The 270,376-nt window shown below is 36.3% G+C and overlaps 1 protein-coding gene across 2 annotated transcripts; it reads right to left on the bottom strand.

Annotated features, from left to right (window-relative positions):
- Positions 1-34,032: 34,032 nt before the first annotated feature.
- Positions 34,033-262,684, bottom strand: MPP7 (MAGUK p55 scaffold protein 7). Of its 2 annotated transcripts, XM_079106920.1 has the most exons (18): positions 262,460-262,684; positions 197,167-197,327; positions 163,425-163,543; positions 118,304-118,381; positions 115,504-115,584; positions 100,334-100,465; positions 94,102-94,183; positions 93,475-93,560; positions 90,164-90,238; positions 89,771-89,967; positions 89,204-89,268; positions 65,078-65,095; positions 64,309-64,479; positions 50,283-50,363; positions 41,750-41,843; positions 40,599-40,707; positions 38,703-38,846; positions 34,033-37,164 (listed from the first exon to the last, which is right to left on the bottom strand). In XM_079106920.1, the coding sequence occupies exons 2-18, from the start codon at positions 197,201-197,203 to the stop codon at positions 36,985-36,987; spliced, it is 1,749 nt and encodes a 582-aa protein (XP_078963046.1). In that variant the 5' UTR covers positions 197,204-197,327; positions 262,460-262,684; the 3' UTR covers positions 34,033-36,984. The 2 variants fall into 2 exon arrangements, with proteins under 2 accessions (XP_078963046.1, XP_078963047.1); XM_079106921.1 differs by lacking the exon at positions 65,078-65,095.
- Between the last annotated feature and the right edge of the window lie 7,692 nt (positions 262,685-270,376).

Below are 270,376 nucleotides of genomic sequence, written 5' to 3'. Positions count from 1 at the left end.
TTGAGGGACTTTTAGCAGCCACTTAAAATGAAACAGAAAGCAAATAGAAAATAGTCCTAGAAACATGGTTTCTGTGATTCTCCGAAGAGTTCCAGACAAGTGTATTCTATGTACCTTACGTCTTCAGAAACCTCAAAAACAGCATAGGGCCTCCTTTAGGATATTTGAGGCTTACAGTTCTCTTTCCAAGAACAAAATAAGGGTAGAACATTTTAATATCACTGGAAAAGCAGAAACTGCTCCTCAGTAGTCTAATTCAAAGAACTGGAGTGAAAAGAAACCCTTTCCCCCATCTTTTATTTTAGCTCTTTAATCTCTTTTACCTTTGTCCATTAAGACGATCTTGACCCCTCCGAGAGACACTCTACTATCAAGAATTCCAGCTCTGAAAAACTGTGGGGGCTGAGGGAGTGGCAAAAAGAAAATATTGTTAGTAATATAAATAAATAAAACAGAATGAGCAATATACTACTTTAGGGGGCAGAGTGTTTAGGAACTAAGATCTGGATAAATTAAGGTCAAAGAGTGTTTAGAAAGTAAATCTGATCCTTTCTCAAAGTCAAATAGGCTTGGGAATGGTGTTAGGGTAGTGTTAGGGTAGTGAATTGACTGCCTCAATTCAAGAATGGAATCTTTCTGCAGATGCTTAGGGAAATGAGATAGAGATACTTGACCTTTGCTTTATTTTGTTTATGTCCTTCTCTTTTTGAAAGTATAAAAGTTATTAGGAGTAGACTAGTTTTGCATTAAGGGACCACATGCAGCAGGGAAGTGTAGACTTGTAACCTGTCTGAAAGGGGTCAATGCCCTTAGATATATAGGGGAGCCCTTTAAAAAGATGGATGAGACACTTTGAGACAACAACAGCATCATACCTGTGGAGCTAATGCAGGCCAGAAGATGGTGAAGAGCAGAGTTCACCCTTTAGAAGTGTTCTGGAGCATTCCTGAAAGAAGCCAAGTTTCTTTAGGTACATACTTTCAATTGCATTGTTTAATCATCTATATAATATGATGGAGCATTACTGGACCCAACATAGAAACCAGCCAGAAATCTATAGTTCAGGGTATTTGACATTGGTTTGCAAAGCTGGAAAAAGCCAGTACCACCAAGATCTGAGCATTCATGTCATCTTTTGCCAGACTCACACCAATATTACAATGTACCATTGCTGAAGGCAAAATCTGAATGTATTTTACCTGAGATTTTTCAAGTAAAAAGTACATAATATTCAAAATTGAAGAGGTCCTAGCTGACTGTCCAATTTTTCCTTGTCATGTTGAAATTCTCATTGGACAACTTTCACTCTTAGCTTGAATGACTGTCAGAGAGGTCTTTTCTGACCACCCAACATAAGGATCTTCCATGTTGCTCATGAAGGACTCACCACGACTTGTCTGTTGTGTCACCTGTCTTCTACCACCACAAAGAAAGCTCTAGAAAATACTGTCTCACCCAAGCCTGGAACATGAAAGGAACAAAATTGACAAATCGCCTAATGAACAATGGTTTGTTCCTTGATGCTCTTTGTTGATCTAGGCACAAGAAAGGCAAGGCCCACATTTTCTTGGACATGATTGGTAGAACCAACTAGAAGATTCTAAGTGCAGGAGTATCCTGGCAAAGAACCTTCAACACCAAGAGTACACCGAGCAGTTCTTTGAAGCAATGGCCTTTCCCAGCACTGAATACAGAATACAACTAGAGAGCATAGGCACATGACCCTGTTCTGTCCAGTGGAAATTCAGAGACAATCTGCCAGGGGTTTCTGGGAAAGATGTCAGAGATTTGGACCCATCTCTGTGATTTTATTGCCAGTAAAATATCCTTCCTGTGAAAGCATCTATCCTGGCTTGAACAAACCACCTCCTCTGGTACAGAGTAGAATTTCAAGCACAGATTCTGTGCAGTAGTTTGTAGGGTTATTAGAACAAGGTACCACAGTGAGGGAAGGATCCCCACCATACTTTTCTTCTTGGTTAATAGATGGTTGTCTTCAAGTTCTCATGAAATTTTTTCCTGTATCCCTATCTCTCTGTGCCTAGTGGATTACCACTCAACCTAATGAACTCACTTTAACCTCACTGTTTCTGAAAGGACCCCACATCCAATAAGATTGTACTCTGAGGTCCTGCAAGTTAGGACTTGAACATAATAGTTTTGAGGGGGACATAATTCAACACATACCCTTCTGTGAACAGGTGAGTCAGCAGGTTTCAAGAATCCTGGGTGAGAGTGGGGCCATCTGATGAGGCCACCAACAGAAGTACTTATAGGGCACGATGAGGGTAAAAGTGATGGGCAAGGTTGGCCTGAGTGTTCAACACCTCAGTCAGGAAAGGACTGGGATGAATGAGGCCTGCAGAGGCCGCCGGGAAGTGCAGTCATTTCAATTGTAAAATTAAGTTTCATTCTAAGGCAGGATTGCTTCTCAGTGGAGTTTTACAGGGGATCTCAACAGGAATGCTAATGAGAGAAAATTGTATGAAATCTTACAAAGTCCCAAAGATCAAGTCCACCAGATTCTACCTTCCCTTAGTGAGGACAAAGAATCAAAAACATCCAGTCTCAACTGTCTGCATATGTCCTGGGATATTACTCAGTGATGTGCTGCAGATTAAGCCCCATGGTCTGGAAGTGAAATGGCTCCTCCTTGGAGTCTAACCTCTTGACATTTATTTACTCAGTAAATGCTTTTGGATACCAGTATATGCCAGCAGTCTGTTGATAGAACTAGGTTATCCAACTTGAGTCCTGGTTCCTTAAAAAAATCCACCAAATTCTATTTAGGGTTTCTGCAACAGAAAGAAGTTCAGTGGCATGTAGCACAGCAACTAAAGGACAGAGAGGAGAGAAGCATGAATAGGTGGGCAGGATTGTTTGAGGTAGGCCCCTTAAACCATAATAAAGGTTAAATTTCTGTTCTAAGAACAAATGAAACCTATCACAAGATTTTAAATAGGAAGTGGCATGATCTGATTTGTGCTATTAAGAAGCCAGTCTATTTATACTTGGGAAATAAACTTACAGACATACAAGAGTAGAAGCAAAGATATTATTAATAAGCCCCTTTACATCAGGTTCCCCAGGACATAGACTCCAAGATAAAAGAAAAACATGAGAAGTTTATTGAGTGCATTCAGGGGAGTGAAGTCAACAAGGTTTTACAAAGAAGTTGAATTGCAGTGCAGTCATAAATACCCCATGGAGGATCCTGAAACTGGGATGATCCTACAGTTTCCCATATTGAGGCAAAGGGGCTAGGTCTTTACATTCCCCACCATCAACTAGTTCAGATTCCCCTCAACTTTCACCAGCACCATTGCTTATCTAGGTGGCTTCCCTGATTGGTTGATCTTGGTCCTACCTTATGGAGAGTCTAATTTCCCAGTAACATACACTTCTCAAGTGGGGGCTACTTTAGTTTTACCTTTACCATCAAAATTGGGCAAGAAAGTTTCATGCAATTCATAGGTGGATCCTGGGTTCCAAGTATATTCTTCTTTTATTCCTGACATAACAGCAACTCTGTCTCCCCCTAATGATAAGCATCAATTTCTCCTTTGGGATCACAATTCATTTACTTGTCTGTTAGTCTGTTGCACAAAGATCTCAAAGTCACAAAGTACCAGCCATAACTTGATGGCACATTCCTCCTCTAGGAACCAGTACTTCCAAATATGCCAAACCCACATTTGTGTGACTGGGAGCACAAATTTCCCCACATGATAGGTAAATATGTTCGTTTCTACTTCCATCTCTTGGTTCCAGTACCCATGTAATTTATTATTAGGAGCCACAGTCCCATATAATGACTGTTGATTTGGGGTACACACCACAGCCTGGAGGAAGACACCAAACCCTCACAAGCTGGCATTTCAGAGCACCTTCAAAAGGCTTCATTGCTCCACTAGGACAGTAGCCAACAGGATGAACTAACAACTTTGGAGATTATCAGTGCCCTTTCACTGAAAGTGTTGAAACTGCAAGACCAGCTGTATGAAGAAATGTAAAACAACTTAGCAGGAATGGAGATCATGTATAAGCCCAATAACATGAGTGTCCTCTTGTCAATACTGATCTACTTAATGTCACTGTTAAGTGTCTAGTCAGCCAATAGCAAAGAATCCCTGTTCCTGAGGAAACCAACCAGACTATCATGATAGGTCTCTTCCAACTTGAGGATGGCAAAAAGATTCCTCTTTACTAATACTGATATGTATTCCAAATATGTGGGCCCTCTCTGCCCACAGGATGTGCCAGCATTAACATCAATATGGCATTGCACTCAGGAATGATTACCTCAAGCAAGATCTCATTTCAAGCAACAGAGATATAGCAATAGGCTCCTGATTATGAGATTCACCAATATTACCATGAATCACGTTGCCCAGAGGCAGCCATTCTGATAGGATAGTGGAATGACCTATTGAGGGTTCAATTAAGGTGCCAATAGGGTGTAAGACCTCTCAGAGTTGGTTCTCCATCCTCCAAGATGTGGTACATGCTTGGAATTAACAGTTGATGTATGACATCTATGTTGTGCTATTTTCCTTAATAGCTAAAATTAATGTATGTACAAAACAAAGAGTGACAAAATGGATCAAGGATCAGGATATTAGACCAGAGACCCTGCACCTTCTAGAAGAAAAAGTAGGCCCAACTCTCCATCATGTTGGCTCAGGAACCAACTTCCTCAACAAGATCCTAAAGTGCAATAAGTAAATCAAGAATCAATAAATGGGATGTTATCAAACTAAAAAGCTTCTTCACAGCAAAGGAAACAATCAAAAATATAAACAGAGAGCCTACAGAATGGGAGAAAATCTTTACCACCTGTACCTCAGATTGAGCACTACTCTCCAGGATATACAAAGAACTCAAAAAATGTAACACCATAAAAACACAAATAACCCAATTAACAAATGAGCAAAGGAACTGAACAGACACTTCACAGAAGAAGAAATATGATTGGTGAACAAATATATGAAAACATGTTCAACATCTCTAGCAATTACAGTAATGATAATTAAAACTACTCTGAGATTCTATCTCATTCCAGTCAGAAAGTCAGAATGGCAATTATCAAGAATACAAGTAGCAATAACTGTTGGCAAGGATGTGGGGGAAAAGGTATAGTCATACATTGCTGCAATGTATGCAGGTGGGGCTACAAATTGGTGCAACCATTATGAAAGCAGTTGAAGATACTTTAGAAAACTTGGAATGGAACCACCATCTGACCCAGTTATCCCACTCCTTGGTTTATATCCAGAGGACTTAAAATTAGTATACTATAGTGACACAACCACATCAATGTTTATAGCAGCTCAATTCACAATGGTCAAGCTAGAGAACCAACCTAGGTGCTCTTTAACAGATGAATGGATAAGAAAAATGTAGTATAAATACACACAATGAAATATTATATAAAATATTTTGTATAAAGAAAAATGGAATTATGACATTTCCCTGTAAATGAATGGAATTGGATACTATCTTGCTAAGTGAAATAAGCCAGTCCTCAAAAATCAAAGACTGAATGTTCTTTCTGATAGGCAGATGCTAACTCACAACAAGGGCGGGTAGGAAGGGGAAGAATAGAAGTTCATTGGATTAGGCAAAGGGTAATGAAGGGAAGGGAGGGGGGATGGAAATAGGAAAGACAGTAGAATGAATCGAACATTACTTTCCTATGTTCATATATGAATACATGACCAGTGTAACTCCACATTATGTACACCCACAAGAAGGGGATCCTAATTGGCATGGGTTGTACCCCATGTATGAATAATATGTCAAAATGCACTCTACTGTCATATATACCTAAAAACAAAAAAGAAAAAAAGAATAAATAAATAACAACAACAAAAATAGATATAAACAAAGAGGGAATCTTTTCATCATAACTATTTGATGACACACTTGTGAAATTTGGGCTTTCCATTCTCACAATCTTGGGGTTTACCAGATCACAGATCTTAAGTTACCATGAAGAGATGAACTTACCTGGGAATACAGTAAGTGTTCCTTTTAACTTAAAGGTGTGAATACCACATGGCTATTTTGAGTTCCTTATGCAAGTGAACCAGCACAAGGCAGCCTCAGGGAGGTGGGGGCGTTGTGCCCGGCATTCGCTGGTCATGATTATATGAGGGCTACAGCGCTATCACCAGAAAGGAAGATATTTAGAACCCAGGGCATAGGCAATTCACTTAGTCTGCTCTTCCAAGCTTTTCAACAATTGTGAATTAGAGATTACAGCAACCATAACCTGATGAGGGAAGGATAACTAAGAGCTCAAACTCTCAGAAATAGAGGTTTGGGTCATCCTACTAGCCAAGAATACCAGACCAGCCAAAGTGCCAGTGAAGGACTAGGGGCATTTAAATGTGTGATCTCTACTTCCTCCTACTTTGTCTTCACTATTTCTTACCCATGGCTGCATTCTAACCCTTTGGGTGAGAAAGGACAGGGAAGCAAGAAGAGGAAAGAAGACCAGGAATATTTTCATTGTCCGGCCCTGTCATAGTGAACTTTGCATTCTCTGTATGAAACTTAGTCTGGCTCTTTCTCCTGTGGGCATTTATCTTGGCTCCTCAGAAACCTTGCCTCCTTGATGCCATGTCCTTTGTGTTTCACTCCACCCCAAAATGAGCCTGTCCATTTTGACCTTATACTTGGGAACCTGGGAGTCCATTCTGTCTGTTTACTGAGGTCCTATAACTGGCCCCCCCCCCCCGCCATTCCCCTCACCAGTATATTTTTCTGCCACAACCTAAATCCGGACCATGAGAAACCCTCTCAGATTTTTTTTCTAGCAACTTATTTCTTAGGGATGTGTTCAAATTGTGGATAGTTACACAGTCATCAATAATGTAATTTTTGCCTTAGAAAATGAATGGATGGGGAAGAATTATTAATTCTTCTAATCAATACACCTCTGTCTTTTGACCTTAACCTATAGTAAAAATATAGAACAGTGTAAAAATCAATAGACATAGAACATGTAAGTAAATTTAAATTATTTACATATATATTTATTTTTAAATAAGTATTTAAATTTACTAATCATTGTATGTCCTACTATATGTATTTATTTATTTATTTATAAAAATTAGACCATATATCAAATATCAAAATATAACAGATTATTTCAACACAACTTCATGTAGAAAAGCTGTTTGTATTGTTTTGTTTTGTTTCTAATCCTTGTCTAGCACTCCAGTTATTTGGTTTTAGACTGGAAAACTTAAGCAAGAAAATAATCAAAATGACTGGAACCTGAAGTTTTGGGGGAAACAGTAAGTATATCATGTGTTTCATATAAAAGAAACCTAAGGTGGTATATTCTTTTCACAGTCTGATCAACACCTCTAGAAATAATGAAGGTGGTTTATGTAATCATTGGTATTTTAAATCTACATACTACACCACTACACTCCCAGTGAAATATAGGCATTGTGCATGTCCTTTAACTCAGCTAAAATTACAGTGTAGCGAGAGAACCCGAAGGAAGCTGAAATGGGCAAAACATGTCAATAAAATGTGGGTAATAGAAAGCAAAAGGGTTGAAGTGGCTTAGCGGTGAGGGGAAAGCTGAAACTGAATAGCTTAAAGGGGTCAAAGCCAACAAAAATAAAACAATCGTAAATCACAGACCTTGGAAAGACTCAGAACTTGGAGGCATCTCTGAAGACTGCGGAGTGAGTGGACTGAAAACAGGAAGACATCTCGTTCAAGGGTAGCTGGACCCCAAACCCTTTCTCCCAACAGAAAGGGCTACAACTCGGGCTCCAGGCACAGCTGAAAACACTGTACTAAAGTCATGGGCACACTGAGTCCTGAGTCCTCTCATCCTTGTCCTTGCTTTGGCAACACAACTTATATCTTCAGGCAAAAGAGCTGAGACTGACCAGCCCAAAAGCAAAGATCTACAGGTGCTCACATTTAAGAACCCTTCCAATCAAATACTGTCAGCCCTCCAGATTTGTGCCACATCAATGGATACAACCATGGATCAAAACTATTTGGCAAAAATTGTTTCTTTACTGAATATGTACAGATGTTTTATTTCCTTGTCATTATCCCCTAAACAATACAGTATAACAACTATTCACATAGAGTTTATGTTGTACTAGGTATTATAAGTAATCTCAAGTTGATTTATAAATATACAAGAGGATTACATATTTTTCTATGCAAATATTGTGCCTTTTTACATAAGGGACTTGAGTATCCTTAGATTTTGGTATCTGAGGGAGTCCTAAAACTAATCTCCCATGGGACAACAGTACACAGAGGCTGAAGTAGGGGATGTGTGTGGGTAGGGTGGGGAAGAAATTATAGTAATAGAATTATACCCTCTTCTTTCAGAGTAAGAAGCCAATAATAATTTCTAAACAAATAAGCAAATAACTGTTAAAATATATTGTTTAAAAATATGGGAATGTTTAAGCGATATGAAGACAATGAATGGTAAGAGTTGTTGCTCATAATTATGACTTTTAGAGAAGAAAAACCAGGAGCAAATAAACTTCTCAAGAAGAATATGGGCCAAACACTTTGTGGAAGATTTGTTCTCCATTATCCAGGCCTGATCAGTCATCACAAAGGCTCAAATAAATCCCATCTTGATGAACACAGACCAAAAAGAAGAGGATAAAGCTTCTGTGACAGTAAACTATCACTGAAATAATACTATATAACACACTGCCCCAAAATTCAAGGTGTCTGGGTATTTATACTCACTTTTGAGAATCTATAGTAATTTGTGGTTTCAATTGCAATTTGGTTGATCTATGCTGGACCTAAGTTTCTCTGCTTCAGGCTGTGAGCCTTCTGAGCTTAGTTATGGCTATGAATCTGCTTCATGTATCTTATCCCAAAGCCCAGATTGAGGGGCCATTGCTACTTATGGGGATGTTCTCATCATGTGGTCCACTTGACAGACCAAGACTCTAACTGCATCATGTTCAATTATGTTCTAATGACTAAAATAGGTCATAAAACACCCAAAATAGATCATATAGTACCAAAAACAAAGTGTGGGTGCTATAGTTTGGATCTTAAATGTCAGCTACAAGTTCATACATTAAAGTTTCGGTCCCCAACTTGACACTATTGGGAGATGGTATTATCTTTAAGAGGCAGGACCTAAGTTATAGATCACTGGGGACATGCCCTTGAAGGAGATTTTGGAACTCTGGTCTCTTCCTCTTCCTTTCTCTCTTTTGCTCCTAGCCATGAGGTGAATGGGCTCTCACCACCACACACTACTACCAAGATGTATGTATTCCTCACTATAGGCCCAAAAGCAACAGGGCCAACCAAGCACGGACTGAAATCTCCAAAATTGAGGCAAAACAAACCTTTTCTATTTTTAATTTGATTAGTGGGTATTTTGTTACAGTAACAGAAAGCTGACTAATAGAGTGAGAAATTATAATTTTCCCACCATGAAGCCATGGTGTATAGATGCATAATACCACTAAGACAAAGTAAAGAGGGCTTGTGGTAGATCACTTGCCTAGCATGTTAAACCAGGCACTGGGTTTAATTCTCAGCACCACATAAAAAAATAAATAAATAAAAATATCGTGTCCATCTACAAAAAAAAAAAAAAAAATTTTAAAGATAGAGTGAAGAAATAATTGGAGCTTATAATTCAATCTGCCAAAGCACCCTTCTTTATTATATCATTCACCATTCATCAGATGTATTCTAATCTTCACCAACATTCCCAATACATTATCAAATTCTACCTTCTAGCTAGACTATCTAGGATGAATAGCAGAATTAATAGTTTGCATTTACTTCTTTTTAGTAGTTATCTTAAATATGTTAAATCTTTTTATAAGTTGTGTTTGAAGCCCTGCTATTTTATAAGCTCTTTCTTTTACCTAAATAAAAATAAGTAAGAATACAGAATATTGTTTAAAAAAAAACTTTAAAACTGATTTTTGTCAAGGTGCACTTGTTCTGGATTTTTTAAAAGTACAAACCCAGATCAAAATACACTGGAATGTAGGGAAAGTTATTTGATATAGAAAATGTGTAGTCTAGCCAAAAAGTGATTACTCCAGAAATCCTCATGGAGAATAAAGGATTTAATGTGAGACTTGATATTTTGGAAAAACAAACTGAGGATTAATAATATCCGGGTGATGTCTCCCAATAACACCAAAGGAAACACTGAAGACGTCTTAAAAGAATGGCTTCCAGATGCCTAGTAAATCATGTGTCCATACCAAATGAGAACGTGGCTAACAGAGGATATTTCTTATTTTGAGAAAAAAAAAATCATTCTTTGGGTTGCTGGTAGTATTTTTCACATCAACTTTGTAACATTATTAAAGAGATAAAAGCCAAGAGCATTAGCCTTTTCAAATAATGAAATGATGGATAAACTAGATGGAATGAAAACTAGTTTCACTATTCAACATTATTTATGTTAGAAAAGAAATGAATTCGATTTTACAGTGAGTTTCGTTGATTTCACTGGCTGAGATATACCTCAATGTCTTGTATAGTGAGAGAAGCATAATTGTAAGAAGGGAGACAGGACACGAAAACCAGAATGATGATTTGCACATAGGGACATCCTTAGATACACAAATTTTTTAAAGACTCTGGAATCTGAAAATTGATTTCCTATGAACCATTTACACCCACAAGTCCTTTGGAAAGAATTCACATGTACTCTGGTTTGAAGACCACTGATTTAGTTCATTGTTAGCATTCCCAAACTCCTATGTCTTTTGAAGTCTTAAATTATTTCCTCCAACACACTCCTTTGTGGAGTTATAGAGTTATGGCACCTATCAAAATGTGCAGAACCCACGAGCTCTCAGAGTTGGCCTGATGAAGAACACTTAGTGAGGTCACTGGCTTTTAGTTTTTCCATACTGAAATCTTCCCTTTGACTTTCTTGTTGATTAATTTTTTCATTCCCATATTACCTGGCAAGAGTTTGCACTTGAACAATTCTCTGGGTCTTGTCACTGGCTTGAAAAACAACAGCAAGAGTAGCAGAAGCAAAACTAATTCTTAAGGAACACAAACAGATTGTAATCAGATATTATAAAACTGAAATTAGAATGTGTACATTCCAATGGGTTGTTCCTTTTAATCAACTAAATTTCCTATAGAGGACATTAAAAACAAATGGACCATTTGGCAATTTGCATGGATATTAAGAGGTTGAAGTAGGGGTGGGGGAAGAAAAGGAAGTCTGAATGAACCAAATTAATCTTCCATTTCCTTCCTAACTGGTTAATTAGCTCAAAGTAAGAGCAGAAGCATAAATTAATAAACCATATGCAATATAACATCAGTTGTCATTTGAGGAAACTACGTTTTTCTGTCATGTTAATTGCTTAAGTGTTACCATAATATCTCAAGAATGAGTAATGATTATTTTTCCCTCCTTTGCAAAAGTATCTATTTCATTAGTTTCAGTAAACTCAATCTGTAATAACTAAGATTAGGTTCTGGTTTGGGAAACAGAGATTCCCAAAAACAGTGGTTTTCAGAAGAGAAAAATTACTTGTTCACAATAGTCTGGAGTGAACAGTTAAGGTCTGCAGTCATGGCTCTCTTCTGCAAAGTCCTGTGAGACCCAGGTTCTTCCTCCACTGTTCAAGGACCATGTCCCCAAGATCTGTCCACATCCAACCACCAAGACCACATCACAGCTGATAGGAAGGAGGAAATCATGCTTTCTGCATTTTGAAGCTATCTTAATAGGTCCATAGAAATTTAAATCTGTTATATTTTCTTGGAGTTTGATTCTTTCATCATTATAAAATGATCCTTTGTTTCCCTAGTAATGATTTTTACCTGGAAGTATATTTGATTTGAATTTAACAGAGACTTACCAGTTTTCTTTTTGGTGTTTTTCTCATATACTTCTTTCATCATCTTTTACTTTCAGCCTTTCTTAAAACTTACATATGTTTATTATAACAATATAGCTGATTTTTAAAAAATCTAGTCTGACAATCTTTGTGTTTAATGAAGGCAGTTATTTATTTTCATTATGGGTCTTCTTATTTTGTACTAGTTGTCCCATGTATTTTATGATTCTTGTCCTGCTGTTTGAGTTAATTATTTTCTTCTAATTCTACTGTGCCCACTAATATTTGGGTGTTATGCATTCTGATACCATTTTTTAATATTTGCCAAAACATACACATACACACACATATATATGTATATTTAATTTATCAAAGTCTCAAGTTAGTCAATATTTTTACCCAGCTGCTGAATGTTTCCAGAGTTGTATCCTCCTCTGTATTAAGATGCCACTGTTATTTATATTTATCCATATATTTACCAATTTCTGTGCTTTCCACTTATTTCAGAAATAAAATTATTGAGATATAGTTTAACATAATAAACTACACATATTTAAATGGTACAAGTAAGTTTTGACACCAGTGAAGCAATTGCTACACTCAAGACAATGTGTGTATCATTACCTCCAAAATATTTCCCTTGCTCTTTTAAATCCTTCACTTCTGCCCTTTAATTTTATTGTTGATGGTGGTGGTATTTCAGGCAGAAGCCTAAATGACAAATCCTTATCTTGGCTATTAGTGCAAGTCTCTCCCTATTTCTGTTTGTATCTCAGACTTGGAATATGAGATCACTTTCCTTCCATCTCTAGCACACTCTTAGATTTTCCTTTGGCGAAAATCTGCTAAAGACAAACTCCCCTCTGTTTTGATGGCCTGAAAATGTCATCATTTTGGCTTCATGCAAAAAGGGCTTTTTCCCCCCTAAGCATAGAGCTTTAGGTTGAGAATAGTTTTCCTTCTGCACATTGAATATGTCATTTCACAGTCTCCTGGCTTCCTTTACTGCTGTCAAGAAATAAGCTGTCAGTTTTTGCTCCTTTGAAGGTAATATATCTCCTTTTAAGATCTTCTTTTTGTCTTTTTTGCAGTCCAGTTGTACTGTGATTTTTCTAGTTGTGGGTTTTCTTTGCGTTTGTCCTGTCTCCAGATTTAATCTGGAGAAAGATACTTTTCATCAATTCTGGAAAATTCTCATTTTATTCTCAAATAAAATTTTATTCTCTGTTCCCTGTTTTCTTTCTTTTCCTTTAGATCCAGTTAAACACACTTCCACTCTACCTTTCTTAAACTTCCAATATTTGCATCTCATTTATAGGCAACATTTTTCGTAATTTCTTCATGCCTATTTATGAGATCACTAATTCTTTCTTCAGCTGTGTCTAATCTACTGCTAAGTCTATCCATTGAGAGGTTTTGCTCATCTTAGTTATTGTGTTTTTCATTTCTAGGTGCTCTGTCTGGTTCAAATTTGAGTGATCAAGTAATCGTTCTGTATAGATGATCATGATGATGATAATGTACCAGGGATTGAACCTAGGGCACTTAACCACTTAGCCACATTCCTAGCTTCCCTCCCACCTTTCTATTTTATTTTATTTTATTTTATTTTATTTTATTTTATTTTATTTTATTTTATTTTATTTTATTTTTTGAGACAGCGTCTCACTAAGTTGCTGAGGGCCTTGCTAAATTGCTGAGGCTGGCTTTGAACTTGTAATCCTCCTGCCCTAGCCTCCCAAGTTGCTGAGATTATAGGCATGTGCCACCATGCCCAGTTAGTTTACTATTCTTTACGGAGTAAAGTGTTATTTGAACTTAAGAATGTTAATGTTAAATGTTTCCCTCATTTATTTAAATGTGCTAAACATAATTATTTTATAATCTGTGTCTTACAACAATATTGGAAGTAACTCAGTTTATTTCTGATATATTCATTTTTGCTGTTTCTCTTTTATGGCTCATTTTTTCCATTATATTTCGAATGCTTTTTGACTGTGAGCTCTTATTTCCCTGGGGAATTTATTTTTCAAGGAAATTCTTTGATAATTGAGGAAAATAAGCCTCTTTCAGAAAGGACTAGCATTTGCATTTGTCAGATAGCTGGGGGCACTGCATACCTCAGACTACTTAATGCAACTGGTACCATTTTATATATTTGGTTTCCAATTTTCCTTTTAACAGTACATGATGAGATGTTCATCATTCCAAGTAATTTAATTCATCCACTGCATAGAATCCTATAATATGGATATATTGTAATTTATCTAACCCTTCTCCTATTGATTGACTTAAATTGTTTCTAAATTTTTGCTACTAGAAACAGGTATCACTGAAATGTACATTTTTATTTACATAATTCACCTTTTATATGCACATGCACATGTGTATATGTATGTATACATTGGTATAGATACAGTTAAGGATATATTCCCCAAAGTGGAACTGCTGTGTCAAAGAGAATAGGCATTTAAAAAATATTAATACACACTACACATGACTTTTCAAAAAGATTCTATTGTTTACAGTCCACTAATATATAATCTTGAACTCAAAAGCACTGATGCCATTAATATTTAAATCTTGCTGTTCTGATGAGAATATTATTGTTTTAAAATACAAGTATCTTATGACTAATATGGCTGAATATATTGCTTATATGTACTGGCTATCATTTTCTTAGTTCATTTTATATTTTATCATGGATCATTCTCTTAGGAATGTGTAGGTGTTATTTGAATGTTAAGAAAATGCCTTTCCTTTAATTGTTAAGAATTTCCTTTAATTGTTTCATACAAGAATAATTTCTAAAATATACATATGAGCTTGTATAAGTTAAAAGTTTTTTCATAATAAAATGAATGCTTTATCTGATATGTTAGTATTCTTTTGAGGCAAAAGAACTTAACATTGAGCTATAATTATACATTTCATTGTTGTGAAATTAAATCCAGTTGCTTCCTCAATATTTTTTAAAAAGGTGTTGGAGATTCATGTGCTAATAATCATAGTTAGGAAGATATTCTCACTTAGAATTTTAATGATTTACTAGAAGAATACTTATTTTCAAAGAGGCTTTTTACTTAAAAAAAAATTCAAGTGCTTACCAGGTAACCAATTTTATCCAGATTATTTTGTCTTCTTCATTTATTTAGAGGTTCTATTTATAAGAAAAAAAAATGTAGCTTTTATCATTGTTGGAATTTAAAATTTTACTAATTCACATTTCACTATTTTGAAAAATGTTTATTTTTCAAATGACTATTAAAATCAGTTTCTGATAAAAATCATTCTTGATTCAGTTAATTATTTTGTGCCATAAACTTTTATAAAGTTATTGAGCAAGACTTGTGACAATTATAAAACATTGGTTGTAATCATTAATGATTTTTACAGATCTTTATAGTATGAATTGGTTGACTTCACACATTGAAATAAACTTAGAAATAAGGAAAAGATTTTTATTCTCCCCTTGGAATACTATCTTTAGTTGTAGAACCATACAAAATGATAAAACATCAAAGATTTTTAAAAACTGATTTGATTTTCATAGCATTTAAATGTATTGCATTTAAACCAGAAATATACAGGAGTATATAAATTCAAGTTGGATAAGCACTTAGAAGAGGAATATGGCATTGTCTTAAAAATCAAATCTTTATTTTAAGAAGCAAAATTGATTAACCCTCATAAGGTTAAGGATTAGCAGGATTTAGAAATTATATGTCTCAAAAATTTCCCAATATATTAACAAACATACAAATTCATCTGATTCAGGACTGATTCAAAAGTTGAAGAGATAACAATAAAGTCTTAGCAAATTTTGCGCATCGCCAAAATCTTACTATTTTGAACAGTCTTTGCATTTAAAAATCAAATATTCTTTTTTATTTTATTTCGGGAACATACCCACTTAAAGTTAAAAAATTTGAATTCTCTTTTTTAAAACTCAGATTCATTTGATCACTCAAAATTACTAGGACAGGATGGTTGAGGGGAGGTGATCCTTAGAATTATAATTCTCTATCATCAGTACAGAGATGACCTGAAAGAATAAGTGACTGGACATAACTGACTTTCTCATGAAAAGCCACCAACTGGTAAGCACTGTAAATCTCGGGCTTCCTCAGTAAAACTGTATTTAATTTTTGTATTATAAGAGATGCTAGCCCTTCCTGTTAAATTACTATAATCATATCATTTGAAATCTGATACATCAGGGTCAAAATTACCTACCTAAATTATGGAGCAAGTCCTGGAACTCTCTGAATTTGGGGACAGGCTATCTTCCAGGGTCAAAAGATACGGAGATTAGAAGGGAAGCACACACAACTAATGGAAGATTTTAGGAACACTGTATGTGAATTGAATCAAATCAAAAGTAGGAAGTTGAGGCCCTAGAATTACTGTAGAACACTAAGATTAGAGAGAAGCTGGTAGAAATATCTCAGTGGCTTAAACTTTTACTCCAGGACACTAATGTACCAAAATGACATTAGCATAGAAGGCCTTACTTGGAGTCTAAGCCTAGGTGAACACTTCAGCTTCACTGAAAAGTTCTAAAATTCTGCCCTATACAACAACATATTATTGTTTGTATATTATGTATATTTGGTTTTCTTTTTAAACATCTCTTCATCGTCTATGCTGAATATTGATTAGCAGCCATTGCTAAGACTATTGACGAACTGAATATTAAACATGATTTGTGTATTAGTTGGCAGCAAGTAAGCAAAGTATCTAGTCAACTCTTTAATTTTCTTTGCTAAAGTGTTTAACTCTGTGCTTAGATCCTTAACTGCACTGAAATCAGTACACGTACAGTGAATAAATCATGAAATTCAATAAGCGAAACTCTATTTTGGAAAAACACCACCTCAGGGAGGAAGCATAGTCATTCCTTTTTTGTGTTGTGAATAATCAGGTTGAATTTTTAGCTTTCTGTTGCCTATTAAAAACTAATTAGGTGTGATCAAGAACCAAAATACTAGCAAAATGCTTATATCCGCAAAAGTTGAAGGAATAAATGGTTCAGTCAATACCTCTTTCCACATTTAGAACTAAAAAGTACCATTGTTGGTCTTCAACAACTTATTTATTGTCATATTTTTATTCTCCAAACACCTCTCTGCAACATACATGCTGAACTTTCTGCCCGAGATTAGAATCCCAAACATGCACTACATACATATATCTGATTATTTCTGAGCACAATAAAACTTGAAAATAAAAGTGAAAAATATGAATATAAAAGGTTTGCTTCTCTATCTTGTAATTTTGTTTATAAGTACACACATACATATTAGTATTTAATTCACAAAGCAGAATGCAAAATTCTATACATACTATGATTACAACTATATAAAATACACATACAAAAAAGAAAAAGGATGGCCAGGAAGTGGCTAAAATTGTAGTAGTGGCTGTGTTTGATTTTCCAAATGATATACTATGTGGTTATACTACACTTACTGTGTACTACAATTACAGTATTTCTATGCTCTAATTTAGATTCCTACTTCTCCAGAAAATGATGATCAATATAGAATTTATTGGGACTTCATAGGGAAGGAGAAATTGTCAACACTCATTCCATATTGAAAATTTGAAAGCGTCTTTGACGTCTCTTCTCCAATACCCCTTCCATGCTGTGGTGCCAAGAAAACCATTCTATTTTTTCCCATCCCCCCCAGCACCACATCACCACAGCCCTAGTCTCACTGCTCTGGAATCCCATACCTCCCCTTCAAGTTTTCCTCTCTTGAAATTATTCAGAAAGATTTATTCATACCTTAGCCTCTGCCTCTAAACTTTTTTATCAAGCCCATCCCACCAAGGCACTCAGAAAACGAAAGTTCTGTAATTAATTGCTAGGAACCACCCTTCTTTAATATTGATGTGAAATCAGGAAACTACAAAGCTCTAAAAACTAAAGAGAAATAATAATGATTTGCATGTATGAACATTCTTTTTTGTATGTGTGAATATAAATTTTAAAAAATACTCAAGAAGACACTGTAGTGATGTTATCAAAATTTAAATTGCATATACCCTTTGACCCTGAAATCTCACTGTCAGAAATTCATCCTAAAGAAGTAGGCAAGAAATTTCACTGAAGCAAAATGACTGTGGATGTTTACTGCAATAATGTGCGCAATGACAAAAAAATGGGAAATACGCCTAAATAGCCACAATTTGATTATTCATTGTATTCACATGAAGGACTGTTACACAGTTATTAAAAGAGGTGAGACTGATAAGCGGATGATGACACATAATGGGGGATGGGGGGGCCAAGAATGAAGGAAGAACTGTATAGAGGGAAAAGAGAGTAGGGAGGGGTGGGGGGAAGGAAAAAATAATGGAATGAATCAAACATTATTACCCTATGTAAATGTATGATTATGCAAATGGTATGCTGTTACTCCATGTACAAACAGAAACAACATGTATCCTATTTGTTTACAATAAAAATAAATTTAAAGAAAAGAGGTGAGAGAGAACACAGAGACAAAAGACACATAGGAAGCTCATACACACACACACACACACACACATATTTAAATCAAGATGTTGAACAACCTTTAAATATTTTTCAGAGAGTGAAGTGCAAACTATCTATTAAATAAGACACCAAACAGAAATAAAAGTCCATGGAGGACTCTAAGTGGCCCAAAGACACAACTCTGAAGTCTCCTGGTGCGTGTCAGCATGCAGACTGAAGCAGGAACCAGCACCTGCCTGAGAGGTCTCCTTACTTTTCTATCCCCCCGGGGATGTGCCTTTCAATCTTCTTTGCGGGGACAATAGTATTGGTGGCCTAAGTAACCAATGTGCCCACCATAGGAAGTAGCCACAAAAGCATGGTGATCCCACATCTCCTGTCTGCCCTCTGATTGCCCTTCTGTGACCACATGGAGAAGCTCTATGACCAGGAGGGGACAGATTTAGGGCCTGCCACAGAGGGAGGTCTGGTGAACCCTGCCACGCTGTGTACTCATCATTACTAGGGCGGGCCGTGTACATTCCTGTTTTGTGCAGCGAGGCCAGATGGGCCTGATTTCTCTGGTGAGTTCCTGTCAAACATGTGACCTGTGTTCTTTGGTTTCTTTCATTATATCCCTTTGAGATGCTGAAACGTCAACCCTATACTTTAACAAATAGCACCTGGACTTTCTCATCTTGTTTCTTTCTGAAGCAATCGAAAAACACTTTAGTATAAAAGATTTATGACAACTTTTCTATTTTTTCCATTTTATATGTCTGCTAAATTCCATTTTTTCAACATTATAGAGAAAGTCACTGGTGGAATCACAATGTCTCAAAATGTTAACTTCTCTGTAAAACTAAGGCCACTCAAATCTTGTTAAACTGATATTGTATTCATGGTGCCTCTTAATGCCCACGTTCATTCCAAAGGACTTATAAAATGAAATCATCAAAAAGTTCCCAGCTGCACAAGTCTTTTGAAACTTTTCTGTCGTAACAGAGTCTGCGTTACACATTACAAAAACACGCAAGGGGGCTTAAAGATAGTTTAACAAAAAGACTAGAAAGGGAGAATATCCAGGTGGCTTTTTAAGTGTGGAACATAATAAAACAGTGTTTGGAAAGTATTGTGCCAAGATGTAATAACTAGAAAACAAGAAAGTCCATTTATGAGCTGAAGTGTAACTTCAAGTCATAAATAGAAAAAATGTTGAGAATGCTGGGGAAAATAATAACATGAGTGCTTATAAAACATGAAACAAATAGACAAAACCCCTTCAGATACAGAATGGCAATGAGGCTGTATGTTTTGGACCCATCTTTCCCAAAACTCTGTACTAAGGCTTTAGGATGTCTACTCTATCAGTCAGGGTCCTCTCAGGTAAAGGAAACAGAGGGGCCTGGTTCAGGAAACTGATCACCTGGGGGAAAGAAGAACTGAAATGTTCAACAGCAAACGGGAAGATGACTCAGAGATTCACAGTCCCAGGAAGTCTGCCTCCTGGGTCAGAGTAGGGAGGCAAAGAACCAAGGTCATTAGCGGGGAGTCTGAGACTCAACAATTACATCGGATATCGCCTAGGCTAGAGAAGAAGTGGAAGAAATAGCCTGGTTACTTCTCCCTCCTGTTTCATGTCCCACTAGTGTCTGTCCAGTCCACTCTCAGCTTAAGAAATATTCAGCAGAGTTCATCCCTCATGCAAGACAAAGCAGAGCAGGGAAAGAGTGAGCAATGGATGAAAGGACAAACAGGACCAGGACTGGAACTGCAGATGCTGACCCTATTTTCTGAGGAGGATACCCCACTGGGAGGGACCAGGATCATATCAGGAGGATCCTTGACTTTGACACACTTTCTCTCTCTCTCTCCTGAGCAATGCCTTTGCTCAAAAAAAGTAGAGTCACCCTGATTGTTCCTTGCCTTCTTGACAGTGTTGCTCTGCTGCAGTATTTAAAATAATATTTCATTTTGTCCATACACATTTTTTTAAAAGACCCATTTGGCTCTTAGTCTGGGTGTCCTGCTATAATTCATCTATTGGCTTTTGGGCAGAGCAAGTTTTACAACATCAGAGGCAGGTTAAATAGAAGTACAGCTGGGCCGTTGTCCACAGCACCAACCTACAAGAGGCACTATGTGATCAGTAGGCATTAAAACATCTGTGGAAACATCACTAGCTGGAGGGGAGAGAAAATCTTGTATTTCTCAAAGCTCCTCTAAGGGTGATATTTTTTTTTTACCTTGTTGAACTTTTTAATTTGCTTTTAGACACTGCCTCCCCAAGTTGAAAGGCTGCTCTTTGTCTCTGGAAACAAAAAAAGACCAAAAACTGAACAGTAAAGGATATAGGTTAGCTCATATAATTAAAAATCAAGGGTCAGGGTAAATTCTGGCCAGTCTTGACCCACAGCCCACTGAGGTCTCCAGAGTCCCTAACCTCTTCATGATTGGCTTCATGGTTACAGAATGGCTACCAGGAGCATGTCCAGGAAGAGAGAAAGAATGTCCCTTTTCTCAACATTAGACTTTAAGAATCACCAGAATTTATAGAAAAAACTTGTGACTTCTTTGCAAATACAATTTCCTTAAAAATTTATCTATCCCTGCCCCCTATTCATCTGGCCTCTAATGTATGAGCTAAGGTATCTGAAATGAATGAGGAGACTGGGGTGAGGTTTAACCCAAGCTTTTTGTTATTATTGGTAACACATCTTTTTGCTTTCTCTGGCACCATGTTTAACTTTAAAGGCTAAATATGTTCAACTTTGAAAGGCTTCAGATTATTGGACTACCAGAGTCTATGAATGGCAGGTCCAATAGAAAGTTAACTATTTGCAAAGTCAGACATGAGCAACTTCTTATTCAACATGATAGAACTGTTATGTTGCTCAACATAAATTTAAAAGGAAACATTAAAAACTACATATACATTATTAATATTTTAACTCATTTACTAATATTTTGGTGTGAAGTTACAGTTTTTCCTCCAAATGTGGGTCTTTTCACATGAATCTTAGCCCAAACACATCAAGGTATCCAAGATTTCCAGTTTCTTTTTGTTGTTCTTGTTGACGATGATGATGTTGTGAAGCAAGAATTTAAAGACTTCTGTGAAGTATATGAAAGCAGAATCCTTTAAGATTTTATGATTGCCCCAAATTTTTATAGTTCGAGAGCAAATTTTAAAGCAATTGACCTTTACCAAATCTTTCCAAAGCATTTATTTTTCATAGAAAAAAATCCTCTATTTTCATAATCATAGTCCACTGCAATTTCTATAATTCTGCAATATTTACTTAAAATATATAATAACAACAAATGTAACTGGCATAAATAAGTTTGGGAACAAAGACAAATGTGCTAGCAATAAAATTCAGCTGGTGGAAACAGGTTCACCTGGTAGGGGAAGGTTAGCACACATAGCCAAGAACTTGCTGAGGACCATGGGTATGGGTCAGGATTTTTTATAGAAAAATGGAACATATCAAATGTCCAAGTGAGTCATTTTAGCAGAGGTTGGTTAAGATAGCAACTATTGCATTATATTCTCTCTGCTTTTAGAGAAACAACTTGCACACTAAGTTTATATCACTCACATAAGAACTAACTCAATGTTACAAGATGTACTCAAAATCTCCTAAATCTTGATTTTTTCCCCCTACCAAATGACTTATTGCTATAGACTTGGAAGAAATGTAATCAGAATCCCAAAGTACAATAAAAAATATTTTAACCATCTATTTTACTGCATGTAAAGGTCACCAACTTTCCTGCTTAAGACAGATGGACTCAGCCTTGTTTCCTTCCACTACATTCTTAATTCAGACAGTTGTCCATTTTAGAAGTTGTTCTTTGTAACTTTGGAACATCTCCTTTTCTTTTTTTGTTTTATATATATATATATATATATATATATATATATATAACTAAAACAAATTGTATATGTTATGCTGCTTTTGACTGCAAGTAATATGAGAGGTACTCAAATTGACTTGATCAAAAAATGTATTGACTCTTGTAAAAATTCCAGAGGAAGAACAGGTCTCAGGCAAAGATCCAGTGTTTGGTTGTGTAGATAATGCACAGTGCTAAATACAGTTTATCTATCCAGAAGTACCTTCTGTGTTAACAGTGAGAGCTCTGAGTTCAGCAATGTCAACCAAGAATCTGTTTATTTTTACTTCTTTTCTGCCTTTCCTATGTCAGGTACATCCCCTCATACTCACCAGATAAAGGCCAGCATCACCCAAAGCTTCCTTTTCCTTGTTTAGTGGAAGAGTGAGTTCCCAATCATTCAATAGACTAACCTCACATTGGATCAACCAGGGTTGTGCCCAAACACAATGGCAGAGAGACTGAACATAGTGATTGGTCAATGTAGGATCCACCTCTGCCATTTTGCTACTATTTTCTTCCTATATCATATGTTTTTTATTGTTTCTCTATTTCTCCAGTAATACATATTTTCCAGCCATTTAAATTTCCTTGTTTCTTTTAGTAAATTTTTCACTTATTTTCTTCTTGGTTGCCCCAGAGATTACAATGAACATTTCACTTAAAATAATCTAGCTCAGAGTAATAACATTTAAATTTCAATAATGTTTACAAAGTTATCTCTAATATACATTTTTTACTTTCTTCTTCCTTTCTGCTACTGTCATGCAAATTATATTTTATACTTTATAAGTCCATAAACACAGTTTTATTATGTAGTATGTAGTTTTCTTCCTTTGAATTTTGAAATAACTATATAATCACACACAATTGTAAGAAATAATACAGAGAGATCCCATGAACCATTTACTTACTTTTCCCAATAATAATCCCTTCAAAACTGTGGTATAATATCATAATCAGAATATTACCATAGCTGTAATAAAGATACAGAACTCTTCTATTATCCAGGAATCCTTGTCACTGCAATTTTATAGACAGACCCACATCCCTCCAATTTTTGCCCTCTCTTTAACTTCTGGCAACCACTTAATTTGCTTTCCAACTGTATGCTTTTGTCACTTGAATAATTTTATGTAAGTAAAATCGTGTTTTATGTAAACATTTTTTAATTGACTAATTTCATTTAATGGAATTCTCTGGAGATTCATCCAGATTGACCTAAGTTTTGATCTAGTACAAATTAAACTGCTATAAACAGTTAGATACAGATTTCTGTGTGAATACAAGTCTTTGTTGCTCTGAAATAAATGTGCAGGAGTGTTATTTCTCAGTAATATGGTACTTGCATGTTTGTTTTGAAAACTTCACATTTTCCATGGGGGTGGTACCATATTACATTCCCATCAGTAATGTATGATAATCCCTTTTCTCTGTTTCTTTACCAGTGTTTGGTCTTTGCATTAGTTGTTTTGTTTTTTTTTTTTTTTTTTTTTTTGGCTACTAAAACTAAACAACCAAGCCCTTGGAAACTTAGACAACAGACTTATTTCTCATAGTTCCAGAAGCTGGGAAGTCCAAGATCAAAGTGCCAGTATACTGAGTTCCTGGTAAGGACCCTCTTTCTGGTTTATGGATAGCCACCTTCTCACTGGGCCATCACATGGTGAAGATAGTACCATCTCATTCTCTTCCTGTTCTTATAAAGCTGCTAATCCCATCAGGAGACCCCTACTCATCTAACCCAACCTCCAAAACCTCATCTCCAAAGACCACCACATTGGGATTAGGGCTTCAACATCTGAACTTTGGGGAACAACTAAAAGAAAAGGCAAATATATACTCAGAAACTGGCTTTGGAAGCAGAGAATGTTGTGGCAGGCATTTCCCCCTCTTGGGTAACAATATCCTGATTGTCTCTAGAGCTGTGATTCTCAGTATGGTCTCAGGACTGGTAACCTCAGCTTCTGGGAACTGGTTAGAAAAATTAGTTCTCAGGTCTTATCGAATCAGGCACTCTGAGATGGGGCCCAGAATCCATGTTTTAGCAGGTTCTCCAGGAAATTATGATATCACTAAAGTGGGGACCACTCCTTTCCCTAATCTCAGGCAACCCAGACCAGGCAAGTAGAACAGGACCTACACTTGTCAATTAGAGTAAATGTCAGGATTGTATCTGAGGCTCCCAGAAGACTCCTGTTCTTCCAGCTGTTAGAATCAGTTCCTGGTACCACTGGCTTATAACCCCTAATGGAGAATTGAGAGTAAAGCCAGCAGGTGGAAGAAAGCCCAGTGAGCTAGGCCAAGTCCTGAGCCTTGAGGAAGAGAGAACCAGGTCTTGAGAGTGTTGCTGGAGTCCTGACATCCAGCAATACTGCAAACCAGCTTTGCCCTGGGCTATTTAGATACTAAAGAATATTACCTTTTTAAACTGAGGCCAGATTTGGCCCAGATGTCTTAGCACTTAAGAGTAAAGGAATTCTAAGGAATATCACATCCAAATGCTAATCTATGCCAGTCAGCAAAGATAAGGTTTTTAAAAATATTTTTTATTTCAAATTTTTTAAGTCACTAAACTCTGAGAACTCTCTCTTAGCAGAGAACCTTGCCTCCTAACTTATGAAGAAAATTAAGGTCACTTGGGCTTTCTTATCAACATCCCCTTCCCTTCCACCACTATGACATGAGGAGGTAATTCTGCTGTGTAAGGCTTACACCTCCCCTGGGCCTTTGACCCTTAGCCTTTGCATTTCTCCCAGGACTTTGTACATCTGGGCACTCTGTTTCATTCCTTCATCCTCAGCCTTTCTCTCTATATAGTCTCCTTGTCTTCAATATGAAAATATGCTCTAAATATGATTACATCTTCCATCCTAAAAAAAATTCCTCTCTTAACACTAAGCCTCCCTTTAGTATGGTCCAGACTCTACCATCATTCTTGCTCAACCTTTCCAAAGAAACAGTGTATATTTATTATTTTCATTGCCTCATCTCCCAATGCACTTCTGATTTCTCCTTTCACCACTTATCTTGAAATGTCTTCCTTAGAGTTACTGGTGTTCGCTCATGTTGAATCCAGTGGACATTATTCAGGCCTTACTGTCTCAAGTTTTCATGTATTTAGCATCATGATCATTTCTTTCTTTGCTCCTATGGCTTCTACATCACTGTTTTCCTATTTTCTTCACACTTCTAGCTCTTCCATTACTGCCTCCTGTACCATCTTTTCCTCTGGCACCTGGTAAAAGTTAGTGGTATCTGAGATTCTGTCTTTAGCACATTGTTCCTCTCCTTCTACATCCTCTCCATGGATAACCTCAACAATCCCTGTGTCCCAACTACCACTTTTCTCTGGTCTTCAGAATCTGGGTATTTGTGCCAGAGCTTCCTTTGAATTTTCAGACTTGTGCATCCAACTGCCCATTGAACATCACATTGATGTTCTACCGGCATACACATTCAGTGTGCCCAACACTCACTTAATAAAACCCCTCCCAGCCCACTAAGTCTTCTTTGTGTATTTCTTATTAGATTGGCAACATCACTATCCATTCAATCACTCATGATAGAAACTTGGCTTTTCCATCTTATTTCTAATCAATCACATATCCTACAGATTTTGCCTACCAAAGAATTTAAAAATCTGGCTTTTCCCCTCCATCTCTGTCACCTCTACCCTAGGTAGAGGTGACAGATCATTGTTCTTTTCCCTACAGACTAGATCTTTCTTTTCCTCTTCAGATCAAACTTCCAGAAGGTCTGTTATGGAAGCATGGCAAGGCATATCTCCATTGCTTCCAGCATACTCAGATTTTTTAATTGCTTTATCATTGCTGATAATACCGTTTTTCAAATCATCAACCAAGGAACATCTGCATCCAGCCCACCTAAGCTGCCTGTGACAACTCCAACTCTTGAACCTTACACCAGTATTACCAAATGACAATTTCCAGCTGGTTCCTAGCAATCTGAACTTTTCCACACATACCTCAATGATGCATGCATTTGAACATCTGGTTCAATGATAAAAAGACCTTCCTTGATCTTAGCTCTTGCCTCTCCTGTCTCATTTACTTCTTACTATTCCCTGACTTTAGCTCCATGCTTTGGCAATCCTCCAGGCCTGTATTTTACTATACTTTGAGTCTCACTTCTATGATTTTGGTTATGCCTCTGGCTCCTGCCCTTCATCCCCAGCCTCCTTTTACATAACTTCTCTTTATTCACTGTGATTCAGCTCACATCTCCTGTCTTGCAACAATACCTAATTTTCTAACCTCCCATTTCTCTTCTCTCCCATGTCTTGCCCTCTCTGTTCAGAGTGTTAGATTCCCTTTTAATCATCCCCATGCATATTTCTATTATTGCCCTTCCTATCTGATCTTATAATTCCTAATCTGTCTATTTCTCCTTCCACAATATGAGACCTTGAAGTGAGAGACTCTACTAGTTTACTTATCAGTTCCCATTCCAAACACAGACTGAACATATGGCAGGAAATGAGTAAACATTTCTTCTGTAAAGGAAGTGAACACATCTGTTCTACCTATCCTTGTTAGTAGATTCCTGCTATAGAAATGAGAAACTGAGAGTACCAACAGGCAAAGGCACAGAGCTAGAGCAAGGTGGGGGTGACATGAGATCAATGGTGACAGTATTAAAGTTGAACAGAAAGGGAAGATACTTAAAGGAACCTTCAAGGTCATTGTGCTAGTTGAGGAACAAATGATGAACTTTGAACATAGACAGCAGAAGAGAAGGTAGAGAGGGGAGGATGGAGCTAAGAGATTTTTTTATTGTAAACAAATGGGGTACAACTTGTTTCTCTGTTTATTCATGAAGTAGAGGCATACCATTTGTGTAATCATACACGTACATAGGGTAATGGTGTTTGATTCATTCTGTTATTTTTTTCCTACCCACCACCCCTCCCACCCCTCCCACCCCTCTTTTCCCTCTATATAGTCCCTCCTTCCTCCATTCTCGCCTCCGTCCCACCGCCCATGATGTATCATCATCTGCTTATCAGCGAGATCATTCGTCCTTTGGTTTCTTTATCATTCATCTTAATCTCTTTAAGGCCAACTGATTTGTAATCTTAAATTGCATCTTTAAAATCCTTTCATAGTAGCACCTAGATAAGTGTTTGTTTGAATAACTGGGAGAAGGTGTGTGTACACCAGCGAACAGGTATCCTGGAGGTCATCTTGGAATTCTGCCACGATGGTGAACGATAAGGAGTAGTAAGGAGAGACTGAGCATTCAGTCAGGACACATTGAAGGGACACTGGAGCCATTCATTAACTAAGCTTGAGAATATAGAAGGCAGAAGAATTTTGGTGGGAATATGAGTTCATATTTAGGTACATGAGGTACTGAGCTAAAGAGAAAAACAATCTCAAGTAACTTTCTTTTTTTTCTTTTTTGTACATAAGAACACTTCCTATCAGCCTACTTCATAAGAGCTGAACCCCAATAGTACTTTTTTTTCAGGAATATGAAATTATTGGTGGAAAAAATAAGCTTCTACAAGGAACCGATCTTTAGGGAATATAGGGTAAAAGGAAATATACTTTATAAAAATGTTTTGCTCTGTTCAGCTATCTGAAAGTTTTAAAGAATATCCTCAAACACATAATAGGTTATAAAATGTGCCTGAAAATTGGGGGCCGGGTTTTATTCTCTAATTCTTAAGAGAACCTGGCCCCACATTTTCATTACAGTGGTATTTCTACCTCATGGCAGGAAATGGCAGTCTGCGGGATAATGGGCTTGCATATTTCCATCAACTGAAGACCTCACTGTGAAAAGTTACAAGGTAATTTTCCTTCTTCCTCAAAGTCTAAAGTATCAACTACATAGGCTACCAAATGTTCTTGCTTTCTGTAGTTAAACAGATTTCCATGACTCCTTCCACCTTCCCATGAATTATTCAGATGCCAGGCATTGCAGGCAAGAGAGAGGAAACCAATATAATTAAACATTTTCTACAGTCAACTTTCAGAGACAGGGGGTAAGGGCAGATAATTACAATGGGATTTGACCAGCGCTGATGAATACATGTATGAGATGCTGGGAGCTGTAAGGATGGAGGGGAGCCTGAAAGATAGGCAGACAATAAATCACACAAGACAAAGACATTCTTTATAACAGAATTGATTGTCTTATTTTATTCTGTAGATGTTTGTGAGATCCAGGTCTCTACATTGTTTTCTTTTTTCTTTCAGAATTTGTATCTTTCTGTTTGTTTGTTTTTGGGTACTGGGGATTGAACCCCAGGACCCTTGACCACTAAGCCACATCCCCAGCCCTTTTCATATTTTGTTTTGAGACAGGGTCTCACTAAGTTTCTTAGGGCCTTACCAAGTTGCTGAGGCTCACTCACCTTGAACTTGAGATTTTCCAGTCTTAGCCTCCTGAATTGCTGGGATGACAGGCATGTACCACCATGCCTAGTCCTGTATCTAATTTTAGAAACATTTACTGAGGTAAAATTTATTATTTTTTTAAATAATTTATTTTAATTACTTGAAAACAAATGGGGTACAACTTGTTTTGATTGTACATGAAGTAGTCACACCATTTGTATAATCATACATGTACATAGGGTAATGATGTTTGTCTCATTCTGTTATTTTTCCTTTCCCCACTCCTCCAACCCCTCTTTTTCCTCTATACAACCTATTCTTCCTCCATTCTTGCCTCCCTCCCACCCCCCATTATGTATCATCATCCGCTTATCAGAGAGATCATTCGGCCTTTGGTTTTCTGAGATTGGCTTTTTGAGATTGGAGCATGATATTCTCCAACTTCATTCATTAGCATGCAAATGCCATAATTTCATTCTTCTTTATGGCTGAGTAATATTCCATTGTGTATATATACCACTATTTCTTTATCCATTCATCAACTGAAGGGCATCTAGGTTGGTTCCACAATCTAGCTATTGTGAATTGAGCAGCTATGAACATTGATGTGGCTGCATCACTGTAGTATGCTGATTTTAAGTCCTTTGGGTATAGGTCAAGGAGTGAGATAGGTGGGTCAAATGGTGGTTCCATTCCAAGCTTTCTGAGGAATCTCCACACTGCTTTCCAGAGTGGCTGCACTAATTTGCAGCCCCACCAGCAATGTATGTGTGTACCTTTTTCCCCACATCCTCGCCAACACCTATTGTTGCTTGTATTCTTGATAATCACCATTCTGATTGAGGTGAGATGAAATCTTAGGGTAGTTTTGATTTAAATACAGTATTTAGTGTATAATTTGATCCATTTTGACAAGTTATCTTAGAAGTCATTAACATAATTTAAATAAGAAACATGTCCAGTTACCCAGAGTTTCTTCCTATCCCCTACCACATGTTCTGGTAATCTGCTGTGTCCTTACAGATTGCTTTGAATTTTCTATGAATTCAGCATGATTTTGAGGCACATCTGTAGTGTTGTATGTTTCATAGTTTATTCCTTTTTAGTGTGGAGTTCTAGTCCATTGTATGGATGTATTCGTTTGTTTTCCTTCCACCTGTTGACAGACATTTAGGTTGCTTCCAGCTTGGAGCCATTACAAATAATGCCAATATCACTGTGTACAAGTTTTATGTGACCATAGCCTTCCATGCGTTTGTGGTAAATATCTAGGAATGGATTGGTTGCATTACATGGTAGAAGGATGTTTAAGAAACTGTGAAATTGTTTTCCAAAGTGGCTGTACTATTTTCCTCCCCTCCGGCAAAGTAAGCGAATACCAGTTGTTTTACATCCTTGTCAAAACTTGACATGGTCAGTCTTTTTAAATTTTAGTTAACCTAATGGGTGTATAGTGGTATTTCATTGTGGTTTCCATTTCTATTTCTCTGTTGACTAATGAGGTACAACATCTTTTTATATGCTCATGAGACCTTTATTTTCCTTTTTAAAGTGTTCAAATCTCTTGCCCATGTTTTATTATTTAAGACACTGAAGGAATCCAAGCAAGAGAGTGTCACAAATCTATGTTTTAGAAAATCAAGCAAGCTGGAAATATTGAGGATGAATTACTCCAGGGTGTAAGTGAAGAAGAGGTGTCAGTTGAGAGATATTAGAATAGGTCCAAATGGAATTGGTCCCTGGCAGTGCCTTAGGAGACATTTCTGAGATAGAACTCATAGGTGCTGGTGGTCATGTTTACATGTGAGAGTTAATCAAGAGGGAAGGAATTCAATTCCATTGGAAATGAGGGTCTCAAATTAAAAAAAAATATATAAATAATACCAAATACCTTTTGCTATAATTTGAATGTTTATTTCCTCCAAAACTCATGTTTAAATTCATGTAATGATATTGGGAAGTGGAACCTTAAAAAGTGGAAATCTTCCTTCATGCCATTATCTGAGGAGTGCATTCTCTCTCTCATTGTAGAAATTTTTATTGCCAGGTTTTGAAAATTTCAGGAAGTATCTGGATCTTTTTATAGCATCATGGTAGACCACTGAATGGGGATTTTATTTAAATATGAAGATACGTCTTCAATTTAGGTAAATTTATTCTATTACTATTTCATGTCTTCAGCTTACTTTTTTCTTATGGGAAATCGTACTAGGTGGAAGTCGAATCTCTTGGATCTGTTATCCATGTCTCCACATTTTTAAAATTTTCATTCCTTACCCTTTCTAAATTATGTTTTGGGAACCTCTGTCAGCTTGATCTTTTTACCTTAAATATTCAGGTCCATAGTAATGTCCATTATTTTATTCAATCCTATTAGACATTTTTTTGAAAATAGTTTTAAAGGCATTTTGTTTTTCAGTCTATTCATAGCAGTCCTATTTGAGTAAACTATTTATGCTATTACATATTAATCATATAACATTAAAATAGGGTGGGCAGTGAAGCTCTGCTATAATTTGAATCTTGATGTCCCCCCCAAAGGCTGAGGCATTAAAGGTTCAGTCCCCAGCTTGGTGCCAATGAATGGTGATGGAAACCTTTATGAGACAGAGCCTAGTGGGAGGTTTTCCCTGGGGATGTGCGTTAGAAGGGGATTGTTATATGCTGGTCTCCTGATCCTTCTCTGCTTTCTGGCTGTGCTGAGCTCAACAGCTTCCTTTGCCATGTGCTCCTGCCATCATGTGCTGCCTCACCACAGGCTCAAAAGCAACAAGGCCGATTGACCATGAACCAAAACCTCCAAAATTGTGAGCCAAAATACACCCTTCTTATTTAGATTGATTATCTTAAGCATTTTGTAATAGTAATGCAAAGCCTTAAAGCTTAAACAGTATGAAATAGGAGGGGTGGGGCTTGAATGGCCCTGAATCTGAAGCAGTGATATTCTATTCTACCCTTTTATACCCAGTAGTCTCTTCCTGTAACAAGAATTTCATAATATCCCTGTTTCTATCCTGAAATGAAATCCACAGACAGTATAATTGCTCTAATTAAAAGAAATTCTATCACAATGGAAGGGGGGAAAAAAAAGGACAGATATTGAAAAAAATATATCTTTTGGCTTGTAATACTCAAGCATCACTTCCCTGGCAGGCAAGTAATCAAATGCATGCGGACACTGTGCATGTCACAGTTAAATCTGTGTACAGATGCGCACTATTAAAGACCCAAACACTTCCAGTGGCATGGTCATTGTGACATTATGTTCCAAAATTGTGAAAAGCTCTAGGTAAAGTCCTGAAAAAAAAAATGAAGCATAATCTTCCTTTGATTTACATGGTAGTGCATTCCTGGAAAATTCAGTGTATATAATAAAGGAGCCAAAATACTACTCATGTTATTCTTTTCCGAGTTCTTTGAGCCAATGTTTATTTTTATTTTTTATAAGTTTTAAAAGTGACAAATTTTCCTGAGCTCAGTTTTAGTCCTATTCCACAGACTGTTAGTTTCATTATATTCTAATCTGCAATTTCATTTTTATTTCCTCAATAACCAAAATATCTTAAAATTGAAAAAGAAAATCTTTCTAGGTCTTTGTGGTGGTTGTTCATTCATTTCTAGTTCTATTGGACCATGGTCAGAAAGTGTAATTTGAAGTAAATATTTTGGAAATTAATGAATCTTTCCTAGAGGCCTACTTTAGGACTATATTTTGTAAATGCTCAATGAAGCTCTATATCGTGTAATCACAGTTTTCAGGACAAAAGAGTCTTTCCACACTCAGGAGATCAACCTGAGGAATTAAGAAAAACCCTTTATAACCATTTCTCTTCAAGGTCTATGAGAAACATTTAACAGATTACCAAATAATGTGGCTTTGTTGTTTCTTGAGTTTTTGCTTAACTTCTTCATTGCTCTTCTTTTTATGGCTTACACTGTTTACTAAAGAAATTACAGTAAAACCCAAGAAAAAGAAATTTTGAATGTAGTCTCTTGCTTTGGTCCATCCTACAGGTTTCAGGATGTTTTAAAATTCAATAGTTATATCCAGGCAGGGCATGTGACAGGTTTGGTAGGTACAGCAGATATTGAGAATGGCCCATGTTATTTGAATATTCATGTTATTGAGAATGGTCATGGATACTGCTTTTGAGTGCTTTTAGCAGCAATAAAAAAAAAATCAACAATGATCTAAACCATCATAACACAAATATTGTCTTCAACAATTGCAGTAAAGAATTCTTGGGATTAGTTCAGCAGCTCAGTGGTTTTATGGATTTGGGGCTTTTTTCTATGTAGTCATCCTCAGAAGATGGACCTTACCATCCTCTAGTGTAGGATTAGAATTATGGCTGTCCTATTAACAAGCATCACAACATAACCAAGGCATCTCAAGCAGGAAGAATTGGGGCAGGAACATATAGGACTTTCACTTCATGCAGTTGTTTAGATCAGAATAATGTGTCTTTCTTACCACAGCTCCTCCAACAGATGGGGCATTATCTGGAGTTGGTAGCATGACCAGCTCAGATCAATCACCCTAGGAGATTGTCATGATTGACTTATAAATCTTGACCATTCTCAACAATATTCAGTGTTGCCCAAGGTTGCAACACTGGTAACAGGCAAAAACCAGAATTTCAACTCAAGAATTCTGGCTTCATATCCCTAGTTCATTCGTATGACTATGAACACAAGTTTATATATGAATTATACATGAAAAAAAAAATATATATATCCTTGCCTCTCAATAAAACTGGGGACTGAACCCAGGGTCTCATGCATGCTAGGCAAGGGCTCTACCACCAAATTTCATTCTTAACTCTTTAAAAAATTTATTTAGAGACAGGGTCTTGCAAAATTGTCCAGGTTGGGCCCCAAGTTGCAATGCTCCTGCCTCAACCTCCTCAGTAGTTGAGATTGCAGGTGTGTGCTTCAGTGCCTGGCAAATCCCAAACTCTCACTTGGTACATTATAAAATCCTTCTGTGGAAGCAGGGTTTGAACTACTGCAGCAAGAAAATACTTGTCTGTATAAGCAGAAGATAGTGTCCCCCAGGTATAGCTGAACGAGTTTAGTTTTGCATAACTGGGTCAGGAAGATTTAACAATCCTGATAGGGTGGGGAAAAAGGAAGTGGGGAAGGGGAGGAGTGGTCCCATCATGGATGGTCCTGGATGATCCAACCCACTGTATTCTTCCACATCTTTATGGTGTGCTACTTATGGGTAAGAGCAATACTAGTACATTCTTTGTCTCCAACAACTTTGAGAAAAGCATTGTTTGCAAAAAATAGATAACTTAATTTCAGACATGGTGAGATGAAATAAATCACTTCCTATCACAGCAGCAAAGAATGTGTCCTACCATGGAAAACAGTATAAATACAATATTCAAGTGCAAAAAGAATTTTCAAGTATACATACTGTTTATAGATACTTTATTAAGACCAAGGGCTTTCCATTGTCCTTCCATATCCAAAAGAATATAAATAATAAAAATCTGTATCTTCAGGAATATTTTAACAACACAGTTTCATAAACCTGAGTTTACAATTTGTCAGATTTAGATACATTCAATCATTAATCAATACATGAAATGTCAGCCTTAAAGATACTAAAAATTTCCACATTGACCAGTAAAACCATAGTTTTTAAAACCTTCTACTTCAATTGTACCTTTTTTATTTTTAACTAGTCAATCATGAGAGGAGAGAATTTCCTTCTTGGTCTGAATTTTAAATATACACAATTGAAAATTAATCATTCCTCTTCTCTCAAACATGGCCGACATTCCCTGTTGGGAGCCCGGTGTTGTTCTCCTCTGAAGCAATGGTGGTTGAGGGTGAAGGACAGAATCCAGGACCTTTTGCTATAGTTATCGGCAAATCCTTGGAGCTGGCCTACCTTATTAAACTTTGACCCAATCTCTTTCTAAGCACCCAGAAACACTGCTTGTAAGCTATGTATACTACTGATTTTTCAAATTGCCCTTTTCATTATTTTAAAAACATTTTTTTCAGGTCTGGTCTAAAAAGGGAGAAAGGTCTGTAGAGTTGTAGTTTCATAATGTAGCCACCACCACCATCCCCTGAAAGGACTGTTTCCACTACCCTCCACTATCTCTATCCCTAAAGTAATAAATTGAGGCATTTATCTGAAAATGGAGAAAAAAAATGTAGATATTTCAGAGTAAAGAAATTGGGCTGACTAAACTATTCAGAAGATTGCCTATACTGTTATACATTTCCCACCATTCTTTGTATAGGAAGTCTTGTTTCACTGGAAATTTTAGTCAGTGTTCAAAGCCTGGAATATTCTACTCAAACCAACTACTTAAGATCTGCACTTCTCTTAGAGCAGTCATATAACTTTAAGAATGGATTCAGTGCAAGATCTGTTAACTGTCCCTCACTTTTTAAAAATGAAATGGCTTGCTATTTAATAAATTTAGAACTCACTTGTTTTATGTTGTTAAATAGCATTTAATCTGAATATATGACTATTTTGGGTGTAAATATGTATCAAGGCCATTGAAGTAGTTTTTGTTCCTGTTTCTAGTATGTAATTAGACATGTCTGAAACAAATCCAGTGATGAATGCTATCAAATGTGCAGTGTACATATAATGTACTTATCAATCTACCTGTGTAAAGGTCAGATATTTACATGGAATGTTGACCTTGATCTATAAAACTACTATTTTAAATTATGACATCTTTACATATAATCAATTTATTTTATGAATAGCCCCATTTGATAATTAAAAAAATATGCCTTTCAAATATTTCATAAATATATAAAATTTTACTACATTCTATTTTTCTTTAAATGTGACATCTAAACTCTTTACAAAGCAACAAAAATAATTTTTTTAATGAAAGTTGCAGATGCAATGATTTTTGATTGGCAAGATCTTACTGCATGCAAGAATAGCAGGACATGTTCTCTTATAGAACTTACAGACATTTGTAGTATTTTGAACCATATAATTCACTTTATGAAGATCAATAGTACCAAAGAAAGATGAGATATACCATCTAAACATTTTATAATATAAGGGTCTTCTTTTTATTTCTTCTTCTTCTTTTATTATTGTTATTATTTTTATTTATTTATTTATTTTTTTTGTGGTGCTGGAAATCAAACCCAGGGCCTTATGCACACTAGCCAGGTGCTCTACCACTGAGTCACATCCCCAGCCCTTCTTATACTTCTTTAGGTTAAGATGGTATATGGTCAGTGGTAAGAATCATTTTGGTGACAGAAGTTACATTACATAAAAAAGTTTTCTAAAACAGAGCACAATTTACATATATGGTGATCAACTGCACAAATGAGAAAAGTGATCATTTTTTAACTGTATCACTAACATATAAAACATGTTTTACATGGTTTAGAGCAGAAATAACATAATTTATTAGGGAAATCCAAAGCCTGCTCAAAATACCATTTTGGTGACTCCAACAATGTCTTCTGAAGATTTACAAATAAAAATATCCTTTGTAGTTATTTCTTGCTCACTATTACTAATACCATATGGAAAGGCTATTGGTTATTTTTATAATAATTTTTAAAAGTCAGTTGTGCCAGGTGTAGTGGCACACACCTGTAATTCCAGCTACTTGGGAGTGTGAGGCAGGAGGATGATAAATTCTAGGCCAGCCTGAGCAACACAGAGAGACCTCTGTATCAAAAAAAAAAAAAGGTCTGTTTTCCCTTCTTACATGTTATGTCACTGATATATACTCCTAGGACCTACTCTTAAACTATAATATGAGGTCACTCACTCGAGGTAAATATTCAGTTACTCCTTTAAGATTTTAAAATGTACACACTGTGAACATATTTTGTAGACATAAGAAAAAGTTTGCATTTTTAAAGTAGTAAGAAGACTATGTCTTACTGCCAGCCCAGTTAAATCCATGGTGATCTACCTGGAAATACAAAGCTGACCTGTTTGTAGAGCTGCTTGAGACTATTCAGTTAATACCTGCAACTACTAACATACAAATTGAATGGCAGAGGCCACAGATGAGACCAGCTAGAGTACAAAACGTCTATCTATATTGTCTCTAGCTATGTCTCTAAAAAATTTAACCTCACATTGCAGACAGAGATATATTAAAGACAACTGGAAGGTCCAAAGTTTTGCTCAGAATATAGTACTGAGCAAATTTTGATTTTTAGATTTTAGAATCACACATATTTCAAATAAAGCTGTGAAAAGATACAAATGAAACCACCAATTTTTACCAAGATTATACATCTATGATAGTGATATAATTAAAAAATTCTACCACCAAATGGCAACTGATTTAATCATGCATTCTATGTTAAAAAAAAAAAAAACACACAGTGTGGAAATTTCATGTAATTATGAATGCAACCAGCTCACTGGTACCCAATGGGTATCTGTCTCTAATTTGTCAAAAGTTGTTTTGAGCTCATTAAATGCCACAGTGAGATCATCATTTATTATAATTTTGTCAAAAAGATGACCATATTGACTTTCCATTATCTGTGCAGATTTAATCATTTCTTGGAAGTCTTCTTCCTACAAAAAGAAGTATTTTTTTAAAAAATTGGTTAACCAGGCAATTACATCATCTCACATCAATGTAAACATTCTATAGTTCTTACCTAATACTGTTATTAGCTTTAGTATTCTTACCTAATACTATTCTGGGTTTAGCCTTTCACTTCATCCAGAAATCAAAATTACCTTCTTTAACCACTAGTTCTTCAGAAGTCATAACTTCTAATACTCTTTCCTCTGACCTGCTTATAACTAAATGTCTCTGATTCAAAACTTCCACCTTAACTAAATTTCAGGATAAATAGTCACTAACTCATAATTACATGGTTATGTAGTTATTAAAATAGCTATTTGGGGATAAAGATTTGCTTACTCTTATGCATTTGTTTGTGGTATTATTTATGTTTATGCATAGGAAAGAATTTATATCACAAACATTTTCATGGTTGAATACATTATAAAAGAATAGTTACTATCGTCCTCTTTTGGCTCATTAGAAGTGCTTCAAGAGTCCTACGTGGTCACATTTTTTGACACCAGAAAGTATTTGAGCTGGCTATAAAACTTTAGACCATATAAGTATACTCATAAAGGTTAGTAAGACAAATCCCAAGAATATATTATCATTTATCTTCATCAAGAAACCTTTAAATTTATAACAAGAAAATAACTCTTCACATTGCAGCATATTGAAATAATTTTAGAATTCACACTGCAATGTCACCTTAGTTCACAATAGAAAATTTAACATTAGTGTTAATCAAGAACCTTGAGTAACATCATATATTAACATCTATTCAACATAAATAGATACTGTTTATCATTATGAAAAAAGATCAAATATTGGGAATCAGAAACAATCTGTATTTTGTAATCATAATTAACAGTTTACAGATTAATATAGACTAAGGTTAAATAGAAGGGGGAGGAGTTCATAACATTTAACTTCTTTGCTTATTTTCATCCAAACATAGAATACATTATCTTGAGAAGACTGAAAACAAAAACAATAAAAAGCCTTGCCAGAAGTCATTATAACCACTGACATACCAGAGTCACCATTTCCAGTAATACTCCTAGGAAATGCAAATATCACTGTTAAATAATAACACAGTCCACTAGTCTTCTCCTCAAATGGTGCTTTTTCTTTTTACTGTGCTAAATATGATACCAAGAGACAAAGCAAGTTATTACATTTTTCATTTAGACTATTAAGGATTAGCAGTAACTGATTTTGGTACTTTTACCTTTAAATATAAAGCTAATTAGAAAAATAGCCTAATTTTAACATAAATGCTTGGCCCAGAAAAATTCTAATATATACACATAATAACATGCAAAAATAGTTTTGAGTTAATTTAACATGAAGATCCATCCACAGAAGTACAAAAAGAAATTATAGTGCGATAGTTCAAAATATGTGCCTAAATACAATTCCAACTTTCACAGATTCTTGGTTCATGACTTCACCTTTCCTAGCCTTCCTGAGTAGCCACAGATGCATGTATGCTTTTATGCACTGCTCATGTACCATCCCTAAGCATCTGTGTACTCACCGTAAAGGGCTTTGCAGTGCCTTGGTCATCTCTACTTGAAATAATCTTTGCGTTTTTTCTCGTCTCTCTCAGACGCTCTATGGATGGCGGTTTTATAAATATCACATAGGGCTTAAATTCTAGTGTCCTTAAATGCTTCACTGTCTGCAAGGAAGAGAAGAATTTTTTCTCATATTTCTTCATAACCTTATGAATTATTTAATTTCCTTAACTTTTTCTAAACATTCTCTAAGATCAGTAGGTTTTTTGATATATTATTATTTATTATTATTCAATCAGTTGTTGACAATTAAAGGTGACAAATGCCCCCATAAAGAAGCTGGAAAACGTAACTTGCATTTAAAAATGTCTGAAATACAGCATCATAAATGGAGGACACAAATAGCTAAAAATACCATGAAACTGGCTTTTAGAGCAAATACTGAAAAAATGTGATGGGGTAAAGGATAATAGTACTAATAATATCATAATTTCCTGACCATCTCTATTGCCTTTCCCGATCTCAAGCAGGAATCCTTCGCCCCCACCGGCCCCCTCAGAGAGGGTGACAAGGGTGGCCCCTGCTCTCTGTGATGCCCCCAGCATTCCCTCATCAAGGGCCTTATGTTATTTACACTCTGCTTCTGGGGACTCACCTATCACCAAGGGTAACCGACAGAAGGGTGAGGGCTGAGGGATGTTCTTGACCTGTGTCAGGACCTCTCCAGAATATGACCATAAATGATCGGTATCACCAAAAGGTTAGGCAGATGAGCTGCGTGCGCGCAGCAGAGGGGGTGTGGGGAATGGGGACAGAAGGGTGCTGCAGGCACTGGGAGTAGAGGCAGAAACTACACTGCAAGGGTCTAGGCGTGAACAGACCCAGAGGAGGTTGTTTGCCTGAGGGTGCCACCACTGAGGAAGGAGAACCTGGGCCCCTGTGGGACTAGGAAAATGCTGTGGGCAATGGGAAGATACAGGATTTGAAAAGGAAGTGAATGGCTTCTGTAGTCTGGAATGTTCTTAAGAGTTCCTAGGGTGCTGGGTGAAGTAGTGCATGCCTATAATCCCAGTGGCTTGGGAGGCTGAGATAGGAGGATCATAAATTCAAAGATAGCCTCAGCAACTTAGGGAGGCCCTAAGCAACTCATCAAGACCTTGTCTCTAAATAAAATACAAAAAAAGGGCTGGGGACATGGCTCAGTGCCCCTGGGTTCAATCCCTGGTACCAGAAAAAACAACAACAACAAAAACAAAAACAAAACAACAACAAAAAAAAATAACCATGGTCATGGACAAATATCTACCTGAGAGCTATTAAAGGGATCTTGCCTAGCACAATTCCTGGGAAATGCCTCAGCTCTAGTAGAGGTTTTAGGTTTCTAGGACATATACAAGACCCAAATCAAAGAGAGAGGACTGAGAACCAAATATCCACTGTTAAAAATAATAAACACTTAGAATAATACATAACATAAAAATACATCATACATGTGACAATGCATTTTTAAAAACTATGACATACACAGAAATATTTAAAAGTCATTGAACCTGACTGGATAGAAATGAGAGTCACAAAGAAACATTTTTGAGCTCCCTCCACTCCTCTTTCATAATTAAGGACTTCTTTCCCTCCTCAACCAAAAATAAATCAAGTTACATTTAAAGGAGTAGACTTTATATGTATTTACCTTACACTGAAATGCTCACATGAAGTGTAGTAGATTACATGGACTGCAAGCATTCTGAATATTTCTCTTTTTTTAATTGCTACTCTTCTTTAAGATTAATGTCAACATCAAAGATACAATTATAACGAATACGTATTTAAACAAGGTTTAAATACATGGTATTCTAATCAGTTTCTTTATAGCCTGAAGTAATAATCAATATTATAGATATTCAGTGTTTACTTACATGAGGCTGAACATCCAACAAACAAACTTTGTTTTTAGCTAGGACAGACCGAACTGAGTCTATACTTGTGCCATAGTAGTTGTTCTTATATTCACCATATTCAATGAACCTGTGGAAAATTAAAGGCTCATCAGAATCATCTGTGAATTAAAATTATAGATGGCAAGATATAATTCATAGGTAAAAGACATTTTTGTTGAACATTTAATTTTTTACCATGTTTAATAGAATAAATAAGACCAACTACTTCAGAATGTCAATTTTAAAAAATCTATTCTACATTTTCAAATCAGTAACACTTGCTTGTATTACACTTAAGCAGAAAAAAAGTACTTCAGTCCAGTAGAGCTCTAATGTTTTCCATCACCCCTTTCTCAGAACTAATGCGATGCAATAAAACCATGAATAAGCCAAACAATAGAAACTACTGAAATTTCATTGCATACTACAGAGTAACCAAGCTTAGCTTCAGAACTACAGGAGCTGGGTGGTGGCTAATGGAACCAGGGCAGCCGATTATGTGCTATAAAAACACAATCATTGCGCCAAACTCGAAGAAAGCATTTCGATGTTTCAATAAAATCCCACAATTCTGCATTAAAACACACATTGCTTTTGATATCCTAAAATAGTCATGCTTAAGCAAATGGAAAACCCGTGCAGGGTTGGAGGGGATCTTAGAGCTCATTAGAGGAGATGGGACATGCATGATGTTACCCTTATTTCAGTTTCTTAAAGTGTCAATGGAAGAATGAAATGTGTGTGTACGGAAGAGATTGTAGGACTAGGGATATAGAGAATAGCTGTCCATCAATTTTAAAAATAAAATTTCATCCAAATTACATGTTAGGATTAAATCAGTGGGCTGGAAAGAAGTTACAATAAGACCAGCAACCTTCCCTCATACTGTGAAATAATCCCTATGTGTTTAAACTTAACAGAAATGTAACAGCTCTAGTTATTTAAAAAAGGGGAAATATTGGTAAAATTAATAACTGAATTGTCACTTTATAAGGGTTTCAAATATTACTGTGGTAAGTTAAATACATTTCAAATGGAGGGAAACCCTAAGTGGATTTACAGGCTGGGTAGATAGGCATGTGCTTAAAAACAATAGTCACATAAAAAACTTGCACAGAATTTCCACATACTTGTTATTTTGTACATCTGTCTCAAACAAATGTTTGGAAATGAAAATATATTCAACACCATCGCTCTCCTGGCTTCTTCTCGCTCTGGTGGTATCTGTGATTTGATTAAAAAATAGTTTAGAAAAGCTCATACTTGATTAAAAAAAGAGCACAGAAAATATTAAAGAAATGATCAAGTATACTCTAGTTTTCCTACACAGAATTTAAAAACTTATAAACACATTAGCTAATAAAATATAGTATAGTGTCATAAATTCAGATTTTTCTACTGATACTACTCATTATTTTGAAGGTGCTTTAGTATAATTAAGTAAAAATGGTATCCTAAATACTTGAGGAAAAACTGGTTTTGCAAATATTGCTTATCATATCTTTATTGATCCACATTCACTGAAGAAAATCTGCTGCCCCCTAGGTTATAAATTATGAAACTATTTTATTAGCTTCCTAACATAGCACTATGCCATCAATGCTTTGTTTTACACTGGATTAAGTCAAATACTTCTATGCACTATTCATTATCCCTTTGCAAAGTTATAAGCGGCACTCTCTTAGAATATTACTGAACTTTCAATATTTCAGTAGTTCTGTCTATTTTTTAGTGAACTGTAATGGAGCAGAAAATGCAGGATTAATTACAAACCAAACCCAAGATTTTCCATTGTTGATATGGCAGGTACAAATGAACCACAGTCCAGTCTTTCTACTGATATAATGAAAACTCTGAAACCAAAACAATTGTGAGTATGCTGACAAATAAATAAAACAAGTAATACTGTGGAAGGGGGTCAACCTGCATGGGGAAAAGTTTAGCTTTATTTTTTTCTTAGCTTTGCCCCAAGGGTAGGAATCACTCCAAGGGACTCACAGTGGAATGTGTGCCTAAACTCCAATAGATGTCCTGCCAATTCAGTGAAAACACCAAAAAAGAAAAAAAAAAAAGGCATTTTCGGTTAAGAATGTGGAGAGAATCCAGGAGGAGAGATGTAGAGAAGGAAACACTTTAATTTTATTTATGAAGAAACATTAATCTAAGAATAACTCCTGCCCTTATACATGCAGTTCAGATTCAAATCAGCATAGTAAAGTTTTTAAGAAGTGAACCTAGATTAGAATACACAAGTCTCAGTCTAAGCCCTGCATGTTGTGTACTGAACACACCCTTAGCAATGTAGGAGAGGCTTAAAGCATTGAGCTGGGATTTGAATCATGCACACAATCTCAGACTAGTCTTTGAACCAGGAAAGATCCAAATCAACAGAGCAAAGGTAAATGAGATAGAACTTAGTGTCAGGGAGTTATTTACCTGCTAAGATAAATACATCAACATTCTCCAGAATTTTAGATCAGGACCTAGTGTTCATACAACATAACACTCACAATACCTAGAATGCAATCCAAAGTTGTTCAACATAAATAACCAAGGAAAAATGACCATTCTCAAGAGCAAAGATAACAGATGGAAACTGAAAGACTCAGAAGTTAGACTGAACAGACTCTAATGTAACTATCATAATTATGCTTCATAAAGTAAAAGGAAACACCTGAATTGAATGAAAATGCAAATCTTAGCATAGAAACAGAAATTATAAAAGAAGAACCAAGTGGGAATTTTAGAACTGAAAAGATACAATATATGACAGAAACAAATCACAAGATGGTTTCAGTAACAGGATGAAGATAACAGATAAAAGAGCCAGTGAACCTGAAGATGGATCAATAAAAATTGTATAATCTGACAACAACAAAGGGACTGAAAAAAATATAAATGGAACTCCAGGGATTTGTACAAAAAATATTGAAATGTTTACTGTATGTGTAATTAGGGTGCTAGAAGGAGAGAAAAATGATATTGGAGCAGAAAAAAAAATGAAGAAATAATGGTTCCAATTCTAAAATTTGGTGAAAGACATAAACTTAAGAATTCAGAAGCTCAGCAGATCATAAACACGATAAATTCAGAAAAAAAGATCATGCCTACACACATAATCAAACTAGTAAAATTCAAATAAACTATACATAAAAAAATCTTGAAATCAGTTGGAAAACATAATACACACAAGGGAAGAATTATTTAAATCATCACAGATTTCTTTTCATAAATTTAAAAAATAAGAAATAAACAAAATAATGATTTTAAAGTACTGAGAGAACGGATCTATCAACCAAAATATCTTTCAGGAATAAAGGCAAAATAAAGACTTTTGAAGATGAGGAGAAACACAGAATTCACCAGCCCCTTGTTCTAAAAGAAAAAATGGAATTTTTAGAGGCTGAAGTAAAATGGTAAGAAAAAAACTTGGATCTTTAAGAATGAAGAAAGAATAAATAGTTGAATAAAAATAAAAGTCTACTTTCACCCTCTTAAGTTCATTAAAATACATATGATTGTTTCAATGTTAAAGTTTTACTACTGATTGATGGAATTTTCGATATATGCTAATATATTCAATAACTACAACAGATTAAAGTAGGGGTAAAGGAATTTCCATGGTTGCAAGGTTCTTATATTTTATGTAAAATGATGCCAAGTTAACTCCACAGATTGTGAATGATTAGATATGCATATTGTTATCCCTAAAGCAACCAGTAAAAAACTATCACAAAGAGATAAAATCAGAGTACCAATAGATAGATTAAAATGGAATACTAAAACACACAGAGATAATCAAAAGGAAGAAAAAGAAAATGAAATACAGAAGACACAAACAGAATATAATGAGTTGCTTAAATTCAATCATTTTCATAGTTCGATTACGGGCTTTGTACCCCCACTAAAAGGCAAAGATTTACACAATGGGTAAATGATCAATACCCTAGTACATTTCTGCTGATAAGTCTATAAGAAAAACATATTACATATAAAGACACAGAAACACGGTCATTCTTCTTTCTTGCCCAAGAGAAACAAAAACATGTCCATCAAAAATCTTGTATACAGGGCTGGGGATATAGCTCAGTTGGTAGAGTGCTTGCCTTGTAAGCACAAGTCCCTGGGTTCAATTCCCAGCATCGCAAAAAAAAAAAAAAAAAAAAAAAAAAAAAAAAAAAAAAAAATCTTGTATACAAACCTCATAATAATTTGCAGTGACCAAAAATGGGGTGGAGAAAGAAACTTCTAAATATCTATCAATAAGTGAATAGACAGATAGAAAAATATTGGTATTTCCATATCAAGAGTGGTATTCAGCAGTGAAAATTGATCAATTATTGAATTATGAAATAACATGAATGAATCCCAAGCTCATGCTGAATAGAAATACTGGGCAAAGAAAAAAATGGCTATATACTGTATAATTCAATATAAAGTGCTGACAATGGGAAGCCATCCTTATTTAGCAGAATCAGATTAGGATGGGCCATGGGACGCAGATGCCTGCCTGGCTTCAAGGAACTGCCGGGAAGCATGTGGCACTGCATGGGAGTGGTTCCCTGTCTCCTTCTGGAATATTCCTGAGAGAATGGCTCCCCTAACTCCACCCTATCCTGTCCATCACAGAAGCAGCTCCTCCCGGTCTTGGCCCCCTTTACCTATATGTTATAAATAAAGGAGAGTTGGCTGACTCCAAGTTGTTGTAAGAGGCCAGAGCTGGTATGGCCAGACCCATCATGCTCCCTCTCATTTAAAAAGAGTATTGGTTCTTGTATGTTTATTGAGTTGATAAGTTTTTTGGGTAATAGAAAAACCACCAACATCATCCTCTGGCAGTTAACCCTTTTCTCATCCACATGGGATGTGGCAGAGAGGACCCCCACAACTGAGGATTCCAACTAACCCCAAAGGAAGACTACAGATCATCAGGTTTCTGGGGCTAGCAGTAGAGGGATGGACTGCAAAGAGCACACGGACATCTTTGAGGAGATGAAAATGTTTGTTACATCCACTGTGGTGATGGTTTTACATGTTCATAGGTATTTAAGATTGATCATATCATATTTAAAATATGTGCAGTTTATGTTAATTATATTTTAATAAAAATAAAAATTTTAATAAAAAGAAAAATGTAGGAAGTGGAGGAAAAAGGTAAGTTAATTCAAACAGTAATAGATTCATAAAACTCAATTAATTTAAATTATGTCCAAAATTTAACTCCCCTTTTATTTAGTTAGCAAGCACATTTTACTACAAAGTTCTTATTTCTTGAAAACAGTTTTTCATACTTGTTTCCACTGGTGGAGCACCCAGAAACAGTGCTATTCTTTATGGAATGTCACACCCTTTACAGGAACTGGATGAAGTACTGATACATTTTATTCTATCATAAAAACTAAGAATAAGTTTCATAGCAGAAAAATGTTCTGTTGAATGGATGTATAGGTATCTAACAATATGAAAGATTAAAATTCATATGATACCATGCTTTGGAATTAAGGTTTATATTCATTTATTACTTCATCAATTTTGTTACCACTGTTTGCTAGTGTTCCCTTAGCAAATGGTAGGCTTAAGAAAAAGTCTTGCTGAAAATCAAGAGAATTTTCTACACATCAATTTGTTTCTCATTAACTAAGCAAAGAATTTCTTTATTCAACTGTAATGGCAAAACATACTAATTGAAAGTCTACAACAGTTAATCATTACTTCCCTGACACATAGGAGTCTCCCTAGAGGGTTAAAAATATTTTTAGAACTGCATGAAGAAGTAAATTGAGTAAGATATTTATTATGTTGCTGAACACACTTCGAAAGTAACATGTCTACAACTAAAGTGTTTGTGTATCATAATCAACCTGAATTAGCCTGGCCTGATGCTATTTTATTGATGAAGAATTTCAGTGTCTAATTAGAATGAGCAACACTGGGAATCTCATGAACTCAGTAACAATGAGGGATTCTGAATGAAGGACCTAGAAACTCACAGGACAAGAGGATTCAAAGGGAAAAAAGGGCCACAAGCAGGCTACTACCTCTCGACTGCTGAGTACCCATTAGGGTTATAGGTTAAGACAAAAATCAAACGCATATGAAACAAACTCTAGCCTCTCCTCCTTGTCCCCAACAAAATACCAGAATAATTACTGTGGTGAAAAAAGAAAAAAAAATTTTAAACTGGTACCCTAGTTTATAATATTTATAGTCTGGAAAATTTAAGAAAGGCATCCTATGTACAAAGGAGTATTCTAGAACATGGGTATTTGGAAATCCATGAAAACACAAAATCTGTGATATTTGCTTCCACAGGAAACCACAGAAAGTGACTCACTTGTGGGGTTGACTGATAAAGAGTACCCAAAGCCCAGACTATAGATATTCTGGAGTCCACTAAATATTTGGGATCTATGAAAATACCTTTTGTTAACTACTTGTCAGCCATTTTATCCCAAGAACAACAGCATTCATCTGATTTAGAATTCCTTTAAATATTGTCCTATGCTTCATAAGGACATTTTGCATTATGGACTGTGCCTACAACAGTGGTCCCATATGATAATATTGTCCACTGATATAGCCAACTTAGCTTGTGAAAGTTCAAATGAGGAAACTGCCTAACATTGCATTTCTTAGGAGGTATCTCATGGTTAAACACTGTGACTGTGCTTTTTTAAAAAAGCAAAATAATTATAGATTTAAAAGTAGTTATAAAAATAGTACACGGAGGTGTCCCATGCAACTATCCCTCAGCTTACTATGGCAGGACTTACAAAACTGCAGCCCATTATCAAAACCAGGAAATCAACATCAGCAAGCCAACCAAGCAACTAGGTATTTCTCTTGAACGTTTAAAAACTTAAGTACAAGATAAAGAAAAGTTCACATAAAGTTACACATACACTTAAAGATGTACAGCTTGATGAATTTTCACACATCAAACATGCCTGTGTAATCAGCACTCTAATAAGAAGCAGAAAATTGCCAGTGTTCATGAATTAAGGGTCAGTTTTTCCCTCCTCAAAATTTCTAACAGCACATATTGCTGTTGCTTTTGTTGTATTTATAAGCATGGAAAAATAATGCAGATCCTCTTCTGGGCTTGCCTCTTTTTGCTCACATGATGTCTGTGGGATTCATTCGTATGGGTGTGTGCACTTGTGGACTGTTTTTTCTCCATGTGTTCTAGTATTTCATTGTGTAAATATACCTTAATCTACTTATCCATTCTTCTACTACTACTACTTCTTCTTCTTCTTCTTCTTCTTTTTTTTTTTTTTTTTTGGTACCAGGGATTGAACACAGGGGCTCTTAACTGAGCCACACTCCTAGTCCTTTTTTATATTTTATTTTGAGAAGAGTTTTCCTCAGTCGTTCAGGGCCTTATCAAGTTGCTACGACTGGCTTTGAACTTGCAATCCTCCTGCCTCAGCCTCCTGAGCTGCTGGGATTACAGGAGTGTGCCACCTTGCCTGGCTTCCATTCTACTTCTGATGGGTGTTTGGGTAATTTCCAATTTTGAACACTGATAAAATATGTTTCTAAGAATATCTAAATACATGTCTTTTGCTGAATGTATGTGTGTATTTCTGTTGGCCGTGTAACTGCGAATGGAATAGCTGGGTCATATGATGTATTAGAGAAGTTTAAGTAGATATGGTCGCTTAGTTTGCTAAAATGTTAAATTTATACTCTGCTCCGTCATGTGCAAGAGTTCCATCTCTATCATTCTACCTATTCTGGTAGATGTTATATGTTTCAGAAAGAATTACAGCATTAAACATCAAACAATACTAATAAAATCAAAGCAATAAATTTCTCTAATATTCAGTATTTTTTTCTGTTATTCTAAAGTCTGACCAAACTGTTTTATAAAGCTAAACAATAAAATTTCAAAACTACTCTTAAAATATATTTTTCTTAAGTTAATTCACCTTTAATTGATTCTATAGCTATATTTTCCAAACATGTCTGAACTTATGAATGACCAGGGATGCTTGCTATAAACACAGTCTCAGGCATATTTTTTCTCACAACCCCAAGGCGATTCTTATCATCAGGCATGTCTGGAAAACATTGCTACCTGGGGACCTTGTGACATTAACACTTGTTTAAAGTGAATCAGAGTAGAAAATAAATACTCTGAGGATTTCTTCAGAGTCTGAGCCCCAGGATCTTTCTGGATATTTTCAAGTTCTATAATAACTTCAGACATATGTTATCTTAGCGATTGGATAAACTGAAGCCCAAGTGCCTTGTTCTAGGCCCTTTGGTAACACCAAAACCAGCACAGGTTACATTTGATAGATGGCCTTATTGATATTATTTTCACAAGAGTTTTTACTGCTCACCAGGCTTTCAGTAAATAATTTGGAAAGCATGGCTAGAGAAACACAGGAGGCAGAACATGAGCAGTGCTGTCAAAACACCTGATTTCAAATCTAAGTGCAACTACCATCTATTGAACTCTGAAAAAGTCAAGGTACTCTTTGCACTCTTTCCTTCTCTGAGAAATAAAGAAAATATCACTCATCTTACATCTGTTGGGAGGGCTACTTAAATTAGGATGAACAATGGAGATGAATCTACAGTAGGAAACTGAAATGTGTTTTTTCCATTGTAATCTGTTTTTGCGTCTCAGGTTTCTTCTAGAGTTGCTCACCTGTGAGCTTAACAACTGTGTGTATACTTTTCTAGTTACCTGTAAATTGCAATTCAACTTCGGTAAGAGAAGTGAATTAAAGGAAAAAATTAAAAAAAAACTGTCTAATTCCACATTTTCCTTTACTTTCATCTCCTTTGGTAGAAACCAGCAGTCCTATAACTTATGGCTGAAAATAATTACAAACAAAAATTTGGAAAAATGTAGTAACAAGATGTAACTTGAAGTAATAGAAAACTGTAATTTTAAAATAAAGTTGAACTCTTCCAAAACTAGAGAACATTGCTAAAGGCAATAGACAAACGATTTTTTCTGACATTACTAAAACCACTTGAAAAAGCCAACATTTCAATTTAGCCTTTTAGACAGCTTTGTAACATCAACATATTAAGTAGTCAAATGGCATTTATTCTGGAGATCAAAATGTTTCAAGCATCATATTTCATTTGTAAGAATGCCTATGAAAACCACTTTTATAAAAATAGATCTAATTCTGTGTACTGAAAAGAAGCCTCCATATTTGGTCTATATGGCCATGAAAAGCCCATTTAACACTATCTGCCAATTACTACATATAAAAGGTAATTAAGAAAGGTTCATATTATGAGAAGTCTCCTTCAGTTCTGTGGTTTGGTCCTTCTAATTGTAAAACTGGAGGAAAACTCTGGAAAACATTAGCACTTATTTTAGGAAATAGAAAAGTGAGTCTTTTACTTAGAAGAAAATTTGTAAATAATAAGTTGATGTTATCTGTGAATTAAAATTCCTCATAAAATTCGAAAAGAAGGGAAGCTGCAATTAACAAATATCCCACCAATTATGTGTGTCATCTAGGGACAATTCCTTAACCCCTGCTGCCTCTGTACATCCTCTGTACAAAGTAGATAATGTCACTGCACACATCAGGGGGCCGATGGGAGGTCCACAGGGTGCATGCTCTCTAAGTGTTCAGCAATCCTTACTAGTACAGTCACACTAAAACTGAAAAGAACAAAACTCACGGGGCACTGTTACACCGTAGTGCTGTGTATCACTGATCAGCAGCTTCCGCTTCAGTTCATTCAGCCCCACTCCTACAGGACCTGAAGAACAGGACAACAGAAATTCATTAGCAAACAAAACATTATCTAAACATTTCTGTAACTGATCTGAATCTGTAAGCTACACTGAGAATATGAATCCAATCTTGCACTTCAAGTAAAAAGGTATTTCTCGTTAAGCTGTACATAAGAAAAAGTTAGGATTTCTTCTGTTGCTTTTTTACCTTTAAAATCTAAAACCTGACATTTCCTTCAATAAGGTTAAAAATGCCTTACATGAAATATATTAACAACTAATGGTATACATAAGATCCTAAAACAATAGGCGTGCTTAAAAAAATTGTCAATAGTCCCCGCAGTGATAATTTCAATTCTAAGTATTTTTAGATTTGAACAAAAGACAACTTTTGACATTGACTTCATTAGGGATGTAAATTCCATTATGCATTTTAAATTTGCAAAACCATAGCCACATTTACTTTTGTCAAGACTTTCTCCTATACTATATATCTTCGGTTAATCCTTAAGCATTTGAAAACTTGCAAAGATCTTACACATTTAAATCAAGTAACCGGTACATACTGAACATCAACAACAAGCAAATGGCATATGGTAAATGTGATAATAACAGATACTAAACAAATTCTACTTTCAAGGAACGTAACCAGTTGATTAAGATACTAAGGCAAAAAAAAAAAAAAAAAAAATCAAAGAGTAGTTTCAAACAGAAGTCTGAAATCAAATGTTAGAAGGGCACAAGTCCAAACATTCCTTTTCTATTGAAATGCTTTTCACAGCACTGCCATTAGGGTCCATTTAAGGACTGTGTAGTACAGCAGACAGAATGTAGGATACAGGACCCCTCCTGCCCTGAGCTGGGTTTCCCATCTGTTCCACCCACTATTCCCTCTCCTGTGCTTTTGGGAAGTGAAGACACTGAACCTGAGTAGATGTTACTCTGAGTGGTAATATTCCCTTTCTTAGGAGGAATGAATGAGATCTATGCACAGTGCCTAGCACAGAGCCCAGGTACTTGAGGTTCATTCTACTTCCCACCCCTTCTTCCAACATGGGTGGGTCAGGGAGTTCTTTGAAAAGAACACTGTTTAAAGTCAGACAATGATGGTGTTTTGGTATGAATGTGAAGTGTTCCCCCATTAGCTCATGCTTTGGAAGCATGGTCCCTAATACAGCAAGGAGCAAAGGTGGGGCTCTGAGGCAATGGTGAGAGCTGCAACCACATCAGTGGACTGATCCATTGGGTAGATTAATAATATGAATGGATTAGTGGATAACTTTAGGCAGGTGGTGCATGACTGGAGGAAGCAGGTCACTGGGGACTTGCCCTTGGGGGTTCTGTCCTGTGCTTACGTCCTCTCTTCGCTCTGCTTCCTGGCTGCCATAAGCTAACAGCTTTCCTCTGCATGCCTTTCTGCTATGATATGCTGCTTGCTTCCAGACAGAGCAATGGAGCTGGCTGACCATGCACTGAACCTCTGAAACCATGAGCCAAAATAAACTTTTCCTCCTCTAAGTTGATCTGGTCAGGTACTCTGGTCATAGTGATGAAAAGCTGACTAACACAGAGGGACTTAAAGATGAACACAGAAGAGTAGGGTGGGCAGTCTGGGTGGAGGGAAGAGTGTGAACAAAGACAGAGGTAGAGTTGGCAACTGCACCTCCCTTCTCTACTGTGTTTCTCAGTCCCTCACCTTGTACAAAAATACCTCTCCCCCTGGTGGTCATTCAATACCACCTCTACCTTTTCCCATACTGTTGCCAGGTATCAATTCTCCAGCAACTTCCTCTAAGTTTCTAAGATAGCGGCTCTTGACACTCCCTTTTATAACAGACACCACAATATCCCACTGATATCCTGTAGTGATGTGAATTTAGCATTTCTTTAGTAGGTCTCAGCTCTGGAGTACTTTCCAGAGTGTGAGGTACTTTGCTGAATGACTAGCATTTTCTTATCTCATCTACTATCCACATTAAAATAACCGTGGGGGAAAAAACTAGAAGTATTTGAATTTGTAGGGAAAAGTATACCCTGTCCAAAGTGATATCCTGAGATCCTGACCACATTCAGTTTTGGCCTCCATGTGATAACTTCGTAATTTAACCCTTATAAATGAATTTACTCTATTGCACATTCACGGAATATACATTCATATGCCAAGATTTTTATTCTAGATCGTCATTTTCAAAGACAGAAGTATTCTTGCAAAAAGCTTAAAATAGGGACATAATTTCAATCATTTTCACTATAAAACCATCCTGCGGACCTACAAATAGCATTTTTCCCTGCAGGGTCCTTGAATCAATTCTGCCATCCATACTAGAGAAGTTTGGCAGTTTCTTCTTGACATCAAAAGGACACAACTTAGATGGCATTCCAGTTCTGTATCCCCTTATGTGGTTAGGCATAAGTGTGCAACATTTTTAGTTGGTCATCTTCTATACAGAATACAAAGGCCATTTAGGGAGATAAACTGAGGTTCATTCATATGCCTCTTTAGTGGGATGGATTCAGTTTACCCTTCAGTACATACATTTTTACAATAGGTTAAATGCATTTCTATACACGTGGTGAAAAGATTCTAGTTTGTTTTCAAATGCACTTGCTAATTAATGGCAGAGTAAAAAGCAGAGGAGAGAATCCACATAGCACATCTTTAAATTTCAGACAGCAAGCTTTGGAATGCTGACGACGATGACAAGGACAAGGTGAGGCCCTTTCATGTGGCAGGCATGTGTTACATGGTTTCATACACCACGACTAATCTTCAAAACATCCCTAAAAGAAAGCTATCATTATCCTCATTTCACAGATGAGAAAACTAAGACAATGCAAGGTTAGGTAATTTTCAGAAGGTCACACATCTGGAATGTGTCTTAGGTAGTATTAAAAAGCCCATCTGTTTGCTCAAAAGTCTTTTTTTTTTTTTTTTTTTCACTCTACCTAAGATCTTTTCAAAAGACTGCCGATGATTTCGATTTAATTAGTAACTCCTTATTGAATGGAGGCAAATGTGTCAAGTGTGAAATTATATATAAAAAAGTTCATTTTAGCCAAAAAAATATAGCCCACTTAAAGTGTCAATAAAAATGATGCTAGTAAAGTTTCTTTTAAATTTTACATTTAAGGAAATAGGTGCTGTTAACACATGAAAACATTCATTTTTATCTTAAAAAACAAAGTTAAGAAATCATATATATAAATTCTCAATTTTCATTTAGATACAAGGATCACTTAGACATATATGACACCTTTTCCCCAAAGGACCCCCTAAATCAGCTGGCATTATTGTCATTATAAGAGGTCAAGTTTTTTCATTGTTTTATTTCAGATTTTTATCTTTTTATACCACAAATATGTATAAATGCTTATTATTTGTAACAAATGCTATGGGTGGATATTTTTAATAGAATGCTAGCACAATATACTTTCAAAATTAATTCATGGTTGATGTGTTTTTCATTCTGTAACATGGTTCCCAAAGAGATCTACTTCCTGAATCTGAAACACACATATAATTAAAAAGCCAAAAGGCTGAGTATAAAAAGCACTAAGGCAATAAAACTGTACCTAGACAAGTACTTTCAAACTACACTACACTGAAAGAGCTTTAAAGTGTCAGTTCGACATTCTTACGTGGAAAAAAAAAAAGTTTCAGGTCATGCCTGTGGCACTGTACTTTGGAGCCTCAACCATCTACTTACTAATACATTCATGCAGACCCTAAGTGAATGAATAAGTATTTGCTATAACAGCAATATTATATTACTCTTGTGAAAATAATTTTATTGCAATCAATGAAATGTGAGATATATATTTATGTATGTTTACATATATATATATATTTCAAATGACATGCTATCTATAAATGATGAGCCTAAAGTATTTTTCATTTTTAATGTCTGGCTTAGAATTTAGGTATAGTTTTTTTGAAGGCTGATGACTACTGAATTGAACAACTCAAGAGTTTATGTCCAATATTAAGTTGTATATTGGAGGAATATTTGTTGCTCTAACAAAGTACTATTCAGGTTTTCTGCTGATCTTAGCATATCTTGTTGTAAACATAAAAACGGCATATTACATGGAAGGCTACTGAAATGGATATAGCTTTTATTATGTGCTCACCCCGGTGTATCTGTATTACTTCATATGAAAATGCTTCCACAATTCCCTATAGACATTTTTATGATACTGGCCAGACTTGTTGCTCTTACTATCCAGAGAAAAGTAGGAGAATTACTAGAGTCTGTAATAAATATCCAAACTGCCTTGTTACCTGAAAAAACATACTTATTCATTTGATTTACTACAAGATAAATCAAACAAAATCTCTAGGTATCCCTCAGATCAGACATGTGTTATAAAATGTCTACTTGTCATATGGTAGCACTAATATCTGGTTGCTCTAGGCATAAAATAAAAAAAACCATGCTAGTACATTTGACCCACAATCTTAGAATGATCATATTAGTGGGTGGCTGGATTACTGCATGAGAGTGACAAGTCTGTTTATAAAACTAAATTTAAAGTTCCTTTGGAATCAAACTCTATAAAAAGTATAGCTACTTAGCTGTTCTAAGAAGCTCTGATAGAAATTCAGATTTCCTTGCCTCTGTTGCATTCATAATGGGAGAAAAAATTTTTAATAATGAAGCACAAGTTTGTAATGCTAGTGTCAAGAAAAGAAGAAAACAAGGACACAAAAAGGGAGTAGAAAGCTTGCTGAAAGAGTATCATTTTTTCCACAGCAGCTATTTGCCCTAGACTTACAGAGACTGACTTAAGTATCTGCCTCACCTCTATGTCAGAGTTATGGCAAAAGTGAGAAAAAATTAAAAGGTCAAGATACAATCATGCCCATCTTCCTTAGCCAAGGGCTTGGGTACCCCTTACTTCCTTCAGAACCTGCTCTGAATGTGACCTTCCTGTGGGACCATCAGAATCCTGAAGCAAAACCTATCATGTCCTGGTCCCAAATGCCTGATTCCCCTCTTAAACCACTCCCCTTTACCATTTATAATTAATTTATTACAAACATGGTTTTGGTCTATTTTCTTCCATCAGAATGTAAACGACTTGAGGAAAAGAATACTTATGGTATTCACTAATGAGCCTATGTGTTCAGAACAAAGCCCAGCAGTCAGTCTTCTATAAAAATCAGCTGAATGAACAGCACTATGACTTATGCCCAGAAATTACACCCAAGTATAAAAAGACCAATGACATCAAAAGCCAACTGTGATTCTAATGAAGATCATATTTGCTTCTTCTAGACAAAGGATTATAATTTTAAATGCATCACACACTCATAAATTTAATTATGACTTTTGGTTTTATGGTTATCTATATAAAATCCTCCAGAGCAGACTAATTCCTAAAAGCCTTCAATGGAAGTTTAACAAAAACAATGAAAATTCTAAGACACCTATTAACCTACGCCTTTAGTTTTGAGAGAGTACTTTTCGTCTCTGCTTTATGTGGGAGACTGTTACATCATTGTTTTATGGAAAAATGATGACAGTCTTATAAATGTCTATTTATTCAAATGACCTCTGAAAAGCAGTCTTCAGGCAGCACATAAGATCCAGCACAAAAGAGGGCAGAATAGTACTTAATGCTCAAGTTAGAAATGTGAAATATATGGAAAGATTTATTATTAGTTTCCTCTTCTGCCTCATAACCAGACAGAACAAGTCACAAATTGTCTGAATATCCACAAGATGAATTTCAGCTCTAGTTTTGGCTTAGACCACAAAAAGTGTTTTAGTAGCTTTTTAACACCAAGGCTTTCTTCCTGCTCCTCTCCCCAGTGTCCCCACATTATTTGACTTTACTACTTCACTTTGAAAAAAATCAGATTTTACTAAAGATAAAATTTGTCATGTAGGAAAACATACTAAATGCCTGACTGTTTTCACAACACATTTTAGAAAATAAAATGCAGAAAGGAATTTAACAGAAACTATCATGGAGAAGTTTTAGTGGCTAAAATGTGGCTCAGGAATAATATGTTTACGAGACGAAGGAAAAATTAAATGCCTCTAAACAAAGTTCAAAGTTCTCTGAGGCCACGCTTTTGCCATGGTAATGACTTGGTCTATCTTTATTTCTTGAACACTGGGTCCAAGAAAAAAATTATGTATTATTATAATAATAATAAAAGAAAATAATATGTACCTTCCCAATGATATTTATTTAATGGTTTCAAGGCAAATATCATTACTCTCAATGGCTTTGAAAACACTGGGTAGAGACAGACTGGATATATTTCTGTTGTAGAAGTCATGGAAATATATCCTAAGTATGCAATTTTTTTTTTTTACAAGACCATGAAAGTAAACAGTGAACTCAAGAGCAAGCTAGAGCTTCCAAAACACGAATCCCCTGTGTGATTACCTATTTCAGATGATAAACTGCTAAACGATCTAACTTATGAATGTTTTGAACACTGAGGTTCAGAGTCATCTGGAGCCTGCTTACACTTGAACATTTCATGTTTATCTTGCTAGTATTTTTAGATAATATACAAGAACTGCTTTTTATTAAAACCTTACTAGCTGCTAGGAATTGGTCTAAGTCTTTGCAAAGATTATTAGGTTTCGCCCTCAAATCTATAAAGTGTTCTTATTATTGGTGCTTTTCAGATGGAGAAACTGAAGGACAGAGAGAATGTGAATGGCACAGATGTCACATGACCACTGAGGGGCAGAACAGAATTGGGGCTCTGCTGTAAGGCCCCCAGAGGCCTGTTTCTCTCCTACACTACCTGGCTTCACAAATGCAGATTTCCTCAGGCAACAAACTCTAAACTTCTGATACATCAAAGATGTATCTGAGCAGTGACTACACAGAAGAAAGCTAATAACAGGGAACACTCTGGAAGGAGAGTTTCATAAAACTATCCTGAGCAGTCACCAGATTCCACTGCAGAATGTCATTTTGCATGGCAAGTCACAGCGTGGATGGGAGTAGAAGGACACACTCTAATGCTGTCAGTGGCACCTGAGGAGCTGTGCAAGCTTCTACCTGTACAGGCATTTTGGCAGGTTTACAAATCTTCGGTAAGTAGAAACATTACCAAGAAGTTTGCATGAACATAACATGTTTACATCATTCCCTTTATTCTTCACAGACCCAGGACATACTATTCCCTGGGTGTTATATGTAATCTGACATGACAAAAAGAATAAGAGTAATATTCTTCATTCAGTCTGTTCTGTCACAAGGGAACTGTTATCAATTTAAATACTGCATTATATCAGCCACTGCTCCAAAATGGGGCTAAAGAGTTTCAGTTATTTTTCCTTCAGGGCTTTCAGAATAAGAACTAAAAACCAATCAATCAATTGAACATAACAGACAAATCAAACCTAAAATGTCACTGAACAAATTCTGAACAGCACATTAGGATAAAACCCAAAGTTTTTAATCATCATCACAACACAGGCATGGGCAGGCACAAAACTGAAAGGTGATGCCCCAGAAGGAGAAAGTCAAAATAATCAGCAGCCAGTTTGCAAACACCCACAAAGAAGTTAATGACAACTGAACCCATTCAAACAGAGCAATGAGGTTTTTTTTCTTTTTTTCCCCCTGTGTGCACAGTGCTAGTACCTTATGGCACTTGCATTATGACCAGTAGCAACAGGCAAATGCATTGCCTCATCAATGGGGCCAGGAGCATCTGGACACTCATTAGAAACACAAATCCCAGACATGTCTCAGGCTAGCAAGAGACTGCATATTAGTAAGATCCTGAGGTGACTGGAATGCACGCTACAGTATGAGAAGCCCTTGAGTAGGGGTTAGAGGTCAGAGAGAAAGATCGGGCTCTTCCCTTGGTGTATCCTCCAAGGCTCTGTCTGTGGCTATCAAAAAACAACTAAGAGGCAAGCTCTCAACTCTGAAGACAGAGCAAATAGCTCTGGCACAAAAAGAACCTTCCCTGCTATTGGAAGAATTACCCCAAATGGGTTGCAGATTTGACCGGGAAAACCTAGGAAAACCAGCCTAGAATACTTGAGTATTGGTGTATTGTAAAGAGGGACAGAGAAACAGTGATGTGTGCAACAGGGGGCCACGCCTAGGAAGAATGAACGTGGGGAAGAGAGAGGAGAGCCTGGCAAGCCTGCTGGACCAACCTGGGGGCTGCAGTAGAGAATCTGAGAGTAGCAAAGAGGGCTGGATTTAAGGGTACAATGGATGCTTCTGCTAGACTCAGATCCAAATGTTCACAAAATGAGGAGGTATTTGTCAGGAAAAAGAATGGATGGAGCCTAAGTCAAAGAGGAAGAAAAGAAAAAATAAGATATTTAGATATCATGGAGGGAAAGCACAGCCTTGATGTTATAGATTGGAAGACATATTATACAGTGACATAAGAAAGAGGGTTCTAGCTGGACATGGTGGTGCATCCCTATAGTCACAGCAGCTCAGGAAGCTGCAGCAGGAGGATTGCAAGTTCAAAGCCAGCCTCAGTAACTTAGTGAGGCTGTAGATAACTTTGAGAGAGACCCTGTCTCAAAATAAAATATACATAAATAAACAAACAAACAAACAAATAAATAAATAAATAAATAAAAGGCCTAAAAGGCTAGTGGATGTGGATCAGTGGTTAAGTGCCCCCAGGTTCAATCCCTGGTGTTATGGTTTAGATATGGTGTCCCCAAAAGCTCACATGTAAGACAATGCAAGGTTTGGGGGAGAAATAATTGGGCTATAGTCCTAATCTAATCAGTAAATTAATTCCTGATGGGATTAACTGAGTGGTTATTGGAGGCAGGTGGGGTGTGGCTGGAGGAAGTGGTTCACTGGATGCAGGGCTATGGGGTACATATTTTGTATCTGGAGAGAGGAGTCACTCTCTCTACATTCTGATAATCATGTGAGCTGCTTCCCTCCACCTCAGTTTTCTGCCATGATTTCAGCCTTACCTTGAGCCCCAAGGAATGGAGCCATCTTTCTGTGGACTAAGACCTCTGAACAGTGAGCCCCTAAACAAACCTGTCCTCCTCTACAGTTGTTCTAGTCGGGTCTTTCAGTCATGGCAGCAAAAAAGCTGACTAAAACACCAGCTACCAATGGGGGAAAAAAAAAAAAAAAGGCAAGAGGATTCTAGTCTCCAGATGCTTGGGTCTGATCACACCACAGCTGGGAGACCTTGGACATGTTACTTATTACTTTTCTCTGTGTTTCATTTCTTCATCTGTAAAAATGGGTGCATAAAAGTATTTACTGCACTGTCATATTGAGGACTGAAGGGAGTAATACATGCATAGCCTTTAGCTATGGGCATTCCATGTCATGAAGAAGGACAGGCCCCACTTGAGAAACTATTTAAAACTTAAAAATTCAGGGCAAACTGTGAGAAAGGAGCCAGAAACAGGAAAGGGTGGTGAAACGTTACAGCTAGACCTTAGTAGTAAAGAAACCCAATAAGTAGTTAAAAGCAACAAAAAGAGAGAATGGGGATGTTACTGAAGTAATTCAATGGTTATTTACTCAAAGCCCAGAAGAATCTGCAGAGGGAAGATCCCCGAGTGGAGGAGAGACACATGGCAAGGAAGGATGAGCCCTCACTGACTTTGCCCTGGGGTGCAGCAACATTTGGCTCTGGCATAGGAACATCCTGAGGATGAAGCTCCCACCAGGAGATTAAGAGAGCATCTCCACTGAGGATCAAGGCTCAGCTAGCATAAGAACTGCCAGCAGAAGACAGGAAGAGCAGTCATGGCAACAGGGCTGATACCACATGACAGAAAATAAGTAAAGCTTTAGGATCCTGTTGGGAATAAACAGAAGAGGGAGATGATTTGCCTTTTAGAAAGGTATGGCATCTGCCCATAAAGCTGAGTCCACACTCAGCTCAGAACTCAGGTTCCAGGAACCCAGAGAACAGAAAGGCCAGGGAAAATGGGGCAACTGAAGTGCACAGGATGAGTAAATTAACCTATTTGCTTGTTTTAGCCAGAAGAGTCTCAGTTCAATTATTGTGACTCTAGACAACAGCATTCACACAGAGCAGAAGCCAAAATACCTCAGGTTATTGTGTGATGTTGGGCTGACAATGCAAAGTTTGCTATCTATTTTGGGGGACATATTTTTTTTCTTGCCACCTCCAAAGGTGGTTGGAATGACACTGTGATAAACTCTGCCTGGGAGACATGAGTGCTGGGGTTCATTGTTCAAGTCTGAGGAGGCTGGCTGAAGTATGCCCGTGAGAGAGGCCAGGTCGTGCCTGTGAGATTACAGCTTTAGGGAGCTCCGGTGCCACAGTGGTGGGGAGCCCACCCGAGCCCATCTCCCCACTGAATATAACCAACCCTCTGTATGAAGCACAAAACACAATAAACTTACTACTCTAAAATGCAAATGACTACAGTCAGATTATGACGGTAACTTGATGTGACAGTGACAGGTGATTCCCCCCAAGGGGGGAGATTCCTATTTTACTTTTTCCTCTCACCTTAGGCTTTGCCTAAACGTCATGAGGTCCCATCTCAAAGCTGCAGAAGGGAGCAGTGGCCACAGCAGCTCAGTCTCCACAAAGGTTCTGGGCTCACCCCTGAGCTGTGCACCAATGTAATGAATCCAGAGCAGTACAAGGAAGGCTTTGAGAAATGAACTCAGTGTGAACCATTGTGCATGTCTCTGACTAACCCAAGTGCCACATGCAGGGGATACACACAAGGCAGACACTGGAGTTGACCTTTCCTAACCTAACCTTTCCTGGTGACTGAGAGAGTCACCCCAGGTGGGCTGCTGCAAGTGTGAGTAGATGCCAGAGGGAAAGACCAGGAAAATCAGCTGAGAATACTTCAGGAATTCGCCAGTGCAGCCTACAAAGCAGCTAATGTTTCTGGGGCAGGGAAGTGGGGGTAACAACACTCCCAGTCAGTAAAATGCAACATTTAAAACATACAGGATACACAACAAACTCATGCAACATACACAGAACAAGATAAAGGCGACCAATTCTCAAGAAAAAACAACAGACACTAACCCCAAGATGCCTCTGAAGCTAGAGTACAAAACAATAAAGCATCAGTCTAACTGAGCCCAGTGACTAAAGATAAATGCACTTGGAACTGTTGAAAAAATCAAATCCTCGGCAGACCAACAGTAACCATGGAAAGGAATTAATTGGCAATTTCACAACAGAAAGAAATCAATAGGTGAAAGAAAAAAAGTCACTCGGGGGACTAAATACCAAAATGATAATGGAAAGGGTTGGGGATCTTGAAGATAGACCAATAAAAACTACTGAATTTGAAAGAGAAAAAAGTACCAGAAAGATATAACCAGAGCCTCAGGGACTGTGAGGCAATATTGAAGGATCTAATATATTTGCTATTGGCATCTCAGTGCCCAGTGGATGTGAGAAATCAAGGATGAGGGCTCACTTTTTGAGCTTAGTAGCTGTAAGGATGGAGACCCCCTTGTGTTCTATTTCCAGTTAATGAGCCCTGGATGGAATTCCTGCACCTACTACAGTTCAATAACAGCTTTATTTCCCTTTGGTATTTGGATCTTAAATGTCTCCCACAAGGACCATATGTTAAAGGTCTGGTCTCCTAGGTAGCTTTTGGGAGATGGTAGAATCTTTGAGAACTGGGGTTATGAGGGGAGGTCCTTAGGTCACTGGAGGTGTGCACTCCCCAGGGGAATTGTGGGACCCCTTTCTTCTTTGGTTTCCTGATGATGAAGAGATCAGTTTTATTCCACTTCATGCTCTTGCCATGATGTGCTGCCTTACCACAGGCTCAAAGTGATGGGGTCAAATGAGATTCTCTGGTGTTTCCTATATACCTTATACACATAGTCTGAGGATAATTTTTCATAATATTTTCAGTGTGCCTGTGCTTTGGCTGCAACCTACCACATGAGGCCAGGTGTGAAATTTCTTGTGGAATCACACTGGTGCTCAAAACCGTGAGCCAAAATGAGCTTTTCTCTTTATAATTATCTAAGGTGTTTTCTTCTTGTGTTGAAAAGCTGATGGGCACAGCATCCTTCCTCTTGTTTATACCCTAAGGGGACTGTAGGGAGGGGGTACGTTCATCTGTACCCTGGGACAAGAGGCAATGAGGGGGACTGGGGTTGTGGCTTAGTGGTAAAGCGCTTGCCTAGTAAGCATGAGGCACTGGGTTCAATCCTCAGCACCACATATAAATTAATAAAATAAAGATATGTATTCATCTACGAAACTATTTTAAAAAACTAAAAAACGCAATGAGCATGTCCAACATGCATGAGGCAGTTTCCCCGTAACCTGCTTTTCCTTTGGAAGGGTCTAAGGATTGGCTATTTCTTTTCCATAGCCATCAACCATCTTTATCTGTTTCAGACAATGACTTCCTTTTATTCTTACCTGGGTTACTACTCAGACTCACAGTTTAGCCTCATCCATCTACCCTTTCTCACCCTCTTTATTGTTAGCACTTACAGAAAAAAAAAAAAAAAAGAAAGAAAGAAAGAAAGAAAATTTCTACTTTTAGTCAGATCTCCTATGGAAAGCACAAAGCTCACAGTTATAACTGTGATGGTCATTTTTTCCCCCCAGTGCTGGGGATAGAACTCAGGGACACTTTATCACTCAGCTATATCCCCAACTTTTTTATTTTGAGACAAGCATCTTGTTAAGCTGCCCACCTGACCTTAAACTTGTGATCCTCCTGCCTCAGTCTCCTAGTAGCTGGGAATACAGGCCTGCACCACATGCCTAGCTGTGGGGGTCACCTTGATGTTAGGGTAACAAGGAGTCACGCTATCGCGTTATCTCTGCCTGTTTATCACGAGTCTCTCCTGGGCTGAGAAGTGGCAATGGGAACAGAAGAGATGCTGTGGGGATCAGTACCAGGAGGGAGGGGCACAATGGGAACAAAAAGATGGGAGGCAGGCAGGAGGTCACTGAAGAACCACAGGATTTATCTGTGACCATTGGCTCGACGTGAGTCTTGGAATGCTCCTCCTCTTGTTAGTGTGACCCCTACCAGAACTAGAAGCCGGGCACTGTGAGCTCTAAAGTAGCATCATTTTTTACAGAGGTGTGGTGTGGTGAGGAGATGTGGATATGGTTAATTAAGAAAACTTGGAATGTCCTTGGAGTTAATGCCTGATGGTGAGAATGATCACTTCCAGTGCCATAAGATGTGAGCAACTGCATCATTTCCCAAGAGTCACCCACTATTTGTTAGAATTAATGTGTTATAACCTTTCGAAGGTCTTCACCTTACTGAGATGGGGCAATTCCTTGGCTTTCCATTTTTTTCTCTTCCCTGTAACTGTCATTTTGAGTTTATAAAAAGCCAATTAACAAGAGACACCATGCTCCTTTATTCTAAAAACTTTTCCAAAATTATTGGCTTGGATCCTGGAAACTGACATGCCTCTCACCTCATTTTTAAAGAAACACAATGAGGGTGAGGTGGAGCAGCACAAGGCTGGGTGGGATGTCTGTGAAGCTAGACGAGAGAGATGCGAGAATGTTAATGGGAGCAGAAAGACCGAACTTAGTACCTCAAGACATTTTTATTAAATGACTGCCCTGCTTGAAACAGCCTAAAACTCTGCCATAGTAATTCACTTTGCTGAAGATCTAAAAGCTATAAGAACCTTCGACCATGGTGACTGCTCAAAATGAATAGAAAAGAACTTGCATTATGTTCAAAAATATTCATTTCTATTATTTAGTTGCTATGATACATCTAATACTGCAGTGGTGTCTGCTAACCCCTCTCCAACAGAGTTTTCTCCAGTGTGCCTGGACTAATCCTCACAGAAGCCTTAAACGTCTCTGAAAGGCATATAAGAAGGAAAGACTAAAAAGATTTCATTTTAGAGACTAAGCAAAGAAGGTTCAAGATGAGGTGATTTTTAGCTTGTAAATGTCAACTATAGTACACTCCAAAGTGGAATATTTATTCTTTTGCACGTTTTCTCAGAATTACACAAAAGAATACTTACCAACCAAGACAACAAGTCTGTATTTCTCATTAGTTTGTCGCCGATACGGTGTCACTTCTTCATATGTGGGTACGTCTGCTGTATCATATTGATCGCTCTTCTTGCATTCATACATGGATTTATTTGTTTTCTTATCTTTTCTGCTAAGACGGAAACTTCTTCTAAAACCAGCTGCAAATAAAAAATATGCATATCTGTATACACACACACACACACACACACACACACACACAAGTATAGTAATAACCAAAAAAGAAAACCTCAAACAAAACAAAACACCCAAAGTTGAGTTAGAGATGTAGCTCAGGGGTAGAGCGCATGCTCAGCATATTCGAGGCCCTGGGTTTGATCCCTAGTGCCACAAAGACCCAAAACAAGACAAAAAATATTCTTTCAAGTTGAGTTGAATTTTAATCACAATATTGTTAGAAGTGTATTTAGTAAGGGAAAAACCAGATATTAAGCAATTTCATCAAAACAGAAATTTATAAGAGAATTATCTAACATTTATTTATGTAGCAATAATATTATAAATTTTATTTGGTTCTAAATCATGAAGAGCCCTTTTTAGAAATCATTAAGTAGAATAACTGTAAAATGAAGCAAAATAAGTCAGAAATCACAAAGATTATTTATCATGGACTTACTGGTGAAGACATTTGATAAGAGAAAGTTAAAAATGCTATACAAGTTTATAAAACAAATGACAAACTCTTTCATGCATAATGGTAATAAAATTATATTTTCAGTAAAAAACCTAACAACATACCTGTGGCCCAGACAGCATCTATCATTAAACAAAAAACAAAACTGAATTAGGGAAAGCATAGTGTTGAATCTGCCTATGCCCTGAATTGGGAAGACAGAATCAGGCTCAGTCAAGAACAGGTCAGTCCTAAGCAACTTTAATGTGATTCTAGGGGAGTAGAGTAAATGACTGAGCTTCCAGTAGAAATTCTATGCATCTACGATGTGAAGTACACAAAATAAGTTTCAGGGTCTCAACACTGTACTGTTATCAACAGGTCATATGACGTTTTACTAAAATAATTTTTAAACAAATAAATATCATGTGTACTTTAGCCTTCCCCAGCTTACTGATATTATTTCACATGTGGACTTAAATATTTCAGCTAAAGTTCTTTTTCTCAGTTAATGCCAATTTTATTCTGCTTACTTTTTATGCTGTTGCATGAGCTTGATTTTATTTCCTTTCTAGATATGTGATAATCATCACACATACCATTCAATAATGCACTAACACGTGCAAATGAACTCTAACCAACTTGATAGTCTCTCAAAATACAGACTTGAATAGGAGAGAAAACATTTTGCTTATTTGAAACACATGAATTCCATATCAGCTACATAGTATGAAATCTAAGCACATGTATGTGTACAAAAATATATTTTCTTTAAAAAGAATATTGATCAAACTGGAAGAAGACTTTTTTTTAAATACAAAAATTTTTAAACAAAATGCAAAAATGAAATAATTGAACTATATGAATTTTAGGGAATATAAGGGAAGTGAATAATTATTACCACTGGGTTTACAAATCTAATAAGATTCAAAATAAAGAATATTAAAACATGTAGTTGTACAACTTTCCTTATGGATTCAGAGTTTAACAAAAATTTGTCAGAAAATTAAGAACAGACTGATAAAAGTATATCAGATAATGTATTTCCGTGGCCCTCTGATCCTTGGATTACTTCAGGGAAATGATTATGAGGGATTTGAAACAAGGAAGAAGTCTCTCTAAAGCTCCCATACAGAGGTAAAGAGGAGAAGCACACCCCATCATTCATGAAACCCAGAGAGAAGATATGAGGAAGCAAGAGGGAAAGTGCACTACCCCCAAAATCCCACCTGCTGAGAAAATGGAATCCTCTATGTGAAGGGTCAGAGGAAACGCTGTTAAGATTACATGCTGTTTTTCTTGTTTCCTAGGATACTGGGATGGATTTCTGAGAACCCAGAAAAAGGATCCCTTCTATGGGTGGTCTTTGTAATGGCAGAGGAGGAGGTGAGGCACTTACAATGACTCCCATGTATTAGTCCAGAGGCTCTTGGACAAGGGTCTCTTCCTAATTTGCAGCCTCTAGTTATTCCATCCCACAGGCTACCCCTAACTGTCACTTGTGACTGCTAACTCAGACTGGAAGCCAGTATAACAGGTCTTACAATTTAGTACAAAAATTACACGTGAGGTATTCTAGCTAGAAAAGGTCAAATGCTGGTATTTCACGGTGTTCTAATTTCAGGTTCCCATGGTTCCTGCCTCCTGAGAAGCAATCATAGGATAAGCAGGTAAGACTACGAATTCCTTCACAACTATTCTCTGTATAGAGGGAGGGTTTTCCTTAAGTCACTACTAACTTTTGGCACAGAAATGAACATAACTAAAACATAAATGCTACATCCAAAGCAAATAAAAGCCAAAAGAAAATCCTGAACATTTTCTGATCAGTGACTCACAGCTAAATCCCAAATTTCAGGGCAAGTATTTATCAGATTACAATTCACTTAAGTTTTTAACTTTCATCATAAACTGTAGGATGAGAGAGTGGGGAAAAAGAGATGATGATCAGATTTCTAAGTGAGAGAGACCACAATTCACAGGATGGTTTGGTGATGCTAGTAGTGAGCAGTGTAGGGCTTTGGAAAGAACAGATGTTTGATGAACTTTTCCAGAACTGAAGTTGTTAGAAAAGGCAGCGACCAAAACTACTGTTGTTCCTGTTTGTTATTCAACAAAGCAAGCATGACACATTTGATGTTTTCACAAGAGTTAAAATTCACAGAAGCAGACCAAAGGACAACACACTTCAGAAACAAACACCATAGAGCTGGAAGGAACTCTGGAGGTCATCCAGGCCTGCTTCCTGCAAGGCACAGATGTCTCTGGTCACTGTCATTCATATACTCCTATCCCCCAGCTTTTCAGTAGGAACCGTCAATCAAGTGGAATACATAAAGGTTATGAGGATTCAGTGCCTCGACCAATACACTCGTTTTATAAAACAGGACAAGGGTGGTCAGGTGGCTACAGGAATCTGTGAGTGCAGGAAAGTCACTGAGCGTTAGAACGAAGGCTGGAGGTGGGCAGCCTGTACCTATAGTAGTCTCTGACTCCAACGAATCAGCTGCTGTGTATATTGGAGAGCTTCAGAAAAGTTCTCTAGGACTCATTTTCTCTACTTTAAAATGCAGATAATGGCAATTATCTACTTCTCAGGTGGTTACAGATTAAATCATTCAGGTAGAGCATCTGGGTTAGTCCCCAGCCTATGGTAAATACTTTTACATGTTAGCTACAGACTGATGCTTGATTATGTCTCAAACTACTTGAAAATACCTTGAAGGCAGAAACATGTAGTCCCTGTATTCACATAGCATAGACTCTAGAGAGAAGAGGAAGAATACATTCAGAGGCTCATTAATTATTCTTAAATTGGTTAATGGAATAGAGGAGATAAAATATTAAAATGAGGGTGTGACTAAATGGTACAGTGCATGCTTAGCATGCACAAGGCCCTGGGTTTAATTCCCAGCAAATTAATTAATTAAAAATACCAAAAGTACTTTAAACAATAGTAAGGCATTTAAAACTATTCTTTCATTTTTTTTTAAAGATTCTCTTTCTGGAATGCATGTTATTTTTGTTATCATACTTAAATTTAAATAGAATCCTTCCTTTCTGTCTTCCTTGCTCATATCTTTGGTTTACTTCACTGCTCCACTTACACGTTTTATAATTACACACCCACATCATTCATTCACACACACACACTCATGGGCACATACACATACACACATGCAGAGTAAGAAAATAAGAAAGAAAAATTCCCAGCCCAGAATGACCGACCAATAACAAGGTCAGAACAAAGGATTTAATAAAAGGTTTGAAACCTGGTGTCCTCATTTGGGATTATTTTAAAGATTAAAAGGAAAAACAGCAATTCTTCCTAAAATCTGTCCTCCTGGATAGTCAGAGGTGACAGTACTTAGCATGCCCTTCCTGACAGTTCAGTCTCTAATTTTCAACCTTCAGTAAAATAATGAGTGATGTGTCAGTGCACCTTGCCTAAAGGAAAGTCCACGCCTAAAGGAAACTAAGCTGTATATGTCAGAAAGGGACATTAGTAATTTCTTACCTTCACATCATACTTGTTTTCTACTAAAAGGGAGCCCCAAAACTGTGAACTTAAACTGAAAGTGAGCAGAGAAGCCTTTTAGACACGTGAATAAATAATCTAGAATCCACTTAATTTCAGTCCATTCTCAGTGCAAAAATCTTAGCAAGAGCTGAGTTTAAAAGAGAAAAACAGGGAAAAAGAGCACTGACATGGAATTCAGAGAAAGGGAACCGGTTTTACACAAAATATGTTTTCCTTATATTTCACGTTTTTGTAATTTATAATTGGCTCAATACTTTTATGGACAGGTTTTTTTCCAGGGAGCTTACCCCACAGCTGCTACAGGATTTGTGTTTTTGAAAGAATAGCACATTCACTTCGTTACAATACGAAAGTGACTTTGGAATGAGACTGCAGGTTGGCCCCTGACCACAAGGAGATCCTACTTAGCTAGTGTTTTCCAGTAGATATGATTTTTGATGACTAATTAATTTATCATTTAATTGTACAGCTTTGCTTAAAGTTGAAAAAAAAAAAACTATAAAGGAGTCCATTAAAGCATCTTGCTGTCTGAAAGAGACTTCAACAATAACTGTGTTCATAGCTGTACGTGTTACTGATTTCATTAGCATGAATAGCTGGAAGCTGCATAGATCCTGTCCAGATGCAGCTCCACTGCCATTTCTACCAGCATTCCGTAGCTACTCGCTTCACCGTTCTTTCCTAAAAGAATTTCTAATCACTTCTTTAAATCTGACAAGTAAAAAAATACACATCATTGCTATTTTAACTGGTAGCAGGGATGAATATTTTCATATTTATTGCTCCCTCACATTTCTTATTTCTTCTGTAAACTATTGGTTAATACATTTTGATTATGCTTTGATATGATGTTCATAAATACATATGCGGAAATTTTAACAAGGTCATAAGCTCTTTGTCCTAATATTTTCCATTTTCTTTTTAACTTTTAACTAATCCCACAGAAATTTAAAATAGCTGTATGTTCTTTCCTTCTGATTTCTTCCATTGTTTTAATGATTTTCCTACTCTTAGGTCTGAAAAATATTCCCATAAACATCTTAAGTTTTAAAAAATGGCTTGCATGGCTTTACACTTAATTTTTTTTTTAATCCCATCTGGAATTACTCAAATGTAATCGTGAGATCAAGCCTCTAAAGTATGATTTTAACTTTATATTTTTCTAAATAATCAATGGAATCAAGAAATATTGAATAATCTTTTTACTAATTTACGTTGATATACATCTTGTACTGAACAGATTACTTATGATGTCATGACAGAAAAGGTAATTCTTGGTCTAAGTTGAGCTCATTCTCTACCAGTACAACAATGTTAGTGTGGTAGTCACTAATATTTATTGAGAACTTGCTAGATGATAAGCTCTGCTTGAAGAACATTATGTGGATTAATTTATCTAGTTCTATGTGGATTTATTTAGTTCTCATAGCAACCCTATGAAGTAGATATAATAATCCGTATGTATAAGTAGACCTTTTAGTATAATAAAAAAATGCTTGCCAAGGCTTTGCTTTAAGTAGTAAATGATGAAGTAAAGAAAAATGTTTGAAATGCTACTTTACATACACAGATGTCTAACAAAAAAATGATGAGCCTTCTGTGATTTTATAAAATAATTTATGGGGAAATTTTATCAAAGAGACATAGAAGTGTAATTTAGGAATTAAAATATATAACCTTTTTTTCCCCCCTGGGGGAAAAGGCAGCTTCTAAATACAGTTAAGTACTTCTTATATTCCTCTATATTCAGATGGTGTCTAAATTACAAAGAATATGAAAGACTGCGTCCCACCTCATGAAGCTCCCCAATCTACTAGGGACACAATTATCCTCCAATACTTGTAGTTTAAGGTGTTTTCACAACATAGGACCATATATATAAGATTTTTTTTTTGTAAGTATTCTAATGTCTGATTTGACTTTCACATTTTTCTCAAATAAAAAAGTAATTGGGCAGTGTGATTTGGTTATTTTCAAAACTGCTTCATTACACTGAATTTGTGTAACACACCTATAAAAGGAGTATTAATCTTAATTCTTAACACTCATAATTCTTACATATTAATCTTAAGAATCAGTTGTTAATAAGCTTCAAAATTGTAGATAAAATTACACCTATTTTATAATTTTAAATGTTAGCAGTAATAGTTTAAAAAAACTTGAAGAAGCCAAAATATGCAGAAATATTGAAATGCTTAATTAAAACATGAAATACTTTAAAGAACTAGGGTTAAAGCCATTAAAATTATAATAAGAAAACTATACAACACCATAGAAATATATTAAGTATAATAAAAATGGAAAAAACTGGACAGAATACAATAATCATACTTGTTTTCTGTGTTTTACTTTTTTATAAATATGAAAATTGTTATGAATAAAGAAATATAGAAAAAATAAACTGAAAGAAAACAATGGTTGTGTCAGATTGGGAAGGCCATGGCAATTATTTTATTTTCAATTTTGTATGATTTTATAATTGGAAAAGAAAACACAAAAACCAAGAGTTCATATGTGAAAAATCAAACAAATGAAAAGCAGTATTGGCAGATGTATTTGCATGGTTATAACAACATATGATACAAATACTTTTGATTACGTCAGTTTTTATATTCATCATCAATGTTAAAAAAAAAAAATCACCAAAGAAACATGAACAGCACCAACATCTTATTAACCAGCCACACACATGCTAATTTTGTATGAAAAGGAGCAAAGGGCTTTTGAACAAATTAAAAAATTCAACTCTGGTATATTATAGGTTCAACGTTGCTCAGCTCATTGCAGACTAAAAATAAAAACAAACTCAAAAGTACCTGATAGAACCATAGAAACTAATATCAATTTGCAGTCTCCAAGGGAAAAATTACATATTCTTACAGAAAAAGTTTTCCTGATACCACAGACCATTTTTTTTTTTTTAAACAAGGGGCACATCAAAGGACCACCTTAAAAAATAGAGAAGTTGTATAAGAATTTAATTTTCTGATAGCCATCTCATAAAGAAATGAGTTCTTATTTACAATTTAAAAATCACGAGAAAATACAGTATGTACACATAAAACTCCATATAAAAATAATAATTCTATAAATGGGTTTAAAATTTTAGTATGTTTTTTAGGTTGAAACTTCAAATTCTCCAAGCAGGAACAATTTCTTTCTGTCAGGAAAAAAAGTATATATTTTCAAGTAGTATTTCAGATATGTTAGATTATGCATATTTTTTTAATTCAAGAAAGAATCTGTACAACTTTTAAAATAATGTCTCTGAATGGTTTTTGTAAAATAATTTAATATTTAAAATATTAAGGCAGTACATTTTGACATAGCTGTGCTTATGTATCCAACAATCTTTACTAAATGACTTGATGATGTAGTGAATAGGAGTTTTTAGTAGATTTATAAAACCAGCACTGTAACTTATTGAGGATCAATAGTGTTTAAATACAGGAGAATGAGGACAAACAGGAAAAGGATTAGAAAAAAATGCACAAGTAGAGAATGGGTAAATATTAATCTTTAAAAAAAAAACAGCAAATGAAAATTTTTGTTTTCATTTAACTTTATACTGAACACTTTGGGTAAAGAGAACCAATAGTCTGAACATCAATCAGTTGCAAAACTGTTCCTGTTTTAAAGGAATGCATGACGTGCTCTAGCAAAGATATGAGTGGAGAAAAATTCACTTTTCAGGAAACCATTTGCAAGAGAGAACATCAGAAAACAAATGCTTGATTTGCAATGCTTGTGAACTGATTAGAACAAGTTTTCTATAATGAATTAACCAGAAGAAAATATTGTGTAATTCCTACCAATGTTAAAAAACCTAGTGACTCTTCATATGGACTATTTTTTTCTGTAGTAAGACAAAGGAGAGGGAATCTTTAAAGTCAAATATTCAACTACATGAAGTAGTTACACTTTGTAAGCAAAACCATGTGCATAGACCAAAAATACACAACTTCCACACCATGCATCAAAGCTAAGTAAAATTTACAAAATGTTATAGGGGAACATGGATTAATCCTAATAATTCATATGCACATATGCAGTATATAAACACATTTACAACTAATCAATGTATGAATGACAATTGTTATATATAGGCAGCTCTTGACTTGCAGAGATTAAACTTTAAAAAGTATCATTTTCAAAAAATATAACTTTCTGCAATTCACATAGTATATTTCCTTATTTACCTTTATATTTCAAAATTGTATGCAGACTAAATATAACTTACATTGTTCAGTCACTGAGCTTTTTCCTTCCTTCCAATAAACACACTTTGACCTCTAAGAGATGAACTATATTACATATCAATAAGAATCTCACTACAAAGAAGTACTTCCACATTAGTGAAACTTAATGCTTTTAAACTACAACTCCTATGAAAATCGACATTTGAATCTTGGACTACTGTAGTATCACTTCTTTTAAAATGTCAACTTAGATTATGTTGATGTGAAATTTATTTTTCAAAAATGCCATTGGTCATTAGGTCAAGGGCTATTTATATATGCTATTTTGTGCTTGATTTTATAATATTTAGATAAAATGAAAATAATCAGATGTCTAAATCAATGAGCTTGATTTAGATCCACTTCAGTCAATGGCTCTAACAAATAGATTCTAGACAGTTCCATTTTTGGTTCAAGGACATTGTGTCTGTAAGGTAGGTCATGTCTATTTTTTCTTCTTCTTTGGTAAATACAAGGCACAGAAGTAAATAAGCCAAGGGTACGGTCCTAAAATAAGCCAGAGTCTCAGAAATTCTTTGAAGTAATCCTTGCTAAAGGTCTCATAAGAAGGCTGAATTTCTAGAAACTCCCTTGGTTATTTTCCAGAGCTACCCTAGAACCAGATAAAAGCGCCATGTGCCAAGGATTGATACACATGTTCTTTAAAACTAGTGTTATTACCATGTATTTGGAAAGTGGTATTATCTGTTGGGACTTGATGTTTCTATCCCAGAATACTAGGCTCCTTTATATGCTACATGGTGAATGACTAAAATATTACAAGTTCATTCCACCTTATTGAATTACACCATTTAAATTATGAGAAAAAACATCTGTTACATAAAACATATCACATCTCCAAAGAAAAATTTTTTCTCCAGTGCAACAATTATGATAGATATATTTTTAAAAATATTGTAGGATCAGTGATGGTCAATTTTATGTGTCATTATTGGTTGGACCACAATACCCAGATATTTATTTGGTCAACATTATTTTGGATGTTTCTGTTTCTTGATTGAGAGAAGCATGAAAAGATGGGATTGGGTAAAGGAGAGTACCGTCCATAGTGTGGGTGGACCCACTCAGTTGATGGTCTTAATAGAACAAAGACCTCCCTGACTAAAAGCAATTCTACCAGAAGACCACCTTCAGATATGCTTTGTCAGATTGAGGAAGTTCCCTTCTATTCTTAGTTTCTTTTTATTATGAAAGTGTTGTATTTTTGCAAATGCCCTTGAATTCAACCAAGTTACTATCAATGATGTTCATATTAAGGTCACCAACAACTTCCATGTGGTCAGTTCTCATCCTTATCTTGTTTGACCTCTCAGCTGTATCACTTCTTCCTCCTTGAAACTACCTTTTCTTAGGTCCCAGAAAATGACACTCCTAGTTTTCTTCCTATTTGAGGTTCTTTCCTTGTCTCTATCTATATTCACTTCCCTGGTGATTCCATTCAGCTTCAATTCTATTTGGATGTTTCCAACCCAATATTCTAATCAGAAAACCTAAATTTCCCTCACCTCAAGTCCATTCCTCCAGTCTTTCTCATCTCAGTAAATAGTAACTTCATTCTTAGCAGTTCGTAAGTCTCCACATACCATACACTCATCCTTGAGTCTCCAGTATGTAAATTTTTTCCATTTTTTATTGCTGCAATATAATTGTACATAATGATGGGATTGTTATATGTTTGTACATGCGCACAATATAACAATACAATTTGGCTGATATCATTCTGGAAGTGTCTAAAAATTTTGTTAGTTCTATCTTCCAAATACGTCCAGAATCTGACACCTTCTCACTACCTCCACTGATGATAACCTAGTTCAAGGGGGCTATCATTTCTTGCTGGACTTAATACAGTAGCTTCCTGCTCTTGCCCTTGCTCTCTTCCAGCACATTCTCAACAGATCAGTCTGTGTGAGCCTTAAACACTCAAGTCAGGTCATGTTCTGATGCTCTGAACTCTTCAGTTATTTACTGTTTCTCACAGAGTAAAAGATAAAGTGCCTGCCCCTCCTCACCATAACTATGTGTTGCCTCAAGCACCTCAATTCCCTCTTGTTCATGCTGCTCTGGTCACGTTGATCTCCTTACTGACCCTCAGGCGCAGCAGGCATCCTGCCTCAAGGGTGTTGAACATGGTGGTTGTGCTATTTGGCATGCTTATTTCCTGCAAGGTTCCATTCAGGTTTTTGCTCAAACATGACCTTTTCAGGGAGACCTTGTTCAACTACTATTAAAATTTGAAAGTTCCTTCAAATTCCATTCCTGCCTTACTTTTCTTCTTAGGTCTTATTACTATCCAATGGATTATATAATTTATTTAGTTATCCACCCCTACTCCCAATTAATGGATTATATAATTTATTTAGTTATACACCCCTGTTTATTTAGTATCCACCCCTATTCCAAATATGGAAGTGCTAGGAAAGAAGGATGTTTGCTTTGATCCCTGTTGAAACTCTGTGCCCAGAACAGTGTCTAAAACATAACAGGCACTCAATGAAATGCTTTAAAAAAAATACAGAAATAGCATTGTGAGAAACTTGTATTCTGTAAATAGCAGAAGAAACTGCCAACCAAAGCTAAAGAGACTTCTCTTGAGAGAGGACATGGGACTGGGGAAGAAGAAGGTAGGGGCTCCTGTCTTTAGTTTGCAGATTTGCAGTACTATTTGACTTATTTTTAAAATTTTTTTAGATGTTGATAGACCTTTATTTTATTCATTTATTTATATGCAGTGCTAAGGATTGAACCCAGGGCCTCACACAAGCTAGGCAAGTGCTCTACCACTGAGCCACAACCCTAGCCCCATCACCCCAGCCCCATCATTTGACTTTTCAAACAACTTATTACATACAGCCATATGAAATTTCCGACATTCTATTGGCTTTCCACAACAGAACAGCAATTTATATCTAATGCATAGAGTATTTGGATAAGACTGAAGTACATGATTATGCCAAAATGAACCCCAACCTCTGTATAACTATAATGTACTAATAAAGACATTAAAAAATATATAAAATTTTAAATTATTCTAAATAATTTTGTTGTGGGGAATATAAATGAAAATTCAGAAGACAAAAAGGAAATAATTGCCAGATTTGGCTATGTTAAAGTAAAATATTTATATGCAAAATTTGGCAGAGAAAAAGGTAAAACAAAGCATGAGAAAATGTAAGCAACAGAGGAAGAGTTAATAGTCAAACCACAGAAAAGGTTCATCAAATTAACTTGAACTGATAAAGAACTGAGCAAGATCAAGAGGCAAAGACATGATCAGTAAAGGAAAAAGAAGAAAAACTACTAAACAGTCACATTGTGCTAAACCACAGCACACTTTAAGGTTTTTGTTAAATACATACTTCTACCATCAAAAAGGTTTTGTTACTTATGTTAGCATGTTGCTTATGAGACTTCTTTTTAAAACATATAGAATCTGTAGGTATTTTAATAATTTTGGAAAAAAACCAGAAATCCACAACACAGTGGATCTGTTCAATCGTTTATAACAAAGGACTATTAATAAGATGAAATAATTCAGAGATGATCACCAAACTTGTTTAATCTACAAAAGAACTAACTTCAAATCTGTGGTCACTTGAAGTGTTTCCTCAAATGAATCATCTTTTTTTTTTTTTTCTCCAGAAACATTGTTTGTGTACACTATCGTATCACTGTGGAATAACACATTCTCTTTTAAACAGAACTCTCTTATTATATATTCCTATTCTCAGGTGTTTTCCTAGAGTCTCTTATCTCAGTGGTATCTAAAGAAACTTCTATGTTTATAACCCCTGTAGTCTCTTGCTGCATGTTATAGCAAGTATTTAGACCAGGAAGAAATTATATCAAAATGCATACTGGAGTTTGGGTCTATAACATCTCCTAAAGGCCCACTGTTAAAGCTTTGTTCCCCAGAGTGGTGCTATTGGGAGGTGGTAGAAAATTTAAGAGATGGGGTCTAGTGGGAGAAAGTTAGGTCATTTAGGCCACACCCTCAAACAGGACTGTGGGATTCTGGTCTCTACTTTATTCTCTCTTGGTCATTAGGTGAATGGTCTTACCATGTGTGGCTGCCATGATGTGCTGCTACAGGCCCAAAAGTGACAGGGACAATTGTTTGTGGTCTGAGAATCTCCAACACTGATGCTAAATAAACCTTATCTCCTATTAAATTTATTATCTCAGTTATTTGCTATTGTGAAGGAAGTTGACTAACACATGCACACACATTACACTCCACTGGCTGAGTTTTTCCCTTTGCCACAGAAGAGCAGTGAATAGGTGTACTCCATAATCAGGGCTTGCAAATCCAAAATCCTAAGTCAGATATGTAGAAAAATCTTCAGGTGCATATTTCCAATGGTAATATATCTATATAACATTCAGTCCTTGAAAAATAAGTTGTCTTTCTGAAATCCTCTTGGGTTACTTTTATGTCTCCACAGTTGAAACTACAGATGCAAGCACACATAAAATAGGAGAATGTTAACTGATATCCTGTCAAAATTGGCAAGATAATAAGGAGTGGAGGGGATTGTGTTGAACTAGAGAGCCTATGTCCCATTTAAGCAGTCAGTCATAACTCACCTCGAGCCAATTAATGATGTTGGAATGCAAAGGCCTAGTGTGGTCAAATCTTCTGTTTTGTCAAAGGAGCTCTAAATTTTTTTTTATAAAATTGTTCATTTTGCAGGTCTAACCGAAAATATGTTTGTCTAAACACAGCCTGTGAATTGTCTGTGAGCCACCAGCTTGATATGAGTTATTATATGATTCATGATGTTCTCATGATGGAGAATTGTCTCTTGGAGGTACAAAACTCTGCTTTTTCCAAGGAAATAATTTTTCTAGGTCATGGGATGTTTTCATGCTTAATTTCCCCAGCTAATGCTAAATTCTTTTTCATCTAGCAAACTCTTAATTCCACCCAATCTAGTCCTGGGCTTGTTCTAGCAATTATTTCCTATCTCAGATATTCAATCCTACCATAGGCTCCATCATCTCTGCCTACAAAGGTAACCATATATCTTTACTCACTAAAATATTCCTATCCTCAATATAAAAGCTGCCTTGAATTCAATTGCTATCTTTCACTGTCAACTGTTACTCCTGTTACTCCTTGCAATTTGACTCCCACTGTTTCTCAGATGTTATCAGTGACTTCAAGTTAACAGATCTAATTGCATATCATTTTCTACATACTCTGTAAAGAAATCCATATTGCTGACCATCTCTTTACTCTTGAATTCAAACCTACAGATTTAAAAAAACTACATTTTAAAAAACTTCTAAATGCTAAGAGAGAGACTCAGAGTAAAAACCCATATTTTATTCTTTGGATACAATTTTATACAAAGAACAATGCTGATATCAATGCTTATAGCAGCATAATTCACAAGAGCCAGTTATGGAACCAGCCTAAGTGTTCATCAAAAGATGAATGGATAAAGAAAATTTGATATCTGAATAAAATGGAGTTTTATTCAGCCTTAAATAAGAATGATATTAATGCCATTTACTGGCAAGTGGATGGATCTGGAGAACATCATGCTAAAGACTCAGAAAGTTGAGTCAAATGTTCTCTCATACATAGAGGATGGTGGTGGGGAAAAAAAGGAATTTATTTTTTTTACAGGAGGGGATCTCACAGAAACAGAAGGAAGACCAATAGAGTAGAGAAGGGGACTTAGAGGTTTAGAGGAGGGAAGGGCACAGGGAAATACTGGGGAATCTACCAAATTATACTATGTCCACTTACAGATATACCACAATTAATCCTGCTTTTATATGTAATTTCAGTGTACTAAATAAAATATAATAAATAATAATAACAGAAGGGAGATCAGTAGAATAGAGCAATTGGGTCAGGAAAAGGGGAGGGAAAGAAAGGTACCAGGGAAAGTGACTGATCAAATTATGTTGTGTGTAGATATGTGTGTATGTATATGTGTATATATATGAATATGGCATAATGAATCCCACTATTATGTATTATTATACTGCACCAATAAAAAAGAAATATGTTGAGTATAAAAATCAGGCAAAACTTCTATAAATGTGTAAATTACTTAGCTTGATGTTTAAGATCTCACAATGTCAAGTAACTGAACTAAATTTTCAACCTTATTATCTACATATCACCCAAACTTAAATAGGCCCTGTGCTCTGCAACATTCACCTCTTCCTAAGCTGCTTCCATTTTTATCCCCTGCTGCTAACTAGAATCCCATTTGACCTTTGGTGCCAGCTGTAATGTCATCTCTTGAGAATTAAGGCTCTGACTGCCTCAGTTGGGTGGATTCTCTTCCTCTGGAATCAGCATTTTATAGCACTCATCACATGACACTTTGTGTCACAGGGATCCACTGGAAGTATATGTCCTCACTGTCTAATTCACTGAGCTTAAGATCTTAAAGCAGGGAGAATAGGTACCACTGTCTGTATTTTTGAGATCAGCAGAAGCATGCAGTAATACCTGCTCTTATCACACCTTCCAGTATCCAAGCTCTCAGGGAGTCTTCCACACCAACTTTGACTTGCCTAGGAAACTGATTTTGGCCAAGGGGACATTAGAAGACATGATGCAGGCAGAGGCTTCAAAAGCACTCACAGACTGGAGACTGCTTTTTCTTGCTGCTCTACAGACTCTGAGACTCCTGCGCAAGCAGAGTTTACTGCAGGGTGAAAGCACGTGAAACAAACAAGTTCACCCAGCTGACTCCCCAAACCAACCAGGCCCCAACCAACCCAAGAGTCTGCAAAGAACCCCAAGTTGAACCAGACCAGAAGAACAGCAGCTGACCATGGAATCATGGGAATAAATTCTTGGCGTTTTAAACTGTTTAAAGATTCGGCAGATGGAAGGGGAGGTGTTAACACACAGATGATCTAGCACACTGTATTTTTCTGAAACAAGTAAAAAATTAATGATCATTTAATTCTCTCTTAAATTTTCTCTAAACTACAAAATGGACTATTTCATAGTTCTGCACAGGGTTTCTGGTTTGTTTCACAAAACGAAAATCCAGAGGGAAGCATATTGTAAAAGATAACAGGTTAGGTATTTCAATACAAATGTGGACATAAATTCAGGATGCATCATTTACTATTTTCTAGTTCTTGGGTAAATACTGTAAACTTTATGGGCCTTATTTTCATTTTTGTAAAATGGATATAATACTACAAACTTCAGAGTACTGGAGACAATATATTTTAAAAACAGTGTACAATACCTAGACCATTTCTTCAATAACCAGGAGATAGTATCATCATGTGTAAAAATGTTAATATTAAGGTTGCTTAAGCAGTTCATCTCTAAAACTGTGTTTCTACACTACTACCTTTCAGTAATGAAAGTAGAGAACTTCTGAACATGCCTAAACATGACTAAAATGTGAGAGATTGGAAATGAAATGCAGATGATGATAATTTTGATGCTCTAATGATTTCTAGATATCTTTGCCACTGTTCATAGTATCCCTTGAAATCTCCAAACAAAAAATTTCTCCTTCCAATACATATTACAAAGTTAATGTTAAGATTCAATTATATATGGGGTTCAGCCAATGGTTATTTATGGTCATTATGGGAATAGCAAATAATAACAAAATAAAACCAAGAAATTATTTTAGAAGAAAACGTTTTTTAGAAGTTTTGAATAAATCAGTTAATCAGATCATTTAAAAAGTACAGATATTGTTACTTGAATAGAATGGCAACACCAATGGGATGCATTTTCAACCTCTTTGAAAATATATGTGATGCTTTTCCAAGGTAGAGTGTCTGGAAAGCTTCCTGAGTAGGAACCAGAGCACATTATGAACTCCTTTGTATTTAGCCCACTGAGCCTGTTTAATACAAAGGTTCATGCTACCCCCACTAATATCAGAGCGTGCTATTGCAAATGTGCTCATTTAAGATAAATAATAATATGATTTTGAAGAAAGCAATGAAAAGAAATAAATCCTCTTCCATGACCAGTTGCTCACCTATATATGTTCCACTGTTGTTACCAGCATATTCAGCATCCTCTGGATGGAGTGTAAAAGCATACAGAACAAAAGCCAAGAAATAAAGCAGAACAGTTAGAAGCCCAGCCACAGATGCAAAAAAATAAATTTCTCAAATCAATCATGTAAAGCACAGCATAGAACAGCCCTCACAATGCCACTCTTAAACATAAAACATTTTGTTTTATATTTAAGTTTTAATGTTTTGAAATATCATGCAGATTTTTTTTCCAACCTTTTTCAGAGGTTCCTTGATGCAGGTCCAAGAAAATTATTATAAAAGACTTGTCTGAAATGTTTCTGCTTTTACAGTTAAGAAAACTACAGCATTTGATGCTCAAAGAATATTTATTTTTGTAAATCAGGCTCTTGGACAATATGTAAAGTACAGCACTTAATTTGGCTCATTGGATTAGATAAAAAAGTCAAGATTAAAATACATTCTTTCTATTGACAGGTACTAATTCCATGTTGGAAAGAAATAAAGGAATAATATTTCCATTTTTATTTTTTAAAAATATATAAAAATATTTGAAAGTAAATAATGTGCTATGCAGTGAAGTACTTAAGTACTTAAGATTTTAGTCTGTAATATTCAAACAAATACACCCCTAGATTAACACAGACTGGAGATATGGTTCAGAGGTAGAGTACTTGCCTAGCATATGTGAGGCCTGGGCTCAATCCAAAACTACAACTACTACTGGTACTACTACTAATGATAATAAAGTTGAGAAGATGGTCCCTATATCCCTAATCAAAATAAGTCTGTCAATATATCTAAATACACTGAACATACATCAGTGTATATGAATACTTTCTTTATTCACCTTCAAGACTACTGACAGAGATACATAATGTGCTATTTGAGATTACATTCTGTATTTCTTCTACATGAAGCAAAAATAAATAAACAAACAAACAAACAAACAAACAAATGCAAAATACATTTCTTTCCAAAACAACGTACAACCATGACTTTTGGTACTGAAATGTCAAGATGGAAGTTTGGATGTACAAGAGAGTTCTCTTTCATAAACTGCTTGATATATTTGCTTTAATCCTAGACTTAGGACCACTAAGTACTATTACTATTCAGGGAAACTTTCATACATGTACCTTTAATTTCCTCTGAGAAGCACAAAGAAAATGAGAAAGTATGGTTAAATGAGCAGAAAATACAATTAAAGTAGAAAGATGTAGCATCCAAGAAAAAAAAACAAACTACACCTACCACACTCAACTGCTTCCTCATCTTAGAAAAGCCAAGGGGGAAAAAAACACAAGTATTTAAATGTTTCAAAATTATTAGTTAACAATTAGACTTTGGACTGCAGTATAAACTTAGTCTACTTTCACACTTTAGTAAAAAACACAAAGCCTTCATGTAACAACCAAAAGGGGAAATAACTAGAAAAAAATCCTCAGCAATTTTTCAAAATGATAACTTGAATAAGGGAACTTGATTTATTTTCATAAATTGGTTTTTCTTTACAAGTCAATATTTAAGATATTTGAAGAAATTTCATGATAAAAATGGCCAAAAAAAGAATTTTAGAAACAATAAATTTTGCCCTTGAAATCTAAATATCCTGACAATAATCCATTTACTATACACATCAAATTAGTCAGATGGAACCCTTTATTTTCATTGTCTATATTATCTGATAAAAAGTATTTTAAAAAAGAAAGTCCTGTAGTTCTTAGACTACTAATAGGATAGTTAAATCGGATGAGACTAACTTTTAGTAAAGGGTGAAAAAAGTTCTGGTAACATCCAAAAACCAAACCTAACCATGAGTTAAGGTCAAACATATTTTACAACATGACCACATAGGGCAAATAGGAGTGGTAAGAACACATCTCTGCTCACTTGCTTCCCAACTACAGAATGGCAGTCAGTGAAGATGTTTTGGGCAAAGTGTATATACCATTATATTTTTATTTTTCAAATACACATTGGTCTTTGTTGGTTCTACTTGACAAGTTTTAGCAATATGATAAGCAAACCATTAGTACTCAGGCTCATTTTATGAGTTACCCATACTGTGAGTTTATTTATGCATATTTTCTTGTAGCTCCAAAATGTCATGTGCATCTAAAACAAATCATCAGAAAACAAAGAGCAAACTATGTGATATGGGTTAACCCTGCCCGACACATCTAGGCATGATGGAAATAATGAGTGGTTAGTTACGACTGATCATCACAAAATCTCTTATACTCTGCTACAAAAGTGAATTGTTAAACAATGTCTACATTTTTGACAGGAATATTAGGATTAATTGAGTATTGCACCCTTGATTAAAGACTCAATGTCATGGTAATCAGATGATAAAAGCCATGCCAACAAAAATAAAAAATTAAAATGCCAATACCAATATACCATAAAAATAAACTCTATATCACATATATGTATATTTCATGTTCTAATAAAAGGTCATGAATATGCTGCATAAATTTGCAAAAGAATATGTCCCATACTATTCTTGAGAAAGGGAATGCTATATTTTAGCACACATATATCCAGTAGCAGTTCATGCTTAACAGACATTCAGTAGGAAAAGCAAAGGAACAGATTCTCTAAGAATTAGCAAGTTAGAAAAAGGAAGAAATATATATAAAGAGTTGATCACAGAAGAGAGCTAACCACACAGTTTTTACTTCGTTCAAGGAACTGTTCTAAGGTATATTAAATGCACAGTTATTTATTTATCCAACAACTATATAAGGCCAGTACTATTATCCCCTTTTTACAGATGGGACAACACTTGTTAAGTGGCAAATGGAGAATACGGATCCAATCTGGTTCCAGACTTATGAGTGTCTAATTACAATGCCATATTATCATGCTAAAATGATTTTATGATTAATCAAGAGCTGGGCTAGAGAATAAAATGAGGAGGGAAGTAAGGACATGATGCTTTTTCAAGTCTCCTGTCTATTCCCATTGCCTCCTACAGTGTCAACATCCCAAGAGTGCATCTCTTGACAAGAGCCTAGGGAGGGCTGGCTCCTGTTCCCAGTGTTATCAGGAGTCCACCATCCACTAAATTCCAGCACTGAGGGACAGGAGAGGAAAGAGAACCACAGAAGGGGCCAAAAAGCACATTACGAGATAAATTTAAGCCAGGCACTGTGGCACATGCCTGTAATCCCAGTGGCTTGGCAGGCTGAGGCAGGAGAATCACAAGTTCAGTGTTAGTCTCAGCAACGTAGTGAGACCTAAGCAACTTAGAAGACCCTGTTACAAAATAAAAAATAAAATGGGCTGGGGATGTGGTTCAGTGGTAAAGTGCCCCTGGGTTTAATTCCTGGTACCATAAAACAAACAAAAAATGGGGGAGAAAACTACATTTACTGTTTCAGTGAATGGACTAGAAAGGCTCTCATGGGGAGTATGGGATGAGCTCTGCAATTGGTCATTCCACTGGATATAACTCTGAGTGGGACACTTCTGACACTCTTGACAAGTGCAGCAATCTTAAGTCTACACTGCTGTGGTATTATTCACATGGGCAAGACAAAAATCTGCTTTTTTATGTTCCCTTTACCCTCACCTACTACAATCTCCCCTAAAATTCTGCAATAATCCTTGTCCATAGACCAGATTCTTTAACTATTAACCATCTCTTTCCTACCTGCATGGCACTGAGTCCCCAGGACAAAATCCGAGAGATGAAATGGTTTAGAACCCATCAAGCTAGAAGAATCTACTGAGAGTGTTTTGGAAGCAACACCATCAATATGCAAAGAGAAGACAGTTTACTGAGACTAGCAGGCAATAATAATACCTCATCCATATGATGATGGAAGAAGTAATAGGATGTGAAATTTACAACCTAGTTCATTTGCACCCATTTCTACACAAACCCTGAACTTTGGTTCTTTCAAATGTTATCAGTAAATATTAGAATAGTATAATTTGGATCTGGAATGTCTCCCAAAGGTCCATGTGTTAGAGGCATTTGGCACTATTTGTCACATTTGTCACATAGGTCCACTTGTCACAGTTTGGCACTATTAGCAAGCGGTGGAAGTTTTTAAGAGGTGGTGTCTAGTGGGAGATATTCCAGTCACTGAAGGCATGCTCTTAAAGGACTGTGGGACCCAAGAAGCAGCTTTGTTCTACTGTATGCTCCCAGCCCAATGTGCTGCCTAGCCTCAGGCTCAAAAACAATGAAGCCCCATCATTCATGGACTGGGATCCCCACAACTGTGAGCCAAAGTAAACCTATTCTTCTATAAGTGGATTATCTCAGGTATTTGTTAAGATAACAGAAAGCTGACTAATCCATAGAGGGAAATACTTTCAAGAATTTTTAAAAACTCCATGTGTTTCTGTTTACTGAAAATCTCATTGACGTTAAGAAAACATTTGACAAAGTTTATACATACAAATCTAATTTTCACAACTAAGCAATCTATTTGTTTCTGAATTAACTTTATGTGTGAAAACACTGAATAAACATTATTGAGGATGCCAGGAGGAAAGAATGTACTGAACTTGAAAAGTTTTATTACAACAACCTGTTGAGTTCCTGTCATGTATTATTCTTACATGTGTGGTCTTCTAAGATACTGGGACCATGTAGAGGAAATTCATTATTTCAGTGTTTAAATTCTTTCCTTGGATATTCTGATCTGCCTTTTGCAGTGTGCTTGTCTTTGAAGGAAGGTTACACCCCGTTTGAATGGACATCCTAAGTCTGCAGTTAAATATTTTCTTTTTATCCACATTGATAATTGAAATTGGTTGAAACAAATTCTAAAATTTTGGTTTTAAGTTCTAAGCTTTAAAATATCAAAAATCATATATTTTTGTTTCTTTTATGACAAGAATTTTACAAGACTATTTTCTAAAAGATTACAAGTTAGTATTATTTAAACTATCGTATTAGAAATGTTCAGGTACTTACACTTTCATAACTAAAAAAGGAAATTAAGTGCTGAAAATAAAAATCATACTTGAATATTCTGCTCTAAAATACACTATATAACAGAGAGCTATTTCTCCACCCTTCCTGAAGACCATTTATACTGCATTTAAATACAAATTACATCCTACTGAAGTCAGTGTTAATGCAATTAGGAAGACAATTCTTAATTCACATACTTAGATTTCAATAGAAAAGGAACAAACAATATTTCAAATAAATTCATTTTTTTAGGTCAGGTGATATCATATGCCTTATAAATGCAACTGAACTACAAAAATAATTGAATTATTTTGACACAGAAATGTAAGCTGCCAAGTTTTCATTATAAAAAAATATTCCTGTATGCGACTTGAGACATAAGATTCACCTATACTTATTTCCAGAACACTTAAGCTCCCTCTTTTATGTAATAATCCAAAGTTCATCATATCAAAGAAAATCTATCAGACATCTAAGTCTGCTCTTTTGTCTCTGTTACTGATACAAATCCATTAGGTGGACAGCTATCTATCATTAGATGATAAGAGGAAGGAAAATAAAGTTCTATTACAAATTTTTTTGTTGTTGGATAGGCAATTCCTCCAAAAAGCAGAAGAGGGGAGAAAAGGACATGAGTCCCCATATTAAACTTCTAAGATTTAAAAATATTTTCATTTTAAGAGTCCATGTTTTCATTTTTAGGGATGTTTAATTTTAGTAAGCAAATTATTTTGTTTGAGAAGTCTGTTTTCTGGATATGTATTCAATAGACCAAGATTCTTAAGGGGAGATAAAAACCAAGCTACAAAGATGAATGAACCTACACTGAGAGTTTTGCATAATGATGCTAGTTTCAATGCGTAAAGAGGTTACTATTATCATGCCTCCTGACTTTATTTACCTTGGAGTCAGGAACCAGAGTTGTAGCACAAATACAACTGCAAAGATGACAGGATTAGGATTTGCCATTCCTGTTTTGCTTTCTATATTGATATTAACTGAACCTCCATATTTCCAGAGTCACCTTCCATGAAATTTTTTTCTCCATGGAAACTTCGATATGGTGATACACTTACGAATCAAATACAGAGTAAAATCATACCAATATAAGCAATCACACAATGACAAAATTTGACACATATTATTACATGACTAAGTTCATTATTCCAGACCCAATGCTTACAATATCTTCCTAGGTTTTAAAGGCACTTGTAAAAGTAAGTGTGGAAAATTTTCATCACTATAGTTTTTCATAAAGTTTCAACACAAATATGAAAGAATTATTCTTTCAGAAATTTAGCATTTAATTTAACACTATCAGAAGCTTTCCTTAAAACCTGCATCATGAATTAATATTCAAAATCATAAAAATTATGTTGGATCAACTTTAACTTTCCTTATAGATTATAATTTAGCAAAGGGTATGGTAACATGAAATTCTTATTCCAAAAATCTGAGCACCAAATGTTGACTCTAAGAAGCAGTGAGTCAGATGACCTTTAAAAGATACAGCTAAATTTAAAAAATCACTACCAAATCCACAGGTTAAAATGCTTTTAAATGCCATTAAGAATGTTCAGAACCAACACAATGACTTATGAACAGACTGTAAGTTTATGAAACAATATTCAAAGAAAAATCAAACAGAATTTCATTTCTTTCAGAATAAAGACACTAGCTTTCTATAATCTTCACACAAACATACTGTCTCTGAACAAGGCCATATTTCCCATACTCTAAAGATTTATTTGGATAATCTTGGCTAAATTTACTTGAAAATATGTAACACCTACATATGAGTACAAATAATACATCTTTTAATGAATCAATACCTAGTTTAAAAGAAAAGAGAGACATGGGGGAGGGGAGATCAAGAAACATTTCTGAATGGCATTGAAGAGGCAAAAAAAGAAAAAGAAAAAAGCCAAAAAAAAAAAAATACTTCTCAGATCTAAAAACTAAGGTATTAACATCAAAAAGAAACTCTGCAAATCAACAGACCAAAAAACTTTATTACAACTAATGCTTCCACATACACCCATACATACATACACACACATACATACATACACACACACACACACACACACACACACACACACACTCCCCTCATGTTCAAATTCACACACATCTATACCAAATCCAATTTGGGAGAGCTATTGAAAAGCTAATCACCTTTTTATATATAGTTTTGCAAAAAAAAAAAAAACACATACATCAAAATTTTAAATAACAAAATTCATAATTATATCAAATCATAAATTCTAAGTTGTTATGATTCAAACAAAGTTGAGTCTGCATTCAGATTTAAGTAGTCATTTTTTCCTCATTTTTCAGTGATACATGTTTACCCCTAAGTACCAAACACATTAAATATGGGTACACTTCTGATCTAATGCTCCCTTAAAGAGCCAGTCAGGTAGATGTCTCAACCTTCCTTTCAGCAGGGAGTTGCCAAAGAAAAGTTGCCATGCTTAGAAACAACACAACATTAAATTTTAAGCCTTCTAATGTCTTAGAATGCTACATGTAATACGGCAATTTTTTTTTTCCTTCCACACAGACTTAATGTAGTGAGAACAAGCAGGCTTTTGAATCAGTGTTCTACTTAAAGTATTTGCTTGCTATGGGATTTATACTCAACTGTAGTCTGGCTCCCGTACCATGTGATTCCTGGGCTCTAAGATTCTACAAACTGACAGAAGTAACAGGAGATGTGAAAAATGCAACAATACTAAAAACAGATGTTGGTGTAAAATTCCAGGGCCATTTATTTGTTCATTTTACTTTTTAATGTACAATTTCTATGCTTAAAACAAAGGACTTTTTAAAAAAAACTATTAAAAGAAAACCAGAACCATGAAACATTTAGGGAGATGAAATTGAAATTTATGAACTAGAGACTTGAGAGGGCAGGAGGTGGGAAGTAAAAAAAAAAGCTGAGAAAAGGGTAAGATGAAAGAAAAAAAATAAACAATGTTTTTCAGTAGTTCTACATCATCCTTTTTCTTACTCTCATTTTCTTGGAATCTAGTCTGCTAATAAATTCAATCGGATGGAACAAAGGTCAGATTTTTACAATCAGTGGATAAGAAAGGAATTATGAAGCATAATTGTTTTTAGGTACAAATGCTTTTGTGCCCAAGAAAATAAGTGGTGTTTTGCACTAATCCTTATCTGGAAATATCCTACCCAAATCTCCTGAATTTGGAGAAAGAAGAGTTGTAGTCTAGGTTACATTTACAAAATAGTTAAATTTGGAAATCAAAGAAAGTAGTAGTTTTGAGTTATTTTCTTAAAGAGTGAGTCATGGGTTTATTATAAACATCTCCAACCACACTTTTCTTCACAAGATTCACATTAATATTCCTACTGTGGATTTCTTATGTCTTTGGTTCCTGAGAAATGATAATCCAAAAGCTATTGCAAGATAATATGATCCTGTTTTCTTCCATGAGCACCTGCTTTAATAGTCAAAAATAAACAGCAGGATTTAGTTACTCTGCATTCTTATTAACAAACTTACATGATTTCCTGTTGGAAACTTTCAGGGGCTGAACTAGTATTTCTGGTCGTCTCAGAGCCAATCTCCTGGAGGAATAAAAGGTCAATATGCCTATCAATTTTCAGCATATGTCTGAATTAATGAAGCAGCAAAATATTAAAAATCCTAAAACACACACACACACACACACACACACACAAAACCAACCTTGCAAGTTAGGGAGGGGAAAACACAATGCAGTTTCCTCAAGTTAAACAACAAACCATGTACTTTAATTTTTTCCTATTTATTTGCCCTGTTCCTGAAACAACTATGTTTTTTCTCCACCTTTCACCTCAATACTATTGGATATTAATGGGCTGTTTTCCATTTGCTTTGTAACAAAAACTTAAGATGACCTGGTACTGTCATATTATTTTTGGTCATTATTCATACTTACTTAGACAAAACAGAAATCCAAACCCAAGGGATAATGAATTCTAAGGCAGGGTTTTAGAGCTTATTTTATCGCAACTATGATGGAATGAAATTTTTCAGAGAACAAAAGGTCAGTTGAAAAAAGGCCACATTTCTGTGCCAGGAGCTCACCTTTCCTGGAAATGCTTTGAGGGAATCAAGCCAGCTCTGGGGTTGGCATCACCTTCATGCCTTGCTTGCCACCACGTTGCATCATCTTGGCTCATAATCTGAAGAATATCTCCCTTTTTGAAAGAAAGCCCAGCTTCCTTACATGGAATTGCCTTATCCTCATTAGGATTGTAGTCAAAAAGGGCTTTGATAAACATCTGGAGGAAAGTTTCATTGAAGAAGAATAAATATAAAATAAATGTGAAATGGCCTACATTCTTGCAATGTATATTTTAAGAAAAAAGGATCTAAAACACTAGAATATGAAAATAAACTTGTGGTGAAAAAGTGGATAGGTATTAAAAAGAAAAAAATTACTTCCCACATGCAAAAATATATTTAAGAAATGATTACCTTGCCTTCTTTGGAGGGTGTCTCTTCTTTGATGCTGGGTATAATCTTAAATGTAATTGCTCCCTGAGACTGACCCTGATATTGGATGAAAGAAAGAGTCATAAGAAAACTATTGCCAAGGAAAAATAAGATAAAATAGGTAGAAAGATAAATACATCTAAAAATTTACAAGCTTGAGATTACTACTCTTAGACCAAACTGAGGAAACTATTTTTGTAGAAATTCCAGTAATGTGAGAAAGCTCTAAAGTTTGTCAAATAAGTTAAAAAACATTAACGACCAAATCCACTTTTACTTTCTGTGTACTTCTACGGTATCCATGAATATGTTATCATCCATGTCAAGTTACTTCAAAATAGAACACAAACTATGAACAGTGCCTTAAATAAACACAATATTAAATGACCAGAAGAAAGTATGTGCAAAGTTCTAAAGGCTATTACATTTACCTATTGGCATCTATGTGTTTGGAGACAAAATACCTCTACTGTCAGTACTACAGTTATAAATTCAAGATTCATTTAGCAGCAGTGACCATCAGAGAAAATAATGAACATTCAAATATACTGTATTCTGGTTCATAAGATACCAAATACAATAGATTCAATAAAAGATGAAAAGACAGTGTCTATTATAAATTTAATCAAAACAAGCACCACCAATTTTTGCTGACTCAGACAAGGGTAGGCCTCCTCTTTAAATACACTCTCATATTCTCTTTTTGTCTCTTTTTAGCATTGATCGTAGCCATTATTATTTATGCAATTATTTCTTAATATCTGTAACTCTTGCTTAATTTTAAGCTCCATAAAAGCACTAAATACCTGGGGCATATATTTAAAAGAGATGAAGAAGGGAGAAAGGGAGAGAAGAAAGAAACAGGAAAATGAGACAGGCTGACAGAAAGGAAAGAAGGTGAAAAGGGAGAAAAGAGAGGAGGAAGACATCTCCATGCAACTATCAGTGATGTGCTGGTAAATCAAGACTCCACGAAAACGGGCAGGGCTGATAAGTGGTGTCTGCTAGTTTCCGTGGTATAAATGCTCCCACCTTAGCCAATTTCAACTCACTGGCAGTTTCTGAAAGTTGGATTGGAAAATGTCATAGAGTTAACTCTATCAAGCTATAAAGGAGGCAGTTTCAGCCCAACATAGTAAATAATAATTTATAAAGGAGTGATTTATTTTGAAATGGCAATATCTTTACTTTTCATAAAAAGAGTTCACAAATCTTACTAAGAATTCAGTCTAATACTGAATTACATAGGTCAAGAGAAAGCAAAACCTTTTCTATAATCCATTCATACTTTTCCAGTTTTATGTGTATTATTTATTTGTTTGTTTGTTTCGGTACCAGAAATTGCACCCAGGGGTGCTTAACCACTAAGCCACATCCCTAGCCCTTTTCATTTTTTGAGACAGAGTCTCACTAAATTTCTTAGGGCCCGGCTAAGTAGCTGCGGCTGCCCTCAAACTTGTGATTCTCCTGCTTCAGTCTCCCAAGTGGCTGGGATCACAGGCATTCACCACCACTCCTGGCTTATGTATGTCTTTTAATATGGAGCAAAGCTTTCAAAAGGGTGTCATTTATTAAGGGATTAATTACTGTTAGCAATTATTATTATTACTATTATTTTTACGTCCTATAGGTCTATCAGCTGTTGTGATTACTCCTCCATAAGCCATCACCTGGATGAATGCAATCTTCTTGAAAGTTTCCAACATTTTAAAAATTTTAAAAATTTTGTTTTCACACATTTGCCAAGTTATTTCTTTAGGATTAATTTCTAACAGTTGAATCTCTTGATTAAAGGGTATGTACATTTAAAATTTTGGTATTTTTAAAAGGCCATCTCAAAGTCCTGTTGATTCACCCCATATCCCAGAAGTACCTAAACATCTATTTCCCCATATTCTGGTCAACTCTGTGCATTAGTAAGCTTTTAAGTCCAAAGAAATGAAAGTTTTTCAAACATTGTGGGGTTTTTTTTTTTTTTTGATAAATCATACATATAAATATTCCTGATTTTTATAATATTTTCTTAAGGAATTTCATAATTTCAATGTAAATGAAAATATGATCCTTTTATAATATATATTGCAAATATTTCCCTAAAATCTCACTTGCCTTTTAAGTTTATATATGGTATCTTTTTTCTGTAAAGTTTTGAGTCCAGTAGAAACAGCTGTAATGTTCCTATTTACATTCATCCAGGTTAAAAAGTCTTTCTGTACCTTACAATTATAAAAATTGCATGAATTTTTTTGTGTAATTTTGTGATGCTTGGCACCTAAATATTCAACTTGTTGGGAATTTATTTTTGTGTGTGCTGTGTAGTAGGGACTGTCCTTATTTTTTCTAACTGAATCATCAATTAATCCATTTTTAAATGATTTTATAAAATGATTTCCCACTGATTTAAACATGCTTTCCTCCTCCACACTCCCCTCCTCCCTTCCTCTGCCCCACCGTGAAGGTGATGGTTCAGGCCCAGCTCCATGTCCTGGGGTGTGATCAAACTCACTGTATAAGTAAGGAGATGAACAAGCGAATGGATGAATGAGGCATGTGTCTCTTTAGAATTTTCCTGGCTGAAACAACAATTTCCCTTTGAGGTCTTCTCATGTATTCTGTCATTATTTCTACATGTTCCTATACAATTCCCCCCTTTTTAAAATTTAAATTTATTTTCTCAACTGATACATAAAAATAAATATAAAGGTCATACTTATTTACAGGTACCATGTGATACTTCAATACATGTATGTATTTGTGTAATGTTCAAATCAAGTTAAGCATATATCCTTCATATTTGTCATTTCTTTATGGAGTTTCTTCAAACTTAAGAATTAACACTGTGCAGGCCTAAAATAATTTCCTTCAAGTTTTGGGTTTCATGAGACTTTTAGTTTCACTACTTGCATACCTAGAATGGCTATGTCTCAAGATGAGGACAAAAACCAGTGCATCCCCTGCAGCAGTGTAGATATCACAGATTGACTGCATACTTAATTTGGGAGAGACAGTGTCCTGTCCCTAAACTCCTTATATACATTACCTCATTTAACCCTTAAAACATGACAGTGAGACACTTACCTCTGCCCATTTTCATTTTGTAAATTAAAACACTGAGACACAAATAAATTAAGGTATTTTCCAAAGATAAACAGGGATTAAAGGATGAGAGCTGGCATTTGAATCCTGGACTACTAAATCCAAATCCCATACATTTCAAACTATATCTGAAAAACCTGAAATTTAGTGATTAAATTTGATTTTCATTGTAATTTTAAAATAAATTTACAGCTTACCAAAATCTGTATTATTTCCTCAGGCCGTTTATCCTCGACTGGTATTCCATTCACTTCCCTAAGTTCATCACCAACATGAATAAGACCTGACAAAATATAAAATGTGATGAATTGGAAATGTAACCCACAAAAGAAACTAATTTTCAATTGTTTCCATAACTAAAGCATCATTAGCTCCTTTAGTACATTTAAAGATTGGGAAGGAGATCTTTACACCTCTCAGGTTTCCGATTTGGTGCCTCTCTATTGCAATGAGTCAGAGAATACAACATCATAATGCTGGCAAAAAATGTTAACAGTATCTTGGTTTTTGTCTAGAAACAAACATTGATATCTCATAAAATAATTTTTATTTATTTAAAAAGCTGCATGCTCTTAATGGTATTTTGCAAGTGAGAAATACTACAATGGGTCTTAAAATAACTTGAAAGTCTGTGTACACTAAGGCCACAGAGTGAAATTTATCATTTATTTATGGAGGTTTCCACACTTCAACACAGACAAAACTGTTTTATTACTTGTTTTGTTGTATTACAGCAAAAGACTGCTATCTTTTAAGTTATTTACTGGAAATGTTAGGAAACACAACATGATTTGTCTATATTCAATGAACATTTAAACTCTCACCACTTCTATCTGCAGCTCCTCCTCTCATGATTCTAGCCACAACAATTGCCCCAGTCTGCTCGTCCTTCTTAATGGTAGCTCCCTTTAAAAAAAATAATAAATTGTGGGAAAATATGTGCACTGGGTGGTAGAAAGGGAGACAGAAATAATGACATTCATCCGGAAAAAGTGAAAACAACTACAAAAAAATTTAAAGAATGGATATGAGGCAGGAGGAAGAGACATCATACCATCTGTCCCAAAACACTCCTTACAAGGTACAGAAAGTTCTACCTATGTAGTACCTAAGCATTTCAGCACAATTTGAAGATTTTTTAAAATCCTTAATCTCTTCAAAACTATGGAAAGAAAAAAAATTTCTATTAAACACTTTGCATTTGAATGTTGTTTTATTTTTCAAAAGCACTTTCTCATTTCATTTTATCCTTATAATACCCCTTAATGAAGATGGAATGCTGACGATTATGTCAACAGGCAAGACATCAGACAATGAGTTAAAGAGGTCATTTGAGTGTACACTCAGTGGCAGAACATTTGCTGAGCTTAGTCAAGGTTTGGGTATGGATCCCCAGCACCTTCTGGAAGGAAAAAACAGTAAGTCCCAGGTTATTAGACTTTAATGATCCTTCTGTTACACTAGGCTGTGATAGTAAAGAAGCTTCATGATAATGTTCAAGAAAAAGAAAAAATAAAAAAATAAACCCTGACGATTAGTTATTGCTATTGCTAAGGTAAATGAAGCGACCCAAGGGCTGCTTAACCACTGAACCTCATCCCCAGCCCTTTTTAGTTTTTATTTAGAGACAGGGTCTCACTAAGTTGCTTGGGGCCTTGCTAGGTTGCTAAGGTTGGTTTTGAACTTTGATCCTCCTGCCTCAGCCTCCTGAGCCTCCAGGATTAGAGGGATATACCACCATGCCGGGTGACAGATCTGTTTTAATCAACTCAGACTGTACGTAGTATAAACAGAAAAAACACTTGGCCACGATATTAAGAAAATCTCAAAAAGAGAAAAATTAACCAAACACTGCTTTGTAAGAATATCAGACATGAATGGTTACTTTGAAAGCCTTTGCATCACTTTCCTCCCAAGAAACTGGCATTGGTTTAGAAAAGCTATCCTAGGCTGCATCAGATGTTGAAAAGGTGGACCTGAAGTGGTGGAAGAATTCTTCCTGAGGAAGTGCAACTTTTCTCAAGTTTGTCAAATAAGCACATGAATTTCATTGAAGAATAGATATGTAAACAGTACCATTCTGTTTATAATAAGTACATTTTATATATGGCAACTACCAGGTATATATCTAACAATAAAAATCAAAACTTAAGTGATAGAATGTGCTGTTTTTTACCACCTATACATGCAGTCAAGGTCAAGTACTTGAATGAGCATCTCTCCATTGTCATAAACTGAGACCCACCTACTACTTGTATTTTCTGCTTTAATTTAAATAGCTAACTCTTGGCCTTAATGACTGACAATGTCTATGGTTAATACAATTAATTAATTAGATCAACATTTATTCCTTAAGAATGTGTCTCAAATATTCCCACCAAAGTCGGCTAAATTATAGAAGAGTTTAGTAATCTAAGCTTCAATTTTATTGATGAGAAATCAAATCCCAAATGGTTATAATTCATCTAACATCAAATAACTAGTATGAGGTGAACAGGACTCTAAGGCAATCGGACCAGATATTCTTAATTATTATTCGTTATTGCTTTTCCTAATTCTTTCCATGAACTTTACCGACAGCTCATTTTGCCTGCAAGTTCATGAGTTCACAACCTTTATGGTAGCTTGTCTTTCAAGTGGACATGATTAATTTCTTCCCCTCTTGTATGTGCATGTGACATTCCCAAGTAAAATATGGAACATGGTTTTGAGGCTTCTAAGGCTATGACAAGACTTTCAGCTGTCGCCTGGGCCTCTTGAAACACCTGCTCTATGGGAATTCAGCTGCCTTGTAAGAAATCATAACCACTGCCATGCTATGAGGAAGCCAAAACTAGTCAAATAGAGATGCCACTTAAGAGAAAAATATGCTGGACCAGTCCCCAATTTTTCAGCTCCCAGTCCAGGCATCAATCATGTAAATGAAGGAGCCCTCAGATGATTTCAACTTCAGCCACCATCAGATGGTATACACAAGGGACTTCAACTGAGAACCTCCCAGCTAAGCCTACCAACCCCCAAAACTGTGAGAGATATGTGAGTAGCCACACATTTGGGGATATTTTGTAAAATACAACTGGATAACCACAGTGATTCTCTCTCTCCATCCTATGAACTGTGCTGTTTCTCAGTGTAAAGTCATTCCATTTTTTGTGTTTAATGTTGCTTCTCTCTGATTTAGTCAATGAAGTCAACAAATGTTAACCGAGAACTGTGTGCCAGACAGTGTTCTAAGGATTTGCAGTACGTTGGTGAACAAATCAAAAAGGACACAGACAAAATACAAAGAGATGAAATACTTGAATATATTATATATTGTGTTAGAAGGTAGTAAGCACTGCAGAAGCAGGAGGAAACAGAGCAGAGTAAGAAGATCAGGATGCTAGGGCAGGTAGAGGGAAAACAGTGTAAAGACGCAGGCCTCGTTGAACTGAGTAAAGAAAGTGAGGGTGTTGGTCAGAGGAGTAAGGCCGGTTCAAAGGTGCTAAGGAGAACCTACGAATGGAATGTACAAGGAAGAGAAAAGAGTTAGGCTAGAGGAGAAACAGGAAGAGCAGCATCAGATGGAAGCAGGGAGTCAGATTATTCAGTGCTTTGCACATGATTGTGAGGACACCTACTTTTGATTCTTATTACTAGAATTCCTTCTCCTGAAGATGCCTTTGACTCTTAACCTGCTAAGGAGTTTATTGTTGTCAACTTTGCAGTCTCGTGGCTCTTCTAATAACCATCTCTCTCCAAACCAACAAATATAATTTGACAACTAATATTGAAAATAAATACTTTCAAATTTTTTGGTTATTACATTTTTTTAAACTTAAATTTGTAGCTGGGCACTGTAGCACATAGCTGTGATCTTAGCAGCTCAGGAGGCTAAGGCAGGAGGATCACAAGTTTGAAGCCAGCCTCAGCAACTTAGGGAGGCCCTAAGCAACTTAGAGAGACCCCATCTCGAAATAACAAATAAAATGGGCTGGGGATGTGGCTCATTGATAAGGCACCCTGGTTTCAATCCCCTGTATTTAAAAAAAAAAAAAAAAATTGTTCAACCAATAGTCTTATTTTATTTTTATAACAATTGTTAAACTAAAGATGATATGTTAGGTGTATATTTGGATGAGAACAAAATTCAAGATAATTCTCACTTGATTTCATATTCTCATGTGAAAATGACATTTAAAATCTTAATACTTTTTTTAAAGGAACACCCAACAAACATGAAACATGCAGTCAAATTGAGGCTGACTTGGAAGACAGCATCACCAACTAAAATTGTTTTTAAAGTAAAGAAATGTAAAAGTACTTAAAATAACTTTAAATTACATTAAATATAGAATACTAAACTGAGAGTTCAGAGAAGCTACTTGCATATGTTTGAGGGGAAGGATCTTATACTAATTTACTTTTAAATAACTAACTGAAATCAGAGAAAAAAATTTATAAACTCATATAAGGATGTGTAAAAAGGCACAATGGAAATTATGAATAAGATGAAATAGAACTATCATTTTTAAATACCTCCAAATTCAGGGGAAGATAGAAAAACACTATTAATGAAGCATATTACAAAGTTGCTGAGGTATACCATGATACACTATGAACGATTCTGAGAAATGCCCATCCCTGGAATAAACTTTACACTTAAGAGAAATATTTATTTTTTTCAACAACTTATCACTGGAAGTAATCTTTAAAGAAATTCGTCATTTTCATCCCCTGCACTGCCTCCAATTCTTGTTAGCTGAATGCCCAGAACTCCTAGCCTCCTAAATAACAACCTGCTGTGCTACTTTCTGACTTCCCTCTCCTGTTGGCCTCTTCATTCAAAGATTTCCCTGGACATCTCAAGTCCAACTTTTATGTCGCTTTTGCCAGTATCCTAGTTATATCATCTTAACCATATTGTATTACATAATCTACAAGAAAAAAAGGGCTAGCAGATAAAGAATTAATTGCCAACTCTCATTAAAGTCTATTTCAGTTCTTAACTGCTTCTTAGGTCAAAGGATATAATAATATGCTCAGTAACAATCAATCACTACACAACTTTAGATTATTTTATACCTTCACTTGATTTCTTTTTATATTTGATAGACATTATAGTAGGCTCAACTAAAACTTTTGAGAAGTCTGAAGGGTCAGGAGACAACATAAATGTTGCTGATGACTGCCTACAATGTCAGCTCACCAAATCACCACACCAAAAACTACTGTCCCTGGGTAAACTATGACTGGTCAAAGAAATTATTACTAATGAGTTACTGAACTTGTCAACAGGGTCAGTCTTTCAATTACTAAGAGGCTGAATTTGTCAAAACCAAAAAACTTCCTATTGGCAGATGTGCAGCATCTACCAAGAAATAGTAACTTTGTGGTGACAGGGCCCGAAACAGTTTTCTTTGTACCCAGCACAAATATTATGAATTCTTACTAAGCATATGACCATAATATAAATCAAGAGGCATTTAAGTTGCCATTACAGAGCTGTAATCATGGATGAAAAGCATGTAAATTATAAAATTAAACAACCTTAAATGGGAATACAGAAAGGCCTAGGATACCTATAATTGAGCTTCAAGAATTAAATAATACTTATATAATATAGGAACTCATCTGTCAAATTTTTCAGGTTAGAGAATTCAATACATTTATCAATATATCTACATTGCTCTCAAATAAAACAAGATAAAAACTTATCAGAAAGAATATAAAGACAACATAATATAGAAAAATAACTAGTATTTGAAGACAAAGAGTACAATATATTTATTCTTTAGTTTTTAGGTACTGAGGATTGAACCCAGGGGCACTTAACCACTAAGTACATCCCCAACACCCCCTTTATTTTTTAAAATTTTATTTAGAGACAGGGTCTCACTGAGTTGCTTAGGGCCTCACTAAGTTGCTGCGGCTATCTTTGAACTCACAATCCTCCTGCCTCAGCCTCTTGAGTCAGTGGGATTTAGGCATGGAACACCATACCTGGCAAAAATAAAATTTACATCCTTAGTTCTACTAAGCTGATTCACGACCTTGAATATCAGTTTTATAGACTACAAAAATAAAACATCATACCAACTCTGAACATTAAATATATGTAATGTACTTGATACAGTTTTAGCAACTGTTGTACTATCAACTGTTACTTGCTTTAAGAACACAAAAATGTATTAATTAGAATAAATGGGTCACTACATATTTAAAATCAACTGCTAGAATATATATTTATTTTTCTTTCAAAAATATTTTCACAAAAACATGAATTGGCACTGTACTGTTTACAACTGCTGCTATAACAAATGACCACAAATTTGGTGGGCTTAAAACAACCCAAATTCATTATCTTATGGTTCTGGAGGTCAGAAAGTTGAATATGTCTTACAGAGCTAAAAATCAAGGAATACAGTACTCTGCAGCTTTCCTCTTTGACTTTCCTAAAAGCCCATGTGATCCCACAGGGCCCTTTGGACAATCTGAGATAATCTCCATGTTTCAAGACCCTTAACCATGAAAAGTCCATGTAAGGTATCATATTCACAGGCACTGGGGATTAGGACATGACATCTTTGGGGGGAAAGAGATCCTTTTAATTGCTACAGATCCCTTGCTATAACTGAACACTGTATAAATTTTGGGGCTAAAACAAATGGTTATATTTACATTTTGAAATATCAGGCACCCAATTAAATACTCTTCATTGCCTTAAAATAAATCAGCTTTCCAGAATAACCCAAAACAATATTTTTTAAAATTGCAACATTTCATCTCAAATCAGCCATACTTGGTACATGTTATGTTTTGTTTTATAAATGCCAGTATCTCATATTTTCAAAATTACTTTTATTAATAACCAACAGAATGCCTGTCATTTTATTTGGCTTCATTTTCATTTTTCTAAATCATATTCTTTAAAACACAATGTTCCATATATTTTAAAGCTTGAGGACACAAGGTGAGCTCATTTTAAGGAAAGGAAAAAATAGTATGTACCCATTCAATTTGCCTTTACCACGGATATCCATCTGTGTCTGAATGCAAAATGTAGGCCAAACTCACCAGTGGTTCTCTGTTCTTTACCAGACGAATTATTTTTACGGAGTCTTCCTCATCGTCAATATCATCAGGCATAGGAGGCAGTACAGGATCGTAATTCTTTTGAGCCACTGTATCATGTACAGAGAGCAAAGCCTGTAAATTTCAGAGGTTGGTAAAAAACATTAATCAAACACAAAAGGGCGAACACTTCAAACTGTAAAGAACATTGAAACAGTGTTATGATTTTGACATGGTAACAGGAAAACAACTTCTTGAAAGGGGTCTTTCCCCAACAAGGATGGTAAGTGCTACCTAGCTGCTCCTCCATCTCCCAGGTCATTAATGCAGGATGAGAATCAGCATGTACCTTCCTCTAGCCTGGCTACTGCTGGTTTATCCTTACAAAGATGGCCACTGGAAGCAAAGGTGGAGTGGGTGTATGAAGGCAGAAAATGAGGCTACAGATACACAATGAGTCAGAAGGAATCTGAGAAAACTATATCTTTTTTTTTTTTCCTTTTTACTACTTTTCCTCCTATTGGCAAAATGTGATTCTTCTGTTTGCTCACTTTAATTTTTTTGGGTAACAAGTGTGTACAGAAGAATAAAAAGTATTCTTAGCCATGATTAGTATGGAGACAAAACTCCACAATGCACTAATATGTTGTCATTATGGATCAAAGATGAAAAAAACACTGGAACCTTGAATGTCACTACTATTTTAGATGAGTGGGTTTTAGACTTTCAATTATCTTGTCCCCTAATCAACAGCACAACTGACTATAAATTATTCAAGTTGGAAGTCTGGCAATCATTCTTGAAATTTCTCCCCTTTCTTATATTCTCAATATCCCATCCATACCCCATTAAATCCACTCCCTAAATACAGCTAAAATTTACTCTCTTCTCTTTAGATCAGAGATTGGTAAAACACTACTTATTTTTGTGAATAAAGTTTTATTAGAACACAGTCACGCTTATTCATTTATGTATTTATGGTTGCTTTCATGGTATAATGGCTAAATCTAGTAGCTGGAACAGGTAATTTCTTACCTAAAACACTGGCTACCCCCAGTCTACATAATCAATGCTATCATTTTCGGCTTGGAGTACTGTAATAGTCTCTAAATGGTCCAGCTGCATTCACCTCTGACCCATTTTCATATCCATAAATCACACAGTAGCAACACTGATTATTCTGAAATTTAACCCTTCTAAGTCCACTCACAGATCTTTGAAGACAGAACTCTGACATCTTCTGAAAGTCTTGTATGCCTTTCCAACCTTGTCTTACACCATTTTTTTTCCTCAAATAATTTTTTCTCATAGAAGTATGGCCAAAATATTCAATATAAAAACAGTTCCCTCCATTTCTTCATTTCAGTACCTTATTCTTTGCCTTCATAAGTGTTCACAACTTATAACTGCGTAGGTTATTTTATGGTTATATGTTTAATTGTGGCTATCTACTGAAACAGAAGCTCTAAGGTAATAAAAATGGTGTCTTTTTTAATGACTCTAACATACATAGTCAGCCTCAGTATTCACAGGAGATTGGTGCCAGGACTCCCTCAGATACAAAATCCTCTAATGTTCAAGACCCTTACATAAAATGGTGCAGTATCTGCATTTAATCTAAGCATAGCCTCCCATACATTTGAAGTCATCTCTAGATTACATATATTACCTAATACAATGTAAAAGCCATGTAAATGGTTATTATACTGCATTTTTTAGGGGAAATTGACAAGAAAAACAAAGGTCTATATCTATGCAATATAGATACAATTTTTTTCCTTTCAAATATTTTCAACCTGTGGTTGGTGGAATCTGAGATGTGGAACACATGGATATAGAGTACCAACATTACACAGAAAGTAAAGCTTGTAAAATCACAGGATGATGAATTTAAAACAATGAATATGCCCACATAACCATCCCACCACAAGAAACAAACTGAACCCCAGAAGCCCCGACCTAAGCATTTTACTAGTCCTCACGCTGGTTCTATTCCCCAAAGGGTGCCTCTATTTGAAAATTATATAAACAGAATTATAAGAGTGGATTCATGGGGCTGAAGTTGTGGCTCAGTGGTAAAGTGCTTGCCTAGCACACGTGAAGCACTGGGTTCAATCCTCAGCACCACATAAAAAAAAATAAAATAAATAAAGAAATAAAGGTTAAAAAAAGAGTGGATTCGTTTCTTCGCTAATATTAAGTAATGTTCATGCTGTTACTGGTGGTAGTTTTCATTTTTTCATATAAATAGTATTCTAACACATGAATATTTCAGTTCTTTGCCATTATACCTTCAAGGGACATATAGTTTGTTTCAGTTCTTGACAATTACAAATAATATTCCTGTAAATATTTCATGTCCTTTGATGCACAGATAAATAATTTTGGCTAAGTATATTTAAGAATGGAATGCCTAGGCCACTGGTTATAAGTATACTCAGCATTAGTAGATAGTTTTTCAATTTTACTCCCACTAACAGCATCAATGAGTCTACTTTTATCCCCAACATTTTACATTATTTTCATCTCCCAATGTTTTACATTATTAACTTAAATTTGGGTAATTCTGAGAATGGACCATCTTCCATGGTTGCAATTTTCTAATAATTTATGAGGCAAAAGGTAAAATCCTTTTATACTGATTAAGCATGTGTATATATTCTTTTGTGAGATGTCCCTTTAAGCTCATTTCACATTTTTACCTTGCACCTATCTTTTTCTTATTGATTTGTAAGAGTTCTTTACGATATACTGGCTTAAGATCACTGTCAGTTAACACATGCTATAAACATACTCTCTCATTTGGTAGCTTGCTTTCACTTTCTCAATGGCATTTTTCGATAAAGGATCCTAATTTAATAAGCTCAATTAATGCTTTTGTATCCAATAAGAGTTTGCTTCAATGGGAAAAATGAACAGCATCAAGATGATAAAATATTAAGAGATAACGGTTGCACATTTCTCAGAATTAATAAGAGATCCTGAGATTCAGAAAACCAAGTATTTTTCTAGAAAACAGGAGAAATTTTTAAAAAATCCACAGAGAAATATTATAATGAAACTGCTGAATGTCCAAGGCAAGAAAAAAAAAAAAAAAAAAAAAGAAAAAGAAAAAAGAAAAAAGAAAAGAAAAAGAAAAAAAAAAAAAAAAGAAAAGAAAAAGTATTAAGGAAAGAAAAGTTTGACCAGCAGAAACAATGGAAACTAGAAAATAGCTGAAATACTTTGAAAGTACTCAGAAAAAATAAAAGCCAGGCCTGCATTTTATATCCAGCAAAAATATCTTTCAAGAATGGATATGAGGGCCAAGATGTAATTACAAGTACCCAACTGGAAAACACCTTTTTAAAAAAGGGAGAATGACAATATTAAAAAAAAAACAACAAAACACTGGATATTAGATAATGAAGGGCAGTGACCACTGAGAAACAGAAAACTAATGATGTAAACTCTTTGTGTGCCACACCTGACAGCCTAGAGAGCTACCAGGCAGAATCTGAGGAGAAAGAACCCACACAGAATTCTGCCGGTTGAGAAAACAGTTGTAGGAATCCAGGGAAGTTAAGAGGCTAAAGTTCTCAGGGAAGGCTATGGGAGAGAAGAGAGCTAGACAGACACAGAATTCTTGAGATACAAAGGACAGCCACGTCCTAAACCCTAAGATGCATATGCAAAAACCACTAGATGGTCTGATTAATATTCATAGTATAGAAGGTTCTAAATACAGTAAAAAAATCTGACTTAAAGATGGCCCAATGAAAAGAAGATAGGCAAATGACCGACAGAAATAGGAAAAAATGCTCAACATCACTAATCATCAGGGAAATGAAAATCAAAACCACAATGAGATATTACTTCATATCCGTTAGTATGGCTATCAACAAAAAGATAAAAAAATAAATGCTGGTAAGGATGTGGAGAAAGAAGAACTCTTGTACACTGTTGATAGGAATGTAATGTAAATTTTATAGGCATTATGAAAAATATATATGTATGCTCCTCAAAAGCAGAACTACCATGTGTTCCAGCAATTCCACTATTATAAAAAAACAGGATATTGGTATCCCAAAGATATATCCTTGCTCTCATGTTTATTATAGCAATATTAACAATAATCAAGGTATAGAATCAATTGAGGTGTCCACCAATGAATAAATGGTATATATACATAATGGAATATTATTCAGCTCTAAAAATGAATGAAATTTTGTCACTTGCAGCAACAGGTGAGGAGGACATTAGGTGTTCAAATTAAATAAGTGAGGCACAGAAAAACCAATATTTTATGTTTTCAATAATATGTGGAAACTAAAAAAGCTATCTTCACAGAAGTAGAGTTTAGTAACAGTGGTTACTAAAGGCTGGGAAGTTATGGGGGAAAAGGGATATAAAAGGATTAGTTAATGGATACAAAAATCCAGTTAGGAAGACTGAGTTTTAAGTTCTATAGTGCAGCAGAGTGAATGCAATTGACAATAATGTGCTGAACATTTCAAAATAACTAAAAAAGAGGATTTTGAATGATATCAACACAAAGAAATGATAATGTCTGAGATGATGGACATGCTAATTATTCATTTCATCTTAATATCTCACCGTATTGTACACCATAAATATGTAAAATTATGTGCTAATTTAATAAATCTACCAGAAAGAATTAGATAAGTGATTCTTAACTGAAAGTGATTTTACTCTCTAGGGAACATCTGGCAATGCCTGGAGACATTTTTGATTGTCACGATTTCGGGGATGCTACTGCCATCTAGTGCACAGAGGCAAGGGATGCTCCTAAATATCAGCACAAAGAGCAACCCTCTGACCTTCAAAACAATGATCCAGCCAAAAATGTCAACAGTGCCAAGGCTGAAAAACTCATCTGCTATAGTTTGGATATGTGGTTTGTACCCCAAAGGTTCATGTGTTAGAGGCCTCATTCCCAATGCACTATTAAGTGGTGCATTGAACCTTTAAGAGGTAGTGCCTACTGGGAGGGAATTAAGTCATTGGGAGTACCATTATGGGAACAGATTAGTCTTGAAAGAGCAGTTAGCTCTGGAGAGACTGAATTGTTAAAAAATCAAGACCACCCTTTGTGCTTGGTCCCTTTTACATGATCTTGGATTTTCAGCTTCTAAAACTATAAGCTAAATAAACCTGTTTTTGTTTTTGTAAGTACACAGTTTTAAGTATTTTATTATAACAAGAGAAAACATATTAATACATTCTGCATTACAAGAAGCAATCCCTGAAGCAGGAATAGTTGTTCTCACCTGAGGGGAAAAACACAGTAATACATAAAACATTGAGAAGAGTTGTCAGATAGACCTCAACAGTTAAAAATAAGCCTGAGATTAAATGCTGGTATAGTGTCATCTAACCATACTTAAACACAAGCCTCTGAAGAATCAAAATGTTTCCAAATAACTTTGCTGTTTAACAGAAAAAATGCTTGAGATTTTTATTTATAGAAATACAAAAATGCTCAGTTTCATATGAAAGAAACCCCACAATGATTGGAATTCAATCAAAAATTGCCAGGCATAACAAAGAAAGCAGAAAATATTACTTATAATGAAGAAAAAAAAATACAGCAACAGAACTAAGCCCCAAAATTACACCGATGGCAGAACTAGATAAAACCAAACCCTGAAATTATAGTTAGATAGCAGACAAGGAAATTATTATTATAGTTATATTCTAAATGTCCAAATACCTGTGAGACCGAATGTAATATGAAATATATAAAAAAGATCCAAGTCAAGTTTCCAGAGATGAAAAATGTATGAAATAGAAAAAGCACACTAAATGACATTACCACAGGTGAGATACTAGAAAGGTAAACTTGTATACTAATTAATACAATCTATCCAAAATGAAGCACAAAAGAGAAAACATATTTTTAAAAGATGAAAGGAAAGGCTGGGGATATAACTCAGTTGGTAGAGTGCTTGCCTTGCAAGCACAAGCCCTGGGTTCAATCCCCAGCACCGCCAAGACTTTAAATGACTTACTACAATTGGCATGTCCAAAGAACAGCATAGTGATGAAAATATTTCAAGAAATATGGCAGAGAATGGTTCAAATTTGATATTTTTTAAAAACTCACATATTCAAGTACCCAAGCATAAGAAACAAGACCAAATTGCTTAAACTCAGGGAGAAAAATCTTAAAATCGCCCAAAGGTGGTTGTGGTGGTGGGGGCATATAACATATGAAAGAATGATTATGAAAAATGACAGCATACCTCTCATCATAAACAATATGAGCCATAAGACAATAGAGTAACATCTTTAAAATACTTGAAGAAAAATATTGTTAACCTAGGATTCTATACCCAGCAAAAATATCTCTTAGCAGTGAAGAATTTACAAAGAAATGAAGACTTTTTAAAGACACACGAAAGCTAACGAATTCATTAGTAGCAGACCTGCACTGCAAGAGATGTTACAGGGAATCTTTTATACAGGAGAAAAATACCACATGGGAATATGATTCTATAGAGACAAATAAAGAATACCAGAAAAATTCACTATCTGGGTATTTATGCAATTACCTTGCATGTAGTAACAACAATACAAGTAGCCAATGAAAACATGTTTAAATAAAACATTATCATTGTTGTGATAGTACATGCAAAATTAAGAATACCAGCTAGAGGCTGGGGTTGTAGCTCAGTGGTGGAGCGTTTGCCTCACACATGTGAAGCCCCAGGTTTGATCCTCAGCACCACATAAAAATAAATTAATTAAATAAGGGTATTGTGTACATCTACAACTAAAAAAAAAAGAGTACTAGCTATACATCTTTTCTCACTGGACAAAACTAAGGAGATGTCTAGATTCCAGAACTTTATGGATTTCCAGTTTATTATTTACAATAGCTCTGCTTTACTAATACTGTTGTTCAGCAACATCTTTACTGTGGACAACTAAAAGTCATTTTGTATTCCATTTTCCTGTTTTAACTATGGTGATTTTATTTTTCAATATATAGATTTTCCTTTCAAAAGGCAATACTTAAATGAAAATTGTGTTTCCATATGACATAACCACCAATCACAACTGATGGGTTTACCTGTTGCTCAGAAGAATCTGCAGGAAATTGAACACTAGGCCTTGTAACTCATCTGGCTCACAAGCTCTCACTGCCTTCGACCCCCTGGAGTCAACTCTAAGTTCTGAGTATCTGTCAGGTTCACGGAATTGAGTAGCCAGCTCACAAGGATGAGTAACATTGATTTATCCCTCCAGAAGGAAGCTTAACTTTTTTCCTTTAGCATGCTTTAACGAAGCCTCATCCATCCTGCATACTCAGGCAATGAGTAATTTCTGGTAAGTGAATGCTTTTGAAAGCTGAAAAATTACAAAAGATCTTTTTATTTTATTCTACCAAATTCTCTGACTTCCTAAATTATTATACCATGTTTTCAAAATAGTGTCACTTCACTATTTTATCAAAATGAGCCCCTGGATGATGACTCATACCAGTTAATTTGCCTGTACACTGCAATTTGATGCCTACAAGTGGTTCCTAATTGTCAGGGAGTAACACTGATTCCCCTAGAAACAAAATTTCTGTATAGAGCAATATTCCTCCTAACAACATTATTGCTCTTGCCTCCTGCCACACTGCAGGAAGCATCTGGTGACTCATTAACTTTTCCTTTTCTCATCATCTGTTGTTTCTTTTATATTTTATTGTTTTTCCGAGACTTTAAGATCTAAATAGGATTTTGTAGATACTAATGACTTATAAGAATAATTTAAGTATGTGTTAATTGATAATTCATGTTGGTATCATCTTTAAAAATCTTCTCAACTGAGTTTATTTTTATAGAATGGTAAATCATTTTCTAACTGTTAAAGACGTAAGAGCAACAGATTATATGAGACAAGTGTTAACACCCTTCAGAAGCACAGAATGATTAAAGAGTAAAATGAACAGGATCATGACTTTATATTATTATGAATTCAAGAACATGAATGAAAACCTTAAAGGGCATATAAATATGCTGAATTATATGAAGAGATGTAAAAGATTATAATGAAATAAAAATCTCAAACATTTAATAATTTCAACTGATTTCAATTTACTGGGAGTCCCCAATGTTGCAAGCTACATACTATGTACTAGTGACAAACAAGATCATCTCTCTTGTGCATCAGTGAGAAAAATGGACTTGTATTCTTTGTTGAGTACAGAAAACAGAACACCCCTGAAACACAACACACACAAACATGTTAAATGTCTAGTTTAGTTTCCCAATGCAAATTTTTGAGCTTTAGTGTTCCTAATATTTAAAACAGTTATATTTAAATTTGTATATAAACTTGTACAGGATCACATTTATATAAAGAATACTTTCTTATAGTTACATTTACAAAAAAATGACCAAACAAAAAATATCTTTAACAAATTTTACATAAAACAGATTGTATACTGTGATTAATACTAATCACACTAGAAGTAAACATACAGTTAAATATCAAGAAGAAAACCCAAACAATCCAGAAAAATTTGAACAAGTCAGGATAATAAATTTATCAATATTCACTCAAGACTACTGGGAAATTAATGTCAATACCAATAGGACATAAACAATGAACATGGAAGCTTATCAAATTCAAAAACAGTCACACTGAGCTTTTATGAATTTATCTAATGTATATACTTTCATATAATTTATATAATACTTATATATAATACACATTTAATTTACATAATGTTTATATATGTCATATGTAACATGTATAATTTATATATACTTCTATAATTACACAGTGTGAAAAAAATAGGCCAAGTACTCAGCTGAAGAAGCTAGAGGGGAAGACAAATAGAAATCAAAGGAAGGTAAAAGAAAAAAACTAGAAACAGAATTTATATTACATAGCCAGTTATTTTGAGAGATGAGGCAAATAGTTTTTGCTGTGCACAGTATAAAAATAAACAGAAAAGAAAATATGTGCATTTATAGTATTGGGACATAAGATAGAACTTTGGATATGAACCCAGTAATAAAAAATGCAGAATACCCCTAATATACCTCAAAATCTTTTAAAAATGTTAAGTTCACTAGGAAAAAATAAAAACAATTCTAGAAGAGGTTGAAAACCAGATTAATGACAACAAAAGAAACCAAAAGAACTATCAAAAAGTTTCTTCCCAGATGGTACCAGTGCCAAGAGACTTTACTAATGTTTTCTAAGTTATTTATAAGCATTCCAGCACTCAGAAAACCATGAAAATATTTTTGATTTCTTTTCTAATCCTTTTAAGAGATGGGGTCTTGCTATACTGCACAGACTGGCCCCAAATTCTTGGGCTCAAGCAATTTAGCCTCCAAGTAGCTGGGATTACAGGCACACAATGCCATTCCTGTCTTCAATTTTTTTTTCAAAGTATCAGAACCAAAGTGCAAAACCTAAACAGAATGTACAAAATGATGATGACAACATAACTCTCACATCAGAGTGAATTTTTACAAAACATCTGAGAATTACATTAGAAAATCATGTTTAGCATATTAAGAAGGTTTCATTCTTACAAATGTTTTCCTAATATAAATTTATGCACAGTATTATTTTGCTGATAATTAAAAAGCTCTTATGATCACTTCAATAAATACCAGAAGACATTTGACAAAATTTAACATATTCCTGATTTATTTTTAAGAAGAAAGAAGCCAGGCATGGTGGTGCACACCTATAATCCCAGCAGCTTAGGAGGCTGCAGGTAGGAGGATCTCGAGTTCAAAGCTAGCCTCAGCAACTTAGCAAAACCCTAAGCAACTTAGTAAGACCTTGACTCTAAATAAAATATTAAAAAGGGCTGGAGATGTGGCTCAGTAGTTAAGTACTTCTGGGTCCGATCCCCAATGTCAAAAAATAAAACTAAATTAAAAGAAAAAAGATGGGAGGTCAAAACTTTATTTTTTAAAAAAGAGAGTTATATAAGAAAACAATAACATACTAAACAGAATCATCCTCACTGAAGTATAGAGAAACCAAAGCATATCCTTTATTACCATACATTTTGAGCATTTTCCTCCTTGCAAGTCATGGTCATTATCAAGGCAATAAAGGGGAAAAAATCTGTAAGTCTAAAAAGGAAAAGATAAAATATTTTCACAATGATGTGATTTCATGCATGGCAAAAAAACCCCTGAAAATTAAAAGAGATCATTCAGTGAAGTGGTATATTTTAAAAATCAATACTTTACTAGAGAGTAACAACATACTTAACAAAAAGAATGAAAAATCACTACTATATATGAATTTATATATGGTGTATGTGTTGATTCACAAAGAGGTGCGTGCACAAACACACCACATGCCCCAGGCCTGGGGACAGATTCGGTAGGGGAATTGAAGAATTATATGAAGAATATTATTAGAACTAAATAATATGAGTAAATTGTCATGTTCCTGGATGTAAAACTCAATTGCATACCAATAAGATACCTGATAACATACAAAAAGGATTCTAAATTTCTTCTGGAAGAATACATTTGTGAGAATAATGATAGGAATTGGTTCTCACTGAGTATCATACTATAAATCTATACCAACTGAAACAATCAGATAACTAGATTGATCAAAGTAAGAGTTCAAAACAGATTCAGGTATATAATAAAAATATTTTAAAATATAAGAAAATTGCTATACATTTTTTCAAAACAAAATTAGAAACATACCTATGCCATATACCAAATTTTCATATAAGTGACTTCAAAATTAAGGAAATGAAATTTTAAAAAAGCCAAAAGAAAATATAGAAGATAATTTTCAAAAGCTGTAACAAGGAACTAGAGGGCTTTAAACTAACTCAATGCCCAGAAGTCATAAAGGAAAAGAATGCTATGTATTTCTGTGTTGTCTTGAAAAAATGCAAGTAGGATTAAAAACAAAAATTAGAAATACATAATTATGGTTAATATTCTTACAACAGTCTCATGAAGAAAAATACAAGATTATCACTGATCGTTATTCCAGTGATCATAAAATACTTAACTGAAAGCTTGATACATGCCCAGAACTTTTTATCCCTGCTCTCATGTAGCATATATTCTAGTGATGCTCAATTAATGAAGCTCAAAAAAGAACTTTAATTGAACATGCATATGTGATTCACTGCATATGAATTAAAATTGCATAGGTAAACAGACCTTTTCATGCACTACTATACTGTACACTGAGAACCTGTCTTAAGAACAAGCTAGAAATAACTATCAAAATTTTAAAATGTGGAAATATAAATGTCCAATAATTTACTGACATAAAATATATTTTATTCAACATTCCATAAAATTCTATAATATACAAAAAATGTACATCAGTTTTTTAAACAGAAAAACAGAAATGACAGAAAGATCTATTTATAAGTGATAAGTTAAACAGATAATTATATTAATTCCAAGAGAAGTTCACAAAATGCCTAAATGTTAAAAACAAACAAACCCACAGTTAAGTAGTGTATGCTATGATCACATTTATGTGGAAAAACGTATATTTAGTATTGATATTTAGAAAAATGGGATGGTAATACAGCCAGCTAAGAACAGTTATTCCCAAAGGTATATGAACATACAATTCACAAAGAAATAGTGATTACGCATATCAGAAGATATTCACCTTCACTAAAAAGCAATGAGAAGAGGAGCTTCTGAACTTTCTCCATAGTCTGAATTAAAACCACAATTATGTATTATCAAAAAAGAATGCATTTGTCGTCAAGTAAGTTTGTAAAAGGTAAAATTAAAGTGAAAATTTCATATTTTACTAATGATAAATATCACATTTATGTACATAAAGTATTCCTTCTAAACTCATCCATGGATTTTTAAAAACTTCTATTGGTATGGGTGTGTGTATGTGTTTCTGTGTCTGTCTCGATTCTTATGAACACCTCTCTATCCCATGGTCAAATAATTATCTTTTTTTTATTTGCAATTTTTTTTTTTCAGTACTGGGGATCAAATCTAGGGTCTCACACATGCTGGGCAAGAACTTTACCACTGAGCTAATATTTCTTCGTCCATTTTTTGTTTTAATACTTAAACCTTTATCCTAGTTGGAATTCATTTTAGTGGGGATTTTTCTTTTCATTTTCCCCCACTGTTTAACCAGTTATCTCAACATTATGTGTTGAAGTTATCCCTCAAAATGACTTGTCCCCCATTTCCTTCATCAGGGCCACAATCATGTTCCTCTTTGATGATTTCCACAGACTCCCAACTGGCCTTCCATGATTGCAGTATTACATTCCTCCCACCCTCCATCTCAAAAAATTGCTCCATATTCTACATATGGAGTGATAGTGCCCCTGCCCTACTTAAGTCCTTTCAAGGGTTCTCCACTACACTTAGGATGAAATCCAAACTTATTATGCTCAAAATTAGGGTGGTCACATAATTTAACATATAAATAAGGAAGCAACTAAAAGTAAAAGAAGGGCCATTAATAATAATCCAGGAACTATGGGTATAAACCAGACTCTGTGGGACAAGCCCAACTCTAAAGGCTTCACTTCCTGCTTCAAACTCTTGCCTGGTCCTTTTTCACAGGCTACTGTCTAGTCATGCTGAACTTATTTTCCATCCTCAAGTTTAAGTTTTCTTTAAGAGACTTCACATACTATTCACTTTGCCTAAAACCTTTATTCTTCACACTTTTGCCTCCAACCCATTCCACATGCCCCTGGTTCTGTTCTGGTTACCCCATATGCAACCTTCAGTTCTCAATTTAACATGCCATCTCCTCTACAGTTTTCCTCAACCACCGTCCCCAACCCAACTTCGGATTTAGCACCATTCCTATGTTTCACATCATTTCCATTCATCCTCCCACCCTTTTTCTTTAACCCAATATTTCTATGTCTTCATTAATCTATCTTCTACAAGTCATATACAGAGGGCCCAGTACACTATAGGCATTGAATAAATATCTATGAATAAATAAAAGAAGATCTGTCTCTAGCAAAATTTGCAAATCACCAAAGAAAAGTTCTAAAACTTTTTGAAAAGAGTTATTAGCAAATCTGCAGAATACATGTATTATTTTTCCATAGTGGCTCCCTATTAGGTTGTGTGTATCTTGAGTTTTTTTTTAAAAAGTCATATTACTTTGGAGGCATATGTCAGGTTTTCTTTCAGTTACTATGAATTAAATATTTAAAATAGAATAGCTATCTAAAAAGTAAATAATTTCTTTTATGTGCTAAAAATTACAGACGACACTCAAATTAGCAAACCAGAATCACCTTTTTCATATTTAAGCTGTCAGTTCAACTAATAGTCCATGAATAGATACCATATTCTACTGTATCTTACTTCTGTTTTAAAAGGGGAAATAAAGCAAATAATTTAATTCCCAGGACACAAAGAACTGACTGATTATATTCTGAAAAAGTCCAACATTTATTTTTGGGGCTGAACTTTTAAAAGAATTACTTATAGGTGACATTCAAAATGATGGCAGTTAATACAAATTACTTCAGGGAAAGCTGTATTATATGTTAGGTGAAAAATGCAAGAAAGATACGTTCTTCCCAAGCCTGGCTAACCACAGATTGTCAATGCCAACTGAAACACCATGTGTCTGAAATCTCATCCGCTTTCTACACATATTTCTTTAATATACATCTTTTATGCCAACTTCTAATCGATTAGTCATATAAATATGAAAAAACAACCTAATCCATATAAAATACATTCCACACAATGAAATATAACCAATTATTATAAAATTTTATCAAATGGATCTTCGTAATACCATCTAAGTCATACCTCCCTTTAAAACCAAATACCAGTCTACATCTTGTATAATCTCTTTTCAGCCATTCCATTTCAAATGCTGTTGAGTAGAATACCAAAATCACTTCTTAGAAAAATCTGAAACATACCTCTTTAATTTCTAATATCCTTGAACCAAGTTAATAGTCTCAGAAAGGGATTTAACAAGCTTCTCATAGCTCACCTCAACCTGCTCTGGTTGATACTAACTTCTTACAGCTGGTTGACACTAAACACTTCTTTAAATCTCAAGACTTAAAGAAATCTTGACAGCAGTCTCTACAAATCTCCCTTTTGGAGCTCCTAACCATGTGCACACTTTCTGTTTAATATTAAACAACTTTTCTGCTCTAATCTGATCTTTGTTCTTTTAGAACTAAAATTTTATTAGCCCCCTGAACCATTAGAAATCAATTACCCTCATATTATTATTCATAGTCCATTTACTTTTGACTTCGTTATATTCATGTACTTATAGGGGTTATACATTATGATCCATTCTTGTCTATACTTCATTTTAACAACTTTTTAAAAATATAAATTTAAAATCAAATACAGCACAATTCCAAAGGATATTTCTCCAAGGTAGAAACCAGCTTTTGTACCTAAGCAGAAGTTTTCATTCAACACTCTGTCCTTACCAATAGTAAGCAATTATAAAATTCATATGTAATTTTGACTCATGGAAACTATTTTATACACAGTTGTACTATCAAATTCCAAATGTATACATTATATGATTTTATGTATTGATAACCTTAGAATAAAAGCAGGAAAACTGTGAAATGCCTTCTCCAGATTAATCACATTCAGGGAAAAAAAAAAAAAAAAAGATAAACTCAGGACAAAGCAGGCAGGACAGAATTGAATTGAAGTGGGTCTATCAATATTTTAAGAGGTATTTGACACTGGACATCTGCTCTGTTCTACAAAATGGTATGATATTTTGAAACATGAATTGGTATGGGATAGAAAATGGGGCTGTGGATGTGGAAGAGAGGAATGCCAAAATAATCCTATGGAAAAATAGAGATATTTGTCAGATATATTAAAATAATCATTAACTGGCCAAGTGAAATAAACCTAAACAAAATCACAAGTGAGTTTTGTATTTTGTATTCTTAACTTCATTGTAAAGGAAAATGACCTTGAAGTTGCACTATATTAAGTCAACTTAAAGTTCTGAGCTTCCCAATTAAAGTACTGTGTAGTTTGCCACAGCATTATACTTCTTTTCCCTACCTAGGATTCAGGTTAATAAAATACTTTGTACTATTTGAAAACACATTTACTTGAAAATTGATGCTGGAAACAGAATTCATCTGAAGACTCAGAAAGTAGCCCTTTCAGAAGGTATTTATTACAGGAGTAACATGTCCTCACCTTCACGTTGGGTTTTGACAGTAGTTTCAACAGCTCTCTGATCTCACTGTTTAATGGCTTGTTCTGAAGCTCTTCCGCCAGCTGCAAGGAAGATTACATTGACATAAGTAATGTTTAGCAAGAGCATTGTGAGGTTCTGTGTAGAACAACTGAGAATCTATTTTGCTCAAGGCTATTACTTTTCAGTGTTTAAGTCAGCATGAAAGAAATCAATCAGTGCTATTCTTTTCAGGTTCTTTGTACACCAGATTCAAGCCCAGGCTCTGGGCTCAGTACAACCTGCATGATCATATCAGCCACATCATTTCTGATTTATCGCAATGAGGGCAAATCCCAGCACTTCATTTGTGTGAACGGTCTTTTGCACGTAGACAAAGGACCATTTGTAAAAAAAAAAAAAAAAAAAAAGACAGAGAGCTTCTGAATGAGGTGGTGAAATCCACAGGGTTTCCAAAAATCCACAGTAGCTGTGCTGTTTAGAACTGGGGTAAAACGAACTAGAATGATCCTAATAGAGTAAATGACCTGAAACTTTTATTATATTTACCTACACAGACTAAGAAGTCTGTTAAATAAAAACCATAAACCCATAATAGTTTGACAAGTACTCTGGCACCAAAGAGGCTGAGTGTACTTTATTGTAATTGTTGAGAATTCCCATTTGTCGATTCAATATAAAGAAAGGACTAAAATTTGAATCTGCCTCATGTTCTCCAGTAATGGTATATGTTTGGGCTGTTGGGTAAACTAATTAGACTGATTTAATCATTTGTGTGTGTATGTGTATATGTATGTGTGTGTGTATGTGTGTGTCTCAAAATATCACATGGTGTTCCATAAATATGTATAATTATCATTTGCTAATTACAAATAAAAACTTAAGAGATTTTCCTATCAAAATTTCTCAATTGAGGCTATAGTTAGGATCATGTGATTTCTATAAGAAGAAAAGCAAGACATAAACATAGAAAAAGATAAGGATTAAGCAACATGTGGTTTATAATTCAAAGTATATAAAAGCATTTAATCTAAAAACCTATCTTAAAACACTGCATGAACTTTCCATTTGCCCCAAATGTTTCTACTATGCTGAAAACAATGGTCCTTATCTTTAGAAATGGACTTTTTGTACAGAAAATAAAATCAGAAAAAGTTGACAAATTAATAACATTACAAAAACTGCTTTTACTTTTTCAGGGTAACACTTTTATAGAATTTTAAACTTACAAAAGGACACAAAGGGTTCTTCATGTTCTTCAGTCACTTAATACATAACAATATGTTGAACATTTAAGTATAATATTATAGTGAATTAAAAATACTGTGTTGAGGGCTGGGGTCATAGCTCAGTTGGTAGAGTGCTTGCCTTGCGAGCACAAGGCCCTGGGGTCAATCCCCAGCACCGCAAAAAAAACCAAAAAAACAAAAAAAACAAAACAAACAAAAAAAAACTGTGTTGATCATATGTAATAGTAAATTATAAATTTTTATTTTATTTTACTTTTTCTGTAGTGCTAGGAATCAACTCTAGGGCCTCCTGCATGTTAGGGAAGTGCTCTACCACTGAGTTCTATCCTCAATCTCGTATTCTAATTTTTTTGGGAAAAAAAATTACTATGTACTATGCTTAGGGCTCAATTACATAGGTTTCTATACAGTTTTTTCCATAAAATCCTCAGCAGTAGATGTTTGAAAATGGTTTTAAAGTGTTTGTCAAATGTTAACTGCAGCTTAAATTATGTAACTTCATTTACACTTTTATTCACCTTTGTTTTTCAAGTTTAAGTTCTATAATGCAGAGGTAAGCTTCCTCTTTTAACACATGTATGGAAACATATTTGTAATGTCTGTAGATAAAAAGAGAATTAAAAATATTTGAGGACTAAACCAATACTCAAAACTGGATAACCATTACATATGCTTTATTTTCTAAATTAGGACACAAAACACAGAGAACATCGACTTCTGAAGCTGGACGATTCTTTTTTTCTTACTAAATTATGGTCCTGGCATTTTACTAACCTGAATTACAGTTAGCCTTATGGTGATATGGGAAAAAATTAAAAAGCAACAAGTAAGCTACAGGATATCACCACCACACACTAAACACATTTCTTGTCTAGCCGAGTGTCCTTTATAGTTTATCCAGGTGTGCTCTCAATTCATCCGAATCCGAAAGTTAACAGTAGGAATCAGCAAGTTAGTTCCCCTCCCCCAGGCTTAAAATAAAATTATAGCTACAGGAAATTAACTACTCCATCAATGCCAACTGCTTCTAAAATTTATTTTTTGGTTATGAAGGTAATTTGGAAAGGTCTAATATCAATAAATCATCAACGTGCTTTATAATCCATTTTAAAAACAATTCTGTCTTTTTATGTATTTCATATGCCTCATTCCTATCCTAGTACCTGTCATTTTTTAGTACTGTCAGCAATATAAATATCTCATTTGTCTTTATTTCTCCAAAGCTTTCCCCCCTTGTCTGTGACTTTCTCAGAACACCAATGCCTGACAGCTTCTTTCTCTCCATAGAGTTTGAAGCCTAAAATTTCTATTACGTTGTTACCAAGGCAGAACTCACGGGGGTAGCTGCATGCCCAATTTTTAGAACAAGAAAGTGAATGAAAATCAACATAATATCAGCATAAGCTTGGTGATGACAGGGCTTTTGGAAACATTTGCAACTTCTTCTGGTTTTCACTCCTAAGATCACACACATCTGTCTGCACTAGGATGAGTTCCACCTCTGCCAGGCCCACAGCAGACACGTCCTGTGAGCTCAGAAAGGCACACTTACGTCATCGGCCAAGGCCGCCGCACCATGGAGAATGGGCACCGGGCACTGCTTCTCATAGTAGTGGAGTTTTTCATGAATCTGGAAGAAAATCAAACAAATCTGAGCTTACCTGCTAGCAAACAATCACAGACATTTATATATTTTATAAATGTAAATAGAATCGGATTCCTTGAACTTTCTACAGCCACGTGTTTAAATAAACCTGTAGATGGCACATGTATACAAAGAAATTCATCTATTACTATGATTCAGTATTTACTATGTGGAGTGAAATAGAAAAACACCATCATCAAACAGAACCCACATAAAAACTATACCTTCGTTTTTCCTCCTGGATAAGCATATCAGGTTTCTAAAGCTCTATAATTTCCAAAATATATAGGTTGGATACTTCACACATTATTTGTAGTTTATTTTCCTTAAAAGATAAGTTATAAGTAAAACAAAGCAATCAGTCAGCAACCACACTCTATCAGGTTGCAGCAACTAATGTGGTGCACAGCGGGGTATCAAGTCCAGAAACACCTTGCCAAGTACTCTGTTCCTATTACCTATTGCTCATTTATAAATCGTCAACCTTTACCCCAAATTCAGATTTCAATGAAACAAAGAGATTCCTCATTAACTAGAGACATTCCTCACATCTAGTTTAAATATCCTTCTCCATATTATAAAACATGTAACTTACATTAATAAAAAGTAATTTAGCCTTTCATTTTCTATCATTGTGACCCAAGAAACACAAAAGAATCTATTTTAATGCTACAGGAGACAAACTGAGTTCCTTAAGACAATCTCATGATATAAAGTTGAGAAGTAAAAGATGCTTTGACAAAGGTGTAACGATGGTACTTAGGTTTGATCTTCAGCTCTTACACAGGTGTCCTTCACATTTTATACTTCAAAACTCATGTTAGCATCTTCTTATTTGTAAACTGTCCAAATATATAGGAAAACCAGTTGCACCTCACAATTTCCTGTCTTTAATAGGTATCAAATAATGTACTCTTTAATTATACTCAAAGCTAACCAAATTCCCCTGTAAAAGTCTGGAAGACAGATTTTATTTTGATTAGCCAGAGGCTATTGCTAAGAGGATTCCATTACGTTTTTGGCAACATGGTACATAATGTAAAGCATCCGGGAAAAAACTTTGACAGTTATGATATTACCAGAATGATCAGGACATTTTTACTTAATATCTTGGAACCTTTAAACAGTTATCACATTGGGGTAATAAACAAATTTTAAAGAGTGCAAGCCATGGAAAGAATAAGATCTGAGAAACTATGACAGTGTAGTTTGAAACAAAAACCAGGCATACTAAAAGCTAAGTTAATTTTGTTTAAATAATTACCAAGGAATTGGGTCACCTCGACAAATATGATCATGGAACACTGAACTTGCCCTACTATAAAACTCATCCAACTTTACTGCAATTACTTGTTTAAATGTCTTCTTCCCTGATCTAACAAATATAGAAGCATACACTTATTAAGCACTTACCATGTTACCCTGTTATTAAGCACTTACATATTACCTATATAACAGTTGTTAGCAATATAGGCTTTAATGAGTTTTACATCTTCATTCCTTAGCCATCATGGGAACATAAAGAAGTAGATAGTAAGACTGTTTCATTTTAGGGATAAATAGATACATAGGCGCTAAATAACTTGCTATGCTCCCACAGACAGTAAAAGCCAGAACTGGACTCTCAAGCTCCAGCCATCTGGCTCCGTGTCAGAGCTCTTAATCACCCACTCTCCTGCCTCTCAGATGAACGTCTTGAGAGTCTGTGTTCCTCACCAGCTGCCTTCACTGCTGAGTGAACGTGACCTGTATGCAGGGCAGGGAAAGGACTCCAGAGAGATGGCCAGGAGCAGTGACTGTCCCCAAATACTAGAGGATTATGTTGGCTCCTCTCCATCCCTCCCCCTTATCTCTCTTTCTGATGGTTCCCAGTTTTCCTGGATTAATACCATAATTATAACCTAAAATTATATGTCCCAAAGAAACACATTATTTCTCCACTGACTTTGCTTCTTCTGAGTGTCTTATGAAAACAAACAGTTCATCCTCCATCTTCTAGGCCTGCACCAATAAGATAACAGCCCACACACCGTCCCTCTCCCCTCCCCTTGATATTATTATCAAGAATTTTCTAAATGTTCTTCTAGAATTGCAAAATGCTGGCAACCCCAGGTTGATGCATGTTTTATTTCACTAATCTTAAATCTTAAAAATTAAGTTGGGAGGAAAGTAAATGTACACACGAAATAATTTTGAGTTACTCCTGTTCTAAAAATTAGTATTAGTATTTATAATATCTAGGGAAGAAAATCATTTTAAAATTCTAACATAATAAAAAGGTATTGCCTATAGACATCACCCAAGGCTGTGCAACAGAACTTGCTGTGGAGTTGAAATGTTCCATAGCTATTTGAGCAACAAAATAGGGCTGGGGATGTGGCTCAGTGGACATGTGCTCTTGGGAAGCCACAAACCACAAGGGTATTGAGCACCTGAACTATGACTAGTGTACATAGGAGACTGAATTTTTAATTTTATGTCATTTTGATTAATTCAAATTGAAATACTCACATGTGGCTACTAGCTTTCCTGTTGGAGAACATAGCCCAGCTTTATATTACGCTCTCTATAATTTTCCTTTTTACTCCAGAAAAATTCACTAATATAGTTTGGCAAATTTCCCTGAGGGGAACATTTTAAAATCCAATAGGCAGATGTATAACCAAAGAGGCAGCTTAATTATCAACAAGCTAACATCTACTATTAAATGGAAGGCATAGTCAAACCTACCAGATCTCATTTAACTATATATTTCCTACAGCAGATCTAACCATGTAATAATAACAGTGTGTTTTATTTTTCTCCCCTGAGAATCAGGAATAAGGAGGAATTGAGGGAGGAAAGAAGTTAGGGATAAAGATGTCTGGAGAGAAGAAAGACATACTTAGTCCAAAGTAAGATCCTAAAATGACATGCTGACATGTTTAAAATACACTATTAAGAAGATATTTCAAAACCTACATACATTATGCTCTATTAAACAGTGTATATGAATGTGTCCCTAAGAATTTGTTTTCTCTAGTTACAGTGGTAGCTAGAAAAAGTCAGTTAAAATAAAAATCATTTCTATATGGAACCTGTCTTATAAGAAAGCTATAGTTACCTTCATTTATATCTCTACCAAAACTATTATTTTTAGTAAGGGAATTTGGTGCCAACAATTTGATTTTAGTTACACACAGAAGAACTTTCTTAAATGAAGCTTCCATAGTCAGAGTATGAATAGAACTTAGAAACTAGTCCCAACACAATCATTTGTACTAAACCTCTGAATGATGTGTAGAAGTATATACACTGAAAAACTCCACCATAGTTTTCTGAATTATTTTATATTAAATAAACTAAAGCTATAATCCTTTTCCCCTCCCCTCCCCTTTCTTTTTCTTTCCTTTCCTTCCTTTCTTTTTGGGGGAGGGGAGTACCAGGGAATGAACTCAGGGCCACTCAACCACTGAGCCACATCCCCAGCCCTATTCTGTATTTTATTTAAAGACAGGGTCTCACTAGGATGCTTAGTGCCTTGATTTTGCTGAGGCTGGCTTTGAACTTATGATCCTCCTTGCCTCAGCCTCTGGAGCTTCTGGGATTACAGGTCTGCACCACCACACCCCAGCTCCTTTCCCTGGTTTCTAAGTATAAAAAGCAGTGCAAATAACTGCTCAGTAGTTTGAATCTCTACATGTTAATCAGTAGTAACCAATATGGAATCCACACTTGTATGAACACACATACCCCATCTACTTTATTTAAAAAATGGAGGTGGTTGTGGGAGAATTCTGATTAATAAAATAAAAAAAAAGGATACCCATAGGACAAAATCACAGCTGAGAGAGCTGTAAATTATACACTATGTTGTGTAAAAATAAATTTTTACATGTAATGGCTGGACTCTTTTTTAAAAAATAATAATATTTCGCCAAAAGAAAAATATCGGGAGTAAAAAGAAAAATGGGGGGCTGGGGTTGTGGCTCAGTGGCAGAGCGCCTGCCTAGCATGTGTGAGGCACTGGGTTCAATCCTTAGTGCCACATAAAAATAAGCAAATAAAGGAATGCTGTTCATCTATAACTACAAAAAGAAAAGAAAATGGGACAACAAAGAGGACAGAAGGAACAACAGAAATGACATTCCTTTCCAATTTGATATGCTTAACCTCTCTTGTAGTTAATTTTCTTGTGGTTAATAACTACAGAAAAAAGCAATAAAGTTCACATCCTTGATTTGTTCCTGTCTTTAATGATAGATTTTGACTTCATATTGCTGTAAGATCTATACTTATCATGTGAAATCAGTATTCAGCCATTCTAAATTTATCAAGAAATTTTTAGTAGTTGGACAGTGAGGCATGCCTGTAATCCCAGCAACTTGGGAGGCTGAGGAAGATAGATCACAAGTTTGGTACCAGCCTTATTAATTTAGTGAGACCCTAAACCTCAAAGGGTATATAATACACATCATCCTTTAAAATTTTGTGAAATGTCTTATTGATTAATATCCCATTATTGAGAATCAAGAAGAACTTACAACATTTTTCAGCTAAAAAAAAAATTGTCAAGATAGTTTACCAAGAAGTCCAACAAATCTGAGTTTAATTCCCAGTTCTGCCCCTTACTTACTTTTAGGCAACTTATTAACTTTCTAAACTTTAGTTTCCTTATACTTAGATAACAACACCACCCACTACACAAGGTAGTAGAGAATTAAGGTCATTATGAGAATTAAATAAAGTTGCCATTAAAAGAGCTTCATGCTACCCCTAGAAACAAAATACCCAATAAATGATAATCTAAGTCCCAAATCCTCCTCTACCCTCCACTGGTATTCTATGTATGTAAGACAAAAGTAAGACCTAAAGATAAAAATCAAAACAGAATAGGTACCATCTGTGCTAACAGAGAGAATATGCTTTTCTAAGGGTCAGAACTAAATGCCACCCCTTTGACGTTTCTTCCAAAGAGTAAAGTTACAAAAACAGAAACAAAAACAAAACAGGATCTGAACAAAGGCAGTGATGGCAGGGTTTAAGGAAGTGGTGTGGACAAAGAAGAAGCAGGAATATGTTCTGACCACGGCAAGTGATGGAAAGGTTGAAAGAACAAGATGAGAAATACAGTAAGTTCCAGACAGAAGGAGGAGGTGATGTAAAATCCACATGTTTATTAATATATAGGAACAGGACCTGTCCTGAAGCAGCCTTCACTCCAGTGCCCTATTCCTAAAGGAGAGAAGAATGAAATCCTCACACAGAAAAAAGCATCACAGCTAGGTGGAAAGATTCTTAGAAAAAAAGTCACCAGAGATTTCAGACCATATAAAGGGAGCTACCATTGTTGTCTGCTATCTTCTCCCTATAAGAGTTTAAAGACCCTTTGCCCACAGTCCCAAATTCTATTGGAATCAATGAGAAAGCACATCAATTTGAGATGAGCTAGTATCTGGGTAGGGAATAAGGAGTGCATTCCAACATAACTGTATGGAAAATGTGTACTGGGAAAAAAAAAAAAAAAACAGACTGTTCACAATGGAAACACTCAGGAATCATAACTGGGTTGTCACTTCCTTATTTGAGTCTTCCAATGGCTTGCCACTGCAACAGACATTAAGGGTACGCTTGTCAATGCAATGAGAAATTCAAGCTAGCTTTGGGGCTCTGCATAATTTAGCCCCTATAGAATTCCATTTTATACCACTGCACTCCAAGTTCCAACTATAAGAAGCTTAGGCTAGGTCCTCAAATCTACAAGGTCCCTTTCCTCTCAAGGTCTTCTCTGTCTGCGCAATGTCCTTGATGAGGGGGGTGGGGGTGAGGGAGTGGCAGAGGTGTGTATCTACACTCAATTCTGTATCTCAGTTCCATTGTGACTTATATGAAGAAGTTCTCCCCCAAGTTCCTATCTAACCAAAATTAGTTCTCCCACCACTGGTTCTGATAGCTATTCTTTTTGCTCATTACTCTTATCAGACTTTGTATTCTTATTGCATTTATCTGCTACCACCTATTCCCATGGGTAAAGAAATTCATAGATTAGGGGAAATCTATGAATCCGCAGATTAGGGACAGTGGTACCTAGAGGTCACCACTTTGTCCCTGACCCATAGCCCAAGAGATCATATAAATAGATGCTTAAAAATTATAATTATTGTGAATGACGAAAAACATTCCTTCAATGGTGGGTGGCTGTTAACGCCCTGGGACCAAAGTACAAGAGGATAGTGAGTACAATTTTATTTTTTGACCAAAAATTGATAACTAACACTCAAAGCTGAGGAAAAAGAATTAAATTGCACACTCCAAGGAAAGTGTACCAAAAAATGAAAATATGCACCTTTTTAGAACTTAAGAGAAGGATGAAATGTAGCTACAAACTATCTTCCTCCATCATCTTATCTGCCACTTTCCAGAGAGTGGGGCGGGAGGTGGGGAGGGAGAGAGAGACTGATGAAACGAAATTATCTTATTGGAACAGGAAAAGAGAACAGGAAAGAAGTGTGAGAATAGGGATAGAGATAAGCAGACTGAGAAGATCCTCTTTAGTTCCTACATACACGTAGCAGACTGGCTGGTGGGCTTTGGTATCTATCTAATCAAGGGGAGAAGAGAAATGAGAAGAGAGGGCAGAATTTTAAAAAGGGACCAATCACAGAACACCACTGTTCGGCTCACAAATGATGCAAGAGGTTCCCAGGGGTCACGTGGGCCCCAGTGAAGGCAGCTGGGCTTGAACCACTTTGTTGAGGACCGAGCCAACAGCACTGCAAAAGACTCTGGGTTGCACCAACAGTGCACCCTACAAGAAACACAGCACTTGGGCACTTGCCAGTCAGTGTTGGATGCCGGTCAGGATGCCAGTCAGTGTTGGCTTGAGGAGAAGCAATGACATGGCTAATTAAGAAAGAAATACTGTCCCCTTCCCTTGTTATTTTTATTTTTTCAGTCTCCCAGCCAACACACTAGAAGAGTAGGATCGCCTTTCAGAGTGAACAAGTCCATTTCCCAAGGGTGCTGGAAGTGTGAGATAAAAGAACACACTGTGCCCTGTGTCAATTCCCCACCCCTGACTGCCACCAGGGAAAGGAAAAGGTTGAAATTTAAGTCAGATACAAAGACAAAGGAGTATACACTGGTCTTATAATTACCGAAAATGCCTTAGAAGTTATATATTTTGCCAGAAATTTTGTTAAAGGATAGAAAAATTAGTATCAGTGTAATACAGTTTGGTGCAGTAACTGAAGAAAATTTACACTGTCTCTTAATTGAATTAAGCTGCTCAATTTATTGGCAAGAATGGTACAGACCAATAGATCTAAAACCTTTCTGGTCTCCTAAACCCTTGACCCTCTTAAAATTTACTTAGAATCCAGAATCCTTATGTACATTCTACCTATTGATAATTCTAGTATTAAAATTAAAACCAAGAAATATTTAGACTATTCAAAATAAAAATGTTAAAATAACATGTTTATAAAAAATTAATGCATTCTGCAAAATAAAAATTTCAGAAGAGTAGCAATGTTTCACAGATTTGCAAATATCTTTCAGTTTTGGCTGAAAAGAACCAAATTGTCCTATCTGCTCCTGTATTCAATTTGTTGGTGTATATTGTTTGTATTGAATACATGGAGAAAATAAGACCTCACACAGACTTGCGGTTGGAAAATAAAGACACATTTTAGTGGCCTTTTAAGCTAATTGGAGATACTCCTTAACACTTGTGGTTTAAGTATGTCCCCCAAAAGCTCATGTGTGAGACCAATGCAAGAGAGTTTAGAGGTGAAATGATTGGGTTATAAGAATCCCTGACGGGGATTAACGAGTTGTAACTGTAGGTAGGTGGCTAGAGGAGATGGGTTCCTGTGGATGGGCCTTTGGGGCATATATTTTGTGAGCTGAACTTTGTCTCTATTTCCTGGTGGTGATGTCATGAGTTACTTCCTCCACCACACTCTTCTGCCTTGATGTTCCACCTCACCTGAGGTTCACAGCAGTGGAGTCTGCCACCTATGGACTGAGACCATTGAAACTGGGAGCCCCTAATAAACTTTTCCTTCTCTAAAATTATTCTTCTCAGGTCTTTTGGTCACAGCAGCAAAAAAGTTGACTAAAATAATACTACATTGAAAGTGAAGAGGTGGTGATTTCTCATAGGTAAGATGCAGTGTGGACTCTGCAGCTATTTCAATGAACCCTCCATACTCCAAGACATTACCATCATCAGTCCCTCTGCATTCTCCATGGCTCTTACCCTGCATGGTTTTGTGGTATCATGCACGGGGCCATCTGGAAAATATTACTTCACTGAGTTAAGCAGACTTTCCAAATGTTCACCCATTTCATGGTACAACAACAAAAATCACATTTGTTAATACCACCACCAATGTCATTGGAAAAAAAAAAAAAAAAAAACACTGGGAAGCTGGCAACCTCATGGTACAGCAGATACAAGTTTTTTAAAATACTAATATTTGCATGAAAGCTGAAACTTTATTATTGACAATATTTTTTTGTTGTCTTTGAAATGACACTCACTTGGATCATTTGAAAAAGAAACTGTCTTCCAAACACCAGTCAATCTGAATACACTATCTTATAAACCTAGAGTTTCTAAAGGTATCTTATGAAAAAAGCAGATAGTACAGTTTACAAATCACGAAATTCCACAGGAGCTTTTTTTTTTGGTGGGGGGGGCAACTAGAAAGTTGGTTTGCAGCAAAGACATGCACTCAATGGTTCAGGTTAACGCAACTAATAATTTTTACTGCTTCATCAACACATTCTTAATTAAATTAAAACTGGTGTCTGTGTGTCTGTGTGTGTTTCAAATGTGCATGCATGGTGGTAAAGAACATAGAACCCACTAACTAGTATCATTTGGTGTCCTGGCCTCAATTTGCATGACGGCACCAGTAGTACCAACCGTCAATGCTTTTGCCCCACAATGCAAAGGTTAACTCAGTGAAAGAAACAAACTGCATCACTGCATTATAGTGAAAATAGCAGTGATAGTGTGGAACCTGTGAAATAGTCTGAGATTGCCAGAAATCCACAAATCACACTTTGAGAACCACCAATAAAACGAACTCTGAATACATAAGTGTTAAAACTTCTTTGTGGCTGCACAACTCTGTGACTTACACGACTCTAGGACAGGAATACTTTCTACCTGATTACACTGTCTTCAGAACCTGACATTTTACCTGAAGTCACAGGTCCAGGCTTGTGATATGCATTACTGTCTGAACTAGGTGTCATTTTTCCATTAAACTCCACGATTCTGAGATCTGTGAAGTGACAAGAAGCTTTAAGAAAGACTAGCATAATTTCAGTGAATTCACTTACACAGAGTCACAGAATCAGGTTTTGGCATTTCATGAAATTTAAGTTTTCTCGGTCCCTTAATGTTTCATTATTCACATTTTTTTCCACAGTTCTGCCTTTGAGGCCTTTCATTCTGACCTACTGCCGCAACAGCGAGGTCATTTAAACTTAAGCAATTTATGACAGTGTCCCAGACCCAGTGCTTCTGGCACCTGCCCAGGACTGCTTTTATCATCTTCTCTTATTTATTGCACCTCTTCAAAACTGTCCCTTCTTTCACACGTCAACATGTGTTTTTCAACTGTATATTTTAACTTTCATGTATTTTTATGCTTTAAAATTCTGTTCTATTTTTTTCTGCTCTGTATAAAATAAAATGTCATCTGCTTGCACTGCTGCCATCATAGACAGTTGGGAAATTTTAATGCACTCAAATACGTGTGTGTGTGCGTGTGTGTGTGTTTGTGTAGTTGTAGCAGTAGTAGTAGTAGTAGTAGTAGTAGTAGTGTATCCTGAAAAACAGTACTGCCCTTCCCCCTTCCCCCATCTAGGTCTTATATACAACACAGCTTATTCCCGGCAGTTACCTAAAATGTTTATCTTCCTATGAAAAATATTTTTCACTGTGAATTCATTCTTTAATAGCAAATCAAAGCTGCTATTATACATGTAGCTCTGCAGGCACGAGTAATCAAATATACCTCTCAGAAAGAAAACCTTGTAACAATTTGCATATAAGATGGTCCCTAGGTAGACAGGCAAAATTCAGAATCAAACTAATCATTTTAATCTTGTGTCCTAATTTTCCTATCACCTGAAAGGCTGCACATCCTAGGCTTCAAAACTTTAAGTTAAAAATATGTGCAACTTAGTTCTAGTAAAAAAATAAAACCTCAATTTTCTAACCAAATTATTTCCAAAATTTTCACTTTATTAAGTCCTTAGATTCATATGGGTACAAATTTAAAATTCATTTATAGGAATTAAATCGTAAAATTGTTACTATGTCCTTCCTTCTACTGGCTTTCGAATGATCTTATGGTTCATACCAAAAATTCACACATTTGATTATTTTCAAATGACAGAAAGCTAATACACATTGCTAATACAGTTTAGGAGCCCAGAAAACCAAACCACAATTCACAAAACAAGTGAATTCAACCTCTGGGACTAAATCTATCAAGTCCTGAAATCAAGCTGACATTTCCTCCCAGATTAATTAAAATAAACCAGAGTTTAATACAAAAACTTACATGAAACAAGCTCTGGACACAGGGAAGCAAAGATAACTCTCTGAAGTAGCAGAACAATTTTTTTCATCAAATTAACATTCTGTGTGAAAATATTAACAATTCCACCAAAGACAAGAAGAGTTACCTTGAAAACACAGAACAAGACTGTCCAGTTTCCAAATGGTAAACTGAATCCACAAATTTATCATCTATTCCTACTCAAAATCCTACTGAAGTGACTAATTAAAAAAAAATTAAATGACAGTTTCAAAAATGCATAATAATAGCAAGAAATGCTACCAAAGGGCCAGGAAATAGTGGAATATTTCTAGAAAATATGAAGATAAACTTGTAGGAAAATCCCAATCACTGCATTTAAAGTCTGCATTCACTGCTTAGAAAACTGGACAAGTACGGCCATCAGAGCTGCAAACACCACCATGCACAGAGAAGCAGAGGTTTGGAAGGAGAGTGGGGGAAGGACGTCAGCTCTAAGTGCTGTGGTCGGCTGCCTCTAAAATGGCTGTCAAGGAGTTTCCCCTTTCAGCACTCATTTCCAGGAGAATCAGTCCCCCTGCACAGGCTGGATCTGGTGACTGGATTCTAAGGAACTGAAAAGGCAGAAGTGATGTGATATCCCTTCTGAGATGAGGTTATAGAAAGCTGACTTTAGTCTTCCCCTTCTCCATCCTCCCATTCTGACTTGTGCCATCGTCCTCACATCTTTTCCCCAGTGTGACCCTCCTCCTTCCCCATTATAAAGGTCTTGTGATTATATTGGACTCACCTGGATACTCCAGCATGATCTCCTAATTTCAAGATTCTAAATTTGATCACGTCTGCAAAGTCCCTTCTGCCATGTAAAGGTTCCAGGGAAAAAGCCAGACATCTTCATGGTCAGGGGCAGAAGGCACTGTCCTGTCCCACACTCCCCTTCTCCTGTGGTCGGTGCCCCTTTCCTGTCAGCACACACCTGCTGCACTGCCTCTCTCCCATTCGCTGAACTCTGATCACATCAGGTTTTTCCATATCTTAGATCAACCAAAGTTTTTCCCAACTTAGGGTTTTGTTGTTCCTCCTGTCCCAAATGCTTTGGTTCCACCAAATGGCTGGCTCCTTGTCATTTGGTCTCAATTAAAATGTCACCTCTTAAGAGAGGTCTTCTGTGATCTGAATTACTGCTTTTCACATCACCCTCTTCTGTTACTTTGACAGTACTTATGGTGTAGAAGTTGTCTTCTTTTATTTTGTCACTTCTTAATACAAGTTCTGTGAAAACTTGGTATTGCCATGTTCATCCCTATATGCTTAGGGTTAGAATACTGCAGGAGATTTAGCATGTGGAATAAAAAGTACATCAAGTTTGTTTGTGGTGGGAGGAGGACAGGTCTAGGATGAGTCCTTCATTTCTAGGAGAATTGGAGGAATAATGTTGCCATTTACTTAAACACAGAATTCTGAAGGACGAAGACCAAAATTAAAAGGCATAATCAGGATTTTGGTTTTAGATATATCAAGTATAAGGTCCTGTGAGACATCCAAGTGGGTAAGTAAATAGGTCATTGATTATATAGGCCTAATTTTCAAAAGGAAGATCAAAACTGAAGGTCGAGATTTCAAAAGTCAGAGAATGTAAATGGTAACTTGAAATGAGCCAAAGCAAAAAAAAAAAAAAAAAAAAAAAAAAAACTCCCAGGGAGAAAATACTATACACAGTTTGAGAAGTGAGGTTGAAGATAAGCCCAGTGGATCTCCCCACAGCAAAGGCTGGGTAAAAGAGGAGCCTGTGAGAGAGAGACTGAAGTCAGGGAAGAAATCCCAAAGATCTTGGCATCTCAGAATTCTAGGGAAGCGGTTTTAAGGACATTTATGAAGAGACAAAATGAAGGTATTCTGGAGCTGAACTCGTACCTTCTCGCTTACACAGCTAAACTTTTCACTTGACTTTACTTAATGGAAACTGGTAACTGAGTGGGGGTGCTACAACAGGGTGCTCCGAACATAAATACCTAAAGGAAAGCAGTCACCTTGCAATTATAGGCTTCCAATAAAAACTGGCATGTGGGGGTGGGGGAGATGGAGAACAGAGTAACAAATGGCTCAATATATAAAAGGCATTCTAAAATGCTCTTGGCCTATCTAGCAATTCTTCTCCTTCCCACTGGTACCTACGGCTTTGAATGAACACAGATATCTGATTATTCTAAGCTCCAGAGGCTAGGATAAAAATATGCCAGGGACAATAATGGAGCATGTGGTAGCTCAGTAAATGGTACTCCAAACACGCCTGCATCCAAACCCCAAACCTGTGAATGTTACCCTACCTGGTAAAGGGACTTTGCAGATGTCTCTTTAAAATAAAGTCATGTTTTTAAAAATAAAGACACTGAGATAAGAAAACTACCCTGAATTATCCAGGTGGGCCCAATGTAATCCCTGGGTCCATATAACAGGATCCTTGATACGGGAAGATTATACAGAGAAAGGCTTTGTGACAACAGAAACAGAGGGAGAAGAAAACAATGTGAGGCAGGAACCTTGGCAAGGAAAGGGGACAGCTCTAGAAACTGAGTCAGGCCACAGATTTTCCTTAGAGAAAACAATTTCTGTCAACCACTTCCTCTCGGCCCAGTGAGACTTATGACCTTAGACAATAAAAGAATAAGTCTGTGCTCTTTTAAGCCTCCGAGTTTGTGGTAATGTGTTTCAGCTCAAACAGGAAAATAATAAGGGTTACAAACTAAAGAGGTTTAGGAAGGGTGTCAGTGTAGCTGCCTCAGTTTCAAATATTTCCTTGGTACAGATAACAAACAACATCCTAGATTTTGAAAACTTCCTATCCCTACCACCTACCTTGACTGGACAGATGAGAACCAGAGGTCTGATGACTTCTTCAGGGCCATTTGCTCCAGGAAGGCACCACCCACCATGCTGGGGGAAAGACTGACAAAACCAACTACCTATGCTTGTTAAACTAGATCTTCCTTTCACAAACCAATAATCACCAAACAAATGGAAATCAAAAGAGGTTGAAAGAGAAGAGAGGTAAATCAAAGAAATGATCTCTAGTGCATTACATTTTAAAAGAACTTCATTTTAAGGTATGTGGACCAAATGGCTTTGGCCTTAAATATTTTAAAGGCAGCCATCATCAGTTAGTCCCATAAAACACACACACACACACACACACACACACACACACACACACACACATGGGTATGACATCTTCCAAAAGCATTTGGATAAATGCTGACTCCTGCCAGACCCATCAGAATAAAAGAAAATTTGGAATTTAGTTCCTAAAGGTATTTATTTTTCAAGCATCAATTAAATCTAAATCCTAATGTATTTTAACTATATAATATCTTTAAGGATACTATGTAATGTAGTTAGCATCATTTCTTTTTTCTTTATCTTATTAATGTATCATTGGACACAAAAAAGAACATATAGCATTTATAAAAGCACATAAACACTTTCCCAAAAGGTTAATAAGGCATGTTTAATTAGGAACATCCAGGCTTTACCACTGAAGCAAGCCTATCGACCATCTTGTCCTTTCTCCTCCAACCCCACCCGACCCATTCTCTCCTCCCAAAGGTAACCATTACCTGGAATATCTTTGTACCTTTTCATTTAAGAAGCTGGTTTTATAAACTGTTGTGTGACTGTTTCAACAATATATTGTTAAGTTTTTTTGGACTTTATAAACGATATCGAACTATAAGTAGTTTTCTGGGGCTTTCTCCCCCCACCCTGCCATCCCTTGCCCCAATGTTTTGAAGATTTTGTTTCATGTCCTATAAATCATTTGTTTTTCACAACTGCATGATACTTTACTATGCAGAAAAAAAAAAAAAAACAACAACAACTTATTTACCTGCTTTTCTGTCAATGGCTATCTGAATTTCCATTTTTTTGCTGTAGAGAGCTCTGATGCTAGAACATTCTTGTAAAAGTTCCTTAAGACACATATGTAAGAGAATTCCTGAGATTATTCTTATGAGAAGTGTCAGATCAGAGGAAATAAGTATTTTTAACATAGTTAGCCTCAAATTATTTCATAGAATGGTATTATCTATTTATAGCCCATACTAATAAAATGTAAAAATTGTTCCACATACTCACCAATCCAAAGTATTAACAGATTTCTTAAATTCTGCCAATCTAGTGTTTTAAATAAGTAGCTAGAACACTGTCATATTAATTTGAATCTTGTACTTACTGATGAGATCACAGTTCCTAGACATATCTGATGCGTTTACCCAATTTTTTGTTTTCTTTTGCAGATAAGTGGTGTTCTTTATATTTTCAGGAAACAAAACTTTTGTCAGTTATATGTGTTATAATTATCGTCTCCCAGTTTATGGTCTCTCATTTATGAGACACTTTGATGCATTTAAGTTCTTAATTTACCATAATAAAATTTTCACTTCTTTTGTGGGGGCAAAGTAGATAGATAGTCTCTCATTTCACCTTCTAAGAGTTTTCAAAGTTCCGCTTTTGAAATTTACATCTATAACCCATCTGAAATTGATTTCTGTTTATCATGTGGAGGCAGGTTCCAAATCCATCATTCTTATATGGGTAAACTCTCTCTTTGGCATCCTTCTTTCCCCACGGTCCTGACTCAGTTCCAGGCACTGGCAGGTCTGTAAGTAGGAGTTCGTTTTCTCCTCTGTCCCACTTGCGTACTCTGTGCTGATACCATGCCATCTTCATTACCTACACTTTATGATGACCTTGATATCCAGCAGGAACAGCATCCCTCACATCATCGGTGCCAGGCACTTTTGGGGGTGCTTTGATCATCTTTAAAAGTCACAGAACACTTTGGAGAGAAGAGACATCTTCATAATACTAAGCCTTGTCCATGAATAGGGCTTCTCTCTCCACTTATTTGTGCCTCTGATAAGTTTGCCATGTTCTGGGTATAAATTTTGAACATTTTTGTTACATTTATGTTTAGGTAACTTAAGGTTTACACTTCATTTGTAAACAGGATTTTTTTAAAAAAGCATTTTTATTTCATTTTTTATTGGGTACTGTGATCTAAACATAGAACTAATTTTGGTATACAGAACTTGTAGTTAGCCACCCAGTGCTGGGCTCTATGTAACTTGTTTGTAGTTCTTTTTGGGTTTTCCAGGTAGAGACAACCATTATCACCTGTGAATGATGCCAGTTCTGTCTGTCTTTCCAGTCCTTGTCCTCTTCCCTCTTGTCTTATAATGGTGATTGAGATCTTCATTACAAGATTTTTAAAAGGTGGTGACAGAAAGCATTTTTATTTGTTCCTGATTTTTAAACACATGCTCTTTTTCTATTAAGAATAATAATAACTGTACAAGTTACTTCCTATTTCTTCCTCCTATTTTCTGAGAGCATTTTTATTTTATTAATTAAAAACATGAAGCTTAAATCTTATCAACTTTACCTTTCCTACACCAAGCAGGATAACTGTATGCTATAATTACAGATTTTTCATAATGGTATCTCTAACTTAATTACAGTATATGTGTTAACTGGTTTTCTGTTTATTGTAACAAAATATCTGAGATAATCAATTTATAAAGAAAAGAGGCTTATTTTACTCATGGTTGCAGAAGATCCAGTCCATGACTGGTCCTGCTGCAGTGGGCTTGCAGTGAAGCAGGACATCATGGGGGAACACGTGGAAGAGCAAAATCACTCACCTCACAGAGGCTAGGAAGCAATAGGGAAAGGTAGAAGAGACCAGAGTCCCACAGTCCCCTTCGAGGACACACCCTTAGTGACATTAAGACCTCCCACCCAGCCCCACCCCTTGTTTCACCACCTCCTAATAGTGCCAAGGGGACCGGGCCTTTCAACACATGGGCCTTTGGTGGACACTTCCTCAAACACAGCAGTGTACTATCTGCAGCTTCACTGCTGGTTCACCTGTGCTAACACGTTTATTTCTGCATTCATGAGTTAAGACTGGACTAAAATGTTCCTTACCCACACTGATACCTCTGGTTCTGGTATTAAGTCCCATGGAATGAGAGAAGCATACGCTCTTTATTTTCTGAAGAATTTGCAGAGGATTAGAATAGCCCATTCCTTGAAAGTTCAGTAGGATGAACAGTGAAAGCCATCAGAGCCTGGTGTTTTATCTACTTTTGACTTCCAATTTCTTCTTGCCAATTTTGTAATGATGTCTTCCTAGAAATTCTCACATGTCATCTAGGTTTTCAATTACTCTGAGGTTGTTCATAGTATTCTCTAATAACCTTTCCTTTTTCCTGGACCTGGAATGAAAGCCCTCTTCTCTTTCCTAGTATGTGTTTACCATTTTTTTTTTGTTTTTGTTTGTTTTTTTTTTTTTTTTTTTTTTTTTTGCTTTTCCCTCAACCAACAGAGCCAGAAGATTGCCCATTTTATTAGTTTATTTAAAGAATCAACTTTTGGCTTCAGGGTACCTCCCCGCCCAACCAATTTCACCTAGATCCACTCCTACGTATACTATTCCCTTCCTTCTACTTTAGGGAAGTGATTATTAATATTATTATTATTTATTTCTTAAGCCGAATGCTTAGCTCATTATTTTTACACTTTTTTCTATATAAACAAATTTTGTTATCGACCTATCTGTAGGTCTTTAACTCAAAAATGCAGTTACATAACTATCATGACTTTTTTTGCAATTACTTTTGTATGAATTGCCTCATTTTTAGTGGTTTCTTCCCTCCCTCAAAATAGTTGGAAACTTATGCAATTATGCAGAGAATCAGTTTGAATTTGTCCATGCATATTAACTGAAGGTCTAAAAGGCAAACATTATCTTCACTCCCTCACAAACACTACATGGACTTTAGAACACTTTAATTCACTTCCCTCCCAACTCCCATGCTACTGTATCCAAATGTGCCCAATATATTCTAGTCCTACCTCTGTTTATACACACACATAGAGACACACTTTTTAAAATTCTATTTGCAGCCTGGAGAGGTGGCGCACACCTGTAATCCCAGCAGCTTGGGAGGCGGAGGCACAAGGATCAGAAGTTCAAAGCCAGTCTCAGCAACTTAGTGAGGCCCTAAGGAACTTAGCAAGACCCTGTCTCAAAATAAAATATAAAAAGGGCTGGGGATGTGGCTCAGTGGTCAAGTACCTCTGAGTCCAATCTCTCATACCAAAAAAAAAAAAAAAAATTATTTGCAGCATGCCATACCTAATGAATCTGAAGAGGAGTCTTGATTCGTCAGTTCTGAAAAACTTGCAGCCTTCCTTTCTCAAAATCACTTCTGCTCTGTGTCCTCTATCATTGTTTTCTGGTTCTCCAGCTGAACTATGTTAGACTTTGACTCTAACTTCCCTATTTCTTAGCATTTCTTTCATATTATTTATCACTCTTTATTACTATGTAATATCATGCAATATATAATATGCAATTATAGATACGTGTCTGCTTTCTTATTATTATCTTTAGATTCATTATTCATTATTATCTTTAGTTCTCTTCAGGTGTAACTCATTGGTAATTTGAACCATTAAATCCACTGAATTTTTTATTTCAACAATTATATTCTTAGAAGTCACATTTTCCATCATATATGCTTGTTCATTCTCAGTAACCTCTAACTGGAGCTCATTTTTGTGATAACATCTTTTATATCTTTATTCATTTTCTCCCTTTTAGTTTTAGATTCAGTTAACACACTTAGACTGCTATTTTCTCACATAATAGTATAACAGTTATATAATAACAACCCACAAATGTTACTGAACAATTGATTTATGCAACTTCAGCATTCCACAATGGATCCAAAACGTAAATTACAAAAATTTTGAAAATGTCACATATGTACAAAAATATAAATTAAGAAATGTGTACTAGATATTAAGTAACCTGCCCTGTCAGGATCAAGGATACAAGAAGCGATACAAAACAAACTGGGTACCTTTTTTCTTGATGTTTTTAGTATCCTGGGTAAAGGGATTGACAATAAGAAACTGATTAACTTCTTTTTAACTTACTTTCTCAAAAAAAGAAAAAAAAAGGTCTTAAGCAAAAGAAAATTAAAATTAATGAAAACCAGAAGCTTAAAGGAAAATTTTGTATATACCACTTCTATGTTCCTTTTTATTTTTAACCTCAGAATTTTATACTGTGGGTAAAGTCTATTTTCCTTATGGTTTTTAATTTTAATAGCTGAAGAAAAAATTGCTAGTTAGACTTCGTGGTGATATGTAAATAAAGGAGGCCAAACTATGGGATCAATGACATTTCAAGTAGGTCTAGGACTTTTAAAAAGTTAAAATATGTTATCTCACTGGAAAAAGAAACTATTTTATTTGGATCTTCTCTGCACATATACTGAATCAGTTTTTCTGACTTATTTTTCATTGAGACATATTTGTATTTACTAATGAGACAGAGCAGAACAATTCAAGACGCAGATACAAATATCAAATCAGGGTAACAAGCATGTCTATCTCCACAAAAATTCATCATTTCTATGTGACAGGTATGTTGTTAAGTTTATGCCTGAGACCAGACTTTTTAACCATACCAGTATTATAAACTTGGCAGGCAAAGTAAGTGTTTTGTGGAATCCTTGGATAAACAAATCATTTGTAACACAGTCACATCTTCTGAGTAAATCTGGATTATGATATCAAATGTTTACACTGCCCAACTACAGTTTGAGTTATTCTTTATATAGTCTATTTCTATATAGAAGACTTTATTTGTTTTTCATTTTTTCAATTTGGTACTGGGGTCTGAACTCAGGGGCACTTGACCACTGATCATATCCCCAGTCCTATTTTGTAATTTATTTAGAGACAGGGTCTCACTGAGTTGCTTAGCACCCTGCTTTTGCTGAAGCTGGCTTTAAATGCTTGATCCTCCTTGCTCAGTCTTCCAAGCCACTGGGATTACAAGCATGCGCCACAGCACCAGGCTTAGAAGACTTTCTATAGTCTTGTTATACCTTTCCTTTCTGGCTTGTCTTACTTTTTTTCTCTTTCTTATTTATTTATTTAGGCTCATGTCATGGTCATGCTCCAAAGAGTGAGCCTTGTGGGAAGAGTTGGCAGGGGAGGGTAGCTAGTCTCTCTCTATTCTAGATGGTGAGCTGGTCCCTGGATGCACTCAATAATTTTGCCAAAATGGCAGTCATCACTATCCCAGCAGTCATAGAGCATGTGCTAAAGTCTTTGCAAATCTTACAAACTGCCAGATCTCAGATGATGCAATGTACTTTCACTGGTCTTTAGAGAGGATGATGTCACAGACTTTGGCAACATATTTTCATGAAGTCGCAAGATACCAAATCAAATTGTCTTATGAATCTCAAGAGTACATTTTACTAAAATGCAAGTTAGGACCTCAACATATTGTCGATTTTTAAAATTGAGTAGAAATAAAAATATCACTAGGTAAAATTTGTGATTTAGAAAGTGGTACTGTTGGAATTATACCAAAAAAACTTCACAAAAGTCAGACACGATTCAATCCTAGTCAATCCTCTCTCTCTGCTGATTTATATAGGAAAGCCAAATAGCTCCATGCAGCACATGTAGAAGACTTATTTCATTCTAGACATTTGCTCTGCCCTAGACATACATGTATTATGTTTCTACTTCTGCCAAAGCCGCTACTGTGGATGTACTGAGATTTTTACTACACTAATTCAGGCTATGTGGGTATAACAAATATGTACCAATGAATAGCCTCAGAATATTCATTTTCTAACTAAAATGAAATAATACTTTTCATTAAGTTCCCAAGAAATATAAATCTAATAATATTAAGGAATTCAATATTCAAAAAAATACTTTCTCAGCTATAAGAAATTATAGCAATTATACTACTGATTGTTCCCTGTGTATCCAATTACATGTTTGCCAAAAAATGAATCAGACTAGCAATAAGTAAGTAGACTAGTCTTACTTTCTGCATTTTCTTTTAACCACTGTCAACATTAATACTTTGTTCAAACAATTGTTTATTTGTTGAATGAATGAATGAATGAATGCATACAGTATTTTATAATTGTCAATAATAATTGTCATACCAAGTAGTACTGGGTGCTTACAATGGTCAGATTGTTCTAGGTACTTCATATGGGTTAACCTCTTTAATCTTTTCAGCAATGCTATTATGATTTCCATACCATGGATTACCTATATATTATCTGTTTGGTTAAGATGAAGTAAAATATTTGAGAAATTAAAAAAATAATAAAGCACAAGCCAAAAGAGGGCGAGGTAGTGGCAGAAGCTCCTTTCCAAAAGGGGAGGAGGACCACCGGATGGGAAAAACTGCTGAAAGTAGAACTAAAGAAAGAAAGGAATACTGGAGGCAGAGTGAGCAAGTGAGTAATAATGAAAAAATACATGGGAATGATATTGGCCAAATTATATGGTTATGTTGTGTGCATGAACAAATATGTAACAATGAATCCCACCCACCACTATGTATAATTATAATGCACCAATAAAAAATTTGGGGGGGAAAAAGTCAATCTCAGATGAAAATTGAACAAGAATAAATACTAAGACATTGATTTTCAAAAAGAACACATGGGGAAAAAGACACAGAGATTCATTATTATATCATCTATTCAACAATGTACTAGAAGTCCTAAATAGTAAAGCAAAACCAGAGAAATACATAATGACTGTAAGAAACAAATTGCCATTAATTACAGAAGAATTTACAGATAAAGTAATAAAAAGTCTAAGTGAATTCAGCATAGGACAAAATGCAAGAATACTATAGTGCAACAATATATTTCTAGGTACCAGTAGCAAACAATTAAAAAATAAAATTCTTAATGCCTAGGAAAAAAATCTAATGAAGGATATGCAAGACCTATAGAATAAAATAAAATATTCTGAAACAAAGTAAAAATAAATTGGAAAGTATGTCACATTTGTGAGTTATAAGACTTATTATAAAGATATCCATTCTATCCAAATTGAACCATAAATCCAATGCAGTAATAATCACATGAACAGATTCATGGCACTGGCATAAGGACAGAACAACAGAAAGAATGGATGGCCCAGAAGCTGACCCATGCATATAAGTATGTTGGATTAATGATAAAGTTAGAAATACAGGGCTGTGGAGAAATGAAGACCTTCCTTTACACAGTATTGAATATAACTAAAAAAAAAAATCAACTCAAGGTAAATTGTACATCTATATGTGAAAGATAAACAATTAAAATTTCTAGAATTTAATACAGGAAAATATCTTCATGATCTTGGAGTAAATACAGTTTTTCCAAACAGGACACACAACAAAGTGCTGATCACAAAGAAAAAGATTAATAAATTGTAGTGTTACAACTGAGAACTTCTGTTCATCAAGACTTCATTTAGAAGAAATACTACAGTGGGGTGGTGGCATAGCTCAGGAGTAGAGCACTTGCCTAGCATGTGTGAGGCCCATCATCTGATCCCCGTCCAGGAAAAAAAAAAAAAAAAAAAAAATATATATATATATATATATATATATAAAGGCCACATAGTGATAGGATACATTTGTAATACCAATAAAGTATTCAATCTACAGTTGAGCACTTTAAGGCATTTATAAGGAATTCCTACAAATCAATAAGAAAAAAAGACACCCTTTAAAAAAAAAAAAAGGCTAGGCAGAAGACTTGAACAAGCAGAACAAGCACTTCATTAAAAAGGATATACAAGTGGTGCATAAATATATGAAAAAAGTGCTCAACTTTATTGACCAGCTTGGGTTACAAATTTAAAACCAACGAAATACTCTTATAATCCCGCCCCCCCAATGTGGGCTTAAAAACAAAAACCAAATTCTACTATCCTAAGGGCTAGCAAGAATGTGTGTGGAATAGCAACAACTGTCATACTCTGCTGATGGGAATGTGAACTAAAACAAAATTTTGAAGAAATACCCATTACCTAGCAACTCTATTCTCAAATATATCCTTTGCAGAAATATGAATACAAATAATTGAATGAAAACCCCACTTCCCAATGATTCCATTCCTCAGTATATATCTAACAGACATGTATACATGTATAAAGAGATACTAAGGACATTATTATACTTAGAAGTGCTTAGGGAAGTGTTATCTACAACAGTCAAAAATCAGAAAGTAGGGCTGGGGGCACAGGACAGAGGTACAATGCTTACCCAGCATGCACAAGGTTTGATCCCCAGCACCACAAAACAAAACAAAAATTAGAATAAGAAAGAAAGTATGTCCAACAGGTGAACAAACTGAGGAATTCTTAGAGAATACTCTACAGCAATAAAAATGAATGAATATAATCACAACATAAATGAATCTGAGGAAAATTAGGGAGATACAATCAAACAGGATACTGTGTCTTTCCATTTAAATAAATTCCAAGAATGGGCAAAACTATTCACACAAATTAAAGTTAGAATAGTGATTTACTCTTAGAAAGGAGAACTGGAAGTGAGGCAGCAACCAAGGTGGGGCTCAAGGAAGATTTTTAAAAAATACTACTATGAAATAAATGCAGAGAAGCATATGTGATTAAAAGCACACATTGAATACTTGGGGAAATGACACAGAACCTGCACCATTGAGAAATATTCTTTAAAGATTTGAAAAAACAAAAAAATTCTTTTAACATCAAGACAAAATACACAAAGGGAAGAAAGTTACATTGGGATCAAATTTAAACAGGAGCACCTTGTACCAGAAGCTGAAGGAGTAACAACACTTAAGATTGTTAAAAAAAAAAAAAAAAAAAAAAAAAAAAAGGAAGGAGGAAGAAAAAAATATGAATTCAGGATTTTCATTTGAGATAAACTCAAATATTAATGCAGACCACAGAAAAACTTCTAAGAGGTCAGGGAAAATTGTTTCTATGAGCCCTACCCATGACAAGCCTACTAGAGAATGAATTTCCAAAACAAGAAGCTTCTAGGTAAGGACAGGTGGTTATCAATCACTATATTTAACCAAAGGTAAATGGTGGGGCTAAGCATAAAAAGCATGATATAACTCATCTAAGATGTGGCAAGTCAAACATAACCAAAAACAGTTAAGAGGGATATTATATGGAACATGAACCCATGGATTACCTTACTGGTATTAACTGGAATTTTTTTTTTTTTAATTCATGTTTTAAACTAGAAGTTGGGAAGAGCTGGTAAAGGCATTTTTATAGGTCACTATCAGGAATGAATAGACAGTATCAAAAAAAGAGTCTCAATTTTGACTAGAAATCTATCTTAAAACACAAAATAGTCCTAAGACACCTTGTCAGTTCAGAAATTAAAGAAACTATCAAAGCCTAATGGAGTTGTGTTGAAAACACTAAAAATAAACAATAAAAAACCCACAGAAGCCAACTTGAAGGGGCTTCCACTGGCCAAAGATGAAGGAATTTGAGCATCAGAAAGAATAATAACCGTAACAGCTTGAGTCCCATTAAGTATATGAAGATCTTTGTGTTCATAATGATACTAAAAAGATCATTACTGATTAACTGCAGGATACTAGAATGCCAAGATAATTTTTTTTTGAAAATTAGTGTGTTAAAGGAAAGACAGCGTTTATCCTATGGCTCCTATATAAATCATACTGTAAGAAGTGATAAGGTGGGCTGGGGTTGTGGCTCAGTGGTGGAGCATTTGCCTCACATGTGTGAGGCATTGTGTTTGATTCTCAGCACTGTGTATAAATAAATGAATAAAATAAAGGTCCACCAACAACTAAAAAAATATATTAAAGAAAAATGAAGTAATGAGGAAAACTGATGTATCTAACTATAAGAAAAAGATAAATTATGTCATGAACAGCTGATGGATTGCAAAAAAGCCACCAAAAATTATGGTTACAAAATTCAGTGATAACAGATATGAATCTCTTCTTTCATCCTAAGTTGCACTAAAAAAAATTTTTTTTTTAACTAAAAGCAATGGGAATGCAGCAGTCAGAAAACTAGAACAGTCAACAAATTTCTAGAAAAAGGAAGTCATAATGTAGAACTAGAACAAAGTTGGAACCATTTGGCCCAGAGAACACTGTCAGGGCTGTCAGGTGTGGAAAGAGAGGAGGATAATACTGAGAGGGGTGCCTTTCCCCCGGCCAGCGGAATGTCAAGCAGCCAGTCACCTAAGACCCAGGCAGCAGCAGATGCCTGGTTTCTTTGATGAAAACATTGTAAAGCCATGGAGGAGACGTCTGTTTTAAAATATGCAATCTCTCCTCCCACAACCAATAGCAGGTGATTTTTCTATCCCTTTTCTCTAATGCTGGTTTAAACATTTTAGGTTGAATTCACCTTTATCGTACGAGGTTATCCCTGTGCACTATAAGATGTTCTGCAGCATCTCTGGGGCAACTACCCACTATATGCCAGAAGTACCCCTCTCCTCAAGTTATGACAATCAAAATCTCTCCAGATGCTGCCAAGTGGTAAGAGGTGGGCAGGTGCACAAAGTACCCCATTCATGGCTGAGAACTGCCTCTAAAGAGAATCCATCAGGCACATGAACCATCTAATCACCTTGTTAATCACTCACTATTAAACACAGGCAGATGGTAGGCATGATGATACACTCCTGTAATTTCAGCAATCAGAAGGCTGAGGAAGAAGAATTGCAAATTTGAGGTCAACCCCTGCAACTTAGTAAGACCCTGTTTCAAAATTAACAAGAGCTTGGGGTTTGGTTCAATGATACAGTGCCCCTGGTTTCAACCCCCAGTTACATACATACATACATACATACATACAAGATTCAAAAAATGCAGAGAACCAAGAATTAGTAGACATTTGAGAAAAGACTCCACCAGGAGAAACACCAAAGCAGATAAACAGAAAAGTCGAATGGTAATGAAGGATTTTGAATAGCATGAAGAGCATTGATAAAGCCCAAATCATTCTACTGAGTAACCATTAATATGGAGAACAGCGTGATGTTAAAGGCACAGAATTTAAAACAGACCAACAGCTCCATCACCTAACTGGTTGTATGACCAGTCAAAACAGTGCCTTAGTTCTTTATCTCCATTACAAAGATTAGTATATATCTATAGGGTTGCTGCAAGAACCGAACACGGCACTTTGAACTATGTAAAGCACATGGAACACACTAACTGATGAATAAATAAGGAAAGAGGTTCTGTTTGTTTAAATTATCCTCAAAAAGATTCTACAGTGTATCCATAGAATAAGACTAGAATGTTATCAAAAAGGAACAGATACCCACCCAAACTTACAATTAAAATACTGACCAAGAGTCATGTGACGAAGACTACCATGCCAATTTCTTAAATATTAAATAGAAAGAAAGCAAAAGTTGAGGAAATCTTTCACAAAGCAAAAGCAGAAGGAAAACATTAAACTACTAATCCAAAAAAGACCAATATCCACCTAATATCCGGCATCTAGAAAGATGGAAAAGAGATGAGGAAAAAAAAATTATCCAAGAAATAAGAGCTAAAGTACACAAGTCTCTGGGACTAAAAAGGTCCAGACATTTCAACCATTTCAATGAATAGTGTTCTGATGAAGAACTTCCAACTCCACACTAACATCTTTGGAAATTTCTCCTCCTCCTCACACTTACTGGTCAGTTCTTTAGACCTCATTTAACCAGCTTAGTAGTCAATTCTTGAACAAAATTTCCTACAATCTGAGCAAACACTCCCTTTTCCACCCATTACATACTCAGTTACAAATTTACACTTCAAGTGATTGAGTACTGACTCCAAGAGTCAGGTGGCTAAAGACTACCATGCCTGTTTTTTAACCATTCTATCTCCATCACCTAACACAATATACAATTAGCATTTAAATACATTTTATATGAGTCATATAATAAAATCACTGATTCTTAGGAAATATAATACAATATTAATACATCTGCCACAGAGTTCCACAGCTCTTTACATGACATACAAAAATTTCACAAGTTTTTTCATACTGCTTTGGCCTGAATTTGCTTCTTTTATTTTTAACCCATCAGCGACGGAATTGACAAGTTCCTTCAGCAAGGTCTCAGATTTCCTAAAGGAATGAGCACCATCTAGTGGAAGTACATAAGATTAAAAAGCAACTTGAGGCACTACCTACATTTACTAGGCACACTTTAGGGAACAACCAAATATTTATTTAAAGTAAAGACAAAGGTGACAGTTAACTTTGTTAAGTAATGAAAATCGAAAACTTTACTATCTATATAATTCATAACATACCAACTGAAATAGACAAATTAACAACTAAAATTTATTTTTTAAATTGCCAGTTAATGCCATTTAATTTAGCTTTTAACTGAACTAAACACAGAAATAAACATGATGAGGGTAAAAGGTGATTAGAGGTGTTATGCATTGAAAGTGCAAAAGAAAATGAAGATACAATTAAAATGCTAATTACATTTGAAAAACTCAGTTTGCTTTATATATACCTAATTATATATGTGTATGTATGCATATATGTGTGTGTGTGTGCATGTTTTTACCATTTTAAAGGTGTTATAATACAGTTATATACAATGAACATTTTCAGCACAAAGAGAGAAGTTGAAGACTTTCCAGAGAAAGGGACAATTGCATTGAGTCTCAAATAATCAGTAGAAAATTTCTTGGTAAACAAGGAATAAAAGAGCAATCCTATCATCCCAGTTTGTTATATTAAAGGTTACTTTTTTAAAACATAAAAGCTAATTATTAGAAGGTGTACTTATGTATGTGTATGTGTGAGATACTTTGATATTAGAAGTTCTTGCTAAACAAAAATAATCATGTAAAATTTAGTAACAAAACAAGGGACTATAAGAATAGATACATTTGTCTATCTGTGATGAGAGCCCATGAAACCAAGGGTGCTGTGGTCCAGGATGACACATTCTTGTGCCATTACATGACACTGGAAAAACTATAGAAAATAATGACACCTTATAATCCTATCACCCCTTCTCCAGTCTTGCCACAGTGGTAAGGAGGGAGATGCATGTCTATCAAGGGAGAAAATGTAGGAAGTTACAAAGTCTGACAAGAAAATGAGTATTAACTTTTTATAGTGCAACTGTCAGACTGATAGCAGCCACTAAAAATAACCTTATGGAATGTTAATAATCACATTTATTTTACTTTCTACATCACTAAGGTATATTTGAAAAATAGACTGGAAATGCAATATAGTAAAGATAGTTGTTAGAATTAAATAAGTGAAACTGTGGTAATAAATGACCCCTAAATCTTAGTGGCTTATAACAATGAAAGTTTGCACTGACATTCCATGTCCAATGCATGTCCTCATGGAACCTGGCTCCACATCCCCACATGCTCAGACCCAAGTGAGAGAGCTCCCACTGTCTGCAACACCACCATCAGCAAAACAGGGGTGAGGAGATGAGGTAAATAGTGTCACTGGTTCTTAAGGTTTCTGCCCAACAGTCATGTGCTTTACTTCTGCCCACATTTTAATTACCATACAAATCACATGTCCATAACTAGGGTCAAGGGGCAGGAAAGTCCAATTCTATATGTACCTGTGAAGAGTATTACCACAGGCAAACAGATGGGTACATGGATGAATGGGTGAGTGGATGAGTGAGTAGGTGGGTAAAGATACAAAATACTTTTTTTCTTTAAATTCAGAGCGGATCATTTGAAATTAATTGAAAAAGTTCACTTTTAGGGGCTTTATAATGCTTTCTTTATATTAATGCCTTACTCATAAAATTACAATGACATATTTTAAATAATTTTTGGAACTTTTAAAATAACTTGAAATGTTAAAGATCTTTTGAATATTTTATGTGAAAATAGAAAAAAATTAAACATCAAATTCAGATCTTTCCTTTTGTGGGGGTGGTGGTATCAGGGATGGAACTCAGGGGCACTTGACCACTGAGCCACATCCCCAGCCCTATTTTGTATTTTATTCAGAGACAGGGTCTCACTGAGTTGCTCAGTGCTTCGCTGTTGCTGAGGCTGGTTCTGAACTCATGATCCTCCTGTCTCAGCCTCCTGAGCCGCTGGGATTACTGGCGTAATCCAATGCACCCAGCTCTATTCTTTCCTTTTGAAATTATATTATTTCTAAACCATGATCATTAAAAAACACTCCTAATTCCTGCCTTTATTGACATATTAACAATGTGACATGTTGATACTTGGCATTATCAGTACTAACATAACTTGCACTTGAAACCAGTTGTATAAAAAACAAAACAAAAAAAAAACTCTTCATTAACTGTCATCTATCTGTAAGAAAGATGATACAACTTATGCCACAACTGAAAAAGCAAACTGCATTAGTCAATTACCTATGACTAAGCATGGATAACTGCTGACACCTCAACGAACAAATGCAATGGGGTGTAGACACACCTTATTGTGCCCTTCAGCACTCACTCGAGTTGCTGCGAAATGAATGGAAAATAACTGTTTGAGCAAGAAAAGACTGGAATGGAAAGTTTCCCCTTCTCCTGTAATCAAGCATCTCTTGTGAACACCTACCACACTTCTGGCAATGTGGGATACACAGAGATAAATTATTCACAGGTCCTGCCTCAAAAGAACTTTATTCAATGAACTATGCCTATATTTACACTAGGTGCTAAAAATACATTATATAGACGCTTACAACCAAACAGGAACATGAGGTCAGTGCAAACATCCCCTGAGGACCCCTCTAGAGCCAGCAAATAAAAATAAACCAGTGCTCAGACTTGACCGGGGGCTACACACACCTCAGACTCTGATATTTGCTCTTAGTAAGATTCACTGAGCTGAGGGTTTTGTGTTGGATGGTGGGTCTATAAAGATGCTTTGGTTCTGTATTTATGATAGGCAGGAGACTTTCTATGCAGGTGTATGTTTCGTTTTGTTTTGTTTTGCGGTGCTGAGAATCGAACCCAAGGCCTTGTGCTTGCAAGGCAAGCACTCTACCAACTGAGCTACTCCCCAGCCCCAGGTATATGTTTTAACACAGTAAATTAGAGTGAAGTAAGCACAGACCATGAAGATATTTATAACGTATGTAAACTAAGATCCAAAATCAGTTAAAGTAATTCCTACAAATCTAGAAATAGGCAAATATGGGGAGGGGTACACAAAGGATATAAAAAGGAAACTGGAATGGCCCATAAAGATATGTTCAACCTCTAATACTCAAACATAAAACTGGGAGATAGTATTTCAAATCAATACTGTTAGCAAAAATTAAAGTCATAGTTCCAAATGTTGACATGTATGTGAGGCAACTGCAACTCTCAGACTGTAACACAATCACATGGAAGAGGAATTTGGTAACATCAAATAAAGTGTGAGATATACATCTCTGTGGTCCAGCAACTCTGCTCAGGTGTGACCACTTGGAGAAGTCGTCCCCTATGGGTTAAAGGGGAATCTACACAAAAGTTATTTGCTGCCAACAGTTACATGGTGAGAAAGGTGGTTTCCTGACTGTAGGGCTCTTGCACCCTGAGGGTAGTTCTCAATGTAAATAACCATTAAGAAGTACACAGATCATTTAGGATATAGTCACATAATGCTATATATAGCAATGTAGAGGAATGAATTAGAGCACCATAAACCCATCCAAATGTTAAGTGAGAAACTAGCCTGCAGAAAAATTAATGTATCAAGTATGACTCTACATATAAAAAGTTTTAAAACATATAAAATAATATCTCTTTGTGAAAACAAACTCAAGATGGCAGTTACCTCTGGTAGGAGAAAGAAAAGAATGAGAACAAGGAGAGATGTTTAGACTTCAGTTGACTCTCTAATACTTTATTCCTTAAGATGTGTGGTGAATATGTGGGTGTTCAGCATATTATTCTCATTTTAATACCCAAAATATACCCCCCCCTTTTTTTTAGTACCAGGCACTGAACTCAAGGGCACTTAAGCAATGATTCACATCCCCAGCCCTTTTTTTTTTTAATTTTGATACAGGGTCTCACATTGCTGTAGCTGGCTTTGAACCTGTGGTCCTCCTGCCTCAGTCTCCCAAGCGCTGAGATTACAGGCGTCCACCACAGCACTTAGCTTCCACATTTTTAAAGTAAAAGTTAAAAAACACACTTTGCAACTTAAGAACTTTTTCAAGAGTCTAATCAGATTGTATCAGTTTTTGTTTCAATTTAAAATAGAACAAAAGTTTATTAAGGTAGAAAAGTACTGTCCTGAAAAAATAGTCATGCAGCCAAACGAACATAAGAGTGATACAAATCCTGGCAAACAGCATTAAACACAGCTAACAGGAGATAAAAAGGGAGATGATAAGGATAGTAACAACCATCTTCATCATAACGACTATGTCCCAGACTCTGTTTAAAGGTTATCTTATGTATTAATTCACATAACCCTCACAGCAAGCCTACAAGGAAAGTACTACTATTGTCCCTCATATACATATATGGCAAATGAGGCACTGTGAAATTAAGTAATACCATAAGGTTATTATTTTCTTATTCTTGGCTGAGCCAGAAACTGAGTTCAAGCAATGTGACCCCTCAGGACCTGCTATGAACTACAATTAGAAATGCCTCTTGTCAGAGAATGCAGCTTGGGTTTCTGGATATGTAGAACAGTACTCAGCATACCTGCCTGCAATTGAGGTATTCCTAGAAATGAGAAAGAAATGGTCATTAGATGAGAGAAAAAGAGAAAAAAAAGAAAAAGAAAAAGAATGGAGGTGGCAAAAAGTCTCGACTTGATGAGAATGAATTGTGAACACCGTTTTGGAAATCACTTTCATTTCCATCAGTCACACAATGGACTCACTTATTCATTCTGTGTTTATTAACCAAAGGTCTAATATATCAAACAAACTGCCCATATCAAACAGTTAATGCAACAAGTTTTCTAGTAATTCTAATTTGATCCAGGGTGCCAGAATTGCAAATATATATTTCACTAGCCAGTCAGTCATTCCCCTACTGGATATGGTGTAATCAACTTAGTAGAGCAATTTGGCAGTACTCAATGAAGCAGGAGATACATATCTCTGTGGCCTTGCAACTCCACTGTTGGATATAACATCTAGAGAAGCCATGTATTTCCCTACTGGAATTCCTGTTCTCTGGAATTAGGGAATAATAGGAATCGCCTCCACAAGGGAAAGGAAAGTGTTACAGACTTCCCGACTCCACACATTCTAATGAATGAACTGTCCCTTAAGAAAGTTCTAGTTCTAAGAAACCATTTTTTGTGATGCATGTAAATTCCTTATCATTCAATTATGATTAAATACAAATGTAAGATGGTGATTCTGAAGCTAAGCATATTTGAATAATCAGCTAAATGCACAATAGCTTCCAAGAGGCACTATTCCATTCCATTAAATGCAGGCTGGGCAGGAAGACACAGCCCCAGCAAGTATTCACAAACCTGGCTTCCATTCACTCATCCCCTACTCCCCTGGCAAATCTCTAGGAAGGGCTGCATATGGCCACTGTTTTGAGAGTATGAATTACAAAAGCAACAATTTACTCAGGGCCTCAGGAATTCCTATCTTCAGCAGACTGTACATGTTTCCGTGCTGAAAAAATGTAAACTATAACGTAAGAAATAACTTTGTCTGGCTTCTCCAACAGAGCTGGCTGGACAATTATCTTTGATTGGCTAAGGAGCGTTACCAGCTGTTGAGACCCAACTCTCCACTCTGTCAGACCAGGTGGCCATGGATCATTCGAAATGTCTGGCTGTCTCTTTCTTTTTCCTCCCGCCCAAGGCAAATGATATTTCAGAGGCAAGTAACATAACCTCCCTGATGGGTTTTCACTTGGAACTTAACACCGTCTCCCCTCCCCAAACAGCACAATTTGTTTCCAAAAGACCCTATACCTGCAAATATCTTATAAAATAGTCTTTTGGCCTTAAACCTGATTCACTACCATGTACTTATCACCCCCACCTCCAGTATGATACATTTCATTGCTTCTAGATTAAAGAGGGGAACTTAAAAGTAACTGTTTATAAAATCACTGCAAAATAAAATGTTCTTTCTTCTTTAATAACTTCACCATATCAATTATCCTGAAAATAATCACTTTCCAAACTAATTCCATAGTAATAATTATTCCAAAAATTTGAGCTGTTAAAAGACTAAGATTGAATATACCTTCAAACTAGTTGTTCATTTTCTGAAGTGTCCAGGTTGGAAATACAAAATTTTAAAAGTACATTTCTATTCACGGGTTTCTCTATGAGCATCCATCTGCTCAGGATTTGTTTAGATTGAAAACTAAGAAGATTTTCACTTTTAGAATTAAACTAAATTCATGAGTCCTAAAAACTTTATAAATTCATATTAATATGGAGATTCAAAACAAACTCCCACTAATTCTCCTCCCATACTTTGCTTCTATCAGTCAATTAACATACCCATGATTTCATGTGTCCTTTTAAAAGTAAAATTTCAGGAATCATTTTAAGAAGAGAAACTGGATATTTTGTATTACAAATATAATTATTCCTTGATTCTAAGGAGTGGGTATTTCTTTTAAATTACAGATAAATAAAACTAGGAATGCTCCTTACTTCAAAGTGTTAGCTTTATCAAGTGGTGGGCAACTAAGAGATTATCACGGTACTTCCAAGTGTCACTTGAACATGGTTATATGTACTATTGTAATTTACAGCAGACTTACAACCAAACTAGAGAACTTGTCTATCTGAAAGGAAGAGTAATCATAACAAGGCCAGGATTATCTTCCATGGAAAAAGATGGAAGTCTCCTTCATGTTTTCTCTTGAATGAAATTGATCAAAACAGTAAGCAAATAAAGTTCAAGTTAGTTAATTTGTAAAGTTTGCAAGTTAAGAAATAACTTCTGGTACAAGCTTGATAAGAAGTTTTACCAGAATGCATTAAAACAAACAAAAACAACAACAAAAACTCCCACAAGTCAGTAATTAAAAAAAAAAAATAACCAAATTAAAATATGGGTAATAGGAGACTTTTAGTCTCAACTCCAAAGTAAAAAGCTTGAAAGTCTCCACTATAGTCCTCATAACAATCAAAAAAAAAAAAAAAAAAAAAAAAAGGAACAAATTAAAATATCAGGGATTTTTCTTAGATCTAGCAGAGAATTTAAGTCACAAGGCAAACTGTCACACTGAAATCTGGTGAGAAAGGGGAATGCAGAGAATCACAGCTGAGCTCAGAAAGCAGGAGCAGAAGCTACTGAAGCCAGGAACTCAGAGAACACTTAAAATACCAATTTGGATGAGCTGATGGTGGCTGAGTAAAAACTAGCCTGAGAGTTAAAAACTTCAGGGGGTCCAATCTAAGAAGTATCCCCCACTTTCCTCTAGGAGTGTCACCAAGTTCTCAGGAGTAGAGTTAGGAAGAAAAAAATTCCCCAGTGTTTCAGTGGAGGAGGAGGGGGTCATGTGACTATTTTGAACTACACATGCCTAGAACTTTCTCCATAACAAAAGCCTGCCCTCTAAGGAAAACTGCTTCATTAGACCTGTAAAAAAGGGTAATGAGACAACCCTAATCCCCTGCTACTTTTTTTCCCCTTACCTAATGGGAGAAGTAAAGAGAAAGTAATTTAAAAAACAAACAAACAAAAACAGGGTAATAAGTGCTTCTGAGGGACTCAGGTCACTAAGAAACTGACATTTAACTATAAAATTATGGAATACCTTCACTCTGCAGCAACTTATCACCATCAACAAGTGTCAGAGTAAATAATAGTAGATTGTAACAGAGAGCTATATGACACAGGCTGTAGAAAGAGCTCAGAAGGAAATCCAAAGACAACAGATTGGGTGGCTGGGGAGGGTATTAAGGAAACTAAAATCTCTGGCACTTGCCTATTGCAAGCCTTAAAAACAGGCCAGCTCCAAGCCATATTAACATAAAAATCACACATCAAAAGTCTAATTACTTAGTTCCTATTACCTAATACATCATGTCTAGTTTTCAACAAAAAATTACAGGGCATGATAATGGCAAGAAAAACAGTCTGAAGAGATGAAGCAAGCTTCAGACTCAGACTCAGATATGACAGACTTTGGAATTAAGATGTTGTGAATTTAAAATAAGCATTATTAATATGCTAAATCAACTCATGGAAAAAGTACACAATGTGCAAGAAAAGATGGGTCATGTAGCAGGGAGATGAAAACTCTGATAGCGAATCAAAGTGAAAGGTTAGAAATCAGAAAGGACTACAACAGAAAAGAAGATTGTCTTTGATGTGCTCAACAGTAGAAATAGCTCGGCCAAGGAAAACTTGAAGATATGCTAAAAGAACTTCTCAACTGAAATGCAAACAAAAAAATGAAAGAGAAGGTGGGGATGGGGGTGACAAAATATCCAAGAATTGTGGGCAGTAAGAGGAGGAACAACACATACACATAAAGAGAACATTGCAAGAAGAGAAAAAAAAAAACCTGAAGAAATATTTGCAGAAATAATGCAGAGAATAATCTGAAACTAATGACAAGCACCAAATCACATGTCCAGGAAGCGAAAAAACACACCAAATAGAAGGAACACCAAAAAATCTACACCTTGACTTATGATAATATTAAAACTTCAGAAAATCAAAAACAAAGAGAAAGGCATGGGAAAAAGCCTGAGGGGGAAAATACCTTCCCTCTAGTAGGCAAGGGTAAGAATATAATCAGATTTCAGAAAAAAAAAAAAAAAAAAAAAAGAATATAATCAGATTTTTTTAAAAAAAATCAGAAACCAGGCAAACAAAAAGAAAATGGAGTGAAATATTTTTTAAGTGTTGGAAGAAAAAATTGTCACAATGTAATTTGTCTCTAGTGAAATTTTACTGCAAAAGTGAAGGACAAATAGGGACTTTTTCAGACAAACACATCATCAAACCATAGCACATGCCAATTAAAATAGAATAGCATAGTGGGTACAAAGGAAGACCCAACTCTATGTTGTCTATGAAAAACAGAGGGAAAGAAAAAGGCTGGAGGAAGATAAACCTTACTAACACTAACCAAAAGAAAGCTACAGTATACCAATTTCAAACAAAGCAGGAGACAGAAAAAGGGGTCAATTCTCCAAGAAGACATAACAATTCTTAAGGTTTATGGACCTAAGAAGAGAATGTCAAAATTCATGAAGCATAACTGATAAAGCTGCAAGAAGGGACAAATCCACTCTCGTACTTGAAAACTTCAATATCCCTCTATCAGTAACTGACAGATCCAGCAGGCAAAAATATCGGTAACCAACTAGATCCATCAACCAACTGGATCTGACATTTATGGAATTTTCCTTGAATAATAGCAGTATAGACATTCTTTTCAAGTTCACATAGAACACTCACCAAAGCAGACCATATTCTAGGTCATAAAACAAAACTTAAATCTAGAAGAATGGAAATCGTACAGCATGAAGTTCAGATTACATGGGGTTAAACTACCAATCAATGACAGAAAGACAGCAGGAAAAATCTCTAAATATTTAGAGATTAAAAGTTCTAAATAACACATGCATCAAATAATTCTCAAGAATATTTTGAAATAAATGAAAATGGAACTTAAAAAAATTTGTGGATGCTGAAAAACCAATAGTTTGACTGAGATTTAGAACACTGAAAGTGTACATTTCAAAAACAGAAAAATCTAAAATGCATAATCTAACCTTCACCTTTGGCAACTATGGAAAGAAAAACAAGCATGAGAAAAGACATAATAAAATTAGAGCAAAATTAAATGAAATTGAAACAGAAAAAAAAAAGCAACAAAATTAAAAACTGATAACCCTATAACCAGGCTAGCCAAAAAGGAAAAAAAAAAGAATGAATGAAATAAAAAGGGGAAAAAAAAGGAGGCAGCAGTGAAGAAGATAATCACAACAATGAGACAATGAAACCAAATTGCTAATATTAGAAATGAAAGAGGAGTCATGACTATTACCTCAAGGACAACCTTATTGAATAATTCTATGTCCTCACATTTGACAACTCAAATGACATGCACCAATTCCTGTTAAAAAAAAAAAATACTAGTGATAAAAATACCCAAAGAGAAACAGACAATCTGAACAGACTTCTGTTATTAAAGAAATTGAATCAATCATTAGTCAATTTCCAAAATATTAAGTATCAGGCCCAGATGGTTTCACTGGTGAATACTACAAAACATTTCAGGAAGTTAAAAGTACCAATCAAATACAACGTCTTCCCAGGGAAAGGGGTTGGAAAACAAGCAGAAAGCAGAGAGTATACTTCTCATGCCATGGATAACTCATTTTATGAAGCCAACATTACCCTAGCAAAACCAGACAAATGACATTACAAGGTAGGAAAATTACAGAATAATATTCATAAACAGTGATGCAAAAATTCTCATTAAAATATTAACAAATTGAATCCAACAATGTAGAAAATAATCAGATTATAACCAATTGGATTTATTACAGATATGCAAATACTGGTTAAGGATATAATCCATCACATTAAAAGGCTAATAAAGAAAAAAATCATATGATCATATCAATAGATGAAAAAAAGTTTTTTTTAACCCAGCACCCATTCATGATAACAACTCTCAGCCAACTAGGAAAAGAACGTACTTTTTCAACCTGATAAAGAACATGAATGAAATAGCTATGACTAACGTCACATTCACTAGTAAGAAACTAGATTCTTTTCCCATAAGATCAGTATGAAGGCAAGATGTCCCTTCTTACCACTGCTGTTAAATATAGCACAGGAATTCCTAGTTCAAGTTGTAAGACAAGAAAGGAAGAAATAAAACTGTCTTTGTTTACTGGTGATATGATGAAATAATGAAATACTTAAGATACAAATTCAAAATATGAATAGAATCCAAATAAAGAAAACTCAAATGAAAGAAATCAAAGATCTTAATAAATGGAATGAGATTCTACCCACATGGGTAGGAAAACACAAAAACTGTTAAGATGTCAACTTTCAACTTGATCTATAGAACACACAATTCCAATCAAAATCCCCGCAAGTTATTTTGTGAAGATGACAAACTGATTCTAAAGTTTAAATTAAAAGGCAAAAGACCCAAAATAGTCAACATAATACTGAAGACAAGATAAACTGGAGGAGTCCTACTACCCTACCTCAAAACTTACCATAAAGCTATGGTAATCAAGATGGAGTGGTATTGCTAAAAGAATAGGTGAACAGACAATGGAACAGAAACAGATAAACGCAAATAAAATCAGCTGATCTTTCACAAATGAGACAGGGAAATTCAGTGGAAAAGGATGGCCTTCTCAATAGTACTGGAACAAGTGGATATTCATATGGAAAATTTTTAATCTAGGCACAGAATTTACAACATTCACAAAAAACAACCTAAACAGGATCGTAGATCCAAATGTAAACAAATACAAAACTTATAAAATTTCTAGGAGATAACAAAGAAAACCTAGGTGGCCGTGAGTTTGGTAATGAGTTTTAGATACTGTCATGCATTTCTAATGGGGATACATTTTAATATTGGTGACACATTCCAAAAAATGCACTGTGAGATGGTGTCCTCATTTTGCATATACAAACTAAGAGAGCTAGGACACCACTAGGCAATATAAACTTACAGGAAACCTAAACAAACCTAAACCTGTTTAGGTTGTTTTTTGTGAATGTTGTAAATTCTGTGCCTAGATTAAAAATTTTCCATATGAATATCCACTTGTTCCAGTACTATTGAGAAGGCCATCCTTTTCTATATGCAGTCCATTATAGACAGAAATGTCATTATAACTAATTCGACAAGTGCAATCCAAGAAAAACTGATGAGGGATTTTATATTAAAATTAGAAACTTACACTCTAGCAGATACCCTTAAGAGAATGAAAAGACAAGCCACAGTCTGATAAAACACTTATCTGATAAAGACATATGTAAAAGACACAATGCTAAAATTCAGCAATAAGGGGAAAAAAATTAAAAATAGGCAAAAGTTGTGAATAGGCACCTCAACAAAGAAGGTCTACAGATGACAAACATACAAAAAGAAACAACATGTTTTAAGGAAACTGCACATTGACATAATAATGAGATACCACTACATACCTATTACAGTGATGGAAACTTAAAAACAAAACAAAACTGATCATAACAAATGCTGATGAGGATACTGGGCAACAGGAATTCTCATCTTTGTTGGTAATGAAAAATGGTACAGCCACTTAAGACGACAACCCAGGCCAGGTGTGGATGTGCAATCCCAGCAGCTCAGGAGGCTGAGGCAGGAGGACTGCATGTTCGAGACCAGCCTCAGCATCTAAGCAAAGCCCTAAGCAAATTAGTGAGACACTGTCTCAAAATAAAAAAATAAAAAGGGCTGAGGATGTGGCTCAATGGTTAAGAACCCCTCAGTTCAATCCACAATACGAAAGGGAAAAAAAGAAAAGAAAAGATGGTGACAACAATCTGGCAGTTTCGTAGAAAACTAAAACGGTGTTACTATGTGATCCGGCAATCATGTCCTTATTTGCTTGAATGAGTTGAAAACACATTCATATAAAAAGCTGTACATGTATATTTATAGGAGTTTTACCTGTAATTACTTGAAACTGAAGGCAATGAACATGTCCTTCAATTGGTGAAAGAAGAAAAACTGTGGTACATGGATACAATGGAATGCTATTCAGTGACATAAAGAAATGAGTAATCGAGTCATGAGATCTGATGAAACCTTAAACACTTATCACTAAAAAGTCAATTGAAAACTCAATCTGAGAAGGCCTATATGATTCCAAGTACATGCCACTCTGAAAAAAAATGCAAAATCATAGACAGTAAAAAGTTAGTGGTGGCTGAGAGAATGGATAAAGTACACAAGGTAGATTTATAGGGAGGTGAAACTATTGCTTATGATACTGCAATGGTGGATACCTAACAATGTGCACTTGTCAAAGCCTACAGAATCATGCAACACAAAGAGCTCTAATGCCAACTATGAACTTCAGTTAATAATAATGTATCAATGTTAATTGATAAACATACCATGCTAACACAAGAGATTAACAGTAAGAGAAACTGGTGGGAGTGCTCTGAAAGTTATCTATATCATATACTCAAATTTTCTATAAATCAAAACTGTTTTTAAAAAGTGGATGACAATACATAACGAGGGGGAGTGGCATGGGGGAAGAGAAGAATGAAGGAACTTTGGATGGTGTAGAGGAAAATGGGGCGGGAGGGGTTAGGGGAAAGAAAGACAGTAGAATGAAACAGTATTACCCTATGTATATGTATGATTATATGAATGGTGTGAACTACATTGTGTACAACCATAGAAATAAAAAGTTGTACCCCATTTGTGTACAATGAATTAAAATGCAGTCTGTAAAAATAAAAATTAAAAAAAAATAATTTTTTTTTATAAAGTAGTCGACTGATTTAAAAAGAATTCAATGGGAAATAAGTGGGCAAAAGAATCCCAAGGAGTAATTTTTCCAAAGAAGATTCATGAACAGCTAATAGACACATGAAAAGATGCTTAACATCATTTAGTCATGCCTCACTTCATATCCACTAGGATGGCTAGAATCAAAAACTCAGATTAAAAATAAGTGCCGTAAGAATGTATACACTGCTGGTAGGAATATAAAATGGTGTAGCCACTTTGGCAAATATTCTGGCAGGTCTTTAAAATGTTAAACACAGTTATCATTTGACCAAGCAATTCTACTCTTAAATATATACACAATATTTGAACACCAGTGTTCTGAGGAACACTCTTCTTAACAGCCAAGAGGTGGCAACAACCGAAATGGCCATCATTGATAAACAAATGTGGCATATCCATACTGTTCTCTTCTGCCACCAAAAGGAATGTGGTACAGATACGTACCCGATGGGGGTGAAGCTTGGTATTAAAGTTTAAGTGAAAGAAGCAAGTCACCAAAAAAGCACATGATTCCAGCCCTATGAAGATCCAGAATGGGCAAATACACAGAGACTAAGTAGATCAGTAGCTGCTTTAGGCCGGGGATGGGCAGAAGGATGAATGGATTAGAGGATGATAAGTATGGGTAGAGGGTTTCTTTCTGAGGTGATCAAAAGGTCCTAAAGTTGACCATAGAGATGGCTGCACACAACCTTGTGAATACACGAAAAATAACAGAATTGTGTTTTCATTGGTGAATTGCATAGCATACAAATTACATCTCAACAAATGTTACCAAAAAAATGTTATCACCTAAATGTTCATGAATCCCAAATAGAATTGCCAGGTTTCACAAGTCAAAATACAAATATTGCATGGTTCATAATTATACTGAAAGTTTACACATCATCTATCTGAAATTTAAATTTAACTAGACGTTCTGTACTTCACATGGCAACCCTTCCCTCATACTGATTTTCCTCAACCTGGAACATAATTATCCTCCATTCTAGGTGCATGTATCCAACTATATAATAGGCATTTCTGTTTGATTATGCCCCAAATACCAAACAAACAAACTAAAATTACCTCTCATTTCCTCTGAGGAGTAGCAAATATAAAAGAGTTGGCCATCTCTTGTAGTCTGCTCTCAATTTCCAGTGGCCCATCAACCTTAGTGACTGGATCCCAGGGAGGGAGGAGTTTTGATACATTAAGCACAGTACACATTCTGGGATCAACCTCCGTCTCTAAAACCAAAAATCAGCTCCCCTTTCTCAATACTCTGCCACCATCATCTTTGAACTGGAATCCCATGCTCCATCAGTCTGCACAGCCTACCAATTTGCTTCTATAAGAAAAGTGGGAAAGAAATGGGCAAAGACTCCCATGTGGTCATTTTTCTAAAGGATATATAAACATAGCTAAGAAAATGTTCCTAACAGCTAGAAAAATGTTCATTTCTTCACTTCCCTGCTTTCAACCTTCCAATTCAATGACTCCTCCACCCATCTGTACACCTTGGGTGGTTTACAGAATAATTCAAGAATAGGACTCTGCTTAACTTTTTGCCGCATGTTTTCCACATTCTTTCTTAATTCACATACCAGCCAAAAGATAGTCCCTATTCTAAGGATACAACTCTTACTCTTACCTTCAGACATTCTGCATATTACTCCTCTGGCCTAAACTCCCACTGTCCCCATAAATTCATATCTAAGTAACTCCTATTCAGCATGCAGGTTCTAGCTTATACCAAATCCTCCAAGGGCCCCTCCCTGAGGCCAGTGTTGAGTTACACACCTTGTGCCTCTCATAAAAGCGCTAAATGTGATCTACCACAGAATGTTTTAATTGACATCTTTTCATCTAAGTCCTCTGGGAGATTGGAAATTCAACAAGGAAAGAGACTATACTTGCCACATTAATTTCAGTCCTGATGTGGTCCCTATAGTGACTGGTATACAGTAAGTACTCAACAAATACAGTGTGGACAAATTAATCAATACTCAAAAGTTAAACTTATGTAACAACATTATAAGGGTTTAGCTGAGTATTTACCATTATTCCTTTAAAACTGAAATCACAGAAATATATACAATAATTCAACCATATATGGAATTTTGTCTTTAAAATGTCAATTTGTGTTTGCTGAAATTCCTCAGAATCTGAAAAAAGAATAAAATTCAAGTAACTACATTCCTCTTGCCCTCACACATATATGGGTATTTAAAAGAAGAATGCACATGCACTATTTAAAAGGTAATGACCATTTAATTTTCTTATCCTAGAAATGCAACATAACTATGAGTTAAAAACAGAAATTTCTTACAGAAACTACAACCCAATTTCAAAGCAATATAATATTTAAGTTAGACTATTGTCATATTTTTTTCTAAAGAGAAATTAAATCAGATTACAAACATACAAACTAAATAAAATAAAATTTAAAGAGATCTCAATAGGAAAAAAAAGACAGGAGTAGAAGATAAGTCTACAAATGTTAGAACATAAAATACATGCTTCATGGACCTGTATATTTGCTAAAGATGGGTCAAAAATGTAGCTGTACATTTAAGACTGGTGCTCCATTGCACTCACCAGGTCAAGTGAATTATAGTATGCATCTCCTGCCCACCCTCCCCCCCATATATAATTTCCACCTCTTATATATGGTATTTTCCATTTTCCTACAAAATCTCATGCTCACAGATTTTATTATTCAGTTTTTCTATTTAATAGCTTTAAAAAAAATCCTCAGTTACATCCAGAAGGATGATTCTATTTCTTTCCATTGATAAGCTCAATATCCTAAGGTGGCATGCTGTAACCTGCTACAGAATGAAATGCCATGCCACTTTTTAAGTGTATGTTACATTTTCTCCAAAGGTTATGCGTGTTTAAAACTCTGTGGTGATTAATAATTAGCTTTTTTACATACAAAATCATATGATGAATATTTTGTGCTAGGATAAAAGTCAAATTTTATGTTCACCCAGTTCTAAATCACAGACTAACAGCTTTAACTTCAGGCAAAAGAGCATAAAACCAAAGCATATTTTGATTCACTCTAAAACAAATCTTTTCAAACAAATTCCTTTTGCTCTACCAAGATTTATGTATAAAAGCTGAAGGCTTCTATCCTCCAACCTTGAATAGAGGCACTTGGAATACAGATAAGTGGTTTTTTCCAGCTGTTTAAAGCTACAATCCCATGAGCCTGCCTCCTGGAGGCATTTAGACTTTACTTATTTAAAACTAATAGAATGGGTCAGTCAAAGGACACACTTGAGGTCTGCATCCTATCAATGCTGGGTGCGGAGGAAAGTATTAAGAAATTGAGAATGTACTAGAGGTACATAATAAAACTAACTTTAAAAAGACATTTTATAGTAATTACTGAAAAATATTTTGAATAGTACACATGTTAACCGTGCTATCTAAATACTGGCAACATCGATTTATTTGCTTCACTGTTTTTAAGAAACCAGATATCGACACCTTCCGGGATGCTTCCTAACTACTTGTTACTGACATACACTTTGGAAAACAGCCTATGCTTAGCAGTCACCAGTCAGTGTAACCTGAGAATCTGTTGTATACATTAGTTTTGTTCTTTTAATAGAAATAACAATCACCTCTGTAGTTCTTCACATGGTGTGTAATTATCTTTTGCCTCAATACTTAATAATGCCTATTGAACACTGCCTAACCTACATATCTATCGAAGAACTTAGTCTTCATTATTTTATCTGAAACTTACAGCTCTATGAACAGACATTCTAACTTCCATTTTAGGTAAGGAAACTGATATAGTAGTCATGTGCTAAAAAAATACAAACATACAGACATTGTTTGGGGACATTTTATTTAATAATGAAGGGATGATGATGCCAAGTCAAATACACTCTATTCCCCCATCAAAGGATCAAGTCAATATAAATCAATCCATAGCTATTCGACTCCCATACATACAACACAGAAATATTTTTATGATTACCTCACCGAGTCATAAACTTCATCGAATGTAATTCCAAAACCATTTCTAAGAAACCCCAAGAAAGCAACTAAACTGCCTAAAATTATTTAGAGCACAAAGATACTTTGGCAATTACCTTATTATGAAAAAGTAAATAAATGAACAAATAAAACATTCCAGTCTTTAAGTGCATTGCCAGGGAAATGCCATATATCAACTTTCACTTTGTGAGAATTGTTACTACTCAGAGCACACAAATCTTAGTAAATTGCACAACAAGAAAAAAAATAAGAATAATTCTGTTCCATAATGCAATTGCAACTAGAAGTGACTCCTTTTCAAATACTGTTCATCAATTAAAAGCCTCCTATCATGACAGACAACCATAACAAATTTAGATGAATTAAGCATAGGTCCAGATTTCATGGAGACATAGGTTTCTACCTCCTACAGACTCAAGTAAGACTCTAAATTTCTTTCAGCTTGAGTTAAATGAGAGAAAATGCAATTCATATTTCCAGAAGCATATTTTCCAGTAAGTTTCTTGTTCTCATTTTACTATTTTAAGAGTTCTCCCAGTGTTTCTGTAAGACAAGATCTGGTTCCTGGTGGCTGATCATTTTCATGGCATGATGCTTTACTAAAACTGTCTTCCAAAACTGTTTTTATTCATATTTAGGTTCAGTGTATTTATCTACAAAATACCATTTCAATGGAGTTGGGCCAATACAAGAAAAGAGCTTACTAGAATTTCAGTTGACTTTGTTAAAGGAAATTATTTTAAATTAATGTGGCTACTGAACTGCTGCCATCCCTGACCTCAGAAAATATATTCCTTCTAATTTTTGCTGTGAACATTTATTTATTTAAGTTAAATTCCAGCTCATGAATGTTGACCATAAAGGAGTCTAAACCTTCCTGCTACTATTTCATATTCTTTTTCTAAACAAGGACAACCACATGTTTGCTGCATTAGTATGCACAGCCAGATCACCACCATTAAGTGAAATCATCTATGTATTTTTGGTAGGATCTTTAACAACTTCCACGCCTGTCAGTGAAATGAAACAAGGCTGTTTTGTTTTCAGAGAGCAACAATTTGATCTCTGGTTTACTAGATGGCACTCAAAATGTTTTTCCATATGTTTTTCGCAAAGAGAATCTGACATCAGCATGGTTTACCTTTACCAGTGAATGCAGGCTTTTTTCACCAAACATATCCCAGAGGAAGGTCAGGTCTTCCTGGCTATCCACATGTGGCTGCAGCTGGGCTGGCAGTGCAGCCAACAGCTCATAGAGACCTATAAAATGAAAATAAAACACAAAGCGTAATCTTAGAGTGATCTCATTAATTTCGCTTAAGGTGTGTGTAAATGACGGCTGGAACATGTCGTTTTGACTGGATTTGTATTCTGGGTCATCAAGCAAAACACGGTGCCAAAGAAGCAAAGGAAGTTTTTTGATTTTTAAATTCCAAAGAAGTATGTATTAACAGACAAGCTTTTTACCTTTCATGGTTGTCAACATTCTGTAGTCATCCAAGTTTACATAACCCAAGACAGAAAATGTGTACAGGTTTTCAGAAAAAGAAGAAAACGCATACATTCCTTTCCTTAATCGTTATTACATTTCCCTCACTGCTAGCCAAAGAGTGAAATGAGTCATGAATAGGAAAAACTTCCTTAGGAGAACAGAAAGTTGATAGAATGGTCTATTAAAAAGGCTTTGCAGTACCTAAAGAGTTCCTAATAATATATAGCTTCAAAATATTTGTATAATCTACCATTGAAAATAAAGTTCTACTAAGGAAGACCAAATAATCTGCCCATGGTGCTGCATTATTATGGTCAACGATTGAAAAAGAGAAAGCTATAAAGAACTGAGTCTAAACTGGGGATATGTAAAGTTTATCTAATTCCCCCCTCAAAGAGTTAAAACAGCAGACACAGGTTCCCCATGGCACTGCTCACTGGAAGACTCCTAGGGGCAGACAGTAGCATAGTGTTCCACAGTAGCATGCTACACAAACCATCCATCTCCATCACAGGCCGTCAGACTCCTGTCCAAGAAATGTTGCAACAGTGCTTGCCTGAGACTCTTTAGGGAGGTGACCTGGCAGAAGTCAGTATCAACTCACAGCACATGTTTCATTTTCCAGTGGGATTACATGAGGTAAAAAGGACAAAATTCCTTTTATTTCTGTCTGCTGTCTACAAAAACAACAAGACCTCCTGGGACCAGCAACACATGGGACCGATGTTATTTTTGGTCTGAATAAGTGCTGCTGTTCATCATGAGGACAGCTTTACAAGATATTTAGCTAGCAAAGAATAGTATATTATGGGCTGCTGATTAGTATATCTATTATCTTCCTAAAGCAGGATCACACCCTGCTAATCAGTGATAACTCACAACCTCACAACCAAATGCATTAGGTACCACTCTGAAAGTTTGACAGGCAACTTGGGAGATTTGACCAAATTCAAATATTCCTGGGGCTGTACTTAGACCCCACCAAAAACCCAGAAACTCCATTAAAAACAAAAAACTTCTCACAATTATATTCTTAAGTATTCTTGATACTTTACATTTATTCCCTTAAAAATCTGGAATCCTGCCTAAACCGGCTCTTATTTACCATTTTGTAAAACTATTTTTAAAGTATATTGACCTAACTCAATCAATAACAACATAGGTCTGTGAGTGTGTGTGTGTGTGTGTGTGTGTGTGTGTCTGTTTCTGTCTCTCTCTTACCCCCACTACACACACACACACACACACACACACTCAACAATTGCCAAAATCAGTGGTTAAGGTCAGAGGTTCAAAATGTAAAATCATGTTAAAGAGAGTGGAATTTCAATCTTTTACTACTGATTTCAGGAGTTATAAAAATAATTACCTATCCTTGGTCATATGAGTTAGTTTCATTAATGAAACTAATTCAGCTGTGATAAAACTTACAAAGATCAGTATTCAACACGCTCCCGATGTAACTCAGATTCAGTCACTGTCAATCTAATCATTGATATGAATCAGATTATTACTGAAAAAGCACAAGTTCAGATCAAACAGACCTAGATTCAAACCCCACGTCTATGCTTGGTGCATTTCACATAAAAGTATCTGAACCTTGTTCCCTCGTGTTTAAGAGGAAATGGCAGCAGGCACAGCTCAGTGGCAGAGTGCATGCTTAGCATGCACAAGCGCCTGGGTTCAACCTCCAGTACGGGGTGGGGGAGGGGGGATTAGGAAAGAAATGACAGGCTGTAAAAAGGTAAAACTGCACAGACTAAACATGCACACACACACACACACGTGCACACACACACACACACACACACACACACACACACACACACGAGAGCACACAGAAAACTGGTGAAATCTGAATAAATTCCATGGAGTATTGCTATCACAGAATATCACCGACATTTACTTGGCTCATGTTTCTGGAGACTGGGACCTGGTAAGGGCCTCTGTGCTGTGTCAACTCATGGTGGAAGGCAAAAGGACAGAGCAAGTGAACAAGAGAGGGCCGAACTCACTTTTACGGCAAGCCCACTCCTGCATGAACATCAGTCCATCCGTGAGAACAGAGCCCTCATGACCTAACCACCTCTTCTGAGGTCCAGTATCCTAACATCGCTGCATTGGGGATAAAGTTTTCAATACATGAACTCTTATAGACACATTCAAACCACTGCTGTCTGTACTGATGACAATTTCCTACTTCCACAACTTTGCTGGACTTATGCAGGAGGTTATACTGGAGGAAAGTGGGTGAACGGTAGAGGTCACTCTGTATCATCTGTTACATTAACATGTAAACCTACAATTAGAATAAAATATTAACACAAAAAAAGAAATGGTGGTAAAAAATGGTTGTAAGAATTGAACAGAACAGTGCACATGGCAGCATTTAGTATCAAAGCTGGCAGAATAGGCACCTGATAAAAGGTAATCTTCTCATTTCCTTAATCCCTCTTTCTCTAGAATGAAATACTATTTCAATTTAATGGTCCAGTCAAAAAACAACAGCTTAGCCATACATTCCACTGGATATAATACTACACTCAGAAATAAAACCACCCTAGTCTTTTACATATGGAAAATGTTAACTTTGCACAAATACTGCTTCCATTTAGAATAAGTCATATTATGCTTAAATTTTTTAAAAATAATTTTTCTGTTACCAGAAGCTCATAAACCTGAGTTTTCTGGGTTTAATTAGCTTTATGAAATTGTAATTTATATGGTACCACAGTCTGGCACCCTAGCAAAAACAGCAGGCCCTTCCCTTTCAGCTATCACATCTGATAACCAGGACCAAAGTCAGAAGAGATAGGACAGTGTCAACCAGAAATTAAAGACATGGCTCAAATAAATAAATAACAGGGTAGAGGTGTGCACATTCTGAATGAAGGCAACACGATCACTTCCACTCAAAGAAATATTATAGGCCCTAGAAACCATCTCTGTCCACACATAAAACTTGATCTGTGTTTCAACATGTCTTAAAATACTTCTATATTCAGTTCCTAGAGTTCCAGTAGTGAAGAATGCTATGAAATCCAAATCTTTTTGGTCCTAAAGATCCAGAGAGCAAGAAATGAGTTTAGTTAGCAAAAATGTTTACCTAAATCTTGGTCCTTGAGAAAGAACCACGATAATGAAAGTTAGCCTGCCCTTTGCAGTCATTCAAGATCACAAATGGTTCATTCCAGAAAACACAGTACCTACAAATCAGGATCTGTTCAAAGCTCTAAAGATCTAAGGCAAATCAGACATGGTTCCTATCCTCAGGAGTTTACAGTACAGAAGACAAGCACAGACTTGTCCATTAGTTAGGGCGGCACATGGTTAGAATGCTGGGCAAAGGCAAAGGAAGGGGCCAATTCTTGCAAAGGATGAAGAAGACTTAAGGAAAGTCTTAGAAAAGTTCTTAACACCTCAGTCTTAGATATGGTTTGGCTGTGTCCTTCAAAAAGCATGTTTGGAAATCTAACCCTCAAAGCAAGAGTGTTAGGAGGTGGGGAACAAAGGGAGGTGATTGGGCCACGAGGGCTCCACCCTCATGAATGGATCAATACCTTCATCATGGGAATGGGTTTCTTATCATGTGAGTTCATTATAAAAGCTAAGCTCTGTCTCTCTCTCTCTCTGCCCTTCTGCCATGGGATGCCACAGGAAGAAGGCCCTTATCACATTCTGTCTCCTCAATGTTGGTACTTCCATCCTCTAGTACTGCGGGAACATAAATTTATATTTATCATAAATTACCCAGTCTTTGGAACATGAGATTCCCCCCTTATCCAAGGGGAATATTTCTGAAGATGCCCAATGGATGTCTAATATCAGAGAGTACCAAACCCGACGTGTACGATCTCTCCCCATACCTACTCTCATGCTTTGGAACCATCATGGAGTAAAACAAAGGCTACTTGAGCATAAACACTGTGATAGCATGGCAGTGGATCTGACTGGCGAGACCCACAAGGTGATTAATAGTCAGCTAGTACACACAGTGTGGACGTGCTGGGCAGAAGGGTGATTCATGTCCCAGGTGGGGCAGGGCAAGGTTTCATTACACTGATGAATGTAATGAATGGTGCACAATTTAAAACACATGAATGGTTTATTTCTGGAATTTTCCACAGAATATTTTTGGACTACAGTTGACCACAGATAATGGAAACTACAGAAATCAACATCATTGGAAATTACTGTACTGTTATAGCAGCATGAAATGGACTAAGATGGCATTTAAAAGCTATGTTCCTAAGAAGCAACATCTGCTGAGCTCTTACATTCATAGAACAATGCTAGTCATTAGAGATACAATTTTATTATTGTATCTCCCTTGCCTCAGTCTCCAGAGTTCTTATGATCTTTGATGATACAGACTGCATACAGCCCTGACGAAGCACAAAACAATCCTAAATATAAGGATCTCTTATGTGCCCAAGGAATGACCCAAAACATTTTTTCTAAATAAAGACATAATTAGGCTGCCAAAGAAATACATCTAATTATTCAATTATACCTAATTAATAATTCAAATACTTAATTCATTTTTAGCAATGTTGATAAAATGTTCATACCTGGTTATAACATTTAAATTATAATTTAGTTAGGAAAAGTACTTTAAATTCCCTAAGAGGCAAGATATATTTGTTCAGATATCTGGTTTTTACTTTACTTGTACATTTCATGTAATCATTTTATTTAAACTCTTCACAATGACTTCCTATCACTGGTTCCACTTTTAGTTAGAATAAAACATTTTCACCTCTAGATAAGTCGTATAAGAAATAGCATTTATTTTATTACATACAAGAAGCTGTCACTAGGAATCTGCCTAAAGCTGAATGGTTTTTCATTTGCCACATACCTCCACATTTTGCCTCTACAACAGAACCACTTAGCAACTTTAAAAGCATCTTTAACATCAGCAAGTATGAGATCATAAACCTTCTCCAGGGACTGGAGAGAAACATACTGGGGTGCATAAAACTGGCGGGCTGACAGGCAAGGAATAGCCTTTTAGCACAGAGGCACAGGGGACTAAGAAGTCAACCTCAGGGATGTCAATGGGCATGGTGCTAAATACAAGGGGGTGAGTGCCACTGAACACTCTCACATGGTGCTGTCAAGCAGCCCAGGACAGAATCAGGAAGCAAATGAAAAACCACCACGAGGGGAAAAAAAGCCACCTCCTCCTCCTGCTGCAGTGTCCCTCCAGTTCCCTCTATGACAAAATTTAACATCACACACGCAGCAAAGGAGAAACGTATAAAGGGCCAAACTCTATTTTCATAGAGCAGACAATGAAATACAGATCTGGAGCTCAGAGGCAAAGAAATGATAACAGGCTCAATCTTCTACAAATGGTTTTTAACTGCGTGTATACGTGTATGTGCCTCTTCAGGGTGGTGTGGGGTCAATTTTGTTTTGGTGTGGCTTTCTGTTGTTTGGCAAGTAGGGATATAATAAAAAATATCTAGTGACTGATGAAGGTAGAAGTTTTACTAATATGGAGTCATCTGAAGGGGAAATACTATTATATCAAAGGTTTGTATTTGCAACATTTGCCTATTTTAACAGTATGCTAGACCTGGACCCAATAGTTCAGTTGAAGGACATTAAGAAAGAGTTCTACGTTCAACAAATGACAAATGAACATGTGATAGATAATTTTATGTGTCAACTCAATTGGGCTAAGGGATGCCCAGGTGCCTGACAAAGTATTATTTCTAGGTGTGTCAGAGAAAGTGTTTCTAGAAAAAAATTTATGTTTGAATCCAGAAGACTAAGTAAAGAAGATCCACCCTCACCAATATGGTCAAGCATTATCCAATCCACCAAGGGCTAAACAGAACAAAAAGACGGAGGGAGAATGAATTCCATTTCTCTGAGTCGCGACACCCATCTTCTCCTCCCCTCATCTCAGAAATGGGAGATTCTGGTTCTGAGGTCTTCCAACTCCAGGATTTTCAACAGCAGCCCCTACCCCTCTGGCCTCCAGCCCTAGTTCTCTGGCCTTAAGACTCACACTACTGGCTCCTCTGGTTCTCAAGCCTTTCCCCTCAAACTGAATTATACCACCAACTTTCCTGGTTCTTCAGCTTGCAGATGGTAGATTGTGGGACTTCTCAGCTTCTATAATCAAGTGAGTCAGTTCCCATAATGAATCTCCTCTTACAAATACACACACACATATATATATGTATGTGCATGTATGCATATGTGTGTTCAGATATTTAGATACACATATCTTCTATTGTGTTCATTTCTCTGTGGAACCTTCATATAACTCCAATCAAAAGAGAACTCTTAACTTCTGCCTCTTCACAAAAGTTGACAAAGACAGATCATGGTTTTCCAACTATTATGGTTTGCATGTGAGGTATCCCCCAAGGTATGGCTGGAGGAAGTAGTTCATTTGAGGGCGTGGCTATGAGGTATATATTTTGTATCTGGAGAGTGGAGTCTCTCTCTGCTTCCTGCTCTCACATGAGCTGTTTCTCTCTGCTACACACTCCACTATGATGTTCAGCCTCACCTCAGGCCCCAAGGAATGGAGCCAGTCTTCTATGACCTAGGACCTCTGAAACCATGAGCCCTCAAATAAATTTTTCTCCTTTAAAATTGTTCTGGTCAGATCTTTTAGTCACAGCAGTGAAACAGCTGATTAAAATACTAACATTAAAAAAAAAAAAAAGGGGGCTGGAGGTATAGCTCAGTGATAGAGCACTTGCCCAGAGTGTATGGGCCCTGCGTTCAATTCCCAGCACTGTATTAACAATAATAAATAATTCTTAAGCACAAGAAAACAAAACAAAGTACATAGTGGGCAAAAATTTTGAGGGCTAATTTAATTCCTGTTAACTGTAACAGGATCTAATTGCAGAGAGATGAAAAGATGTTTGAAGATTTTTTTAAATAGGTTACCAACTCCTGTTGTTTGGAATCTTATAACCTATTTTCCCCTTTCCGGAGGAATTTTATATAGCAAATTCTAGCTCTATATAATCATGAAAAGTAATACTAATGAGAAGGTTTCCAGTACAGCTCACTCTGTGAGCCAGTTCATTAAGCCATCTCCTATATAGACTATGATCTTAATTTAACTTCACTGACTTATTTGATCACATTTAAATGTGCTACAGCTGTCTTCCCTATAACCATGTTTTAAATATATCTGTCACTTTTCCTTGAAGACAAAAACTAAATGAATTATTTGATTGGACTTAAATGTGCTGTGTCTGACTTCCCTGTAGTCATGTTACACTGAAGAATAAACACAGCTGTCATTATTCTTAAAGATACAAGACTATGGCTTTTTCCCTGCAACAACTTATAGTCCAAATATGTTGAGGCTTCCCAAGCTCTGGGCAACCTAAAAGACAGAAGGTCAGTGGTAGCAATTGACATACAGTTTTAAATATGCTTGATGCTTTTGCAACTTCACAGAAATTGGCTTGCAATTTTTGTTTGCAATATTTAGATAAGAGTGATACTGTAGAGCTAAAGTCATTTTGTATCATAACCTTACTATCTTTATATAGTATATACGTAAGCAATGTGTGTGATCCGATGGATGATTGGGGAAGGCAGACAACACTGATCTTATCTTATCCATAAGGAAATGTAGCCATGTTGAATAAACTATTCACCCAATATACATTATTATAATACATTAATCAGAAAGCAGTCACAAAGTATCATCATCTTGTGCTAATAATATATTTCATTGCCTTTTTACTGTTACCCACTGGACTTTATAATATTTTTAACTAAAAGAAAGAGTGTCATCATCACAGGCAGACCCCCATCAATTTTTACTTTGCCTTATAAAACTATTATTAAAAATTATGCCAGTTTCTATCCTCTCTCCCCTTTAATCTACTCTTCCTACCACAAACTGATAAAGCTTCCTAAGATAATAAGCAATAATTATTGCCAGTAGCAATCCCCAGTATCATTAATTATGCATAATATTTGCAGAGCTCTGGCACTTATGTAAGTGCTTTAGGGGCTATCTCATTTAGCACTTTCACATCATTATAGAAGGACACACATGCACCCCAGTATGTAGGATACTCAAAACTTAAACTCAGCTCTAGCCAGAGCTTCCTGTAATAATCCCATCATGTTAATCTTTTAAAAAATCTTTACCGGCTACCTACAAGAGAAAAATGGAATGTCTTACCTGACACCCAAATTACATATGGATCAAATATTTCAAATAATTTGCAAAACCATAAAAGTACTAGAGGAAGATTTCACAAAATATCATGACAAAGAACTTTGAAACTGTAAAAGGAATCCTGAGTAAACCATGTCCTATGCAGCAAGGTGACAAGCAAGAATTGCAAAAGACAACAGTAGCCCACTATAAGGTGGATCCCAAGTGCTCTACTAAGCTAACAGCAGTGACATGTAAAGTAGTCTGGTGGGCCACAAGGAGAAGGTGGCAAAGGAGCACAGGCCTGAAGAAGGGGGAGCGGTTAGCCACACGGGCATCTGAGGTAATCTGTAATCTCGGTAGAATTGTTAGAAAATTTAAAAAAAAATGAAACCCTTAAGTCAGGGCGAGGTGTCTAAGGAAAAGTGGCAACAGACCAGCACGACTGTGGCAGAGGGAGGAAAAGGGAGAGCACAAGAGGTGGTGCAAGGGAGGAAATCTGGGTAGGAAGGCATCAATAGGGCCTGGCATAGAAAAGTGAAAAGATCTAACTTACACCAGAGAAGCTTTGCTCTAGCTGCTGAATGGAGTGTGGATTGCAGGAAGGCAGGGGAAGAATCTGAGAGCTATACGGAAGATCAATGGAGTGGTCCAGGCAGAAGGGGATGGTGGCCTGGCCTCAGGTATCAGCCAGCACAAGTAGTGATAAATATTCAAATTTTGGATTTGTTTTTTGTTTCTTCTGTAGTGCTGGAGATCAAACCCAGGACCTTGTGCATACTAGGCAAGCACTCTACCACTGAATTATATCCCTGGTCAAAATTCTAGATAGATTTTGAAGAAAGTGCTAAATATGAATTTCTGTCTGATTCAATGAGGGGGATAAGGGAAAAGAAAGAAAGAAAAAGAAAAGAAAACAGACATAACTCCAGGATTTTCTGAGATTACCATCACCCATAATGGAAAAGTTCAATTTTAGATATTGAATTCAAGCTATCTATTGGATACTGGGTGGAGATGCAGTGGAGAGTTGGATGTAGTAGCCAGGAGTCCCGCAGAGCAGTCTGGACTAAAGATACATTCTTGGGAATCACTGGCATATGAATTATTAAAGCCAGGAGCCTGGATGACATCCCCAAGGGCATGAGATGGGAGACACAAAAAAGAGGAGGAGCCCAGGACTGAGCCCTGAGAACTCAATGGTTAGGAGATGCAGAAAACAGGAGCGATCACAACCACTCAGAGTACGACATCCCAGAAACTCAATGTATCAAGGAAGAATGAACAATCTACAGTGTAAATGCAATTGATGATACAAGGAAAATAAAGACTTGGGAATTCATCATTTGATTTAGATTTGGCAGAGTAACAAGTGTAGAAAACTGAATGTAAAGTGCTAAAATAGGAAAAGACATTGGAGAAAGTAAATACAGAGAAAACCATTAGAAGTTTGGGTACAAAAGAGAATTCATGTTTATAAAGGAGTAAGGATAAAAAAGCTGAGAGCATATTTGTGTACTAACAGCAATGTTCCGCCATTGAGAAATTCTGAAGATTCAGAAGGAGGAAGCATTTAATAAAGTTCTATCCTTTGGCAGAGGAGCAGGCTTGGGGTCTAGTGTGCATGTAGAAGGATGGCTTTAGACAGAGCTGTGGGAAGCTGGCCTGCAGTTTCAATGAGGCAAGCAGCACATCAAGAAGCCAATGTGGTGGAGGGAACATGTGGTTAATTCCCTTATGTTTGCTCCAGTGTTTTCCAATAACTTGGAAACATGGGCATCTGCTGAAAGTGAGGACAGGGAAGAAACATTTGTGCTTAAGAAAGGTTTGTTCCATCCTAAGCCCAAATTTTTAGAAGCACAGTCACACTGATTTCACTAAAGAAGAAAACCTCACCCCACTTCCTATCCCTGTCCCCACGCCCAATTGTAGGAGACTTTATCTATAGACCCAGATTCTACTCCCAAGCATGTTCTACCATGTTCCTTCACCCTACATCTCAGGTTGTTTGAGGGGGTGTAGAGTTAAATTCAAAATAATTATATATATATATATATATTCTTGTACCTGCTTTGAAAATAGAGCAGTAAGACTTCTGGGTTTTTTTTAATTCTGTGTTTTAATGTTTATGTTTTGTATTTTAATGTTAATATGAAAATAAAAGAGTTGGCCATGTGTTTAAAAAAAAAAAAAAAAAAGGTTTAACAGAGTCCTCTAGGAGAAGGGAGGAATGAGTGAACCAGGGAAATTATAAATGGATACAGATTGTTGGCAGGGTGATCATTTAAACTTTGCATACCCTTCATCTGGACATTTGTCTTTATTCACTCATTGATTACAGTTCTAGGTAGGCAAGAAGGCCACCTGCAGGACCTGTAGCCAGGTGACTAATCAGGGAAGAAACACTGGAAAGCACAGGAGGCAATTACTTTCATTGTTACTATACATACTTCTACACTTCTTAGAGTTTTTAAAAGCCAGATACTACATTATAATTTTCAAAACTGTACTTCTTAGTAATAACCTGATGTAAATAAACCCTTTTCCAGCATCATAGCTCACAACTTCCCATGAATTTATGTGTCAGCCACAGTGGATTTCTACTTGCTGTATGCTGAAAGCAGTACTGGATCCATAAAACCTGAAGCCAACTCACAGATAATTAATCACCCCATGACTACTACTGATTTCATATTCAGACTTCAGGACCCCTGAGTCTATCCAGAAGGCAAAACAAGGATGGTATCATGGTTGTACCAAAGTTCCATTAATAGACTTAACATGATACACTTGACATTCGAGGGGTGCATCTAGGTTGCTAACTCCAAGTCATTCCACATTTTAAAATCCCTTTTGATAGTTTCCTAGTCTCACTCCACAAATACTGAGGGCTCACTATGTGCCAGCCACTCTGAAAAGCTAAGAGTACAATAAGGAGAGGAAAAGAGAGCAAAGTCATTCCCAGGGTAGTGCTGGCACCAGGTATTAATAATCACTATAATAAAGGTAAAGAATTAATTCTGAGCTATAAGGAAGGGATGTGGCCCCAGGAAAAATATAACAGTGGGATGTGAACAATTTCAGGGACAGCTTCCCCATGGAAGAGATGACTGCTGAGATCTGAGAGGATTATGGCCATTAGCTAGGGGGCTGCGGAAGCAGTGATTAAGAAAAGCTCATGAAAAAAGAATTGCATTTAACAGAGGCCCTAGGGCAGAATGCTTAGACTCTAACCAAACAACATAAATACCTTAAATGCCAACTCTGCAATGGGGAAAATTAGTTAAGATCCCTGAGCATCCATTTATTAATCTGCAAACCAGGTGTGGTAGTACAGTTATGGTTTGGATATGGTTTGAGTGCATCCTCCAAAGGTTCATGTGCTAAAAGCTTCATCCCCAGTGTGGTGATGTTGGGAGCTTCTACAACCTCCCATCAGATGTGGGCCCTATTGCAAGAGAATTAAGTCCTGGACATACTCTCAGAGGAATCAATATAGTTCCTGAGGGTCAGGTCATTTGTTATTGAAGGAGCAAGCCTGGCCTCTGCATCTCTCTTCCTTCCTTTCACCATGGTTTGCAAGTAATCCTGCCCTCATATCATCCACCATGTTGTGCACCAAAACTGAGGAGATGCTGGTGCCATGCTCTTAAGACCTCCAGACCTGTAAGCTAAATAAATTACCCTGCTTTGTGTATTTTGTTCTAACAACAGAAAATGGACTGATAACAAGGATTGGTATGAGAATTGACTATTGGGATCTGTAAAGCTTAAAATGATGACTCACTTTGCTGAACAATCTATGTAAGCATCTTTTAAGCAAAACTAACTTCCAAACTAAATGCTAACTGTGTGAGCATGCCCAAGCATTAAGACATATTACAAAATGTAAGTTTATCCTGCTGAAATGCATTAATGGGAAAAAGGATCTCACCACAGGCAATAAAGACAGACAATGATGGCACCCATGAATTGGATGAAAAATACAGTAGAAAGATGAGATATGAAGAATGTGGTCACACACCCCTGACCTAGTTGTCAGTCTAGACATTTACACAGTAAAGAACAGGGAGAAAAAGGGAAACAACAAAATGATCTGTCTCCAAACAGCTTAACAACTTTCAAGATAAAAACTCAATATGTATTTGCAAGGAACATCAATAATGTAGGGGGTATCAATATTATGTGTTGACAATGTACTTACCATATTGGCTTACATAAACTTTAAGCCAATGTAGGACACTTGTCTTTATTCACATTTATGCTATATCAAAATCCAAATGAGGCTCCAGGTAACCAACTGTTTCACATTAACACTAAATACACTAAAATAATTGTGGATTTATCTTACAAAATTCTTCAAATGATGTAGAAATATAATATTAATCCTTTTAGAGATGGTGATAAATAATTTCCACTTCCCTGCAGACTACCTGTGTTGGACATCATAAACACACTGGATGCGAACAACTACAGCACCCCCACGATATCGTACCAAAACGCTTAACTGAGAATGGATCCAACAATTGTCCATTCAATCTATTTAATCCCTCTGGATCTTTATGCCCCTAACTCTTATACTAACAGTGGAAACAAGTTCATTAGATATAGGATCAATATTTTGTAAGTACAAGCACTGTTATCCTCATTCTTTTTGCCAAACTAATAATTGGAAAAATCTTAGCCATGTTCAGAAATATAATTTATCTCAAGGAGTAGAATTCTTTTACTAGACCTTGCTTTGAGACCCTTTAGCATTAGTTTTCCCAACCTTTTCCAAGAGTTCTTGATATAATGAAAATTATTCATAAGAAAACTATATAAAATTTACACTTTCAGGTTCCTATTTACTGTTGAAAATTTCTGACACTTTCACCTTCTGTTTCAAAGGCTCTATTAGTTACAAAGGAAAAGATTCTAGAATTTGAAAGTCAACAAAGCTACCCTTCACACAAGGATGTAACATGCTCAGAATTAGGGCATCAATCAAGAACTCATACCAAAACCATCACAGAGGTTTTACCATTTGGTAGGATTAACACCACAAAATTCATTTTTATTATAGAAATTATCTCTTGAATCAGTTAGATAGGATGGGAAAAAAGGAAGTAGTGATGGAAGAAAAAGAAGTCAAGAATGTTTTACTTCCTACATAGGCAAGAGTAAATTCATAAAGCTTTGTAAAAAAGGAAAATTACCAGAGTTGTGTCTGTCAAAGAAGAGACCGGTCTTTTCATCAAGAGGCCTATAAAGAGGGGGCAAACCATCTGGACCACATCAAAAGCAACAGAAGACAAAGCCAGAAATAAAAGCCTCTAACTGACCAAGCGTTAGTGGTTCAGAAAACCCAAAGAGAATTAGGCGGCTAAGTATGTGAACTATGGTTTTACTAACTCAGATTAAAGATGATTCATATCTGCTTAGGCAGACTTGAAGCACGAATGAAAATAATAGTGTGTAATACAATTTAAAGTTACTGGAGGGCCTGATCAAAATGACAAGTAAATAAAAATTGGAAACAACAATGACGACTAACTTCAAGTTGGTAAGGAGGAGACCACAGCAGTCCAGTGGAGAAGTGGCTGTGGTTCAACTGAGATTGTGCAGTAAAAAGGCAAGGAGCTGGGGAGGAGGAAGCAGGGCAGACTAGGAAGCAAGATGATTCTGAGGTAAAGGATCAAGATGACACTAAGACTGCTCATATGTCTGGTGAACCACATTCCTGTACACTCAAAGAGCAACACAGGGTGTGGAAGAAGAGATGCAGCTTTGCCAGTTCTGTGTTCCATCTGAGCTGATGACACAATATCAGGTGAAACCTGTATGTCAAGACTAACTACCTAATACTACCCAGAGGGGAAGAAAAGAACCTCATTGTAAGTAAACAAAACAATAAATTTTAAACACATATTAGATATTCATAAGACATGAGTGAGACCTAAGACCAACCTTTCTAATTGGGGAATCCAGCCCATATTTTAGGCATACAATCACAATTCTAGCATAGCAATGCCATCTACCAATCAAGGAGCAACAGAAAACAACAACAACAACAAAAAAAAACCCTTCAGAGATTAATTCAGAATAAAAAATTTACTATATAGAGATAAAAGCTGTTAAAAAAAAAAAACAGGAAACTTACACCAGTTTATACTTAATTTCAACTGCTGATTTCAAAAATTTTTAAAAATGAAGAGAATGGAAAATGTTGCATGTTCCTTCCTCCTCCTCCACAGCACTTTTCAAAGAAAGAAATGTCACAATCAAGATATAAGCCATCAAGATACATAATGTAGAGCCAGAAAATTCAAGGAAAAAAATGACAAAAACAATAGAGCAAATATCCACCTACAAAAACTGTAAAGAAACCTTTATTTTGGAACAATTCATTTTCTATTTCTGTATTTGATCAAATATAAATTACTGTTATTAAGCCAAAGGAAATAAATTGAATGCTAAGAGTAGCATTAATTCTCCAAACAATGGCATAGCTAAAACCTGAAAGCATTAAAAAATACAGAAGCATGAGCAAAAAAGTTTTTTCCAGTTCCAGAAAATTGCTTCTGTAAAAATACAATATTCTGTACAAGACAGTAGTAGTTCCTAAGAGAATAAAAGGCTCAGAATATGATGAAAGTGTTCCTACAGCGAACAATTCACTCTTCTTGCAGATTCCAGATGCTCAACATTCCTGACATCAGAATGGAAAAATTTACTGGTAGTCTAGAGAAATTTAATATCACCATTCTTGTCATATCCCTCATAGCTTCATTATTAGAACAAGTCTGGGGAAGCTATAAACTTATGTTAAATGATAAAAAATGTGTCCTCTGTGTTCAATCATATTTGATAGTTAAGCAACCAAAATATTTAGAAATCATATAGGAAAAGACTTGAGAAACAGAAATAAGTATTTATTTGGTTTTTTCTTAGTTTTGATATGTGCATTCTGTATAGTATAGACAGGCAATGGACCAAAACGTTTTACTATAACCTAGGGCTAATAAACACTAAAGAACATATATCGACGCCCAGAACAACACTATTAAATTTTATTATATTAATAAAGTGGGATACACCAAGCTTTAAATTTTCCACTTTGTCAAAGGTAAAATAATCAGCACTATTTAGTGCCATTCATAACAGGCCTCAATTTTTCTCATTTAAAGTTGTGTTTTATTTCCATAAGTACCTACTAGACTTTCATTCAACCCTGACACAAGCATTCTCTGTCTTACACAATCCCTCAAGTCCAAATAATCTAGTAAAGCATCTGGCAGGCTGAGTTTCTAAATATACAAAACAATCTAAATAATTATAATATTGCACTTTGCTCAATAACAATTCATAGAATTACCTTAAAGTCTATAAAATCAGGTTGAGTTAACTGAGGGCAAGTGCGTATATACAACTGTACTTTCATTTTTAGAAGCTATCTCTAAGCTAGAAATAGGTTCCAATTTTTAATTAACTTTGTGCCAGTTGTCTTTAGCTTTACATAATATATTCCCCACTACCAAAATAAATATGATAGCTTGGTTTTAGTAGTACTCACTCAGAAAATAAAGGCATAATGAAATGCAAATTACTTCTAAACCTCTCACAGATTATGGCCTATAGCTGTCCTGTATTTATAGTACATTAAACCAATTATAGGGCACATCAGGATGGAGTAGTTTGCTATAAAAGTTAAAACACTATACATGCTTCATGGTAGTTATAGTATGATAAGACTTACTTCAATTTATTTTTATATTTATTGTGTATTTAGAATTTAGCAATAACACATGGTTAGACCAAACTGAAGAGTAAATCTGAACTGCAACTTATACTGCAGTAGCAATCTAAATCTAACTACTCATCATATTACTGTGTCTCCTTTCAGTGTATGAAGTGGTAAAAGATCAACAGAAATTCCTTAATCAGGAAGATAAGTAATACCAAGAGAAAAGTGAGGAAGTTAAAAGCCTGCTGGTTGTACAAAATAATGTACAGAGAGAGAGGAAGGCAATGGGGTAATAGAAACAGAAGTAGGCTTTTATACTAAGACTATTAAAGTAACAGACAAAAAAGAGTGAGAAAGTATGTAACTCCTAATTTATGCCTGTTTTGCAATGGAATGAAAGCATCAAAAATGTCCAGCACAAGCCAATCCCCAAAAAATCAAAGGCCAAATGATCTCTCTAATAAGTAGATGATGATACATAACCAGGGTTGGGAAGGAGGCAAGAATGGAGGAAGGATGGATTGTATAGAGGAAAATGAGGGGGTGGGGTGAAGGAAAAAATAAGAATGAGACAGACATCATTACCCTATGTACATGTATGATTACACAAATGGTGAGACTCTACTTCATGTACAACCAGAGAAACAACAGTTGTACCCCATTAGTGTACAATGAATCAAAACAAATTTTTTAAAAAATGCACATGGCTAACCTATAGTAAACAGACCCGCTGCCAAAATCCTTATCCTGTCTTCTCAGAGCTTGTCAATAAGCACTGAAGTGAAAGAAAAGCTCCTAGGAGAGCTCCAGGGATATAAGTATCTTAAATGGCCTTCTCTTCAAGTATCCCTTACACTGTTCCCCAAGAACAACCCGTTACACAAGAATGTAATGAGTGAAATTCCAAACAACCTTAATCATCCAAAAGATGTAAAAGTCCACTTTCAATGAGGAAAAGGTGTAATGGATTCGAGAATTCCCAACTAATAATTACTGAGGTACTTCCATATATGGATTTTAGTACTAAGTTACCTAAATTATAAATTATTTTATTTTAGCTGAATATAACAAGTTGGTGGATCACCTGTGGCAAGTGCCAAGTCAAATGCCTCCTTTCAGCCAATTCAAGTCTTCTCTAAACAAATGACCTTTTGCTTGCAACAGAATTTATGACTACTGGGGGTAAATTCCCCCTGGCCAAATGACCAAAAGAGTGACCAGGAAAATCTGCTGAAACAAAAAAGAATACTGAGAAATAGACTGGGGATACATAAAGAACTGAATACAAAATAAGGGTGGTGTCTCAAGTCAGTTCAATACTGAGGAAATGTTCTACTGAGAGTACTTAACTTTAGGATTACCATTTCAATAAAAGTGAAATCCAATAAACTAGATGCCTATATAATAATGTCAATCCCTAATAATCTCATAGGGTCCAATCACATTATGAAAATACAGCCAAATCTCTCCTGATATTTGCAAGGGTGATTTTCCACAATCTCTAACTTGATAACAAATGAAGAAAAATACATAGACTTCATCCTATTCCTTATCTTAAAATATGTTCACTTGAACTTCCTGAACAATCTTAAAAATCTAGATGGTTCTAGAGGTTAGCAATGTGGCTTAGTGGTAGAGCATTTGCCCAGTATGCTTGAGGCCTGCCATTAAATCCCCCAGCAATGCAAAAAAAAAAAAAAAAAAAAAAAAAAAGGGCGGGGGGGAACAGGAGATTCAAGTCACTCTGTCAGAAATAGAAGTTTAATATTTAATGTGAGTATTGGCAAATACTTTAATTTTTTTTCTTTTTCTTATTAATTGACTTATGATGCTGAGGATTAAACCCAGGGCCTCATGCATGCTCAGCATATGCTCACTGAGCTCCACTCCCAGCTAAATATTTTAAACGTTTATTAAAATTTTCAACAGCTATTTAATATTATCTTAATAGATAGATATCACCATTTTTAGTTGAATTGTTTGCCATGAATCCCTAAATTTCACTTCTAAAAGAAAAGCAGTTATGTCTTTTCAGTGACAGATAAAACTCACCGAAAAAGCTCATATCACCAAAGAGCAAAGACCATTTTAATACTGAACTATATTATACACCAACAGGGATCTGAAACCTACCAAGACAATCCTTTATATATTTGGTCACTTAAACCATCACAAACTCTTTCAAGAACACTAAGATTGTGCTAAGAACATATTTTTGTGACAATGAAGCCTACTATAATACAAAACCTAGCAATTTAGCCAATCTAAGTCAGTACTATACAGAAGCATATGTGAAAAATTTTGCTATAAAAAGTTTCCCAATATAACTATTTCATAAGACCACAAAAAATTAATTTAATTTACACTCTCTTGAATTTAAATGGCACTTTAACAGCATTTTCTCTTGAGCAAGAACCTGCTAGGGAAGCAAAGATGGGCATTTTCCAAACTGTTCACTGGATTCTAAGCCTCTGAGGAAACAGTGCAAAAAATTAGATCAACTCTTGTTTCTTAAGGTGGCCTGCTGAACATTAGAAGGTCCTGGTGGTCTTTCAAGTCCACGAGCCCTTTCTATTAGTTATTTAGCACTGTCAAAGGAAAAAATCAGTAATATTTTGTTCACCTATGGTCAAATTTACAATATTATGACTTTTGCAGAAATCTGTTCCATCCTTGTTACATGAGTCTGTACAAGGATGTGAGGGTGAGTGAAAGATCTGGCTGCGACAGCTCTCAATCATTGATCATCAGTGATGATCTGGCTCACATGGCTGGCTAGATGGTGTCCCCTCCTCTCTCATGGATCCATATATATTACTAACCAAAGCTGTGTGTTCATAGAGGATGACCTTCCCAGGTAAAAGGGTGTTTCTTTGTTTACAGGTGGACTAGGGGTAGCACTTCCTGCTAGAAGCTCCAGACAAGCTCTTAAGGCCACACAAATGCTGCAGAGGTTAGGCCTATCTGTGCTCATTCACTAGTATTAGCTTACTGCCATTGTGTTTGGAAAAATAACACTTTACACAATTCCAATTATACAAAGTCACGTATTCCATTGACTAAAATAGATCAAATACTTAGAATTTGTTCACAGAAGCACCAATATAATGATTAAAAACAGTAATGCTAACACAAAGTTTTACAAATGCCAATTTGCACACTGCTTGTTGTTCACAGAGAACAGCTAACAGTCAGCTATGTGCCTGTCAATCCTGTTTTGGAAGGAAACTGTGAAAATATTAAATCTGATCAAGTCAGATCAGCAGAGGATACTTCTTTCTGGGAAATACTAAAAGAAAAGCACACCAAGCTCAGACTTGCTTTTCCACAATGAAATAAACAATCAGGAGGAAAGAAAGACCACATGAGGCATTTTTAAAAATTACAAATGACAACCATATTTTCATGACATAGACAGTAAAAATAAAAGTATATTCTTGCTATTTCAAAAGGCCTCCATTAGTGGCAAATCTCCTTTAGTGACATATCTAGTACCTTCAATAACTTTAATACTTTATGGATAAAAGCATCATGATTTTGACATTGGAAATAAGGTTAAGGTTTCCTAATCAGACTGATATATGGTGTAAACAAATGTTTGCTAGAAATTTTTAAAATATCTAAACAATTTCTTATAAAAACATGTATTACTAAAAATTAAAAATATTGGCATATAAAAGAGATCAGATATAGCTCAAAGTAAAATTAATAAAATGTAAGACAGGTGAAGATGGTGGGAAAACGCTAAAAAAACAACAAAGGATTTGAAACATTACCTAAACTTACCTAAAAACCAAGTTGGTTTAATATTCAACAATCAATATAATTTGCTATATTAAAAAATTAACAGGAAACCAATCACAGGATCATTAAGATGAATAAATTAAAAAGCAAAATTCAACAGCTAATCATTTCTTTAAAATTTTGTAGAAAACTTTCTAAAAAAAAAAAAAAAAGGATATACAGGACTTTGTTTTTTGTCTCAGAGGAGGACAAAGTGGAACCTTCTTCAAGTGTTCCAAACCTGAGTTGATTCTACACTATCTGCTGCCACCATGCCACCTTCAACACCAACAAAATCAAAATGGTATAACTGAAGTGCACCAGTGCTAAATTAGTGCACATATGCAGTGCTCCCCTAGATCTAACTCTTGGGCCTGTCTCCAAAAGAGGTTGATGATACTGTCAAGGCCAGTTGTGAATGAAGGGTCGGAGGATCACAGTGAAAGTATCCATTCAGAACAGACAGGCCCAAATCAAGGTGGTACCTCCTGCCTCTGCCTTGATTCCCTCCAGGAATCACCAAGAGACAGAAAGAAACAGAAAAACATTCAACACAGTGGAAACATCCCCTTTGATGAAACTGTCAACATTGCCAACATGCAATACCAATCTGTACTCGGAGAACTCCTAGAACCATTAAAAAGAGCCTGGGGGCTGCCCAGTCTGTGGGCTGCAATGTTGGTGGTCACCACTTTCATGACATAGTAAATGACATCAACAGTGGTGCAGTGGAATGTTCAGCTAGTTAGGAAGTACAAAGAAACATACTTCAATAAAGGATCATCTGACAACAAAAAAAGGGGGTGAAGATATACAAGAAAAAAATGCTGAGCAAATATGACAGAGAAGAAATGTTGAAATAATTCCTTTGAGATGTAGAACTAAAAACAATGATGCTCAATTCACCACTGACACCACTGTCATGAAGGTCCCAGATGCTGCCTTTGCCAGCAAAGAGGAAAGACCAGTCTTTATAAGAAGTTGTCATGAAGCATGTGGATAGCTATGTGGAAAAATTATCCTCACACCTTACACTAAAATCAATTCTAAAGTCTTAAAACTAATATACAGAAGGGGAAAGCAATAACTCCATGATCTTAAGGAAACATTTCATGCATAAAATATGGAAATCACTAATGCCAAAGGAAAATGGTGCCCAACTACACTGAAATTAATAACTTCTGGGCATGGAAGTCAGGGAAGACAGCATAAAGAGTGAGAAGACAAGCCACAAAAGAATACATAAAGGCTGGTGGTATTTGAGGGAATCCAATTAAGGATGAGTTGCCATTGAAGATAAATTTAATTTGGGTTTAGTGGGAATGTAATTATGTATGGGCTTAGTTACATAGTTCCTTAGTGCTGTATATGTTTAACTTATTGTTAGCCATCCAGTGGAAAAAGATTTTGAGGATAACTACAGCAGCCCTCTGTGCTAAATTGGCTTCATAACACAGGATGCGGGTCCAGAGTATGTACCCTTACATGACCATGTTCTCTATCCCCCAGCACTAGAAGTATGAGGGTAATTTGAAGTGTACCAAGCCAAAAGGCAGTTTGTAAAGCTTGTATTAATCATTGAAGTTTTATTATAAAATTGTATGCTGAGGAATCTATTCTCATTTAGAGCTAGTCAAAACAAATTCTCTCTGTTAGGAATATATTCAATAATGCACCATTGGTCATTTTTAAATTGAGTATCATGCAAAGAAAAATTTTTCAGAATCTTTGTGTGAAATTGAGTGTAGTGTACATCCAAACTACCAAGACTAAAATAATAAAGATTGAATTGCTTTTCTCTTAAAAACTATATTACACATGAAGAAAAGATCAAAGAGCAGATAGAAAATATAGAAGTGTGTCAAGCAGTTAATCAATAAAAAGATAATGCTTTTTCATGGATGCTAAAATAATTATATATGTCCACATTTAATATTTACAATTTGTTAAAATTTTTCTCATTCTAAATACTCACTTTCAGCCTAAGAAAATTCACATGGTTTAATTCCATTTATAAAATTTGACAATGAGCAAAATTTAACCCATTGCCCAGGAATGCTCAGGCAAATCATAAGCTATGCATCATGCATAGTGTGGAGTAGGAATCTTTTCTGTTTTCCCTGCCCATCTCAAAGGAGGTCGACACTAGGAAGCAACTGCTTTCAAGGTGTTTGATTTCTTAACGTAGGTGGTAGTCACATGGACGTTAGTGTTATGAGCACTTTTAAAACTGCACTTATAAAAGTTTTACATACATTTCTGTACATATATTATATTTCACATTATATGTTTATACAAATCATATTTAATGAAATTATAAAACTAAAACTAACATGGGTCTTATGTGGGAAAGGAATGATTCCATAAGATTTTAAAAAGTATGGCACCATTATAGGAAAAAAAAATCAACTCTTTAGTTGATGAAAGCTGTTTCCCATGGGTTAACAACTCTCATACTTTTATACATGTAAACTGGACTTGAACTTAGGTAAACTTGTGATGGATGGCAGAGGCAAGTTTTTAACTGCTATAGAAGGAATTTACAGATAAGCAAGATAAAAAGGCTAGAATGATCCATTTGCTAGTAGATCAGAGTTGGAGACTTCAGTCAGAATTTATGTTAGCTTAATATAGCTATAGCTATTACATATAGAAATGTTCGAGATTCAAGATGGCGGACTAGAGGGTGGCTGCGTTTCGTGTTGCTCCAGGACTCAGGACTCAAGAAGAGGAGATATAGAGAGCCTTGGGACCAACTCAAAGCAGCCGGGCGAGAGTCTCCCACTGGGCAGGCGTCCCGGACGGGGCAGGAGTCCTGGATGGGGCGGTAGCCCCAAAAGTAGGGATCTTTGCAAAGTAGAACGGCCGGCGAGGCGCCCCTCCCCCCGCCGGAGCAGTGATCGCAGACAGCTGGGAGCATTGAAGAGGGGGCTGCCCAGAGGAGAAGGAGAAATACGGGCTCGGCACGTCGCTTGGAATTGGATCAGCTGCGCCAGGGCTCCGGGCGGCTATCCGGAGGAGCAGCATGGACCCAGGACTCAAGAAAAGGAGATATTGAGAGACTTGGGACCAACTCAAAGCAGCCGGGTGAGTGTTTCCCACTGGGCAGGCGGACGGGGCGGTAGCCCCCGGACAGGGCGGTAGCCCCGAAAGCAGGGATCTTTGCAAAGTAGAACTGCCCGCGAAGCGCCCCTCCCCCCGCCGCAGCAGTGATCGCAGACAGCTGGGAGCATTGGAGAGGTGGCTGTTCACCACAGCGCTTGGACTAGACGCAACCCACCCGCGCTCTGGGAGGCTGCCCAAAGGAGAAGGTGCTTGGTGAGCTGTTTGGACTGAACGTGACCACCCCTGAACACAGGGGGCTGCCCAGAGGAGGAGAAATACGGGCTCGGCACGTCGCTTGGAATTGGAACAGCTGCGCCAGGGCTCTGGGTGAGTGGTTTGGTCCCAGAGCATCCGCTCCTGAACATACGGGGGTTGTCTGGAGAAGGAGGAGGAGCGCGGCGGGGTGCTTGGGCTCGAAGTGACTGCACCAGGGCTACGGGAGGCAGTTGGGACAAGAAGGTGCACAGTGAGTTCTTGGGACTCGTGACGCACCAGATCTCTGGGTGACTGCCTGGTGGAGAAAGTGGTGCGTGGTGGGTCACTTGGTCTTAGAGCGACCGCACGGAACAACAGGTGGCTGCCGGAGGAAAAGGCGTGTGGCGGGTCACTGGGACTCGGAGCGATTGTAAGGGGCTCCAGGTGGCTGCTCAGAGGAGGGGCCACATAGCCAGGCGAAAAGTGCAGAGCAGGGTCCTAGACGGCTTCTTGGTGGAAGGGCCCCACAGACAAACTGAGGGGCGGAGCGAAGGCTCCAGGACTGCAGGCAGCTTCTCTGAGGAGAGGCAGCCGAAGGAGATTCGTTTGTGAAGGGTGAGGCTTCCAGGCCCAGGAGGTAGGTCCGGGTCCCTGGGATCATTGCAGAAGAAGGCTGCCCAGCCCAGGCGGTAGTTGTGAATTGAACGGAACCTCTGGGAGGAAAACCGACCAGCGAGACCTCCCCACCGGGTGACTCCTCCCTGTTGGGTGAGGTTCTCCCAAAAGGACCGTAAAATCAGAGACACAGGCCCAAACTGGTCTTGCATCAGCCCACAACCTACTTCCCTTCTGGATGACCATTCATCAGCAAGTGAAGGTACCTCTGCCCACTAGCAGGGAATATACCCCACCAGAAGGCCACCACCCCTAGGGAGTCAGCTCCCTTGTGGAGCACTGCATTACCAACTTCCTCCAAGATTTCAGGCTACTGAAGACTAAGAGGGGATATAACAGAAATCTTCAGGGATATTATAAGACAATAGAGGAAATCTGCAATATCACAGCGGTCAACTGATACCTGAACAATATGAGAAAATAAGGAAAGAAAATGCTGCAAACAAATCTAGATGTTACATCAATGAAACCCAACGACAGCATGGCAGAAGAAATGACAGAAAGGGAGTTCAGAATGTACATAATTAAAATGCTCAGGGAAGCAAATGACGAGATGCAAGAGCAAATGCAGGCACTGAATGATCGCACCAATCGACAGTTAAAAGAGCAAATACAGGAAGCAAAAGATCACTTCAATAAAGAGTTAGAGATATTGAAAAAAAACCAAACAGAAATCCTTGAAATGAAGGAAACAATAAACCAAATTAAGAACTCCATAGAAAGCATAACCAATAGAATAGAACACCTGGAAGACAGAACATCAGACATTGAAGATAAAATATTTAACCTTGAAAACAAAGTTGAACAAACAGAGAAGATGGTAAGAAATCATGAACAGAATCTCCAAGAACTATGGGATATCATGAAGAGGCCAAATTTGAGAATTATTGGAATTGAGGAAGACTTAGAGAAACAGACCAAAGGAATGAACAATCTATTCAATGAAATACTATCAGAAAATTTCCCAAATCTAAAGAATGAAATGGAAGATCAAGTACAAGAGGCTTATAGGACTCCAAATATACAAAATTACAACAGACCCACACCAAGGCACATTATAATGAAAATGCCCAACATACAAAATAAAGACAGAATTTTAAAGGCCGCAAGAGAGAGGAATCAAATTACATTCAGGGGGAAACCAATACGGATATCAGCAGATTTTTCAATCCAGACCCTAAAAGCTAGAAGGGCCTGGAACAACATTTTTCAAGCCCTGAAAGAAAATGGATGCCAACCAAGAATCTTATACCCAGCAAAACTTACCTTCAAATTTGATGATGAAATAAAATCCTTCCATGATAAACAAAAGCTAAAAGAATTTACAAAAAAAAGAAAGCCAGCATTACAGAACATTCTCAGCAAAATATTCCATGAGGAAGAGATGAAAAACAAAGAAACAAATCAGCAATGGGAAGAACCATCCTAAAGGAATTGTCAAATAAAGGAAGAACCAAGTCGTCTCAAAATAAATAAATAAATAAATAAATAAATAAATAAATAAATAAATAAATAAATAAAATGAACCAAATGACCGGGAATACTAATCATATCTCAATAATAACCCTGAATATTAATGGCCTGAACTCATCAAAAGACATAGACTGGCAGACTGGATCAAAAAGAAAGATCCAACAATATGTTGCCTGCAAGAGACTCACCTCGTAGAAAGAGATACACATAGACTAAAGGTGAAAGGATGGGGGAAAACATATCATGCACATGGACTCAGCAAAAAAGCTGGGGTATCCATCCTCATTTCAGATAAGGTGGACTTCAAGTCAAAACTAGTCAAAAGGGATAAAGAAGGACATTACATACTGCTTAAGGGAACCATAAATCAGCAAGACATAACAATCATAAACATCTATGCCCCAAACAGTGGCTCATCCATGTATGTCAAACAAATCCTTCTCAATTTCAGAAACCAAATAGACCATAACACAATAATACTAGGTGATTTTAACACGCCTCTCTCACCACTGGACAGATCTTCCAAACAAAAATTGAACAAAGAAACCATAGATCTCAATAACACAATCAATAATTTAGACTTAACGGACATTTATAGAATATACCATCCAACCAAGAGCGAATACACTTTCTTCTCAGCAGCACATGGATCCTTCTCTAAAATAGACCATATATTATGCCACAAAGCTAATGTAAGCAAATACAAGAAGATAGAGACACTACCTTGTATTCTATCAGATCATAATGGTTTGAAGTTAGAAATAAATGAAAGAGTAAAAAACAGAAGCTACTCCAACACCTGGAGATTAAACAATATGCTATTACATGATGAATGGATAACAGAAGATATTAGGAAGGAAATTAAAAAATTCCTAGAGGTAAATGAGAACAAAGAAACATCATATCAAAATCTTTGGGACACTATGAAAGCAGTACTTAGAGGAAAATTTATTTCATGGAGTGCATTCAATAAAAGAAGTAAAAATCAACAAATAAACAACCTAACACTTCAGTTCAAAGCCCTAGAAAAAGAAGAACAGACCAACACCAAAAGTAGTAGAAGACAGGAAATAGTTAAACTCAGAGCTGAAATCAACGAAATTGAAACAAAAGAAACTATACAAAAAATTGACAAAATAAATAGTTGGTTCTTTGAAAAAATAAACAAAATTGATAAACCCTTAGCCACTCTAACAAAGAGAAGACGAGAGAAAATCCAAATCACCAAAATTCGGAATGAACAAGGAAATATCACAACAGACACGATTGAAATACAAAACATAATTAGAAGCTATTTTGAAAATCTATATTCTAACCAAATAGAAAATTTTGAAGACATCAACAGGTTTCTAGAGACATATGAATTGCCTAAATTGAACGAGGAGGACATACAAAATTTAAATAGATCAATTTCAAGTAATGAAGTAGAAGAGGTCATCAAAAGCCTACCAACAAAGAAAAGTCCAGGACCAGATGGGTTCTCAGCCGAGTTCTACAAAATCTTTAAAGAAGAGCTCATTCCAATACTTCTCAAAGTATTCCATGAAATAGAAGAGGAGGGTACCCTCCCAAACTCATTCTATGAAACCAATATTACCCTGATACCCAAGCCAGACAGAGATAAATCGAGGAAAGAAAATTTCAGACCGATATCATTAATGAACATTGACGCAAAAATTCTCAATAAAATTTTAGCAAATCGCATACAAAAATATATTAAAAAGATAGTGCACCACGATCAAGTGGGTTTTATCCCAGGGATGCAAGGTTGGTTCAACATCCGGAAATCAATAAATGTAATTCACCGTATCAATAGACTTAAAGTCAAGAACCACATGATTATTTCAATAGATGCAGAAAAAGCATTTGATAAAATACAACACCCCTTCATGCTCAAAACACTAGAAAAAATAGGGATAGTGGGAACATTCCTTAACATTGTAAAGGCCATCTATGCTAAGCCCATGGCTAATATCATTCTAAACGGTGAAAAACTGAAAGCATTCCCCCTAAAAACTGGAACAAGACAGGGATGCCCTCTTTCACCACTCCTATTCAATATCGTTCTTGAGACTCTAGCCAGAGCAATTAGACAGACCAAGGAAATTAAAGGAATACGAATAGGAAAAGAAGAACTCAAACTATCCCTATTTGCAGATGATATGATTATATACTTAGAGGAACCAGGAAATTCCACCAGAAAACTGTTAGAACTCATAAGTGAATTCAGTAAAGTGGCAGGTTACAAGATCAATGCTCATAAATCCAATGCATTTTTATACATAAGTGAGGAATCCTCAGAAAGAGAAATTATGAAAACTACCCCATTCACCATAGCATCGAAAAAAATAAAATACTTGGGAATCAATCTCACAAAAGAGGTAAAAGACCTCTACAATGAGAACTACAGAACACTAAAGAAAGAAATCGAAGAAAACCTTAGAAGATAGAAAGATCTCCCAAGTTCTTGGATAGGCCGAATTAATATTGTCAAAATGGCCATACTACCAAAAGTGCTGTACAGATTCAATGCAATCCCAATTAAAATCCCAATGACGTACCTTACAGAAATAGAGCAAGCAATCATGAAATTCATCTGGAAGAATAAGAAACCCAGAATAGCTAAAGCAATCCTTCGCAGGAAAAATGAAGCAGGGGGTATCGCAATACCCGAACTTCAACTTTATTACAAAGCAATAGTAACAAAGACGGCATGGTACTGGTACCAAAATAGACAGGTAGATCAATGGTACAGAATAGAGGACACAGACACAAACCCAAATAAATACAACTTTCTAATACTAGACAAAGGCGCCAAAAATATGCAATGGAGAAAAGATAGCCTCTTCAACAAATGGTGCTGGGAGAATTGGAAATCCATATGCAACAGAATGAAACTAAACCCATATCTCTCACCCTGCACAAAACTCAACTCAAAATGGATTAAGGACCTTGGAATCAGACCAGAGACTCTGCAGATTATAGAAGAAAAAGTAGGTCCCGATCTTCAACATGTCGGCCTAGGACCAGACTTCCTCAACAGGACTCCCATAGCACAAGAAATAAAAGCAAGAATCAATAACTGGGATAGATTCAAACTAAAAAGCTTTCTCTCAGCAAAGGAAACTATCAGTAATGTGAAGAAAGAGCCTACAGAGTGGGAGAATATCTTTGCCAATCATACTTCAGATAGAGCACTAATCTCCAGAATCTATAAAGAACTCAAAAAACTCTACACCAAGAATACAAATAATCCAATCGACAAATGGGCTAAGGAAATGAACAGACACTTCACAGAAGAAGATGTACAAGCAATCAATAAACATATGAAAAAATGTTCAACATCTCTAGTAATAAGAGAAATGCAAATCAAAACCACCGTAAGATTCCATCTCACCCCAATTAGAATGGCAATTATCAAAAATACAAGCAACAGGTGTTGGCGAGGATGTGGGGAGAAAGGTACACTCATACATTGCTGGTGGGGCTGCAAATTAGTGCAGCCACTCTGGAAAGCAGTGTGGAGATTCCTTAGAAAACTTGGAATGGACCCTCCATTTGACCCAGCTATCCCACTCCTTCGCCTATACCCAAAGGATCTAAAATCAGCATACTACAGAGATACAGCCACATCAATGTTCATAGCTGCTCAATTCACAATAGCCAGACTATGGAACCAACCTAGATGCCCTTCAATTGACGAGTGGATAAAGAAACTGTGGTATATATACACAATGGAATATTACTCAGCCATAAAGAATGACAAAATTATGGCATTTGCAGGCAAATGGATGAAATTGGAGAATATCATGCTAAGTGAGATAAGCCAATCTCAAAAAGACAAGGGATGAATGATATCGCTAATAAGTGGAGGATGACACATAATGGGGGGGAGGGAAGGGTTAGTGTTAGGGTTAGAGTTAGGGTTAGGGAGGGGGGCAAGTATGGAGGAAGAAAGTACTGTATAGAGGGTAAAGAGGGATGGGAGGGGTGGGGGGAAGGGGAAAAAATAACAGAATGAATCAAACAACATTATTGTATGTGGATTTATGATTACACAAATGGTATGCCTTTGCGCCATGTACAAACAGAGAGGCAACATGTATCCCATTTGTTTACAATAAAATAAATAAAAAAATAAATAAATAAAAACAAAACAAAATATAGAAGTACAGATGTATTTAAAATCAGTAAAATCACTGCTAAAATAAAAAAAAAGAAATGTTCATATATACATTTGGCAATTTCTATACTATCTATTAAATTTTCTGTAATTCTAAAATTACTATAAAATTGTGTATTAAAAATTTCTTAAGACACTGGTCTTCTATTTATTTACTTATTAAAAATTTGTACATTAACTATAGATAAAAGTGGGATTCATTGTGATATATTCATATATGCACAAGTATCATTTAGTCAATTTCATTCTGCTGTTTCTCTCTTTTCCACCCCTCCTCTCTCCCCCTTGATTCCCTTGCTTGACTCTACAGGGATCAGTGAGGAGAAGGAGAGAGGGAAAAAGGAGACATCAGGGAAAGAAATGGAGCAATGTATGAATACATCACAATGAAGCCCACCATTATGTGTAACTATAATGCACTAACAAATCACAAAGAAAAGATGCCTTAAGATAAAATACAGTGGACCATTATAGCCAAGAAAGAGAACCCAGATCAATGTGATGCTGATATGTGATAGAAGACCTACTATAAATTTATGTGGAAAGAATAAAATATTGAATAAGTGATTCTGGGCCTAGGGACAATCCATGTGAGAAAACAAAATTAGATTAAGATTAGATTAGATTATTGCCGCCACATACAATTTGCTGTTGGATTAAAATTTCAAATATATAGAAAATAATTAGAAAAAAATTTTAGAAAATATCTACATGACCTTGGGACAGGAAAGATCTACTTATGCAAAAGAAAAAACAAAACAACAAAGATTGATTTGACTACATTAAAGTTTTCAACTCTATAAAAGAAATGATACTATTTCAGGAGCAAAAAAGGACAAACAGTTGACCAGAAGAAACTCTGTGCAATCTATAATGCCCAAAGGATATGCAAAATAGGAATGAAGAAATTCTGCAAATAAATTAGAAAATGATAAATCAACACCAAAGTGGTGTAAGGATCTGAATAGCTAAATCACCACTTTGGTCAGTTTTTTCAATGCTGTGACCAGAACAATTTTAGAGGAGGAAAAGTTTATTTGGGAGCTCAGTTTCAGAGGTCTCAGTCCATAGAAGGCTGGTTCCATTCTTGGAGCTTGAGGTGAGGCAGAACATCACAGTGGAAGAGTGTGGCAGAGGGAAGCAGCTCACAAGAGAGAGTCCACTTGCCAGATACAAAATATATAACCCAAAGGCACACCCCCAATGACCCATGTCTTCCAGTCACATCCTACCCACTGTCACTTACCATTCCAATAGGGATTAACTGATTAACTGATTGGGTTAAGGCTCTCATAACCCAATCATTTCATCTCTGAATGTTCTTGTATGGTTTTATACATGAGCTTTTGGGGAGCACCTCACATCCAAACCATAACAATTGCAGAGGAATGAATGTTTGTTAAACAAATGAAAATATCCCCCATATCAGTAGTAATGCACCTTTAACACTTAAAACACTGTTTTTACCATCAGATGGTAAAATTTATTGAGGCTAGAAGTACTGAATATTGGCAAGAATGTGGGAGAAAAGCTCTCTAATACACTGTTCATAAATCATTAAGTTGCTTAACTAGTCCAAAGGACAATTTGATGGTACCATTAAAAGTGCACATCTTTCCTCCCAAAATATTTAAAAGAAACAAAACCAGCGTTTCATTAATAGTAGTATTGTCCACTACATTGTGACACTACGAGAAACTATGAAACAGTTCAAAAGAATGAGGTAGATATATAGATGTGTACAGGAATATATATAGGTAAACATACATAAACATAAACACACACTTTTATAATGTATATATACCATGGAAATACCTCTCCAAGACCTATTGCTCGATACAGAAAATAAATCATAGCAAATAATAAAATTCATTATTTAAAAAAAAACTCAAAACAATGTATTTGTGTACACTCATATGTCTGGTTATTTCTGTGTCTATATCTTGTTTGTTTATGGTTTTCTGGTGCTGGGGATCAAAACCAGGGCTTTCTGAATGCTAACATGTGCTCTACTACTGAGCCACATCCAAATGATTTGTTCAATGCAAGAAAACCCTTGGAAGCTTCTTATCAAAATGAGAAAGATGTTATCATGTTGTACTTGTGTAATTAATTTTTTCTTCCTAGCGAAATAAGTAGAACAGGGAAGAGCGAGGAGTAGCAAAAGTTTTACATTGAAAGCATCTTCCCAAACAAATACTGAAAGCTTCAGGACTGCTGTCATTCAGGTGCCGTCCGCTCAGTTACACTCTGTTCTCAAGACACGGTGATAGGTCAACATCAACCATATTGCTAAGCAACAGAGCTTATGGTAAAAATGACCCCAAATGGCCAAGTGCATCTGGACAAGGCGGACTTACGAGGGAACTACAAACATCTGATGAGAATACCACACTTTGGGGCTTCCTTAAGTGCACTAATCTTGGAAGAGGGTCTTCTGTGCCTGATTCCAAAAAATACCATAGAGTGTCAATTAGATGGTACTTTAGATATGCATCAAGTGAGATAGCTACGTGCAGAAAATAAAAAATAAATACTAAGAAATCTATGCTATTTTTCATGACCGCGCAATAAACCATAAATAGATCATTTTAATAATGTTTTGAGTTATACAGAAGCAAAAACACCTTACGTCCAATTAAACTAACACTTTTTTGATGAATAGCGAGGCATAAAACATTTAATACACAACTACAGTAAATTTATGGTTCAAATAAATTTTATCTATAACTTTTCAAACCATTATGGAAAATTTAAATCATTTTTATATAGAAGAACACAATGTGAGACTATATAAACACTAAAGAGAAAAAAATTCCAAAGGAGCTGATTTCCAAATCAATATCTTGACAGAGAAATATTTTATATAACTTAACAATCAAAATTTCTTCCTGACAAAAACTAATCCTCAGTGTCAATCTCAGTGAGGGGAAAAAAAAATTCTTGATAAAGATGAGACAAAACTTTCCAAAATTTAAGTATGCATATACCAGAAAATAGCAAAGAATGATATCTGCAAACCATGCAAATAAAAATGCCAGTGTAACATAATAATAACACAAAATTACATTTGTAACTCAGCTGTTTTTGAAAATAAAGAGCAAGGAACTGGAATGGTACATGGAAATAGCTATGTCAGCTGGTTGGAAAACAGGACTAGTAGGACCAAATTCAGCTCAGCCAGTGTGACATGGAGGAAATTTTTTTCAATCACAGTATGCCACCACTTCTTTCAAGGATCTTCAAAATGCACAGCAGAGCCTTCAACCACACACACATTTTTTTTTTTTTTTTTTTTTTTTGGATACTGGGAATCTAATCCAGTGCCTCACACATGCTAAGCAAACGCTCCAGTCCTGAGTATGCCCCCTCTCCCAGACACACACATCCTTATAAGCATCCAAGGGAAAAAGTACCAGATCTCAGGAATCCTAGAAGGACCTCCAAGAGCCATCTGCCACCTCCACTGCACACCCTAAATCATATCAGAAAGGGGCAATTTTACATATACTTGTGGGATATTTTTTCCTTTCTTAGAAATACTTTATTCATCTCTAAATCTTACAACTCATAAGAGGAAATATGTTTATGAGTTTTAACTGAATCTCTTAATGACATCTATCAATTTGGAGATAGGCATTATGTCTGGAAGAAAAGAGAGGAATAGACTAGGGAGGATATTTTCTTCCTTAAAGAAAAAATAAAGTGAGATTTGAAGCAAAGGTGGTAAAAAGTTTGTCTATTTTTAAATCTGTGTGAAGGGCAACACGGGTAGATATCGTAGTATTTGCCAGAACTTTCTGTATGTTTAAAATACCTCACTTTTAAAAATCAAATGCATGGCACTACTCCAAAAGCAAGACAGTGTGAGAATATCAGCACAGAGCATTACTACCTGGAGAAAAGAGCAGCCAGAGAGGCCTCCAGTGACTTTTTGACCTAGGACACATCTAAGTTGGTTTCATGCCCCTCATGTTGGTCACAGAAAAACAGGCATGAGCTGTTTGTGCTGACTTAAAGCAATGCTGTGTCTCACCATGAACAAGACTGAAGTAAGGGTGCAAGGAAATCTGCCCCTCTTGGCTTTGCATACCTGTGTCACTAGCAGATCCCGTGGACAGAGCTGGCATGATGCAGGCTGCGGGCAAGGAACTGCTCTCCACACACTCTCGCCTCAGAAAGCCACAGGGAGCTCCAGTTCAACGGCCTGCAGCCACGCTGTAACCCAGGATTTATATACTGTTTGAGTCCTTTCTAGAAAGTAAAGGAACAGTTACACATTAAAAAAAAAAAAAAAAAAAAAAAAAAAAACTATCACTTTCAACATCCGATAACCAATTCTAAATTCTTATTGCCACACATTACCAAAGAGACCACAATCCTGCAGAATTTCTTTTACAGATGACATGCAGATAGATATTCAGTGGGAAAGCTTCTGACTCTGATGTGCAATTTCTAATTGAAAACATGAATGTTCTTCACGCATGTATCAAGGCTTCCTTAAAGATTTTTACATTTAGCATGGGGGCCACTGATCAGACACATGGAGAACTTTAAGAAGCTTCTGTAAGTTGATGCCATTCTAAAATTCCTTCCCTCTGTTATCATAATTCAAGCTATAATTCTAAACGCATAACCAAGACCATATGAATTGTCAGCAACCTATAACTAATTGTATTTTGTAAAGAGCTCATTCTAATATGATGACTGCAAAGCTTTCTAACTGAAGGCTTGCAAAGAACCTTGAAAGATCTTTTTTTACTAAAATTGAACCAAGACATTATTACAGATTTCCAAAAGTGTAGTAATTTAAACTAAATTTAATAATACAAGCTAATAAGTACATTTTTTTAGTAGAAACTAGCTTTGATGTATCTTGGAAAATATCAATTTTTTTTTTTCAATAACTATCCAAAGTTTATCCCCAAATAGGCAGAATAGGCATTATAGCATGACAACTAGCACAAGGGCTCTAAAGTTTGGCTTTAATCTCTAAACCTGCTAGCTCTGAGATTTTGCACAACTTTTTAATCTTATTAAATAAGATTAATTTCCTTACAAATGAAGATAATTCAGAACAGTTGATAATTAAATATGCTAAGGCATACAACATAGTGTTTCATACCCTGTAAGCAAACAATAAATTTAATGTGACCAGAGATTTTTTTTAAATTCAGGTAACATAATTATAAAATTAAAACATAAAAGAAAGTAGCAAGATTAAAATTTACACTGGCCTAACACCTAGAAGGAGGCCATGTGGTTTAAATTTGGATCACTGCTGCCTAATAACGGAAAATACACTCCATTTACATTTTTGTAGAACTCAAAACTATACAATGCACTTACGTTCATTTTTAAATGCTTTTGCCCCAAATCTCTATAACAAATTCAGTCATTTGAAAGCATATTTTAACATATATTAAGGACAACAAGAAAAACAGACACTGTAAACACTGGAAAAACTGGCTCACTTCAATTCCTAAAACCTTTTAAAATTGCTGATTCATATTACAGAATAAAGAAAATGAGCTTGCCAAATTTTACTTGAAAAAAATCCAACTGTAAAATCCCATTAAAGCCTTCCAAATTAACTTTTTAATTGTCAAAGTGAACATTAGTATAAAAAAAAATTCATCAAATAAACTTTCTTGAACTAGACTATCTGCTGCAATGTCTTGAAATATGCTTCATATTATTACAAAGCCTCATGTAGTTAAAACATGCATACAAATTCAAAGATGAGTGCTAAATTAAAAATATAAGGGCATTATTTTAAATACCAAATGAAAATATAAATCACTAAACTAAAAATTTTAAATGAGGAAAAAAAGACCAAGCAAGGTTTGCTCAGTTCAGAAGATATCTTCCCAATAATTTTAAAAGGCAGCTTTGCTTTGGTTTCATAAATTATTCCAATCAGGATTAAGATTCAACTCCATGAAAATATTCCTTATATGAAGCAAGGGTAGAAATGAAGTAATTCATACACAAAGCAGACTACAAATTCATACACAAAAAAGACTACAGATGATTTAAAGAATGCAATCAATTAATGAACATTTGTTTGCTCAAAGGAAAAAAAATGAAAACCAGTTAAAATTTGTAAAGCATATGTACGTACATTTCTACTTAGAGCAATATGTATGTATGTACATTGGCAGGCTTTTATTATATGTGCATATGTGTGTAATTTAAGCTCCTTATGCCTTAAGAAAAGTCATAATTTGTATGGTATAGATTGCCACTGTAAGTATAGAAATGGATATATAATATAAAATCAATACTCTGCAACCTACAGTTTTCTTAATGGCTTAAAGAATTTATAATATTTTGCTTTTATAATCCATATATATCATATAAAGTAACTTGTGCTTATATCAAAAAAAATTAACGAAGAGTGTGGAACATTTCACTGTATTAATACTACAGAAAACCTTACAATCCACATCAAAACATCTCTGAGCTGTTATTGCCACATGTGAAAGGACTTACATCTCTCATTTTTTTCATAATGAACATTCAAGGTAAGATTTTCCAAATCTGTATATTTACTACACTGTAATTATCATCTAAGTATATATATATATATATATATATATTGCCAAGTAATTATCTTCTCAGAACATCCACGTGGATTTTTTAAATGGCTTGGTAGAATCCTAATCAGCAAAATACTTAATTTGATGGAACAAAGTTGTGCTGCTGGGTTTAACTTTCGAATTGAGTTAAATTTTTGTGTAACAATGTTATTTTCTTTGGCTAAATTTATTGAAAATGCTTTGGAATTTGTCAGAACCCAGCCATAATTATTACTGACTGTTGTATGGAATCGATTTACTACAATACAAAAATACCAGCTGTTACAGTATGTCCTGAGAGGGATTACTGAATATTCTTAAATTGAAGTTCAATCCATCTTTCCATAAAAAAGAGAAAGACCCAAACGCCAGGAACATAACAGCTGTATCAAGTGCACCTGAAGCATTTACAATACCCAACAGAACTATTACAACCCTCCTTTTAAAAGGCTTATTTTTGAAATTTCATTATTCCAGTTGTACCTTGCTTCTATATATCACACTGTATCAGGTTTTTCTGGCATTGATCACGTGGAAACAGTGAACTATGTGAAGGTCTATGAGCTTTCAATGTTCAATTTCTACTGTCCCTGGCTAACCCTTAATGCTCCTGTGGCACTCATGACATCTAGTGGTCAACCACAGAAGTGCAAGCATTTAGAGCAGGAAGTGGTCTGTTTTCAGTAATGTAAAAATTTCATCCCATCCAGTGACGGTTACTTGCAAAACTTTTTATTAATGTGAACACACACAGTCAATAAATATAAATAAGAAATCAAGAAATTTCCAAACATGTTCCCTCTCAATTTGGGTGAGTGTTCAAGAATATGAAAACATCACAAATAACCTCTTTAAGAATTATATTAATAGGTTATGTATCACTTCAGGAAACAATAACTATACTCAGTAATCCAACTTCAGACTATTTCACAAGGTGAAAGTACTCTAAAGTTACATTTTTAAACATAAGATAGCAATAAAATAACACAAACAAATATAAATCTAGTATCACAAATTTTTTCTTGAAAGATCAATTTGAAAGATTCATTACTTATATTATCCAATGCCAGAGGCAGACTGACATCTGTTAACAATATTTGAATCTTCATAAATTCTATCTGTAAGAACATGAAGAAAGCATAAATCTGCTTACATGAAATGGTATTTAACATATAGCGTATAGTATTTAGTGCTTCTCAAGGTGTGGTCCACGGACTCCTAGTAGTCTCCAAGACCTTTCCCAGAGTGGTTCCTGAGGTAAATTATTTCCAGAAATACAGTGAGATGTTATCTGCCTTTTGCACTGTCAACATGTGCACCAATGGTGAAAAGCAACAATAGGTGAGACCACTGGCACCTCAGCATCAATCAGAATAGTGGCACCAAACTCAAGCTACTCATGATTCACTTCCCAGTACCATGAGGGGCAGGGCAGGTGGGAAGGGACAGGGCAAATGGTTGCTGTAGAGTATCCTTAATGGAGTAATAAAAACTAAAAATTAATAGACTCTTGACTTATTAATATTCCCTGACAAACTGGAAAGTACACATAAAGTGCTTCTGTTGGGAACAAAGCAAAGGATATCTCAAGAAACATTTGTGTGATCATAAACTGGTCACCTTTCTCATGGGCGCCATTTTTACTTAAAAGAACAAATGGATGATAAACAATAGTAATTGTGCATTTGACAAAATTTTCTTGAACATGAATGATGTGTGTCAAACTTCAAGAGAAATTAACAGTATGTTTTGCTAATGATAAAACATGAGCTTTCAAGAAAAGGTATTTTAAAGCTTGCATCTGCCAGAGATGGCCCCTCTTTGCATAGTAAGTACCACTTAACAAAAACAAGTGCAAAAGGAGGTAAATGAGTCTCCACTTTGCCTGATTCTATCAGTGTCCCAATACTTGAAGGCTTTTCTGAGAAAATCAGTGGTGATACTAACAAATGTGACTTTTTTGATATTGCAGCAACATTTGGAAGACCTACATAATTCAGTGAACTTAGATTTTCCTATTTTCTAGTAACACATTAGAAAATCATTCATGAATAAGATTCATGTAAAGCACACGACAGATCTAAAGTTCTAACATCGTAAGTTATTGACACGTTTTCCAATTCTGCACTGCAGCTCACCCTGCCACATGCCATGTTTTGGTATAAGAGCAAAATATATCCACAAATGACTGAGGAAGCTACTAAACTCACCCTCCAGTTCTGTGTTGCGCTGGCTTTCCTCACAGCTTTCAACCAAAACATGTAATACAAGTTGAGCGTGAACACAAATGAGAAAATAACTGTCTCCTGTTTAGCCAGGAATTAAATAAACTTGCAACTCACTAATGTTTTGTTTGGGAAAAGAGTTATTTCTTGCAAAAATGTTATTTGTATTAACAAGTAACAAGTTTAATGTTTTTTAAATGAACATAGTCTAATATTTAATATTGATCAATATAATCCACACAATCAAATCTCTTTAGAGTCTTCAATAACTCTTAAGAGTGTCAAAAGATCTGAAGTTCCAAAGTGTTGAGAATGGTTATTCTAGGCCAAAACCCAGCAAACATTTTCTGTAAAGGACCAGACTTCAGGTTTTGTGATCCATATGAACTCTGTCTCAGCATAAATAACACACACGTGTGTGTGACTGTGATCCCATAATGCGTTCATTCCCAGAAATGCGGATGGTGAGGGGTGCTGACCACGCTCCTATACCCTTGCACCTACTTGCCAGTGACTTCAAGATCTAAAGGCAATATGCTCATAACATTTTTATTGGTTATTATGAAATAATAACAACATTGTGGTATAAAACCAGATGCAAAATAAGAGGAAAGAAATTTTTAAAGATGTACTTTCTAATCATTAATGAAATTAGACTCCAATTTTGGCTATCCTAAGAATCTTGTGCTCACAGCCACTGTCCAGTATCCTAAGAGAGGACTGTCCTGCATGTTGCTAGCCCAGGAAGACATCCAAATTCAAAGTCTGAAGTACGGATTCTAATCAATGCTTATCACCCTCACACCACCGTACAGTAGAAAAGTGAAGTTTTATGAAGTGAATTATCTGTATTCGTAGGAAACGTTAAAATCTGCTTGCAGTTTCCAAAGTCTTCAGGTGTTGTTTGTAAGAAAATATGCCTTATATGAACCAAATCAAAAAATCCTAGTTTTCAAGAAAAAAGGAACAACTGTGAAAGATTAAAATGCCCCACATTTTTACAAACACCACAGGGTTCAAGGATTATGGAATGTGAAACTAACGTATCTTCTTCCCACAAATGGAAAGGGAAATGCCAAAGCAACAGACAAGAAGCATCTCATTCAAAGAATCCTATAAAGTTTTAAAGACTGAAAAGAGGAAAGGGAGGACAAGCTGCTTTATACACTTAGGTTTCCACAGAAAAGTCGGCCAGGAGCCTTGGTCCACTGGCTGGGAAGGACATCAACCAGGAGTGCTTTCTGGAGAAGGCGCACACTGCGCCTGCCCCCACACTCAGCTGGCCTTCCTGGAAGCACAGGTGGAGCGGAAGACCTCTAGCACAACAGCCAGTGCACCAGGACTCCAGTTTTGTTTTGTTTTTTTTGCTTCTCCCCCCTTCTCAAACAACAGTATTTACAGCTCTGTGCACACCCACCATCTCCTCACCTGCTCTTTCTGATGACCGCTGTTACTGGGTTCACTTCCTACCACCTACTAAAATGTCTTGACTCCATCTTCAGGATTACACCATCAGTCATCCATGAACTGCTGTGTTTGCTCTGTCATACTTTCCTCTAATTTTGGCTTTTTTCCTCATTGCTGGGGGGCAGGGAAGAATGATATAGCTCCTTTGTTACATTTTCTTTGAAGAATTCTCAATTCCGGATCCATCTCAGCATTCCACTGGCATTCCCTTAAATCCTCTCTACTGGAGAAACCAATCTTTACAACCATTTTTTATAATTAAGATACACCAATGCAATTTTATGTTTTGTTTGACTTATATCCCTGATAAGATTTCCTTGAGGATGGAACCCTTAAAACTGCACAATGGTCCTGCTATGCCTGGATATTTTGAGCACGGACCTCAAGTGTTCATGTGCTGGAAGCTTGGTTCCCTCCATAGGGATGTAAGAGGCAGGAGAACCTTTAAGAGGGGTTTGTCCTATTTATAAATATTTCAATATGTGGCCAACTCCAACCTGCCAAAACTTTCTTTACCTTTCCCATATTTTACTTATGGGAAGTTAGTTCAGCATAATAATGATAGCACAGAGTCTGAATTCAGACAGACCTAAGCTCACATCCCAGCTCTGCCTTACTTATTATATGACCTTAGCCATACTACTTAATGAAATGAAATTATGCCTATATAATAGTCAATCAACAGATGACAGTTTCTATTAACACTTTCCATTCCCATTTTCATCACTACATCCCACGTCCTCGAATCTAGCAAACTTTTAGAGAGCCTGTGATGAAAAGAATACATCCTTTGGTAGAAAACAGACCTTAGCTTAAAACGTGAAGATAGGGCATAGTGGCTCACACCTGCAATCCCAGTTGCTTGGGAAGCTGAAGAATGAGGATCACAGGTTCAAAGACAGCTAGGCAACTTAGTGATATCCTATCTCAAAATAAAAAATAAAAAGGTCTGAGGATGTAGCTCAGTAGTAGAGCATCCCTGGATTTGATCCTCAGTACTGAAAAAAAAAAATTGACTCTACCACTTATTACAAGTTAAAAAGATATGAAAGGTTAGGAAACCACATAAAATCATTTAGAATATACATAGGAATGCTGGTGATGGCTTTCATTCTGAGTACATATAACTTCCCATTAAGCTAACTTACATTAGCTTAAAAACTCAACATATATTGTTGAATTTAATTCTCATAGTAATCCTGTTTTATAAACAGAATTTCATGTCTTACAGATGAGGAAACAATTTTGAGCAATTTGTCCTAAGCCCCAGCTTGAAAGGATTCTAATGTCAGGTAGTATGAATTCAGTGCTCACACCTTGTCACACTATACAATGCTGCCTCTTAACTCTGCTTAAACTCCCTCAATCAGTTTTCTTGGTTATCAAGTCAAAATACCATCTATGCCTCATTCACTTATTGTGATGACTAAATAAAACTTGCAAGACGTTCAAACACTAGGTCATTCACATTTCCATTAATATCCTTCAGTTTAATCAGCTTAGGACTGCCCAGTTCACAGCCACAACTTCTAATTTGCTCCTCAGGCACCTTATATCATGCCTTCTCTGATAAATTCAAAATGTCAAGCAGGTTCAGAAAACAATCTTCTCAGCCTTCAATCCTTTGATCACCAATACTTAGGTCTAAAACACACTTACAGTTTCATAACCTATAAAAGCCACAGATATTTCTAAAGGCTACCATAAAACCTACATGGTAGCCAAAAGATAACTTCTATGTTGAATACAGTTATAATAAAATAATAGAGTATCAGAACTCAAGAACATAATTAAGACTCTTTTGAGTCTTTCTTAAAAACAAAATGTCATCATAGTATTATCAAAAATTTGTAGTAATTTCCAAAATATCATGAGGAGTCTAAAAATAGATCATCCAATTTGCAAGTTTTATTAAAAATATTATCACTTTCTATACAGATTAATATGCATAAAAATAGAATAAATCTCCTTTACATAACAAAACACTCAACAAACTAGAAATAAAAAGTAATTATCTCAACATAATAAACTCCATATATGAAGTCAATAGCTAAAATAAGTATTCAATGGTGAAAGAATGAAAGTTTTTCCTCTGAGATCAGGAACAAGACAAGGATTCCCACCTTTACCATTTCTAGTTGACACAGTACTGGAAGTTCTAACCACAATAATTAGGCAAGGAAAAATGCATTCAAATAGAAAGATATAAAATTATCTTTATTTGCAAATGGCATAATCTCATGTGTAGAAGACCCTAAAAATTCAACACACACACAAAAAAATTAACAGTTCAAACTAATAAAAGAATTCATCATAGCTGCAGGATACAAAATTAATTACACTTATTTACAAAATTCATGATTTTAAAAGAAATTAAGAAAATTCTATTTATAACAAACAATAAAGTAAAATACTTTAGAAATAAACTTACCCAAGGAAGCAAGAGATCTAAACACTATAAATATTGATTAAAAAAATTAAAGAAGACAAATAAACGGAAAGATATCTCACATTTACAGATTGTAAGACAATACTGTTAAAATGTCCATACTACCTAAAATGATCTAAAAGTTCAATGAGATCCATATATAAATTCAAAAGACATTTTTTACAGAAATAAAACCAATCTTAAAGTCAAAGGAATCTCAACATTTCAAATATCCCCCCAAAATATATATGTGTGTACACATACACACACACACACACACACACACACACACACACTGAAAAGAACAAAACTGGAGGTTGAATTACACTTGATTCCTATAGTAAACAAATCAGTGTAGTATGACCTTAAAGATAGACATACAGACCAATAAAACACACCAGAAGCAAGAAATTAACCTGCGTGTGCATGGTCAAGTAATCTTTGACAAAGATGCAAAATCACTTAATGGAAAATAGTCAGCTTCAACAAATAGTGTTGGGAAAATAATGTTTGCATACACAAGAATAAAATTGGGTCCATGCTTTATATAAATCACAAAAATTAAAGCAAAGTGGATTTAAAGCCCAAACATAAGACCTAATATTTTAAAACTTCAAAGAAGAAAACATGGGAAAAACTTAACAACAACAGATTTGGCCATAATTTCTTTCTTTTTTTTTTTAACTAAAAATGATAAATTTACATAGGGCAATGTGGTTTGATTCATTCTGTTATTTTTTTCCCTTCGCCCCCACCCCTCCCACCCCTCTTTTCCCTCTATACAGTCCTTCCTTCCTCCATTCTTACCACCCTCCTTATCCCTAACCCTAAACCTAACCCTAAACCTAACGCTAACCCCTCCTACCCCCCCTTATATGTCCTCATCCGCTTATCAGGGAGATCATTCGTCCTTTAGTTTTTGGAGATTGGCTTATCTCACTTAGCATGATATTCTCCAATTTCATCCATTTGCCTGCAAATGCCATAATTTTATCATTCTTCATGACAGAGTAATATTCCATTGTATATATATGCCACAGTTTCTTTATCCATTCATCAACTGAAGGGCATCTAGGTTGGTTCCACAATCTGGCTATGGTGAATTGAGCAGCTATTAACATTGATGTGGCTGTATCTCTGTAGTATGCTGATTTTAAGTCCTTTGGGTATAGGCCAGGGAGTGGGATAGCTGGGTCAAATAGTGGTTCCATTCCAAGCCTTCTGAGGAATCTCCATACTGCTTTCCAGAGTGGCTGCACTAATTTGCAACCCCACCAGCAATGTATGAGTGTACCTTTTCCCCCACATCCTCACCAACACCTACTGTTGCTTGTGTTCTTGATAATCGCCATTCTAATTGGGGTGAGATGAAATCTTAGGGTAGTTTTGATTAGCATTTCTCTTATTACTAGAGATGTTGAACATTTTTTCATATATCTGTTGATTGCTTGTACATCTTCTTATGTGAAGTGTCTGTTCATTTCCTTAGCCCATTTGATGATTGGATTATTTGTATTCTTGTAGACTTTTTTGAGTTCTTTATAGATTCTGGGAATTAGCACTCTATCTGAAGTATGAGTGGCAAAGATATTCTCCCACTCTGTAGGCTCTCTCTTCACATTACTGATAGTTTCCTTTGCTGAAAGAAAACTTTTTAGTTTGAAATATCCCAGTGGTTGATTCTAGCTTTTATTTCTTGTGCTATGGGAGTCCTGTTAAGGAAGTCTGATCCTAAGCCAACAAGTTGAAGGTTTGGACCTACTTTTTCTTCTATAAGATGCAGGGTCTCTGGTCTGATTCCGAGGTCCTTGATCCATGTTGAGTTGAGTTTTGTGCAGGGTGAGAGATAGGGATTTAGGTTCATTCTGTTGCATATGGATTTCCAGTTTTCCCAGCACCATTTGTTGAAGAGGCTATCTTTTCTCCATTTCATATTTTTGGAACCTTTGACTAGTATGAGAAAATTGTATTTATTTGGGTTTGTGTCCATGTCCTCTATTCTGTACCATTGATCTACCTGTCTATTTTGGTACCAATACCATGCCGTTTTTGTTACTATTGCTTTGTAATAGAGTTGAAGATATGGTATTGTGATACCCCCTGCTTCGCTCTTTCTACTGAGGATTGCTTTAGCTATTCTGGGTTTTTTATTCTTCCAGATGAATTTCATAATTGCTTGCTCTATTTCTGTAAGGTACATCATTGGGATTTTAATTGGAATTGCATTGAATCTGTATAGCACTTTTGGTAGTATGGCCATTTTGACAATATTAATTCTGCCTATCCAAGAACTTGGGAGATCTTTCTATCTTCTAAGGTTCTCTTTAATTTCTTTCTTTAGTGTTCTGTAGTTCTCATTGTAGAGGTCTTTCACCTCTGTTGTGAGATTGATTCCCAAGTATTTTATTTTTTTCGATGCTATTGTGAATGGGGTAGTTTTCCTAATTTCACTTTCTGAAGATTCATCACTTATGTATAAAAATGCATTGGATTTATGAGCATTGATCTTGTAACCTGCTACTTTACTGAATTCATTTATGAGTTCTAAGAGTTTTCTGGTGGAATTTCCAGGTTCCTCTAAATATATAATCATGTCATCAGTGAACAGGGATAGTTGGAGTTCCTCTTTTCGAATTCGTATCCCTTTAATTTCTTTGGTTTGTCTAATTGCTCTGGCTAGAGTCTCAAGAACGATGTTGAATAGAAGTGGTGAAAGACGGCATCCCTGCCTTGTTCCAGTTTTTAGGGGAAATGCTTTCAGTTTTTCACCATTTAGAATGATATTGGCTATGGGCTTAGCATAATTGGCCTTTACAATGTTAAGGAATGTTCCCACTACCCCAATTTTCTCTAGTGTTTTGAGCGTGAAGGGATGCTGTATTTTATCAAATGCTTTTTCTGCATCTATTGAAATAATCATGTGATTCTTAACTTTTAGTCTGTTGATATGGTGAATGACATTTATTGATTTCCGGATGCTGAACCAACCTTGCATCCCTGGGATGAAACCCACTTGATCATGGTGCACTATCTTTTTAATATGTTTTTGTATGCGATTTGCTAAAATTTTGTTGAGAATTTTTGCATCGATGTTCATTAAGGATATTGGTCTGAAATCTTCTTTCCTTGATGTGTCTCTGTCTGGTTTAGGTATCAGGGTGATATTGGCTTCATAGAATGATTTTGGGAGGGTTCCCTCCTCTTCTATTTTATGGAATACTTTGAGAAGTATTGGAATGAGCTCTTCTTTAAGGGTTTTGTAGAATTCGGCTGAGAACCCATCTGGTCCCGGACTTTTCTTTGTTGGTAGGCTTTTGATGACCTCTTCTATTTCATTGCTTGAAATTGATTTATTTAAGTCGTGTATGTCCTCCTCGTTCAGTTTAGGTAATTCTAGAAACTTGTTGATGTCTTCGAGGTTTTCTGCTTTGTTGGAGTATAGACTTTCAAAATAGCTTCTAATTATGTTTTATATTTCACTCGTGTCTGTTGTGATATTTCCTTATTCATTCCGAATTTTAGTAATTTGAGTTTTTTCCCTCTTTCTCTTTGTTAGTGTGGCTAAGGGTTTATCAATTTTGTTTATTTTTCAAAGAACCAACTATTTATTTTGTTTTAATTTTTTAATTTTATTTTTTGTTTTTTATTTTTCCGATTGTTTCTTTTGTTTCAATTTCGTTGATTTCGGCTCTGATTTTAACTATTTCCTGTCTTCTACTACTTTTGGTGTTGGTCTGCTCTTCTTTTTCTAGGGCTTTGAGCTGTAGTGGTAAGTCATTTATTTGTTGATTTGTACTTCTTTTGTTGAATGCGCCCCATGAAATAAATTTTCCTCTAAGTACTGCTTTCATAGTGTCCCAGAGATTTTGATGTGTCTTTCTTCTTGTTTACTTCTAAGAATTTTTTAATTTCCCTCCTGATGTCTTCTGTTATCCATTCATCATATAATAGTGTATTATTTAATCTCCAGGTATTGGAGAAGTTTCGTTTTTTATTCTGTCATTTATTTCTAATTTCAATCCATTATGATCTGATAGAGTACAAGGTAGTATCTCTATCTTCTTGTATTTGCTAACAGTAGCTTTGTGGCATAAGACATGATCTATTTTAGAGAAGGATCCATGTGCTGCTGAGAAGAAGGTGTATTCGTTCTTTGTTGGATGGTATATTCTATATAAGTCAGTTAAGTCTAAATTGTTGATTGTGTTATTGAGATCTATGGTTTCTTTATTCAATTTTTGTTTGGCCGATCTATCCAACAGTGAGAGAGGTGTGCTAAAATCGCCTAGTATTATTGTGTTGTGGTCTATTTGATTTCTGGAATTGAGAAGGATTTGTTTGATGTACATGGATGAGCCACTGTTTGGGGCATAGATGTTTATGATTGTTATGTCTTGCTGATTTATGCTTCCCTTAAGCAGTATGTAATGTCCTTGTTTATCCCTTCTAACTAGTTTTGGCTTGAAGTCCACATTATCTGAAATGAGGATGGATACTCCAGCTTTTTTGCTGTGTCCGTGTGCATACTATGTTTTTTCCCATCCTTTCACCTTTAGTCTATGGGTATCTCTTTCTGTGAGATGAGTCTCTTGCAGGGAGCAAATTGTTGGATTTTTCGTTTTAATCCAATCTGCCAGTCTATGTCTTTTGATTGATGAGTTTAGGCCATTAACATTCAGGGTTATATTGTGATATGATTTGTATTCCCAGTCATTTGACTCATTTTTTTTTTTTTTACATGATTTGTTTTCTCCTTTATTTGGCTATTCCTTTAGGCTAGTTCCTCCGGTTGCTGATTTGCATCGTTGTTTTTCATCTCTTCCTCATGGAATATTTTGCTGAGAATGTTCTGCAATGCCGGCTTTCTTTTTGTAAATTCCTTTAGATTTTGTTTATTATGGAAGGATCTTATTTCATCGTCAAATCTGAAAGTAAGTTTTCCTGGGTATAAGATTCTTGGTTGGCATCCATTTTCTTTCAGGGCTTGGTAAGTGTTGTTCCAGGCCCTTCTAGTTTTTAGGGTCTGGATTGAAAAATCTGCTGATATCCATATTGGTTTCCCCCTGAATGTAATTTGATTCTTTTCTCTCGTGGCCTTTAAAATTCTGTCTTTATTTTGTATGTTCGGTATTTTCATTATAATGTGCCTTGGTGTGGGTCTGTTGTAATTTTGTATATTTGGAGTCCTATAAGCCTCTTGTACTTGGTTTTCCATTTCATTCTTCAGATTTGGGAAATTTTCTGATATTATTTCATTTAATAGATTGTTCATTCCTTTGGTTTGTTTCTCTAAGCCTTCCTCAATCCCAATAATTCTTAAATTTGGCCTTTTCATGATATCCCATAATTCTTGTAGATTCTGTTCATGATTTCTTACCATCTTTTCTGTTTGGTCAACTTTGTTTTCAAGATTAAATATTTTTTCTTCAATATCTGAGGTTCTGTCTTCCAGGTGTTCTATCCTATTGGTTATGCTTTCTATGGAGTTTTTAACTTGGTTTATTGTTTCCTTCATTTCAAGGATTTCTGTTTGTTTTTTTTTCAATATCTCTAACTCTTTATTGAAATGATCTCTTGCTTCCCGTATTTGTTCCTTTAACTGTTGATTGGTGCGATCATTTAATGCCTGCATTTGCTCTTTCATCTCCTCGTTTGCTTCCCTGATTGTTTTAATTATGTACATTCTGAACTCCCTTTCTGACATTTCTTCTGCTGTGCTGTCATTGGGTTTTATTGATATAGTATCTAGGTCTGTTTGTGACATTTTCTTCCCTTGTTTTCTCATATTGGTCAGATGTCGGTGGGACTTTGTGATATTTCAGAATTCTTCTATTGGCTTATATTGTCCTTGTAGATTTCCAGTGTATCACCTTCCTGCCTTCAGTAGCCTGAAATTTTGGAGTAACTTGATAATGCAGTGCTTCCAAGGAAAGCTGCCCCTAGTCCTCTACTGGTTCCAGGACTTGAAGCCGGCTCCGTGTGGAAAGGCTCTCACTGGGGGGTCTGCTCCGAGAAGCTAGCCTGGAAAGGCACTTCCCGGGAGGGGGCCGGGCTGTGGGCTGCTTGGGGAAGTCCCTGGCTGCCCTGTCCTGGTACCTGAAGCAACCTGTGGGTAGGAACTCGCCACCCTGGTTCAGGGACTTGAAGCTTGGTTTTGTGCAGAAAGGCTCTCACTGGGGGGCCTGCTCCAAGATGCTGTAGAATCTGGCCCTGTGGGAGGAGCCCACTGCTGGAGTGGGCAGGGCCGCCTGGGGAGGACTCTTGCTGCTCTGCCTTACTCTAATCAGCCACTCCAATCCAGGCCCGCCGCCCGGGCAGCGCTTCACTGCTTCACCGAGTGAGGGAGACTCACCCCGAGGCTCTATTTTAGTCCGAGTCTCTCAATGCCTCCCCTTCTTGAATCCTGGGTTCTGGAGCGACTGGAGATGCAGTCACCCTCTAGTCCGCCATCTTGTATCGCCCCGTGGAAAAAGCCTGTGGCCGGGGGGCCTGGGGGCAGGTCCGCCTGGAGAGGTCTCTGGCTGCCTTGCCCTGGTCCCAGAGGCTGCTTGCGGGCCGGAGGTCACCGTTGGCTTGTGGACTTGTCATGATTTCTTGATTATGATACCAAAAGCACAGGCAACAAGAAGAAACACAAACAGTACCACAATAAACCCTGAAACTTAAGAGCATCTAAGGAAAAAGTGAAAAGAGTGAAGTGGGAATCCACAGAATGGAAGAAAATATTTGTAAATCATAAATCTGATGAGGGATTAACATTCAGAATCCATAAGGAATTCCTACACCTCAACCATAAAAAGGACCTGACCAGATATTTCTCAAAAAAAAGACACACATATGGCCAAAAAGCACATGAAAAGATCCTTAACATCACTGATCAATAGGAAAAAAAAAATTAAATCCACAATAAGATCACCTCATACCAATTAGGATGGTATTAAAATAATATATTAAAAATAATAATAAGTATTGGTGAGGATGTGGAGAAACTGAAATCCTTTGTGCACTGTTGGTGGAATGTGAAATGATACAGGCACCAGGGGAAACAACAGTTCCTCAAAAAACTAAAAATAGATACTGGGCATGGTGGTGACTACAATCCCAGCCGCTTGGGCGGCTGAGGTAGAAGGATTCAAAGTTCAAGACAGTCTCAGCAACTTTGCTGGTATACACCCAGCAAAACTGAACACAGATCTCAGAGATATTTGCATGCAGCATTATTCACAACAGCCAAAGGACAGAAGCAAACCAAATGTCCATGACAGATGAATGAACAAAACGTGGTATATACCTACAATGGAATATCATTCAGCTGTTAAAAAAAAAAAAAAAAAAAAGAATAAAAGTCACCCAAAGACAAATACTGCATGGTTCCACTTATACATAGTATCCAAAGTAGGTGAAAGCATAGAAACAGAAAGTAACAATGGTGGTTGCCAGTGGATATGGGGAAGGAGAAATGGGTTATTGTTCAATGTGTACAGAAGTTTAGTCTTGCAATGAAAAAGTCCTGGAGATTTGTTACACTACAATATGAATACACTTAATGCTTCTGAATCATACATTAGAAAAATTAAGATGTCAGGAGATCTGTACACTACAATATGAATTCACTTAATGCTTCTGAATCATACATTAGAAAAATTAAGATGTCAGGAAGCTGAGGTAGGAGGATCACAAGTTCAAAGCCTGCATCAGCAACTTGGTGAGACTCTGTCTCAAAATAAAAAGGCTGAGGGTGTGGCTCAGTGCTTCTGGGTTCAATCCCTGGCACAAAAATAAATTAATTAATTAAAAAGTAAAATAAATGCTACATGGGGGTTTTGCCATAATTTTTAAAAAATCAGCATAATGCTTTGACAACAAGGAAGTTACTACCAACTAAAAGGAGCCCAAAGAGCTGCCAGTCTTGTTAGCAGCACTCACAGATGGGAAACAACAAGCAAACTGATTTAAAGAACAGCTGCATGGACATGCCAGCCTTTACATGATGGTATGTGGAATAGTTCAGGAAGTCAGCTTTGAAAGACATAAGTCACTGTTGTATTAAAACTCACACACACTTTGTCAGAAAGGGCAGACTAATAACAAGTGATTATACTATAAATATGCAGTAAATGATTTCAAACATCACTACCAATAATGAATCAATTGGTATACCAAAATACACAATGCAGAGAAGCTGACTGTATTAATTTATTTTGGAATGGAAATGTTCCTAATTGTGGTTGGTCAATGGTGCAACTCAACAACATTTCTGTGACTTCTCCCTTCCAAGCACAGGGAAGAAGTAAGTAAGCGCATGTCACCATCCCCTTGAGGTTAGCTGAGGCCTTACAGCTGGCCTTGACTAATAAATAAGAGTGACAGGTTTGTCACTTTAGGAAGAGGCATTCAAGAACCAATGCAGGATTCTATATCTCCACCCTCTCAAACTGTCTAATATGCCACATAATAGCACCTCCATCAGCTCAAGTCCCTGACGTGGAGCAGAACACCCCAACAACACGTGATGGACATGTAACATGACCAAGAAATAAACATTTGTTATCAGGATTGTTTGCTACTGAAGCACAACTGAGTGCATTAAAACTGATACACTGCTCATTTGCACAGAACTAACACTATTATTTTAAACAACACAAATCAATTGTTATTTACTACTAGAAACATCTACAAAGAATCTGGGTATTTATAAATATGATTTCGTGTGTTAATACTAATTTGACAACAAAAATCATGCAAACTGTCTAGCTTTGTCAGTTTCCTAGGCCCTATATCAGGAGCTACCAAAAACCAGCTTTCCAAAAATTCATTTTCATTATAAAATGTAATACCAAAATCAATGATATTTTACATTAAGCACAGCAACAGTCAAACTAAATTTAATACACGATGGCTACGCTGATACATATTTACACATTTATTTGTGAAGCTATTAAAAATAGACAATAACAAAAGAAAATACAAGATTCCGAAGCATTGTTAATTTAGAATACAAACAACATAATGTAAACTTCATTTCTTCTCCCTGGTGGTCCACCCTCACCCTCGAAAGGATCCTCACTCCCCTTACGTGAGCTTATGTTCATTTTTTTTCAGTCTTCTAACATACCATCTATTTTAATGATTTCTGAAGCTAAAAGCATACTGGGAGGAGCCCCTCAGACAACTTTAATGTTGTACTTGTGCAGTAAAATAGTGAATGCTAAACTAAAAGAGAATCTAGTCTACGTTGGCCCTTTATGTATTAAAAAGTGAAGAAGTATTTATGTATTAAATAGTGAAGTCAATTATACCCTAGCAAATTTAATCTTCAGAGTACTGTACTGTCCATATAAATTTTTATGTTATTTTCTTCAATAACATCAATAAACTTCATTTGAGTTAGATGCTGGACTCCACTGACTCAACTTTGTAGAAGTTTTGATTTGCCTGTCTGAACAAGACTATTTTAGTTTCCAGGATGAAACAAGTAGATGACAAAGGAAAAAAGTTAACATTTATAAAGTCTTCTGTGAAGACAGAAGGAAAGTTAAGTTGCTATGGAAAGTAACATGCCAACCACTGTCCAAAAACAATGGGAAACGTGTACAGGACAGAACATTTCACAGAACCATGCAAAGCCTCTTCGGGGGCTAGCAGGCAAACTCCCTTACACTAACACCCTCTGGAATGAGTCTGGTAAGGAGAAACTCACTTTTCCATGAATTTGTCAAGAAACATGAGGGTTAGGACGTGAATGAACAAGAGAAGGGTGGGAGGACATATTGGGACAGAAAATAAAGACCGTATGGAAACCAGCTGCAAATGACTTCCTATGTGCGCATTCCTGAGACATGCCCACAAGATGCATGGCAAATGGTGCCAACTCTAAGCAGGGCACTTTGCACAGGTGGACACAGCTACTGCGGCTCAGGTTTCAGATGGCATCTTCCCAGGGGAGTCTTCTCGTCCTCCCTGTCTACTGTCTGCACACACACACAAACACACACACACAAACACACACACACACTCCCCCTGTGTCTTCACTGTGCTCATCACCATCTAATATGCTACATATATTCTAAGTGTCTTGTGTATTCTATCTTGGGTACAAACCATGGGCAGGGACTTTTGCCTGTCTTGTTCACTGCTGAATTCTTGGTGTCTGAGAATAATGCTTGACATAGTAACAGGAGGTTCCACAGGCTATTTTTTGAGTGGATGAAGAAGTGAATGAGTGAACTGGAACCCCTGCCAATTCTTGTTATGATAATATCAAATGTTCTACGTGTGACATTGTTATTCATCTTATGCCTTGGCTCACCCCCTTCCTAGTTCTCCTGGTCAATGGAGGAAGAAAGCTAACATCATTCATCATAATCCGTAACATTCACTAGATCAAAGGTCAGGGCCAGAAAAATCTCTCATTAAAGGTCAGCATCTGTGCCCCCTGCCCTTTGGCATTTCCTGCTCCCTTCTCTAGCATGTGGTCCATGTTCCTGCCACTGGCTTGCCTTCTGCTCACTCTTGCCACTGCATGTACCACATTTGCTCTCCCTGTGCGCCTGCTTTCTCCAACTTCCTCTCCTCTGGGTTCTGGAGTGATTACAGACAGGGAGGGAGAAGTCTGACCATCTCCTCTGTAATCACCCTCTCTCTCCTCATGAAGAAGCCTTCCACCGGTCACTGCCTTAGCTAACAACAATCTGCTCTACTACTTTTGTGTGCATTTGACATTTTGCTCTAATCAAAAAAGTTTTCTAAGTTTTTTAAAAGTTTTGATCTTAAATTTAATAGCATTTGCTATACATTCATTTACCAAAAGTCTCAGAAGGGTCAAGGTAGGGAAACACTGTATAACTACAAATTAATAACCATCAAACCAAGCTTTTATGGTTCTTTTTTTTTTTTTTTTTTTTTTTAGAGACAACAGGACCTATTCTCTATACCCTCAAATCTTAACTTTTCTGATTATATCTCCCTAAATAGCTCTCCCCTGACAAGTCAATTTTGGAGAGACACTTGTTAAAGTATTTAGGGATGTAATGATTTCTGTGAGTCACTCAAAAATGTTCAGCAAAGAGAGAGAGACAGCATGAGCCTGTATATGGCCAAATGTTCCAAACTGCTGGATCTAACATAAGCATATAGCTATTTATTTTACTGTTCTTTCAATATTTGTGACTCAATTTTTTATGATGTCTTTGGGAAGAAAAAAAAAAATTCCGTGTCTCCCAGTCTCTTGTACCTGAGAGCTATGTCTCCTGAGGACCCTAATCAGCCAACTTATCAAATGTAATGAGTGGCACGCTGGACTGTCCCCACCTCCAGCTCATACTGCTCATGGCTGCCAGCTGCCAGCTGCCAGCGGCCTCTCAGATATTTACATGCTCACATGACTGCTCTAAATAAAACAACCTGATGAATCAATGGCACTTCTGTGATAAGCTTTAAATTCCTTAAAATCACATGTGCCCTCTGAAATTTCTGCCTTCTTTCTCTGCAAAATCACACTGACACTTGCCCTCAATGGTTCTATAAAATTACATTTTTGAACACACTGTTCTTTCAACTCTTGAGGTATTTGCTCAACCTCAGTTCCTCAGCCTGTTTCAAAATATGGTTTAATTTGCTTGGATAATGTCACACTGCTTAATGATGAGCAAAAAAGAACGTCATAGAAAGACTGAGGGACAACAAGATCAAAATATAAACATGCATTCTCTTTTTCAATCCTGAAACAATCTAAAACAATCTCTTTCAATCTAAAACAATTCTCTTTTTCAATCTTAAACAATCTAAAAAATACATTTCCAATAAAAGAGGAATCAGGGGGCTGGGCTATAGCTCAGTGGCAGAGTGCTTGCCTGGCATGTGTAAGACACTGGGTTCAATCCTTAGCACTGCATTAAAAAATAAAATAAAATAAAAGCATGCTGTCCATCTACAACTACAAAAAAATTTTCTTAATTAAAAAGGGGGAATCAGAAAAATAAATATCTGATATGAATTAAACCTGAACATATATCTTTGTTTAAAAAAAAGAAAGAAACCATTTGATAATATATCAAAGTTCTAAATATGATCATACTCTGTGAACCAATAATTTAACCTGTAAGGAATTTACCCTAAGAAATAATCAAGTATGCAAACTATGAGTCAATTCATTTACACTAAAATATAACAAAAGAATGTTCAGGTTTTTAATGGCAATATTTGGACTGCAGAGTTACTACTTCATTCACAACATCAATAGGGAATGAACTCTAGATATTTCCCCTTCAATACACCTGCATCAACGCAGGAAGCCCCCATTCCCTAGCACCTCTATTCAAACTCATGCAGTTTGTTTCACTTTTGGCTTTCTAGTCTGTAACACCTAAGGTAGTTTCAGGTCTGTTTTTAGATTTGGTTTTTCCTGTTTTAGAAAAGGGCTGACAATTAAGTGACCACATTTTTGACAGGATAATAAAACCTAGAGTTTACTGATACTTTCAACATTAATCATTTCATTTTATAACTTATGTATTGCTTATAGTTATGAAAAAATTAACTAACTCATGTATTTGCACAGTACTATGCCAGAGGTGTTACAGGGAATACCTAATGACACACATGCCTAGATTTCACTATCTTTCCATCAAGTCCAATTCTAAAATGCTGAATCCATGTGTACTGATTTTACTCTGCAGTTATACTCGGTAACTTTAGGGACTCCTGGGGCATGCTGCACTGAGAGCATTCAAGACATTCCGCTGTGTGCTCTATAATGATGGCTAGATTTCTTCCTTATCTGAAAAACAGGAGAGATGGGATTGAACAAGAATAGAACCAGGATACCTGGGAATTTATCCAGCTTTCTGTAAAGAATTAAAAATCGGCTGTTACTCAAGTCTAGGTTGTAATACGAGAAGCTGGCATCAACTTTCATGCCAGTCTCTCCCTATCACTATCCCCCATTTCTAGACAATCTGCAACCACTCACTGTTTTGCTTGATACGTAAAAGGCAAAAAAAATTACCCTATATCTAATATCAAACAGGCACTAAAAGGCAATCAGATAAGATTTTTTTTTTTCCAACTTGGCAAAATCAAGTCTTACTAGTGGAAACTCAATAGACTCTTAAAATCTAAACCTGTTTAAGTAACACTGACCAAACCTCCTGAAAATAAAAGCTTACATTACTGACATGTATGTCAGCTAAAATCCCCCATTCATCCATTCATATCACAGTTGGGTTGTCTATAATGAGTTTCTTCTCAGTCTCATTTCTTTAAAGACCAAACTGGTTTGGGGGTTTTGGTAAAGGTAAGTTATCAGGGAGGAAAATACTGCCACCCAAAAGTAGAGTAGGGTTTTTAGGACTATGATTAGAGTTTTAAAGTTTGCTGGGAATGCCTAAGTGGTTAACCATATACGTGAAAAAGAAAAAAAGTACCTATAAAAGATGAGAACTCTGACTTTTCTGCAGCTTAAGAAGTAGGTCCAAACTCAAAGGTTGGATTAATCAGACAGACAAAAAATAATAAATCTACGTTAACTATTTCAACATCAAGGAGACCTATAAATATCATAATGAAGAAACTACTAATACTTTTCCTTCCCACTTGATAAGCCTATATCGGCTTTACAAGATTTGTAATGAAAAATCATCTTCCCTAATTTCTACACATTATACAAAGTGAGCCAAACCATCGTTTCTACTTGGCTGTTTAAGACATCATCTCCAAATTATTAAAGAGAGATACCTTTGCTTTATCTGCTCCTTTGTGAATTATCTTCAGTTGCACCATAAATCCCTTGGATTAACATGTGACAATGTTTCAAAAGAAGATCCCTCATACTCTCCCTTGACACTTGAGAACTTTTCCAAAATCATTAATTTCACAAATAAGTCAAAATTTTGAAGAGAAAAATCATAGTTGTACAAATTCTTAAAATCTTGCTCAATTGTGTTTTGTGGATCAAAGACCGCATTTCTTTACCCTAAGCCCTAGAATAAAATGCTATGGAAAAGAAAGAAAAAAAAAAAAAAAAAAAAAAAAAACAAAGGCCCAATAAAATAAAGGGTTTGCATTCAGAAATCAGTAACATATTTTAGTGAGCCAAAAACCTTCTGGCTTCCTTTCTGAACTACTAATTTTGCAAAGGTATGACAAATGCAGATAACAAAATAGTACTGAATCACCCTGAGTTAATAATTTGATCTTATCTTTTTAATATAAGGATTCCAAGATTAGTCAAGCTGCAATAGACTTTAAATAGTCAATAAAAAGAGACCAGAGCTAATTACTTAAAACCTACCCAATAGAATTATCCCAAGTGCAAATAAAAAGTATTACACAGACAACCACAAAAACAGATTCATCTCAAAGTAAAAACCCGGGAAGAGTATATTTAACTGAGTCATTACACAACCTACACCCTAGACAGGTCTCACCATCACACCAACAGGAATGACTGAGAGGAAGAAACAAGGTGCAACCTGCCATCTTACTCATCAACAATGAAGGGCTGGCTGGAAACGCAGCTGGCCTGTCCAGACACGCAAATGACTTAATGACCACCTCAGGGAGAAGAGCTGAATTCAGGCAACAAGACAACCTACACAAACTGAAGAAAAGCCTACTGAGGCCTCGTGTGTCATTGCTATGCACGGTAGCTGTGAAAATGATTACAGGGAAAAAAGATTTTTGCAGGAAGCTGGCAACAAACAGTGAACATGAATTTATCCAGCTTTTCTAGTTGTTTGTAAAGTACTCTAAAAAGGGAAACTGGAAATCACTGAATTTTCACCTTTCTCCCCTTTTGTTCTCTTTTTTGTACTCGTGCTAATTTGGTACAAAGGAATTCTGGGGAAAGTGTATTTAAAAAAGAAAGAGATAGAAATTCATTTCTCCTTAATTCTACAACTTTATTATTGATTTTTTTTCAAACTCATAAAATTCTAATCACAGAGCTCAACAATGGATATGCATTTATTTTCAAGAGTGCTCTCATTCATGTGGGGTGGAGTAACCATGAATATTTCTACTTTCATTAGTGGTATCCTGAAATGTTGGAAGAGAAGCCACGGGAGACGATGAGAAGGAAGTGATATCACATGGCAATCAAGTACAGGCATTTTAGTTCTTTTAGAACTGGAGAACTGTCGCTCCACATGAGTCATTCCTTTGGAGTTCATGAAAGAACCTGAAACGCTACTCTGCAGAGTCACCCATGGTCAATTGTCTTTGCCTTAACTATCAGAACTATGCCTGAGGTCAAGAGGACACACCGTGCAGAAGGACATTTTGGAATATGAAACAATCTGAAGAGGGCATGTCTAGATAGGGATGACAGGAGGGCAGAAGGGGCTCCAGGGCAAGGTGAGGAGGTGGGGCACTGAGGCAGAGAGCTAAAGAGGAATCGAACACAGCTACCCAGAATTCTTCCTCTGAGACAGAACTCTGCTGCCGCTAAACCTTTAAGATGACTGTCTTCTAGCCTACGGCCAACTGCAAACGCCCAGGAGCCTTCCAAGGTTTTAGTTATCTTTAAAAGCAAAACCTATTAATTCTAAGGATTTCCGTAATAAGCAAATACATCCCAGAGAAATAAACTTTAGCCAGGATTCTACTTGTGGGAATTTTCACAATACATATAATTTACACACATGATCAAATATACATGGACAAAGAAACTTACCAAGCCTCATTAATGACAGGGGAAATAAAAGAACGACCTAAAATGAAAAGTAGCCTCATTCTTGGCATTTTTTGAATTTAACAATGAATAGTCATTGAAGTCTTATATAATTAAAACAAGCAAATCATGCATACTATAACAATCTTTAAGAAATCAAATGGCACCCATGGCCCACAATTCTACTGTAGATCTCAAGTTCTTTTTAATCATTCGCCATATTTAATACATTTATATAAGTATCTGTATGTCTCCTCCATTAGACTATAAATTATTTCAGAACAAAGATAAATAAAAATTATCTTTTACAATGCCTGGCACAGAGATGCTCATTAAATGCATGCTGAGTGAACAAATGAACAGACAAAATACACATCTGACCTAAGGCTAATGCAGAACACACTTGGCTACAGTCCTGATCAAATTCCTATGAGCAGTCAGCCTGACCCACAGGGAAGATAAAGATGGTTCTCAGAAACCATATAATAAATTTCAAAAGATTCCACAATTCCTTGTAAGGATCTAAGTTATCTGGATCAAACACTCATCATAAGATCACCTGCAATATATTAAAAAATTAAATGACAGCAATGATGCTGGGGATACTAGTTTAGAGCACATGTTTAGCATGGGTAAGGTCCTGAGTTCAATTCCCACCACCAAATTAAAAAGATCAGAAATAAAAAAATAATAATAATACAAACAAACAAACAAAAAAACAAGACCTAAGTTGCAGCATTGAAGTCTTCACAGTACTAAAAAGCAGTAAGTACGCCTCAGGGTTTTGAGCCACAGAACGAATTGGAAATAACAACACTTATCTGGTACCTGGACAGAAAGTCTAGGCTGTGTGAAACAAATTCCGTTTTATCTTCCTTGTATTCTATCATTATGATTTTAAAAATCTGAAATAAAGTAGTAGTTTAAAATATGAATTAACTTAAAATTTACAAAAACAATCTCAGATACTTTAATAAAAACAAAAGCTTATTTCCATGCACATAACTATCTTTCACTGGACTCTGCTTATAATGGCTGTGAAATCACTGATCAAGACATTCTCTGGGCTGGGGTTGTGGCTCAGTGGTAGAGTGTTTGCCTAGCATGTGTGAGACACTGGGTTCAATCCTCAGCACCACATAAAAATGAATAAAGGTATTGTGTCCATCTACAACTAAAAGCAAAGATGCTCTCTTCATGTTTTGGATAGACCCCAATCAATAGTAAACTGAGCGCACCCAAAGTAATAGAAAATATAAATCTTTTTTATAATCAAAGATGTTATTAAAGTTCACGACTCGTTCTTTCATTAAAAATGTGTCAGGATAATGCAAATAGGCTTTAAATCCACACTTTTTTGTATCAGATTGTTTAATGTTGTCCTTCAAACAACATATGCTGTTAGTCTTAATTACTTTGTATTAAATATCTGAGACATCATTTTTAATGCCAGTTTTCCTAAATTGAGTTTTTGCTTTGAACTAAAACTGCCAAAAAAAGTAACATACATCTACACAGTTCTCACAGTTTTGTATGAAGATTTTTAAAAAATAATTTTTTAGTTGTAGATGGACACAATACCTTTATTTTATTATTTTTATGTGGTGCTGAGGCTGGAACCCAGTGCCTCACATGTGCTAGGCGAGCACTCTACCACTGAGCCACATCCCCAGCCCCAAGCTCATTAAGATATTTGATTACTTAAATAAATACCTTTTTTTCTTTTTCATTCTTTTTTTCATACTGGGGATTGAATGCAGGGGCACTTAACCACTGAGCCACATCCTCATTCCTTTTTATTTTTTGAGACAGGGTCTCACTAAGTTACATAGGCCTCATTAAGTTGCTGGGGCTGGCTTTGAACTCACTATCCTCCTGCCTCAGCCTCCAGATCCTGATGGGATTACAGGTGTGTTTCACTGCATCTGGCTACTATCTTTCAACTAAATAACAACCTTCCTTCCACAAATCTACAAAGTGAGACCATTCACAAAAATATAAATTCTTACTCTCAAACTCTTGACTAATATTTCTTTTGGTCTACTAACAAAGTATAAAAAGGCAGAGACTGGTATGCTGACCCCATTCCTTTGCTTAAGTTAAAACTAAACAACAAAGGGTGTGGGCCAAAATTCAACCTCAAGAGCTAGGCCGTTGTTAGATTCACTACTTTTATAACATCACTGAATAAAGAAATCAGGTTTACAGAAACTTCTATATAAAAACTTCTCTTTAAGTAAAACAATAGAAGCCTTGAAGTTTTTCCCAAAAAAATAACCAGTGTTTTCTATAACATTTGCTTCAAACTATTCATCTGTCACTCTGAATACTTCAAAAATTAGTAGAGTACAAGTATTTCCTTCAGAACAAAACATGTTCTTCATTCTTTCAAGCATCTGTCTTTAAGAATTCTAGGGAATACTATTAGTAAACCTCAGCTGCTAACTTCTGTTGGTTCATCTTAAATGGAATTTTTGTGATGTAGTAAACTCCTAGATAAGAGTTGTAGTTACCTAATCTTACTTGTCATCAACAGGCTTATGAAAGATACTGTTTAGAAATAAAACATTTTGAATGTTTTTCTCCACTGGTTCCTAACTCAGTGTTCAAGGCTCCTTGGTGGGCTGGCAAGACAAACAACTCTAAATTCCATAATGCATTTGGGCCCAATAACTAACTAACTAACTATGTGTCCTTATAACTCATTTCACAATTCAATCTGTTATAACTAAACTCATAAAAGACTTTTGCTTCTGATTTTGCCCCCTGCAGAAAAACAAAAAATCTTATGCAGTACAAAATAGGCAATATGTTTTGAGGTACTGGAATCATCTACTTGGTACCACAGCATCATGTAATAACATTCCACACAAAGGAGGCACTTAGGTTGAGAAAAAGAAGAATTATCACAGTATACAAGTTCAGACGTGAGATCATCTTCTATTATATTAATGACAAACTTAATTTTAGGTTTCTATGTTCATATTGTTAGTCTATTACTTTCAACTTTAAAAGTGTCTGACTAGTGCAGGAAAATGAGTATTTTCCATTTAAATCATTAATATATGAAGTACTCAAAGGAACTTTGGGTATTTACAGCTGAAGAATGTAAATTTTTCAAAATATTTTAGGCTACCTTCATTCTATGACTGTTCAAAATAATTCCATGGGGGGGGGGGACCAGATTACTCAGTAAGCAAAACATAAAGATATAAAATGTTAATTTTCATTTACCTTAATACAATTCTGTAAAAGTAAATTATAGAATTACATTCATCTGTAATCAAAAAAGTGGGAAAATTGTTTTTCTAAAGCTTTAATGGTCCCTTTAATTAAATTTAATTAGGTTCAACTATTTGTTTTTAGAAATAAACATTACTTCTTTGAAAAATGTCATTATAAAAGTCTATCAAGATCAGATTCTGGCTAACTGTTAACTTCAAAAACCAAACACATACAAATGCAACAATTAAGAAAACAAACAAGATCAATTCATACCGTACCTAATACATGATGATGATGATGATGATGATGGAGGAGGAGGAGGAGGGAGAGGGGGAAAACCATGATCATTAAATGTGAACAGATTGAAAAAAATTTTTTGTGTTGCTAATTCTGCTTCTAAAGCAGAATTAGAATGGCCAAGATCATGGAGAAAAAGGGGCATATTCTTGGGGTGCATCCAATGTTCTATACTGCCTCCCCAACACGTTTCCCAATTCACAAGCAGTGGAGACAAGAGGTTAAGAAGGTAGGAAGACAACGGTTAGAAGACAGAAGTTGAGTGGGGGCTTTGTCAGTTTGACAGGAGTAGAATGACAAAAACTGGGCTCTGAAGGGAGCTAACTTAAGGGGTCAAGATTCCAGAGAAAGGAAAAGCACAAAGAAGTGAGCCTAGAAGTCTGAGCTGCTTTTCTTCTCACAAGAGTCACAGATTCATAAAGCAAACCAAGCCACTGGGTGGAATGGAATTGCTCAGGAAATGAAAAACTGAGCAGAGATAGTCTGTCTCAACACACTGGGAAGGTAAAAACTGGAGTTCAGGCGTTAGCAAGGAAGAAATGACACTGGCAAATTCTACCACGTTTGAATGGGACCCCTAAAGGACTCCCGTTGAGACGTCTAAAGAATTCCACCAATAGGGAAAGGGAGAACTCAAAATAAACTAGACTAAACAAAGTCTCTTAATCAGTTTAATCTCTCACAGAAGAAGCTAAAGAAAATCCTGTGTGGGAAGATATCATCAGAGCCACTACAATTTTCATATATAATGTCCAATATTCAATCAAAAATTATTAGACATATCAAGAGATAGAACCAATGGAAGAAAAAAAAAAAAAAAAAAAACAGTTGGACATGGTGGCACATGCCTATAATTCAGTGACACAGGAGGCTGAAGCAGGATGATCACCTTCAGCAACTTAGCAAGGCCCTAAGCAACTTAGTAAAACCCTGAACTAAGAGAACTTTTCATTTTTATTTTCAAAAATAAAAAGGGCAAGGTGTAAGGAATCCCACAAAAACCACGCAGGACACGGGAAATCACATAAGGGAGTTTATTAAGCAAACAGAGTGTCTCCCTGCAGGGTAAGAGAGAAAATGAGAGGAAAAGAAAGGGAAAGAGAAAGGGCATGCACTAGAGAGAGAGTGGAAAACAAGGAGGAGAAAGAAAGCAAGGGTGTAGGACAGAAAAGGAAGAGAAAAGATGGCGGTGAAGCTATCTTTAAGAATCCCTCTAGGCTAACAGGGGACCAATAATGGAAAAGGATACTTGCAGGCTGACTGATGAACCAATAGCTAGCTAGGATGTTCAGAGACTGACAGTAGTTGGGAGGCGGGGAAAATGGCTGTATGGGAAAGGGCGGGGGAGCAGCTTGTATAACACAAGGGATGTAGCTCAATGGTAAAGTGTTCCTGGGTTCAATCCCTAGCACCAAAAGAAAAAAAAAAAAAAACTGCATGTAATGCAGATGTTAAAATCAACAGATAAAGACATTAATCAAAATTAGTTTATGTTTAAAAATTTTTTAAACTTGAAGGAGAATTTCACCAATATCTATAAAGTTGCCCTAAGGAATGAAATGAACAGACATTAGGCTTTGGAATCAATCATACCTAGGTTCAAATCCAAGTTCTGCCACTTACCAGCTTCCTTCCCCCATAACAGAGATTATTAACTGTGTCTTCCTCCTAGTGTTACTATGATAATTAAATGCCTTTCACAGTATCTGGCCATCACGGTTTAGACATTAAAAGTCCCCCCAACGGCTCATGTATCACCAGGCTTGGTCACTTGGCCCTACTGGGAAGTGGTAGAGTCTTTAGAAGGTAGGGCCTAGTAGAAGGAAGTTAGGTCACTGGGGACGTGGCTGTGAAGTGGATACTGGACTCTAGCCCTTTCCTCTTTTTGCTTACTGGACACCATGCAGTAAGCACTTGCCCTCAGCCACACACTTCTGCCATGATGTACTGACTCACCCCAAGACAAAAGCAAAGGAGCCAAGCAACCATGGATAGTTGAAATGCTGGGTCAAAATAAAGATCTCCTCCTTTGAAGTTGTTTATCTCAAGTATTGTCACAGAGTTGGAAAACTGACACACTGGCAGATACCAATAGTCAATAAACCCTGTCGTGTGTGATAGGCAATAAATGTTAGATCCGAATTAGATCAGATAACCCAGGACCATGTTTCTTTGCACTCTTCCCTTTCAATGTAGCAGAATCATATACTACTATCAACTCTCTTAAAAAAAAGAAAAAAAAAGTATCAAGTGAAAAAATCCACGTCTATTTTTGTTTTGCTATGTTTTTAATCACCAAGAATGTATTCTGGAACTACCAATGCATTTCAGAAAATTGTTTTATAAACAGCACAAAAGTATCAATTCATATTCTTCTCCCAAAAAAGGGCTAAGGTAAACAAGAAGCCAGGCTTTTGTTCTGTTATTTGTTGATGGGCTTTGTTTTTTTTTAGTGAGAAAGGGGGAAACAAGTGGGTGGCAGAGGGTGGGTGGGGGTTCAATACAAAAGCCTCTAGGTTAGGCATTATATCATGTGCTGACTCCCATGGCACATAGATTAAAAAACACACACACCGTAGAACCTGACAACCTTGGTACTTACACGCCTGTTGTTTCACCTGACCCACAGCCCTCTCAGGCATGCTGCAGCTCCATCTTACCCTTCCTGTTTATGTGAGAATGGGGCAGATTCAGGTCTTGACCCCACAGTCCTCCCGCCCCATCTGACTCATGCTGCCATTCCAGGTAGGATCACATTGAGACCACCAAGAAAAGCAAGTTCTTATTTTAAAAAGGTAATCTTTTAAAGCTATTTGTACCAAAAATCTATAGCTTATCTATACATAAAACTATCTGTTCAATTTTCTATGAGGACTGAAGACTGATACATGGCTTTGCTCTGGTTAGATTTACTGACTGGTAATTACGTGCATCCAAAGAACATTTACTGAGCAACTATAAAGCCCTAGGCCAGAATCACAGAGAAAGGGATCTTCTCCCTGTTCTGAGGAGCATACTGAGTAGTGCAAGAGAGGGCCCCACACACTGCTGAACAGTGACTAAAGGGATATCAGAAAAGACTCAGTGCAACATGATCATGCCTCGCCTACTTAGAAAAGGCTTAGGGTCAACCTTCCAGGAAAATTACTCCTCCACGGTGAACACCGCTCCCCAGCTTACTTGTACTCTAAAATATACCAACTCGACAAAGTTAAACAAAAACCACTGCATCGGTAGTTCCAACTTTTCCTTCATATGCTGCCCTCACAATTTTTACATTTAAAACTACTTTTTTTAAACATTTTTCTTAAATCCAACTTTTTAATTTAAATACCTACTTTAGACCCTCTTAAAACAAATACAGTGAAACCATGTGTTTGAAGAGCTAGTTAAGTTTTCGAATACACATGAAAATAAACATACAGTGCTTAAAACAAAAAATTTTCACTAGAACAGTTCTAAAATAACCCTACACATCCATACTTAGGGAAAAGTGGCATTAAAAACACAAACCACTATATTAGCAACTATTTATAAATTCTGTTTTGTAAGCAGTGTGACACAATCATGAATGTATCACTGTCATCCCTTTTTCTACTTGTTAATTACTTTATACAAAATTACCTAAAAAGGACTCAATTATTCCCAAAGGAAATCCATTCCATTCCAATCTCCCTGACTCTCTATAAAAGAATATATTGTTTATATCTAGTTATTAATTAATGATCTGAAGCAGTTATATAAATTTGCCGTATGCCTACAGATAATTATAGATGGATTCTTCCCTTCTATCACCTATAAAGATAGAGAAATTAAAAACATGTATTTATTTTGTCCCCAATTCTCATTACAGATAATTTCAATGCTTTTTGGAAGTTTAGATGCTTTAATTTATACTGTAAAATCATTCTTTAGTCTAGTTCCTTATCAAAGTAAGTAAGTTTTCTTAGGTCAATCCAGCAAATCAGTCATATGGAGCCCCAAATTCAATTAATTGTCTTTAATCTCTCAACCAAGAAAAACTGTTCTTACCTACAGTCTCACTAGTTCCCTGTCTAGAATTAACCATGTGAACAGTAAGATAATGTATGTTCATTAGCAAAAGCAGATCTTGTACACAGGTGAGAAAAACAGCTAGCCTTGAACACTTTCCTCACCAGCACCTGGAGCAGTGTGACCTGAACCACCATTTAGGTAAGACCACCAACTGTTTCTCGGGGCAGGAACCCTATAGTGTTTATGTACCAACCCCAGCAGGGTGGCTTCACACTCTACCAGACAGTGCTTTTGATGATGAAATGTGCGGAAGACAGGTCCACAGCAATCACTACACTCCCACAAGGATTTAAGTATGGCAAAGCACTCTCTGCCATCATATCCTGGAAGTACTCATAACAGGAACACCAGTGAGAAACCCTCAGTACTTATTCAATGCCAACAGTACCTCCATTCTTTCCCTTTCCTCCGACTATGTATCTCTTAGGCTGTTCTCCATCAGACGACCCTTTAGAAGACAGGGTGGAACTCAGGAACATGCCAATGGTAATGATGCAAACACCATCCAAATTTTTAAGGAAATCCTCTGGTCATATGATACACTAAAAAAATAAGCTACTCTATCCTCAGAGACACACAGACACTGGTTTGTCTTACTTTCTATATCTCCTTGTAAAATTTTTGAGTGAACTAGTAAATTCCAGTGAAATAGAGCTCAAAATTAAGCATCATGCATTAAGCTGGGTACCCATTACCACAAGTACTTTTTATTAAAAAAGCTGACATTTATGTTTTAGTTCCTGCTTAAGTTGCATAAATAATACAACTTCAGCATTTCTAATCTAAATATATGATTTCAAAATGCTCTGAAATCCAAAACTTTTTGAGTACCATGGGATATCACAAGTGGAAAATTCTATACCATAAAACTATGCTTCCTGCATAAAATTATTTAAAATGTTATATAAAATTACTTTCAGGCTAGATGTATAAATTGTATATGAAACAAAAATGAATTTTGTGTGTTGAGTTGGATTTCTTCCCCAAGATATAATGCTTACAAAAATGTTTCAAAATTTGAAAAATACCCAAACCAAAATTCCTCTGGTCCCAAGCATCTTGGGGAAGGCATATTCAACCTATACTGAAGTATAAACAGGTCATAAGTTCAGAGGATAGAAGTCTGATCGGATACCCAGCTCATGAACTCTTGCCCTGGTGGCTTGAGAAGGTTAAGACAAGGCTAAACCTCACAATGAACCTGCTGGTACAGGGTGTCTAAGTACCAAGCACATCTAAGTCATATGCTATTAGGAAACATTTTAAAGAAAATCCAGGGCCTGGGGTTGTGGCTCAGTGGTAGAGCACTTACTTATTAGCATGTGTGAGGCAATGCATTTGATTCTCAGCACCACATGTAAATAAATAAATTAAATAAAGGTCTATCAACATCTAAAAAAATATTTTAAAAAAAGAAGATCCAAAATTCTCTAGTTTAGTATATTCAAATTTCTTTGCACCTCCATACACTAAATGTAATAGCTTCTACCAACTAACAGCAGCAGCTCTTGAATTTGAGAAATTTGGGATGTGACTTGATGGGGTGAAAGAGGGTGGAGTCACAAAGTATTCAAGTTGTGCTTGCACAATTCCTGAAATATTCATAAAACAGCAATTGTTCATATCTAATAAAGGGGAGTGGGTATTACAGAAGGGATAAAGCCCCAAAATATCCCTCTTAACTCCAGTCCACCATTGTCAGACCAAACTTTAAAGTTCTACAGCTTTAAAGTTCCACCGTGTCGGCTGTGATGAGAAATTTAATTGGCTCATGAGCCACAATCAGAAGACTCTGTATAAAATCATCACTGAAGTGTTTCCCCTTCTCAGAACTTGGCTGTGAAGCATGATCTAAGCAGCTAGAAGGAAGGGGGAGGGATCCTGGAGCTGGTCCACCATCTGCAGACAGGAAAGGATGGGAGGGGAGGATGGAAAGGAGAGGCTGCCTATAGCTGGAGGAGGAAAGCAAACATCCCACATATGTGGAGATGAGGACAGGACTCAAGTGAGGGGACAAACCAGGAAGCCTGGGGCACTTGGGAATCATGTAGACAGGGTGCTCACCATCTAGGAAGGCAGTCCCAAGGAGCCACTGGCCCTGGACTCAAGGTTTTCATTCCCACAAAGGTAGACTTGAGTTGGACAGGGCTGCAGGAACCAAAGGAGAAGCCACATTCTAACTAAGGAACAGGACAAATAGAAGCATTAGGGCCCAGGCTGACAGGTAAGAAAACGATTATAATAATTGTACTTAGTTAGCCCTTAGTATCTGTGGGATATTTGTTCTAGGACCCAGAGGATACCAAAACCCACATGTGCTCAAGTCCCTTATATAAAATGGTGTAAGAGCTGCATAGAACCTACACACATCCTCCTGCATACACTAAATCATCTCTTGACTACTTATAATACCCAATACAATGTAAAAAGTGTGTAAAAAGTTGTCATTCTGCACTGTTTAGGAAATAATGACATGAAAAAAAGTGTTCTAAGCATGTTCAATGCAGATGCTATTATTTTTTCCCAATATATTCAAGCCACGGTTGGTTGAATTCATGGACGCAGAACTCCTGGATACAGAGGGTCCACTGTATAAGCAAGAAACCTAGGGCGGGCTGATGGCAGACAACAAACCTTCCAGCATGAGGCTGAGCTTTAAATCCCGCCTCCGTGGTGTTTGCCTTGATCAATCAGAGAATTAGAGATAAGCCAAATGGGTACCAGCTCTGGCCCAGGGAGGTTTTTTTTTTTAAGATAAAATGTTATTTCAAACTATCAAAGTACCAAGAGTCTGACTGAAGAGACCAAGCATTAATGTAAGCTGCCTCCCAACAAATTGAGCAAACATATGGAAGTGGGAAGCACAGAACATGTTAAGGAAACTGTTTATTACAGTTGGGATAAAACACAAGGTAAATGTTGGAATGAAAAGCGGGAGACGAGTTGGGCATGGTGGCACACGCTTGTAATCCCAGCAGCTCAGTAGGTTGAAGCAGGAGAATAGGGAGTTCAAAGCCAGCCTCAGCAACTTAGAGAGGCCCTAAGCAACTCAGCAAGACCCTGTCTCTAATAAAATATAAAGAAGGTTTAGGGATATGGCCCAGTGGTTAAATACCCCTGGGTTCAATCCCCAGTACCAAAAGAAAAAAAAAAGGTGGGAGATAAGATTAGAATTGCTTGCGATCCCAGTAACTTGGGAGTCTGAGGCAGGAGGATTATGAATTCAAGGCCAACATGAGTAAATTAGACTCCATCTCAAAATAAGAAATAAAAAGGGCTGAGGATGCAGCTCCATGGTAGAGCATCCCTGGGTTTAATCCCCAGTAACAAAAAAAAAAAAAAAAAGAAAAAGAAAAAAGATTAGACAAGAATGATGTCCAACATCAGCCTAAGCAGTTTAATAGAAGGGATGGGGGGACTACACGGAAGACAACATTAAGAACTGTGACTTAGAAAATTAACTCACCAATACCATCAGAGAAGCCAGTCAAGGAAGAATGAATTCAGGAAGAAGGAATAATCATTACCACCACATGCTATGGATAGTAAGAAATGTAAAATTACTAATCAAAAGGCATCCTCTCCACCACATTTATTAAAGCGGGGATCCTAGGGTCAGAAGGTAGGTCAAGGGCAGAGCCAAGGAAAGCAAAAGAAATAAGTGGTCAGAGAGGGAAAAAACTTAACCTGTACCACTCACTATAAATGCCAAGGAAACAGATACACTCATACATACGTTGCATCAAGGGAACTGTGTGTAATAGGAAAGCAAGACATAATTCCCTGGGTTCCTAACAAAGGCATGGTTTTTGTTGTTGGCATTTTTAAAGACATGTAGACCTGAGCTAATAGATGAAAGATGCAAGAAATGAAACTGGGTAAATGACAAGCAAAGGATGTTTAAAAAGAATAAAATTATGAGCTTGGGTCATATCAAAATGCATTCACGTCTAAAAAAGAATTCACTTTGAATCTTTTTCTAATGAAGAATTTCTCAGGATAAAACCCCTACGAACTATTCAATACTAATAATGTGTCTGTTCCAGTGTCCAAAAACCATTAAATACACATCACAGTATGTATTTAACTTTATCAAGGCAATTAATAAATTTTGACATGAAGTGTGTTCTTTTATGAAATGTAATGAGCAGAGTAAGTACAATAGAAGGGGTAAAGAATGAGTTTTTCAATTATCCAGACCTGGATAATTTTAACATCAATATTATATTAAAAATGTTAAAAATATTAAAAATATTAATAAAATATCAATACAACCATATCATTGCTTGAATACTTACAAGCCTAAGTAATTCCATTCTTAGTGATCTGTAAGACTCTCATCTGACCTTCACAAGAGCCTTCTTAAGAAGCTCGACAACTTACCCAAGTCAATAAAGAAGAAGGTAGGATATGGACTTCAGTCTGGCTTGGAAAATAAATCATCTTACATCCTCAAATTGTAATGTCACATTCTATTACCTCTCCTGACTCTCTGAGCTTCAGGTCCTCTTAATACCTTCTTTAGAGTTTTGCCATGAGGAAAAAGTAGTAAAAGGAGAAGGTCCCTCAGTGAAGCTGTTTTCCTTCTCTCCTTTCTCAATTTTTGTAAGCAACTTTTTAAAACTGATCTTTCTGTTCTACGGTCCTGCCTCATCTCTATTCCTAAGATGTTAAACGTGTACTCTTAACACTACTAAAACCATGTAACATAATTGCTTGTCTGCTTCCCGAACAGTAGCTCTTCATTTGCCCATCATGAGCTTTTAGTCCCTGGTTTCCAAATGTCTGGCATGGAGTAAGTGCTGAATAAATATTAATTCTGGTTAACATGGAGCCCAAGCGTTCTATCTACTTAGTTTGCCTGCTGTTTGAAACCTTAGTCATTAGGCCGATTAACATCATTCCAGACATAAATGAGTTCAGGTACCCCACATGCAATCTGTTCCGCTATACGCATTAGTTCTGAGGTCAGCAAATTGCAACAATTTGGCCCACGACCTTCTTCCAGCAATGAAGTTTCACTGGAGCAGAGCCAAATTCACTCATTTACATATTATCTGTGATCACTTTTGTGTTACAAAGGCATCATACCTGCAACAGAGACCACAAAGCCTGCTAAGTTGGATATAATTGCTAATTTAATATAATTGCTAATTTATAGAAAACATCTGCTAACCTCCCCATTAGTTGTATCCATTTGATAAGTCATTAAACATTAAGAATATTTACTGTGAATCAGCCACTGCCGTTAGGTGCTGGGACTGTTGTGATGAACAATGCAACAACCCGTCCTTTGCAGAGGCCAGGACCTCATAATATCTTCTTCGGAGTTTTGCCATGAAGAAGCAGAAAAAAGTAATAAGAGGAGAAGGTCCTCAGTGAAGCAAAAAAGCCAAAATACAAGTAGCCAAATAGATAAAGAGCCAATAAATAATATTAAATATGATCAACAGCAAAGAAAAAGTAGATAATACTACTTTAGAATAATACTACTTGAGAGAAAAACAACTATGAGTAGACCATTTTTCATTGGGTAAAAGGGGAAATTTCTTTAAGATGAAATTAAACTGAGACCCAAATTATTCACTGGTGAGAGAAGAGTGGAAAGTCCTTCACGAGCTTAGACTCTGAGGAAGAAAGGGGCCTACGATGTTCAAAGGAGGTGCAGCTAGAACATAATAAGCCCACGGGAAATAGTGATAAAATGAAGTTGGAAAGCAAGTCAGACTACATCATATGGTACCTTGCAAGTCATTTTGCAATCTGAATCTTCATTTTTAAATTTCTGAAAAACACTGTTATGGTTTAGATATTAGGTGTCCCTCAAAAGCTCATGTGTGAAACAATGCAAGAAAGTTTAGAGGTGAAATGAGTGGGTTATGAGAACCTTAATGCCATCAGTGCATTAATCTACTGATAGGGAGTAACTATAGGCAGGGGGGTGTAACTGGAGGAAGTGGGTCATTGGGGTACAGAGTTTGTCCCTGGAGAGTAGAGTTCTCTCTGCTTCCTGGTGCCACGCCCTGAGCCATTTTCCTCCACCATACTCCTGTACCTTGATGATCTGCCTCACCTTGAGCACAGAGCTATGAAGCCAGCTGTCTACAGACTGAGACCTCTGAAACAGGGAGCCCCATAATATACTTTCCTCCTCTAAAATTGTCATCATGTCTTTGGGTCACAGGAGCAAAAAAGCTGACTAAAACACACTTTTATTATAAAAACAATTGAGAAAGATTTCAGATTCACAAAATTGCTCTTCCTTCAAGAATATTCACAACAATAATAATACCAAGTCTACCTCTAATTACTTGAGAGTAAGGACTTCCTTTTTTCATAACTATCTATACTTCCTTAAACATTTTGGTTACCTTGAGTTATCACCCCATAGTTATGATTAACAAGACATTCAGTCTCTCCAACAAATCAACTGCTGCAAAGGCAACCATTTGTCCTAATTTCAGACTGACACATTTTTATAACAGGCACAAAAGTGTCTGCTAACTAAAATACTCATAACTATTTTCATAATAAAAATACAAAAATAATGGTTTATTACACAACTTGTAAATTAAAATGAGACTCAAATTTGTTACAAATGAAGTTTTTTATGTATTCTTCCATAAATCAGATTAAGACTTTCTTAATTAACAAATAAGAAATTAATAGTTTTAATTTAAATAAAGTGTTCTAAGCACTTGACCCATATAAACTCATTCACTCTCCTTAACTCTGTAAAACAGGGACTATATTTCTATCTATATCTTACAGATAAGAATATTCAGGTACTTATAGGTTAAGTAAATTGCTCAAGGTAACCCCGTCCATGGTACTAACCACTGGGCACAGTGCCTCCTGAAAGTAATATCATTCTCATTGATTTGCATTTTGGAGTGCAGTTTCTCTTAATTTCCTAGGAATGTTCTTGGAATTAAGTCTGTATTCCCATGAACTTAATTTATCTGTGCGGCCACAAGAAAACATAAACTGACAGAAGGTTAAGAACTGTGGTGCTAGAAAAAAATAAGATGACTAAGAAACCTAAGCACATCTGTTATTCACTTCCTTAAATACACAGAGCAATGAGACAGCAGTAATAATAGCAGCAACCATTTACTGAATATCTCTTATATGCTAGGCCAGTCACTTTACCGTAGTAATCTCATTTGCTATTTACAAGCTGTTATGTACCAACTCACATATACAGAAACTGAGCTCTGAGAAGTCAAGCACCTTTATTCTAAAGCTCCTGTTCTGATTATTCCAGATGCTATGTATGGATCAAGACAGTTTTCTCTATATGGCTGAATCTATTGAATCTGTGGTTGTATAATACTTTATTTGAATAAAACATAATCATCTGACTTATTTAGGACATTCTTTAAAGGCAGGTGAAGAATTTTTCTGCTGTTCTAATCCCACTACTTTAGCAAAACAATGGAACAATTCAATATTCAAGTTAGAAAATGTTCTTCCTTTACCCAGTAAGCTCCATGACCACAGGTACAACACAAGGCTGGCTCCTGGACATATCTTCAATGCCCAGAGCAGTGACTGACAGCCCTAGATGCTCAGTAAACTGGTAGATTCTAACTAAATTCCTAATTTGTGTCTAATTTGTGTGACCCCAACTCGTAAACCCACTCTGTCCCCAACATCTTCAGACAGTACCACAAAATAAGTCATTCCATCATTGTCCTTCCGAATTACCAACTACATAAAGGATTGATTATACAGAGGAACAGATCTTCAAAGTTTTGAGTATTTTAAGTATAAAATCAATAAGTGGTATTTTAAATTGCCTAAAATCAGAAAACTGTACTTGAAATTTGGGTTAATGTAGAGTGTTCCCAACTGGACTATTCTTTTTTTTTTCTTCTTTTTTTTTAAATATCTTTCTTAGTTGTTGATGGACCACTATTTTACATATATATGTATATATATATATATGTATACATATGTATACACATACATATATACATACATAGTGCCGAGAATCAAACCCAGTGCTTCATACATGCTAGGTAAGCGCTCTACCACTGAGCCACAACCCCAGCCCCCAACTGGAGTAAACTAAAAGGACAGGCTCTCAGGACACAAAGTGAACTGCAGTGGAGTCAGGGAAAGTGGGCTGTAGCCTGGGTTGCATTGGTTCTGTCAGCAATACTGACACGCCAAGGCCCATACTCTAATAGGGTGAAGGTTTTCCTATCTGCAAAACTTAACAGATAAACCAGATCTATCTCAGCTTCTCTATCCAATGACTTTAGGTTGGATGATGCCACTAAACTGAGGTCAGTACAGTTAAAAGGGTGACCACGCTCCAGGATGAAGAGGTATCTGAGCTGGTCCTTGAGGAACCTGAGGACTTCAACACACAGAAGGATGCAGTTGAGGCAAACTCAGCTCAGAAAATTGCTGACCACTCCTTCATCCTTAATTTAGCAAAATAAATAAATAAATAAATAAATCACAACATTTCCTCTCAGGCCAAATATATCTCATGGATATAATTGCCACACACAACAATCCAAGACTACAGAGGCTTTACAGGTTTAGGAAACATTATTTTAAGAGAGTCAGCCAGCCAGCCTATGGATAGCAAGCACGTCTCCCTGTAGAGCGAGACAGAGGGGAGGCACATGTGCGCCTACTTGCTTCTATCTATGGGGCTCTGCTCAACGTGCACATCCTCCATCCTGTTTTTCTTAAACGTTCAGTAGGAAATGAAAGTAAAATATTTATTGTAAAAGATGTGTAAAAATATCAAATGATCACAAGTTAAAAATGTCTTTGGAGAACTTGCTGAGTAGTTTATCAGAGGCCGCCAGCTGCACTGCTTGGGCTGCAATTGTGGAGACGGAGTTAGGAAGACTGAGAGCTGCTTTGAAGACCACAACCCTTTGAAACAAGAACATATTGCTTTTCCTCTATTGCCATTAAATGACGTCAGGATCTCTTTGTGGGACATCTCCAACCATCTGCTTTTTTTGGACTGTTTGGCACAATAGTAAGCTCAACACTGTACCAATATCAGCTGAACTAGAAACAAGTAATTAAAAGCAAAAAGTGTATGACCTTGTTATGACCTGCAACTCATGAACTGTAATTTTTAAAATTATATTAATTGAAATCGTTTGTGTACATAATTTAAAAAGACACAAAAGAGCTCACAAACATGGTTCCCCAGCAAAAGGGATTTAGGCAAGATTTGCAATGTGCTTTCCCCTATTTGCAGATGTGCAGTCTTTTTGGAAGACTGAGGGAAAATTCACTTAAGACAGCAACAATCACAGCTCTGAACCTGTTGCTTTATTTAAGAAGGAAAAATAGTGGGTGGTGGAGCCAGGGGATCACATAACACCATTAGGGGATTTCCGAGAGTTGGCTACGACACCACCAACTAAAATCACGCTAGTTAATAATTCAATAGAAGTCTTTTGGTATGCCAATAAACAACTTAAAATAAAGACACTTTATCTTGCTAATCTGGCTTGATTTGGGAGTATATTTTAAAATATCTAGTGTAATGTATGATGTACATATGCTTTATACACGCCTTCCTAAACACTGTTCCTTTCAAACAAAGACTTTGACAAATACTGAACAGTAGGGAGAACATCTATTTGAAGTTACTGGATTCATGCAGATGCATCTGAGGTTCTTCTGTGAAAGTTGAGGTGTTTACAAGGACCCAGACTCAAATAAAAAGGCAACGTGCTGCAGCTCTGGGGAAGCTGAAGAGGGCAAGACCCAGATTTCTTCCTGAAAATTAGGCAGACCAAAGGATCTTAAGTCCTCAGCGTTGTGGTCTGTACAGCCTGACCATGAACAGCGAAGCCTGATAAACCTGCGGTAATGCTGTGGTCTGAATCTGGAATGCCCCCTGCACGCACACGCACACACACACACACACACACACACACACAGGTTCCCAGCTACTGCAAGGTAGTAGAACCTTTAAGAGGTGGGACCTAGTGGAAGAATGTCAGGTCACTGAAGAGGGGCTTGTTGTCAAATGAACCTTAAGAACTCAGGTTCTTCCTCTCTTACTTCCCAGCCATGAGGGGAGCGGCTGGCTTCAGCACTTACTTTCCACCACGATGTGATGCCTGGTCACAGGCCCCAAAGCAACTGAAGGCTCCAGAACTAAGAGTTTTGTCGTTATAAATTGATTTTCTCAGGTATTCATCAGAGTTGACTAACATAGGGAAGAATAGCCACACACCTTCTGCCAAACTAAAATGGATCTCTAGATTCAAAATTTAGATGAGTATTTTTTTCTCATCACACAAATCAAGAAAAACCACTTGCAAAATAAACTACGAAATGGGCTACTTCAACAAATGTGTGCAATTTACAAAAAGGCATCAAGCTATATGCTTACATTCACACTGTTCTGTATTTTACTTCTAAAAGTTTTGTTTATATTCCTCAATATAGTACATGTGTACATTTATTTACGTACATATAATGAACCAAGGTAATGTAAGATATTGATAGATCCTCAAACAATGAAGAGGTGATACCTTTATAGAATTGTTATTTAAAACCATTGAAAGACTAGAAATTTCTTCTAGGAAATAATTTAGTTAAAGTAGCAATTACTGATGAATAATCCAATATAGCTAAATGACTCCCTCAGCTAGATTTCGCCTTCTCATTAACTGAGTTTTTATATTTCCTTATATTTCAATTTTATACACCTTCTTACTTTCAAAAACATGTCAGAGGGCTGAGGATATAGCTCAGTTGGTAGAGTGTTTGCCTTGCAAGCACAAGGCCCTGGGTTCAAATCCCCGGCACCACGAAAAAAAAAAAAAAAAGTCAGAATTTTTTTAAAAAAAAGAAAACTGGGGGTACAGCCCAGTGGTAGAGCATGTGTTTAGCAGTGCAAAGCCCTGGGGTCAATCCCCAGTATCGAAAAATAGAAATAAACCAGGCACAGTGGCTCACACCTAATTCTAGCAACTAGGGAGGCTGAGGCAGAAGAACTGGGCAAGGCCAGTCTGGGCAACTTAGCATGACCCTGTCTCAAAATAATAAATAAAAAAGCTGGAGATGTATTTCAGTGTGTGAGGCCCTGTCTTCATTCCCCAGTACCACAAAATAGATAAGTAAATAAATAGAGGAAGGGAAGGAAGAAGGGAGAGGGAAAGAAAAACGATATATGGATGCGGATGCCTAGAGGTGTCAGGATAACTTCATTTTTTAATGCACTTATGAAATTTCACCTGTTACTACTTCCTACGAAAAAAATAATTTTATTACAAACCAAATGGAACCCAAAATATCATTTTATATCATCAACAAAATTAGCTGATGTGAACAGTTCAAAAGGAATATGGAGTAGTTTTAAAAAAGACTAAGTCAGCATACCTCAAATTAATTAGAAAGGCTGTCTGTGTCTTCTGGTACAATGACAAAAGAACTCTGGGGCTGGGAGTGTAGCTCATTGGTAGAGCACGTACCTAGATTTGATCCCAGAACCAGAAAAATAAAAACAATCACAACAGAATTCTATCTAGAAAAAGATCAAAGCCTTAGAAAAATTAAAAGCACTCAGATCAATGTATTTTATCAACATTTCTTGGGTGACTTCACATAGGTACAGTTACAAGGTAACTGGAAACCTACATAAGCAATCACTCAGCATATTCTCTCATGTGGCAAAGAGGAATCTCAATGCAGTAAGAAAATCCTACCCTTCCTTACATTCCAGGTCATTCACACATACTTTAATGCTTAAGAGATAAGCATTCAGAATCTACAAAAGCAAAGAACTATTTTAAAACAAATACCTTCAAGGGGGCTATCACAAAATGCAAACACAGGTCAGGGGGTGTAGTTCAGAGATAGAATGTTTGCTCAGTATGCAAGGCCCCAGGTTCAATCCCCAGCACCAAAACACAAGACAAACGCAAACAGTGGAACAAATTCTTCCTCTTTTTAGAACACAATTATTCTTTGCATTAACAAGTAAACATCTGTATGTATTAGACCTCACAGATTTTTATTCCTAGTCCTGAAGAAATACTAAGAACAACAAACAGCACCTATCTCAGAATGTTCATTAAGAAAGTAGGTGCTCCTAAATTCTGCCCCACATTCTCCAACAATCAAAAGCAAGCATTTCATATAGAATTAATGCCATGGAAACAAAACAAATAAGATAATATGATTTTATAACATTTACCAATTTTTAATAGCCTCCTAATAAACTAAAGGATTCTTTGGCTCCCAGAACCAACAAAACCAAATATACAGATTTGCAAAACAATCATCCACCACCCAATGTTTACACAGCTACCCTACATCAACGGAAGTATAACATGGCTCAAATCACAGGGCACGTAGGAGTCTGCCCAGACAATCTCTTCCCCACATTCTGCTATTAGTAAAGAAAAATATATGCCTGTGAAAATAAACTGTCTTCAACAGTGAAAATGAACTGTCTTCAAAGTTGGATGTCTCCAACTTTCTGTCCCTATTCCAGACCCCCAAGACAACCAAGTGTAATCTTCACTTAATGTACACAAACCTCAAACTCATTTAAAAATGATTGTATCTTTTAGCTACCTTCCACAGCTGTCCACCCAGCACGCCCTCTGTGAACAACACGGCCATCCACCCAGACATTCGTGTCAGAAATCCTATAGTGCTGGTTGAGTCTTACCTCTCCCTTTCCTCTTACATCCATTCCATGACCATGTCCTGTCATCCATCTTCCTGATGTTTTTAAATTAGTCTTCTTTCTTACATCTGCATTACCGCCGACATGCTAGTCCAAGCCACCACTCTCTTAATGTCTGAACAACTTCTTAACGAATCTCACACCACTGATCTACTATCATCTACCCCTAACACCCAGGTCATAGAGAAATATTTAAAAGTAATGATTAAATTACAAAGTGTGTACATGCACAAGCATAAGTGTGTGCACACGTGTGTGCATTCATGCAGAAACCTTATATATCTTACATATCACTGTATTTTTTGGAGTACACTCAGCACGTAGTTCACAATAAACAAATATGAATGCCCATTTGTTTGTCAAACTTTTCTGATCACACTATCATGTCCTTTTCACCCCAAGCATGAACATTACCAAGTAAGAAGCTTTACTGAGTTATTATTAAATAAACCTTAGCCGTGATCAGGCTTTAGAAGTAATCCAAAATAGAAAGCCAGCCCAGACGAGACTTGTAATAGAGATGAAGAAAGAGCTTCTACATGCAGAGCAGTAAACTAACAGAAAGGTACTGCATAAAGACAAAAGGATATATCACTGTAAGTTAGCGTTGCAAGAAGCAAACAAATGAAAGGCGATGTGTATAATAAGTCGGATTGTTAAAGGATGAGTAGAATATAAACACAAAGGAAGTCACTACTAGGAGGCAGGGATGTAGGTCAGTGGTAGAAACCTGCTCAACCTGTGCAAGGCCCTGCATTCAATGCCTGGCACCCAAAATAAAAATAAAACAGGAGGACATAACAAATGAAAACCTATGAAAGTACCCAATCCTGGGGCACGCATGTTTACAGAAGCACATGTCACACATGTACAGGTTTCACTTGAAGGGAGGGGAGTAAAAGACCAAGGAGACTGATCTGATTACAAAACAGGTTTGCTTTATAAATGTTACGGCTGCATACTTCAAGAGCAGCAAACATGAAGAACAATGAAATGTGGGTAACTCCACTGTGCCAGTTTCAGAAGTTGAGGTACAGTCTCTGATTTAAGCCCACTACAACCATATAACTACCTACCATTATTACTACCTCAGTTCACAGAGTAGAAATTGAGTTTAAGACATTTACCTTTACAATTCCAAGGTCATTCAGCTGGTAAGTGGAAGAATCTGAGTTTGAATATACCAACTTCAGAGCCCTTACAAATCCAGAGGAAGACCTTTGTGACAATAGAGGGCTGTGAGTAATGTTTTAAAACTCAATAACTGGGAACAGGGTAATTTGCAGGCTGCACATTCAGCAAAGCATCAGCAGAGGTCGCCTGGTCCAGAGGAGAACATAATTAGACCAGGAAGATGGCAATGAGATTAGAAGAGATTAGTGCAAGAGAGACACGAAGGGGAAAAAGCAAGTCTGAAAATAGAAAACTCAAAAGAGCCATTAGGATTAAACTTTAAGTTTCATGAAAAGCATAGGGGTCCCATAAATGGCAATTGGGTCAACTGAAAAGTGGACATGCTGTTCCAATTTAGGAGTTCTGAATGAAGTAAATATGAGATAATTCACATGAAAATACCGAAGGCAACAGGAGCAATGAGACCTAATTAAAAGAACAGGGATAAACTAATATTACAGATATTAGTATAGTTCTCAAACTAACTCCATTGTGCCAGTTAAAACTAAAAGGAGACATTGCTTTAATACCGAAAACAAACAACTGTTACCAAAAGAAAGAAAAAACTTATAACACTTCCCCCCCACAATAACAAGTTCCCAAAGTGGCCCTAGCAACAGCACTTCTGCATATGTTAAATGAGTCAAAAACTCCCTGCCACCTACTCAAGTCCCTTGCAAACCACCCCATACCCATTATGAAACCAATACGGGTACAGCATATTCTGGACCACAAAATATTGAGACTGTCCACTTAATATAAGAAAAGTTCAACCAAACATTAGACTTCAACTTATTGGTAACACCAATTTTTAAATTTCTAATCAATATAAGGTGTGCAAACAAATAAGGATTTTTACTAAATATTAAGGAAACAACAATGGATTTATACTAGCAACCAGGTACATAAGAAAGATACTGCACACCATAAAAAAACTAGAATTGAAAATGTCATCTGGTCTTTATATCAACATGACTAGATATTATCAAAGTAGACAAAATGAAAATGCAAAAAGCATGCAGTGTGTCATTTATGTTAATGAACACTTAACACAGTACATGTCCTCAAATTAAGGAAACATGGGAAGATGATAATCAAAGGGTACAAAGTCTCAATTAAATAGAGAACTAAGTAAGATTTTTTAAAAGATGTTGCACAACAATGTTAAATACATCTAATTACTTCAGTTTCACTGGAGAATGGATCTCAAATGTTCTCATCACCGAAGATGTCAATGTTTGAGATGGTGGATGAATTGGTTGGCTTGATTTTATCATTCCACACTGTATTCAAAAATCATCACATTACTTTGTATAGCTATAATTTGTCAACATATAATTTTTAAATAAAACCCATATATATAGTAAAAATACATTTAGAAAAAGATGAAAAGATATACACAAGTTCCTATTAGAAACTGCTTCTGGGGAGAGAGGGAAATTGAACTGGGAAGGGAAACAAAGTATACTTCAACTTTATCTATGATGTTTCATTTCTTTCATTAAATAAAAATCTGAAACAAATACACCAAAATGTTAACAACTGTTAATAGTAGGAGAACATCATCTGACATTTATATGGCCATTCTGTATTTCTGAAATTTTAACAAAATGAAAAGAAAGGGGGATTGAATGCAATTTCTCTCACATATGAAAATACTGTGAAACTAATCTGACATATCCTGCCTGAATAACTCCAGGGTGAACAAGGTAAAGCTCATTTCTTCCCCAAGGCAGCCAATTTCTATTTTGGATTCCTAACATTTCTCTTGAAATAGAATGGTATAATGAGCATATCTAAATTCTTGTTTGAGTTCCCAAAGTGAATGGATGGGGTAGGTTTTAACTATAGACAAGTCTCCAGTGCCAGCAACCAGGAAGGGCACCTGCCTCAAGTGTCTCCTAAAGGAGCTAAGAGGAAGATTCTAGAGGGAAGAAGCCATCAAAGATAATCTTCTAAGCTCAGTGTCTTCCACCTCATCCCCAATCTTTGTCCTAATGCCTTTGTCCCTTATTCCTTTTTTTAAAAGCCAGTCATCTGCAGAAATCTCTACCAGATAGTGGCTCCTTTTTCCTTTAAAAGATAAACCTCTCAATAAGTCTTCTGTGCGAGTCATTTGCTCACTCTAAAAATGTACAGCATGCTCTTTAAGAACTCTAGTCACTCAATAATTATTTATACCAGATGGACACCAGGGATATAAGAAAAGGGGAAAAACAACTACCCTCAAAGATGCCTCTGTTCATTTTTTCCTCCTCTCAATTTCTTAGTCTTAAGACATTCCCATCATTAGATCCAAAAAAATTCCCATCTAAACTGTGGCTACACGATTCCTGAGAATTATCAGGACTGGCACAAGTCCCAGTAAGGAGAACTGGAAACGTGTGACGGGGGAATGAGGAGGGCACCAGCTTAGGTGGTCTGTGCTTTTCTAATGTACCCAAACCACAGCAGGTAAACCTGACTACCAAGGACCTCCAGGACGATGGGGAATTAAAGAGAACAAGGGGAACACATGTTCGTTCATCTTGTATTCTATTTTTTTTTAAACCAGCCAGGTTGATTCAGTTCAGCAAGTGTCAACACCCCTACAGCTAAGAGGACAAAAATCAATACCAAGGGAACATTATTATTGTACACCTACTCTATATGCATCTTTTTTATATTTTATATTTTTCCTTTTTTCTAGGAACAGTAAAATATAAGGTAGTAATGTAGTGATGATGGAGTTTAAGTTTCAAGAAACAGAATTCCCTTCATCAGGGCTGAGGCAACAGGACACTGGTATAATTTCTAGTTCTCTTGAATTCATATTAGCAATAGTGTAATGAAGTTCCTCAGGCTCTCGACTCCCAAGGGCACACCAGGGCCTAGCCTGGAGGAGGGTATGACTGCCAAGGTCCTGATCAACTCAGACCTGGGAAAAGCTCGGACCAGTTGAAGGTGACATGTGATCTCTACAGAACAGGGCAAAACAGTCTCATGAGAGACAAATGAGCATGTGGCTAGTGAAGTGATCCAGAGTGCCAATTTAGACAAGGGAAAGAGAACGCATGACTTGGAACACATTCCCAAGTCTGACTAGAGTGGAGGCTATGAGAAAGAGAGTCATGGAAAATAACCATACAGAGGTCCAATATGACAGGCTTTGAAGGTCAGACAGAAATTTAGTCAGTGTGACAGACCCAAAGAATCAAGGACCATTTCTAAAAAGGAAGACTGATGCACAGAGTGAAGCGGAATCATGAAGGTCAGCAAGCAGCCTAGAAAAGTGACGAGGAGTATCTAAGATGGTGGCGGCAGCAGACGCGAAGGAAAGGAAGAGACAGCAACATGCAGGCAGTGACCAGACAGCAGAGGTTTAAAAACAAAAACAAAAAAAAAAAAAAAAAAAACAGTTTTTTAGGGTGTTTAACTAATGTTATTAATGAATAATGAATAATGAATAGCAACTCTTATTAACTGAGCCTCGGTTTCTACTATGCCTCATAGGTGTTTTCTAATTTAATTACGACAACCACCATTTGTGATAGGTATGCTCATCAGTCTGTTTCAGATAAGTAAACTGAGGCTAAGCAAGATGAAATTACTCACTGTTACGGTTTAAATCCACAATGTCCCCCAAAGGCCCATGTTCATCCTCAGCTTGGCAACAATGGGTCATAATGAAAATTTTAAAAGGTGGGCCCAAGGGGAGGGGGAGGTCATCAGGAACATGCGCGTGAAGGGGATATAGGACCCCATGCCTTCCTCTTATTCTTCCTGATTCCCAGACCTGAGGTGAACTGCTTGGGATTATCAGTACTGGCACATGCCCCAGTAAGAAGAACTGGAAATGTGAGACAGGGGCTCTGCCACATGCTCACACCAGGAGGTGCTGCCTTACACAGGCATAAAAAAGCAACAGTGTCGGCCAATCATGTATGAGAATCTCCAAAACTGTGAGCTAAAATAACCCTTTTCTGTCTATAAATTGATTTTCTCATATCTGTTGTAGTAACGAAAAACTGGCTAACACACTTGCCTACCTCCATAAGACCAGCAGTGACCAAGAGCTGGAATTAGATTAATCCTAAATGAGTCGTTTTACAACTTTTGAGAATATGGCCTTAAGGTTTTTCAGGTGGGTGAGCAGGGCAGTGGACATGGATTAAACAAAGAAGAGAGTTGTGGGAACAGACTTTCTAGGACAATAGTGATTATACGCAGAGTCATGGTTAAGAAGAATAGCAACTCTTCTTTCTCACAATGAGGCTTTTGGCCTGGAGAAAGCAAAGTTTTGATCAAGAACCTACTGTTGATGAACAGCAGGAAGTGTACATATAGTTCCTGTGAGGTCCACTGGAAGTGTGTTGACCCTGGCTTATCATAGGCAGCTCATTGGAAACCAAGGGGCCAAAGAAAGATATATATACCACAGTATGTTGAGTTGGTGGCAGCCAATGTGACCATCCACCTTCCAGGGTGTTCTGTACCCTTGGCTAATCAATTAGGGACCTGAGTCTAATCTACAGTGCATGTGGGGACAACCTCTTCTATCAATTCATAAACTACCTAAAAATGCAATAGCTAGTTTAAGAGGGATGAGCATTTCGGATGAAACCTGCCAACTCTGAGACATTCAAATATCCTTGAAATATCCACTGAATTACTGCAAATTTCGGAGAGCAAATTACCAGGTGCATTTGTTGAACTGGAGCTCACTGAAACCACAACTTAATTTAGTCATTTATAAGGAAATGATAAGTAAAACCAAAACCATAGATAAAGTTTAATGGAGGCAGAAATTGAAAAGTGGGTCAAGAACTGAGGATACTCCCAGAATTAAGGAACAGGAAGATGAAGAAAACCAGGAGGAAGCTAAGATAGTCATCAAATCTATTCCTTTATGCTGCCCGAATCTCCATCAAATTCACTCCCAGTCCAACACCCCTTACGCCTCAGTTCAACCCCTCACTATTGTCCATCTGTGCTTATGGAGACCTCCTTCCAATCTGACCCCACTATACCAACAGAGTGAATTATCTGCATTTCCCATTTGACCATGATCAACCTTGTATAGACTATGCCTCAAAATGAAACATACTGTATGGTTCAGGGGAAGTCACAGAAAATAACACATCTTTCCACACAACAGGAAGCCATTTTTAACCTACTACATCAAACATAAAATTTCAGAGTAATTTCATGCTAGTAGCCAGCTACTGTTTGATGTGCCCCCAGCCTTCTCCTGGGCAAATTTCTGTCATTAAGTTGTGCACTCTGGTGAAAAAAATTTTAAGAGCACTGGCCGAAGTAAGTGAGATGTGTGTTTGTCCAGATGGAGGCAAGGAACCAAGGAAGGAAAGATTAAGATGGATAAACTAGAGGAAAATTTCAACAGGAATTCAAAATCATGTAGTTCTCCCACACACCAATCTCTCAGGTGCTGGAGAATGAGGAACCTGGTTTAAATCTTGGCTTTACTACTATCTGGTTATAGGGCTCAAGGATAAACTGTTTCATTTCTTCATGACTCAGGTTTTCATTTTTTTTTTTAAATAAAATGACAATACTCAAACTGCTGCTGTGAGATTTGCATAAATATCTAGGGTGAGACTGGGATCAACAAATAATACCTATTATCTGTGAATTCCAAGTTTGTCCCAATCTGTTAAAGCACTCCATAATTTTTGTTAAGTTCAAACTTACTGGACAGCAAAATGTCTATTTCGATAAGCAGTCTTGCCATATGGTTCACAGTCTGTCCATAGGGATACTTTAAGGCTCCAATGCAAAAATAAGAGTAGATTTAACTACTCAGTTTTAGATCCATCTGGAGATTAGAGGTGTGGAGAACAACAGAAGTCACATCAAAATCACTGTAGGTATCATTTATAAAGTATAAGGCACTGAACTGAAAACAATTTAACAGATCCTAGTGAATTGATAGCAAGCACATCAATAACTAAAGTGGTTTGTATATTGTGAAATATTAAGGAGAGGAAGAGGACAGGAAAAACCAGTGCCACCAAATCTCCTCCTTCTGCTGATCATGGACAGTAGGAAACAGGTTCCCAGGAGGGGTTTGCAAACATTCACAGACACTCAGTGAGTCTTTCCCTGGCTAGGTTGTAAGTGGTGTGTATGCAGCAATCATGCAAATTATGAGAAGGAATTCAGGGAGGGAGGAGCAGCTGGAAACAGGTCTGACCTGCAGAAGGACCTGTTTCAAGCCCCAGTGAGCACAGGCAGGAAAGCAGAATGAAAGTGTGACTTCCCTTTCCTTTTCTCTCACACTGATTAGGATAGGAGCCCTTGAGTTGAACCTGACTTGCCCTCCCAAATAATCAGTTTCACCTACTACTACTACTACTACTACTACTACTACTACTACTACTACTACTACTTTTTTTCCAAAGTAAACTTTATTTTGCTATCCATCATCCATCTCTCACCATGTTAATTTTTTTAAATTGTTTTTAGTTGTAGATGGACACCTTTATTTTATTTATTCATTTTTTATGAGGTGCTGAGAATTGAACCCAGTGCCTCACACTACTAGGCAAGTGCTCTACCACTGAGCCACAACCCCAGCCCCGTGTTAAATTTTAAAAAGAGGAAAAAGCTGTAAATATAACTTTTGATTGTTTATCATTATACCCATGGAATGCCAAATTCAATGTTAATTTAATGTAATAATAATAATAATAAAGGTCAACCTTTCACCTATTTGATTATACTATAAGCATCTTAGAGGCAAAATTGTGTTATACATTCTCAAATCTGAGAATACAACGCAAGACACATAACAGGATAATCACATGCAATACATATATTTTTCTAAAGATAAGAAACATCTTGTTTTAATTTTTTTTTACATTCCCATTTAACAGTTCCAAGATGTGTCTACATTTTTTAATTCAAAATGAATTAAGCTACTTTCAGAACATAACAAGACTTTTCCATTAGAAGTGCTGGGGCTTAGGAAACAATATCCCAAAGTGTGGTGCTCTGGTTTGTGGAATACTTTGAATTTAAAAAAAAAAAAGGGAAGGTCTTAGAAACTGCCTCGAAGTCCAAGTCTCTCCACCCTGCCCTTGTTTCTCCCTCAAGTGCAGGGAAGGCTCCCTGAATTCCCCATCTGACTGAAAGAAACTCTTCCAGAAGAATCACATTGTTTTAGACCTCATTCCTAAAATTGCATTAATCAGGGAAGATTAACTCACAGGAAGAAGACAGAAGAACGTCAACACATCTGGACAGACCGTCATAAGCTACTGTCCTCCAGATTCATTCAGCTTCCAAACAGAATCATTCATAAACTACTGTCCATTCTTTGGACCCATTCAATTCCCCTAAAAATCTTTTATTCCCCTAAGATTTGTCTATAGCCGCCCCCCACCCCCCATTTTCCTCTCCCCTAAGAGGGGGATAGTTAAGCCTCAACCATCTGGCCCTTCTTTGAGTTTCCTACTTCGGAAGGCTCTTGTGTTTGTGCACAATAATAAATTTGTACACCCTTTTTCTCTTGTCAGTTCATTTCAGCAAACCTACAGAGAGCAGAGCAGAAGTTTTTCCCATGCCCACCATGCCCAGCAATAGTTTCATTTAGATTTACCTATCCTCCCAAAAAAAAAAAAAAAAAAAAAAAAAAAAAAATCACTGCATTTTAGATTGGTATTTCGAAGAAAAACAATACAGAAGCGAATTTAACTTACTCATACTGAACAGATTTGTTCTATAATCTAATGGATAAACTTAAAATGTTGAGATATGATTAAAAAAAAAAAAGAACCACACTTTAACCTGCCTTTCTATAACTATATCTCAGAGATAATGGGGGGGGGGGGGGTTTCTCTTTTTAAAAATACTCTAACAAAAAAGTGGGAATAAAATATCAACCTTTTCCAAACCTCTGAGAATATAATGGATCTAGGCAATGATTATAGACTTCATGAATACCAGAGAGAGAGAGAGAGAGAGAGAGAACAATAGACAACCAACATTACCTACCTCCAGTTACAAGCATAGGTCACTTTTGTAGCAGTTTTGCCAAAAAATAGAAACTGAATCAAATTAAGATCTGATAACTACTTACAGGAAACAGAACAAGTTAAGCCATCATTAACTACAGGTAGCAACCTGTTCTTCTGTTTTATATTTAATTATGATGTTATGAAACAAAGACTTTTTGATAAACAAACAAAAATCTCTGGATCTTAAAAAATGAGAAAAGTTGATCCAGTGCCCACATGTCATGGATGTATTTATTGTGCTAAAACAGCACAATTAACAACTTAATACAGGTCAGGAGTTTCTAGGCTCAGACACGTTTTCTTTCCTAGTGATAATAAACTTCCTTTCACTTGGAAAAATAGGGTCCAACTGAGCCACAAAGTAGCAGGTTCTGCTTCTTCTAACCAGATAGTTAGGAATGAATGGAGAAGGTGGATCCAGTTCAGCAACCCCAGAGGAGACAAATCAATAAGAAACACCAGCCCTCAACTGAACTGACAAAAGATGCTATGATCCAACTCTGTAGGTCCTTGAGAACCTTTTAGGATGTCCATAAAATCAAAACTATTTTTATAATAAAGCTGAGATTGGGGGCGTAGCTCAGTGGTGGAGCAGATGAAGACAACAGAATAATGCTGAGAGGTTATATGCAATGTTTGCTATACTGACAGCTGTACTGATGACAACAAAAACAAGTATGTAAAACTGCCGGCACCTTACCATAAATCACACCAGTGACACCAAATGTGTAGGTAGTCAGTACCACCTTGAACTCCCGGGGGGGGAAAAGTTTCAGATAAGAATATCCCTGATGAAACAGTGAAGACTAACAATGGTGTGAAATCTCAATTCTTGAATACATGGGCTTTTGTAAGGTTCTGTGCAATGAAATGGGAAATACTGCATAAGGGATTTATACTGAACACTGAACAATGATGGTTGTCTCAAGGAAAAGCACTTGTGGTAACTGATCAGGAAGCTGAACCAGCAGCATTTTCTCCATATCATTTTTATGGGAAATAACTGCAAGATAAAGTATGGCAGACATTTTGTCAAAAATGAATGAAGTAAGCCTCTTCCTTCAAGGAAAACTATTAACATATTTGTTGCCGATGATAAAATCTGAACTTTCAACTGAATACCAGAGTTTTGGAAAAATCATATCTGTCACCAAGAATGTGACTGCTTTCCCAATATTTACATAGTTAACAATAAGGTACTATGTACTTAAAAATTGGTTGAGCAGAACAAGGTGGTGCACATCTGTAATCCCAGTGGCTGGAGGCTGAGGCAGGAGGATCACAAGTTCAAAGCCAGCCTCAGCAACCTAGCGAGGTCCTAAGCAACTTAAGAGACCCCATTCCAAAAACAATGGCGATGTGGCTTAGTGGTTAAGCGCTCCTCAGTTCACTCCCTGTTATGGAAAAAAAAAAAAAAATGGTTGCGAGGATAGATCTCAAGTTACATGTTTTTTCTGATACCAAAAATGGGGAGAAGGTGATAGACATGTTTATGAATATAAACATTTGTCAAGGGTTGGGGTTGTGGATCAGTGGCAGAGCACTTGCCTAGCATGTGTGAAGCACTGGGTTCAAGTCTCAGCACCACATATAAAGAAATGAATAAAATACAGTCTGTCAACATCTAAAAAAATTTTTTTAAATCATCTGTCAAATTCATCAAACTGAATACATTAACTATGTGCAGTTTTTATTATACCAATTGAACCTCAATAAAACTGAGGGGGGTACTTTTCTGATGGAACCAGATTTTAACAAATGTGATTTTTTTTTAATGGCATCATAAAATGTGTTAACATTTGGGGAATTTGTATAATTCCACGAACCAATAGTTTCCAAATCATCCAGGGGTAAAAAGATTCAAAGTGCAAGCAAAACAAACCAATTTAAATGTAACAAAGTGAGAAGAGTTTACTGATACTGCTTCAGATTCCAAACTGCAATTAAACTTTAAGAAACAATAATTAGAATTTTGCAAATGACATTTGCAAATGTAATATAATTATTAAGACTATAATTAAGAAAATATTCATACTTATCTGAAACAACTATTAAAATACTCCTCCCTTTTCCAACTGTAGGTTTGTCTGAGAATGAATTTTCTTCATATACTGCAACCAAATAGTGATAGATTGAATGCAGAGGCAAACATGAGAATACCTCCTTGTACTAAGTCAGACATTAAAAAAGGAGCTACAAAAATATAATGAATGCCACTCTTCTCACTAAATTCTCTTTGCAAAGTTTATTTTTCATAGACATGTTATTTATGTGAATGTGCAATGGGGTTTTTATTTTTAATTATTTAATAAACACCCTAAATTTCCTGTTTAAATTTCTAATATGGTAAATACTGACCGATATTTTTTAAAGATCCTTGAGATAGATCCTACTTTTAAAAGCATGAAGTGGAACCACAAGTTTGAAACCTGGGGTTCCAAGGTAATAAAGCCAAGGTCAAGAATGTGCTTGTTCAAATGAGCTTATTTTCACTTTGTTTTTTGTTTTCCTATACTTGGGATTGAATCCATGGCCTAGCACATGTTAGGCAAGCACCCTGTCTCTGAGGTCCATCATAGTCCTTGTTTTTATTTTTATTCTGAGATGAGATAAGGTCTCCCTAAATTGCCTACACTGGTCTCAAATTTGTGATCCTTCTGCCTCAGCCTCCCTAGTAGTTGGGATTATAGGCATGCAACACGATGCAGAGCTCAGACTCCATTTCTTCTTTGAAAGGAACACTACAAGTTGAGAGTCCAGCAGGAGTCCATTGATAGACCAAGAACATTCATCATCAGCCACAGCCATCACCGAGAAAGGGTCTTCGGAGCAAATTTTTTATTAAGCCACAAATGGGAGGTTAGGAGACCCAGGGTGGGGGGTTGGGCAGCACTTACTCCCTCTTAGTTCAAGTGCCTCTGTCCATGCTGGTGGATTAAGAAAGCCAGAAGTAAATTGTTCCCTGTGTTCTTTTTTCTCTAGCTAACTCAAAAAATACTTAAGAGTTACAGCAAAATTGATCTCTTGCCTTTTATACCAGGCTGGTAAACTCCTCAGGACCAGGTTTAAAACAAAAGTCACTTAAGCCTCAAGGGTTGAAGTACAGCAGCCTCAATTTTCAAACATTTTTCCCAGCGTTTAATGAGATGTATGGACAAGATCTTCCAATCAGGAACACAGAATGTAAGATGAGTAATTATTGCTGAGGCTTTGCAAATAGCCAGCTGCTGCAAGGTTCAGAGCAGATGAGTGACATGACCCAACTAAGTCTACCTCCAGTGTTGTGTGGAGAAAAGGTTTTAGGGGCAAGGGCAACTTAATTATTTAATGCTGCCCAGTAAGGCGAAACCATTTCTAAGGCTACTATTGACAGATAAGATACATGAAGTGTCCCATGGAGCAATAAAAAAAGTCTGCTTGGGATTATGTCTTATATTCTGTAAATGGCCCCACTCAAAAATTCTATAGTCTTTTTCTTTTTACTTTTTATTAGGGAATATTCAAGCATATACTAAAGTGGAGATAAGAGTATAACAGAATGAGTCTCAATATACCATCATTCATCTTCAATACATGGCCAATTTTATTTCAATTTCTATAACTCCTTCACCTTCCCACCCCAGATTATTATGCAGTTATTTTTAATCACTGTATTTGTAGTATTTATATGCTATTATAAAATTTTAGGAAAACAAAAACAGCAAAGCAGTAACTCACCTATAATCTTAATTCCCACTATCATTGTTATTTGAACTGTTTTTATTTGAATATAGACATGAATGGTACATGGACAATTTACAGAATTTTTCATGACCATAAGTTTATTCCCTATTACTAAATTAGAATGACTCTGATTAGAGGATTTTGTACTCTTGCCTACTTTATACTAACAATTCCCATAAACAAGAATAATAAATGCCTGTATTGTGTATTTAGGTTATTTCTAAATTTTTTAAGTAGTAAAATTGTAATGAACTGTATATATAAACATTACATACCTCTAATTAACATATACCAACAAATGTTAGACATGTTTGATGTAGATAAAACAGACTCTCAGGTAAATCCAATATAGGAACTGATAAAAGAACTAATACTTTGAAGACCAGGAAACCTAGCTCCTTTGGACTGAATGACTTAGCAAGAATCATTAACTAGGGACTCAGATTAGCCATGAAAACAATAAAACCTAGTTCATTCCAATTGGAAATTCTTGCGTAAAGCAAAACATTAGCCAAATATTTAATATTTGGAGAAATACTTAAGACCTATTAACAAATCAACCTCAGGGAACTTAAACTGCAAAAATACTTAGGATCTACAAAATTAAGAACGTACTAGGTACTGAGTCTAAAAAATTTAAAAAGTAATGTGTCTGTGTAAGTATCTGATAATCTGAGAAGACATAACTACCAAAAAATGTTATAAGCACTTTCCTAGAGAAGAGGATGCAGGAGGGACTCACCTCTCTATATCGATATACATATAAACAAATTGTAGCAGTAAAAATAAAAACAAAAACCACTGTGGATTTAGAACAGGAACAAATTAATTAGAACAGTGCAGGGCACCTAAAAATAGATTTAGGTGGGGGTGACTGAGTAGGTGGGTGTGAGGTGCATGCTCCTGGATCTACAGTAGAGGTAGCATCCCAGGCCAGTCCTCTAAATCGTTTAGTAAATGAGATTGGGGGAATAGCTTGCCGTAAAATAAATAAATAAAAATGTAGAAACAAACCTTTATCAACTAGAAATGGAGAAATATTTTCTAAACAAGACCCAAAAGGTGAGAAAATGGATGGATCATAACAAAATTAAAGATTCCGTTTAAAACAGGATTTCAAAGAAAAAAACTGACAGGTATAAAACTGAGATTTTTTTTTTCCCCCAGCGCTAGAGACTGAAATAGAGATATATGCATTATTTAAAATCCAGTAAAAAATTATTCTACAATACAAACACTCTCAAAAAAAAAAAAAAAAAAAAAAAAAAAAAAAAAAAAAAACCTATAAAATTAGGGCATAGAGGCAGGGAAAGGAAAGGATAAGAAAACCTAATAGGAAAGAAGACAAAGCTATAAAATGCCCAAAACACAAAAAGGGAAACCCCCCACACAGCTAGTAAACATTCAATAGGATACTCAGCTGTCTAGTAACTAAAGAATCACAAATGAGAACAATAACATATTACTTTAGGCCTAGATTTCTCCACCTGTTGCATCAGATCAGAAAAAAAAAAAAAAAATTACAAAGTCAGAAAATAACTAGTGCCAGCAAAAATGTGGGCAACAACAGCTGGTGAGAGTGTAAGCCACACAGCCACCCTAGATGATAAACTAGCAGCACTCCATGAAACCGGGCATATGCTTTACAGGGAGAAGAGACACATGAATGGGGACAGGTGAAAAGGGGAAATACAATAAATGAAATAGAAACAAATCAGAATTCCTGTAAAAATACGTAAAAATTTTAAAAACTGAAAATAATAAATGAAACAGAGACTCTGCATGGACCAAAAATGATAGTGAGCCATGAACTGAGCACCTGATTTGGGAAAGGATGTAAGGAGTGGTCTCCATGCCATACATTCCTTCACTGAGCCAATAGGTATGAAGTCACCATATACCAAACATTATGACCTGTTTTGGGGTCCCAGTAGAAAACATCAGGTCCTTGCCCTCAGAGAGTTTACATTCTGATGAAGGAAACAATAAAAATTTTAAGTATGGTAACTGCCAAACAGGAAATAAAGCAGTGACTGAGCCAGAATAATGGAGAAAGGGGTTCTACTTTTTGGTAGATTATCAAAAAAGGAGAAGGACACTAAGAGAACTGCAGAAAGAAAGTTAGGCACCCAGCAAATGGGGAAGAGAGCGCCAAGAAATACCTTCAAGGTCAAAGTCACCAGAGTACTGCAGGTGAGGCTGTGTTCTGAAGTTGACTTTCAGATACTTCCAGTAATTGAATAACCTTGAGAAATGCTATTACATAAAGTGTGGACTACAAGAACTATTGTTAGAGTCCAACACATTTTCAAGACCAAAGAATTCAATGGTGGGGATGGGAGGAAGCAACCAGAAATATGCATATCTACATGTGTAAACAAATGTTTCTAAAAATTTATTAGGATCCACAATCATAAACAGTAATTGAGTGCTAATTATTTTTTCAGTATAATGCCAGGAAATGAGGATAAATATAAAATGTTCTGTCTTTAAGGATCTTCCTTCAATTTCCTAAGATTCAGGATTCTACTTATTCAAACACTGATTTTTATTCTTAAAAGTCAACATTTATTACATGTTTTACAAACTGTTCTGTTTCTATATCCATAAGTTCATTTAATATTAACAACATAATACTATATTATTTTCACCTTAGAAATGAAAAGGAGAGGTTCAGAAAATTGCCTGAAGTCAAAGATCTAGTAAATTCAACTCATCTTTCAAACTTCAAAACCTATGCTAGCAATTACACCGTTCTATTCCTTCTAGAATCTATTCGATGAATTTCAAAGTGTGGTCCCTGAACCAACAGCATCACCATTACCTTGGAACTAATCAGAAATGCAAAGAGCCCAGACCTACTAAATCAGATACTCCAGGATAGAGGGCAGCAACCTACATTTTACTAAGCCCTCCAAGTTATTTGAAAGCAAGCTAAACTTTGAGAATCATTTGTCTATATTTTTTTATGCTGGTTTAATGTTAAAGGTGAAATGACTACCATTTTGAAAACTCCAAAATTTAGAGATTTTTTTTCTATTTTAAATGAATAAAAATCAAAACCATGTTAATTCATTTCCTCACCATCCAGAGGACATACCCTCTTTCCCAAAAACTGGCAAAATACCTAATCTGTACCCTGATTATGCCACATTAAAAAAGTACAGTGGACCCTCTGAATCCACAGGTTCCAAATCCAGGAAATCAACCAAGTGTGGGTCAAAAATACTAAGGAAAAAAAATTGTGTCTGTACTGAACATACAGACTTTTTCTTATTACTCTCTAAACAATACAGTATAACAACTATTTAAAAAGCATTTACAATGTACTAGACATGATAAGTAATCTAGAGATGATTTAAAGTATATGAGAGGACATGTGTAGGTTATATGCAAATCCTGTGCCATTTTATATAAGAAACTTGAACATCCATCCTCAGATCTGTAGCCACGAGGGGGTCCTGAAACCAGATCCCTGAGGGATACCAAGGAATGAATGTATAACTCTAATGGTCCTTACCAGGAACTGAGCAGAATGCAAAATAGGCAAGGAGCACAGAAGTCCACATGAACTCCAAAAAAATCAGAGGCCATAATAGGAAGAAAAAATATATTTTGAATTTGGGCAGTAGAAGCTTGATAAATCTTGAGCAATAACTCCATAATCCTTTTTATCCTGGGCTCAACTCCAAATTTTTACAACATCAGTTCAACAAACTTTCAATTGCCAAAAAAAGAAATTACAGCCTTCAGAAATATTTGATTCTCAAGATTCAAATTACTTAAGTACACAGATAGAACTCTTTCCATGAGAATTTATTAATCATGAGTAAAGCCAGTCAACACCTAATTACACAGCAGCCATAACATGATCCCTGCCCTTTATTATACCTGCCCCTAACAACATCCTCCCTGACCCTTCTCTTTTCAAAGCTATATCAAGACCAAGAAGACTCTTTATCCCCAACCCACGTCCTCAATTTGAGCAATATATGTGCATTCACATTTGTCCTTACCAACTAGGCTTTAAAAAAAAAAAAAAAAAAAAGATGGAAGAGAGTGAGAAATAAGTATATTCAAGCACCCAAGATAATTTGGGAACTTATCATAAGGTAAATAACTCTCTGAAGCTATTCACTTGCATACTTCATTCATTAATTTTATAAAGTTCAGGATTCTATTTCAAAAACTGAAAGCATCAACTGGAAGACTAAAGAGTACCTAGCCCAAGTCTAGACCACAAGCGAGCTATAAACCTGACTTTAAATGCTCACTGACATGATTAAGTTTCTTTAAAGGCGAAGAGAACCCTGGGAAGCCTACACCAGGACAACTTTGAACGGCCTGGTCACTTACAAGGACCCACCTTCCCAAGCCCACACTCATCCAAGGGCTAGCAGCACTGCCAAAGAACTATCTTACCAGAAAGGATGAACCCTATTTATTCCTTCCTTCCAAATCACCATCACTCCCCTGAGAACAAGCTGTGGTTCCAAGACAAGTTATCATTGCTCTCCTTCCCACCCACAGCACAGTGGAACTGAAATAAACACACCAGCCACCTAAAGACCTTCTCATTTAAACTCCTATCTTGCATTTTAAAATCCCAGTGATTCCTTCAAAGTATCTTGCAAAATGCAATCATCCCAGGTTCTCCAAGAACTTTAACCATCCCTGTACCTAAAATAAGTATTGCTTTTATCAAAGCAACAGTTGTGTTTTCTCATCTTCTTTCTGTAACCATCCATAAGAAGCAACCTGATCAGTAACAAGCCCAACTAATAGTACCTATCAGAGTGAGAAGAATACTCACTCCCCTCTTCCTTAAGTAAAGCCAGCAAATAAATATTCTCCTAAAAGAACAAAGCTTTATTGAGTATTCCAAAAAAAAAAAAACATTTCACATGCCTACAAAAATTTTTCTTTTACTTAAGCAGCTGTTTATAGTGAATAATCTTATTACACACACCATTCACCATTTCTTTTAAAGAATTAGAAATCTAAAGAAAAGAAAAGCATAGGCTTTGCTCAAATAGCTCAGTACAAAATTATATAAGATTTCAACAAAACACAAAGCATTTTGTAAAAAGTTCAAGTATACATAAATAAGGACCAATAAGTCTACATTCTGGTCTGGGTCCCTGACCACAAGAACAACCAAAAAGCTTTAGAGTAGAGGTTATTTATGAAATTACTAGCAATTTCCTTCCCTTTAAATTAAGCTACCCTATCCATCCAAATAATATTATTTAATAAAATTTAAGCCATTCATTGCTACAATAAAAACAGCTGCAGAACATTTTTGTCATTGAAATGTTTATAATTTTTAAATCAGCTTGAAATCACCAATAAGCAGCATTCAGTGCACCATCTAGTGGAAGTCATGTAATGTAAATGTAATGTAATTAATTTTTTTTTTTTTTTTTTAAGAAAAAAATCACAGAAACCTAGAAAACCATATAGGTTGAAAGGAGAAACTCAGCTATGAATTCAGGCAAATACTTCGCAAACAGCTAAAATCTCTTTCCAATTTCCCACACTGCAGGAGGTCTGGGCTCATCAAAAGAAAGGACTCATCCTTACAAATTAACAGATGATGAAAGGTTTCCTTATGGAAATTTTTGCTTCAGTGCTAGAAACTAAGTTAACAGGAGAGTAAAAGTTAAATAAAGGTACTAAAGCAAAAACAAATAAATTAGTGCAGGGCAAACTGACAAGCCCTGTGTCTTGAATATTACACAAAAAAAGTTATGTCAAAATAGACCTGTAACATACATTAGCCACAAAGGATTACTTTATGATTCAAAGAGTCCCATTCATTAATTCATAAAACATTTCCACATTCCCCTGCAAAATACACTTAACAAACTTTACAACTCTCTAGAGTTCCTTAAGCCTTGACATCAACAGCGGTTACTCCCAACTACCCATCAAAACCTGCTCCATGTTGACCTTCAACTTCCTTGCATGAGTTATTCTAATTAAGAAATTTTCATTACATTTTCAAACTTTCTATAAATCTACAGTAAAGATTTCCCTAAAGTCATAATCAAAAATACATCACACTTCATTTGGATTTGCCTTTATGCAAATTATTTCAAGTCAATTCTGAAATAATTGTCCTGAAATCACTGCTAAGTTAGAGAAGAAAACATAAATAAAGTTCCATATATGGAAAGCCCCCCAAATTTTAAAATAGCGATTCTCATAGCACAACCAGTTTTTATTTTTGTTTTGCCTGTGTGGAAAATTATCTTTGGGCAAAATTCAAACTATATTAGCAACTTTGAAGGAAAAAGAAAAATGAAAAAGAAAGCTAATAAACAATTTTTTTTACTTGGAAATAACCATCTTGGTATTTGACTCCTGTACATGTGATCAAATCAGTATGCAGAAGTTGGCTTGATGGAAAGAACCTTATCCAGATCTCGGATTTAAATCTAGGTATAAAATTTTGGGGCTGGAAATGTAGCTCAGTGGCAGAGTGCTTCCTTACCAAGTGCAGTGCCCTGAAGTGGATCCACAGTACTGCAAAAATAAACAAAAAATTTAAAAATTTTAAAAAACGTAGAAGTCAAGTGACTAGGGTAGATTCCTGTCACCTCTGCAGCTCTCAGTTTATGTGCCTTAAAAATGGGCATGCTATGCACAGCCTACCTCAGTATTGTGTAGGAGGATGACATACTAAAATCGGCAGAGGATATGAACGTCTCAGACCAATAGATCTAAATGGAAATACTGTTTTGTAGAACCTTAGTGAACGTGGACAGAGAAAATGATGCTCTTCAAGAGTTATCACTGTGCCATTATTACTAAAGTTCGTTGACCTTTATCATTTCACTTGTGAATAAATGGTGTACCAAACAGAAAGAAAAAAAAGGTAACAGCAATCCAAAGCACCGTTTTATAAATACATCAAATCACGCACTGAATTGCCTAAGGCTTGTCTGCAAAGTAGTACCACATGGGTAGCAGGTGCATCCCTTAAACCTAAAGTCCAGTGACTGCTTCAGGAGAAGCTTTTTAAAAATTAACTGTTATTTAAAATCATAAAAAGCAAAAACAAAAACAAAAAAAAAAACCAAATCACAATTCTACTCCTACTCACCGCAGAGTGACAGCAACAAGGTCCCACCCCCACAATCCTTTCAAACCTGCACAGGCATTTCTTGTGAACATTACTCCCCCTCGTTCCTCTCTCACCTTTCCCCACTTCAGTCCAGACAAAGGTTGAGTCACACTGCTGGGTCTACTTGTCATTTAAGGAAAAGCCTCCAAACAAGTTCACGTTAAAGGCTACTTTTAATTCTAAAAATAATAAATGTGTAAATATCGTTAACGTGTGCATCGCACTGCCAAGACCCTGTCTCCAGAAAATGTAATCAACCCGACCACAGTAAAGACGCCTTACTAGCGGAGAAAACACAACACACACACACACACTCTCTCTCTCTCACACACACACCTACCTCTCTTACCCGTTTACTTATCAGTAGGTCCTTCTCAGGAGCCTGACTCAACTCTGCAATTCCCCTCCACCTGCACGTCTTCCCGCCCTCCCATCGCCCGCCGCCCCACCCGGGTCCCGCAGGGTCCCCAAAGTCCCGCCCGCGGCGGCCCCCCACACCCCCGCGCCCGGCCCCGCCCCCACCTCCCCGCAAGGTGCCGCCGCCCACGCCGCGGCGGGCTCGGGGCTGAGGCCGCTGGAGGCTCCCGGTGACCACCGCCCCCGCCCGGTCGCCGGCGGCCAGAGCAGCAAGGAAAACAGACGCCGCCGCCAGCACTAAGCAGGGTATTCGGACTGGGCTGCAGTCCCGGCGCCCCATTACCTGCTCTGGTAGCCGTGGTCCTAAGGAGGCGCGCTGGCTCTTGCCCCTGCAGCCCGGGGCCCGGGGGCAAGTTGGCAGCCACCAGAGCAGCTGCAGAAGACAAACAGAAGCCAGCGGGCTCGGCTCCGGAGCGGCGAACGCAAAACGCACCAACCCAGTGGGAGACCGGCCCCCACCTCCAGCCCGGCGAGTAACCGACCCGGCCCCCTCCCTCGGAGGGGTGGAGACACGGGCGAGGGGCGGGGGGAAGGGCGGGGCCGCACCACCTGCTGGGCGTGAGCTCCGCGGACGCTTTGTAAGAGGTGCCTGCTAATAGGCTGCGAAAGTAGTGGGAGTCTCAAACTTGAGGACAGCCTTCCCAGAAGCACTTCCTCATTGGTCGGTAAGGGAAAACAAAGCGTAGCCCTGATTGGTGACAGCTCTGTAGCTCCTCCTCTTACCCGCAACCTTCGCAAGCCTAGCGCCTAGCGCCTGGTTCGCTTGCCCTTGGTTCCTCAGTCCCAGGTGGCTGCAGAATGGGGTGTGTTTGAGGAACAAACAGCCTCTCTGAAGAAAACCCCGGATGCCCAGGTCCATTTACCGGATACGAGTTTTCTTATCTCCAGGCAATTCTTTAATTTTTGTGTGAACTTGATGAATAACAACTAATTTTAAACATCACGTGAACTTAGGTCTGTGGGTTTTGCTAAAAAAAAAAAAAAAAAAAAATTGCTGCATAAGATTCTGGTGGATATTGTCACATGCGAAGAAAAGATAAACTGTGTTCACCTTTTCGATAATATGTGACTTTATCTTCCTGCTTTTCGTATTTTATCGTGTATTACTTTCATCATTAGGGGGAAATTTGTAAGAATAGAAAAATGAGTAAAATGTAGAGAAAGGTAAAAATAAACTTTGAGGATAAGCAGGGAACTGATTCATCTACAGCCGAAGAAAGTACAGTAAATACACTTAAAATCTGAGGACCATCAAAAAATACGAACTGGTATCAGCCCACTTCAGCTCTTAAAAAAACTTTGCAAACGTGACAGGCGCCTTCATTTCCTTCCTGGGTAACCACTATTTTTGCAGCACATAACATAGATTAGCACTACACTGTACACAGCTTTATTATAGAAAAACACCTTCATAGGAAGAATTTGGAATCCAAAGTACAAAAAAGACTACAGAAAGAAATTCAGATACAAACTGGAAAGCTCAGCTAATGAAGGGAGAGAAAAGAATGTGACAGTACTTCACAGTGTGTCAGTCTTTGAAAATTAAAATCTGAGAGGAGGGAATGAGATAAGGATCACCAGTGACCCATAGTTCAAATAATCTGAGTTCTCAGACCACTTCAGTTAGGCAAGGTGTCATCTTGGTCAATTTAGAAGTGGGTGTAGTATATCTCACCTAAAGACCACTCTAGCACAATTCTCTCTGGCTGCCATACCATTCTTTGTTCTTCTTGTCATTCCCATGAAGTTCTAAAGCAAGCTGTGTGAAATTAAGCACTTACATCCTCCAAAACTTCATGAAGTATATAACAGTGAAAAAAAATGGAGATTGACAAAAATCAGACCTAGCAAAGGAAAGGAATGTTAAGGTAAACATCAACTTGAAAAGAAGCAAGGACAAAAAAGCTAATTCAAAGAGCAGGACAATCCTTTATTCTCTCTTCCTAAGAATAAACTTTGTCTTTGGAGGACAAAGTAACCACATTTCCTAACAAAGGGTTTTGACAGAACCTTTGAAATAAATGGAATCCTAAACAATAGTCTGAAAATATATGTCCTGAAGTAAGTGCTTGGGGCAAGTAATTTAGTGTTCAGCTCTATTTAATTTTAAATCATCTAAGAAAAAAAGGGGAACTTAGTGTTGCCTAGTATGAGCAGAAAAGGAAGAACACAATCCAAAAATCTTTTCTATGATAATACCTGAAATTCCACCACTAAATTTCTTTCATTGAGTTTAAATAATATGTGACTAAGATGATTCTTTTATCCATTGACTCATCAAGCTTATAATCGATATTCTCTAATGCTAAACACTCAGAATATAGCCTTGCACTAGGCAGACTTGAAGCTATTCTCATCAGTACAAGAAGATAGATAATGAACTAGTAAACAGGTCAACTTGCAGAGTGGTTCAGGGATGAAGAAGAAAATGAAAAAGTGACCAGGAAATAGTTTATTTGGGAACAGGAATAACTTTCCAGGTATGACACATGCCTGTAGTTCCTGATACTTAGGAGCCTGAGGCAGGGGGATTGCTTGAGCCCAGGAGTTTGAGACCAACTTGAACGAGAAGACCCTATCTCAAAAATAATAAATAAATCTACTTTCCCTGCATCACAAACTTGCTTAGCATGGATGGACACAGAATGTTGAAATGCTTTGAGGAGAAATTCTAAGATTTGAGCTGCTACCTAAGTGAGGAAACACCAGGAGAGAGTAAACAGTAAGGGTGAAGGCCCTGAAGAAAACGGATGTAAGGGAGAAAGCTAGTGTGGGCAGACTGGCCTACAAAAGGAGTGGTATCAAACAGGTCAGAGAGGAAGGAGGGACCCTTGAAGACAGTGATAAGAACTGTGTGTTTTATTACAAGGATTCCTGACAGGTATGACATTACATTTCTAATGTCGGAGTACAATCATATTTTGTTTTTTCTCTTCTTTTTCAGAGTAATGAAAGAAATGAGCATTCATTCATTCAGTCAGTCCATCAGGCACAGGTCTATGAAGAAATTACTATTTGCCAAGGACAGATTAGGTCTGGTTATATAACAGTGAACAGGACACAGAATCTGCATCTTTAGACAAATTATTACTACGCAGATGATGAAGAAATTAAGGGTGCTATAGGCACACAATCTTGAAGAGACTAGCTGTCTCTAGAAATTCTACTTTAGTTGGATTCTAGGCACTCAGTACCCTCCTTGTCTCTTCTAGTTTCAAGTTGCCATTCCCTTTTTAGGTCTTCTACTAATTTCCCATTTCCTGTCTGAAATATGCCTATATAAGCTCAGTTTATTTAAAAAGCAAAAGCACTTGCCTGGTTGGTAAATGTCAATAAATAAACCCACTATCGCCAGCTCAGTGAGATAGGTTTGTAGAACACCCAGAACTGGCGGAATGGAGGGAAGCAGGAGGCCAACCTTTGTCTGCCAATATCCTATGAATAAAGAGTCAGTGGGAGGAGAACTATCCCTGCCCTGGGGCAATCCCATAACTTTTCTGATGGCTATTATGTATTAAAAATCCTTTGGCCAACTTAAGCCCCAAAATACAATTTCAATTCAGGAATTTAAATCTCAGTGACAACATTTTGATGAACACTTCAAGCTTCATCCAAAGGTAAGCCTTTCTTCCACTTCCCAACTAGGATCAATGCTGACAGGTCGTGTACTCCCAGAGAGGGGAAAGGACTCCATGTCTTTATCCCATAAGCCCTTCTTCAAATTCATAATGTGAGAAGCAGGAAGAATCCTGGACTAGCATGTTTGTGCTTAACTAGTACTGTTGCCAGGAGGGTTTTCTCTGAGCCTGGCCAAAAGCTAAAGCTTATAGTTTTTCCCTCTTGGGTGTTTGTGGGTGTTCTGCACTTGAAACTTGAGCTGCACTTGAAACATCTGTCTGCACCTCTCAGAATCTGGGCAATGCAATTTTCCCTGGGTACCTCTTTCTCCTTAGTTACTGGTTCCCTACAGGCCACATCCTATAGATTCTCCTGTTGAACAGGAGGGAAGGAATGTTCCCCTGGCCTCTCCAGGTGTTCTTGGGTGGGATTTAAACATCTTCTCCAGCCCAGCTCTCTCTAATGAATGGCTCTCATCTGGTCCTCAAAAAACACTCAGACATACTTTACCCCCATCCGGGGATGTGGACCAGCAGCTACACCAGGGCAGAGCCATTTTCAGCATTCTTTCTCTTCCATCCTCCCCACTCTACCCCACCCCCACTGCCTCAAACCAATCCCTTCAGCCTCTTAACTTGAGATTTTTCAGGTTGATTGTCAGTAGCTCCAAATAGTAGAGTACATCAGTCAAGTTGCCCTGGTGGTCCTACTGACACCCACCTGTGGTGAGTTTAAGAACAAGATCTTGAAGGAGTACTTATGGGACTCATAGCATTGCTTTCTTCAAAGAAAACTCCATAGATCCTTTCCAAATCTCCACCCTCCACCTTTTATGATCCTATTTTGAGTGAAGGGGTTTTAAGATTTACCAAGTGCGAAATTTCCTTTGCAGGTTTGCTTCCTTTTGCAGCAACTTATTTTAGAATTTCACACCTATTATTTCTTGAGGGCCTCAGTCAAAACTTCACTTCCATCTTGTCATACTAATATGAATCTGTAAAACAGCTTTGGTTAAGGGCATAGGGCAAAGAAAACTTGTTCTCTAAAATCATAGTGTCAGACACATTGCTGTTTGAATGTGAACCAGAATGGCATACCCCTCTTGCCTGTGGGTTTCTTGACACAGGGAAGCAACCTTGATTTCCAGCCCAGGGGCAGATCTTCCTTCCGTTCCAGAATTTGTATTCTGTATTTATCTTAACTTTATTATTTCCAAGGAAATAGTACTCCGAATCTATCTTTGAGGCCAAACCTCATGTGCATAAAAATGTTATTAAATGGAAAGAAAATAATTATATAGTCTTGTTCTGCTTTGAGTCTATCTCAAGATTTACCTTCAAAATTTTACATGAACTGCACCCCCTCCCCAAATCCCACAAGGACTCAGTCTTTGTTTGACAAGAGTCCTTGTCACACTCTTCTATGTCATAAGTTCATAAGCTCAACTGAGTTACACTGTAGGCTTTTTTCTGGTGGGGTATGACTTCTGGACTTTATCATTAATGACCCAGTCTTTGCAGCAGAGGTTACTACTCCCAGGTTCTGTGTTTAAGTGTAATTTATTTATGCTGTTACTTTGCAAGAATATTAAAATTACCCGAGGGACTTTTTCAAATTCTGTAAGCCATAAGATACTGGTGCAATCCTTTCCTTATTCTCTACCCAAATGTATATTCCTAGCTGTTATCACATCAGTAATCCTACTAAAGATGGTAGAATACTATCAGGTATATTTGGGATGAGGTTAGAAACTCTATTCCTCGCTAATCTGATAAACCCCTTATCAAAATTCTAAGTTTCTAAGTTTTAGGAGAATGTTTTTTTTCTCTCTGACAGCTAAAAATACAGACTTGGTCTTACATATAAATGGGAAAAAAAATGTCCCTATGATGTCTTTTTCTGACTTATTCACCACATTATTCCCAGTTACCTCACAGGTCTGACACATAGGAAATACCCAAAGAGCACTTACTGGATTCATTAATTTGGAACACATTTTAAAATTGGGAGAGTTTTGATCCACCAATTTTATCTGATCAAGAAACATTCATCGAAACTACTAGCAGTGACTGGGATCCATTCTATTCATTTTTGTTTATTTGGCAGTTCTTCAAGATTGCTTTCTCTAGCTTGGGACATAGCTCAGTGGTAAAGTGCTTTCTCAAGAATGTGGGTTCCATCCCCAGCACTGCAAAAAAACAGAAAGAAAAAGATGACTGTCACATACAGTTTGTAATTGGCTGCCTCTTCAAGGACTATTGCTGTATGTAAGGTGAGAGCCATCCAGCTCTGAGAAGTAGAGTGAGGAAAGGCAGTGTGGTGTGTGGGGTGTCTGAAATTTGATTACTAATGACTCCCTAAATTCCTCTCTACAAACTTATGTGTGGGCCGCAGCATAGTAAGTTACCATATGTACTATAGTAAAATAGCCAAGAACTTCAGAGATGGTAAAGCACAATAAAGATGCTAATTGCTTAAATGTGGTATACTAACCTGAGGAGACTCAGCCTGTTTGTAGCTTATTCTTTGGCTATTCAAAGAAGATGTGCCCAGTGATATGCCTATCTGCTATGTCTTCAATGTACCCTCCAGAACTCATGTCGGCTTTTATTTGCATGGTGATAATAGTAGGAAGTGGGGACTTTAAAAGGTGCATAGGTCCTGAGGACACAGCACTCATGAATAGATTAGGCTGTAGTGGCAGGAGTAGGAAAAAAAAAAAGCCTGTTCAATTTCCTCAACTTTCCTTTGCTGCCTCCCTCTTGCTTTATCCTGTGTACTCCCACCATGGCCCTTTGCCATAAGACAACTTGAAGGCCTTCACCAGATGCCAGCACCTTGCTATCCCAGCCTCCAGAACTGCAAGAGATCAGTTTTTCATAAATTTCTCAGTCTCAGATATCCTTATAAAACAAGAATAAATGAACTAAGACCCTATCTGATTGAATTATATACGTATAGGTGTGTATCATACGTGCATGCATACACAAACAAAAAAACACTTAGATTTTCATATTAAAGTAAATAAACCTCCATCTTTATACTTGCTCTTATCTGGAAAACTATAAATGTGAAGTTGTTTGAAGTGTTCTTTAAACACTCTTCATACCTATAAATGATTGAAATTGGGGTCTGAAATAATTTTTTAATGGCAATTATCTTTTTTAAAAAATTATAAATCAATATGACTTATACACAATAGCAAAAATTTATTCTTGTGATTTGTTAGCCATATTCACCATGTAGGAAGAAAGCCAAAGAAGAAAGAACATCTCTACTTTGTCATATCTATGATTGGGATAAACATTTTACATTCAGAAGGAAGGGCACTGATAGAAAAGTTGAGAAAAAAAATTGTATGCAGTACAGGAGTCGTTTGGAATCTATATTTAATTAAGCTCAGTCATCTTTGTACTTACCACACTGGTTCCCAAGAGAGTGTGGCAAGCAGAGTTACTCTTGCGCTACTTACATTACCCCAGAAACAACTCTACGCTATCATTAATTAATTTGTACTGACCTGGAAAGCAGAACCTTCCTCATCTCAGCTCCTTGAAAACTGAGTACTGCTTGTTCAGAGGGGATTAGGTATGGAGTAAGAAGGAACTGGAGCAAAAGGCCCATGCCACCCAGCAGGAGGCGGGGTATGAGAAAGTACCCACACGTGAATGTTTCTGGGGCTTACACCACATCACCAGCAAAGATGTTACTCTTCAAGATGAGACTCTTGCTAAATCACTTCTATTTTCTTAACTTGTAACTGTGTCCTGACTATTTTGTCATCAAAATATTTCCTCTCCTTTGTATATGATAGGTAGAAACTGATAGGTAAGAAACAAAGAAACTGATAGGTAAGTCTCTGATGCATATGAGTTTAAATTCTAAGAGTCTTAAAAAATGACACCATATAACCAAAAAGAGGTACAGAGACATATTAAATAGGAAGAAACTTAAAAATGCAAGACATACAGGATATAGCTAAAGAGTTGACCAAAGAAATTAATGTCCTCACAGAGAAGAATGATTTATGAGATTCAAAATTTAAGGTTCTCATTATGATCTGTAAATAACTGAATAATAGCTTTTTAAACTAAAGCATCCTTGCTGTTTATAATGTCAAATTTATTTCTGCACTATTAGATTTTTCCTAGTTTTCACTGATATTATTATGTGTTGATACTTCATCTTAAGTCATTGATGACTGTCATTCATTCAACAAATATTTATTAAGCACCTACCCATTGCCAGGCATCATGGCAGGTACTGGATTAAAGGAAAAGAAAACAAACATGTTGTTAGAAATAAAAAACAAAATGCCGCAAAAAAAATCAAACGTGCTCAGAAGTGAGTGGGCAAAACAAACCTCACTTCTGCCAGAAGAGTCTGCTACCCAACCTGACTAGCAAGTACCCTTGGGCAGGCAGTAAACCTGCTTTTATCCCTAACACAGCTCTCCCCCTTGCCCTGATAGGAGGAGTTCTGGTTACAGTTACACAATTGGCTAACTTTAAAGTTGGGGTGAGCAAAGGGAATTGCTATAGTTAAAATGGCTACAATTGCTTCTTACATTCCAATTAAGGCT

The sequence above is a fragment of the Sciurus vulgaris genome (genome assembly GCF_902686455.1).
Source record: "Sciurus vulgaris genome assembly, chromosome: 12".
NCBI lineage: Eukaryota > Metazoa > Chordata > Mammalia > Rodentia > Sciuridae > Sciurus > Sciurus vulgaris.
Note: the sequence above shows the minus strand (reverse complement) of the source record. Positions and strands in the feature narration are given on the sequence as shown.

Coding starts and splice junctions, on each gene's coding strand:
- MPP7 (XM_079106920.1), bottom strand. CDS start 197,203: ATGCCAGCTCTGTCCACGGGATCTGCTAGTGACACAG. Junction 41,844..50,282: donor CTACGGTGTAACAGTGCCCC/GTGAGTTTTGTT, acceptor ATCAAATCACAG/ATACCACCAGAGCGAGAAGA. Junction 38,847..40,598: donor TGTTGGATGTTCAGCCTCAT/GTAAGTAAACAC, acceptor TCTTCCTTGCAG/ACAGTGAAGCATTTAAGGAC.